Here is a 226,010-nt window from a genome sequence, read left to right as displayed (position 1 = left end):
TTGGGGTGATGTCATCGCGCTTTGTTTTGGCTGGTATGTCGGGAGGGCGCATGGAGAATTGCAGCAGCCAGGTGGAGGATCACGGAGAAGTCCGGAAAATCAGGTGCAAAGTGCAGTTGTCAGACACTGTTAGTCCGTGTCACCCACAGGAGCCAACGTGGGTGCACAGTCATGACACACGCTGGCATGCTGCCTTGTGTTCTGCTGATCCCCATGTAGAGTCCCCGTCTCCAGCTCGCAGTTTCCTCCATCAGCTGCAGCAAGCTCACCTCCAACAGCATCGCCCTGACCCTGCCCCGCGGGGACTAAATCTGACTCCTGCTCCTGTCTGCACGAGGACAGACCCTCTGTTCTTTTCCTCATAAGAATTAATTTTGGAGACTTTACGCACTGGATTACGCACATCTGTCCACGCAGCCAGGTATCCCGCTGGGGGTCAACAAGGTGGCCTTGAGATGCTCGCCCAATCATATGCCTACTCCAAGTCCACAAAACACATGTAGACTGGATAGGCATACTCCCAGGCACCCTTCAGGATCCTTGTGAGAGTTGTTCCACAACCAGAACGGAACCCGCATTGTTCCACTTCAATCAGAGGTTTGACTATTGGCCGAACCCTCCTTTCCAGCACCCTGGAGTAGACTTTGCCAGGGAGGCTGAGTAGTGTGATGCCCTTGTAATTAGCACACACTCTCTGGTCCCCTTTTAAAAATATGGGGACACCATCCCAGTTTGCTCCTGAGGCACTCACTGTCCCAGACCTCAACACAATATTAAAGAGATGTCTCGTGTGGAGGGACTGCCTTGCAGTGACGTTCAGAAGCACAAATCACATTAAGCAGGTGATAATGAGAACATGTCCTTTGTGTTATTTTCCAAAGACATTTCTTTTAGATCTTGAGCTCATGTAAATGCATCTACATCCGTTCAATGTTTTATGTTCAAGTGCAATATGTGACTGAAAACGGGATGACTTCCATCACACTAAAATAATAAAAATACGTTATGGCTGATTTTTAAGTTGTTTTTCAAAATTGATAGTCTGCAACTATACATTTTATTTCTTTCAAAATGAGTTACCTCTTATTTATTTTCAAAAATATGGGGAGTCAAATTAGTCTGCATTGTTCTGTTCAGTTTATATCAAAATTTACCTGCACGTGCCAGTTTTCGACAAAGTTTTAAAAAGCAATGAAACGTTAACACCGCTCTTTACAGCAATTCTGTAATTTCAGAAATGCAACAGAAACAATCACGAATCAGAAAAAGTTGGGACTGGATGTAAAATGAAAATTCAAAAACAAGTTTCTCCACTCACATCCACAGAAGCCAAAAATTCAGTTGTTTATTGGTGGTTTGTCTCCTTAATGGCCATTTAGTTTTAGAGAACTTCCTACTTGACACAGATTTACCATACAGTACCATACTATCGGAATGATTGATGGAAATGAAGTCCAAGACAGATTAATTGACTTGGACTTGTTCATGTGGCTCTCCTAAGTGGCTCTACTTTACTCTTTTCTACTCTTCTATTTTACTCTTCCTTTTTAGCTATTTAGATATACCTTAGTATACTAGCATAGTTCCACCTTAGAATTGGAATATAATATATAAGATGTACCTACTGAATTTTCATGTATTCCCCTGACATTTCTCAAGAAAACTGGCTGTAAAAGTGACAACCTGCCCCAACCTTCTTTTTTGTAATATGTAAATAAAACTAATCACACAAAACATGAAATATATTGATTTCATACTGTCTGCTTTTATGTAAATATAAGTCAAAGAAAATGTAAGGATTATTATCTCTCCCACTCCCCCCTGACGTTTTCCCGTCACCCAAACTTTATCTGATTTGGGGTTGTACAAAAACAATTAAAAAAATTAGAGTTGAGCTGTATATACGTTATAAGCTGTGTTATATTTATTTATTCATTTGAAAAGTCAAATATTTGTGGAAGCAGAGCCCTGATTTAGTACCGCCACGTGTTGATATCTCGCGATAGTTTATTGAAAAGCATATCCGGAGCGCTCTGAGTTTTCTTTAAACTGACCAATGAGCAGAGGCGTTTGGGTGGTTTTTACTCAAACAGGCCAATCAGGAGGTTCTGTTGTAGAAATTTAAAGGTCCGTTTCAGCAGTTTCTCTACCAGAACTTCTGCGTAAGGACGAGGTGAGTAGTTGTTGAGTTCTAATTCTGCGTTATATGCTCGGAATGTGATTTGTTTTAAAGTTTATACTAGTTAACCCACTGTTGTGTGTAGTTACCGTGTTAGCAATGAGGCCGTTTAGTCAATAGTTCCACTTTTCCTGAACGCGAAGTGTCTGCAGTTGCTAACTGACTGATTTACTCGAACAGATTTGTTAATTGTATCTTTTTGTGTACAGGCAAAACTTTCTTCCGAACTCTGCCTACATTCCTTATCAAGTGAAAATGTCTGAGAACGCCGCTCGTCTGAACAAATTCAAGAACAAGGGCAAAGATGCTAACGTGAGTGACGGTTTAGCATTTTGTTCGTGTGTGTATGTCAAAGTGAAGCTAAGTCGATGGTGCTTCTGTTGTAACTTGTAGGAGCTTCGACGCCGGAGGGTGGAGGTGAATGTCGAGCTTCGTAAAGCCAAGAAAGATGATCAGATGTTCAAAAGGAGAAATGTGGCTGCGTTTCCTGACGAAGTGACCTCTCCTCTGCAAGAAAAAAGCCAAAACAGTCAGGTAAGTCTTAAAACATGTAAAGCTGGTCAGCGTTTTGTTTAACTGTACTGTGTAAAAATTGCATGTGAAACAGTTGGAACGATGAAATATGTCTGTGATAAGTCAGTTATTTGTCAAAATATTAGTTTGCTTTGTCACAGTATGCTGAATTGCTAAATTCCATTTTAACAAACTTACATTTGTTTAAAGGCAGTGGCTACATGTACAGACCGTATCTACAGAGACCGTTCTAAATATAATTATGGTGTCTTCCTGACCAATCAGAATGCACAAATTGTCTGTACCGGTACTATATGTGGCTAAAGATCCGGCAAGGCTTCAAAACGCTGTACATTGTCCGTATCTTCAGTGAACCCATGGAGCTGTATATGAGAACTAGAGTCCGCACTCCCAATGCTGCACGTTAAACGAAAATGTCCCTTCATGGACAGCGACATGACGTCTCCTAACTGGGCAAAATATTGATAAAGTACCCGGGTGTTAATGCATTTTCAGTGGGGATTCGCGACTGAACACACTCAGAAAAATGCTCGCAAAAAAGTGTTAAAATGCCATTTTGACCTGGATATCGAGCCAGTAAAATTAATTTACATTCACTTATGTCAAAGTATTAAACTTACTCTGACACACACACATTCCCAAATATTAGTGTTGAAAGTTACACGGCTCTGAGCTGAGGCGTCCTGCTGCAGCTGCTGTGTTTAACGTAGTGCGGCTCCATACCTTTAGCAGTCCCGCAGAAGATACGGATGTACGTACCCGTAGCCACTTCATTGTTTAAAAGGGTGCAGTTTAAAAAAACAAACAATAAAGGAATGTGGTCCTCTTTAGTTTACTCTGCAGCATCATCTGGCCCGTACCACTCGTCCATATTTATGTAATAATGTCCCAGACTAAAGTAACAAGTCTAATCTTAGACTTGTCAGAAACCACATCTGAATTTCTGGACTATTTAATCTGGTCTGGGATTGCTGAGAAAATGACCCATTTTGTGTAACTTGTTTTCATTTTTCACACTGGCGACAGGTATCCACGAAGTCGACCATGCGGACACCATGTGATTTCAGCAAAGTAAACAAATCAATGCCATGTTTCTTCTGGGGAAATGTTTTGATTAGCTGTGTAGTCACTTTCACTAATATTCCAGTATCTTGGCAAGAGTTGGTGAGAATATGGCATATAGTAAACGAATAAGGCAGTGGATGTTTTGCCAGATCTCCTATCTGATTGGCTAATTCAAATGACATCATCGGTACCAGAACCTGTGATGAAATTGCCTCCAGCAAAGTTGAACTGGACGATATTTCACCGTACGCAGCTTGCGCTGTTCTGAAGTTTTGACGCTGCTTATTCTAAGAATTAGCAGCGTCAATTAGTGCCTTCAAATCATTGTCCTCAGCAAAACAAACTCTGCCATGTTTAGCTAAACGTTGCCCCTGATAGTGTGAGCACGCACAGTGGTCGGGGTGTGAAATACCACATTTCAAATGGTACCTCCTAAAGGTTCCACCTCCTACCCCATCAATGCTCCATCCAAAGCCACGTCCCCAGAAACTTGAACGCGCATCTGGCTCTGGAACTCAGCAGGGCAGAGGAGAGCCGACTAAAGGCCCCCCTGACACGCAGTAGCACTCACGTCATCGTGATGATCCCACCCGCTGTGTTCACAGCTGGACACCATTCTTTGTTGTACCGCCTGCCACACACACGTGTGTGTGTGTGTGTGTGAGAAAGGAAGTGCAACTGGGTCATGTCCTAGAGCTGCAGCAATAGGAACCATCAGCCGTACTGCTTCTCGATCTGTAGTTTTGTTGCGATCCAGAGCACTTGTCACATTCACATTGAGCAACTGGTGTGGTGTTCTTTTGCACATCTGCTTTTGTTGACTTCACTTTAACTGTATATGGTTGGTATTCATCATCTGAAGTTTCAGAACTCTCAGTATTTGTATCCATATTTTCTGTCTGGCAGTTACTTTCACCTAGTGATGCAAAGTTTCATAGGCCTTACATTTCCTTTGTTCCTCCTTTTTGCATCTTTCATCTGCCCTTTCTTGTTTCTTAGCTAGCTCTTTGTCTTCAGTAGCCATGAACATTTTTTTTTTCCTCCACGTTGATCAGCGAGGAATTCTTGGTCTTCAGTGATCTTGATTTTGGCTATTGCACCCATATGCGCAATATCAAACAGCAAGTCTAGCTGCTGTCTGAAGTTTGTTTCTCTGAGCTGCTGGGTTTGAGTGTTTCTCACTTTGTTCTTCCTCAACAGGAGCCATGTGTTGTGCACCTTCTCAAGTTTTTCTATTGCATGTTTCTTTAGCACTGTTGGAATAGCAGCCTTATCCCATACGACAAACAGTTCATCCACAGTTTCATGACTTGCATTTCTGACTGATTTACACTGTTGGAGAAGTTTGTGAAATCTTTGTAGTACATGTCTAATTGTAGGCAGCTGTTACAGACTTAAGGATTAATTTCTCGTAAACCAATTAAATAAATGTCACTTTTTTTCTGGTGTTTGCCATTTCTAAAAAGAAATCAAAGCTGGCAATGATGGAATCAAGCAAACTGTTTCCTGATACTTGAAGTGCAACTATGTTAAATGCATAGCTAAAGATTATTTAAGAATTAAACAATACAACTAACACATTTTTAAGCATTCAAATAAACATTTAACTCATAAAATATAATATAAATAACATACAGTGAATACAATCAATATTGTCTTACTCATACAAAAACTGTTTATATGCTGAAAATAGGCAAAATGGGGGGTGATTGAGCACAGTCTTCCATTGCCCTAGAAAGCTAAAAATTTTTTCAAGGTAGTACACTTCATACAAGGAAACAAATTAGGGGTTGCCTTAGTTGTAGCTGAAACTTATTTTTTTTTTTGGGGGGGGGGGGGGGCACCCTAATTTACAGTGGTATGTACTTGCATTGAACTTCAGAAATAAAAGCATGCATTCTCGCTTTTAATATAAAGATGATTTACTGCCTCCTGCTGGAATGGTGTCTGAGTCCAGAACATAGTTGGCAACATCAATTTTTCAGTGTTGGCTAATATCCATAACTTCTCCAAAAATTACTCCTATCAACATGCTGTTTTGGCAGTGTTCATCCTTGACCCAAAATACATAAGCATACCAAATGGTAAATGTCAGCTCTCCATAATTTGTCTGATTGGAGTTACACGCATGGAGTGTTCATATTCCATGTAATGCTCAAGCAGGTGCTTCTGTTTTCAGACAAACTGTGGTGGAAGACATCAAATGCAATACACTTTTCAGTTATGGTATCAGCAACATAACACTTGCCTAAACTGACTAAACCATTTGAACTACAAAAACATGATGGATCAGTATAAACGCTGTTAAACTAGCATGAATCACAATAACATTTAGAATCCCAAAACCCTGAACTCCCATGTTGCATTGCAGCACAATGTCTATTGTTTACTGGCTAGCTTAAATTGCTTATTTGTCCTATCGTCACATTTTCGCAGCATTCATCAGCAAATGTCAGCTCTCCCCGGTTTCTGCAGCCATGCACACAGAGGCCACTTGGTTATTATAATAAAGGATTATTAACTAAGCATGAGGTCTGTACGGACTGAGCATTAGTGAGGTCCGTGCGAAAGTCTGATTACTGTACATACAGAGCAAGCAAGATTAATAATTCATGTATTGTATGGCTATTTATATATGGACAATTCCAGCGTTGGTGAAGTTAAACATGAAGTTAAAAACGGAGCAATGTAGTGTACTCTATCAGATGTCAGAAACTGTAACGAACACTACATAGGTGAGACTAAGCAGCCGTTACACAAAAGGCTATACCAGCACCGCAGAGAGGGTGCCAGTGGACCTCAGTCTGCAGTTCATCCCCATCTTAAAGACACTAACCACACGTTTGAGGACAAGGTTAAAATCTTAGCCAGCGAGAAGAAATGGCTTGACAGAGGGGTGAAGGAGGCATTGTATGTGAAACATTTGAAACCCAGCCTTAACTGGGGAGCAGGTCTGAGACACGCTTTGTCCCCTGTTTACAATGGGGTACTCGGATCAAAGCAGTTTCAGTCTTTTGTTCATGGTAATGAGTCATTCATGTCATCAGGAGAGCCGTCAAGAGAGGCATTAGTCCCATCGTTAGGAGGGACAGCTACCCTGTCATAAGGAGGGTGCCAACTAGAGCACAATAGGTGCTAATTAAAGCAAATGTTTAGTCACTAGCCAATAGCAGTCTGGTTAGGTTTAAAACTCCAGTTTTTGTGGCTTCTGTTTGTTCTTCTCTACAAGAGTCAAGACAGAAATCAGACTACCAGAGCAAGAATTTTAGCTGAGGAAGCTTCTGCGATTTGAAGCAAAACGTCCTCACGTCAAGCAACCCAGTCCAGTCGAAGATTCATCTTCTGTCTGTCACTGGAATGAAATTTATGACAAACAGATTCAATTTCTCCCACCATACAGGAAATGACATGTATCACCTATTGCATTGTGGGAAAACGATCTGCCACCTATGTCTCAAAGTTAAAACAATAGTTAATTAGCTGCCACCTATATGTTAAAACAATAACTAGTTGTCTGAGTAACTTAGTGGTTCAGTGATGAAGTGAGTGTTACTCATGTTACAGATTTTGAAGCACTTCTGCCTAAAGGCTATGAGGGATTTTTCTGGTTTTGTTTACTGAATATAGTAATTCAGGGTGGAAGAAATGAATGCATGAATCCAGCTGTCATATCTACCAGCACTTTCAAAGTAGAGAAAAGTTCATCATTTTGTTACTCACGTTACCTAGGACTACCTCATTTTCGTCACCCAGGCTAAAAAACACAAGGTTTACTTTTGAAATTAATGTTGTTCTCAATACTCTAATAAGAATACTAACAGAAAATAGTTATAAATTCTGTATTAAGCTCAGGACTTGTGTAATACAATAAGGAAGGAAAAACTGTTCTGGGCTTAACTTGCTGTTGGGGCAAAAGAGATGTGCAGCCAAAAATCTACGGTCGGCTGAACTGGTAGAAATCCTCGTGTTTCTCGTACTTGGGTACCCAAAGGACATAACCAAGTGGTATATTTGATATTTACATTTTGAAATTTAACCTGCCATGTTACCTTTTTGCTGGAATTGCCCACATATATAAAAAGGTAATCGTTGTCATGTAATTTTTAGTGCTGTCAGATTCATTAACACCAAGGGACTTGAAATTCTTCCATGTATTTGAAATCTTGTAGCGCTGTGCCTCCTAGGGTTCATGTTTTGATATAAATCTCACTACTTGTCTGCAATAAGGTGTAATACAGTAAAATCACTTTGAGGCTTTGGATCATGGGTGTTAATTGTAACTTGTCTCTGTGGCAACTTCAGGTCTCCAGGCATTGGACAGTTGAAGAAATTCTGACCGGAGTGAACAGCAGTAACACAGAATCTCAACTCCAAGCTACTCAAGCTGCACGGTAATGAAGCAAGTGATATTTACATTCAAATACAACTAAATGTAGAATCCCCCCCCCCCCCCCCCCCCCCCCCCCCTTCTCAGTGGCATTGCTGTCTGGTACAGATAGGGCATTAGAAGTAATTGGTCTGACATTGATTCCCACCAGTCCAAGCTCATGTCTTGTTGCATGTTGGGCTTTAATGTCTGTTTACATTAAACACTGAAGTATTCTTATGGATTATATCATAGAAATGTTATGCCAATGGACTAAACTCTTGTTTACACATGGTGCTTTCAGTGGCAAACTGTAAAGGCAAGCAGACATTAGTGCAGCATATAAGTGAAACAATCATGCAAATGATAAAAGCATCAAATTTTTGCAGAAATACTCCTTAGACACTCTTCTTTTGAAAAGAAAAAAAAAAAGATTGGTCACTTCTCAATCGGTCAGGTAGGTGTCAATTGAAGAATTAGAGGTCAAAGTTAAAAGATGGTCCAATCATATTGAAAAATATTCCACATTATTTGCCTGATCATAGTCCAAAAAGGTATAGTTTGGACTGTCACTGATTTCCATGAAGTTACGGGATAAAAACAGCACGACTGCTGACAAAGGTCAGCAAATTATTGGTTGATCTAATAGGATTAATAAATGGAATAGTTTTGAATGCTTGGTCTCCAAAGTAAAGGTCAAACAAGGTCTGCGTCTGTTGGATTCTATGACATGTTACCCTGTAACGTGATAAGGATGATACATAGTCCAAACTTTTCCTTTTTAAAACCGTGTTAATTAGTAATTTGCATCACTTTTTGCCAAAATTGGAGCAACTTTAATTTTTGCCCCTGTACAACTCCATAGAATTCAGTCACAGATAGTCCAAACTATATCTTTTTTTGGAATCTTTATGATCAGGAAAATGTGGAATATTTTTCAATATGATTGGAGCATCTTTTAATTTTGACCTCTGTAATTCTTCAGTTGACCCCTACCTGACCGATTGAAAATTCAAGTGGCCAATGGGTTTTCTTTTTTTTTTTTTAGAGGATTGTCTGAGGAGCATTTCTGCAGAATGTGGTGCTTTTCACTGTTTGCAGGATTCCCCTCTAAATATTCTCTTCTCCGCTGCACTATATGTACTTGTTGGTCAAGATTGTGCTAACAGGATGTAGTTAAACTGGTCTTAATGGCGTCACTGTGACTGAATAGTTATGTAGGTGAGTATCAAATGTGTCCTCCCTTCATGCATCCTTTATTGTCATGAACGTCAAGCATCCACTAGAGGGCACTGCAACAGCTTACTTCTGACTTCAAACCTGGATGAAGACTTGTGACTGTCATCTTACAGACTCGGTTAACAATGCTTTTCACTTTTTTATAATCCAAATCTTTACTTGAGGAGCATTGGGGGAAAAAGTGAACAGAAAATTACTACTTCTAAGCAGGGCGGCAGTTATGTGACTCTCATGCACTGAAATCTCCCCCCGGTCAAAGGTGTTCATTATTTTGCTGTCAAAGTGACTGCAGATCATTTTTCAATTTTAGTTGCATGCTACTCATGAAAAATAGGTGTCTGGTACACGCAATACAGCACATGTGACTGGGACCCTGGTTGCATTTGACAAAATGCACTGTAATTCTGTCTTAAAAGGAAATGGTGAAGAATCATGCTGGGCATTGACCATGCAACATTCAATAAGCCTTTAGATCTCTTGTAACGAGCTCCCCTAAACGTGAAGTAACGTAAGACCTTCTCGCCCTATGGATAGACTCTAATTTAGGCTAAAGCATAGCCTGAGAAAATTACTTGAGGACAAGGAAAGGTCCCCCATAACAGTTTAGCATATAACTCACCAAAACTTCAATTATACTAAGCATCCTGTGAGTCAGCATTCCAGTGTTTGAGACTCTGATCTGCAGTCATGTGCCTTTCATTACTATAGCAACTGATGTGGATTAGACTGACGTACAGGCACAGAAATCTATAATGTGGACAGGCAATCGGTGAGCTTTAAAATTGTTTTGAATTTAGCCTCTTGTCTTGATGTATGTTACCTTGACAATTTCAGTGACGCTGCTCCCCTTTTCAGTCTTTCACAATATTGATAAATGCAGAAGACTTTCCCTTCAACACTGAGCACAAATGAGGCTTTATTTATTTATTTTTTCCTTAATGCAGGAAGCTGCTGTCCCGTGAGAGGCAGCCGCCCATTGATCAGTTAATTGCTGCTGGTCTGATCCCAAAGTTTGTTGCCTTCCTGGGGATGACTGACTGCCCTCCAATCCAGTTTGAGGCTTCCTGGGCTCTGACAAACATTGCCTCTGGAACATCTGATCAGACTGCTGCTGTTGTGGAAGGTGGTGCCATTCCTGCATTTATTAGCTTGGTGCAGTCACCCCACCAGCACATCAGTGAGCAAGCGGTTTGGGCCCTTGGAAATATTGCTGGTAAGTAAGCTCTATGATCTGACTAAATGTAGTTGATGGCTCATCTGAAAGTATAGATGAAAATGAAACCTTTGTTTGTGTCTAGGTGATGGGGCAATTCTTAGAGACAGAGTCATCAAGCATGGAGCTGTAGCTCCTCTGCTTAGTCTGCTGGGAATTGTAGACCTATCTGCAATAAATGTAAGTAAATGGCATCTTTTAGGTATTTACTGTTCCAGTATGACAGTTCCTCCCCCACCATCTATGGTGCATTACCACTTTTGAGCGGTAGGGGGTGATCAAACACAAGCTTAACATGCCAAAGTAATGGGGGAGCCCTCTTTGTCTTATGTACTTGCAGCCCGGCTACCTGAGGAATGTCACATGGACACTGTCAAACCTGTGTCGCAACAAGAACCCATCCCCTCCTCAGGCAGCAATTCAACAGATCCTGCCCACCCTTATCCGCCTCTTGCATTGTGATGACAAAGAGGTGCTGGCTGATGCTTGCTGGGCTGTTTCATACCTGACTGATGGGGCTAATGACCAAATTGAGGTGGTGATCCAGACGGGCTTGATTGTACGTCTGGTGAAGCTGCTTGGATCTGGAGAGCTCTCTATTGTGGTATGTATCTTTATGTGCACTTGCCATCACACACTGTCTTAAGTTGTAGTTTCTTAACTTGTGAAATGACTGCTCTGTTCCGTCAGACCCCCTCACTGCGTGCAATCGGCAACATTGTGACTGGCACTGATGATCAGACTCAATTGGTACTTGATGCTGGAGCTCTCACCATGCTCCCCCAACTGCTCTGCCACAAGAAGGCCAACATCCAGAAAGAGGCAGCCTGGACTTTGTCCAACATCACTGCTGGGAGGAGCACCCAGATCCAGGAGGTCATCAATGCAGGCATAATTCCCCACTTACTCAAAGTGCTTGTGCAGGTATAATTCTTTATAATGAACTCATGTGGGTGTATGAATTCTGTGCAGCTGGCACTACACATCTACCCCCTTTCCATTAAATGGAATCACTTCACAAAATGTGTCCTAATCTAGTGCATAATTTCTCTGCAGGGTGATTATAAAACACAGAAGGAAGCTGTATGGGCTGTTACAAACTTCACCAGTGGAGGCACTGTTGAGCAGGTGGTCTACCTTGTTCAAGCCAATGTGTTGGAACCGCTTCTGAATCTCCTCTCTTCAAAGGACAGCAAAACTATCCTCATCATCTTGGATGCCATTTCAAATATCTTCATGGTGTGTGTACACAATAGAAAACTGTATTACTACTCAAAGAAATCCTTACGTCCTTTAGTAATGTGTATTCTCCCCTCAGGCCGGTGATAAGATCGGGGAATCAGACAAGCTTGCTCTAATGATTGAAGAATGTGGTGGACTAGACAGGATTGAAGCACTACAGTCTCATGAGAATGAGATGGTCTACAAAGCAGCACTCTCTTTGATTGAGAAATATTTCTCTGGAGAGGTAAGTGCCTCCTAACAGTCTAAAATGGTATTATATTAAAGAAACAACACTAACTTTGTTTTTCTTCACCCCCATATCTTTAAGGATGAGGAAGTCCAATGTATTGCCCCAGAAACAACAATTGATGGCTACGCTTTCCAGATCAGTGAGAAGCCCAACGCTTTCAACTTCTAGATATTGTCTCTTATTTGATTGTAGACTTCCACTTTTTGTGTTATGTAAATACTGTTATGTGACTGTAAATAAAGTACTTGTTTTATTCAACATGTGGTAATGTCACCATCGAGTAACTGACACTTGTACTTTTTTCATAATAGTGTCAAAAGCAATCTAATTAAATGCTGCAACTTGGGCGAATACAACAAGGATGATTTATTGGTTTTGACAAACTTTAAAAAATGCAGTTAGGTGCTACTATATATATGAAACTGATGTACAGGGTGGGGGGTCAGCAGTTTGTATATGCATGACTGTCTCAGCTGCACCATTGTTCACTTTTTTTTTTTTTTGTAATATAACTTCCCTAAAACTTAATGTTGGCATGATGAAACTGCACCATAGGCTCCTGCTGGTAATTAAGGTTTTTAGTGCTATCACATGGCCTTTAGCAACAATAAAAACTTTCACATTGGTAATGAAAGAAACCAGGTACCCAAAGGACTTACAACTCTCCTTCAGGATAATCTGCACCATTTTTCCTGTAGGTAGTTGTGATGGATACTGTGAGTACAACTGACTCTAATTTTGAGCCATGTTGGCTTCTAACCTTTCAAACAAAGGCAGTGTTTGTATAATCTGTTAGTCAAGTCTTGTTGCTAACATGGGGGTTGGGGAGGTGACTGTGCAGAGCTGTCTAACTATTCACTAAGCTGGATTCACAAGTTGGATTTGTACATCACCTTTTGGGTGAGGTTTTTTAAAATCACTTTTTGAACTCCACAGAATAGCCTAGAACTTAACATAATTTATGATTGGTGGTAGATTATGACTGAGAGCTCATATGAAAAGTGATAGGCATGTGTGGCCATTTACATTAAAGGTGTGTTTGTGACTGGTCTAAAGCCAGCAGCAGGCAGCCGTGCCGTCTGCTATAACAGCAATGTGTGATGTAACATGGGCACAGAAGTTCACAACTCCGCCAGTGTCACTCTTCAGTATAGAAGCGGTAAAGCACATAAGCAGCAATCAACATCCTGGTATCTGAATCCAATGCCGACGTAATTTGCAGTTCGCAACTTCACGATCCAACTTGAAGGATTTTGCGATACTGGAGAAAAACCTCTCATGCTTGCTGCTGAATGAGAGGAGGGAGAGGTTTCTGTGCTGAGCTGTTTCTTCTGTGCAGCGCAGCTGAGAAGAGTTTAAATCCACTGGTAACGGCAAATTTTCGCCTGGCTCTCACGTTCAAATGGTCTGTGCCCGCGAGCACGGAGATTCTAAAAATAAAAAAAAATGAACTGAATTATCAAGAATCAGCCACTTCAACATCCTGAGGCTGTGAAATATTTTAACAGCAGCTCAGAGGACAGCCGAACCAATTCACTTTCTCTGTTGAATGGGGGGGGGGCCCACCAAAATCCTTCAGCGTTTACCCAGTTACGCCTGTAAACACCGCTGATATTTAGAAATACTTTTACAGTTGAAAAGCTGTTTGCTCAGCAGGAAAATGACAAGAGTGAGAGACTATTACATAAGCATGTGTTTGCCATGTGTAGCTTTCTGTGCCCATGCCCAGTCACAGCAGTTTTTTTTTTTTCTCTTCCCTGATTGGTTAAAATTGTCAATGGTGGCATTTATGAAATCGTCAATAATGGATGAATTCTGCTTAAATGCTAACTTTTGGAGGAGGATATTTCAGTTATGAGGTCCTTATTTTCATTGATACGCATCAGTCGTTAGTTTATAGCAGTCTATCTTCCCAGCTGTATTTTATCAGTGGGTTTTACTTTAAGCCACAAAACTGATCACGCACTGGCATGCCAGAAGGTAAACTGGGTGAGCTGTGCGCAAAGAAAATTTTGAATGTTCAAAATCTCTGGGACACATTGAATACGTGAACCAGTTGTAAACACTGTGCAATCTACTTGAACACATTGTCAATGTGTCATTGCTGCAATGCATCTGAATGATTATGACGAGATGTTAATCCACAAACATAAGATACATTATCTAACTCAGAATGAATGAAAATGCAACTGTATTACCAAGCCATTACAATATAAATATTTTTAAAAAAAAATTACCTTTTGAGATCATTCCAAATGTGTTCATCTCATGAAGCACACAAGAGAAGCAGCAGCTGCGGATAATTCCAGGAGCGAGGAGAGAGAGTCGAGAATTCCAAGAGCAAATGTGTCATCTGCTGCAAAATCATCACACAATGTGGCTTCAAATGGGACAAGGCGGGTCACATTAGCGTTATGAATTGCACAGCAGTGTGGGGATTAAATTTGTGCTAGTGTCAAACTGTCATTAGCCTCAAGAGACTACTGTAATGGCAGTATTTTGCAAAACATTAAAATGTATTCATCCAGGATATATAAATTACAGATGTTGAAACACTTTTCGGTGCAGACTTGTGTAACAAATGTGACTATACCAAGTAAAATTGGAAAAATTACATGACAGCGAAGGTGATTTATTGTATACCTGAATTAACATGCATGTTGGAAGCACTTAAAAATATTTACACATGCAATACAAATCTGCCTCTTCCACAGGACTACCCCCCACCCACCCACCCACCCTTGGAACCGCCACTGAAAAACTAGTTATAATGGCACCTGGTTCTCAGTTTATGTGCCACATCTTGTGGAAATGTCTGACTCCCCTAAAGTGTTGTGACTGGTCACCTCGCTCAGCCTCCTCTTGAAGTCAGATCTGCAGTGGAGGCTTCAACACTAAAGCGAGCAGCAGGAGGCGGAGCAGGAGCACTCCGAGCCAGAGGCTCCTACCGAAGATGTGAACATAAATGCCGCTTTACAGCGCATTCGCTCGATAGCAGCAACACCGGAGGGAGCGATTTTAATTAGTAAATGCACAGATTTTTTATGTTTTTATTTTATTAATTATAAATTGTGTGCGTTCGCTATGGCAGTTCAGTCCACATCCGGGCCACAATGCCTTGACTCCATTATTGTCTAGAACTGGCGGAGAGGTTGATAAACCTTATTTTACCCGCAGTTGACGTTTTAAAAAAATAAACAAAATAACGGGCAGTAAAGGCTGGAACCGAGGGGACATGTCTAACCAAGGAGTCCGGCGGAATGGTCCAGTGAAGCTACGACTAACAGGTATCTATCCCCACACACTAGCCAGGCTGGCTCTATGTATTTGCTGGATACGAGCTGTTCCCATGGGCCATGTAGTTGGCTTTTCGCCGGCTGTTCCTGCCACGATTTTCGCCAGTTCCTTAACAAATGTCGCGTATTTTGGCTGTCGCAGTTATTTATTATTTTTAAAATGTTCGCTAATGGTGGAAAACTGATTTGGCGGACTAGTTTGAGTTGTGTGTGAAATCTATTTTTCTTGGAAGTAGTCTCAACCTTGTTATTGTCACCAGGACCAATAACACGGGAGTCGATGATGCACTGCCGCTGAATTGGTTATAGCTTAATGAAACATATGTGGGAGTTATAAGTGGATATTTTGGATAACATATAAATGCTAATGCTTGTGTTACTGTGGTAGTACACAGCTACGACACTGCCGACAGGCTCGCATGGAGTTGGCTAGCTAACATTAGCCTATTAGGCTAAACAGCCTGCCTAGCTTGTCAGATATAATGAACTTTTTTGTACAAAAAACAAGAAAAGAAAAGGGGTTTGTATCTGAACAGACACCAGTGTCCCATTTGGAGACAGCTGCGTCCGAAAGAGAGCAGCGTTAAGTTGGAACAGCAGGGATGTTCTGTGTTCACAGTTGGCTTTTCTCAACGAGCATTTCACACAGTACAAAAAGCATCTGAAGCTGGATATAACCAGACTGTTCTGTTGCACAGATCTACTTCAGACAGCCCAGAGGGGTGCACAGATCTATTTGGACACTTCTCCCTTCTCTCTCTCCTCCAGCTGTTGTTTGGTTTGTGTCTTTTCAATACAAACACTAAAGTGGTTTACATGAGAGCACACACTGTTTTGACTGGGACAGGGGGGGACAACTGCCCTGTTTGATGTACCTCCAAGATATGACCTAAATCAAATTCCAGGACTGTTTGTTCTATCAAGGGCCAAATTAAATATTGGAGCTGGTGATGTTTGGACACAATAAGAGATGGTGGGTCTATGTGAGACTCATTTGATAAGGTGGTGATATAAGATGATTAAGTGCAAAGATGTGGTTGGTTCCAAGCAGATTTGAAAGCAGAGTTGAGCCAAAAATCATCAGACTGATGGTAGCGATTTTGAAAAATTAGCAAATTGGAATTAAAATAGGGTATTCCTTGTGTTGGTAACAGAGTAGGGCTTGTATGTCAAAAATGTGGGTGAGTGTGTTAGTCCATTTTAGCCAGCTTTGTGGCTGTCATGGATCAAGACTAAAATCCAGGCTTTCAGTGACTTTCTGGACTTCGCCATCACAAATGCATCTGCATGCAGTGAAAGTGTCGAATTTGTAGGGACACTCACTTTTCTCACTAGTGACATTCATGTCTCTGGGTCCACAGCCTTTTGAGATCAAGAGACACTGGCAAAGAGCTTATGGACTCATGATGTTGCTGGACAGAGGTGTTTGGCTATGTTGATGCCTTTGCAGGAGAGCTTTGTTTTTAGTCTATCCTATCATGTAAACCAAGGAGCTCCTTTGCCCTTACTACATCGTATATGGTGAATGAATGCATGATGTGGCAAGCCGAGTTTGCCTGTGAATTGCCTGCCTGTAATGCTGACGCCTGTACGAATGACGGACGGATACGAACTGAAGGGACTTGGACTATGAGACGGAAGGCTTGAGGTGGGCGCTGCATGCTGCAGTCTGCTTTTGCGTGGACAACCCCTGCCTGTGGTACTGATGCATGTGTGGACTTCTCATCTTCTTTATATTATTATATTGTCTGTTTTTCTATTTTCTGTTTTGTCAGCTTTGTAAAACTTTGCAAAACTTGTAGGCCTAAGTGTTAGAATCACCCCTTTGAGTCTGGTCTGCTTGAGGTTTCTTCCTCAATATCATCTGAAGGCATTTTTCTTTACCACTGTCACCTGTGTGCTTGCTCTAGGGGTTGATAAGTTTAGACCTTACTTGTGTGAAGTGCCTTGAGGCAGCTTGTTGTGATTTGGTGCTGTCTAAATAAATGAAAATGAAATGAATTGCTATGGTGGCAAAAAAAAAAAAAAAAAATCCTGAAATATTCTCGCAGGGCTACGGGCTACAACTGATGTCTGTTCTTTTTAGATGGATACTAAAAGCCCTTTTGTGGTTCGTGCTCTGCTCTGTGTCCTCCTTGTGCACAGTCTTCTTCATAAAAAAGGCTTAAATACTGATGCCGCCAACTGCTTGGCAACATGAAAAAAAAATTGATATTGTAAATGTCTGGCATATTTGAGTTAAACAGGTTACTTGAGTTGATGCTTGTTTCGTTATGTTAGTTTTGTGGCGTTCAACGACTGCGTCGAAATGGAAAAGAAACCCAACACACAAATACGCACACAGGTGTGTGTGAGACTATCACAGCTGATCAATGGGCACAGTGTTCTCAAGCCGTTCTCGTGTACGTAAAGTAGGGGTGTGCAAGATATGTCGTCAGTAATATTGATTTGTGATTATCTGATGTTGTTGAGTGTTTAAAATAACCTCACACATGCATTGAAAGTCGACACATTCACTGAATTAAAGGTGCGTGCTTCAGAAGCCCCTGCCTGCAGCAGAGCAGTGTTGCCAGATTGGGAGGTTTTGAATTTTATTTTGTAGGCTGAAGACAGATTCAAACAGCCTCTGTCCTGGAAATTAGCAGCTGTATCTGGCAGCATTGCAGCACAGCAGAGATTCAGATTCATATGATCTGTCATTAGCAGCGTCGCCATAACTCAGGTTAGGTCATAGCATGACTGAGGTTAAAAAACAAGTGAAAATAGAGACAAAATGCAGACACCTTTATCCTCTCAACCTACGTAGGACGATTTAGTTGCTTGACGTGGATCAACCACACTAATGTGGAGGTGGTTTGGATTAAAAAAAAAGATGGATGCCGCTCAGAAGAGAGCATCGCAGCTGTGTCACTGTTAAAAACAGCTTGATAGGGAACTAAATCAGTTCAGGTGCTTGCACAATACACTCATCAAACTTTATTTGATCTAAGTGTGAGTAATGTGTTTTTTCTATTGTTTTTCCTTAAATGCTTAAGTTGAATGAAATAAATAATTGCCATTTTCCTGAAACATGCCCATTAATGTCATTAATAAGCAACAATCACAAAAAATATGGAGATACAATTTTTTGTCTATATGACACACCCCTAGCATAAAGCACTCTGTGTGCTTCTATTGACAGAACAGCATACTTATTTATCAGTTTGCTTAAATACCACCTTTTGGAACAATTAAATGTCACAATAAAAAAGTTACAAGAATAGATACGATCTGTTCTGTGGGTGAGTTCACGCTAAACAGAGCACAGGCACTGCCCATGTCCTTCATTTTCACATGGAGATGCACAAATTAAATGTTTCAGTTAATTAAAGATTTTCTTAAAATTCTCAGTAAAAAGGTGTTTCATACTTGTGAATAAAGTATATAAATAAATAAATCCAATCACCAGAATCAGGGGCGGAATAAAGCACAGGTTTGCTTGGGCTGAAGACCAATGGCCCAAAGGCATGTAGGGGCCCAACATTAGTGTCCACCAAAATGTTTTGGAGAACACACATAACAACATGAACATAAATAACACACAGAATCATTAAATAGTATAACCAGGGGTGCACATAACTGGTGCTCATGGTGCTTGTGCGTGCTAAAAATAAATGATATGTAGCAGAAAACACAAGGGAAGTGTTTCATAAGAGGAAAGAAATGACATATTGTATGAAAAGTGTTTCCCCTCTGCTGTGCATCCATGATGTTTAGCACACACAAGCACAGTGAGTACCAGTTATGTGCACCCCTGAGTATAACTACCAGCTACCACACGTCACATATTGTACTGAGGAGTGTACAGACTACAGAGCAGTATAGTGTGAACTGAAATCAGAGTAGACCGTGTCAAAATTGTAATGCTGTTGAGTATTTTTTATTATTTTTTATTTTTTTAAATGTTTTGAATTTTCTCATATTTTCTCCTTTCTGTGTCAGCAGGAAATCTATACATTTTATACCCATTGTCACATTGATTTTTCCAACCATATGCACAACATCCCACAATTCTGAAACTTTTTGAAGCATAAAATCATGCATCCAATAACCCAGTGCCTTGAGGGGTGTGTGTGAGATTTACAATGTGATCATTACGTGAAACCTGTGACTTTGGAATCAGTATGGCACCTGTCACTCAAAGCCCTGGAACATTGAATTTCGGCACTCTACTTTATTGGAGTTGACAACTTAAGCAGCCACAGGCAGAAATGCAATGCCCACTACGTCACCAAATATAGGGTGGAATATATAACAAAATGGGAATACAAAGCCATAATTAAACAATGGACAGAATGTGTGAATGTTGCTTATACAAAAATGTTTTGTTTGTACCTGCAAACCTCCTGCAGATGCCGTTTGTTTGTTTTGTATCAACTAACATTAGATGGCCAATCTACAAGTTTAGTTGTCAATGTGAAACCGAGATTAGACGGCTAATGATGGGCGACTAACCTTAGTCAACTAAGTAAGTTTAGTAGACTAACAGATTAGACTGCTTTGTGTAGGACATTGCCCAAGTGTCTAACAGAGGCAAATCACTGCAAAGTTTTAGGGTACTCTTTTAAATTACAGCAGTATTCTTGCAGAAATGTAGAAGAACCCATTAGACTTGTAAATTTGTTTTTCACTGAAGTTTCAGATGAGGTTTCCTGGTGGAATGCTAAGAATGAGTCCACTGTGGAAAAAAAATGACAAGAGTGGGATCTCGTAGAGCACCTCTCATTTTGATGTTGAGTGACATTATGCACCAGTTCTGACTAAATATCATCTTTAGGGTTGCTGAATTTTGTTTGATTAAAAATGTATTTTTTTTTTTAACCTGGCTAGTAATGTCTCTTTTTTCCCTCTCCCTGTGAATTTGTACCTAAATATCCTTGAATTCTGTCCTCAGGGAATATTTCTTTTCAAATTATGTAATCTTCTTCCATGTCATCCACATTGTCCCAAAACTACTCACAAAGTTTCCTTTCCCTTTCTGCTGTTCTTCAGCTTGGAGAGCATTGCAGAGGAGGAGGAGAGGAAGTGCTGTAGGAAGGCAGACGTCTGCTGGAATATCCAAGCACTCACTTTTAGCAGAGAGACTTTGCTGCACACTGTCATTATGTGTTTCTTTGCTTAGGGCTTCACAGCTGTGTATAGAAAATTGTGAAGATTAGATTTCCCTCTAGAGCGCAGTGGGCTGGTGAGAATCACTGCGACATTGTAACTGTGTGGCTGACTTGTCATCTGTAGTTGAGTTGATTTTTGACAGATGGCTGTCAGTTACTTTATTCACAGACAGGTTGTGAATGAAGAGCGTGATGATGAGTGCTTTACATTTAGACAGTCATATGGCTGTTTGTGCTCTGCTCATCTCATCTTGAACACCCTCCCGACCAATTGGACCACATGTTGCAGTTGTTTGCCCTCTATTAAACTACAAAAATAAGGCAGCCATGCTGTAAAAATTAGCACTACTGCTGAGAATTGCCCCGTGGGTGCACATCACAGGTTTCCCTTAAATAAAGTGAGACAAAGTTACAGGTCATAACATAATGTGTAATTCACAAGTCATCAGTTCTGCATCACTAAAGCATGGGGTAATTGTTTTGTTTAATTATTTTTAAACCCTGTTATGCAGACAGAGCTGATGTCAGAATATCCACCACTTTCCACGTGACCATAAGTTTGAATCACAACTGAATGCCAAGTCACTTCCCCTAATACTAAATAGAGACTTGAGACAGAAAAGGCAATGCATCTTTCATATTCATCAAAACCTGTCAGCTACCAGCTGTCATGCACATAGAAGGTAATCATTAAATAGAAATGCGCAGTAGAGCATTGGAACTAATGTTTAATTTTTTTGATTGTTTTTCTCTTGAGTTATTGCTTTTTGTCTTCACTAAGAGTATACATGGGACTTTTTAAGCATATGGTTTGCTCATCTGAATTCTTTGGCGCAATGCAGACTAGCAGAAAGAGCTCTATCTCAGTGGGATTCCCTAGAATTCTCCATTTGCATTCCCACCTTTTTCCTCTCTGAGTCACTCCTGTTCTTTCCTATTATACGCCTCTTCCCCCTCACACCAAACCCCAAGCGTATTCCTCTCCAAGCCTTTTTGAGCTGCATCCACTCTCTGATTTGTTAATCCAGCATGGCAGAATCCTCTCTGAAAACCACTGTGTTTGTGTGTAAATCTTATGTTTCTCATATATTATGGAAAAGCTAGCGAGAAATAAACACTTCTAAAACTGAAAATGTTGTTTTTGTAACCTGATAACACCTCTGGAGTGATTTACAAGACATCTCATGGACGTCAGTGTGCACACGCATCACGTGCGGTCAAAGGTAACTTCTGGGCTTTTCAAAAGCTCATGTATGTGCACTCTCTTGCCCTCCTGCAGATACCATTAAAAGGTACATGCTCATATGGCCGAGGGAATTTTAGCATTGTGTTATTTTTAAGTTTATATGTTATAAAACAACATGAGGTATGCTGCCAGGTGAGAGTTTGATCTGTCAAATGAGCCATTACAAACAAATAAGCACACACAAAATAACAAAGTGATTGTGCACTGCAAAGGTCACATCCAGAAACAAGTCACACGAAATGCTGTATGTAATTAAAGGCTTTAACAATGACAAATGATGTGAACAGATTCAGTAGCAGCTGAAACACTGCTGTGTATATAGCCTACTTGGGCGCAAGACTTTTGCGCTTATGACGCAGACGTGGTGTGTTCAATGTGATGTTTAGTGTGTTTCAGGCATGTGAGGCTTCATCTGTGCATTCTTTTTTGGAGGTGATATTACAGGTTAGTTTGGGTTTTTGTGTGTGTGGTAGATTTGTTTTGCTGCAAGACAAATCTACCCACAGGTACAAATAAAGTCAACTAGACTTGTGTGTGTGTCTGCAAGAGGTTTTTTTGGAGGGGTTGCCGGCCAATAGGCTGCTAGCCATATGCTGTGGTGTGGCGTTACTCGTCAACATCTGTTTATTGCGATATCTCAAAAACCATCTAACTTTTTTCCTAATTTGGCAAGGGTCATTGACATTGTTCCCATCTAAAAATCATATTCATAGATTTGTTCGTTTGGAAATACTTTGGAAAATAGCCATTTTGAGCACTTAAAGGCAATTATTCCAAAAACTTTGTAATTTGTCAAGGCCGTAATATGGGTCGTTGACATGTTTCACATCAAAAGATTATAGTCATAGATTTGTTTGTTTGGAAATGGCTGCCATTTTTATGCAGAAAGCAGCCAATTTGGGTATTTGGACCCAATTTTCTCACAAACTGTCTGATAACTTTTCTTTTAATTTAACATGGGCACAATATTGGTCATTGACATTGTTCCCGTCTCAAAACTATTTGTGTAGATTTGTTTGTTTGGAAATGGTGGCCATTTTTATGCAGAAAATGGGCATTTTGCCTTGGGCTTTAATTGAGCTGGTAACCCACAGGGCCCTTGGCACTCTAGTTATTATTATTTCTGGTTGTCACCCACATGTGTGCAGCAGGAGGAGAAGAGATCCACCAACTCTGACCATGTAAAGCTCCCTGTGAGAGCTGGTGTGAAAAGTCAGAAATGTAACAAAACATAGTTGGAAAACCATCTGAGCATTACACAGAAACGGATAAGCATGAATGTGATTTGATTCGCATTTCAAACAACCTATGAATGAGGCTTGAAACAGATTTGGAAAAACCTTATTTCAGGCATCAGTGGACTGTCCAGACTTGCAAGATGGAATTGGATTCAGATCGGATATGCACATGAATCAGATTTTTACTGGCAATCTGAACAACGCCTTAGTGTAACCTTGACTGAGGACTGAAGGTCTCTGGATGTTTGATAATTGAAGAAGAAACCCTACTGCTGTGCATAGATGCAGCTGTGCAGACACGGTCCCTGCCGATCAAGAGACTTTTAATGTGGTCTGAACTGGTGCTAGTACATTCATGTGGTTCATTCTGAGCAATTTTTACAGAGTGACTGTATGCAAGTGATTTTGCTTCCTCTGGGTGTTCAGACAGGATACAGTGTAAATACGCCATGATTACCTGCATGTGGCAGAATGTGCTTTGCACTGGCCCATCATGGACATGGATATTATCAGCAAACATTTCTATGTTTTAATTCAAGTGTAAGGGAGAGAAAGTACTAAACTAATTTATTTTGGCTTCTCCCATTTTGCTTGGGTTGTGGTATGGAGCCACATGTTCTGGCACAAGTTTTATGCCAGAAGTCCTTCCTGACACAACCTCAGATGTACACAAGAGGAATGGGTGGCTTAAAACAGGGGGTGGTCTCCTTGTGAAACAGACATGCACCACAGTGCTTCACAGAAGTGAAGAAAGTAAATACTAATAAAACAACAGCACAAGAAAAGGGGATTCAGAAGAATATAGCATTTTCTTTTCCACTGCTAAGAAACTTATAATTACCCCAACATTCTGACACAGGAGGGTTGAGTTTATGTGTATGTGTGTATAATAGCTAAATTAGAGGATGGTTTCAATGAAATTTTTGTGGGAAGATAGTATTTTGGTCAGGAAAACCAATGACATTTTCTGGCAGATTTGGTTGTTTTTGGGAATCATTACTTCAAAAATGTGCAGTAAAATGTTGGATGTAACAATTGTTTGTCATTATTACCCCAGGGGTGGTATGTGCTCTACCAGTGTTCCTTCTTGTTTTTAATTGTTCCGTCATTTAATTGACTGGCTTGCGGTTGACTTTCCTGTTTATTCAGCTGCTTCTAAATGAAGACAGTCTCTTTTTTTATGGTTGATAGACCCTTAAGTTACCAACCAGATGTTGCATGGGAAGAGAAACTGGGCATGTTCTTAGAGAGGAAATGCTCCCCAGACCCCAACATTTGTCCAAACGTCACCCCTGACATGTGGGGAAAACAACAATCTAGAAGGAAGTTCTCCTGTAATAACAAAGTGAAAAACTGCAGACATATCACTCAGTAGGACACCAGACATCTTGTGTGTCGGTTTACTGGTGGGTGGGTTAAATTTTTGTCCTGTCACTGTATTTTCATAGTGAGCTGTGGATTTGATTTGAGGTCAGCATATGCAGTTTTGGTAGCTTCGTTCTTTGTGCTGAAAAGGACACCAACTCATCAGGACCTGATTCATGAGCCTCATCTTTCTCCATCTTCCAAAAGAGGCACTTAAAAAAAACTACGTTCATGTTTTTAAAAATCCTGGTCATATTAAAACACTGTTTGCAATCCAGCCTTGAGTGCTTTACTCAGTTTTAATGTTTGCTTTGTTTACAGGGATGTCATTTAAGCCTTATCCATATGGATACAAAGCAATCTTTGTTTTCAAATAGTGTTCCGTAAACATGGCAACATTTCAATATTTATGTGCATCGACACTAAAACGCTCACAGACTAAAAAAGCTGTGGTACATATGCCAGGCCTGTATGTGGCGCTGTGTGTTGTGTAAGTGCGCATGTCTGTGTTTTTTCATTGTTCACTGGACTTTCTACAGCTGAAAAACAACAGAGAGAGAAGCTGCCAGCTAAAAATGAGCTAAATATTAAATTATTTATTTTCCACACTTCAGTTTGGATCTATTGTGTGTGTGTGCAGGCTGCTCAAGTGAATCAGCAAAAAATGACTATTGGATAATTAGCACCTTTCTCTGGACTTTCTATGATTGGAAAACAATACAGCCATTAAAAATACATATTTTTATTTATATATTTTTTTAACTATTGCAGGGACTGAAAGAAAATCATTTGACTGTTGTCTGGTTCAGAAAACTAACTTTTGTTCTCATCCGACTGGACCGGTGCACTGCACGGAAAAAACTCTGGATTATACAAAGACTAGAGCGCCACATGCAAAAATTTTGAACTGTACAAAGACCAGAGCGCCACATGGAAAATCTCTGGATTTTACAAATCATGGAAAAAAGGTGAGTCCACATATATTTTAATGTACCTTTTTTACATTCCATGCAAGGAGTTTTGTGCAGGTGCACTCAGGCTCATGGCAGTTAAAAAAATTGCACACAATAAATCCAAACTGAATGCACTGTACAGAAACGTGGAAAAAGGATTCCTTTAATATTTAGCTTGTTTTGATGACAGCTTAGTTAATGCTGCAGGTTGTTGACCTAACAGTAAGATTACTCGGTGGCTTTCAGCACAGCCAGCATCTCTTCAGCTTTCTGCTGGCTGTGAAAAAGCCATTTAATGATCCACCAACAAAAAAGTAGCCTAGTTGAATTATTAACTATAACAACAACAACATCAAGTGATTAATTATGAGCAGCTGTGGTGAGACAGGTGGTGCTGTGACGTAGTCATTTCAGAAACATTCTGTATTACTTATGCACACAGAAACACAAATCTAGCGTTTTCAGATTTACCCACTGTGGGACTCATTTTCAAATACTGTAATTTTTGGTCACCAAAAACGGCATTTACGTGTGGATAAAATGGCAAAACTTATGCAGATACACCTAAATTTTGGCATCCCATGTGAATCGTATGCTGCACATCGCCGAGTTTCTGCTTAAAACATCCTTGTTTCTGCTTAAAACTGACTTTAGAATGATTTAAGAGGTTTTACCTTGTCATCTGATGGCTAATCCCATTAACTCATTTGATCGCTTTGGATGAAGAGACTTCGTATTAGATGTGCTGCTGTGGTCCGAAATGACGCATGCGCAGTGAAGGCAGACGGACCAGTTTGGGGGGGGCGTTCGGTCTGTGACACCGGTTAATTTCTGGAAGTTGATGCTGCATTCAAGATAACTGGGAAAACTAAGTTTCAGAAAACTGTGTTCACTTGATGTTGACAAAATTTTGAATGTACTATTTATTATTTCAGAGCAAGTAAAATACCAGAAAAAAGTACTATTGGGTACTGGATTTCAGGTACTGTTTTGGTTCAAATGTGAAAGGTACCCAGCCTTAGTCTTGAGTCTTGACACAGTGTGAGGTGACTGTTAAGATGGTCCTGTATGTGTATCAATGTTATCAAAGAAAGGACAGTGTACCATTACTGCAGAGTTCTATATGAAGCAAAACGCTGTTTTCGCTGACTAATTTGTCTTGGTTATATGTTGGGATTGATTTATTAATATTACAGTGAAAATTTACCACATTTTAATTCTACATTTCAATTAATATTGTGTATGAAAGTGCACCAAATGTCACCATTACCAAGTTACAAACTTGGAAAATTTCTCAAGGCAAGTGTGTGATTTTGTGTGTGCATTTGGAGTGCAAAACTCATTTCTACTTTAAATGATGATAACTTGTTATGAAATTGAATTGACATCTAGGAGGCGTGTCTGTATCACCACTCAGCCTGTGATCATAGGGTTTGTTTAGCACTGTGTTGAAGAATGCTACCAGGGTGATTTTGCTGTTGCCAAAGCCGTGCAATGCTTCCACATACGATAGTTGTTGTTTGGCCCATATAATAGTCTTGAGGAATTTTCTCGTTTCCATGGCAAAAATCCAACATGATGTCACATTGCTGATGGATCATCCTCTGTTTCTATTTTCTCACTTAATTAGACATAATTCTGAAATTCTTGCCACAATAGAGTGTTCTTGTCTTCCTCTTGGTGAGTCAACATTGCACTCAAGCAGAAGACAAAAAGTAATTCAATTAAAAATGTGATGCGTTGGTCAATTTCACTATAGATAAATGTCACATTTTTGCATCGCGATACATTCTTACACCCATATCAGCCAGGATGAATCACAGGGCTTTCCATGTCTGGATTCTGGATAAACACATTGTGCCTCCTTCCAGTCTTGTGCGGGTTGTGTCGTGTGTTCACTCCCTGCCATATGTATAGAGGGAGTGTCTCCTTGTCCTTGGATAAGTGCTAATCCTCTTGGGTGCTTTGGGAAAGGCCTCAAAGCCTGTTCTGTTAACCTGGTTGTAGTGGTTAATGGATCAGAATTGGATTAGTTGTGAGGAGGAAGCTCGAGTGAAAACTATACTTTTCTTTTGTCCACACATGCACCCACACACATCTTATTTCTGCATGCTATTTCTCCCACTTCCATAAAGCCTCTTTTTTTTAATGCTAGTTTGTTATCCTTGTGAAGTTAACACTGATAAGACAGTGGTATATTTTCAATGCAGGTTGTTGTCCAGTATCAGGTTAGAACCATATTGGTCTTTCGATGTGATTAGTTTTTTTTCCCCAGTCTGTACTAAAGAGAATTACACTTCAAAATGAACCTTTGTACAACAACAAGCCTCTCCAAAGTCTGCAAGTAACTACCTACAGTTAGTTGGACTACCAATATATAAACCAGAGTTTGAATTAGAGGTGCACCGATCGATCGGGCACCGATCATTATCGGCCGATCACGCCTTGATCGGTTTGATCGGTGATAGGCAAAATGCGCCGATCAAAAGGACCAATCACAACAGTGCAGGCAGTAGCGCAGGGAGTGCTTGGGCTTGTCATGACACGCTTTCCTCTGTGACGTAAACTCATTTTGACTTCTGATATGAGTTGGACGGACAAGGAGAGCAGTCGCCATCATCTAATGTAGTCCATGTCCGTCCAGCTCATATCAAAAGTCAAAATGAGTCAAATAACTCTGAGAGATAGACTGCTGTGTAATGAATGGAACCACACTGCCATCTAGTGGATATCCAGTGTGCGTGAGTGTGTATTTGTGAATCAGTAGGCATTTTGATTTTGTTTATTTTTTCATATGAGTGTAGAGGTACAGAGAGTACAAAGAAGCTTTGTTAATTTGATTTGCTTATATTGTGAACTGCCATGATACTGGAATTGACAACTAAGTTCGAAAAAAAATTGATTGAATTGATTGATTGATTTGTTTGTGGATCTGTGGATTTCACGAAAAGAATGTCTCAAAATTACGTCACAGAGGAAAACGATGAATGCATGTAATTGGTGATCCACAAATGCTGAAACTCAATTCACATATACAATTTCCAGTTTTACAAATGTAATTTTTTTTTTTTACAAATTAAGTTTTATATTTGCAAATACATTATTTGCAAAGACCAATTTACAAGTTACAAATATGAAATTTGCATTTGTGGATATCTGAACACATTTGCAAATCAGTGATTATTTGTAGATCACCCGGCGTGCATTTACAAATACTAATGAGACAATTTTAACCCCATAGAATGAGGGCTGTATTTTATGTTCTCAACGTATTCTCTGTAGGCTGTAATCTGAGCAACATGAAACATGAAAAAAAAAAGCTTGCTGGTAGAAAAAAGTCAGTGTAATAAAACAAAAGTTGGCAGTTTATTCTAGTGTCTTTATTTGAATGCATGTTTTTTGTTTTCATCAAGTTTTAATGCAAAAATAGTCCTATACATTAGACCTATATTCTTATTTTGGCCAAGATCCAAGTATGTACTTGATCGGTATCGGCAGATCAAAATTTCAGTGATCGGTGATTGGTGATCGGCCTAAAAAATCCTGATCGGTGCACCTCTAGTTTGAATCCAGGTGTGTGCTTCAGACTGCCTGTCTGAGTCTTTTGACAAGACAGTTTAACTGCATTGACCCAGATCACCCAGCTGAAAATTAGTACCAGGCTTGGCTGCAGTAACCTGCAATGGACTGGTGTCTAGTCCAGAGGGAGTTGTAGTCCCCCACAGTATTCATTAGGGATCGGGGTGGGGGGGGGGGAGGGGGGTGTTGATACTTGCAATTAGGGTTGCGACTAACAATAATTTTCATAATCAATCGATTATTTTCTCAGTTAGTCAATAAGTTGTTAGGCCCATGAAATTTCAAATGTTCAGTGTTATCCAGAACCCACTATAATGCCATAAAATGTCTTGTTTTGTCCACAACCCAAAGATACTCAATTTGCTGCCAGAGAGAAGCGAAGCAGCAAGTAAAATGAATCAATTTGGATTTTTGCAAATTACTAAAATTGACTAATTGATCAGCAACAGCTGTCGATTCATTTAACAGTCAACTAATAATCAATTAGTTGTTGCAATATCATGATATGAAAATCAATTTTTAAGGTCCAAAATTGCTATAATTTTTGTCCCAGTCCAGCCCTGGTAGGGTGCCAGTCTATTCTTACAGAAAATCCATTGTAAAATGTACAAAAAGTGGTGCACAAAAAATGAGTACATATTTGTACATATTTTTGATTTCATACATATCTCACATATTTTCTGCAAGGAGGCAATGATAATGTCTCTGTCATCAAGATGGTGGATCATCTGAGCAAAAAATAAAAAGTGGCAAGTTATCTTTTACTTATTTTTATTATTCTAACCTGAAACATAACCTTAACCTGAACCAAAAGGTTGATAAGCTTAGACCTTACTTGTGTGAAGCGCCTTGAGGCAGCTTTGTTGTGATTTGGTGCTGTATAAATGAAATAATAATCAGTTGAACCAAAACCCAACAGTGCATTTCTGAACGTTAAAGGTGAAATGCACTTTGTGCATGTGCACAGGAATTTATAGGAATATGCACAAAATATAACATTTAGTTTTTCCAATCATATCATATTAAACCTGTCGAGAGGCCAGGGGTGGAAGTTGACCACAGCAGGCCTCCACGTCGTCATCATCATCATCATCAGTCCTGGTGTATGTGTGGGGTAAAGAAGGCTTCTGTGGGGGTAGACTAGGTGGACAACACTGCCGTGGAATGTTGCAGGTTATTGTCCACGTCAATCATCCCGAGGGGCAGGCAAAAGCAGCAGGCAGCATCTTGGTCACATTCCTCCCAGCCTCGAGGGGGCACTGGGGCTGTGATGGAGCAGTCCATCAGGCTTCATGGGAGCGTTAAAGCTGCAGTGTGCTTAAGCCATCTGTGCAATCTGGGAGGCGGAGCTCTCTCTCTTTCTCTGTCTCTCTCTTTCTCTCCCTTTCTCTCCCCAGCTGCTCACAGAGGTGCACAATGGTCCATCTATAGCCTTTCTGTCCATTTTGTCATGGAGGCAATAAAATCCTACTCCCTGACACCATTGCTGCAGTTCTTACCAGGCCACTGGACAGAGAGTCAAAAAAGGGAGAGAGACACAGAGAATTAGTCTTTTTTATTTGGTGATTCTTATGCCTCTTTCATCATCCCACCCTGAGTATCACTCTTTATTCAGCCACACACAATGGACACCAACGAACAAACACCTTTCTTAAAAAGAAGACCTGAAAATTCAGTTGCAGTTTGCCAGAAGGTACATCTGAGATGCAAGCCTAGATTTGATGTTTTGGTGAAAGAAAATCCTCCTCTGTACCACTTCATCATGAAGCTGTATAACAAAACGCAAAACAGGCACTGTGCATAATTTCTCCATTCACAGCCACAGAAGCCTGTAACTTCTTCTGGGTTGTCTGGGTGTCTTGGTGGTGTTGGGGAAAGTGTAGTGACACGGACCCACAACAGGGGGCGCAAATGAACGGTCAATAGATGAGCCAAAAGGTAACAATTTAATGTTGTGAATGTGCACAACGATTATACAGACAATCACAGAATCTGATAGCAGTCAATACACAAAGGTGACGTGTGGGCAGGCTCGAGGATAGAAGACGTCTGTCCTGAGAAGAGCCGGAACCACACGATTTCCACCGCCACCGAACCTGGTGAATACTGGAGCCGCCAAGTCCCGAATTCCCAGGTGATCACCGTCCCCGACTGTCGGATCTGGTACTGCTGGCGAGGAGCACAAACAGTGAGATGTGGGTGTGTGCACACCCAGTAACAAAAACAGTCAGAAGGTGGAAAGTCACCTCCACCTCTAATCACACACTCGTGCAGCTCCTGTTAAATCACTTATCTGGCTGGAGTGTGAAACGAAGCCGTCGCTGATCACACTTTACGCCAATCCCACAGATAAGGAAACGCCACAGGAATACGGCTGCAAAGGAGTTCAGATTATTACTCAATGTTTAAGTCAGCAGAGACAATTACCTTCACAGGTAGATGATATCTCGGCAGCGAGGTGGAGATGACGTCTGGCTTTTATGGAGTGGATTGATGAAGTGGAGATGGGTGACAGCTGTCATGAGTTGATGAGTGACAGCTGTCAACCCCGGCTGTGTCCGTGGTGGCAGCGCCCTCTGCCTGAAGCCCGCACTTCAGGCAGGGCGCCCTCTGGTGGTGGGCCAGCAGTACCTCCTCTTCTGGCGGCCCACACAACAGGTGGCTTTCCTTCTTGCACAGTCACTCAGTCTACTCCACACAGATTTACAATAGAGTGCCATACTGTTTGTAATTCTGATGTAAATAAAGTCCAACACATTTTCAGTGACTTGAAAATGTTCATGAATCCATCACCTGAGTTGTCTGAAGAATACTGGCAATAAAATCAATGATTTACAGTCACTATACCAAAGTGGCCCATTACTTACGCAACCCATCATCTTGGTTTTTCTATTTTTAATTAATTTATATCAAGTTTCATAGATTTGCTTTGACTTTGAGTTTAAGGAAGATAATTTTAGAAATTTTTAGTTTAAGGAAGATAATTTTAGAAATTTTTATGTTGAGAAGCCTGATTTACTTTTTGTATTTGAAATGGCATAAATAAATTAAAGGGGCCAAATACTTTTGCAAGGCACTGTAAATCATATTTTTCCGGATTGCGCGGTGGTTCTCTAATGGTTTGCTTTGGGGTGGGCAGCAAAAGTTATGTGCCGCGTATTTCCTCAGTAATCGTGCATTAAGTGGACCTACTGACAGCCGCTGTCAAGTGCTATCACCATTAGCATACACCATTAAATAAGAGGAGAGTTTCACTCAGCTTCAGTATTTCAACAGGAACATCTTAGATGAGCTGTTAGGACATTCCACTGCACAACAAGCCAGATTATTTCAGGTGTTTGTAATAAAATAGTCCAAACAGACACAACAACAACACATCAGTGAGTGACTCCATTGCAGTTGGAGACTATGAGAGGAGGAGTTACTGGTCCCAGCCGCTGTCACTCAAAGCAATCACGCCCACAATTATACAGAATTTTATTAGTTAAAACATATTAAACTAAGATGTTAGAAAACAATTCATCCCCCAGTACAGTTGTCGTGGAGGAGGACCATTAGAGACCAAAACCATTTTTTTGGACCAGGATGATGTTGTTGTTGTTGTCCATTCGGCTGCTCCCATTTTTGTTCGGGGTCGCCACAGCGGATACAGCCAGATCCGCACTGGTATTTGGCACAAGTTTTACACCGGATGCTCTTCCTGACGCAACTCCAGTGTTACCTGAAGAAACACACACAGCCGCTGGTGTTCCAAAGAGGTCTCCCAAACAAGTTCTAACCAGATCCTGCACTGCTTAGCTTCTGAGATCTGACGGGATCAGGCTGACACAGAGCAGACCAGCTGCTTTTTGTACCAGGATGTAAGCATGTTTATTTCTGGTCTAAGTTTGGACATTTTAAAATGGGCTCCTATGGGAATGTGTTCTGCTTTGGAGCCAGCCTCAAGTGGCCAGTCAAGGAACGGCAGTTCCTGGTTGGGGTCAAAATATGAGCTTGAGTATTTCCGCTTGGCTGCAGCGGAGAAAAAATTTTGGAGTAAAAACTGTGTTCAGATGTCACCGGCATTTGTCACTAGGCATTTCTTATTCTGCGATGTATGGCGTATAGTCCAAAGACAGGTGGTTGTTCTCTTCCATCAGCCTCGAGCTCTGCACTGGCACCTGTGCAGGGCGCTGGCATCAGAATGGACACAGTGATATAAATATACTCAGATAAAAAGTGTATAGCTGGCTCAAAAATGTCTCAAGTAAAATCAGAATTACAGGTTTGCATAAGCGATATTAAAAGTGTTGATTAATGGTGGCCTGCACCCCTGGAAAATAACATTTATAAAATATATTTTTTTTTACATTAATAGATACAGAATCATCCACCATCTGCATCGTGATGTATATTGAATTTTTACCCACTATCCCTAGCATTTGTAGAGTAAAGCTTCTTCTGTCATGTTGGACCAGTGGTATTAACCTTGTTTCTATCTTCTTTTATTTGAAAGCATTTTTATCTGTCTCAGTTAATTTGGCGAGTGTCACTGTGTCCCGTGCTCTGATGAATATCCATGCTGAATAGTTGTTTAATTTTCCCCTGAAGCTGCAGTGAAAGGGGGCATTAAAAATGTTTTTGTCCAGCTGTCTGATGGAGGAGGGTAACCTGGGTTTAATTTTTTTTTTTTTTTTTGATATGCTGGCTTTGCTTTAAACCTGGATGGACATGAGCTGATACGATTATCTCTGTAACTCTTGCTAAACTCAAGCAGATGGGGTCTCTCAAGTCTATAGTGTTAAAAGCTGGGGAGTGGGAGTTTGTGCACAGGATGCCAACAGCTGACTAGTGGCGTCAGTTCGTGCCTTAGCCTGACGTCTGAGCCCCGTTCAGTCCTCTGAGGAGGCAGGAGAGATGTTTATATTCGCACTAGATCACATTTCAAATGGCATCTCCACTGAAGTTGAACAAATACACCACAGGATTCCTATGTAGCATAAAAGCAAATGTGATATTTCAGCACTGGGGTTTTCTCTTTAATGAGCTTGCCAGCAGTGTAGAAAAATCACAAAATATCCACAGTAGGCCACAAAAAGCCACTATTCATTATGTTTCCTTTATGATTCTTCACGGTGATGTCCATCATGATGTGTAACTGTCTGACTGGTATAAGTTGTGGTTTGCTGAGCAACAAAATTCACTATTAAACTAATATCCAAATCAAGGACTGAGCTGTTGCCAAATTAAGAATTTAATCATACAATTAAAGTATGGCTTTGAAGACATAGTAAAAGCTTTATGTTGCGCACCTGCACAACACTATGTAGTTAAAGCTTGTGATCAGTCACTCACTATTATATCTGTTTGAGACACCAGAGCAGTTTTGCATAGTAAGTCTCACTTCACACAAAAATAATATTGCTGTGAATTTGGGGATGTGGATTGTCTCTTCCAATGATCCTCCAGCCATTCTGTTTACACTGTAAAAGCAGATATTGCCCATTTGGCATTTTTTTTTAAGTCAGTGTGACAAATGCACTGTAAAAAAAAAGATTTTCGGGAGAAAAACAAACTGGCAGTTGTGGTTGCGTGAATTATTTTGTAGAAATTACAGTAAAAATATGTAAAAAAAAAAAAAAAACTCTCCAGGGGTATTTACATATTTTAATTGTAACATTTTTTATTGCAATATATATTACAGTTTAAATTTGTTAGAATTTGCAAGAAATAAAAATATAATAATAAAAGGAAAATGAGGTAGGGACAGCGTTAAAACTGGGATGTTGTGTTTGGTAAGAAAGGACACTAAGTGCTTCCACAACCATTTAGTCACTAGGGGTCTATATCATTTCTCAAAACTTGGTACAGTATGATACGTATTAGGGTTCAACCAATTATCAGTCGAGCCAGTCATTGATGCTGATATGCTGCATTTTTGCAGATATCAGTATCAACCATTTATACTGGCAGATATGACAAGATTAAAGGATTATTAACTTAATCATTTATGGCTTCCATAACTGTAACTGACCTCATTTTAAAGCTAGAACCTCAAACACTCTCAGTTATGCCTGAGCTTAGACATTCCAAAAAAGAAACAAATTGCTTTACATTCCACCTTAGTTATGCAGAAAAGTTAAATTAAGTAAACATATTTTTATATGGCTCATCATTTCCACTTATTTTATTATACTAAGACTGATATTTACTCTAAGAGTATTGGGGGGGTTCCTTCCTGGAAAGTGCTACCTGATTGAGAGGTAAAAAAGGTTTTATCTCATGCCATCCTCAGAGAGAGACTGTGTGTATTTAGGAATGAGGTAAAGCGTTTTTTTTTAACTAACAGTGAGCATACTGCTGTTCTTTTTTTTTTAGCTGCTGTCGACTTTGCGCTATCACACCCAGATGATGTACATAGACTTTGAAAGAAAACAAAGCATAAGTTTCTAAAACTCACTGTACTGTACTTGTTCGTTGCATTACCACACGCTGTGAGACACAGAGATATAACGCAAACTGTTTGAAAGCACTCGAAGCTGCTACACAAAACAGTGGACTAACTGCTCGCCATTTCCATCGCTGTTTTATCAAAAATATGGGGACGGGAATACTAGTATGCATACTGGAAATCTTATCCCACTACTCCGACAATACCATGACCCGGGAAAGGGGGTATGCATGCGAAGCGGTCTAATTTTTAGTCGACTAAACTTGACTAATCTTTTGACCTTAGTCATTGCACGAAGCGCTTAGTCGGCTAAGGTTCTTCCTTCTGACCACTTGATGGAGCAGGAAGGAATTAGAGCCTTGCAGTGGGAGCGGGTGTTCTGGGACTGGAATAATCCATTGGAGATGTTTACAGATGCTGAGGCCCGGAGCACTTCTCCTCAGGGTCCGGTTCTGGCCATGGTTGTAGCAGGCGACCAACCAGGAAGTAAACACAACTCTCCTGCATTGGAGGGACTTCTCGGCAATGGCACTCGCGAGGCCGCTGTACCCGTTAAAATCGTTAACTAACATTAGACGGCTAATCTACAAGTTTAGCCATCGATTTGAAACGGAGATTAGACGGCAAATGTTGGGTGACTAACCTTCGTCGACTGAGTAAGTTTAGTGGACTAAAAGACCAGGCCTAGGCCAACTCTGCAGCTGCCTCTGTTGTTCCTTATGGAGTGTTGCAGACAAGAATTCTACTTTTTCACTGTTCAACTTTGGGTGATTTTCTTATGTCACCTGACCAGGACACACACACACATAAAATACAGAAAACATTCCAATTTTTTTTAAATTTTACAGTCCATAAAAGGGTGATAACCATTGTCTTACAGGGTGCTCATCTGTCCTTTGACAGCAACGTCTAGATGTATTTGTTCCTAGGTCCCTTTGTAGAATCCTTGGGTACTGCTGGAATGACTTTGTGCCAAATGAGCAGTTACTTTGGGAGACTCTGTTGATGACCATGACTTACATTCTGAGGGAATGTCAGCTATGACATATTGGCCATGTGGTGCATTTCTCTGGGCATGATCCAGCACACAGGTGTCTTAGCGTTGAGGACCCCAGTGGCTTGAGAATTCCAAGGGGATGTCTACATTTCAACTGGCTGTGGCAGGTAAATGTGAGGGGGAAGGATAGACTGGTGGTCTGCCTGAGTGGTTGCCACCCTGGAACCAATGCAGTTCCACATTGCGGTGGATGCATTGACCTGGATCACCAGTGCATGCTTCCTAATCTGACCTGAAGGCATGGAATTTTCTTTCACTTCTGTAAAAATTTTGCACAGTGTTGTGCATTTGCTCATGCAAACAATTTCCAGTGAATTTATATGTGATAATAGGTTGCTAGACAACATCATAACAACATGTCCCAGTATCTTTGCTAATTCTGTGAATAGACCAATGGCTTTCTCATGCCAACACATTCTTTGACAGAATAGGTGGCATAAAATCAAAACTATGGCCGGTCAGTAATGATGTAACTCTGCTTCCAGTTGAAGTTATGAAATCCTTCTTAGAAACTAAAACACTCAGGGCACACTGTGCCAAAAATTAAAAATAAAATGAAGAAAGAATGAGCGAAGACATAGCAGTATTTTTGGAAATTATCACAGCGGCAGATCTCCAGGCCGGGCAGAAGCAGTGGCCTTCAACTTCTGTTAAACAAGTTGGTACTCTCCACTCTTCTTCATTGCATTTCATTCCAGGCCTTTCTTGTGCTCTCCTCCATTACATCAGAGGGAACAAAAGAGCCAAGAAACGTAGTAAGCCATGCAGCCGCTCAAAACAGCTTAGGGCCCTGCCAACAGCAGTGCAAACTTTCAGCAGCCTGTGCTTTCCTTACTGTTTGGACTTCTCATTCTGTGGCAGTGGTGATGGTACTGTGGAAGACTTTACTCGCTTGGATGGCTCTCCGTTATGCACGTTGTATCACACAGTGTGGAAAGAGAGATTGATGTACTATGCAGGAGTAAGAGGAATGCCACTAAAAATTGCCATTGTGGCATGGTTTCCTACTATTTGGATCCGAAAATAGTTGGGGTGGCCTCCTCTATTATGCAATTACATTGGACTGTATCGTGGAGGGAAAAGGTGACGTGAGATGGATGAAATGTTCTCACACTAAGAATGTTGCCAGCCTCTTTCCTTTCACGTGTGTATGTGTGTGGTGACTTTCCCCATGTCGTCAAACAGGTTTTTACAAAGGAAGATAAACTCTTCATTTGTGTCGCTTGTTAGAATTTTGCACTAGAGCCCAACTCATACAGGATTTTAAAGGCTGATAGTGATTTTCTTTCTTTCTTCTTTCTTTCTTTATTGTTTATTTGATGAGGACAATGCACATTAATGAACACTTTGTACATTTTCATGACATAGTGTAAATATGCCAGAATTAGCTAAAAGCTACTTTCCATTTGTAGTCTTCAGACACACAACAACAAACAACAATTACAATAAATACAAAACATTAAATTATATACAATACATCTCATCTATGTTGACAGGTTTGATTGTTTTTGAGCCATTTTTTAAGCTCATTATTAAAAGCACTCAGGGTGGAACTGTCTCGTATAGGTGATGAAAGGCTGTTCCAGTTTGTACAACCCTTCACAGAAATGGTGTTTTGTCCTGTGGCAGTTTGTCTAAAGGGCACTTCACAGTCCCCTCTAGAAGTAGACCTAGTCCTGAGGTTACTATCTCTATGTCTAATAAATTCCTGCAGAGGAGGAGGGGCTAGGCTGTGGAGAGTTTTTATAAATGAGACAAGCACGCTTAAAAATTATAAAATTGTTAAAACTTAAAAGATGGTATTTCTGTAGAATTTCACAGTAATGAGTGGAATATGGCTTGTTGGCAAACACTTTGATGGCTTTTTTATAAAGTTGCTCTAAAGGTGTTAGTACTGTCATACCAGCAAATGACCATATTGTGCAGCAATATTCAATATGAGACAGGATCATGCAAAGAAGGTACAATCTAGCAGCATCAGTCGAAATAAAAAGCCTGATTTCTTTAAAGATATGAAGGTTAAATTTTGCAGTGTTGACAACTTTTTTCACGTTTTTTGAAGGAAAGATTAGAGTCCAAGATGATTCCAAGGTACTTGAAATGGGACATTGTTTCAAGTACTTCTCCACCTATAGACACTTTGAGACTGTTCTGCTCTACTGATAGCTCTTTTGATATTTGATTATTCTGAAATCCAGTATGGCGATATATTGACCAATCTTTTTTTTCCCCAGAAACACTTACTATAAGCAAAGATTTCCCCTAACATTTGTTTTGTGTAGTTTTTGTAATGAGTCTTCACTAGGGCTCTATATTGTTTCTTAATACGATATGGTACATTGGACATCCGATACATGTCACAATATCAGTACATTTATGTGCTTAATACTGCTTATATAAATTTTGTTTAAATGTATTCATAAATGTGTATGATGTGTGTGTAACCTAACTTTTTAATACTTGAGTTATACTGCTTAATATGTGTTGTATTAGTATTTTCTTTTGACTTTTCACCTTTTCTTTGCCTTTATCCCAAATTGACATTACATACCTCTATGTTTGTTTGGCAAGCTTACTAACCCGAAGAGTAGGCCTGGGCGATATATCGATTTTTATCGATTAATTCAAATTTTTTGTTGCAGACGATTTAAAAAAATAAAAAATTTGAGTTTTTTCTCCTCTTGCTGCAGAGCACCTTTTTGTCCCCAGGACCTTCCATAGCTCTCCCTTCCCATTTCCTTCACACAATAACAAACATGGCTAACCGCTAATGGAGAGCGAGTTTCGTTAGTGGTTTGGGATTGCTGCGACAGACATGGAACAAGTGACTGCACGCTGCAAAGTTTGTCTAAAGCCCATTGCAACAAAACGCAGCCGCACAATAAACTTATTCCAACATCTAAAACAGAGGCATCCAGCTGTGTGGGAGAAATGCCACACTTTATGAGGGAAATAAGAGCGCAAACTCCCACTAAAAAGCAGCTTACTCTGGTGGAATCATTTGCCCAAGTGCGGCTATAGTAAAATATGAAATGGAGCCTAATAATCATGAAACAGGGGTTAAACATAGCGAAATGGACAGACTGACTCCAAATATGATTCAATTAAGTACTTTTATTAAGTTTTTTAGCTAAATGGGACAACATGGGGACTGATAATAACGAAATGGGGGTAAAATGTTACAAAATGGAGCAGACTGAGTTTCATCTCTCAATGCCAGATGTCGCACCTGTTCCTACTACATGTACTGAGCACATCTCACAAAAAACAAAAGCTAAACAATTAAATAAAAGTAATTATTTGGAGTCAGTCTGGTTCACTCTGCTCCATTTTGTTACGTTTTACCCCCATTTCGTGATTATCAGTCCCCATTTCACCCATTTCGTGTTTTAGTATGTCCTGTTTTTGATAAAATAAAAATAAAACTTGTTTTGAGTTATCTCTGTCATTTGTACAAAATGTTTTCTTTAAAAAAAAAGTACGGGGTGGAGGGGTATTGGAAAAAATTGAAAGCCGATTTTTTTCTGAAAAAAAATCAGATTTTATTTTTAGGCCAAATCGCCCAGGCCTACCCAAGAGCCTTAATCATTTTCATATTTGTGACTGTTCTAACCCCAGCTGACCTGATTTTAAAGCTTGAACCCCAAACAAACCCAGTTATGCTTGAGCTTAGATATTGATTCACATCCCACTTTAGATACACAGAAAAGTTATAGTATATTGAGCCATTTTTATATGGGTCATCAATTTTGCTTAGTACAAAATTGTAGTAAAATCTAGGCACAAAGTAGTATTGATTAAACATTGTAGTTATGAAAATTATTATTGTTATTAAAATATTATTATTATTGAAATATTATTAGCCTATTATTTGTAGTAGTAGTAGTTGTAGTAGCATGAAAAAAAAAGTCTTTAAAATGGACTTTTACTCATAAAGTGTTGTGGGGGGCCGTTTCTTTATTTTTTCATCTGGATGAGCCCCTGGTTTAAACAGTTGGCAAGAAGAATGGCGAAATCTGTATTTATTTGGAAAGTGTTACCTGACTGACAGGTTTTATCTGTACTTTTATCTCATGCCATCCTCAGAAGCAGACTTTGGGAGTATGTGGCAGGGGGAGCAAAGCGTTAGTATTTTTATTTTTTTTCCACTGTGTGTGTACTGCTCTATTTTTAGCCTCTGCTTTAGCCACACTAACACTACCAGAGGACACACACAGACTTTGAAAGTAAAGCAAAGTGTAAATATGTTTGTAACACTCAGCGCTAATGTGCTACTGTTATTTGTTGTGTCACCACCACACTGAGAGACACAGAGAGACAATGCAAACTTTTTTTTATCTTTGTGCTGGTGTAGAAGCAGCTGACTTAAAAGCTGGGGCATTCAGTACTGTTATATCAAATATATGGGGATCTTCTTGTAGATCTTGTTCTTCGATAATACCATGATGCGGTATAGACCCCTAATCCTCACCAAGATAACATGACATAATGCAGTTTGAAATTATTGATATGAACACAGTTTGAACTAGGGGTGGGTGATATATATGATATAACTGTTTTAGAGGATGGCATTTTTTGGGAATTCCCGTGGGTCACGTGATTCCTGCGGGATTCCCGCGGGATGGGAGTCAAAATTTTATCAATCCCGTGATTGGGATGGGACAGGAATAAAAATGAACGAGAGTGGGCAGGAGCGGGAATGCCAAAAATAGATGATGATTTTCATCTATTTAAAACAACCAAAACGCGTTCACACCGGGCGCGATCAGATGCTACAAATTCGCGGGGGTTGCGTGGCGACGGATGCACCTCCTTCGCCCGGTGTGTCGCTCTGCTTTTGCTGTGAAAATTCGCCCCGATGCATCATCAAATAGGAGGAGCTTCCATTCTGCTCACCGGCTCCGGTTGTCAGTCAAGTTAACATGACGGACCTTCATCACATGGAGCGAGTTGTTGTGGAAAGCTCCCAATACAGAGAGTATCATTATTTGCTGCAGGAGCTGTGTCTGGATGACGGCCGCTTTCAGTGGTCCTTGTTATGTGTCGACGCGGGTTGAGGAGCGGACCTGCGTCAGACAGGACCCAGCGCTAAAAATAACCAGAAAGCGGTTCCAAACAGAAACTATTTATTATTCACCTGTGCTTAAAAGTGTAAAAACATAAAAACAACGTCCCTCTGGTGGAGTGATTTGTGGCTCGCTCTCCAGCGCCCGCAAGGATTAAAGCCGGCGCTCCTGGACTTCCTACCACCGCCAAACACCCCCCAGGTGGACACGACAAACTGATTCTCTGTGAAGCAAAGAGAAGGTGAGGTAAGGCAACAGATACAACTATATCTTCCAATAAACACACGCTATCAGCAACACACTCAGGTCAGTGTCCTTTTTTTTTATTTTATGCAAATGAGCAGCTTCTCACAACAAGTGGAGGATCACTTATCCTTCACGCCACAGCAGTGAGAAGCAAACTGCACAATTCTCTTCACAATTCCAGTATACTGTGTAACAAAACACCAAGTTACTATCAACAATTACTTAAACACTTAATTACCTTTCGTGTGTGCTGACAGCATGTGTCCTCACCCCTCCCAGCTTCACGGGCTCGATGTGTCAAAACCCAGGCGCGGTCCTCAGCGTCTCACAAACGAACGTCACAAGGTCGTGTTCCCGGCAGTTCTGCTTGAATCACACATGACTTAAATGCAGAACGCCATCCAATTATCTGCTTCAGCTGCAAGTCATCCAGGTTGCACGTGAGCACCACTCACAGGTGCTTTCCATGATGTTGATGAGGGTGAAGACTCTTCAGCCAGCACCTTCTTCACAGACAAATCAGCCCTCATGCCACCTGGAGAGCAAAGAAAAGAAAAGAACACCAAAACATCCAGCCACGCACCCCCCAACACACAACAGTCCTTCCGCCTCTGCAGGACCCAGTTTGAGGACCAACTGTCCCGTTCACGCGCGCACATGTAAACAATAAAAAAAAAAAGAAACTTTGCTGCCTGCTATGGGACTGCAGCTTGCTCTTCCCCTCAAAACTCTGTCATAATTGTGTTTAGAAACCAGTCACCATTTGTTTTATTATACATCTGTGTAGTTAATTAATAAAATATTCTCAACAGACGATTTGCGCGCGCACGTAAAATAAAAAGAAACTCCGCTCCCGCTGCTGGTGCTGCTGCTCGCTCCAAAAACTCTGTCATAATTGTGAAATAAAGGACAAAAGAGACATAAGTCCTGCTCACAGGCTGCTACCAGATACTGGACATGTTCATATCTTCAGTCAAACTCCAGACATCTCCACGTCACTACATATTCAGTCCCTGATTGATCATCACGGCGCGAGACATACGGGAGTGGCATGGGAGTGGGACTGATTTTGAGTGGGAACGGGATGGGATTTGGAGTCATCTTTACAGGAGTGGGACGGGATGGGATTTATTTTTTTACTCCAGTCCAGGATTGGGACAGGATGGGATTTTTTTCTGGGAGCGGGATGGGACGGGAGTGAAAATCCACTTCCATGTCATGCTCTAAACCGTTTCACGGTATAAATTTGGCTGATGGTAGAGATTTGGACTCCACCGACCAATCGCGGTAATGCTTGTTGATTACATCATTGTATCTTCCTCAGTGACTCTGAACAACTGGAAAAGGCCGCAGTCACTGCTTTGGTCACTGGCTCCATCTGCACCTCGGTACATTAAAACTTCTCCTCGTAAGAGTGTAAAATTATAAACTGTTTTAACCCTCTGGAGTCGCCTGACTGAATTTGGGCATGTAAAAGTCACATGAAAGAATTAAGCAACTGTCCAATTAAATTCACCAGACTCCATCTCTCTTTCAATGTGTTTTAAAAGCGCATGCTCCAAGCTTTATACAAGTTTTTAAATTATGTTAATAGGCCTACTACAACCTGAATTATGATAAATAATTTCCGCTATGTTTTTTGTGAATTTTATGGTCATATTTGGTGCGCGTATTTGCAGAAAGCTGCAGTGAACAGTCTCACATTTTCTCATTCAACTGCGCTGAGCGCTCCGTCTCGCCCAGGAGAGCAGAGAAAAAAAAACACACCTTCTGCTCTATCATTGGTGGAACCCCACAACATAAGCCAATCAGGAATCATCATCAGACTTTTGACAACTTATATCCGTCTTTTGGTGATTGTTACAGGTATTGACGTCTCAGTCAAGCTGAACCCACACTGCAAAAACTCAAAATATTGCGAAGCATATTTTTCTAATATCTAGTCAAAATAACTCATTACACTTAATAAGACATAATCACCTAAACAGTAACATTCAAGTGAGATATAGGACAGTGCATCTAGAATATCTTAAGTGAAACAGTCTTCAAAACATCTTGTTTTGAATCATATCTTAGATGAAAGAAGCTCCTTTTTTTAACTTGAATTGAGACAACCTTTATTCAAAACTGCAGGTTAACATGCCCAACTCAGAATAGGACAGTGTGGCTATTTTCCTTACATCTCCATTGAACCATTGTGATATGTAAACAAACAGAGACAAAAACTGTAATTATGTTCCCTTCTCTGTTCTGTTGTACTCTGGAAAGACTGCACCATATTATTCCAAAATTCCAAAGTAAAAATAAATGCTGTCATCAATCACAGTGTTCCATCAATACCGTTGATAAAAAGATCTCTTTTTAATGTAGTCCACTTTGGATTTTTGTTGTTTCAATATATGTTTGCTAATTTGCTGCCAACCTGCCCTTTCTGAGCCTGATCCTGTCAGATCTCTGGGACCTGGTTAATACTTGGATGGGAGACCTCTTTGGAAAGCCTGGGGCAGTTTAGTGCATCACAAGCCTATTATGAGACACAGTGCTAGTAAAATATAGCTAAGAATGTTTTTTTTTCCAGATGATTTCAAGACATCTTTTTTGTGGTAAGGCTTAAATATAAGGACCCCTTCACACATAGTGCGAAGTTTGGATGTAGTGCACACTTACCCCCAATCTCAATTCTCTTTTGTACCCCTTCCCCTTGGCCCTACCCCTACCCCTACGCCTACCCCTTTAAAACAAGGGGTAAGGTAAAGGGGTATGCCTCTAGCCCTATGAATTGAGACACCCCTCCGCCTTAAAGGAAAAAAAACTGCCCGTCTCAAACTGTCATCTTCACTGGTTGTTAACATGGCAACCGAAATGCAATTTGTTGCAGTAGCCTGTTTGCTCTTTTTATTTTCTCGCCTTTCTGCATAAATGCAAAGAAATAGAAGAAGCAGATTTCTTCGACGCATCGCAGTCATGTCATGTTAATTAATTTAATTAATTTGTAATTTATGATAATAATAATTAATAGTATTATAATTAATTAATTCGTAATTAATTCATGTTAATAATACTACAGTGGTCCCTCGCTATAACGCGGTTCACCTTTCGCGGCCTTGCAGTTTCGCAGATTTTTTTTAGTGCAACATTGCATGCTTCTTCTTCTTTTTTTTTTTTTTTTACAGTGCATTGTGTTCTGCGTCCTTATCAGGCGGGCCGGTCATGGCACCGGTCAGCATCACCGCGATTGCTCTCATTGCCTCCGATGCGCTTACTGAGTCTGTGGGCTCGGTAAACGCCGCAGCGGGCCACTCACACCGCCCCTCTCTCTGCTGTGCGAAGCTGTGGACAACTCTGGCTACAGGTCCAGAGACTACGCTTGCTGTTTTGATGCCGAGCGCTCCTTGCGGAAAAATCCACAGCGCCGCAGGGTCTCGGTAACCGCAGCCACAGAGCTCTGTGGCCATGACTTGGATTCTTTGCGGGTCCCGCATCCGTACCCCCGGATGCAGTGAGTGAAGGGAGAGCACACGCATTGTGCTCTGCGTGTGTCCGTTTATAATCTTCTCGCCCAGAAGAAAAAAGAGCGTATTTACACAGAAGTGAGAAAATGTTAATGCCTGTTTGAGAAAAGTGTATAAAGTGTGTAGTGAGGGGTTTTACAGTCTTAAAACATCTATAATAATTGTAAAAAAATAACGCTGACTCCTTCGCGGATTTCACCTATTGCGGGTTATTTTTAGAATGTAACTCCTGCGATAAACAAGGGACCACTGTAATAATAAGTAATCAATAATAGTAACCAGACCCCTCCTACCGAGAGGCCGGGGGGTCTGGTTAGAGGAGGGGTCTGGTTAGGTTTAAAAATCCAGCTTTTGTGGCTTCTGTTTATTCTTCTCTACAAGAGTCAAGACAGAAGTCAGACTACCAGAGCAAGAATTTTAGCTGAGGAAGCTTCTGCGATTTGAAGCGAAACATCCTCGCGTCAAGCAACCCAGTCCAGTCGAAGATTCAAGCTTCTCTACTATGGAAACCACCTGGACAACTGAGAGCCTACACAGAAACTTCTGTTAACCTTATATTTCTTTTTCAAATTCTCCCATTTTTTTGCATCCAGCCCTATTTCCTTTAGAAATTTCCTTGACAAATAATAGCAGTCTGTTAGGACATCAGGTTATGTGTTACACATGTACATGTGTGTATATATTTTCCAACTTATTCCCACTGATGAAACTTCTCATTTTCTGCCTGAAAGCTTATTAGGAGACGAGTGTGCTCAGTGCTCCCTGTTTGTTTACTGTATATACGTTATAATGCCTCAGCTCATGAGCGACCTTACGATATTCTTCAGAACGACAATATACATAACATGCATCCAGCAGCATACATGTTGATGTCATAGACAACTGCCTGTAAAGTTTTTTGGCAAGTTCTAACTTTCTAAACAGCATAATTTGTAATGAAAGTCGTTTTCATTTGTGCTGCTCTTTCAGCGCCATGTTTGTTTCTGTGGGGACAGCAGTAAGCTCCTCCTACCCCTCCAAACGGAGTGTGCATCCAGATTCACTCTGTTTGGAGGGGTTTGAAGCCCTTCGCCTACCCCTCTGCCTCACTCCAAAAAGAGAATTGAGACACCCCTCTGTCTCTCGTGCCCGCACAAAACGGAGGGGAAGGGGGAAGGGGAAGGGCCAAGGGGTAGAATTGAGACTCAGCCTTAGTGCGCATGACGCAGGAATCATGTGCAAACCGTGTAATGTCGTCTCTGTGTAATGTGTCTCTGTCTCTGTCGCCAACGCCTTGTACACCTGTTGCTACAACTATTTGCGCACATAAGCGCCTGAAAGACAAAGTGTGCGCTGTGCGAACGCATCGCACCCTGTCGTGGCAAACTGACACACATGAACACCTAACACCGCTCGCATGGCACTTAGAAAATGTGTGACCAGTCGCACTCTTGTCAGGACAACAGACTGCAGACAATCACTGTCGTACTGCTGTGAAATTTGTCTAAGTTCCCCACGAGTGTGACTTTGCAAACACACACATTGACACGTGGGGTGTGTGCGCTCCACTCACGGGAGGCGTGGCTTCCGACAGAGGTAGCTGTGGTGATCTGTCATTCTGGACATTCCAGCTACACAACACCTACTGTGTTTGGACAGACATGGACTACCAACTTCCACTGTGAGGCGCGTGTGTCTGATAGCTGTATTTACGTGGACATAAATAAAAACATATATCGCCGTGGTGGCAACAAGCTGCAGCAAGCAAGCATGCACACGGAGTGCACACCGACAGCCCTCCAGGTTGAAATGGACCGTTACATCAGAACATGCAGTGGGCGATCTGACAGTCACGTCACCCACGTGAGCTCTGTTTCCACATGACACAGTGTCTGTGCTATGGCATGCCGTCCACAAGACACACGTGTTGGGCAGAACACGCGCGCAGCCGACTGGAAGCACCTGACCAGTAGATGTGGACATCAGAGCACACTGCTTCTCATTCATGTCATTTCACGACTGTATGTCTGTGACCATGGGTCATCACCAGAGGAACAGACGGATCATATTTGTATTGTATTTTTTTTCTTTCTTTCTTTTTTATTATTCCACATGAGTGGCGCGATGTGGTTCCACACGTATCGGCTGTTTTTTATTTCTTCCACATAAGCGGCGCAATGTGGTGCACCTGGCACTGTTCCTGCTCGATGGACAGCGGCGCGTGCCCGAACTCTGGCACCGGGTTCATGCATGCCAGCCCGTCGGCACAATGTTTCATGAGTTAATTTCGAACTGTTTTGCCATTTTTTCGGCCAAATGCCGTCCAAACTTTGCACTATGTGTGAAGGGGCCCTAATGTCTTATTTCAACAAATCTTTCAAGTGAATTTTTACTTGTTCCATTGACATATTTTTTGGCTTATTACAAGCAAAAAATATGTTGTATTAATTTTTTTTTTACTTATTTTTGAAGTGGGTGTTTTTCCAGTGCATCACATCAATGGCTTTGTCTGTGCTCTTGTGACAGCCTTTCACTTTGTTGTCAGCACAGACCACATTATATTAGACTCAGTGGAATTACTGTTGTGCTTGATGGATTAGAGCACATAAAATTAAACCAAAACAAATCTTCAACTGCTGGCTGGCTACTTCTCTTGATGGAATACTAAACTCTTACCAAACAATACACCCACTGGGTGTATTGTTTGTTCTCCAACATCAGCGCATCAGTTGCACTCAGTGCTACCTGGCAGAACAGATTTCTTTTCCTTTTGAATTTCTAAGGGATTGCTCATCATTTTTCCCTGCAGGTGTTGAGTATGATGTACAGCATAGCAATAAATAGTGTCTCTTAGTCATAACTGGCATTTTGCCTTTTTATCATATGTGAAGCCAAGTGGGATATATTATGTCACCTGTCCTTTGTATCGCATTCTGCCATTTCTTTATGCTCTTGGACACAGTTATTGCATACTACAGATGTTCCCAGATGTCCTTTCCTCAAGTGTGTAACAGGACTCTTGACAATCTAAATTTTCAGTATTTGCTTTGTGGTATTAAATGCACGTCACTGGGGCTATGAATTACCTAATACATTTCACTGCTGGTTTCCTCTCCATTCTGCAATTGTTGACAAGATTGTTCTTTCCTCTTCTCACTGAGAGCACGTGGGATGTGGAGATGGAGCACGTCTTTGAAAGCCTCCATAATTCTTGAATCTTGGAACGAAGGGATCAAGGTCTTTTTCCCCTCATTTCTGTTTTTCTCGCAGTATAAATCAATGCACAGGGATATTTTATTTCCTTTTTTCCCTTCTAATTTTCTCAATCTTGGAAATTGTGGATCTGTTTAGTGGTATTACAAGATTTTCCTGGCAGTTTGTACTACCACCTTCACTCTGCTACTAGTGACTTCTGATATCTGAGCAGAAGAGTATTTGTCAGATTTGCATATTTACGTAAGTGCATTTGCTAAGATTAAAAAAACTTGCCAAAACCGAGATATTTCCCAGTATGTTTAAGCCACTTTGTCTTTGCCACATTTCCACAGTTATGGCCAGGCTCAATGTTATTTTTTTCCCTCCCCCACTTTAATTTTTTTTTAACAATGTCAGTTTTTACACAAACACACATTATACCTCATGATATCATCACTCACTGTTATAACTTGCTCATTGCTAGATGGAGCTAGTCAGGGTTCTCACCAGGATTTTTTTAGCAGAGTAATGGGATGGAAAAATCACCTTTAAAAGCCTGGGGTTAGGCTGCACCCTGGTGGGGGCCCAGGGGCGCAAAGGTACAAAACTGATCCAGTCACGGTAAAAACAGCAACCACTTTCCACTATAAGAAAACGTAGTGTACATGCACTTCCATTAATCATGAATGCAGCCTGTTAGAAACAGTTTGCTAGAGGTTCAGCTTTGTGCACGCTTATAAGTGTTGTCATCGATATAACTGTGAAAACTTTAAGAAATACATCTGTATGATCAGGCAGCCTGAAAAACAGTGGAGAGGTCCACGTGGAAATTGTACGACACTGTAACACAGTGCGTGCAGCTCCATTACAGAATAGACCTGCACACATCAAGACAGACTCTCTCAAAGTAAGATATAAGTAAAGCCTATCGGCTCCACTGAGACGAACAAAATACAAAATAAAAAAACTGAACAGGACACTCACCCACTTATAGACTGATTTCCAAGATTAAATGCGTAAAGTCCACTCCACCAAATCAGTCCCCATGTATGGATTGCACGCGATCGCCAGCCGGTGTCGCGGAGTTCCTCACAGTTCTCTCATGATTTTGGCACGTTTGATAGAAAGTCCATTATCTCCTGAAAATGGGGGATTTTGGGGGAAAATGGGAGTAAAACAGCATCCTGTGACACAGACAGCAGCGTCACCTGTTAGGATCCAAAATCCAACAGACTCTGAAAAAGTTAAGAGTTTCAGAGTGAAATGTGTCGCCTCTTGTCTGTACATCCTCTGTAAATCTGAACCTTTACTTTGATGTTGTGTTGCTAATTGAGATGTTCAGTAATGTGCAACGTGTCCTTGTTTTTGTACTTGTTTGTGGTGTTTTTTTGTTGTTGTTTTTTTTAGAGCTAAAGGATCATTTTTGGGGTTATTTTTCTTTTCCATTTTTCCATTCTTCTTGTAAGAAGGAAGGCATAAGTTCTTTTTAGTCTGTGTAAATTGGTTTCAGTATCAAAATTTAGTTATTTCTTATGTTGTAAATTCATCATTAGCACTTGCATTTTTTTTTCAGGGAGGAAAGCTGGGCCTTTTGTTTTTTGTTTTTGTTTTTTTTGGGGGGGCGGGGGGAGGGGCAGTATAGAGGGGTGACAAAATCTGAATCACAAGGACAATGTGAGAATGTCACACTTTGAAGTGAATGCCCCCAGCCTGGTGATATTATGACTTGGGAATTCAAACTTTTCAAATTGAAAATTATGCAGCGGAGATGTGTTAAAACAAAAGAAAAAAAAGCCTGGAATTTCCCACATTTTAAATGGTCTTTCTTTACATTTTTTTTTTCTTATGTCAAATACGTTTATTGCATACAACCCCTGGCATAAATTATGGAATCACTGGCCTCGGATGATGTTCATTCAGTTGTTTAATTTTGTAGAAAAAAAGCAGATCACAGACATGACACAAAACTAAAGTCATTTCAAATGGCAACTTTCTGGCTTTAAGAAACACTATAAGAAATCAAGAAAAAAAGATTGTGACAGTCAGTAATGGTTACTTTTTTAGACCAAGCAGAGGAAAAAAATATGGAATCACTCAATTCTGAGGAATAAATTATGGAATCACCCTGTAAATTTTCATCCCCCAAACTAACACCTGCATCAAATCAGATCTGCTCGTTGACACTGACCCTATGCCATGACATTGACTCTATGTGTCTTTTTGCAAGGAATGTTTTCACAGTTTTTGCTCTATGGCAAGATGCATTATCATCTTGAAAAATGATTTAATCATCCCCAAACATCCTTTCAGTTGTCCAAAATATCAACGTAAACTTGTGCATTTATTGATGATGTAATGACAGCCATCTCCCCAGTGCCTTTACCTGACATGCAGCCCCATATCATCAATGACTGTGGAAATTTACATGTTCTCTTCAGGCAGTCATCTTTATAAATTGGAATGGCATCAAACAAAAGTTCCAGCATCATCACCTTGCCCAATGCAGATTCGAGATTCATCACTGAATATGACTTTCATCCAGTCATCCACAGTCCACGATTGCTTTTCCTTAGCCCATTGTAACCTTGTTTTTTTTCTGTTTAGGTGTTAATGATGACTTTTGTTTAGCTTTTCTGTATGTAAATCCCATTTCCTTTAGGTGGTTTCTTACAGTTCGGTCACAGACGTTGACTCCAGTTTCCTCCCATTCGTTCCTCATTTGTTTTGTTGTGCATTTTTCGATTTTTGAGACATATTGCTTTAAGTTTTCTGTCTTGATGCTTTGATGTCTTCCTTGGTCTACCAGTATGTTTGCCTTTAACAACCTTCCCATGTTGTTTGTATTTGGTCCAGAGTTTAGACACAGCTGACTGTGAACAACCAACATCTTTTGCAACATTGCGTGATGATTTACCCTCTTTTAAGAGTTTGATAATCCTCTCCTTTGTTTCAATTGACATCTCGTGTTGGAGCCATGATTCATGTCAGTCCACTTGGTGCAACAGCTCTCCAAGGTGTGATCACTCCTTTTTAGATGCAGACTAACGAGCAGATCTGATGGTGTTAGTTTTGGGGATGAAAATTTACAGGGTGATTCCATAATTGTTTCCTCAGAATTGAGTGATTCCATATTTTTTTCCTCTGCTTGGTCTAAAAAGTAACCGTTACTGACTGCCACAATCTGTTTTTCTTGATTTCTTATAGTGTTTCTTAAAGCCAGAAAGTTGCCATTTGAAATGACTTTAGTTTTGTGTCATGTCTGTGATCTGCTTTTTTTCTACAAAATTAAACAACTGAATGAACATCCTCTGAGGCCGATGATTCCATAATTTTTGCCAGGGGTTGTATTTGCAACATGTATACAGTGTGTCAGTGAAACACAAACATTTAAATTATTTTCACTAATCAACAATTCAGCACAGAGTCAGACCATAAACAGGACTAAAAGATTTTCATTTTTGTTTTAGGACTTCAGGACAAATGGTCGGATGGGACCCTGAGTGGAAGCGTTGCACGCCGCTTGGGGTGATAGTTGCAAGCAGCACCGCTATACTCAAACTTTTTGGGGAAAACACTGCATTCCAACAGTTAATTGAAATGGTGTCATTTTGCTATTATGATTTGTTGACATTCTGCAGATAATTGTTTAACTTTTTTGCAAAAAAATGGAAAACCAGCTAATGATTGTACATTCCACAGCTGTTTGTAGTGACAGATACACAGTAAATCTTGCTGAGTAAAATATACTCTTCTGGGATAACATTTGGTCAGTCTAAATAGAGTAAAATACAGTCTATTTTAGAGTGAAATCAGCTCTACTATCTTGTCAAATCAAGTGTTTCTACTCCAATAAGAGTTGATTTTACACTGTGATAGAGTTGATTTTGCGCTGTGATAGAGTATATTTAACTCTATTTGGAGTGGGACCAAATGTTATTCCAGCAGAGTAAATTTTACTCTGGAAAATTTACTGTGTACTGTTTAATCCTTGTGGGTTTCCCAAGATGCAAGTACAAGACCCATGTGTGATCATTGGCTTCCAAGATTGTAATCTTCGACAATATACACAACCAACAGGTATTTGATAAAAAGATTGAACTTCTCTTTGATATAGTGGACACTGAGGGACAGTTATGGTTCTGCTGTGCAGCTCATCCATATGTCAGTCATTGTACTACAGCATGTACCTTCTCTTGGTTGCTCTTCCAGTTTTCCCCTGCATTCTGTGTACAGCTGGTGCACCTCAGTGTTTAAAGAAAATTTATGTCCAAGTACAGTACTAGACATTAACACTGTTTCAGTGGCCTGACAGCATGTTTTTGGGCTTTAGGCCAGTGTGGACCACCAGACTTCTCTTTTCATTGTCTAGTGAGCCAGCAGAGAAATTGAGTACTTAAATTTTATGATGCAGCTGTGTGCTGTGATGGTCAAAAATCTTAATGTCCAGTGTGTTTCCCATTTGCCCATTGGGCCTGGGCAAGTACTTTGTCATCTGTTTAACAAGTACAGATACTTTATTTCTTTCCAGTTTGAAGTAGATAATTGATGACAGGTGATATGCGACGCGTTGGTTGTGTATGTCTTGCGTATGTCTTCAGTATGTGTTCAGGCAGTGATGCGGATCTCATCCGCAGCAGGATTTTTGAGCTGCTCAAAAATCCTGGCTGCGGACATGCGTGCCTCTGCGGATGATCACGGACGTGTTCGGATGGCGGCCGACTCATACAGGAATGTTACATGGTTATTGCGGTTGTTTGGTGGATGTGGGCCACTTTTGTGCGCATTCCATCGCAAATCTTCCTAAACGCCAGTGGGACAGGGCCCTAAGTTCTACACCTTATTCACCCCATTAGCAAGCACATTGGTGACGGTGATGAGGAAAAAACTTTCAGTATTTGTTTCTTCACAGGAAGAAACTTCATGCAGACAAGATTCAGTGGCATGACCATCTGCTATGGCCATTGTAACAAGACAAGACAGCAAACACTAGAGACGATTGACAGAAAATGCATGAACAAAAAATATTACAAACAACCAACCATCTATGAGTCATTATTTGCAATGGTGGGATAAGTGAACATTCAATGGTGTAGATCAGAAGTCCATTGAAACAGCTGTGTTCAGAAGACAGTGAGTTATTGTCCGTTTCAATAACAGATTAATCACCAAGGCACAGAGTTTACAAATCTTGTTTTGCTGCTCTGCAAACTCTTGTAAGAAGTCAAAGGTCAGTGCAGTGATCTCACAAGACTGTTCACAGGAATGCTTAACTTTGCGAAGTAAAAACAAAATCAGCCCTTTTCCTGCCGGGTACAAGCACAACAGAATGGATTACCGTGAGACAGATGCGTGCATGCCCTGACCTACACTCTCTTCCTGCCACTTTCCATTGGTGACAGGTATGGAGTTACACAATCATGCAACCGGATATGTGTTGGCACAGTGAATTGGCACGATTCTCCATTTTTGGAGATCCGGCCTTCTTGACCTGCTTGATCATACTACATGGCATCGCTGTCTCAAAAAAATCCAACCCATGATGTCTTTACCACAGTCCCGTTAACAGGAATATTTCAGTGCAACCAGGACATGTTTTTGCCTACTGCAACAGCCGCGTAAGAAAACGTCACACCACACTTCACTCATCCAGGCAAACCCCTACTTTATCCCTGGTATCACTTATGCCATTAGCTTACATGACATCTCATGTTTGGAAAGGTCCTATACAGTCACCAAACAACTCCTCCATTCATCATTCAGATAAAGCTCATCCAGGCAAAGCTTTATTTTTGCCTTTGAATTTTCTAAGCTCATTTCACAGATACCGATGTTGACTTTTCTCAATGGCCTGGGCCATTTTCTCCGTTCTAATAACATCTTCTTTCTCCTTAACTCTTATAACGGCAACATGAGACTCCTTTCTAGACCGTTTTCTAGACTCAAAGAGTGTACTAGAATTAGAACTACCTGCACTTTTCCATTGACAGTGATGAAACATTACGAGCTCCTTTTTATGAGCCACATATTCACTCCAACAAGGTACAACATCATTGTTACTTGTATATGTGAATGTTTTCTGAGTTTTGGCAGTGTTTATGTACTTATTTATTTTGATTGTGTGAGCATATGACAAGTTTTTAAGTTTGAGTCACATTTAGAAGACATTTGTGTAAAAACAATTTGGTGGAAAATAAAATAATAATAAATTTGAATGCAACCTTGGTTGTTTCTTATGCCAAAACTGTATGCTTTCAGATAAAGGTATCAAAACTGTCCAAATGTGAGTCTTTCGTTGAGTTTTTCAGTGAAATATGTCCAAACACATAAAATAATTGGAAGTATCACATATTATAAACTCTGTGTTGAAATTTTAAAAGGTAATGGCTTCCTTTGAACCTTAGATTAAGTCTTTATGTTCTGTTCTTATAAACATCATTTTTAAGATGCAAGGTCTGTTAGAAAAGTATCCGACCTTTTTATTTTTTGCAAAAACCTGATGGATTTGAATCACGTGTGCTTGCATGAGCCAACCTTGAACCTTCGTGCGCATGTGTGAATTTTTTCACGCTTGTTGATTGCATCATTTGCTGGTAAGCAGCCTTTGTGTGAGGATGGATGTAGTCTCTCGTCGGATTTTCTTTGCAAGGAAAATGGCGGAACGACTGGAGCAGCGCGACTGCATCAAATTTTGCCAGAAACTGGACGGCAGCCAGGTGGAAACCATTCAGATTATTCAGACGGCTTTCGGTGACGATCCTATGGGCATCACACAGATTAAGGAGCGGCACAACTGGTTTAAAGTTGTCTGCACAACGGTAGAGAGCCGTGTGACTATCTGAGAAATTGCGGAAGAGGTGGACATCAGCAATTTTTCGGCACATTCCACTGTGACAGAGATTTGGCCATGAAAAGAGTGGCGGTGAAGTTCATGCCGATGGCTTCGGCACGAAGCTGCTGACGGAGCAAAAGCGCCTTCGTGTTGAAGTCTCACATCTCTACTGTAGATTGTTTGATATGAACAGGCTGACTTTGACTTGAATGTTTCAATATAAACCCTGTATTACATTGAACCAAAGAAGGGAATGAAAGTACAGAAAACCAGTGTTAATTACTTTGTCACATTTGCTCAGTTTCAGAGTCTTGGGACTAATTTCCTTTGCATCTAACATTTTTCTTTTAGGATCCTGTGTGTGGTTGCAATACACTGAAGCTCCAGACTGCTAAAATCAACCTCCCTCTACAGTTATCCTAGCGTGGGCTTACAAAGGTAGTGTTTAAAACCAAAGGGGAAGAGGAAGCGTTATGTTTATAGAAGAACAATGTGCGTCAGATTGCACGTCTCTGTGCGTCTAGTCAGTACAGGGCAGACTTTGCTGACCAAAGGTTAAAGGTGAGAGTGTTGTGACGTGTTAGGAGACTGCTACTCCCCGAAGATGTGTTTGGCCTGGTTGGGTCAGTGGACTGCATGAGAAACAGGTGGACGGGAAGGATGGTTCAGAACAGACTCGACCTAAGCAAGTGAGCTTGAAGAGATTATTCACTTATGATCTGTACAACGAAAAAAGCAGCTGTCACTTTGAAAAGCCTCCTCTTCCCCCTCTTCGTCTTCATCGGCTGTGTCTCCAGACAGTTTGGACTTTAAACAGTGGGAATGGTGGAATTTTACCAGGCAGTTGTCTCTGTTCCCACACCCCCATTTCCTCTACCAGTGTAATGGTTAACCACAGAATAGGAGACTAAAGGCAGTGGGTCTTTTCCCCATAGCCTCTTCTTTTCCCATAGTTTTTTTTTTCCATTGGAATATTGTGTTTGTATGAATAGGATGGCAAAAGTATCTTCTGGCTTAAATGTAAAAGTGTCATTCTTGCTGCCATGGCAATGCCGCCCACCCTCCCTCCATCTAAAAGTCACATGACTGCTCCCTTCCCAGGTGTTTGGCTTGCGTCTGGCAGACTTCATTGATTCGCCCACACAGTCGAGCTCTTTGTGCCAGCTTGTGAGAAATTCAGCCCGTCCTCTCCCCACAGGTGGAACTTTAACTTCACCCCAAGGTCTCCGTCGCTGCTTGCGCAGCACTGTTGTTCATTCTCAGTGGAGTTGACTTTTATTAAGAGACAGGCCGGCAGATGAAGGATCTTAGCAAATCCATGTTGATAATCAGTTGTGTGTGGTTTTTGTTTAGTTTTTCTTACATATATTACAACATAAATATAATTTTTTGTTTATTATTCTTGCATTCAATGCATCTAAAACCACAAAAAAATGAGTTAAAATAAAGCTTGCCAAGAATGTTTTAGTAGTGGTATAAAACCATATAGCTTCGGGGGCTGCGGATCCAGGGGTCCGCAGCCCCCCGAAGCTATGAGCCGCGATCACATAATTTACCCAGCACTTAAATGGTCTTAGCTAGAACCCTGCCCACCACAGCTTACAGCTAAGGTTATCTTGAGCGTGTCTCAGCATTGTTTAACATATCTAAGAGTAAACCTTGTGTGATGATTGTCTGAACGGATCACGTTAGAAGTGTGTCCTTCAATATTTGCACTGCTGTTCCTAACATTTCACTGTTACTGAGATAATATCCAGTCATAATTTTTAATATCCCACTGAAGCCACCCATCAATAAAACCACCACTTTTTTTCACAAAATATGCTTTAATAACACTTGACTGAACATTGGCCTGAACTGGCAGTTGAGCTATTTATAGCCATGGGAGGCTGCCATACATTATTGATTGATTACGTGATTGCAGTTTGGTAATTTAATCATGAAAAACAATTAAAATGTTTCAGCTTTAATGAGATGTATAATGTATGCTGGTTTTCCACATTTCAGTTGTCAGTAAAACTGAAAAATTAAGAAAAATTAAGATCCCTGTATCATTATCTCTGAGTCAGAAAAGCACAGTAACAACCCAATGACAGACCATCAGCTCTCTATTGCACAAAACAAAAAATATGTCATATTTTTAAGTAATATGTCTTTTCAAATACAACTGCAAGTCTCCTGGTACTTGAACAGGTTTGCATGATGTTTCCCTGAGATAATGCTGACAACCTGCGAGCACATGTACTACAATGCATCAACCACAGTAACGAAATGCTTTGGGTTCTGGATGGCAACCACCCAGACAGACAACCAGTCCACCCAGCTACGTTCTTAAATTAACCATCATGTGTTTTTGGCATTTTCCAACCTTTTTAGTCTTTGACACTGAGGCACCTGCATGCTGGATCATGTCCAAAAACCACATCACAAGTGTCACAACTGGTGTTCCTGTTGGGGAAAATGTAGGAGCACGGACCCACAACAGGGGGCGCAAATGAACGGACAATGGATAAAGCCAAATACAACACTTTACTGTTGTGAAAATGCACAACAACAACAACAGATTACAATAGTGAGTCAAATACAAGATGTCATGTGGGCAGGCTCGAAGATAGGAGACATCAGTCCGAAGTCGAACCGGAACCACACGATTTCCTCCGCCACCGAACCCCGGGAATACTGGAGCCGCCAAGTCCCGAACTCCCAGGTGGCCACTGCCTCCGCGTGTCGGATCTGGTACTGCTGGCGAGGAGCAAACACAGTTAGAAGTGGGTGCGTGTGCACCCAGCAATACGTACGGTGGAAAACCACCTCCTCCTCTCGTCGAATAAAGAGTTCACAAAAACGCTCAAGCAACAAAGGGTTATTATCTCACAACCAGCTGAGGTACGTTACCTTCAAGGTAGAACGATATCTCGGCAAAGAGGTGGAGATGTCGTCTGGCTGATATACCAATGCTGATCCTGTTGAGTGGTGACAGCTGTCAAGGATGATGAGCGTCAGCTGTCACCCTGGCTGCTCCTGTTAGGCGGCAGCGCCCTCTGGTGCCTGGAGCCCGCACTCCAGGCAGGGCGCCCTCTGGTGGTGGTGGGCCAGCAGTACCTCCTCTTCAGCGGCCCACACAACAGGACCCCCCCCCTCAACGGGCGCCTCCTGGCGCCCGACCAGGCTTGTCCGGGTGGCGGCGGTAGAAGTCGGCCAGGAGGGCCGGGTCCAGGATGAAGCTCTTCTTCACCCAGGAGCGTTCTTCGGGGCCGTACCCCTCCCAGTCCACCAGATACTGGAAGCCCCGGCCCATCCGGTGCACAGTCCAAGCCGGCTCGCCATCGATGATCCGGGCAGGAGGTGGTGCCGGACCCGGAGTACAGAGGGGTGAGGTGTGATGTGGTTTGATTCGTGACACGTGAAAGACGGGATGGATCCACAGCGAGGCCGGAAGCTGCAGCCTGGACTGATGACCTTGAGAATTTTGAAGGGTCCTATGTATCGTTCCTGGAGTTTAGGGGAGTCCACTTGCAGGGGTATGTCCTTGGTAGACAACCACACTTCCTGCCCTGGACGATACGTAGGGGCCGGGGTCCGCCGTCGGTCTGCATGGGCCTTTGTCCTCCTCCGGGCCTTCAGCAAAGCAGAACGGGCGGCTCGCCACACCCGACGGCACTTCCGCAGGTGGGCCTGGACCGAGGGCACACCGACCTCTCCCTCAACCACCGGAAACAACGGGGGCTGATACCCTAGGCACACCTCAAAAGGGGAGAGGCCGGTGGCTGACGACACTTGGCTGTTGTGGGCATACTCGATCCAGGCCAGATGGGTACTCCAGGCCGCCGGGTGCGCGGCTGTCACGCAACGCAGGGTCTGCTCCATCTCTTGGTTGGCCCGTTCTGCTTGCCCGTTGGTTTGAGGATGATACCCGGAAGAGAGACTGACCATGGCCCCCAGTTCCCGGCAGAAGCTCCTCCAGACATGCGAGGAGAACTGGGGACCGCGATCGGAGACGATGTCTGTTGGAATCCCATGCAGCCGGACGACGTGGTGGACCAGGAGGTCCGCTGTCTCCTGGGCCGTTGGGAGTTTCGGGAGGGCCACGAAGTGGGCCGCCTTGGAGAATCGGTCCACTATCGTGAGGATGACGGTGTTGCCCTGGGACGGCGGGAGGCCCGTGACAAAATCCAGGCCGATGTGAGACCAGGGGCGATGAGGCACGGGCAGCGGCTGTAGCAATCCCGATACCTTGCGATGGTCGGCCTTGCCCCTGGCGCAGGTGGTACAGGCCTGGATATAATCCCGGACGTCGGCTTCCAGGGACGCCCACCAGAAGCGCTGCCGGACAACTGCCACGGTTCTTCGCACCCCTGGATGACAGGAGAGCTTAGAGCCGTGACAGAAGTCCAGGACTGCAGCCCTAGCTTCTGGTGGGACGTATAGTTTGTTCTTCGGCCCGGTTCCGGGGTCCGGGCTTCGTGCCAGGGCCTCCCGGACGGTTCTCTCGACGTCCCAGGTGAGGGTGGCCACGATAGCGGACTCCGGGATGATGGATTCCGGTGGATCCGACAACTCCGTTTTGACTTTGTCTTCATGTACCCGGGACAAGGCATCCGATCTCTGATTTTTGGTCCCGGGACGGTAGGTGATCCGGAAGTCAAAACGGCCGAAGAACAGTGACCAGCGGGCTTGCCTGGGATTTAGCCGCTTGGCAGTCCTGATATACTCCAGGTTCCGGTGGTCAGTGAAAACCGTGAATGGCACGGTCGTTCCCTCCAACAGATGTCTCCACTCTTCAAGAGCCTCTTTCACCGCAAGGAGTTCTCGATTGCCGACGTCATAGTTCTGTTCGGCCGGGGTCAACCTGCGGGAAAAATAGGCACACGGGTGAAGGACCTTATCGGTCTTTCCGCTCTGGGAGAGCACAGCTCCTATCCCTGAGTCCGAGGCGTCCACTTCAACCACCAACTGGCGACTAGGATCGGGCTGCACCAGAACAGGTGCAGACGAGAAGCGCCGTTTCAACTCCTTGAACGCGGCATCGCAACGATCCGACCAGGTGAAGGGGACTTTTGGTGAGGTCAGGGCTGTCAGGGGGCTAGCTACCTGACTATAGCCCTTAATGAACCTCCTGTAGAAATTAGCAAAGCCGAGGAACTGTTACAGCTTCCTACGGCTAGTGGGTTGGGGCCAGTCTCTCACCGCCGCAACCTTGGCCGGATCAGGAGCGACGGAGTTAGGGGAAATGATAAACCCCAGGAAGGACAAAGAAGTGCGGTGAAACTCGCACTTCTCGCCCTTCACAAACAGCCGGTTCTCCAACAACCGCTGCAGGACCTGACGTACATGCCGGACATGAGTCTCAGGATCTGGAGAAAAGATGAGTATATCGTCCAGATATACGAAGACGAATCGGTGCAGGAAGTCCCGCAAGACGTCATTAACTAATGCTTGGAACGTCGCGGGAACGTTTGTAAGACCGAACGGCATGACCAGGTACTCAAAGTGACCTAACGGGGTGTTAAATGCCGTCTTCCACTCGTCTCCCTTCCGGATCCGAACCAGGTGATACGCATTTCTAAGATCAAGCTTGGTGAATATCTTGGCTCCATGCAGGGGCGTGAACACAGAATCCAACAAGGGTAAGGGGTATCGGTTACGAACCGTGATTTCGTTCAGCCCCCTGTAATCAATGCATGGACGTAGTCCGCCATCTTTTTTCCCCACAAAAAAGAAACCCGCACCCATCGGGGAGGTGGAATTCCGGATCAACCCGGCAGCCAAAGAGTCCCGGATGTAGGTCTCCATTGATTCACGCTCAGGTTGTGAGAGGTTGTACAGCCTGCTGGACGGAAACTCAACGCCTGGAACCAAATCAATGGCACAATCATACGGGCGGTGCGGGGGAAGGGTGAGCGCCAGATCCTTGCGAAACACCTCCGCAAGGTCATGGTACTGCACCGGCACCGTCCCTAGATTGGGCGGGGCTCTGACCTCCTCCCTAGCCTGGGAACCGGGAGGAACCGAGGAACCTAAACATACCCGATGGCAGGTCTCGCTCCACTGAACCACTACCCCGGACGGCCAATCGATCCGGGGATTGTGTTTCAACATCCAAGGGAACCCAAGAATCACACGGGAGGTGGTCGGAGTTACAAAAAACTCGATCTCCTCCCGGTGATTTCCCGACACCACCAGGGTTACTGGTGGTGTCTTGTGAGTGATTGGAGGGAGTAGGGAGCCATCTAGTGCCCGCACCTGCACAGGCAAGGTAAGCGCCACCAGAGGGAGCCCTATCTCCCTGGCCCATTTGCTGTCTAGCAAATTCCCTTCAGAGCCCGTGTCCACCAGTGCTGGGGCCTTCAGGGTTAAATCCTCATAAAGGATTGTAACTGGGAGTCGTGTGGCGATGTGGGTGTGTCCCACGTGAATGTCTTGGCCCACCCCTAGCCCAGTTTCTAGGGGCGGGCGTTGGTGTTTAACCGCTCGGGGCAGTCTCTTAGCTGATGCTCTATCGAGTCACAAACAAAACACGCTCCGCGGGCCAGCCTCCTCTGTCTATCTGGTGCCCTAAATGTGGCCCTGCTCGTGTCCATAGCTTCGTCACCACACATGGCGCGGGGGCCGTGGAGCGTGGGGCGGGCGGAACGCGATCGGAACCGGAAGGGAGAGGGACGGCGCGTGTCCGGCCACGCCCTTCGTCTCGTTCCCGACGGCGTTCTTCTAACCGATTGTCTAATCGTATGACGAGATCGATAAGCCCGTCTAAATCCCGCGGTTCGTCCTTAGCCACCAGGTGCTCCTTTAGAACCAATGGCAGTCCGTTTACAAAGGCGGCGCGGAGGGCAGTGCTATTCCAGCCGGACCTCGCAGCCGCGATGCGGAAGTCGACTGCATAGGCAGCTGCGCTCCGGCGCCCCTGTCTCATTGACAGCAGCACGGCTGAAGCGGTCTCTCCTCTATTTGGGTGATCGAACACTGTTCTGAACTCCCTCACAAACCCATCATATGTCTGAAGGAGCCGTGAATTTTGCTCCCAGAGCGCTGTAGCCCAAGCGCGTGCCTCACCACGAAGCAGATTTATCACATAAGCTACTTTGCTAGCATCAGTGACGGGACGCTGTGCGAAGACCGCGCACGTCTCCACACAGCCTCCGTACGGCTCTGGAGGGCTTATGTATGCTTCCGGGGAAGGTGGGAGGGGTCGTTGAACGACCAGTGGAACGTCACTGTTACGCACAGGGTCGACGGGAGGGAGAGCCGCAGCGGCACCCGGAGGGCGCGCTTCCACCTGCGCGGCGAGAGCCTCCACCCTGCGGTTCAGGAGGACGTTCTGCTCGGTCATCAAATCCAACCGAGTCGTGAAAGCGGTGAGGATCCGCTGCAACTCACCGATCACCCCTCCTGCGGACGCCTGCGCGCCCTGTTCTTCCATTGGCCGTTCAACAGCCGGTTGACGCCCCTCGGGATCCATGACGCTGGCCGAGATATCCTGTTGGGGAAAGTGTAGGAGCACGGACCCACAACAGGGAGCGCAAATGAACGGACAATGGATAAAGCCAAATACAACACTTTACTGTTGTGAAAATGCACAACAACAACAACAGATTACAATAGTGAGTCAAATACAAGATGTCATGTAGGCAGGCTCGAAGATAGGAGACATCAGTCCGAAGTCGAACCGGAACCACACGATTTCCTCCGCCACCGAACCCCGGGAATACTGGAGCCGCCAAGTCCCGAACTCCCAGGTGGCCACTGCCTCCGCGTGTCGGATCTGGTACTGCTGGCGAGGAGCAAACACAGTTAGAAGTGGGTGCGTGTGCACCCAGCAATACGTACGGTGGAAAACCACCTCCTCCTCTCGTCGAATAAAGAGTTCACAAAAAACGCTCAAGCAACAAAGGGTTATTATCTCACAACCAGCTGAGGTACGTTACCTTCAAGGTAGAACGATATCTCGGCAAAGAGGTGGAGATGTCGTCTGGCTGATATACCAATGCTGATCCTGTTGAGTGGTGACAGCTGTCAAGGATGATGAGCGTCAGCTGTCACCCTGGCTGCTCCTGTTAGGCGGCAGCGCCCTCTGGTGCCTGGAGCCCGCACTCCAGGCAGGGCGCCCTCTGGTGGTGGTGGGCCAGCAGTACCTCCTCTTCAGCGGCCCACACAACAGTTCCCTCACAATGAAAGTGTTACTCTCATCATTACTCACATAAAATAAAAGTAGAAAATAGCTAAAAATAAATACTTCTTTAGGCTGGAAAAAAATAGCTAAAAATCCAGCTTTATGTGGTGTTTTCTGCAATCAATAAACAGTGACAGTCAGCCCTCCACTGTCCAAAATACTGTTGTAACATGGAAATTGTTGAACGTGTGTGCGTGTAACTGTGAGTTTGTAAAAGGTTAAATTGTTGTGACGTTATGGCTGTTAGAGAGTGAGATAAAACTGTAAATTGCTCACTGTCTCAGACTGGTTGTTGGAGGAACTCCAGGGCATTATAATATTATATTTAATCCTTTTGCGGCTGGCAGACAGCTTGAGTTGTTTGTTTTTTTGTTTTTGTTTTTTCTTTTTAAACAGCACACAGAAATTAATACCTCTGCTTTTTAAAGGCTGCACTCTGTGGGCACACATACACAAACACACATGCACACATAAGCACAAGTGTGTTGTGTGACTTTTAAAATATGTCGTTGCTTGAAGACACATTAATGATTAAATCCACCATGAATCACTGCTTTAAGTTGCTCAGGTCATCATTCATGGTTTGAAACAAAACTTTATAAAACTCCTCAGGCCACTGCGTTAGAAACAGCATATAAACATTTACCATAGTGCGTTTCCCCAGCAATTCATGATTCAGCTTGTCAGCCACGTGTCTTGAAATGATAGCAAGATGCTGACGTCTTACTTATTCGTATAGGGAGAGTTACACATACTGCAGTCTGAACCACAGTAGTCTGAACGTATGACATTATTGGACATTTTTATCCATGCACAATTATATCGGCACAAATTTTCTTATTTGCAGATACTGATAATTAACTTTTTGAGCTTTTAATGGTTGGTGCCAATATTTTCTCAGTGTTGTTGTGCATCCGTAGTAGCTTTGTCGTAGCGTCTTGTAACCACAGATATTCATGCATAGATTGCACACAGTATTGATGTGAGCATGCCCACTAGTTCCCGTCATGGGGCTGCAATGTTGCTCGTAATCGGCACTAACCTGACGGATATACAGTGACACACAACTTTTGGCTGCCGTTGTGGACAGTTAGGCCAGATTTACTCAATTTTAGAGTTGGGATGTCAATCGGGGCCAGGCATTGCAATAGGAGACCAGCCTAATGTTTATGTATGTTAATTTTGAATGGATGATTTATTGTCTTAGCCTGTCAATTCTTTAAAATGTCTGCTATGGACATAGCTTTGATTTTGTATTTGACAACAACAACCATACATGACAGTCAGTTCTGTTACTTTAATACAGCGCTGCCCAGTTTTGGGCTCCTCCTCCCATCATGCTGTGCAGCATGACGCAAGAGGCATTTTTAGTTCTGCTTTGACAGTCGTCTTTTAAAGCTCGCTGCAGTTCAGTATCTAATCACATGTTTTACATGCAGAAGTTGTGGGGCACTGTAGAGTCTTGGTGATGGTCAGTACAGTTCAGTTTCCTTGCCATCTAGAGGGCTAAGACAGAAACACCAACTTCTTCACGATTCCTCGTTTTGCTATCACTATATATCACTGGAGAACATTATGCAAGATCTGCCTAGGGCCGTTTTTGTGACGTGTAACTTAAATGTTGTCAACATGATATCCAATACCGATTTGTTACTGTGTTGCCATTTCCATCAGTTTTTCCAGGTTTAAGTAAAATTTTCATTTTTCATTGCAAAGTTGGACAATACAGCTGTTTTCAACTTAATTTTCCAAAGAACCTGGCATGTACTTTCTGTGAAGAAGGCATTTTCGCTGTGAAGTATTTTATGTAGAAAGGTACATGTGCATGTTTTATTATCTCTGCAGACTGTGCGTTAATGAAATACTGCACAAAGATCACATAGAAGCCTTTGTTATTGTATTGAAATTACTTTTGGATTTCAAATGTTAGCTTTGTATAAAATGTAATGAAATGTACTTTCTTTGACATGACATTAAAATTTATTTTCGGCCCGTGACCCTCCACCCAGGTTCAGTTTGGGCCCTTCATAGGAAAGAATTTGAGGACCCTTGGTTTAATGTAACATTATGTTTATATTCTCATCTGTTGTGAATGACTGATAATTATCTGGTCTGACTTTGCTGGTTTCTGTGTCTTCCTCAGTTCTTTCAGGCAGCTTTGCACTTCATGTCTGTGTGAGGCCCTGCAACTTGAATAAGAAACACATAAGACACAGAGGAACCCTTATCTCTGCTTTGACTTGATGCTAACCGTTGCTATGACGACAGAGGATTTTCGATTTTGGATGCATGGGGTTATGTCACCATTTTCCGGGGATTTGTGCATTTTTGTGACAGAGGAAGGCACAATATTGCTACAGTCTTTAGATGTCATTACAGTCTTATTTATCCAAGAAACTTAACATAGTTTGAATGACTTTCAATCTTTTAAACATCTGTAGGTTGTCTGTGTCAGAAAAGTAATAGCAATAAGAAAATGCAGCACAAACTTTGATTCTTATTTTAGACTTAAATTTTATTTATGTTAACATAATTCATTCATTCATTTTCTGTACTTGCACCAGTTAACAGTCAAGGCAGGCTGAAGCATATCCAGGGTTGTACCCAGACAATGGAATAACAACGTTGTGCCATTATACTGCCATCTAGTGCTGCGATACTGTGGTGTCATCTCGTGATGTTTTCGTGTGAGACTTGGTGGGAATCTGAACCACGCACAAATCCATTTTTGCAGGGAAATTTCACATGAACAACTTCAGTGTATTGCTTCCTGTCTGTCTGTGTATCCTCTGTTAAATCTGAACCTTCACTTTCGAATGAAAGCTCAGAAGCGTCGTTATCGAGGGAAGCAGCATTAGTTTCACTGTCTGTCAGCCATCGGGATGTTTCTGCTTTTCCTAAAATATACATCACATGCCGAGGAATACAGAGTAAGACATAGGGATGGGTATCGATAACATTTTATCGATATCGATACCATTGTCGATTCCGCTTATCGATCCGATTCCTTATCGATTCCATTATCGATACCTCTTGTGATTTTTTTTGTGTACTAAAAGTAGACTTTACAGGTTTTCTATGTCAAAGGGTCAAAGAGCTTTTTCTTATCGTGCACCCACTCTGTGGAACGGTCTTCCTGCGACCATGATGCAGTCGGAGTCCGTGGACATTTTTAAGTCAAGACTTAAAGCCTATTTTATTCTCTTTCTTATGAATAGTTTTTAGTTTTTATCTGTTTTATTCTTTTACTTATGTGTTTAATTATGTATTTTAATTCTTTCATTTTTATTTATTTATTTAAATTTTTTATGTTTAACTGTTCTATGTGAGGCACTTTCAGACGGCTTTTGTTGTGATTTGGCGCTTTATAAGCTGATTAAATTGAAATTGAATTGAAATTGAACAACATTTTATTGAATCTTAAAGTAAATAAATATGAAATTGGTCATTGGATCCTTAAACTTTGGACATAATAAACTCTACATGGTGTATCCTTGATCTCTGGACATAAATAGAAATAAAATCTGTAGTTATTGTCAAAAGAATTTCCTTTCAGACATTACTGGCATGAATGTCTTTCCATACATCTGAGCTGAGCTCTTGCAGCTGGCTGTGCTGCACGTCAGGATGAAATTCATAAAGAATACAGCACATCTCATTTTGGGATGAAAAAACATTTTGGTCAATTGTAGTTTCTTGTCTGTCTTACAACGTTTGTAAGAGGTGTCATTTTGTTTAAAGCGGCAATTCATTTAGAAGTTATTAATTCTGACCGGACTCTGTCTCAGCAGAGAGCCGTGCAGTGTTTGGAGCTGTGGCAATGGAACAGAGGACGATTCTCGTTTCTTGACTGCAACAAGACAAGAGTTCCAGTTAGTGACTTTAATCAATTCAATCAATAAATTTTTTTTTTATATAGTGCCAAATCACAACAAACAGTTGCCCCAAGGCGCTTTATATTGTAAGGCAAGGCCATACAATAATTATGTAAAACCCCAACGGTCAAAACGACCCCCTGTGAGCAAGCACTTGGCTACAGTGGGAAGGAAAAACTCCCTTTTAACAGGAAGAAACCTCCAGCAGAACCAGGCTCAGGGAGGGGCAGTCTTCTGCTGGGACTGGTTGGGGCTGAGGGAGAGAACCAGGAAAAAGACATGCTGTGGAGGGGAGCAGAGATCGATCACTAATGATTAAATGCAGAGTGGTGCATACAGAGCAAAAAGAGAAAGAAACAGTGCATCATGGGAACCCCCCAGCAGTCTACGTCTATAGCAGCATAACTAAGGGATGGTTCAGGGTCACCTGATCCAGCCCTAACTATAAGCTTTAGCAAAAAGGAAAGTTTTAAGCCTAATCTTAAAAGTAGAGAGGGTGTCTGTCTCCCTGATCTGAATTGGGAGCTGGTTCCACAGGAGAGGAGCCTGAAAGCTGAAGGCTCTGCCTCCCATTCTACTCTTACAAACCCTAGGAACTACAAGTAAGCCTGCAGTCTGAGAGCGAAGCGCTCTATTGGGGTGATATGGTACTATGAGGTTCCTAAGATAAGATGGGACCTGATTATTCAAAACCTTATAAGTAAGAAGGAGAATTTTAAATTCTATTCTAGAATTAACAGGAAGCCAATGAAGATAGGCCAATATGGGTGAGATATGCTCTCTCCTTCTAGTCCCCGTTAGTACTCTAGCTGCAGCATTTTGAATTAACTGAAGGCTTTTTAGGGAACTTTTAGGACAACCTGATAATAATGAATTACAATAGTCCAGCCTAGAGGAAATAAATGCATTAATTAGTTTAATCCACACAAAAGTGACTCTTGATATTTTAATGGCTTTGAGAGGGGTTAAGAAGCGGACTTGCTGTTTCTGAAGAGCAGCGAATCAAAGAACCATGAGCCAGTGGATCGAAGCATTGTTTCATTGGTTCATGCTTCAAAGTGGTGTCACACTGCAGAAACGGTTGATTACAGAGCCGCTGCAGGGTCTGTAATCAGCGTAGAGGAATGATCATTTTCCCGACAAACAACGTCAAAAACAACGGCTGCTCTGAAGGAGCGATAAGAGTATCGTTAAGCAAAAAGGCTATTGATGTTGGTGGATCGAATCATTTCTTAACGATACTCGAAAAGAACTGGTTCTCAATACCCATCCCTAGTAAGACATTTTCCAGAAATGCACCTGCTGACTCAGGGAGGAAGCTGCACCTTTTGTTTTTCTATTTGTTTTTTGTTTTGTTTGTTTGTTTTGTTTTTTTTGGATGATATAGAGGGGTGTCAAAATCTGAATCACAAGGACAACGTGAGAATGTCACACTTTGAAGTGAATGCCCCCAGCCTGGTGATATTGTGACTTGGGAATTCAAACTTTTCAAATTGAAAATTATGCAGCAGAAATGTGTAAAAACATCTGGAATCCTCCACATTTTAAATGATCTTTCTGTACATTCTTTTTCTTTGAAATAAGTTTATTGTACATTTGTAACATGTAAACAGTGTGTCAGTGAAACATAATCATTTTAGATTAACTTCACTAATCAACAATTCACCACAGAATCAGACCAGACACAGTACTAAAAAAGATTTTCTTCAGGACACAAGGTTGGATGGGACCCCAAGTAGAAGCGTTGTGCACCGCTTCTGGTGATAGTTGCCAACGGCATCGCTATACTAAAAATTTGTGGAGAGAACCCTGCTATCCCATGTTAATAATAATCTGTGTAATTGAAAATACTTTTATATCCTATTAAAATAGCATGAAGTAATTCCAGATTAACCAGATGTTTGTAGAAATTACACATTGTCAGATCTTTTTTTTCTAAGCTTAGGCATGTATCTAGTAAAATGCACTCAGCAGCATTGGCTGCATCTGTCTCTGGCATGTTGTGTAATTTTTTCCACAGTGTTATTGAATATGTTTTGTCTTTATGACCTGTAAATCATACATGAATGAGAGAGTAGAGCACCCGTCACCAGAGCTCCCATGTACTGCCATAACTCCAATGTAGGCAGGTATATGCTTGGCGGTGGTGTTTGTAGCACTCTGGGCATAAATAAAGTTAAAATTCTATTGCCAAACTGATGATTGATGTAGTAAAGATATATCAGTAATTCCCCTTATTTGTTTCATCTATCAGTGCTTTACATTATATTGAATTGAAAAGATATTTTTGAAAAGATAATATAAAACTAGCTTGAATGTTGCCATTGTTATGTGAGGTCACACTTCTAAGCTCTATAGAAAAAGTCTGCTTTTGTTTTCTTTAATATACCTGTCAGACAGACAGACTCTCTCTACATGTTTGTGTGTATGTGTGTATATATATATATATATATATATAAATGTTTTTTTTTAAACCAGGCCAGGCAGCACATTAATTCCTACCTTTTTTGCTGACCAACTGACTGTTAATCTCCTGAATCGTAGCCTAAATGATGCATAATTTATTTTCAGAAAAAGACCAATTTGAGTAGGATTTCCCCTCTCTATATAACTTTAATTAATACAGTCATTTCTAAAATAAAAGAAGACTTACTGGTCAGCGATGGATGGAAAGCAGCAAGCATTACAGTACATCATCAAGTTTTCTTTATCATGCCTAACCCAAGAAAACTCCTCCTTCCAGCTTCCCACAAACTTTCTCTCTCTGTTTTTTGCTTCATTTCATCTTTACGTCTCTTCGTAGTCGACTGATGTGGTGGGTTTTTGTTTTGCCAGAGGTCTCCCCAGTATTTGCTCTGGCTTCGGCAGGTTAAGAAACACCATTGTTCTTCCTTGCGTGACTTTCGTTAATATGAAATCTTTGTTCCAATCTTGTCCACTGGAGAAGCATTCCGAAGTTGCCCAAAGAAAGCCGAACAAGATTCTCGTTGTGTGTGAGACATAACTAGATGTAAACATGAGAAGTAAGATGGCGGCTGTCTGGGCAAGCTCCGAAATTCATAAAGAACTGAAAAAAATAATTAATATCAATGTCTGATCACACACATGTTGGTTAAGCACTGCTTTGTCTTATCAACCTGTGTGTAGTTGGTTTCATGCATAAACTGTATATACAAGGTCTGTTAGAAAAGTATCTGACATTTTTATTTTTTGCAAAAACCTGATGGATTTGAATCACGTGTGTTTGCATGAGCCAACCTTGAACCTTCGTGCGCATGCGGGAATTTTTTCACGCATGTCGATTGCGTCATTTGATGGTAAGCAGCCTTTGTGTGAGGATTGGGTGTAGTCTCTCGTCGGATTTTCATTGCAAGGAAAATGGCGGAACGACTGGAGCAGTGCGACCGCATCAAATTTTGCCAGAAACTGGGCGACAGCCAGGTGGAAACCATTCGGAAGATTCAGATGGCTTTCGGTGATGATGCTTTGGGCATCACACAGCTTAAGGAGCGGTACAACCGGTTTAAAGACGTCTGCACAATGGTGGAGAGCGAGCCGCGCTCCGGTCGGCCATCATCATGCCGAAATGACCAGATCATTTCCAAAGTGAACGCTGTGGTGATGCAGGACCGTCGTGTGACTATCTGAGAAATTGCGGCAGAGGTGGACATCAGCACTTTTTCGGCACATTCCACTGTGACAGAAGATTTGGCCATGAAAAGAGAGGCAGTGAAATCGGCACGAAGCTGCTAACGGCGGAGCAAAAGCACCTCTGTGTTGAAGTCTCACAGGACATGCTGGACTCCGAAAAATGATGCCCACCTCTTCCACCATTCGGAAGATTCAGACGGCTTTTGGTGGCTTTTCAGTTGTGTGACTATCCGAGAAATTGTGGAAGAGGTGGGCATGTCACACCATGTCCTGTGAGACTTCAACACGGAGTTGCTTTTGCTCCACTGTTAGCAGTTTCGTGTACTGGACAAATCCTACGTGAATTCACCTGTAGGGTTTTCTGAAGAGCTGTTTTGAAGCTCAAATAGTGCAGCTCTTGATTTTACCATGTTGGCAGTACTTTACTCTGTTTTCCTCCTGTCAACTCTGAAATTGGCAAAGATGTGGGGCATGAGTGAGGCCAGTGTTAAGGTGCCCTGACACACTTGCATGCACATCGTCGTGATGATCCCACCCGCTGTATTCCCAGCTGGATGCTGCGCCATGCTGCATCTGTAAAATAATTATTTCGTAGTGAATTCATCATTTTCTCTTCGAGTTGGCTGTTAAAAACAGCTCTAATCTCTTCCTGAATCACAGCAGACCGCTCCAGCCACAGCTGCTCAGAGCATGCGCGCTGTACGTGATGGAGAACGCATTTGGTTCCGTCTAAAAAGGTAATTATTTGTCATGTTTACATTGTCATGGCTTGGTAAAACAGTTGCATGTTCTTTCCTTCTTGTGTGGAGCTGTAAAAGTATGTTTGTGACAGATTTAATATCTCGTTATAATCGTTCAGACGAGCTGCACTCTGATGCGGTGCGCTGACACAATCACTCACACTGTTCACTTCTTTACTTGACTTGACTGGCTGCACGTAGTGTTGGCGAGTCGATCATGCAACGTTCACTCCCACTTCACATTTGTTCCATGACATTTATGCATGAAAGATTTTTTGAACATTTCAAAATTCTCTTTGCGCAATTGCATGCACTGATGCCCCTTTCACATTCAGTCTACACCTGTTAACGACAAGTTTACTTTCCTGCACGACACAGTGCGTGCATCAAAGTCATGCAAGTGTCAGGGGACCTTTACCTTGATAGGACAAATGAAGCCTGAACACACCTTCCAGCTTGAGGTCCCACACAATCAATGGCTACAGGCTAACTTTGCGTTACCTGCACACAGATGGTTTGTGTGCAGGTATTAAAATGTATGAGTGGCATATAGCCTTTGTAACCATCACACTGTCAGTGGACCTAATGTCACCAGCCTACCTGCTAGTTAGTGCCTACCTGGTGCTAATGGTGATAAATTAAATAATATTGGAGTACTGACTTCTTTGAGTCCATCTCATCTTTTCTCAGCTGTAAAAAAAAAAAAAAAAAAAAAATGCTCAGAAAGGACAACAAAGTGACTGCAACTGAAACCTCAGCAACAAGCAATCTCTGGCATACTGCTATCACTCAAAGTGACCATACATCTACTCATTCACGTTGATGACTTAAAATAGCTTAAACTGGATTTTTTTTTTTCTTTAAAAGCACCACCTGTAGAGTTGTCAAGAACATGGAAACTTGGTAGAGATCAAAGACATCAGGCCTAATTGTACCAGCGCGTAAACATGCTTATTTGTGCTGTAAGGTGTGAGAAAAAATAATGAAGAGATATGTTTTCTGTTTTTTAATGACGCACACTGGAAACATTAGCTTTAATATGAGAATAAACTCATTCAAATTTTCCTTAAGACTCTAATCCAAACAATTCTCAAGAAATAATTACCATTTTTCAGTGATTGGGAAGGAGAAAAAAAAGCCAATGAGATTCCCATTTTGTGGAATCTAATGGGACAATTTTCTTTACAGTACAGCAATTGTCAAATACTGTGACAACAAGATTATAACATTAACTTTAGCACAAAATGCTGTATTTAGTCTTCATTTATATACAGTTATATATTAATTTAACAATGCCTGAGGCATATTTACCTCAGTGGCAAATATTTCTAGGTGTTTTTGAAAAATAACTCTATGGCTTGGTCATAAAGAAATTCTCCAAGAGATGACCCACTAATGTTCACTTGCATGCATTATGCCAGATGGTCCCCTTTCTTAGAGAAATATTTTAGCAAACTAATCTGAAATTGAAATCAGGAATAATAGCTATAAACATTATTGTTGATAATTAAGTAAATTATATTGACTGAACTAATGTTATGTTCCTGAGTTCCCAAACTAGCATTAAAGGGGAATTCCAGAACACTTGTTAAAATCCATTCATCATTATTATTATTAGCTACTGTTAAGTTATGTGCTCATTATTTATATAATCCTACCAGTCCTGCAAAGCTTGATCATTGTTGGTAAAAAGCAAACTTTTCACAGAAAAATACACAAGTATTTTTCATATTAAAGAATACCCAAATATGAGCATCAGTCAGTTTCAGCATCAGCAACTTCTACAGTTATAAATGTACAGATGGAAACAATATTTTTTTGGGTGAGAGCCAAATTTAATATTCGCATTTATTTTCAAAATCCCTCCCCGGTTATCACTAAGGGCCCCTTCACACATAGTACGAATAAGTACAACTCAGGGCAACTCACAGCAGAACAGCTCATATGAGTGAACCACGAAAACATCGAGCCGATGAGCAGGCGTACACGATGCCGCTGCGACGGTTCTTGCATGGGGGCACACAGTGCGAGCAGCTGCACAATGTGGTTACACATCACGCAGCTGCTGTGAGAATAAAAAAAATGCATGCCACCCACAGGATTCCAACCTGCACTTTCCAAAAGCTCTGATTGCCAGTTAGAACCTTTACCACTGAGCTACTATCGTTGTCTTATGAAAGGTGTGGGAAAATGCCTGATATCAAGGATGTATTTAAAAAAAAACACATACCATATAAAAACACTGCATTTTATTGAATCCCTCTTATCAAGCAGGCAATGCAAGTATGATCTGTCTGTTCCCCTGTAGATGACCATGGTCACAGACGTACAGTCATGAAATGACATGAATGAGAAGCTGGGCGATCTTATCATGTCCACATCTACTGCCGGCGTGTCCAGCCGGCCCCGCGCGCATGTCCTGTTCAATACGCATGGCTTGTGGACAGCGCACCACAGGACAGACACCACGTCATGTGGAACAGCGCTCACATGGGTGGCGTGACATTCAGATTGTCCACTGCGTGTTATGACCTGACGATCCAGAACACCTGGGGTAGCCTGTCAATGTGTGTGCTGTGTGCGCACTTGCTGCAGCCTATTGCAACAGCGATAGATGTTTTTATGTATGTCCACATGATGACAGCAAGCAGACACACACACGTTACAATGGACAGTTGTTAGTTTATGTCCGTCCAAACACGGTATGTGTTCCGCAGCCATGATGTCCAGAACCACAGATCTCCACAGCTGCTCCTGTGGGCGGACACACCCCCTGTCAGTTCATGGGTGCAAGCCACACTCTTGGGGTACTTAGACAAATTTCATATCCAGCTTGACAGTGATTGTCTACTGACTGTTGTCGTGTTAACAGTGGGAATGGCTACACATTTTCTATGTGCCATGCAAGCGGTGTTAGATGTTTATGCATGTCACCTGTAATTTGGCCGACACCTGCCGCGAGAGGGTTCGATGGGCTCTCACAGTGCACACTCTGTCTTTCAGCCGCTAGTGTTGTAGCAACAGTTGTACGAGGCATTAGAAACAGCTACGATTTTACACGTATTGCATACAATTCCTGCTTCATGCTCACTTTATGCACAATTCGACCAAATTTGCATGTATGAAGGGGCCCTAACAGATCACAGGGTTTTTCTTCTTCAAAGTCCAGACACCTTGATAAAGCATTCACACAAAAGGGACCTGGGCCAAATGTGACCCGCGGGACACTTATTCATGCTCTGCACAGTGGCCAGGCTGCTGTTTGACAAACCATAACACAGACCATCTTAAGAATGACAGTGTTGTACATTTTTTTAATGACACATTGCCGTTAGCAGCAAAAATGTCTGTTGTGAAACAGCCATGAAACAGGAGCTGTTGAAAGGTTTTTAACAATGTTTTAACAACATTTTATGTAAGATGTGTGCACTTTGGAGGATTGAGGTTAATGTCTAAAATTTCTTTAACGAGTCACAGTTTGGGTGAGAGAATCTGACGTCTGACACCTTCTGTTGAAAGCTCTAATTGCAATGATTGGGAAAACTGCAGGAATCTCTTTGCATCATGTAGTTTTTAATCTGTGGAGTAGATGTCAGATTCTAATGTTTTCCTTTGAAGGAGGCTCTGACTTTGTGACTTTCACTGACTGAGTTTTTAAAAACACACTCATCTGAGATGAGTCATCTCAGATCTCAACTGTTTAGCAGAGTTAGTCCTGGTTAGTACTTGGATGGGAGACCTCTTAAGCCCCTTTCACACCGGCCCACTTCAAGTTGCATCGTGCGGCATCATGATTACGCCATGTAGAAGCAACCCAGCGCCGAGATGATGTAGCTCAACGCCAGAACAGCGCGAGAGATGCAAAGGATGAACGAATCGGATTAATTTTTTTTGCATCCTGTGGTCGACACAGAAATCAAGTGGTTTCAACGCAAGTCAGGGCAACGCAGTGGTACTCAATGTGACTGGCAGCCACACCTTCACAATACAACGTTATCCAATGCCAATTTATGATTCCTACTGTGTTCCATTGTTCCCGAAGTATAAATCATGTAAGATTGTTTTTATCCTGTGTACACAATGCAGTAAAACTACACACTCAAAAAGAGCACAGATTAAAAAAAAATGATTGCAGTCTGAGAGCTGCTGCAGCTTCTCTGTTTAAATAAAGTCCATAAAAGTCCTGCTGACAGACTGATTGCCAGAGAAGGGACATGTCCACATCCAGTAAAATGTCCGGACATCTCCAGTCCACTCACGGATGATTCGTTTGCGCGCGCAAATGTGAACAATTAAAAGAAAAAAAAAAAAACTGGCTGCTGCAGTTCCTTGCTCTCCCCTCAAACTGTCATCACTGTGTTAAATAAAGGACAAAAAAAAGACATAAGTCCTGCTCACAGACTGATTGCCAGAGACAGGACATGTCCACATCAAGTATAACTCCAGACATCTCCATATTTACTCACGGACGGTTCGTTTGCTCGCACGCAGCTCACGGTTAAAGGAAGAAAGATAAACTATAACAGAACTCAGAGTGCAGACCTGCACCTCAGCACAGGAACAAATATAAACTAGAAGAGAAATCAGAGTGCAGCCAAACTGTGCACTCTGATTTTTCTGTGCAGAGGACCTGCAGGCTGCGTCCTCACCTCCTGTCTCCCCCCTGCTGTGTTCACCTGACGCAGACATTCCTGCGTCGTCATGACGCCACAGGAAGCAACTCGAAGCAGGTCCGGTGTGAAAGGGGCTTTAGGAAAACCAGGGGCTGTGTGTTTATACAGGTAAAACTGGAGTTGTATCAGGAAGGACATCCGATGTAAAACTTGTGCTACTTCCCAACACGGACAGCCAAAAGACAAAACAAAATTAATTAAATATTTCGGACTTGGTGAGGTTTCTATCTGCATGCTCCACAGGCCAGGTATAATGTGTGCCTGCCCGGCTCATTCAGCAGCAGCTGTAGTAATTTTGCAAAGTGGTGCCAAAGGTGTAAAATTGATGGGACATTTTTCAGTTTAATGCAACAATGGTGCAAGGCACGTGCCCTTCCCAATCTATGCACCTGCTGCAGTTGGCATCCATATATTAGATGGACCTTGAATGTTTATGTTCTAATGAGTTGTGACTGAATTATATTTATCTTAGAATGGGCATCATTTTTATTTTTTCCACATTTTCAGAGTTGGCATTTGTTTATATATTTTCACTTCTTACTTTTCATTTTGGCTGTTGTGTTTGTTTATTTGTACTTGCACACTGGAAGCCCAGTTCACATGCAGACACTTATTGGATGAGGTGAGTGGCGGGGTGCCCTGGATAGGATGGGGCTGTCTGAGAGCTCTCTGTGAAGGAGGATTGGGGCTAAAATTGCTGAGCCCGAATAAGCCCCGAAGCTTACATCTGTCAGGCTTGCCAAACACAATGTGGATGTGACTCATCAACATGAAGTCATACTTGAGATATGGCAAAATATTCTAGTGCACCTGAATATAGTGGACTTAATCTGATCATTTACTTTCCTTTCACAGCTTCCACTGTCTACTTACCCCACATTTTACAGACCCATGTCAGCTTTTTTTAAGCTCATTACATGGTTTTTGGTCTTGGACTACTTGTTTTTCTGTGACAAAGAGCCAGGATGCATGTAGGGCTTTTGGGTAACACATTAATGAAGTTAACAGATTAATTTAACAAGGTCAGAGGACCTGTGCACTGTGTTGTTTTAAACAATGTGTGTGTGTGTGTGAGAGAGAGAGAGAGAGAGAGAGAGAGAGAGAGAGAGAGAGAGAGAGAGAGAGAGAGAGAGAGAGAGAGAGAGAGAGAGAGAGAGAGAGAGAGAGAGAATGGCTTGTACAACAGTAGGTCATCCCAAAATTACATTAGCTTCTCCTGTTTTTGCTCAGACTTGTCACAGTGGAGCAGCATGTTGATTTAGCTTAGTTTTACACCGAATGCTCGTCCTGAACTTTCGTGAACCAAAGACTTTCATGCTGGGAAGCACACATACTAACCTCTTGCCTCACCATGCTGCCTTATGTATGCCACTCTCTGTAATGTTACTATGGAAATCGTCCATCCTCTTTTTACGCTGAATCTGTGTAGAAGAGCTACATGTTTGGTTCTAGGTGGGGAACAGATGGAAAGAAAGTTAAACTTTTACTCATCAGTTGCGCTGTGTTTTATTTGTACATAACACATAAATGTTAAGGCTGTGTCACATTGTGACGGACGGAGCAGATGGATTTGTTACATATTTAAATATTTTGTCCATTGGCAAAATTGTGTAATCCATCGGCCTCCCGTGGATTTGGGGCTGTGATGGACAGATGACTTCACATTTTCATTGTCAACACAGAGAGCCGAATTCTGCAGAACGATTCTCTCGGTTTCAAGATATATATGCGCACTGGAGAAGTCGGATTTGAGGTGGACTCACCAAGGTCTGAACACAAATAATGATGGAATCCGGCTCGCTCAGGGATCATGATGTCATACTTTCTCACTACACTTGTGCACTGACAGTGTCTTCTCACTGTTTCAGTGTGGCTACAGCAGTGAAGACATCAAACAACTCTGGTGCCTTCACGCTAAGAGAATCTGTAGAGTGCACACTGCCCCTCTGTCTTTTTCTTCAGTGACCTTGGCTAAATGAACAGCCACACTAGATGGTGCTACGTCGGGTTCTCTCTCCTTTATGTACAGAATATACACCCTGCGCTGGAACTTTGGCCATTCAGAAGCCCAGTCTGAACCACTGGACAGCCATTGGATATAAAGGCACGAGTATCGGCACGAGAATTACCGAGTGGGAAAATGACTTTTGCAGGACAAAATCGGATATCCAAAATTTGCATCAGCTCCTTATACGTTTTCTTGATCCATCATGGTGTGACAAGCAATTTAAGAGGATAGATGTCTTTTCTTCCAAGTGTGAAAAGGGCTGTTGTTTCCCTGCACCTCCAATGCTAGTGGTTTTCTCCCCTTTTTCAGTTTTCAGCTGTAATTTGGCCTGCAGTATGTTTTCAGAAGGCCCTTATATATAGGTATAATTGTAATGTTTTGCTTGCTGCTGTGTGGCTAGCGCAGAGCTGAATATGTACTTGCAGGAGGGTCTGCAGGTTTTCTTCACTCAGGCCAAACAGTTTATGTAGACCACACTTGATTAAGCTTGGTGTGTCCACATGCTTAGTCAGCTACAGTGCACCGTTTTATCCTACAATTTGTCTCTTCATGTTTTTCTTTAGTGTCCCATCGTCATTGCTTACTTGAGGTTTGCCACTACCATAACTTATTTCTCAGTTGTAAAGTGTTTTCTCTTTTATTTTGCTTGGATATACAGCATTGAAACTACACAATAAAATAGCCTCTGATCCTCTTCTTCTTTCCCTGGAAACAACATTAGAGTTATGTATTTTGTTACATGTACTATTTTGGCTATAAATAAGCCCTCTCTCCTTTTCTGTAGTGAATTAAAACTATGTGGGTAAACTCCCAGAGGAATAAAACTATTGGGAACATAAAGAAACTTGTCACCTGTTCCCTTTCCTCACAAAAAACCTCTTAGCACACATACACTAATTCCTTTGTGACTGTTAATAATTAATTAACAAAGTTGTGTGCAGGATGGTGAACAGTCCAGGGTCCCGCGTGCATGTGTGCACATGCATGCCTGTGTGTTGAAGAACAAGACTGAAATAGATGCATACCAGATGTTTTAGAAATGAGGTGGGTTTCACTGGAACGTAACACATTCCCAGTGATGTTTGCGGAAAGAGATTCTTCCTCATCTGTTGAGCATGTTCTCGTCGGTTTTCACTCCTCCCTTAAACCCTTGTGGATCTGTAAATACGGTGCATTTGTGGATACTTGTGTGTTTCATACTGCAGCTGGTGATATGTTATTTAATGTTGTTGACACTTCACTTAACAGACATGTCCTCTTTCCTCTGTTTAGGCCACATTATCCTGCTCAGGCTAATCTTCTTGAGGCCCCTTTTTAGGGCTGTGTACATTGGTGCAAACGAGGAAAAATCTGCTGGACTTACAGAAATGGGTTTAGATTGAAGATCAGTTTAGAACAGAAGGAGGATGAAGGTGGCATGACAGCTTTCCAGCAAGCCTGTGAAGAAATGTTTCTCATTTGTGAGCGTTTTGTTAGTGAATTTGCCTGACTGAGATGGACAGGAAACACATAAATAATAGTGGTTTAATGGGTCATAGTTGATCAACAGCAAATTAGTATTTCGTTTTATTTTTTCATGCTCCCAAAAAAGAGCTGAACTGTGGCTTAAAAACAGTATCCATTCCAAACTGTGGCTTTTGTGATCTGTGACACCCCTAATAAATAATGCCACTTTGATGTGTGAATGATACATGAGTTGAAACTAGAGCTGCACTGATATGTTGGTTGGGCAACAGTATCAGCCTATATGGGTTTTTTGCAAACACATCAGTAGAACTGTTATTTTTGCCAATGCAAAACCTTTTTTTTTTTTTTTTGCTTAATAAACCATGCAGAAAAACAATTTGGCTGTTGGAAATGGTGTCATTATGTAGTTTGTCTGGCACTCAGACAACACTATGCTGTCAAGCATGGCTGGGACCCTCATCACCCCTTGGTCACATTACCTACAAGAAACGCAATCAAAGCAACCAGCTGCCATTCATTTTCAATCACGGAGGGTGTTTTACAATGACAAGAGTCAAGTGGTTGCTGTGCCGGCAGCTTGTGAAGTTGCGAGAAGTTGATTTTATGCAAACGCTGAGCGATGCAATACAGCAACTGCCAGTCTGAGTGAAGGCAGGGTGATGGCAGCATTGTGTAAGCTGTTAGCTGGTTATATTGTAGTTATTCATAATAATGTTCATGTTTAAACTGCAAAACATCAAGCCTCAGTTACATGCCTTGGTCATAAGGGTTTGCTATTTTTTGTAATTGTTGACAGATATATTTGTTCCCTTGTACTGGTGTCGGTACTGCCCCCCAAAAAAATTCCACATCAGTCGGGCTCCAGTTGCAGTGGTACTGGGATTAATCCTTCTAGGTGATTTACAGAGCGTCTTTGCACCGCAGCACGTTCAGTGGGTCCGGCATTGTAATGCAGCCTTTTAGTGTAGTAGATGACAGGATATTTTAGGAGAATCTTTCCAATGGTGATACAAGTGTCAGAGATCACAAAAATTCTCCATAGGCAGGATTCTTTTGAAAATGCTCATGGGCCATTCAATTTTTAAAAATGGGAGCCATTTCTCAAGATGCCTGCCAAACCTGGGATGGAAATTCTTCTTTTGGTGATAAATATGCACAGACTTGCCCAACTAATGTTGATGATCCTAACATCAGATCATGCCCATGTATAATTCAAATGTGCAAATCTACAAATCATTCCTCAACTCAAGCAGCAGTATTTCATCATGCTAAGCTTGCTGATTACCAGTATGTAGATCTGGGTTCACGTCCTGATCATGCTACCTTTCTGTAAGCTCAGAGAGCTCATTGGAGTCTAATAATCTGTCAAAGGGTACCAGACAGCTTGGCTGGGGGAGTAACCTGTGATGGACTGCCATCCCATACATGGAGAGGTGTAGACTCTAATCTGTGTCATACCATGATATACAGGGATAAACATCAGCCCAACAGGCCTCAGGCTGTGTATAGACCTTATTTTTTTGTAGTCAAAAACCCACTTTTGTTCACAAGATCGTCCACATTGTTCCATGTGGTGGGATTCTGTGCAATTCATTGTGCCAGAAAGTTGACCATTTTTCATCTTTGTTTATGTATCGATATTGTCTTTTTAACCTCACCTTGAATATTTGAGTGCAACATGGGTTTTTTCAAAAGAGTATGGACTAAGGAGTGTTAGCAAATGTGGTGCTTGTGCCACCAATTGAAAGAGTGTTTCGGTTACCTGCTCAGCTATTAGTGTGAACCTGTCATGAAAGAAAGCATTAAGTATGGATTTCCAGGTAAGTAGACAGCTCAAATGTCCACCCTTTCCAGTAAAAACTGGAACTTATCCTCAGTTTACTAACCTAACACCCAAAACCAGATTGTAAACTTTGGAATACAGTATGAATCATGGAGAATTGGATTATTTTATGGTGTAAAATTTCTAGTCTAGTCTAACATTGTGAAAGGCTCGTCTTACTTTCTTAAGTTTACCTAGCCTGGACTTGAATAGAATAAGAGGTAGCCAATGTTTGTGGTTAGCGTTGGTAAATTGTGGTAGCTATTAGAGGAGCACCGATCGATCGGGCACCGATCATTATCGGCCGATCACGCCTTGATCGGTTTGATCGGTGATCGGCAAAATGCGCCGATCAAAAGGACTGATCACAACAGTGCAGGCAGTAGCGCAGGGAGCGCTTGGTCCTGTCATGACACGCTTTCCTCTGTGACATTTCACTCATTTTGACTTCTGATATGAGCTGGATGGACAAGGAGAGCAGTCGCCATCATCTAATGTAGTCCATGTCTGTCCAGCTCATATCAGAAGTCAAAATGAGTGAAATGGCTCTGAGAGATCTAACTAGACTGCTGTGTAATGAATGGAACCACACTGCCATCTAATGGATATCCAGTGTGCATGAGTGTGTATTTGTGAAACAGTAGGCATTTTGATTTTGTTTATTTTTTCATATGAGTGTAGCGGTACAGAGAGTACAAAGAAGCTTTGTTCATTTGATTTGCTTATATTGTGAACTGCCATGATACTGGAATTGACAACTAAGTTCGAAATAAAAAAAAAATTGATTGAATTGATTGATTGATTTGTTTGTGGATCTGTGGATTTCACGAAAAGAATGTCTCAAAATTACGTCACAGAGGAAAGCGATGAATGCATGTAATTGGTGATCCACAAATGCTGAAACTCAGTTCACAAATACAATTTCCAGTTTTACAAATGTAATTTTTTTTTTTACAAATTAAGTTTTATATTTGCAAATACAACATTATTTGCAATGACCAGTTTACAAGTTACAAATATGAAATTTGCATTTGGGGATATCTGAACACATTTGCAAATCAGTGATTATTTGTAGATCACCCTGTGTGCATTTACAAATATTAATGAGACAATTTTAACCCCATAGAATGAGGGCTGTATTTTACATTCTCAATGTATTCTCTTTAGGCTGTAACCTGAGCAACATGAAACATGGAAAAAAAAAAGCTTGCTGGTAGAACAAAGTCAGTGTAATAAAACAAAAGTTGGCAGTTTATTCTAGTGTCTTTATTTGAATGCGTTTTTTGTTTTCATCATTAAGTTTTAATGCAAAAATAGTCCTATACATTAGACCTATATTCTTATTTTTGGCATGATCCAAATATGTACTTGATCGGTATCGGCAGATCAAAATTTCAGTGATCGGTGATCAACCTAAAAAAAATCCTGATCGGTGCACCTCTAGTAGCTATGTATACCTTCGGACTCGGGCTTATACAGATAGATCGGGGCATGATACAGGGTGTGATACATAAACAGACATGTAATATTTATTACATATTACAACAAAAATAAAGAACAATAATCATACACATGAATCATGTAGAATGAATAACACATGTAAATCAAGTAAATATGGAAGTTATGGAATGTTCTTATGTCTCTATAAAGTCATGAGTGTCCTCTTCACTGATGTCACACAACTTCAGTATGAGACTCAAGTTGTAGAATTCTTCCTGCTCGGGAGACTAAAACTCTCTCACCTTGATCATACATCTTGGTTGAGTGAAATCATCTGGATCATGTATCAGGATCCTGCACTAGTCACCAGGGTAACACAAAATGGGAGTGTGTCATTGGTGGGGCAGAGAAATGAGGGCTCCTGATTGGATGAAATGTGGGGCAATACAAAGCCTGGTATTTTCAATATCTTTTTTTGTGTGTGTCGCCCTGTTTTAAGATTTGTATCGCCTTGATTTTATTGCCACAGTTTCCAGGGCAGTAAAATTGATAAGAAAAGTGTATGATTTATCACCCCTATTTTTCTTGTATCTCATGAAGGCTGGTTTACGAGTATAGAGCAGATTTTTGTTGTAATATGTGATAAAAGTGTATATAGCGATTGGTTGAGATGTTTTACACATGCTTTTCTTGTTCAGGTTTATGTGACACAATGGAGTCGTATCATTTACACTTTTATACATGTTAAAAGTAAAGAATTAGCCATGATAAAATCCATCTCAGAAATCTCTGCTGCAGACGAAGTTAAGACTGTATGTGCCTGACTCACTGACTGTAACTGTAACTCCAGACACCAGTGGTGAATGTGTGTCCTCATCCAGCCGTACAGACACTCAGCAGTTGAGCAAGAGGTCAAATGTGGCTCTCAGCAACCACGTATCCACGATTAATGAAAGATCGTTGAACATTGTAGAATCAAGATCGCTGCTGCAGGCAGGCTCATGCTTTTAACACTGATAATTCTTCAAAATGTCACAAATATTCCAAAGTATTTTATCTGTGGTTTGTGTTCTAATGATAGCAGTTTGTTGCTATGTTTTTACGCTTGTTGAAACAGTGGTTGCTCCCCAAAACAACACTTAACACCATTTATTTTTTCTCTATAAAAGCTGTTCATGGGCTGTCGTGACACACTCTGCTGCTAAAAACACTGCTATATACTTCTATTAGAATTTCAGTCTCGACTGTGGAAAGAGTTAGTTTATTTAGTCTTTTTCAAAGTTGGTGTGTTTTTACTCATCCCAGTCACACAGTTGTTGAATTGTATTTTTCCATTTGAGCACTCGGGTCACATCAAGTCTTGGATCATGCACTGGAGCTGTACATCACAGCATACATGACACTACAGAACCAATTTTATTCCAGTTCCACCTGTATACTGAGCCAAGAAATTTTAGCATGCAACATTGCCACCATTCTAACATAGCTGAATTGCTGTGAACAGTAACACATAGTTTGGTACTTTGAATTTGTACAGACATCTTTATTGCAATGGAAAAATGCTCTTAGAATAAAATGTTATCTACAGTACTTTTGCTTACAGGTTTGGTGTGTGTTAATGCTTCACTTTTTTTTTCCTTTTTTGCAGTCCTCTGTGCCAAAAATCTGGTGAAGAAAGACTTCTTTCGTAAGTGACTCTTAAATTTGCCTACAAAATCAATGTAAAGTGCTTTTCACACCTTGTTTCCTTTGACTGTTGACTTTCTAGCTATTTGATGCATGTGTTTTAACGTTCCTAATTTGAGAAATCTGCCAGTTAGGGGGAATAACCAACCCAGTCTCACTGCAAGTCGTGTTTCAGCAGCACGAAATATACATTAATCTACTGGTTTGTGATATTGTGATGAAAAGTGCATCATTTTCTTCACGGCAGCACAAATTGATTCTAATTCATTTCGTGATGGCTGCACAAAATTAAAAGTGAAGCGGGGGGTTGGGGTAGTTATGGTTAGGGTTGGGGGAAGGACTAGGGTTAGGTTACATGAACATTTCTAAGTTGCTGAATGTGTGCTGAACTATATCAGTCAGTAAGAAGCACAGACAATATGATGCTGTATGGTAAATCTCTCTGGAGTAGGCAGTCTTCAAAAACTGTCTCAAGTCCAGATTTGATCTTTTGTCTTCTATTATACAAAGTTTGTGTGAATCCTAATGAGATAAATGGTTATGGTAATTTAAGTAGTATGTCTTGGACCTGTTGTATAAGCCTGAAACCTTGAAGCAAGCTACCTCGACTGTAATGTTGTCATCTGTTTCCTACAAACTGTTAGTTATCTGTTTGTCATTGTTGGTTCATGTGGCTAAAACTTTGGGTGGTTTTATACTCAATATGTTTCTCTTCCTGCAGGCCTCCCTGATCCCTTTGCCAAGGTGGTAGTGGATGGTTCAGGGCAATGCCACTCTACAGACACTGTGAGGAACACACTTGATCCCAAGTGGAATCAACACTATGATCTGTGAGTCCTTTTTGTAATACACGTGCCACACATTGTTTGTGACATCTGTTTTAAGAACAAATAAACATGTCTACAGCTTAGTTCATGGGAATATCTACTGCAGACCTAAACACTTAATGTGGAAAAAAGATAAATTTGACACTGTTTCTAGGCTTTTGTTTTTTTTTTTTCATTATTATTTCCCACCACAGGAAAAAAATGGTCTAGAGCATATATGACAAACTACAGTGTAAACTGTAGAACATATTAAAATTGGAACTTAAACTTTGACATGTTTTATGAGGATGTTGTTTTGAGGCACCAAATGTCCAAACTGCATTTTGTCACAGGATACTTGATGTGTTATTGGGGTGTGCGGTACACTGGTGTCAAAGTCATTACTGGTGTGATAGTATGCCGTGACATTGATTGTACAATACTGGCACCACCATGACAAATCAACAGCCTGTTTATAAAAGATAAATCATTTTGTTTTCTTGAAAGGTTCATTTGTGGTCTGAGTAGTTGTCCTCAAAAAATAATGCAGACTCAGATGAGAAGTATCACCTACATTGTGAGAGGGCGTCAGCTTCAGCATTTTGCCCAGTGGTGCGTTTTGATATGACTGACCCACCACATTGGTACCTGAGTGTATTGAGAATAGTGCTGGGTTGAAATTTTAAATCGATTCTCATTTTAATTACCACAGATTTATCAATACATCCAAAGATCAATTTAAAAAAACAATGTATATATGCACTTCTTGCTAGCGTTGGAACAGCGTCCATGAAAAAGTGACGCTGCAGATGGGCTGTTAACGTTGTTTTCAAGGGTGTGAAAATGATCATTTCTCTATATTGATTGTGGATACACTGGTTCTGATTTAGAAGCAGGTCCACAATTTATTCATCAGCCTCTGTCAAAGACATTTAAAGATGTCAATTGCAGGCAAGAAAAGAGAAAGGTCAGCCATTTAATTCACACAGTAGTGGTTTTTTTTTTTTTTATTCCTCATAACATGCCTCTTCCGTGGGACCACCCACGAAATTTCTCTGGTATGGACTTACTTTTCAGTCAGTCTTTTCCAACAGTACTCGCTGCGTGGTTGTGGGAAAATTTCGTTTGCACCGTGGCGCACAGCCAGCACTGCAGATGCAAGTATTTGTAGGGGAGACCAGGACCGTTTGCCCACGGAATATTTTTAAATTTATAACTCTGAAACACTATTGTCTGCATTTTGAGGGCCAAATTTTGTGAAGTAAAACCATATTTTTTTAAAATCTTTGTTACAGTCTTACTTTAAAGCCAAAAGAAACAGGGCATTAGGCCAAAACATGGAAGCATGTAGAAATGTCCCCTGTGTCAGGGGCAATGAAGCAGGTACCTCTGGCGCCGTCTTTTGGCTGCCCTGGATCTGTTCAGTAATTCTGCCCTTCAGCATGTTTGTAAAATAAAAATACTACTCTATCATTCTGGAAGGGGGGTTAGTCTGTGTCATCAATCTTATAGCCATCATTATTAACTACCAATACTTCATTAATTTGCTGTCAAATGTCAATATAATACTAGTATTAATATGTTGCATAACTAGACAGTTAGGTAACAGCTCAAAAACGGTTTTAATAACACTAACCCAAATTGATATTGGATCGGCTCAAATCAAATCAAAATAATCAATTCTGAATCTTAAGAATCAAATCGATTCTTGAAATTAGAATCAATACCCAGCCCTAGTTGAGAACATCAGTGGCTGAAGATGACCAAGGGAACACCCACGCTTGACCTGGCTGTGGCAGATAGATGGTTACTTTTAAGAGCTGGGGATGGACCAGTTGACTGGCTGGTTGCAATGGGCGGCACCGGCAAATGCTCACAGTCTTGACAAGTGACAACTGTCAAATGTCCATTAACTTGTAAATCAGTAATCACTTCGGGGCATCCTGCAGCATTTTGATCAGCATAGCAGTGCTGAGGCAGTCATGATCACAGTTCCTCTTTTTTTTCTCTCTGTTAAATGCTTTTCTTATCAAGTTATTTTCACAAAATTCTATATATAAATGACCTTACGTGTGTGACTCTGTGTTTCTGTCTGTGCGTCTGTCACATTGTGGCTTTCTGTGTGCATAAGCCGCCACGTCACACGACAGAAGAACTGCAACATACACTTCTTAGATGATGCATTAGGCCAATTAACCACACAACAAGCCATATTATTGCAGAAATTTATAATACAATTATCACTAAGGAACCATTCGGTTATGCTAATGTCAGAGAATCAGAATCAGAATCGCCTTTATTGACATTGTAATTTGCATTACAACGAGATTTGAGTGCAACTCCAAAAAGGTGCTTCCTGTGGTGTGAGTAATTTTTAGCCAAATAAAGATAGTGAAATTTGACCCTGACTGGGGATGTTGTCGGGCGGTGGAAGGAGTACTTCGAGGATCTCCTCAATCCCATCGTCACGTCTTCCGGAGAGGAAGCAGAGACTGGGGACTCAGAGGCGGACTCATCCATTACCCAGGCCGAAGTCACCAAGGTGGTTATAAAGCTCCTCGGTGGCAAGGCTCCTGGGGTGGATGAAATACGTCCTGAGTACCTTAAGTCTCTGGATGTTGTGGGGCTGTCTTGGCTGACACGCCTCTGCAACATCGCGTGGCGATCGGGGACAGTGCCTCTGGATTGGCAGACTGGGGTGGTGGTCCCTCTGTTGAAGAAGGGGGACCGGAGGGTGTGTTCCAACTATAGGGGGATCACACTCCCGTAGAGATAGGGTGAGGAGCTCGGTCACTCGGGAGGAGCTCGGAGTCGAGCCGCTGCTCCTCCACGTCGAAAGGAGTCAGTTGAGGTGGCTCGGGCATCTTTTCCGGATGCCCCCTGGACGCCTCGCTGGAGAGGTGTTCCGGGCACGTCCCACTGGGAGGAGGCCGCGGGGAAAACCCTGGACATGCTGGAGGGACTACATCTCTTGGCTGGCTTGGGAACACCTTGGGGTTCCCCCGGCGGAGCTGGGGGAGGTGTGTGTGGATTGGGAGGTCTTTGCGGCTTTGCTTGAGCTGCTGCCCCCGCGACCCGACTCCGGATAAAGTGGAAGAAAATGGATGGATGGAAATTTAACAGTAAATTATTCAGAGTATATGTACAACTAATATAGACATAAGGTAAAATAAAATAAAATGAAATGTTAGCTGTGACACACAAAGATGTTGTTTTCAAGACACGTGAATGATTAAATCCATCACAGTCACTGCTTTAAGGTAGTCAGCTTGGTCACATCATCAGCCATAGTTTGAAATAAACAACACTTACATAGCGTATCACACAATTAAAATCAAACTTCCTTTTCTTCTTCTTCTTCTTCTTCTTCATGTTTAGTGGCGGCACTTTAGAGGAGCACACCTCCCAACAAATGTGTTGGAGTGTGTGGAATCATGGTTTAATACTACTTAGTCAACACAATAAAGAATATGAAACAATAAAATGAAAGACAAAATAACCAAAACATACCATTAATATATTAACACTATTAGGAAACAGCACATTTGGTTGTTTTTAGCACAGTCATACCACATTTTTAATAGACTGAACAAGAGCACTTTGTGTGTGCTGTAGGTTATTTATAGCCTAAAACCATCGTATTGATGCACTGATTCCAAGATGTGCTTAAATTTTATTTTAATGAAAAATGCTTGCAACTTGGTTACTACTTTCCACCCCGTTGAAGATGGGTACTTCTACTAGTCTGTTTAAACTGTGATTGTTGTGTTAACCATCTGACATTTACAGGCTTGTTTAAGCCTTAACAATCGTTAATTAAACACAGCCACTGAGTCATTACATGTAAAACTAGAAATCTTTGACTCATTAAGTTTTTCATTCAGGTTTTAACTTTGAAGCAGCAGATTTGAAAATGAAAATAGTCTCGGTTTAACTGTTACTCAAGTAAGATCATTATTGAAGGGATCATATAGTGCAAAATTTTCAATTTCATTTTCAATTTATTTCCATTTATGTAGCACCAAATCACAACAGAGTTGCCTCAAAGCGCTTCACACAGGTAAGGTCTAACCTTACCAACCCCCAGAGCAACAGTGGTAAGGAAAAACTCCCTCTGAGGAAGAAACCTCAAGCAGACCAGACTCAAAGGGGTGACCCTCTGCTTGGGCCATGCTACAAACATAAATTACAGAACAATTCACAGAACAATTCACGGACCAATATACAAGAAATGCTTTTGGCGCACAGGACAGGAGGATTGCCAACACGAATACAACTCCCATCTCTGGATGGAGCTGCACCTTAAACAGAGTGAAAAAAAAAGAATCAGGCATCAGAAAGACAAAAAAAAAACTATATAATTTGCCAGCATTAAACAACAAGAAAAACAGAGAAATACTAAGGTGATCGCCGGCCACTAGCCCTAAACTTCACTAAAAGACCCAGAATTTAGGTAAAGTTGAGGCCGCACCCACTCCAATTACTAATAAATGAATTAAAAGAGTAAAAAGCGTAAAACAAAACTGTACCAGTATGCTAGCCATAGGAAAGGGAAAATAAGTGCTTCTTAAGTCTGGACTTGAACGTCTCCACAGAATCTGACTGTTTTATTGATGCAGGGAGATCATTCCACAGAACAGGGGCACGATAAGCTCTGTGACCCGCAGACTTCTTATTCACCTTAGGGACACAAAGTAGTCCTGCACCCTGAGAACGTAAAGCCCGGGCCGGTACGTAATGTTTAATTAGGTCAGCTAGGTAGGGAGGTGCCAGTCCATGAATAATTTTATAGGTTAGTAGCAGAACCTTAAAATCTGATCTCACTGGAACAGGAAGCCAGTGAAGGGATGCCAAAATGGGTGTAATGTGGTCGAACTTTCTGCTTCGTGTCAAAAGTCTGACTGCAGCATTTTGAACCAATTGGAGACTCCTAATGCTAGACTGCGGTAAACCAGAAAATAGAACATTGCAGTAGTCCAATCTAGAAGAGATAAATGCATGAATCAGGGTCTCAGCATCAGCCATAGACAGGATGGGACGAATCTTGGTTATATTTCGCAGGTGGAAGAAAGCAGTCCTAGTAATATTTCTAATGTGGAGGCCAAAGGACAACGAAGGATCAAAAATTACCCCAGGGTTCCTCACTTTGTCAGTGTGATGTATGACACATGAGCTGAGGCTGAACGTTAACTGGTCAAATTGATGCCGATGTCTCACTGGACCAAGAACCATCATTTCAGTCTTATCAGAGTTTAAAAGTAGGAAGTTTCTAGACATCCAACTTCTCACTGCTGCAAGGCAATCTTCTAAGGGTTTTATGTGAAAGAGATTACCAGCAGTTATCGGCATGTATAACTGAGTATCATCTGCATAGCAGTGAAAGGTAATCCCAAAACGCCACAATATGTGCCCAAGGGGTGCTATATAAAGGGAGAAAAGCAGGGGGCCTAAGACAGACCCCTGTGGAACCCCAAATTTCATGTCACTAAGGTTAGAGGTAGTGTTACTGTACAAAACACAGTGAGAACGACTGGTTAAGTATGACATCAGCCATGCAAGGGCACTCCCAGTAATCCCAAAATGATTTTCCAGCCTATCAAGTAGAATATGATGATCCAATGTATCAAATGCAGCACTGAGATCTAACAGCAACAGAACCGTAGTGGTGTCCGAATCCATTATAAGCAGAAGATCATTCACCACTTCAGTGAGAGCCGTCTCTGTGGATTGATATTTTCTAAAAGCAGACTGCAGTGGCTCAAAGAGATTATTCTCAGTAAGATAGTCTACGAGCTGCCGTGACACCACTTTTTCCAGAATTTTAGAGAAAAATGATAGATTTGATATTGGCCGATAGTTTGTCAATACACTAGGGTCAAGATTAGGTTTCTTAAGTAATGGTTTAATCACTGCAGATTTGAAATGATTTAGGAACAGATCTAGAAGTTAAAGAAAGATTAATAATTTCCAGCACAGTCGGCCCAAGAGTGGGCCACAGGTCCTTAAACAGTTTTGTTGGTATAGGATCAAATAAACAGGTTGTGCTTTTTGTTGACATTACGAGTTTTGTCAGCATGCCTAGTGAGATACTATCAAATTCTGTAAATCTAGGTAATACCTCAGTAGTGGCACCCACATCAATAGCAGGGTGTAGTGGCTGGATTAAGGCATGGTTGGATATGTTTAACCTGATGTCTTCTATTTTCTTCCTAAGTAACCCAGGAAATCTTGAGAGCGAACTACAGGTGGTTGTCCATGCAAAAGTGTTGCCACCGTGTCGAACAAGAACTTTGAGTTATGCTTGTTTTTGTTGATCAATTCAGAGTAGTAAGTCCGCTTTGTAGCCAATAATGCATGCTTATAGTCTAAGATAGCATCACGCCACACATGGTGAAATACTTCTAATTTTGAACAACGCCATTTCCGTTCTAGACCTCTTGCTTTATGCTTGAGGTCACACAGATAATCATTGAACCAGTAAAAACAAGATATTGTAAGATACCTTACAAAAAATGAAAATACCACAATATTAATTTTAGGTCATATCACTCACCCCTTACTTATTCTGAAATGTTACGTAATTTTTACATCAATTCTTACTTATAAGAAAAGAATCCAGCGGTGGGAAATATTAGGAGTAACTTTGCCATTTTAACTTTCCTCAGTTTGTGCATCAACAAGTATGTGTTTTTTCCATTGCTAGTCATAAATACGAAGAAGCCCAATTTTCATCTGGGCCCTCACGTACCTGCATATACTCATATGACATAACTGTCCAGTCAGCAAACAATCTAAAAATTTCCTTTGGAGCTATATTTAAAGGACAGTGAAGGAGGAGCATCTCTAAATATTATTTTCTTCCATTGACTGAAACACGTGTATGTCTTGTTGTATGCTGGCTGCCTTTCCCAAAGATGGTTTGACTGTGAAAGTAACCTGGAAAAAACAGCAAGAGAGCGCATGAGTGAAAATGTGAGAGTGAAAGTTTCCAGTATTCAGTCGGAGTTTATCCAAATGTCATGTGCCGCCAACAGCAAGAGGAAGCACATGTCTCCGTTTGTTTGGTTGCTCGGGATACGGGAACTTCTTTCTACATGACTGTTACATTAGTTATTCATGTCACATTTGACAAGAGTGGAAAAAAATTCACATGCACATATGCACACCTTAAGAGTGACGAATGGAATTGTAGACTGGAGTTTATGTGAAGACTGCAGGAGTGTTTCTCAGTGATACTGTATGCTCAATATGACCGTGCTGCAACTGTGAGGTTTTAATTTGAGCAGCGGGGAAGTATTAATTGACTGAGAACAGCCGACTTCACTGTCTGCCTGAATCACACTTTTTAAAATACTGTCTGCAACACCTGGTTTTCCGCATGCAGCCTGTTGGCAGTGACTCACCTTTTCCATCTGTTGTATATGCTTGAGTGAGAGTTTGGGTAAGCCTGCCAGTGTCTGTGTGTCTAGAACCGCAGTTTTATTGGGCACACCAAATCAACATTCTAGCCCGTGAACCCTGACCCTTTAGCATTGTTGCAGAATGTGGCCAGCATGCCAAGGATAGCAGACAGTCTTTCTGGCTGCCTGCCTCTTGTATGGTACTTGTCAGAATTAAAAACATGTAATGAGAATACTTAATAGAATGACCAAAGTTAATGAACAACAAAAATGCTTTCATACAGTAACATTTTATAAAACACATATACAGTGCATTCATTAATTTATTTTTTCTTTTTTCTTTTTTACTTTTTATACTCTGTGTGCTGCTATACAGTGCTGCTGGAACCTCAGTTTCCTTGAGGGAGTCTTCCCAAGGAATCAATAAAGTTCTATCTAATGTAATCTTTAATCAGACAGTATTCCCAGCGCTGCACTTTTTGCACTTTTTTCACATTTTTTTTTCACATTTTTTAAAATTAATAACTGAAAAAAGTTGTTATTTTTTTTTTTTAAGATTTTAGCAGATGAATTAAAAATTTAAAAAACTAAGAAACCACATGTACATAAGCATTCACAGCCTTTGCCATGAAGCTCAAAATTGAGCTCAGGTGCATCTTGTTTCCACTGATCATCCTTGAAATGTTTCTACAGCATAATTGGAGCCCACCTGGGGTAAATTCAATTGATTGGTTATGATTTGGAAAGGCACACCTCCAGCATCCCTCTGTGGAGAGAGGAGAACCTTCCAAACGGACAACCATCTCTTCAGCATTCCACCAATCAGGCCTGTATGGCAGAGTGGCCAGATGGAAGCCACTCCTTAGGGCCCCTTCACACATAGCACAAATAAGTAGAAATCAGGGCGAATCACGGCGAAACAGCCCGAATGAGCGAACCACGAAAACATCGAGCCGGCGTTGAAAGGGACACATGGTCGGGCAGGTGTGGACGATCCCACTGCGACGGTTTCGTGCACACACAGTGCGAGGAGCTGGATGTGGAACCACATCACGCAGCTGCTGTGGGGAAAAAAACAAAAAACAGCTGGAATGTGTGGAACCACATCGTGCAGCTGATGTGGAAAAAAAGAACAATACATGCCACTCACGGGAATCGAACCTGCAATTTACAAAAGCTCTGATTAACAGACAGAAACTTTACCACTGCGCTACCATCGCTGTCCAATAACAGGAGCGTAAAATGCCTAAAATCAAGAAGGAGATAAATATATTTAAAAAGAGAAATTACACAATGTAGACGAAGAGGAAGTCTTTAATTACTGCGAAAAAAGAGCCGCAATAACTGACAAAACGGCATTTGTTGTGGTGTATTTTTGGTGATATGTGACTCAAAGTGGCGTATTTATCGCACTGTTGGCTTGTAGTCCTGCTGCGCACTGGCTGTGGTCTCTGTGTTTTTCATGTGACACGTCGTGTGCACTGAGCTGTCATTTGCAGCTGTCAGTAAGTCTGGCTGGCGATGAGCTGAAAGGTGGCTTACCATGCTGTGTGCGCTCAGACGTGGCTGGCCACTCCCCATCTGTACACAGTACGAGGTCTATTATAAAAGTATCCGACCTTATTATTTTTTCAAAAACCATATGGATTTGAATCACGTGTGATTGCGTCAGCCAAGCTTGAACCTTCGTGCGCATGCGTGTTTTTTCACGCCTGTCGGTTGCGTCATCTGCCTGTGAGCAGGCTTTGAGTGAGGAGTGGTCCACCCCTCTCGTCGTTTTTTCATTGTTTAGGAATGGCTCAGAGACTGCCGCTTTGCTTGATCAAAATTTTTTCAGAAACTGTTTGGGACATCAAAGTGGACACCATTCGAGAAATTCAGATGGTTTTTGGTGAAAATTTTATGGGCTTCAAAGAGATTACGGAGTGTTACTGTCGCTTTAAGGACGGCCCAGAGCGACTGGTGGTGCGCCGCGCTCCGAAGCCGCCATCGACAGGCTGAGCGACCATTTCATTTCTAAACGGATGGCTGTATGGATCCGTGACCATCGTGTGCAATTTCTCTGGTTATCACAAGAGCTGGACATCAACCATTTTCTGACAGATTTCACTTTTAACAAGAGATTTTGTCATGGAAAGCCGAGCGGTGGCTTCGTGCGTCACGATGGATTTGCTACTGGAACGAGACAAAAGCACCTACGTTTTGGTCTCACAGGACAGCTTTGAGATGGCGTTCAGACAGCTGTCGTGGTTTTTCCATTGAGTGATTATCCGAGAAATTGTGGATGTGCGGCACCGCCCCACAACCGTTTATAGGTGTGCGCACAGCCTCTACAGCCACAGATGGCACATAAATGTGCGCACAGCTGTCTGTGGCACACAGCCTCTACAGCCACAGATGGCACATAAATGTGCGCACAGCTGTCTGTGGCACACAGCCTCTCCGGCCAAAGACGGCATGTTGGACAAAGTTGGACGACAGTCAAACCTTAAGCTCACGGTATGGAAATTGTGCAAACAATGAGGAACTGTCAAGACAGAAAGCAAAACGCAATCCAGACGACTTGAAGTTGTCGTCTGGATTCATACAGGAATGAAGTTGGACGACGGTTAAATGATGTATCTGAATGTCAACATAAATCCAGATTTATTGTTTCGTTTTGGCTTCGGTGTCCTTCGTTAGTGCTGTGTGACCGGGGCTTCGTTGCTAGGAAACTTCAGTGACCAAAATACCAACATTCTGGGTGCAATGAACATCTTTTCACTATTATTTGATTTCTTTGTACGACTGACATCGTTATTCAAGCATTCAAAAGGCGATACCTACCGCCACAAAACTCCAACCACACACGAGAAAGCTTCTTGACAGTTCTTGTTATTGAACGAAACTGCGTCTCCCTAACTGGATAGAGTTGTGATGTCATCACGCATGCGCATAGGCGCTGTATAGCGAGATCTTGAAAATCACCCATTATTGGCACACTTTGAAGAATTTACAGTCAGTCATCACTTTTACAGCCTGTTTTCATTAGATAAATCAGGGTATGGGTAAACGAACATTTCCCAAGTCACTGAATACGTCTTGGACTTAATTAGCATAAAGCATGAAGAAATATAAACCATATGGTACTGTATGGTAAATTAGTGTAGAGTGAATAGTTCTCATAAACTGAGTGACCGTGTACTTTGCTAGAAGGCACATGCAAGACTCGAGCCTATGTTAACATGTTATATTATGAGCAGCTGGTGGCACGGTGACCTCACGGTAAGCATTCTTGTTTCATAGCAATAAGCTTTGGGGTTCAAAATTCCACCCATGCAATAATCTTGTTCTACATCTGGAGTTGTATCAGAAAAGCATCTCGTGTACAATCTGTGCCAAGTTGAACATATGTATCTGCTGTGGTAACCCTGAGGGGGACGGGGTGACGTGGGCAACAGGAGTTCCAAGAGCATGCAAGTGGTACAGGGAAGTTCAAAACACTTTAGTCTGTATTTTCTGAGACTTGCTTGGGAAGCTCTTTCTGGTTCGCTAATAGAAACTATTGAAATAAATTCCTCACAGTAAACAACATGCATATATGTATGATTTTTTTTTTTTAAAGATTGTTTATTTTTAGAATTTTGTCAAGTTCAGCTATATTTGAATTCAGCCAGTTAGCAGGTGGTTTTGGATGGTGTGTTCACTTGTTTTGGTAATTACATGATTTAAGAGTTTCACATTCAGCTCCATTGTAATCATGTTGAGATGCTGAATACAGAAAGAAAAATCCCATATGAATTAAATTTAATTTTATTTCTTATTTTTTATTCATTCAAGTGTGAGTCAATCAGAGCATGTTATCCTTCTTGCTTTACTGACTGCTTGTATGTTTTCATATGCTATATTTAAAAAAAATTCTGCCAGCTAATGGCCAGTCACACGGCACTTAACGAAGGGTGAAGAAGGCCTGACGAAACAAGAAATCTGGACCTTCGTTGACTGTCGTTGCCATCATTTAACCTTCGCGCAGCTTCGTTCCTGCAGCGGGCGCTTCGTCAGGATTTTTAAACTGTTGAAAATTTTGAACGAAGGGCAACGAAAACCTCAATTTGTCTGTGTCTCGTATTGCTGTCGTTCTTGACGTTTTTTTAAGCGTTTGTGTAGTTATTGTAACGTTATTGTTTAATTTGACTTCGTTGGAGCAGCTGAACGTTTTCACACAGCGCAGAAGCCGGTTTGTGAGCGCTGAGGCTGCTGCTGCGTTCATGTACATCGGAAATTACAGGGCAAACTCAGCCTGTTTGCGTGGATTTTTTTGATCTGTGTGAGAGGGCAGCTTCAATGGGCTCAGGCACCTTACATAGGCCAAAATTAATCTTTTGTGTGGATATAATTAATTATTTTGCCACAAGCAACTGTTGAATTTGAAACAACAAAAAAGTTGTGTAATTTCCGATGGTACTTGAATGCAGCATCAGCGGCAGCAGGAGCTACTGCGTGCGCTTATTATTTTTATTAAATATAACAATCTGAGTGTAGGAATGATAATCCAGTCCTTCTGTACATGTGGCAACAGGTAGATGAATCAAAATGATGATATAAAGAGCTGTTCTGGAAGGCAGAATTCACGTTGTGGATCAGTGATCAGCTGGTGGAATAACCGCACATGTGAGTCAATGCGCGCGTTCACACATTCAAACATTTTTACACTTATATTTATATTTATTCTCCCTTTTGACAGTTTTCTGTTATAAATACATATATATGGCTTCAAACATAATACAGTGATACAACAGTGACCACGGCGCACTTTTTTTTTTTTTTAATTGGAGGAAGACGGAGCGCGCAGCGTGTCAACAGACAGTGTGGATTCTGATAATGATGGACATGATCCCTCTTTTGTTCTGGACGAGGAACCAGAGCAGGTGGTCCACTGACATACACACAGATCTCCACAGATTCTGTTTGCAGTTTCTCCAGGACTCAGGTACTATGAGCTCCGTCCCAGCGTCGAGTCCTGGAACGCAGAGATGCAGACACACTGCTCCAGCTGTGAATGAATGAATGAATGAAAACTGTTTATTTCGAACATTTGATACAACAACAATTACAAGATAGATCAGTAAAGACAACAACAAAAAAGTTCCTACTGTGTACCCAACATGTCCGAAAAGGGGTAGGGTGAAGCATCAGCTTATTTATACCTACCCCTTCTTCCCCACAACCAGTAATACCCTTTGCCACATATACACATAGATTCCTACACACCTAAACTGATATCAATATATATATACACAAACATAAATATACACCTACACATACCTACTTACATACAAAATACTATATATTTACAAGCCGAAGCAAAAAACAAAAACACCCTAACCCTCATTACCCTTCCTCCTCCCTGTACCTAGAAAAAAACATATTTTTGTACCGCTGTTTGAACTGGTTCATGCTTGGACATTGCTTGAGCCCCACTCCCAATCTGTTCCACATCCTCACCCCACAGACAGAAATACAGAAACCTTTTAATGTTGTTCGTGCCCACTGATGCTTTAAATTAAATTTCCCCCTCAGACTGCAATCCCCTGATCTGTTAAAAAACATATGTTTAATATTTGCTGGAAGTAAATTGTTTATTGCTTTATACACGATTTGTACTGTTTGAAAATGAACCAAGTCTGTGAATTTTAAGAATTTGGATTGTAAGAATAGTGGATTTGTATGATCTCTATAGCCAGTATTATAAATGATTCTTATAGCTCTTTTCTGCATTACTGATAGTGATTGTGTTGTACCTTTATAAGTATTACCCCATACCTCTGCACAGTACTGTAAATATGGTAAAACCAGTGAGCAGTAAAGAATGCGGAGTGAGTTGTGGTCCAGAATATGTTTCACTTTGTTTAGAACTGAAATGCTTCTTGACAGTTTACTTTGTATATGTTTTATATGAGTCTTCCAGTTTATCTTATCATCTATTATCACCCCCAGAAACTTATTTTCATGTACCCTTTCAATATCTACCCCCTCGACTTGTAACTGAACCTGTATGTCTGTATTACAATAGCCAAATAACATGTATTTTGTTTTACTTAAGTTTAATGATAATTTGTTTCTGTCAAACCATATTTTCAATTTTCCCATTTCTATACTGATCCTCCTCAGTAACTCCTGCAAATCCCCCCCTGAACAAAAAATGCTTGTGTCATCTGCAAATAATACTAATTTTAATATTTTGGAAACATTGACAATATCATTTATATAAATTAGAAACAGTTTTGGACCCAATACTGACCCCTGTGGGACGCCACAAGCATTGTCCAAGCATGATGATGTATATTCCCCCAACTTCACAAACTGTTTTCTGTTACTTAAGTAGCTTCTCACCCAGTGCAACACCAACCCCCTAATCCCATACTGTTCAAGTTTACTGATTAATATGTCATGATTGATTGTATCAAAAGCCTTTTTAAGGTCTATAAATATTCCAACTGAATGTAATTTGTGGTCTATGGCGTTTATAATCTCCTCAACTGATTCTATTAATGCAAGTGATGTTGAACTATGTGCTCTGAATCCATATTGACTATCAGTAAGTAATTTATGTTTATTTATGAATTTGTCTAATCTATTATTGAATAACTTTTCTAATAATTTGGAGAATTGTGGAAGCAAAGAAACAGGTCTATAATTTGTGAAGTGGTGTCTATCCCCAGTCTTATACAGCGGCACAACCTTAGCTATTTTCATTTGATTGGGAAATTTACCGGTTTGAAATGACAAGTTACAGATGTATGTTAATGGTTCTACAATCCATTCAATGACCTGTTTTACCACCACCATATCAATTTCATTTAAATCGGTAGATGTTTTATATTTACAATTATTCACAATGTCTATAATTTCTTTTCCATCCACTGCTGTGAGGAACATTGAACAGGGATTTCTTTCTATGAGATTATTATCCCAATCCTCAGGTTGGGAATTGGGAATTTTTTCTGCCAAGCTTGGTCCAATATTTACAAAAAAATTATTAAAACCGTTGACTACCTCATCCTTATTTTCCTTCTTGACATTATTATCAATGAAATACTGAGGGTAATTCTGTTTTTTATTACCATTTTTGATAATGCTATTTAACATATCCAATATTCCTTTAATATTGTTTTTGTTATTATATAATATGTTACTATAATATTCCTTCCTACATACCCGTATAATATTAGTTAATCTATTTTTGTATTTCTTATATCTATTTTCTGCCTCTTTAGTCTTTAGTTTTATGAATTCTCTATACAGTGTATTTTTCTTATTACATGCATTTCGTAACCCTTTCGTCATCCATGGTCGAGCTTGGATTTTTTGTTTTCTGTAGTCTTGTTTAATTGGACAATTTTTATCATATAATGATGTAAATATTTGTAAAAAAGTTTCATATGCACTATCAACATCACTTTCACTGTATACCTTTTACCTGCAAATCCTTCTTTAGTGTGTTCATGTTTTCCTCTGTCCACACTCGCCTGTATTTTATTTTCTCCTCTGGCTGATTCCGCCGATGGTTTCTATTATAAACGATGAAAACTGGTAGATGATCACTAATGTCATTGATTAATAATCCACTCACAGTGTTATTCTCAATATCATTGCTGAATATATTATCAATTAAGGTAGCACTATGGGATGTAATTCTGCTTGGCCTGGTGATTTTTGGATATAAACTCATACTGTACATTATGCTGATAAATTCATCTGTTATTTTATGCTTATTTGGATTGAGCAGATCAATATTTAAGTCACCACAAATGAACACAGTTTTTTGATTAGTTTTTGAGAACATTTTTCCCATACAGTCAGTGAATGTTTCAATACTAGATCCTGGTGCTCTATATATACAGCTGACTAATACATTTTTGCTTTTTTCTTCACATATTTCAATAGTTATACATTCTAATAAGTTATCAATCACAGTTGTCATATTGTCTACTATTTTATAATCCATGTTCTTATCCACATACACAGCCACTCCTACTCCACTCTTATTCTTTCTGTTTACACAATTAAATTCATATCCATCCAGTTCAAAATCCATTCCTTTATCTTCATTGATCCATGTTTCTGATATAGCAATTATGTTAAATATTTTTTTAAATTGACTTAAATATTCTTTAATGATGTTAAAGTTTGCATATAGACTTCTGCTGTTGAAATGGATTATTGATAATTTGTTATCCGTTTTAATGATCCGATTAAACTGTTCATCTGTATAATAGCAACAACTGTCATTGATATTTGAGAAGAAATTATTGTCCGGGTCTATATCGTGCTCCAAGTCCAGTACATTGTGGTCTGTGTATTTAAATGTTCTCAGTTCTATTTTTCCATGATCAGCAATCCTTTGAGTTATATCCTTCTTGTCTCCAGATGTAGATGATGTAGTAGATGAATAGGTTCCTCTGGTCTTTGTCATGGTGTTGTGATGTGTTTGTGTCCTCATACCTTATTGGTCGTATTTGTCCAGATCCTCGATGTTCCTGATTACCATAACCTTCGCTTGTTCTGGTGTTCCATTCAATTTGATAAATGTTTTGCAGTTGGATGTCCATGTCTGTTGAATTTTTCCCTGCTTTTTTAAGAAACGAGCTTTCCTGGCGATGTCTGCATTTCTTTTGGTCAGATGTTCATTGATGAATACGTTTGTTCCTTTAAGTTTCCGTCCCTGTTTTAACAATTCCATTTTATGTTTTCTGTTGACAAACCTCATTATAACTGCTCGCTTGTCTCCATCCTCTCTCCTGGGCAGGGGGTGGCACGCTTCAATGTTATTACAGTCCATTTGAATACCTTTAGATTGCAGGAAGTCAGCCACCTGTTGTTCCACTGAGCTGGCCTCCTGCGCACTGGCCTCCCCTCCGCTGTCTTCTGACACCGCCCGTGCGTAGGATCGAGGTTTAATATGAATTCCTGTAATAATAACATCGTTCATCCTGGTGTACTGTTCCAACTCCACAACACGGTTCTCCAGGTACACCAGACGCCGGTCTTTCTCGGCATTCTGGATCCGGAGAGCCTTCACTTCTTCCACCAGCGCCATAATGGATTTCTGCTGCATTTTAACAACAGAGATTTCCTCAGACAAAAAGTCCAGGGACTTTTTGATATCGTCTCCCTCCTCCGCCGTCAGTGCCTTCTTCGGACCCATGGTCAGATAACTCCGCGCTGGCGCCTCGGGCCTCGGTAAAGCCGCGCCGGTGGAACTGCGCTGACGCCTCGTTCTTCAGGTGTAGCCGCGCCGGTGGATGTGCGCTGACGCCTCGGGCTTCAGGTGGAGCTGCGCCGGTGGATGTGCGCTGACGCCTCGGGCTTCAGGTGGAGCCGCGCCGGTGGATGTGCGCTGACGCCTCGGGCTTCAGGTGGAGCCGCGCCGGTGGATGTGCGCTGACGCCTCGGGCTTCAGGTGGAGCCGCGCCGGTGGATGTGCGCTGACGCCTCGGGCTTCAGGTGGAGCCGCGCCGGTGGATGTGCGCTGACGCCTCGTTCTTCAGGTGTAGCCGCGCCGGTGGATGTGCGCTGACGCCTCGGGCTTCAGGTGGAGCCGCGCCGGTGGATGTGCGCTGACGCCTCGGGCTTCAGGTGGAGCCGCGCCGGTGGATGTGCGCTGACGCCTCGGGCTTCAGGTGGAGCCGTGCCGGTGGATGTGTGCTGACGCCTCGGGCCTCAGTAAAGCCGCGCCGGTGGAACTGTGCTGACGCCTCGGGCTTCAGGTGGAGCCGCGCCGGTGGATGTGCGCTGACGCCTCGGGCCTCGGTAAAGCCGCGCCGGTGGAACTGTGCTGACGCCTCGGGCCTCGGTAAAGCCGCGCCGGTGGAACTGTGCTGACGCCTCGGGCCTCGGTAAAGCCGCGCCCTTCTTTTTTTTCCGAAAAGCACCTGGAGCCACAGCTCCAGGTGCTTTTCGTCGAGATCGTGAGCTTCGGTTTTGTTAATTTCCTCTTTCGTCCCTTTTGCGCTCTTGCTTTGCAGACTGTTCGGTGATAAAAGGTTTTTCATCCACCTTTTCTCAGTGAATTGTGACTTTTTTTAGTTTTTCCCTTCGTTCAGGAATCGTCATGTGCCGTGTGACTGGGCCCTAAGTAGCTGGCAGCTACATTGTGGATACTCGACAGGTTGGGCTGGACGGGTCACGTCAGCACAGTGCTCAGCCGCTTAAAAATCCTTTTTTTTGGTCAGTGGATTGTTGATGAGGCTTATATTGATAGCGAGCAGAAAGCTGAATGATAGATCACTGTGAACACTGATCGTAAATAAATGGGGCACTGTGACGCTAATAATGCTTTTTTAGCTTTTAAAATAAATGATTTTTTCATTTTTGTCGGTGGCTGGACAAAGCAGCAGCAGGATGGAAAATACACACGGAGCACCATATTACACCATGAGACTTATTCAAAAATGATGCAATTATTCACAAACTGTTTCTACAGTAACAAATTACAGTATTTCAAAACAAGGACATCTTATTTGAACATCCATGTGTTTGTGATGAGGGATCCACATGAAAGGAGGCAATAACAGGTCAGATTAAAGGGCTATTTACTTTGTGTGCACAGGTCTGCTTCACATGAGGGAAATGTCAATTGTTGTTAATTAAAAAGAAAGAAAATACAGGATCTATTGACTTTCTGCCTGTTTGCGGGGATTTGTTTCGGATGGAAATAACAGGTTTTGACAAAAAAATTCAAATGTCTGTTGGGTTTGGACAGGAATATGAGGCTCAAACCGAACTTTAATGCCCTCCAGATCCAAGACTGACAATCCAAGACCACTTTGGTTTACAATAAATTCAAAAATTGTCTGAGAGCTGCTGGGGAGAGACAAGTTCAAGCCAAGTGACCCCGAGACCTCCAAGCTCAAGGACAAATTCTGGTCAAGTTCACCTGCGTGTGCCTTTTACTGTTTATAAACACCCGAAAAATATTGAGTTGGTGGGTTTGGATCAGTATGCTTGAATGGTTTTGAATGAATGGAATGTTACGTTATTATAGCATTCTGCAATCTGCCTCAAAACACTGAAAAGTCCGCTGTTTTTCTTCCCAGAGCTATCATTTGTGTGAAGCACGTTTCAGTCAAGACATTAAATATAGTTTCACATAAGTTGATTTTATTGTTGTAATATTGAATGATGACATAAATGTGCGCACAGTGTGTACAGGATTACAGCTGACAGCGGAATGTTCTCCATTTAATAGTCTTATTGTTCTGATTCTCACATCTGGTACACATTTAAGGGACTTTGTCCACCTTTCTTTGGGCAAGTTACAGACATTTATCGCAGTGTTATCCATAGATTCAGTCATGTCCATGTATTTACACAGAGCCTGCATGTCCACATTAAAAGGTGCTGAACACCACAATGTTCTACATGGGTGACTTGTGGAGTTCTGAGTGCGCATGGGTCAAACATTGTAACAACGGTCTATTAAGAAGATCAGGTTTATGAGATAGTTGTCAGACCAACATATGATGAAAAGAAGAGGTGATAAATATGTCCATAAAAGAGTTATGAAAATGACAGTACAAAAGCAGGGGAAAAGAGTAATGCTGAAAAGAAAGATGTGAGGGTATAAGGGACAGGATGTAGACCGTGTGCAGGACTGGACTCTGGAGGACTATTGACCCCACAGAGAAGTGGAATAAGATGAAGACAATAAGTTCATCAATATGTTTAAGGTTTTTTTGTTTGTTTGTTTTTTGGCAGTTATCTTTGAAACTTTTGTGTGTTGATGACTGTAGGCTGTTTTTGAACGGTACATTCCCATGAAAAATATTCATCGCAGCCTTTTAACTGGTTCAATAAATAATTATTATGGATATATACTTAGACAGCACATGTTGAGTATTTGAATCTCCTGCCATTTCCTTTTAATGCTGTTTTCCTATCATCTGTGTGTCTGTGTGTGTTACTTCTCATGGCAGCTTTTAAATTTGCAGCCAGACTAATGAATTTTACTACATAAAAAGTGATCCAGATGACTGGGGTTTGGTTAGAACACTTCCCTCCCTCCATGTCTGTCTGACATAGCAGCTCTCTCAGATCACCTCCCAGACAGGCATTTGGCATTGACTCAAAATGTCCAGACGTCAAACTCACAGCCTCATTGTTTCAAATCCCTTTTGGTAAGCAGCATGATAATTGCAGTGGGATGCAGTTCCGTGAATTGTACAGATGATTAGTTGTAGACTGTGGGAGGGAGCCCACCAGAACTGATGTGCTACAACAGGTTCACCTGGTGTTTGACAAAGCCTCGGCTCACCACTGGGAATCTACTGAAATACACACACAAGCAGTCAGGGAATAATGTTTTGGCTCATCTGTTAGGTCTGTCTCCTGTCTGTGTGTTTTGTTCAGCTGTCTTAATTCTGTCTTTGGCTGTCTACATCATGTACATTTTATGGCTACAGCTATGGACTACTTTTCATCAGTTTATATGACTGTTTTTGTTTGTTTGTTTGTTTTTTAGTAATAATTGGATACCGTAGTCTCGTTTGAGGGTGGGTGCAAAAGGAGTTAAATGAAAGAGCATAATTCTACTTCTGGGGACTGCCCTCGTCTAGGGACAGATGAGGGCTGTCTTGTCTTCCCATCTCCACTGGGAACCGAAAAAACTGCACTTTTCGCAACTGCTTCAGTGATTGAAGCCAAAAACAAAACAAAACAGTACACCATTTTTCTGATTCTTTCTTCCACCTGTGAAATATAGTGAGGATTCAATCTATCCAGTCTGTAACTGATGCTGAGACCCTGATTCATGTGTTTTTCTTCTAGATTGGACTGCTGCAATGTTCTGTTTTCTGGTTTGCCGCAGTCCAGCATTAGGGGTCTCCAGTTGGTTCAAAATGCTGCTGCCAGACTTTTGACAGGAAACACCAAGTTTGACCACATTATACCCATTTTAGTTTCTTTCCACTGGCTTCCTGTCTCTGTGAGATCAGATTTTAAGGTTCTGCTCTTAACCTATAAAATTATTCACAGACTAGTACCTCCTTACTTAGCTGACCTGTTTAAACCCTACGTACCAGCCCGGGCTCTGAATTCTCAGGGCTTTGTTGTGATTTGGTGCTGTATAAATAAAATAAATTGAAAATGAATTGAATTGAGAAGTGATGCTGTGTTAGTGCAGGCTGTCCCCGGAAGTGGGCAAATCCCGCAATATGACACAGGGGTTAAAAGAGACTGCGGGTCCCTATCGGTCCATGTATTCCCGTGACCCTTAATTGGAGTATGCAATTGAAGATGAGTGAGTGAGAGTTTTGTGTATTCAATATCTAAAAACAGTAAAACAAAACAAAAAAAACCTTCATGAGAGTTTCAGCAGTGATAACGCAAAGATATTCATCTTGCATTGATCGAAAAGGAAAAAAAGATTTTAAAAAATCCTCACGTGCTACTGGTCTCAGAAATCATTATTCCTTGTGAAAGGAAAATGTTAAATGCTTATAAAATTGCTGATTTATTTTCGATCATTCAGAGCAGCACCATGGTTATTTGAAAGTAGCTATCAGTGTTTTATACTCACAGTCTCTTGTTGACAGTATATTAAAAATTTTTTGCACACGATTTCAAAAAAATTAATCAAGGGAAAATGTTTAGGGGGGAAAGTTGGCTTGGATAATGTTTGCTGAAGCAGTATTTTTATGGGAAACAAAAAATAGAAGTGCTCGAGGATAAAAAAGTTTGTTGACAGCTGGGGTTGCATGATTTGAAGAAAAAGTCCATTTGTAATTATTCTCGTAAATTATGCAATTGCAGTATGAGAAGGTCCACAAGTATTTGGACAGTGACAAACCATTTGGAGTGTCTCCTCTATGCCAAATTACTACAACTTGTGCTGACTTTTAGCTTTAATTCAAAGGGTTTAACAAAAATATCACATTAACATTTAGGCATTACAGTCAGTTTTATTCAAAGTTCCACCATTTTCAGAATCTGTAAATAATTTGACACACTGATTATTGTTTATACAAATCACTGTTCCAGCCAGGTTTCTTTAGACAGGTCAGGGGATGGATACATGAACATTTCAGTCACTTAATATGTCTTGGACTTCAGTTACCTCAGTTATTAACACAAACAGTATGGTACTGTGCAGTAAAGCTGTCTGGATTAGGCACTTCTCAAAAACTATGACTGGGCAAGAAGTAAGGACCAAGACAGCCATAACAACTCAGAATGATTAGAGAAACTGTAAATGGCTGTAATTCCTAAATCAGAACCAGAATCAAATTTATTGTCAAGTAAGTTCGCACATACAAGGAATTTGATCGGTTGTTATTGGTGCATAAACATTAAGAAAAGAAAAATGGTTGATGTGATTCATAATGACTACATGCACAAGCGTTTTTTAAATTGTTTCATTTCAACTAGATTGCGGTGGTGTAAAGAGGCCAAATTACAAAAAGGATGACATTATACAAAATACTAATGGCCTTGTCTGTATTTTCCTAGTTGCCTAGTAGCAGTTTGCACATTAAGATGTACAAAACCACTGCAAACTGTTTTTAACATATGTTTTATCAGCTGAGTTTAATGTCTGAATTAAATAAGTGGTATTAGTGTGTGTTGTAGAGATTTTCCCTTCGCTTATCAGATTTTTTCCCCCCCGAGCAGATTGCTAACCTTGGATTGTTTAGTAGATGTGGTCTTTTAATAACCTAAAGTAAAACTTATCTTTCATATGCCACAGAGGTCTAAAACCAGCTGGGTCTCATATAAATAATGTTTATTGCAGGAGCATTTTTGTGAAAAACACTAGTAGAACTGTGGGACGCCACAGATGTTGCATCCCCATTCACACCTTCATGTTGGGGTTGAGTAGAGGATTGCGAAACAGGAAAACAGATCAAATCCATGCTGGAGTTTCCCATGTGTCTTCTGGGAAACTGCAGCTGAAATTTCTCATGTTCCTTTTCTTAAAAAGAACATGAGAGTGCCACTACACCACTTCATCATGAAGCTGTATAACTGGTGCTGCATTAGACAAAACTTGCACTATGCACAGATTCTCCAGTTCAAGCTTTCCTCACTAATCTCCTTCCAGCATGGTCAAACAGTTTTTGAGAACTGCTGGCTTGACACAGATTTACAGTACCATACTGTTTATATATTGAAGTAAATGATCTCCTGAAATTCTCAAGAAAACTAGATGTAAAAGTTGGAGATGTACAGCTGGAGGCAGATGAAACTATGGTGCCATTTGATGTGACATCGTTGTTCACCTGCATCCCCACTGCTGAGGCCGTCTCAGCTGTGAGGCAGAGACTGTTGGAGGATGTGTCTCTACTTGAAAGGACCAAACTCACACCAGACCACATCTGCCAACTCTTGGAGATCTGTCTCAACACCACGTATTTCCTGTTTAGGGGGAATTACTACAGACAGATTCATGGTTGTGCGATGGGGTCTCCGGTATCCCCCATTGTGGCCTATTTGTACATGGAGCGAGTGGAGAAGACAGCCTTGACATCTTTCACGGGCATCTCTCCCAGTCACTGGTTCAGATATGTTGATGACACATGGGTTAAAATCAAGCAACAGCAAGTTGAGGACTTTACAGAACACATCAACTCGGTGGACGCCAATATCAAGTTCACACGTGAGGATGCCAGAAACAACCATTTAGCCTTCTTGGACTGTGATGTTACGATTGGAGAGAACAGGTAGCTCCAGACAGGGGTTTACAGAAAACCAACTCACACTGACCAGTATCTGCTCTTTGGCTCAAACCACCCCCTTGAACACAAGCTCGGGGTGATCAGGACGCTTCAACACAGAGCCCTACAGGTGCCCACAACTGCAGAGGGAAGGGCTAAAGAACAACAACGTGTCCGGAAAGCCCTCACAGTATGTGGGTACCCACGATGGTCCTTGGACAAAGTGCAGAAGTCCCAGAGAACAAAGAGACCAGATAGACGGAGACAAGAAGAAGAAGAGTGTCTCTCCCTTATTTAGCAGGAGTAGGGGAAAAACTACAGAGGATCTTCAGATAGCACAAAATCCCAGTTTACTTTAAACCGGTTAACACCTTGAGACAGAAATTAGTTCACCCTAAGGACATGATCCCTAGTTACAAACAGAGCAATGTAGTGTATTCTATCAGATGTCAGGAAAACTGTAACGAACACTACATAGGTGAAACGAAGCAACCTTTACACAAAAGGCTATACCAGCACCGCAGAGAGGGCGCCAGTGGACCTCAGTCTGCGGTTCATCTCCACCTTAAAGACACTAACCACACGTTTAAGGACAAGGAAGTTAAAATATTAGCCAGAGAGAAGAAATGTTTGAGAGAGGGGTCAAGGAGGCATTCTTTGTGAAACGTTTGAAACCCAGCCTTAACCGGGGAGGGGGTCTGAGACACAATTTATCCCCTGTTTACAATGGGGTACTCAGGTCAAAGGAGTTTCAGTCTTTTGTTCATGGTAATGAGTCATTCACGTCATCAAGGGAGTCTTCAGAAAGGCATCCATCCCATCATTAGAGGGACAGCTGTCCTGTCATTAGGTGTGCTGACTAAAGCACAATAGTTGCTAATTAGAGCTATTGTTTAGTCACTAGCCTATAGCAGTCTGCCTCTCAGTAGGAGGGGTCTGGTTAGGTTTAAAACTCCAGCTTTTGTTGGCTTCTGTTTATTCTTCTCTACAAGAGTCAGACAGAAGTCAGACTTCCAGAGCAAGAATTTTAGCTGAGGAAGCTTCTGTGATTTGAAGCGAAACGTCCTCGCGTCAAGCAACCCAGTCCAGTCGAAGATTCAAGCTTCTCTACTATGGAAACACCTGGACAACTGAGAGCCTACACAGAAATAGATGTAAAAGTGATTATTTAATCCTTACATTTAAAATAAATTGCCATTTTTTTACATGTTGCAGGCCATAAATGGATGTGTGAAAACAAGTTGACTACACAAAACATCAGATATCTTGTTTTCATATTGTCTGCTATGAAATAGAAGTCAAAGTAAAAGTAAGAATTACTGTTTTTTATTTTATTATTTTATTTATTTATTTTTGCATTTTTCATATGTTCTAGCCTTCTCTGATTTGGGGTTGTTTGTCATTTACTTGTTGAAACAGACAAGTTTGGCTGTGCACCAGTTTGTTGTTGTTGTTGTTTTTTTTTAAAGTATTTCTTCAGAAACAATTTACAACCACCTATATTTAATACATGCATGCATCTGGTATGGTAGTGCCTGGTTTGGGGGTGGAAGGGGGGTGGGTGGTATCATTTTGTGAGCTTGCTCACTGATCTCTTAATTTCTAGTTTAGTCTCAGTTTCACCACTTTTGATATGTGAGGACAATGTCTATGAATTTTATCAGTGATTCAGGGGATCACAGTCTGCTTGTGGTGCTCTGCCTCATACTCGGCTGCTGTGTCAGGTTCACACATTTGTGTACGCTTACAGGAAATTCCTCCCAGCCATCCTACATTCATCTTCCTCATCCTCCACCTTCTACCTGCTGTGTCTTAAATATGTCTTGGACAAAGGGTCTTCATGGTCACCTCGGTGTTGGGTGCACTGTATGTCTCTTGAAATATGAGGAATAGTAATAACTTGTATCAGGTTAACTGTAACATTTGGCATTAGTAGTACTTCTCAACAAGTTATAGCCTCCCAACATTTAAAATGTGTCTGCTATGATGAGGTAATTTAAGCAAAAGCGCTCTTTGAAATTCAGAGAAGACATTGTATCAGAAATGAATAATTGCAATGCAGACATGATTCACACATTGTCTGATGTCTGTGTAACATAGCTTCAAATTATTTTCTATAAATGACTCTTTTGTCCCTCTTTTGCCCTCAGATACATTGGAAAATCAGATTCCATCACTATTAGTGTTTGGAATCACAAGAAGATTCACAAGAAGCAAGGAGCTGGATTCCTGGGCTGTGTCCGCCTTTTATCTAACGCTATCAACCGCCTTAAAGACACAGGATGTAAGTGTTATTGATACTGAAATGTATGAATGTGTGTGCACTTGGACACATAAAATTATTACATATCATTTCTACATATATTATAACCTCTGCCCAGTTACCACTGGCACTGTAACATCTTTCATCATAGTTTTATATTTGGAAAATATTTTTGAACTGTCTGTCCTGCCATTTATTGCAATAATAGTGACATTCAGGCCGGATACTTGTTAGGTAGCCTAAACTGTAAGTGTTGGTGAATGTATGAAAAGCCCTAGAAACTTTGTTAAAGTCATATTATTAATTTCGTACACTGAGAGTAATATCGTAATGAGGTGTTCTGAATTTGTTAACTTGGAAGATGGATTAATTGGGAAAAAAAATGTTTTATTTATTATGAAATGTAATATGGTACAAAAATGTCTATAATTAGTTACTGGCTCAACATATTCAAACCAGACCTTGAAAATAAAATGGTTTGTAAAGACTTCTGGTTGGACGGGAGCGCAGCATTATGTATACATAATGAACTCTGCTCAACCCCAAGATACACATGACAACAAACCTGGAAACTAAGAATATGAGCATCGGTTCAACAAAAATGAAGAATAAAAAGTACCCGGACATTCAAGATAAAGAAACTTGCTTGACTAATGAGAGCAAGCTAACACATGAAGCTAACATGGCATCATTTCATCTCAACTCAACTCAAGCTTTATTGTCATATGCACAGTAAAGAAACACGTTTCCCTGCACAATAAAATTCTTACTTTTTGCCACACTACACTGAATGCCAAAAAGAAAGAAAGCAATATCAAAAAATAAATAAATCTAAGTACAAGTCTCAGGATAGGACATGTACATGAAAGATAAATAATCATTGTACATAAACATAACTGTGCGGTGCACTACATTCTCAAAATTAAAAACCTATGTGAAATATTCTGTGCAATGGAGTAAAATGAACATGATCAGGAAATCTCTCTGTCAGTAGTGTTTGTTCTTTAAAGTGGGGGGCTCTCAGAACAACTGTTTAACAGTCTGATTTCAAAGCAGCCTGGGTAACATTGGCATTATAGCATTCGAATGTTAATGGCTTAGGCAACCCTGTCAAAAGAGCTAAAATAATGACTAAACTTAAAAAGGAAAAGACAGATTAATTTCCTACAAGAAACTCATTTATCGAAAGCAGAACATGAGAAATTTTTAAAAAAGGGTTCAAAAATACTTTTTATAACTCACATTCCAATATTCAGAAAAGAGGAGTAGTAATACTGATGTCTAATGTAATCAAATTTGTGTGCCGAAAAGAAATAAAAGGTGGGAAATGAAAGGGGAAGTCTTAGACTCTCATCCGCTTCACGCTACAGAAATTGGGAATACTCACCAGCACCAATGTGCCTCAGGGCCTATGTAGGACTTACAGCTCCTATACCCTCAGTGACCTGCTCTGCAACTGTAGAAAAATGTCTCCTTGAAGGATTGCTGGACATGTGCAGTATTAACAAAGAACTGAGAAGTGGCATTGCTGCGTGGTGAGCTGGTTTCTTAGGGCCTACATTAAAAAAAGAAAAAGAAACCCACTGCTTTTCCTAGAAACCTGTGACACTGTTGCTTTCCTGAAGCGGCACAGGAAACCTGAACGCTGTGCCACAGCTGTGAGCAGTTTTCTTTTGCATTTCCTTTCTTTCTTGGCCACCTCCTCACCCCTTACATTCCCCTCAGTCTCCTCTAAGGACACACACACACACTAACATATAAAATGCTGTTGTGACTAACCTTCCTCTATCTCTGTCTGCTGATCCAGACAACTGGTCATTTTACACAGACATGCATAATTGTACAGCTATTTACAGTAAGTGTAAGCATTGATTTGTTGTGTTCCTTCTGTTGTGGTTTGTCTTCCCTTGTGTGTATTTATTTATTTATTTTTACCCTTTGACAGGCCTCAGGGAGACCACTGGGTTAACTGTAATATCCGTGTATAATTTTATAGGGATGGTTGTATAATGGCGGAGTACATGTTTCTTGTTATTGTGTATATGAATGCAAAAGTATGTTAATGTAAGTACTTTTCTATGGCTCAGACTGCGGGTGCATTTTTCTGTTCATTTTTACCATGTGTGTTTCTGCTGTTTTCTCTGCGGTTGCTGACCTCTGGCCAGCCTTGTCACAGTGTGACCATCCCCTGTTTAGGTCTTTGTTTAGTCTAGACAGACATCCTGCAGTGATCTGAATGACATCCAGACAACAGGCAGCAGCAGATAGTGGCATTTTTCATGTCTGCAGGCAACTTTGACTTTTTTTTTTCTTTTTTTTTTGCCTGATCACCCTTCCCCTTCCCTCTCAAATTCCCCAGACTTTAAGAACTTCAGACAAAGAGTTTCCAGACTCTGGCAGAAATTCATGTCCATGCTAAGACTGAACGGAATAGTGCAGGCTTTGTACTGAAATTTGTCAAATGTTTGACCTCTGCATTTGAACTGAGCTCTGCTCTGTACCGATTTTCTGTGAGATTTTAACAGCCTGTGGCTGTTCCACAAACCAGACCATCTGTTCCAGGGCACAGCCAAGCTGTGGTCTACAGACACAGGAATGAGAGACAGATAATGAGGGAGAGAGGAACTGACTCTGAGTGAGTGATGTAAATGATACCGAGCAGTGGGACAAAAAGGAAGCAGGGGGAAATGCATCCCAGCACATGCTAGTTAACATGTGTCTCTTTGAAAGTGATAGATGCTGTCTTCTTTTTATCCCCCTGTGTTATGCTCCCTCTGATCTCTGTTCTTGTTTCCTGTTTGTCTCATGACTTTCTGTCTCTGTCTGTCCTGTACCTGTCTTTGGTCCTGCACCTTCCTCTTTCTGTACTAAACAGACCAGAGACTAGACTTGAACAAGCTGAGCCCAAATGACAGTGACACAGTCAGGGGCCAGATAGTAGGTGAGTGTACACATGAACTTACGAAAAGATGCGAATGTCTTGCTGCAAAATGAAAGTAAATTTAAAATTGCATGTTTATGAACCATGAAATTCACTCTGAGTTATATGTCAGTGACCATGTACTCCCTCATGAGGTCAGATTGGAGAGAATGTTATCATTTGATTTATGATGAATGTTAAGTTGACTTTGATTTGGCAACATTTTAAACAAAAAGCAACAAAGTTAGAGGCCATTTAACATGCATTGTTTTACTTAGATAATCTAATTGGTCAATATACCAGTGAGGGCATAGAAATGTTTCGGAGAGTTGACAGTGGAGTTTCTAACCAGATTGTTTAATAAATTCTTGGAAAGTGAGAGGATGCCTGAGGAGTGGAGAAGTGTGCTGATTCAGATTTGTGGTTTTAGAGGGTGCCAAGAGAAGAGTTGTGGTGTTGTATAAGGAAGTCTGGAGTGGAAGAGAAGTATGTGAGGGTGATGCAGGATATGTACAAGGACAGTGTGACAACAGTGAGATGTACAGTCGGAGTGACAGATGCATTCAAAGGGGAGGTGGGATTACATCAAGGATCGACTGTGAGCCCTTCCTTGTTCACATTTGTAAATGGTAAATGGACTGCATTTATATAGTGCTTTTTCATCTGCATCAGACACTCAAAGCGCTTTTCAATAACACCTCACATTCACCCTGATGTCAGGGTGCTGCCTTACAAGGCACTCACTACACAATGGGAGCAACTAGGGGATTAAGGACCTTGCCCAAGGGCCCTTAGTGATTTTTGAACTAAGGATCCTCTGGTCTCAACCCCAACACTTAACCACTAGACCATCACCTCCAATTGTGATGGAGTTGCCGAACAAGATCAAACAGGAGACTCCATTAACTATGATGTTTACATATGACATTCTGATCTGTAGTGAGAGCAGTGGCAAGTTGAGACTAGCCTGGAGATGTGGAGATACGCTCTGGAGAGAAGGGGAATGATAGTCAGTAGGAGAAAAACTGAATGAATGTGGGTGAATGAGAGGGAGCCTGGTGGAATGATGCAGTTACAAGGAGTAGAGGTGCTTATGGTAGACGAGTTGAAATACTTGGGGTCAACTGTCAAAAGTAATGGAGAGTGTGGTATGAAGGTGAAGAAGAGCATGTAGGCAGAGTGGAGTAGGTAGAGAAAGGTGGCAGGAGTCATTTGTGACAGAACAATGCAAGAGTGATGGGTAAAGTTTACAAGACAGTAGTGAAATCAGCTATGTTGTACGGCTTAGAGATGGTGGCACTAACAAAAGACAGGAGGCAGAGCTGGAGGTGGCAGAGCTGAAGATGTTGTGATTCTCTTTGGGAGTGATGAACATGGACAGGATTAGGAATGAACATATCAGAGGGACAGCAAAGGTGGGATGGTTTGGAGACAAAGTCAGAGATGTGAGATTGATGGTTTGGACATGTGCAGAGGAGGGACCCAGGGTATATAGGGAGAAGGATGCTGAGGATGGAGCCACCAGGCAGCAGGAGCAGAGGGAGGTCAAAGAGGAGGTTTATCTACGTGCTGAGGGAGGACATGCAGGTGGTTGGTGTGACAGAGGAAGATACAGAGGACAGGGTGAGATGGAAACGATTGATCTGCTGTTATGGGAGCAGCCGAAAAAGAAGAGGTTGAATACCTAATATCTCATAGTTTTACACAGATAATTTGGCCTCATTATGCAAATTATAGATTAGATATATATAATATTTTATAGTTTGTGCAGCGTGGTAGCTTCGTGGTAAGCAATGTTTCATCATGGTGAGAAGACTGGGATTGCTTAGCACCTGGTCCCTTCTGTGTGGAGTTAGCATGTTCTCTGGTGTTTGTGTGGGTTCCCTCCAGATGATCTAACTTCCTCAAATCTCCAAAGACATGCCCCAGTTAGGAGGATTGGTGACTCTAAATTGACCACAGGTGTGAATGTGTCTGTCCAGGGTGTACCCACCCTCTCACTCAGTGACCACTGGGATAGGCTCCAGTGCCCGACCCCCACTGGAATAAGACACATTACAAAATGGATGGCTACTTCATCATTTTCCACAGATAATCTAATTGACAAAATTACACGTATCAATTGGAGTAAGCGGGTATAGAAAATGGATGGATTATGATTAACCAAATTCTACATATTTCATATTGTATTTGATCTCTAATATGTTCTCGTTTCTCCCAATCGGATTGGCTAAAATAATGTTCCAGCTATGCGAGCTATTTTCATTTTACAAACTACTGTAGCTAGCCATTATTTATTGGTTGATGTAGCAGTTTCAGCACTAATCAGTGCTTATTGTATTTGTTTGTTTATTTATTTATGTTCCTTGTTTGATATATAAAAGAACAGAATTTTTGTCAGTGTCAATATTGTTTTCACAATAATGGCAATTGTGTTTTTAAGGACCGTTTTAACCTTAATGGTGCTTATAAAAAGCCTCCCCATTCATCACAGCCTGAAATTAAAATTTACAGTTAAAGACCATAAAATCAACCTTGAACTGCACAAAGAGAATTTGCAGAGGTGGAAAATAAAACAAACATTCCCCTTTAAGTAACCTGATCCTTGTAACCACAGGTAAAATTTTGCCAAATTACTGTTACTCATAAACATGTGTAGCTACCTTTTGTGTCTCAGTATATCTGGGTCTCAACAGCAGTCTGCTGTCTAGTAATCCTTACGTGTGCATCTGTGCACCATATGTGTTGCTGTAGTGAGCCTACAGTCCAGGGATCGGATAGGCACAGGAGGCCCTGTGGTGGACTGCAGTCGACTGTTTGACAATGATCTTCCAGATGGGTGAGTCAGTTGGGCAAATCTGTCATCTCAGAAGGTGCTGTTTAGAGCTTGTTGTGAATCCTAAACAATGAATGCCGCTTTTAGCACAGGAGTAAAAGATGTACGAAATCTGATATTTCAAAGCAGCGAGACAAAACACTTGTAAACGATTCTGTGGCTGCTTCACCATTTTGGCTGACTGCTGTGTCTGTGTATGTTTCTGTTGCCAGCTGGGAGGAGAGAAGGACCGCGTCTGGACGAATCCAGTACTTGAACCACATCACACGCACCACACAGTGGGAGAGGCCTACCAGGTGAGTACACACTGCAGTCCTCAGAAACTGAAACCCAGACTGCTTAAACCAAACAGCATCAGGTCCATGTAAAACCTCATTTTTTTACCTCATTGACCCAAAAGGGAAGAACTGTGTCTTTGGAGGAGGGTGATCCTGAAAAGATTGCCAAACGTTACCCTTTGGTGATGTGGAAGAGTCAGTGGAGGTCACAGAGCTGAGAACACTTGAGATAGAGGCATCTCTTCCTCCCTCAGTCTCCATCTACCTGCAGTTATCTTCTTTATCTTTATCTTTGTCCAACATGCGTGTTTCCCCCCAGGCAAGTCTGAGTGCTCAGTAGTTTGTGGTTGGTGCAGTTTCAGTGTTGGTTTGTATTTATTTCCTTCTTGGCTCCCTAAATGGCTCTCTTGGATTTGCTACTGGTTGTGTTTGTATAGATTGCTTCCTCCTCTTCATTCCTCTTGTACGTTTTTTCTTTATACCTTTCTGATCTTTGTCCCTCTTTCCCCGCAGACCTGCATCAGAGTACTCCAGCCCCGGACGGCCTCTCAGCTGCATCGTGGATGAAAACACACCCATCGGCACAAACGGGGCCACACCCACCACAGCAGTGACACCGAGTGATGGTGACCAGCGAGCCCAGGAGAGGCGAGTTCGCTCCCAGAGGCACCGCAATTATATGAGCAGAACCCACCTGCACACACCCCCGGACCTTCCTGAGGGATATGGTTAGTCATAAATCCAGCACCACAGAATGAACATGCACATGTTGAGAGACAAACCTTTATATCTAAGTTTAATACATGCTTTTATAACTTGAAAAGAAAAGTATAAACCAGGTAACATATTTACCAAACATCTTTCTCAGCCTGCATTTAGTGAACATATTCCACACCCCTGCATCCTGTGTAAAAATGAAGCAAATGTGGTTTACTTTTTCTTTATAAAAGCTGACTCCCTCCTCCCCCACACCGCCATAAATAAAATGTATCATTATTATAACACCATGTGTTAAGGGCTTTTCTGCCACCCTTCTTTTTCAATCTCACTCACTATAATGCAGCATTGGAGGCACTGCAACTCCACACAAGGAGCCCAAAATTCCCACTCATTGAGACATTCTGACTGAATTAATCTCTTTGTTCAACCCTTGGCTTATTATTATTATTGTTGTTATTTTCTGCAAAGTTAAGCAGTTATTTGCAAAACTTTATATCTCATTCAGCCCACACAGACAAAGGTATTTTATTTTAAAAAGTCTTGTGCATGATTTGTGAGGAAGAGCCCCTCTGGTTCTGTGTCTCTCACTCTCTCACCATCTGCCTTTATTAATTCTTAGGCAGTCCTATAAAACCTGTCAGCAGCTGTGATGTAAGCCCACACTTGCATGGAGATGTCATCCATTGTGCTGAATGTGTAGCTTGCATCCATGCACTCATCTGGTGGGTGTGAAGTGGGGAGTTTATGTGTGCATGCATGTTAAAGCACAGCAGTAGGTCTAAAGGGATTCCAGAGAAGATTTTCTGTCAGGCTGTGGACCCAAATATGTAGACATTACTTAAAATGTCAAGGAAACCTGTTGCCTTACAAAAATTCAAAGAATGCAATATTTAGCAAATGCATATGGTTACATTGAATGTGCACAATGAGAGCAACTGGAACAGAACTAACTTTATAAGTTTAATATAATGTAGTTTACCTTCAGCTGCATGACTGTATTCATGGAACATGCCATAAAATGGAATGCAGTGACAAAATACCTCAAATATAAACATGTTTTTAGGCAGAAATGTGAAGCCGCTCTTTGTTGATTTTTTGCTCTACAAGCCCATTCTAACTCGCCAAAAAGTCAGGTCACGACACTGCAGTGCTGCACTCTGATATTAAATTCCCCCAGAAAAAAAGAAACAAATGTACAGGGCAGGAGCTAACGTTCCCATGAATGTGTTCAGTCTCACCTTCCCAGGACCAGGCTTGTCCTGTTCTTGTCTCTGTTTCATGTCTAATTTTTGAACATGAGTTTTGCCAATTTTCAGAAAACTGCCATGGAAAGTCTCTTTTCTATCTCTTAACAGGATTGCATTTGCTTCTTAAGAAAGAAATCATCGTCATCATTTTCTTCCATTTCATCTTTTTATTTTATAGACTGTTGACTTCCATCTTAAAGGTGTGTGATCACCATCTGGAAAGATGTTTCAAAGAGATGGCAAATGCCATTATTCCATAGTCATGTCAGCTGGACTCTCTGATGCCTTGGTAATGAGGAAAGAATAGAAAACTTGAGTTTTCACCAAGTTTATTAAAATGAACTCAGCACCAAAAAAGAACAAGTTACTTAGTTTAAAAGAAAAATGATGGAAACAAATTTCTCCAGAGGTTTACAGTAGAGGCAGTTTTGTGGAAATATGTCAGGTTTTGATTGCCTCCACTTACTGCTATTGGCCTTTGACACCTCCAGTCAGTTCTTTCATCTCCATCTTCATGATCTGTTAGAAGCAGACAGATTATGAGCAAAACCTGTCTATGTGACACTGATTTACACTGAGTATAACTTTTCCGATATTTTGAGGATGTCCCTTCATATTTATATGCATTCCTTTTCCAGTTTGGAACAAAACACGCTCACCTGTATTTTACAGCACTGATTAATCCCTGTTATTTTATTTTGATGGTTGTCTTCCTACAGAGCAAAGAACCACACAGCAAGGCCAAGTGTATTTTCTCCACACACAGACAGGTGTCAGCACGTGGCACGACCCCAGAGTACCCAGGTACAGTTCCTTCCTTCAGGAATCTGCTACAAATGCAAATCTAAGAAGTACTTGTATTTCTTTCAAGCAGCAGCTGAGGTGATGCATGGCCGCAAGAAACCAATTTGTAGCCCTGACTATTTAAACAGAGTTTGTAAACCAGTTTAGGTTTCCTTTCAGTCAGTGGTCTCTAACCATGTGCAAGGAAGCTCTGAGACGGTCAGGTTTTCATTGCAGCCACAGACTGTACCAGCAGAGCACCAAGACCAATTAGGATACAACTATGCTTGCTTTTTAATTACATTTGCTTTGACTCTAGTCTGTGTTGTTAATGTAATTTTACATGTACTTGCCCAGTGCCCATGTACTGCTCGTGTTACTGGAGGATTCCACCACAAGGTACATTGATGGACATAGTGGAGTACTACGACCATTTAGAACTTCTGAATTTGCATGTCAAATTTGTATTCGTCGCTGTGCAACAGCAATGACACATCATATAGATGTGGGTAATTGCAGACTTGATCACACAACCTTTCTTCAAAATTGTCAATGTTTTTTTTGTTGTTGTTGCTGCTGATCATCCCAATACCACACCTGCTAGGCCTGTCACAATAGGAAATTTTGCTAGACACTATATTGCCTCAGAAATTACCACAGTAATGATATTATCGTTGACATTATTTTAAGCCCATTTTATGCCACCGATATAATGATAGTATACAAATAATGAATGTTTATGAGTTCAATGGAACAAATATTTTATGAGGTGAAAGCTGGAATACATATGTTCCAGCTTTCACCTCATAAAATATTCGTTCCATTGAAAGAATGTAAAAACATTCATTATTTGTTTTATATAACAGCTAAAATGGATCCTTGTGATTTCATATTATATTAATTTACAAACAACAGAAAAGGGACTTAGACTTTGGTACCTCCTCAGTGCAGTGAAAAAAAAAAAGTCAGAAATTCATTCAGCTTTGGTGCATCACTGCTGCTTTGACACCAACAATCCAACACAAACTTTAAATAGGACTCCAGAAATAATTCATATGATGAAGTCTGCCATGCCGCTCATCAAATTGTCATCTGTCAGCAAAACAAACTCCACCATGTTTGTTTTAATGCTAAGGGCCGCTGGCTTGTGTGAGCGTGCGCATGGTGCCCGCTCACACAAGTGGAAAGGCTTCTGTGAGACTGTGTATTTCCTCAGTTCAAGCAAAAAAAAAAAATCACGTCAGACGGCTTACAGCGCAGTGGATTTGTTTTGTGTGTGTGTGTGTATGTGCAGAGTACAATGGTATCAAACATATGGAACCAAATTTGCCCTCTAAATGGAACCAAATTGCACTCTAAATGCAATGCAACACAAATGGGACATATAATCCATGGCATGTGACATACAAAGCACCAATCAAATAACAAGAATCCACTCAGCCGTTATATAATGTACCATAAAAATCCAAGGACATATTCACTAAAGGAATTGAAATGTGGAAAAAAACTGCAATATCCTAAATTAGTGATTCATATGTCAGAAGGGTGGTATGACCTATTAGGTCATTTTAGCCATATTATGGGGCCTTCTCAGACATCAATGGGCCTGCTCAAAGCAGAATAAAATGAAACTAGAGCATTGCCTGTGGGGATCCAAAGGCTTTAGATTGGGTAGTGTATATAAAATAGGTAGCATTTTTCAAGGGTGGTAATCGTAAATTTTAGAAAACAACTCATTCTAGAAAACAAAGTTTCTAGAATGAGTTGGAATGGCTTGTGAGTCCAGAATGTTGTAGAATGTTAGACCTTAGACTCAAACAGTTTTTAGAAGAAGAACTCCTGCCTTTTATTTCCTGTTAATTGCATAATTAAATTTTTTAATGTTAATTTACTGTCTTGATGTATTTATAAATTAAGTTCTTATTATCATGCACACTTATTATTATTATTATTATTATTATTATTATTGCTTCTATTTTGTCATTTGATTTTTAAATGAACCACAATGGAAATAAATGTTTTTACTTTCTTGTGTCATCCATGTATTTTTTTTTACATATTTACAATTATATGCTTATTTTAAACATAACAAAATAAAATCACACATACATGCTTTTAATATATAGATGATTTACCGCCCCCTGCTGAATTGGTGTGTGAGTCCAGAATGTAATTATCAACGTCCATTGTTCAGTGTTGTTAGCTAATAGCTGTAGTTTCTCCAAAAATATTGAAACGTTCTGTTTTGTCGGTGTTCATCCTTGACCCAAAATACATAAGCATACCAAATGGCAAATTTCAACTGTCCCTGGTTTATCCGTGATCGAAGTTATACGCATGCACGCAGAGCTTTTTTGGGGTGTTTTTTTTTGCATTCTGCTGCAAGCAGGTGCTTTTAATTTTACACACCTACAAACAGAGACGGTGAAAGAAGACATCAAAAACACTGCACTTATGGTAACGGCAACGTGACACTTAACTCACTCATTGTAACAGCAACATAAAATGTAACTAAACTGACTAAACAAATTGAACTATAAAACCACAATAAAACAGGTAACACTAAAACACTCTTAAACTAACATGACAACAACAACATTTAAAACCACAAAATCCCATGGTGCATTGCAGCACAATGTCCATTGTGCACTGGTCAGCTAATATCGCTAATTTCTCCAAAAATATTAGTCCTATCAACTTTCCATTTTCGCAGCGTTCATCCTTTTTTTTTTTTGAGCAGACTGTAAGATACATTTGTTACAGTGATATACAGAAATTGCTCATTTTTGATATTATAAAGACAACAAATGAAGAAAAAACATAACACTTAACATAAAATAACACAAGAAACCTGATACCTACTCAACCCCCCCCCCCCCAGCCCAACTGTTGTTATGATGATAAATGATAAAATGATAAAGAGCACAAGTCCAATAATACTTTTTATGACTGCAAAAATGTAGAGAAAGGTGTCCATATTTTGTCAAACAGAGAGAGCCTGTCACAGAGATTATACTGTAATTTTTCCAGATGTAATGTATTTACAAGGTCATTAAGCCACAGTTTTAGAGGAGCGGCATCACTGTTTTTCCAATGGGTCAGAATAAGTTTCTTAGCAATAATTATGCAATATGATATAAAACATTTCTGTGTGTTGTTTAGTCCCACAATATTATCATAGATGCCCAAGATAATTAATAAAGGGTCTGGTTTTATATGGATATGGAGGATCTGAGCCATATGGTCAAAGATGTCAGTCCAATACTTCTGAACTTTAGAGCAGAGAATAAAACTGTGGCTTAATGTAGCAACATCTATGGAACATTTCTCACAGATAGGAGAGATATTGGGATAGATTTTATGTAACCTGTCTTTAGAGTAATGTAAACGATGTAAGGTTTTGAACTGAATCAGACAGTGTCTTACATTGAAGAGCACTTGTGAATATTCTCCAAGCTTTCTTCCCATTGTTCATCAGTGATTTGAATATTCAACTCCTCTGCCCATTTAGATTTAATAAGGTATGAATTTGTGGGGGTCATTGACATCAGATTTCCATATGTACGAGAGATAAATCTCTCTGTACTAGGTGAAAGTTGAAGGCAATCATCAAGGCAAGAACTGCTAAGACTTTCAAAGCCCTGTACAAATTTCCTGACGAAATCTCTTATCTGCAGATATCTGAAAAAGTCTTTCCCTGGTAGTTTATAGCTTGTATCTGTTTAAAAGAGCAGCGTTCATCCTTGACCTAAAATACATAAGCATACCAAATGGCAAATGTCAGCTCTCCCCAGTTTCGTCGTGATCAAAGCCATACACACACACGCACACAGAGGCCACTTGGCTGTCATTATATAGATAAATATTTCAAGATTTGTCATGTTTTTATCTATTGTAAAATCCACAACCTGAGCCAATTCAAAGTTGAATATGATTCAAATTTCATCTTTCATTATTTTATGGTATATTTCATGTTTTCTTTCACCAAAACATCAAATATAGGCTTGCATCTCAGATGTACCTTCTGGAAAATTGTAGCTGAATTTGCACATCTTCTTTTTAAGAAAATCCTCCTCTACAGCACTTCATCATGAAGCTGTAGTTTCTCTAGTTTCAATCCCTGCTCTAGATGATATTTGCCTCATAACCAATCACATGGGTCTCTCTCTCTCTCTCTCTCTCTCTCTCTCTCTCTCTCTCTCGCTCTCTCTCTCTCTCTCTCTCTTTCTCTTTCTCTCTTTCTCTCTCTCTCTCTCTCTCTCTCTCTCTGCCTGCCACTGCACCATACTCTTTCAGAGTGCACTGTCGCTCTGTTCATGAATCAGACTCATTCACACTGCCACTAAATGCTCATAAATGCTAATAAAAAGTCTTGTCAGCCTAAAAATGCTTTTTTACTTTTTATTTAATCCTACATAGAGAGCATACTGTCTTAAAAAAAGAAAAAACATGGATTTTCCTTTTCCAGTATCAACAAGCTCCCACCTCTCCCCAACAGAGCAAATGGGCTTTTTTCATGAGGGACTTTCTACTTTTCATCCAATGACAGACATTTGTGAATGTTTCTGCATAGAGGAAAGACAGAAAACATTTGACTGGAAATGATGAGTAGCTTTATTTTTCATTCATTTACAGTGGCTTGCAAAAGTGTTCAGCCCCTTGGTATTTCACACATTTTAATTTGTTTATGGCGTTTCAAATACAAAAAGTAAATCAGGCTTCTCAATATAAAAATTTCTAAAATGATCTTCCTTAGACTCAAACTGAAAACAAATCTCTACAACTTGATATAAATTAGAAGAATAAATATGAAGAAATACAAACAATATGGCACTCTATGGTAAATCTGTGTGGAGTAGACAGTTCTCAAAAACTGAGTGACTGTGCAAGATGGAGAACAGTGAGGAAAGCCAATGTGTTTTGTATCTCCAGTTATAAAGCTTCATAATGAAGTGGTATAGACAAGGGTCTTCTTTCACTAAAACATCAAATCTAGGCTTGCATCTCAGATGTACCTTCTGGCACATTGTAGGTGAACGTTCATATCTTCTTTTTAAGAAAATCCTCCTCTGTACCACTTCATCATGAAGCTGTATAACTGGGGATATAAAATCCAAACTTGCACTGTGCAAAATTTCTCCAATCACAGCCACAGAAGCCTATAACTTCTTCTGGGTTGTCTGGGTGTCTTGGTAGCTTTGCTCACTCTTCTCCTTCTTGCACAGTCACTCAGTTTTTGAGAACTGTCTACTCCACACAGATTTACCATAGAGTGCCATACTGTTTGTATTTTTTTTTATAACTGATGTAAATAAAGTCCAAGACATATTCAGTGACTTGGAAATGTTCATGTATCCATCCACTGACTCGTCTGAAGAAAACTGACAATAAAACTGATTATTTACAGGTATTATACCAAAGGGGCCAATTAGTTATGCAACCCATCATCTTGGCTTTTATATTTTTAATAAATTTATATCAGGTTGTAGAGATTTACTTTCAATTTGAGTTTAAGGAAGATAATTTTAGAAATTTTTATATGAAGAGGCCTGGTTTACATTTTGTATTTGAAATGCCATAAACAAATTAAAATATGTGAAATACCAAGAGGCTGAATACTTTTGCAAGCCACTGATATGCAATTTCCTCCATATGTTACACTACCTTTGTGAGCCAGAGACTTTGGTAAACCCATTTCTAGCACCACCACAGTTTGTCCATGGAATACAGGTGTACTTTCACTCAAGATTTGTGGAATTTTCTAAAAATGCATTTAATTTTTTTCAGATTTATACCGAAAATATTTTGACATACAGTGTTGTTGACAAATATGTGATACATATTCTGAAAACTGAGATTGATGTGAACATCAGGGAGACACAGTTGTTCTCCCTGTTTCATCATTAGTATTTTATATGATTGTGTGTCTTTTTTTTATTTATTTTATTTATTTTACTTCTTTTACTTATTTATGGTTAAATTGTCTCTTAAATTGTCTTAAATTGTCTTATTTATGTTTAAATTTAAATTGCATTTTAATCTTATTTCATCTTATTCTGCTTTTAAACGATGTTTATGAAGCACCTTGAGGCAATTAGTCGTGATTTGGTGCTATATAAATTAATAAATTATTATAACATTTTGATATTCAACACATGGGCATTAAACTTAAATAAAAAAACACACCTTAAAATTGGATTTACTGTAAGTATGGTAAAATCTAGAAAATACCTTGGGACCTCAGAGTTAAAAAATGTCATGCGACTCTGATTTGGATCTTTGGTACAAGTGCTGAAAGGCCTTATTTTGGGCCCTTCGAGCTAACACATAGCACACCTCTATCATCCATACCAGAAGCTCCTGGGCAACACTCATTCAGGCATGTGTGACTGACTTCCACATTCCCAACATATGTGCACATACATCTATATACATTTGCACAAATGTGCAGTGTCCTCCAGTTACAATCAATAAAACATGACTGATGTTATGTGTGGCAACTGCTCTCTTGCGTTCTGTTGGTATGAGTGATGGACGATAGTTTTATTGCACATGATAGTAGGCTATTGGTCACGCCACACCTTCCACAGATAGCTTCAGCATTAGCAGATGACTGAGCTGCCAAGTACTCATTGGTTGGGAGGCTCAAGTCCCTTTGGCTTTAAACCCTAAAAAACACAGAAGTCAGTGCCAATATGGGGAGCCTGCTGTAATTTCTGAACTTCTGAGTCTCTGTGGAATACAGCTGAAAAGGTTGCAGGGCAGCAGTAAATAATTCAGCTGGGAGGAAGAAGAAAAATAAAATAAAAGTGGTTTTTCAGACATCTCAGAATCTTTGCTGTCCGCCTGACTCCAGTTAGTCAGTGCTTTGGTATGTTTTATACCTATAATGGGTGCACTTTGTCTTTTGCTCAGTTTAACCCTTGTTTGTCTCTAGTTTCCTTAAATTCTAGCTGCTATAATGTGTATTTTTCACATGCACTTTGTAGAGATTTGAGTAACGTGAACTGTGAGGAGTTGGGACCTCTACCCCCTGGTTGGGAGATACGGAACACCGCCACAGGCAGGGTTTACTTTGTCGACCACAATAACCGAACCACCCAGTTCACAGATCCACGCCTCTCTGCCAACCTGCATCTAGTCCTCAAGTGAGTTCCCTGTTACCATTGAGCAAGTATAATGGAATAGGAGAAATAAATTTGAGAGTAAAAGGAAAGAAAGCCATACTTCTAGTGGAAGTTCAGTCTACCTGAAATGTCATATTTTGCTTTCCATCTGTAGTCCAAGCCCCAATGGTTCTCGAGGAGGCATTGAAAGTCAGAATGTCAGGTATGTTTTGGGCATCCTGTCAACAGGCATTATTGCTTACACACGTGAACACATTCAAGCACAGCACTCATAAGCTTTCACAGTCTTACTAACTTTGCTCATTTTGTGTCAAGGTATGTTCATAACCTGTAGATACTCTGTTGAACACACATCTGCTCATAGACCATTGTAAACACACTTCCCCGTAATTTGTTTCACAAAAATAATAATAATAATAATTCCGCAGGTCCACAGGTCTCAAAGGCTTTTTAGTGCATAATCTGTCAAAAAACTGGCTTTGGCCAGGCACCACGTATAGTGGAAACCAAGGCTGCTGTGTCTGAGGCAGAGGGGACCTTACCATCATAAATTTAATGCCCAAGTCACTGAATGAATTTTGTGTTTGAATACGTCTGTCCTTCTGTCTGTGTTCACGTGTGTTGTTTTTCAGTGCTTAGTCCATGCGTGCATTGTTGCAAAGTTCAGAATTTCTTCCCTTGCGCAGCTGTTTAAACATATACCATGTTACAATTGCCATTGAATTACCCACAGGTCCTTGCAAAGGTGGAGCAAAGTATGGGTGCCTTGGTGGGCCTCCTCTGCCTGACCTCATTCCTCTTCTGTGCACAGAGAGAAGGAATGCATCAATGCAGAGATCAGGTTTCCTTTTTTCCTGTTCTGATGGATCAAAGAAAGTGTTTGGCATTTTCTGTTCATTTCTCTTTTTTTTTTTCTTTTTCATCTATGGTCCTCTGAAAGGTTTTATAAAAATGTAGCATGGTGCGCCACATTTGTTTTTAATGAAGTAATTTTGTCTTGAGTCTGATTATGGCCAGATGTGTGAAGCTCTTACATGTAAAATGTCCATTCACCATACATGTGTTCTGGAAATATGATCAGCTCATATCAAAGCCATAATAAGTATCTTACACAGTGAATAAGGATTGTCTATTAATGTTGAAAAAGTTCATTCAGTTTTCATTAAAGCTACAATGTATAGGATTTATGGGTGTTTGTTAACAGAAAAGGAATATAACATTCATAACCATCTGTTCATTAGTATATGTTTTTTCATTAGCTTAGAATGAACCCTTGAATGAATGAATGAATGAATGAATGAATGAATGAATGAAAACTGTTTATTTCGAACATTTGATACAACAACAATTACAAGATAGATCAGTAAAGACAACAACAAAAAAGTTCCTACTGTGTACCCAACATGTCCGAAAAGGGGTAGGGTGAAGCATCAGCTTATTTATCCCTACCCCTTCTTCCCCACAACCAGTAATACCCTTTGCCACATATACACATAAATTCCTACACACCTAAACCGATATCAATATATATATATATATACATATATATACACATACACATACATATACATATATACACATATATATACACAAACATAAATATACACCTACACATACCTACTTACATACAAAATACTATATATTTACAAGCCGAAGCAAAAAACAAAAACACCCTAACCCTCATTACCCTTCCTCCTCCCTATACCCAGAAAAAAACATATTTTTGTACCGCTGTTTGAACTGGTTCATGCTTGGACATTGCTTGAGCCCCACTCCCAATCTGTTCCACATCCTCACCCCACAGACAGAAATACAGAAACCTTTTAATGTTGTTCGTGCCCACTGATGCTTTAAATTAAATTTCCCCCTCAGACTGTAATCCCCTGATCTGTTAAAAAACATATTTTTAATATTTGCTGGAAGTAAATTGTTTATTGCTTTATACACAATTTGTACTGTTTGAAAATGAACCAAGTCTGTGAATTTTAAGAATTTGGATTGTAAAAATAGTGGATTTGTATGATCTCTATAGCCAGTATTATGAATAATTCTTATAGCTCTTTTCTGCATTACTGATAGTGATTGTGTTGTACCTTTATAAGTATTACCCCATACCTCTGCACAGTACTGTAAATATGGTAAAACCAGTGAGCAGTAAAGAATGCGGAGTGAGTTGTGGTCCAGAATATGTTTCGCTTTGTTTAGAACTGAAATGCTTCTTGACAGTTTACTTTGTATATGTTTTATATGAGTCTTCCAGTTTATCTTATCATCTATTATCACCCCCAGAAACTTATTTTCATGTACCCTTTCAATATCTACCCCCTTGACTTGTAACTGAACCTGTATGTCTGTATTACAATAGCCAAATAACATGTATTTTGTTTTACTTAAGTTTAATGATAATTTATTTCTGTCAAACCATATTTTCAATTTTCCCATTTCTATACTGATCCTCCTCAGTAACTCCTGCAAATCCCCCCCTGAACAAAAAATGCTTGTGTCATCTGCAAATAATACTAATTTTAATATTTTGGAAAACCAACCAAACCCTTCATATCTACATGGGAGTGAGACCCCTATAGAGGCTGCCATGTTGCATTGCCCCATAGAAAACTAGAGCACCACACTCATAGAGTGCTAACCTCCACCAACACTAGTTTACAATTCCACACATTTTTACCTTGGAAAAAATTTTCAAGGTCAAAGCCCTGTTAGAAGTGGCTTTTCATAAGCTAAAATATAACACAAAATATAGATCAAAAGGGCTTTTCAATGTTAAAATCAAATATCCGCTAAATCTGCAATACGGATCAGATGTGGATCAAACTTAGTCTATTCATTGAGAGTACCAGTTTGCACCTCATTGTCACAAATGAGAGTGATTGAGGCACTTTTGGTTGAGCTATAATGAAAAATATACACTAAATGGGATTTTCAATATTAAATTCAAATGTCCAAAAAATCCACAATCCATATCAGATCCAGATCAAACTTCGTCAGGTGACAGTGAGTGCCACTCTACACTTGACTTTCAAATATGAGACTGATTGGGGCACGTTTGGTCAAGATACATTAAATGGGGTTTTCAGTGTTATATTTAATTGGCCACAAAATCTGTAATCCGGATCAGATCCGGATCAAATTTTATCAGTCAATAAAAGATACCATCCTACATAAAACTCCCAAATATGAAAGAAAGTTGAACTTTTTTGACAGCGGTATGAATTTTTGAAATTTCATTCAGTGTTAAAGGATAGGGATTTTTTCATTTTTCCAAGATTTTTCCAGACTTTGCTCTTTGACCTATGACCTTAAAAATTGAATCAGTTCTTGACTATTGGGATATGAAACGTCTATAAAATATCATAATGATATATGAAAAATTGTGAAACAAACAAACAAACAAAGTGGGGTGAAAACATAACCTCCACCCAACTTTGTTGATGGAGGTAATTAGCCCAAAATGGACATACTTACTCCACCTTCCGCATTTAGCAGCACAGCCAGAAGGCAGTGGTTGTTCCACTATACATTTTCTACTTGTTGCTAGTGCAGGCTAACAAGTTTGAGGACCTTCATTTTTGTGAAATGGAGGACCATACATACAGTTGAATGTATGTGCACATATGTTGGGAATGTGGAAGTCAGTCACACATACAGTTGAATGTTTGGGCATACCTGATGATGTCCACGATTTTCCTTTATAAATCATTGGTTGTTTGGATCAGCAATTTCAGTTAAATATATCATATAGCAGACAAACACAGTGATATTTGAGAAGTGAAATGAAGTTTCTATATTTACCGAACGTGTGCAATAATAAAAAAAAAAAATAGGCAGGTGAATAAATTTGGGCACCCCAACAGAAAAAATACACCAATATTTAGTAGATCCTCCTTTTGCAGAAATAACAGCCTCTAAACACTTTCTATAGCTTCCAGTGAGAGTCTGGATTCTGGTTGAAGGTATTTTGGACTATTCTTCTTTACAAAACATCTCAGGTTTGTTGGTTTCTGAGCATGGACAGCCCGCTTAAAATCACAGATTTTCAATAATATTCAGGTCTGGGGACTGAAATTGCCATTCCAGAATGTTGTACTTGTTCCTCTGCATGAATGCCTTAGTAGATTTTGAACAGTGTTTAGGGTCGTTGTCTTGTTGAAAGATCCAGCCCCAGCGCATCTTCAACTTTGTCACTGATTCGTGACCATTGTTCTCAAGAATCTGATGATATTGACTGGAATCCATGTGATCCTCAACTTTAACAAGATTCCCAGTACCTGCACTGGCCACACAGCCCCACAACATGTTGGAACCACCTTCAGATTTTACTGTAGGTAGCAAGCGTTTTTCTTGGAATGCTGTGTTCTTTTTCAGCCATGCATACTGCCCTTATGTCCAAATAACTCAATTTTAGTTTCATTAGTCCACAGTACCTTATTCCAAAATGAAGCTGGCTTGTCCAAATGTACTTTAGCATACCTCAAGCGACTGTGTTTGTGGTGTTTATGCAGAAAAAAGCTTCCTCTGCATTATAGCATCATACAGCATCTCTTTGTGCAAAGTGTGCTGCATAGTTGAACAATGCACAGAGACACTATCTGCAGCAAGATCATGTTGTAGGTCTTTGGAGCAGGTCTGTGGGTTGACTATGACTGTTCTCACCATCCTTCGCTTCAGTTTATTTGAGTTTTTCTTGGCCTGCCACTTCAGGCATTAACTAGCACTGTGCCTGCAGTCTTCCATTTCCTCACTATGTTCCTCACAGTGGAAACTGACAGCTGAAATCTCTGAGATAGCTTTTTTATCTTTCCCCTAAACCATGATGTTGAACAATCTTTGTTTTCAGGTCGTTTGAGAGTTGTTTAGAGGCTCCCATGTTGCCACTCATTAGAAGAGATGCAAAGTGGGGAAACCTTTGCAAATGGCCACCTTAAATATCCTTTCTCATGATTGGATTCACGTGTGTAAGGAGGTCAAGGGTCAGTGAGCTTAACGAACCAATTTTGTGTTCCAATAATTAGTGCTAAATGTATTCAAATCAGTAAAATGACAAGGGTGCTGAAATATGCACCTGCCTAATTTTGTTTAAATAATTATTGCACACTTTCTGTAAATCCTATTAACTTCATTTCACTTCTCAAATATCAGTGTGTTCGTTTGCTATATGATATATTTAACTGAAATTTCTGATCCAGAAAACCAATGATTTATAAAGGAAAATCATGAATATTATCAGGGGTGCCCAAATTTACAAATTCCCATTGCCAAAGAAGCAAACATGTCAAGGGAAACAAAACTGTGACTTGTTGACAGCACAATACAATCAGCAGTTTCACCACCAGATGACACTGAAACCTTCACTTTAGCTTTAACCCACCTTTATAAACTTGTTTGTAAAAGTGATTTAGTAATTTTTAATGAAGTGTTATGTTCAGTACAAGCTTGTTGTCTGTTAACACTAATCCTGCACACTGTAACATTAAGTGTAGCTACACTCTCTGGATGTTGCACTTGACGCAGAATGCAACCTCCTGGATCAGATATTCACAACAGTAAGGTCAAATCTGCCTTTTCTTAATAATAAAATAACTGCTACCAGCTTTGGCAGGTCTTAAGACTAATATCTTAGTGAGAAACCTTTACTGTATATAACGAGTTGTCGTGTTAAAATGTTTAATGAATACGCCTGAATATCCCTTATCTACAGTGCATCCAGAAAGTATTCACAGCGCTCCACTTTTTCCACATTTTATTATGTTACAGCCTTTTTCCAAAATGGATTAAATTAATTTGTTTCTTCAAAATTCTACACATATGACAATGTAATTTTTTTTTTAGTTTTTAGCGAATGTGTTAAAAATGAAAAAAAAAAAACAAAAAAAAAAAACTAAGAAATCACATGTAAATAAGTATTCACAACCTTTGCCATGACGCTCAAAATTGAGCTCAGATGCATCCTGTTTCCACTGATCATCCTTGATGTTTCTTCAGCTTAATTGGAGTCCACCTGGGGTAAATTCAGTTGATTGGAGATGATTTGGAAAGGCACACACCTGTCTACATATAAGGTCTCACAGTTGACAGTGCATGTCAGAGCACAAACCAAACACGAAGTCAAAGGAATTGTCTGTAGACCTCAGAGACAGGATTGTCTTTAGACACATATCTGGGGAAGGGTGCAGAAACATTTCTGCTGTTTAGACGGTCCCAGTGAGCACAGTGGCCTCCATCATCTATAAATGGAAGAAGTTCCGTTTGACCAGGACTCTTCTTAGAGCTGCTGCCCATCTAAACTGCGCGACCGGGGGAGAAGGACCTTAGTCAGGGAAGTGATTAAGAATCTGATGGTCACTCTGTCAGAGCTCCAGCATTCCTCTGTGGGGGGAGAAGAACCTTCCAGAAGGACAACCATCTGTACAGCAATCCACCAGTGAGGCCTGTATGGTAGCGTGGCCAGATGGAAGCCACTCCTTAGTAAAAGGCACATGACAGCCCACCTGGAGTTTGCCACATGCACCTGGCTGAATGCCAGGCATCATGTTTGAAGGAAACCAGGCACCATCCTTACAGTGAAGCATGGTGGTGGCAGCATCATGCTATGGGGACGTTTATCAGCGACAGGAACTGGGAGACTAGTCAGGATTGAGGTAAAGATGAATGCAGCAATGTACAGAGACATCCTGGATGAAAACCTGCTCCAGAGCGCTCTTAACCTCAGACTGGGGCGACAGTTCATCTTTCAGCAGAACAATGACCCTAAACACACAGCCAAGATATCAAAGGAGTGGCTTCAGGACAACTCTGTGAATGTCCTTGAGTGGTCCAGCCAGAGCCCAGACCTAAATCCGATTGAACATCTCTGGAGAGATCTGAAAATGGCTGTGCACCGACGCTTCCCATCCAACCTGATGGAACTTGAGAGGTGCTGCAAAGAGGAATGGACAAATCTGCCCAAAGATCGATGCACCAAGTTTTTCGCATCATCTACAAGACAACTTGAGGCTGTAATTGCTGTCAAAGGTGCATCAACAAAGTATTGAGCAAAGGGTGTGAATATATGTGATTTCATCGTCTTTTAGTTTTAATACATTTGCAAAAGTTTCCAAAACAAAATTTTTTCATGTCATTATGGGGTGTTAAGAGTAGAATTTTGAGGGGAAAAATGAATTTACTCCATTTTGGAATGAGGCTGTAACATAACAAAATGTGGAAACAGTGAAGCGCTGTGAATACTTTTTAAATGCACTGCAAGGAGTAACTCCTGGTTTGTCTTTTGTTATGGGTTGTTTTCTTGAGATCTGTAAGCTGTCATATTTATAAATTCTGTAAGTCTAACCATTACCTGATCCTGCTTTGTAATTATCCCCTGTATTGCGTGAGTAGTTTTCTTTCTTGATAGTTTTTGTGCAGACATAACAGGAGCTTTGAGGCCAAGCTGTTGTTGCAAATTGCATGGTCTTGGGAGTGACCCTCCTGCTTAGGACAAAACTCTGGAAAAGATATCAGTCATCATGGATTTCAATCAAGACATCTGCCTTTTATCAAGTGAAGGATTTCAGAAATTTTCACTTCCATGTGCTGTCACCCGAGAAAAATGTGATACATATGTCTGTCAAAGTTATACCTTGTTGTCTATTTTATTTACTTTAAAACATTGCCTGAACTCCTTTTGGTAAAATTTTCTCTGTGATGTTCCAATCTTCTGCTGAATCCAAACCCCCAGACTAGTCAAGCTCTTTGTTCATTTGGTAACGATATCCTTGTGTGGTTTTTACAGCCAGTCTGCACAACCACCCTTTGTACACTTGATTGAGAAGTTCCTGTACCATTTGCCAGATTTTTTTAAACATGTATGGGTTTTTTTTTTTTTAATCGCTGGCTCACCTCCGCTGTGAGTGTTTCAGCTAACATTCACCAGGGGTCTATTTATCAGGAAAGGGTTAGAAAGAGAAGAAGCATGTCTGGCACAGTTTTGCCTGCACCCTTGAGAGAAAGAGGAGCAATAGAGCAGGAATGTTTGATTTATGGGTGAAAGTGCAGGAAGAGATGCTTTGCGTGTCCTCTCTCTCCTTTCTTCCCTCCCACCCTCTGCGTTGTCTGTAGTGTTTGGGTGCTGTCTGGTGAGTGCCCTTCCTGCCTTCCCTCCCTCTGAGTCTAGTCTGCAGGAAATCAAGGGATTCAGCAGGAGATCTCAAATGTCCTGCGGGGCCCCATGGTTTTCTGGAATAGCAGGAAGTGATTGAAAAGCCAATCTGGGCTCTTCTTGGCAGAGAACAGAAACCAAACTGTCACTTTGCAATGGTGAAGTTGTCATTGTGGCAAAGTAAAATGCAAGCCATTGAGCTAAACCCACTTTTTAAAAGTTTTGTTTATTTATTTATTTATTTATTTTTACAAAAGTCTAAAACAAGTACAAACTGAGTTGCATGTTTTCTGAAATGTTCAGTTTGTTTCTCCCAAATATGAAAATGAATTTTATTCAAAGAAAAATGTCCACCTTCTTTGAGACAAGGATTATTTCTTCTTCCAATTTTCAGTGGAAAGAATAATTTTTCATCCTGGGAGTGAATGAGTTTGATTTTTGTAAGCATTCCTAATTAATTATGGGAGCTTACATTTGTATAAATGTTTAACGACTGCTTTCTTATAGAGCACAACTAGAATTTTAAGCAGGCATGAGTTGATTCTAAATGCTCCACCTTCTGAAAAACAACATACAGTGTCTTGCTGTCTTTGATGCCATAACCAATAATGACTAACATTAGGCTTGACTAATAATTTATTTTTTACTAAGAGTAGCTACGGCAGATCCATTATAGATCGTATTCATGATATGAGTACAAAACATCTCTTAATGAAAGGCATCAGAGGGCTGATGCCTACCAAATTACAAGTAAATATATGGTACATCATCTGTAATGGTGTTTGTGGCTATGTATGACTTCATTTTGAAGTTGTTAACACCAATCAGGCACAGATATTTTGCTGATCAATACAGTATATTATTTAGATCAATCCACTAGGCTTCTTTGTTGTTGACATGTACAAAAAAGCGTGTTTTTCGGACCATGTTTTCTTTGACCTTACCCATTGACTTTTGGCCAAACTACTCCAAAATGTCATCACGTCTAGATATCCATCCACACAATATTCCCACCAGGATTGAGGGAAACCTGTCCAGCCATTTTTGAGTTATCTTGTACGCATAGACACAGATACACGCCAGAGAAAGCAATATCCTACTATCACTGCTGTGCCTACATGCAGGGTATTAATATGTAATATTAAATCAATTCTTTTGCACTCTGTGTCTTCATTTGCACTATTTCCCATTGCTTAACTAGTAATATCCCCTCAAACACTCCAAAAATGGATTTGCACTGTCTGCGCAGCTCGTTTTTGCATCTGCCATCAAGATCAGGCTTCTTAGCATTTTAATCTTAATAGTTTCCTCTTCCCTGAGTAAAATTAAGTTAAGTAAGGGGATAAAACTTGCATGTATGACATGTTTTGTAGACCTGGCATCTCTTTCCTCCAGGGTAAATCATAATAATAGAGTAAACACATGTTGTACATGCAGTGATATGTCCACACTTCCACCACCCGCTGTGCGTGGCTGTAGAGTCTGGGTTTATGATCCTGCTCAGGGCCTGCTACCCCCCACTGAAGTGCAAAAGACCAATGTTCAAATAATCCTTTAGTGGCTGCCCCATAAAGGCCCTATTGAGTCAGTGTGTGTGCCCCCTCCCCACTGTGCTACCCTCTGAGACCTTTTTTCCCCAAACACAGGGCCTGCTTCAAAAGTTGTATTCTTCATCAAGCAGTCTACAACGCATTCAGGAACCATGCCAGTGCCAACATGAACTGCAGATAATGTTCACAGCCACATTTGACGCTGTGGTTGCTCTCTTGTTGCTGTGTTTTCTGTGTTTTTGTGTATCTGCCACATAAGAGGTGACTAAAACTGATTGTCCATTAACCAGCTGATCGGCGCGATCAATCCACAGCTGTGACTGAGTGTTTAAGTCTTTACCCTTTATGCACAGCGACCCCACACAGTTGTGTAGCGGCAGAAGAATATGCAGCTGCTTTATTTCTAAGCTCATGTTGTTTAAACATTAAATGAGAAATTGTTCAAGAGCAATCAGTGTCCCGGAACTCATATTTTGAACCTTTTGGTAGGATTCCTCTGAGATCGTTGACCAGAATTTCACAAAATGTAGTGAAAATGTTGCACTGAAAAAAGAGAATGTTTGAACCAACTTAAAAAAAAAAGTGTTATAATTTGTAAAAAAAAAACAAAAAAAACCCCTGAATGAATTAAGTTGTTTGAACTTAAGTTTGAAAGTTAAATCAACTCTAACTTACAAACTTAAGTTCAAACAACTTAATTCATTCAGGTTTTTACAAACTGTAGCACTTTTTAAAGTTGGTTCAAACATTCTCTTTTTTTAGTGTGGGTCTGCCCTGGAATACTGCAGAGACAATTAACTGATACAGTGTCAGGTTTAAAACACTTGTCTTATCCGTAAACCACTATTGTGCAGGTATTCAGCAAAGCCTTTAAGCTTTAGCTGTTCCAGCAAAGCTGCCAGTAGATCAGACTTTTATTGAAGTGAAGTCAGGACAGTTAAAAAGACTTTGTTCACATTGGGAGATTGAACAGGTTTCTTCTAATTCTTGTTCTTGTTTTGTCTTTACCACTAAATAAGCTTAAGTCCTTTTGTTAGATTTTTGATTTGAAGTTTTGTGGATACACTCAATTCAGTTTCTTTATTCTGTGCCAAATCACAACATATGTCACCCTAAGGTGCTACAGGATTAAGGTTTCAACTTTACCCAGCCCCAGAGCAAGCACATTGACAACTGTGGTCAAGGATAAACTCTCATTGATTATAGGAAGAAACCTCAAGTAGACCAGACACAATGGGGTGACCATCTGCCCACAACTCCACAGAACTGCCATGGGTCTTGGACGGCAACCACCCAGGCAGACAACTAGTCCATTCCCACATTACAAAAATAACCATCTATCTGCCACAGCCAGGTGAAATATGACATGTCCCCTTGACCTTATCCAGCTGCTGTGGTCTTCAACACTCAGGCACCTGCATGTTGGACCATGCACAGAGAAACGGGCCACATAGAGAGTCTCGTAATCATAATGACAGATAGCCTAAAATTCAGCCAGAAGGTGAAGATCAGAGTCCCAGTAAAATGGACTAAAGTTGGCAAGTCAGTGTGTGTAATGATGCCAAATCAGTCATTACAGAGGGCATTCCCCAGTTTCCTTCCACATGATGGTCCCTTAACAGATAGGCACACTCTGGATATCAGCAGTCCCATGTACACCCCACATGTCCTAGTCCTGAAGGATGTATGTATGTATGTACGGTGTGTATGGATGGATGGATCCCCCAGACACAAATGGAGCCTTTTTACCTACACTCTCCATCTCCATCTGCCGCATCTGGACTAATGCGGCATTTAACAAGCAGGATTTCGGACAACAAAGTAAAAATCAGTCAACCAGAATGACCGGTTTACCATCTTAAACAGTGAACTAATAGAGAAAACTTTGGTTTGACTTTGGTTGTGATGAGACTGAGTCCTTCTCCACCAGTAATGCAACTAACTGAAATGTAAAGAAAAGACAGTTATCCCATACAACTAAATATAAATTATGATATCTTAGGACGAGGATAGAGAGAACAGATCAGTCTTCAGTCTACACATCTTTACATCTGTGTATATGTGTATAAATTCTACAAATACCCTCTTCATTCAGTAGCATGCACTCTGTATTCTCTCTTCCTGTCTTCACGCGGGGGGCTTGAGTCCAGAAGATCATAGGTTCAAATCCCCACCTGACTGGAAAATCACTAAGGGCCCTTGGGCAAGGCCTTTAATCCCCTATTGCTCCCGGTGTGTAGTGAGCGCCTTGTATGGCAGCACCCTGACATCAGGGTGAATGTGAGGCATAATTGTGAAGTGCTTTGAGCGTCTGATTCAGATGGAAAAGCGCTATATAAATGCAGTCCATTTACCATTTCACGCAAATTTTTGTACTTGTTGCACCAGTTTACTTCTGGGGAATGACCTCAGTGATCCTGTATTACCTGAGGTGTACATGGTGAGTCAATCTGTTTGCAGACGTGTCTTTCCTCCACGACTTTCTACTGCCCTGTAGAAAGTCTAATTTTAGTCGAGCCATCTCTGTGTGAGAACACTGGGCCTCTCTCTACCGGGCGAGAGAGAGAAAGACGTGTGTGTTTGTGAGTGAGATGGGCCACGGTGGAGGTGGTGAGAGAGTTGTCTTACCTCCACTAATCCCACCTCCACCTGTATGTCTGTCTGGCTTTGAGATGCCAAGGCAGCTGTTTGACTTGATGTGCTTCCCAGATGACCTCAATGTGTTTACACAGAATTCTCAGCACTCTAGAAAACAGAGGAAGTACTTTTACTTTCCTGAAATCTTTTTGTGTGAATAGTTCATTTTTCAAGTTACATGTAAGTGCTGTCTCCATCATCTGTCTTTCTTCTATCTTTCTCTTCACTCTCACTCTTTATTTCCCATCTCACTGTGCTCTATTTGATATATATATTGCTTATCATTCTCTGTCTCTCTTTTCCTAATGTCTGTTATTTAGTCGTCAGAACCAGTTGAAGGATCAGGCCCAGCAGGCTCTGGTGTCCCCCGGTCAGCTCCCAGAGGAGGCAGAGTGCCTCACCGTACCCAAGTATAAGAGGGACCTTGTTCAGAAGCTCAAGATCCTCCGCCAGGAACTGTCCCAGCAGCAACCACAGGCTGGCCACTGCCGCATTGAGGTGTCCCGTGAGGAGATTTTTGAGGTGAGGATGGAAAGATACAGGCATGCGCCGTCATGTCATATAATCAATGTCTGTACGGCGTGTCACAAGCAGGGTGGAGGGAATTTGTTGTCATACCCACAGCATTAAAGTGATTGCAAAGAGAAAAAAAAATCAATGTGTTCATTTTACTAAACAAATTCCTTATACTGTAGTAATACAGCAATTTTTTTGTAGACATATAGACCTTGTAGACATTTATAGGCATGTTATTTGTAGACATAATCAAGTTATGTTGAACATTCTTTGAAGGAATGGGAGTTGTCCCTCACCCACCCACCTTTCCCTTGTTTACTCCCACAAAGGTCACAGCCCAGAGCAGTTTGGCTGCGAAAATTATTTCTCTTTCCACACATGGTATTTGTGATATGTTAAGACACTGTAAAAATCTAAAGCACATCTCTTGTTTGAGCTGAAGCACATTTACTCAGTGGGGAGTTCTTCAGCATGTAGGAGGTGCAGGACGGCAATCAGAGCATCAACACCTGCAACAGACTACACATGACCCTCATAAAATATGCAGTGGAATGTGCTGGAACGGTCACGTCTGTTAATCTGAATGAAGACATTTTTGTTGGCTGATGTCAATATGAGAGTGGGGCTCGGGGCACAGGACTTCTTGAGGTTGAGCAAGACACAACTGCATAACTTCCCCAGACCAGCTGAAGCATTAAATCATAACTGAATAGGCAAGTGGACTTGTCAGAGCTGGCTGTCTTTTTTTTTTTTTTTTTTTTTGTGGTGGTGGTTGTGGAGATCATTTTTTTCTCCCACATCACTCTTCTACAGTATATGGAGAGCAAACCGAAGCTGGGTTCATGAAGATGCTGAGTTATCATAATCTTATTTACAACCCCAATTCCAATGAAGTTGGGACGTTGTGTAAAATGTAAATAAAAACAGAATACAATGATTTGCAAATCCTCTTCAACCTATATTCAATTGACTACACCACAAAGACAAGATATTTAATGATCAAACTGATAAACTTTGTTTTTGTGCAAATATTTGCTCATTTTGAAATGGATGCCTGCAACACATGCATCACAGATGCTGGCTTTTGAACTTTGTGCTGGTAACAATCTGCATGGTCTTTTCCTCTTTTGCCCAGATGACACAACGTCCATGATTTCCAAAAACAATTTGAAATGTGGACTCATCAGACCACAGAACACTTTTCCACTTTGCGTCTGTCCATTTCAAATGAGCTCGGGCCCAGAGAAGGAGGCGGCGTTTCTGAATGTTGTTGATGTATGGCTTTCGCTTTGCATCTTAGAGTTTTAACTTGCACTTGTAGATGTAGTGACAAACTGTGTTAACTGACAATGGTGTTCTGAAGTGTTCCTGAGCCCACGCGGTAAGATTCTTTACACAATGATGTCGGTTTTTAATGCAGTGCCACCTGAGGGATCAAAGGTCACCGGCATTCATTGTTGGTTTTTAACCTTGCTGCTTACATGTAGAAAGTTCTCCAGATTCTCTGAATCTTCTGATTATATTATGGGCTGTAGATGATGGAATCCCTAAATTCCTTGCAATTGAACGTTGAGAAACATTGTTCTTAAACTGTTGGACTATTTTTTCATGCAGTTGTTCACAAAGTGGTCATCCTCACCCCATCTTTGCTTGTGAATGGCTGAGCCTTTTGGGGATGCTCCTTTTATACCCAATCATGACACTCACCTGTTTCCAACTAGGTGTTCTTTAAGCATTCAAAAACTTTCCCGTTCTTTTGTTGCCCTGTCCCAACTTTTTTAAAACATGTTGCAGGCATCCATTTCAAAATGAGCAATTATTTGCACAAAAACAATAAAGATTATCAGTTTGAACATTAAATATCTTGTCTTTGTGGTGTATTCAATTGAATATAGGTTGAAGAGGATTTGCAAATCATTGTATTCCGTTTTTATTTACATTTCACACAACGTCCAAACTGCATTGGAATTGGGGTTGTAATATAACTGACTTTTTTTCTGTCTTTGATCTCCCGTTTGATCGGCTCACCAGAGTGGATCTAGTATCAATCCATATATTGATTTGGCACAAGGATTATTTCAGATGTCTTTCAGGGGCTGTATTCATAAAACTTCATAGGGGGAAATTCTCAGAAAATGTTAAGAATTTTAATGTTTTCTAAATATTTCCCCTTACAGTTAAGATTATGTCCTGGTAAAGATGAAAGATGCTCACAAAGCATCTTCAGGTAAAAACAGAATTTTTACGAGTAGGAGGAAGATTTATAAGAGGATTAGGTGTTTCATTGGCAGGTGAGAAAAGGGTGGAAAAACAGAGCGGCAGGAGAAATGTTCTCCAAACATTGGATAGTTGTTGGGGAAAGTGAGGAACACGGACCCACAACAGGGGGCGCAAATGAACGGACAATGAAGAAGTCAAATAACAAGGTTTTACTGTTGTGAATTCGCACAACAAACACAACAGATCACAATTGTAAAAATAAACCAATTCCACTGGTGTCGTGTGGGCAGGCTCAACGATAGGAGACGTCCGTCCGAGTCGAACCGGAACCACCCGATTTCCTCTGCCACCGAACCCCGGGAATACTGGAGCCGCCAAGTCCCGAACTCCCAGGTGGCCACTGCCTCCGCTCGTCGGATCCGGTACTGCTGGCGAGGAACAGAAACAGTCAGATGTGGGTGCGGCTGCACCCAGCAACACGTAGGGTGGAAACACCACCTCCACCTCTAGTCACAAACAATACTGCAGTGTAGGGTACTTATCCGATATGAATCTAGTTCAGTCTTCAGCTGTCTTAAGCACAAGCAAAAAGGTTATTCCTCAGAAATGAGATGACTGGCTGAGTGCGTTACCTTCCTGGTAGAACGATATCTCGGCAATGAGATGGAGATGCCGTCCAGCAGATATACCCCTCAGCTGATGGATGTCAGCTGTTTCAGGTGATGGGTGGCGGCTGTCACCTGGGCTGCTCCTGTGAGGCGGCAGCGCCCTCTGGTGCCTGGAGCCCGCACTCCAGGCGGGATGCCCTCTGGTGGTGGTGGGCCAGCAGTACCTCCTCTTCAGCGGCCCACACAACAGGACCCCCCCCTCAACGGGCGCCTCCTGGGCGGTAGAAGTCGGCCAGGAGGGCCGGGTCCAGGATGAAGCTCCGTTTCACCCAGGAGCGTTCTTCGGGGCCGTACCCCTCCCAGTCCACCAGGTATTGAAAACCCCGGCCCATCCGTCGGACATCCAGAAGCCGGCGCACGGTCCAAGCCGGCTCGCCGTCGATGATCCGGGCAGGAGGTGGCGCCGGATCGGGAGTACAGAGGGGTGAAGTGTGATGTGGCTTGATTCTGGACACATGGAATACAGGATGGATCCGCAGTGAGGCCGGAAGCTGAAGCCTCACTGCGGCGGGATTGACGATTTGGAGGATTTTATACGGTCTATGTATCGGTCTTTGAGTTTCGGGGAGGCTACTTGCAGTGGTATGTCCTTGGTGGATAGCCACACGTCCTGCCCGGGGCGATATGTAGGGGCCGGGGTCCGCCGCCGGTCTGCATGGGCCTTAGCCCTCGCCCGGGCCCTCAATAAAGCAGAACGGGCGGCACACCACACCCGACGGCACTTCCGCAGGTGGACCTGGACCGAGGGCACACCGACCTCTCCATCAACCACCGGGAACAATGGGGGCTGATACCCCAAACACACCTCAAAAGGGGAGAGGCCGGTGGCTGACGACACTTGACTGTTGTGGGCGTACTCGATCCAGGCCAGATGAGTACTCCAGGCCGCCGGGTGCGCGGCTGTCACACAACGTAGTGTCTGCTCCATCTCCTGGTTGGCCCGTTCTGCTTGCCCGTTGGTTTGGGGGTGATACCCGGACGAGAGACTGACCGTGGCCCCCAGTTCCCAGCAGAAACTCCTCCAGACGTGCGAGGAGAACTGGGGACCGCGATCGGAGACGATGTCTGATGGTATCCCATGCAGCCGGACGACGTGGTGGACCAGGAGGTCCGCTGTCTCCTGGGCCGTTGGGAGCTTCGGGAGGGCCACGAAGTGGGCCGCCTTGGAGAATCGGTCCACTATCGTGAGGATGACGGTGTTTCCCTGGGACGGCGGGAGGCCCGTGACAAAATCCAGGCCGATGTGAGACCAGGGGCGATGAGGTACGGGCAGCGGCTGTAGCAAACCCGAGGACATGCGGTGGTCGGCTTTGCCACTGGCGCAGGTGGTACAGGCCTGGATATAGTCCCGGACGTCGGTCTCCAGGGATGCCCACCAGAAGCGCTGCCGGACGACCGCCACGGTTCTTCGCACCCCAGGATGACAGGAGAGCTTAGAACCATGACAGAAGTCCAGGACCGCAGCCCTAGCTTTTGGTGGGACGTAGAGCCTGTTCTTCGGCCCGGTTCCGGGGTCTGGGCTTCGTGCCAGGGCCTCCCGGACGGTCTTCTCCACGTCCCAGGTGAGGGTGGCCACGATAGTGGACTCCGGGATGATGGGATCCGGGGGATCCGACGGCTCCGTTTTGACCTCATCTTCATGTACCCGGGACAAGGCATCCGATCTCTGGTTCTTGGTCCCGGGACGGTAGGTGATCCGGAAGTCAAAACGGCAGAAGAACAGTGACCAGCGGGCTTGCCTGGGATTCAGCCGCTTGGCGGTCCTTATATACTCCAGGTTCCGGTGGTCAGTGAAAACCGTGAATGGCACGGACGTTCCCTCCAACAGATGTCTCCACTCCTCAAGAGCCTCTTTCACTGCAAGGAGTTCTCGATTGCCGACGTCATAGTTCCGTTCGGCCGGGGTCAACCTGCGGGAAAAATAGGCACACGGGTGAAGGACCTTATCGGTCTTCCCGCTCTGGGACAGCACGGCTCCTATCCCTGAGTCCGAGGCGTCCACTTCAACCACCAACTGGCGACTAGGATCAGGCTGCACCAGAACGGGTGCAGACGAGAACCGACGTTTCAACTCCTTGAACGCGGCATCGCAACGATCCGACCAGGTGAAGGGGACTTTTGGAGAGGTCAGGGCTGTCAGAGGGCTAACTACCTGACTGTAGCCCTTAATGAACCTCCTGTAGAAATTAGCGAAGCCGAGGAACTGTTGCAGCTTCCTACGGCTTGTGGGTTGGGGCCAGTCTATCACCGCCACAACCTTGGCCGGATCAGGAGCGACGGAGTTGGAGGAGATGATGAACCCCAGGGAGGACAAAGACGTGCGGTGGAACTCACACTTCTCGCCCTTCACAAACAGTCGGTTCTCCAACAACCGCTGTAGGACCTGACGTACATGCCTAACATGGGTCTCAGGGTCCGGAGAAAAGATGAGTATATCGTCTAGGTATACGAAGACGAACCGGTGCAGGAAATCCCGCAAGACATCATTAACCAATGCTTGGAAAGTCGCGGGAGCGTTGGTGAGACCGAACGGCATGACCAGGTACTCAAAGTGACCTAACGGGGTGTTAAATGCCGTCTTCCACTCGTCTCCCTTCCGGATCCGAACCAGGTGATACGCATTTCTAAGATCGAGCTTAGTGAATATTCGGGCTCCATGCAGGGGCGTGAACACTGAATCCAACAGGGGCAATGGGTATCGATTGCGAACCGTGATCTCGTTCAGCCCCCTATAATCAATGCATGGACGAAGTCCGCCGTCTTTTTTACCCACAAAAAAGAAACCTGCACCCATCGGGGAGGTGGAATTCCGGATCAACCCGGCGGCTAACGAGTCTCGGATGTAGGTCTCCGTTGATTCGCGCTCAGGCCGTGAGATGTTGTACAGCCTGCTGGACGGGAACTCACTGCCCTGAACCAAATCAATGGCACAATCATAAGGACGGTGGGGGGAAGGGTGAGCGCCAGATCCTTGCTGAACTCGTCGACAAGGTCATGGTACTCCACCGGCACCGTCCCCAGATTGGGCGGGACTCTGACCTCCTCCTTAGCCTGGGAGCCGGGAGGAACCGAGGAACCTAAACACGCCCGATGGCAGGTCTCGCTCCACTGCACCACTACCCCGGACGGCCAATCGATCCGGGGATTGTGTTTTACCATCCAGGGGAACCCTAAAATCACACGGGAGGTAGCAGGAGTCACAAAAAACTCAATCTCCTCCCGGTGATTTCCTGACACCACCAGAGTTACAGGTGGTATCTTATGCGTGATCGGAGGGAGTAGGGAGCCATCTAGTGCCCGCACCTGCACAGGCGAGGTGAGCGCCAACAGAGGGAGCCCCACCTCCCTAGCCCATCTGCTGTCCAACAGATTCCCCTCCGAGCCCGTGTCCACCAGTGCTGGGGCCTTCAGGGTTGAGTCCTCATAAAGGATTGTAACTGGGAGTCGTGTGGCAATATGGGTATGTCCCACGTGAATGTCTTGGCCCACCCCTGGCCCAGTTTCTAGGGGCGGGCGTTGGTGTTTAACCGTTCGGGGCAGACCCTCACTTGATGCTCTATTGAGTCCTCCTTAACCGCAGGGTGGAGGCTCTCGCCGCGCAGGTGGAGGCGCGCCCTCGGGGCGCTGCTGCGGCTCCCCCTCCTGTCGATCCTGTGCGCAACAGTGACGTTCCACAGGTCGTTCAACGACCCCTCCCACCTTCCCCTGAAGCATACATAAGCCCTCCAGAGCCGTACGGGGGTTGTGTGGAGACGTGCGCGGACTTTCTTATGCAGTGTTCGCTCGTCTTCGCACAACGTCCCGTCATGTACGCGACTGATGCTAGTAAGATAGCTTATGTGATTAATCTGCTTCGCGGTGAGGCACGCGCTTGGGCTACAGCGCTCTGGGAGCAAAATTCACGGCTCCTTCAGACATATGATGGGTTTGTGAGGGAATTCAGAACAGTGTTCGATCACCCAAATAGAGGACAGACCGCTTCAGCCGTGCTGCTGTCAATGAGACAGGGGCGCCGGAGCGCAGCTGCTTATGCAGTCGACTTCCACATCGTGGCTGCGAGGTCCGGCTGGAATAGCACTGCCCTCCGTGCCGCCTTCGTAAACGGACTGTCATTGGTCCTGAAGGAGCACCTGGTGGCTAAGGACGAACCGCGGGATTTAGACGGGCTTATTGATCTCGCTATACGATTAGACAATCGGTTAGAAGAACGCTGTCGGGAACGAGACGAAGGGCGTGGCCGGGCACGCGCCGTCCCTCTCCCTTCCGGTTCCGACCGAGTTCCGCCCTCCCCACGCTCCACGGCCTCTACGCTCCGTGTGGTTACAGCTCCCCCTGCTGATGAAGCTATGGACACGAGCAGGGCCACATTTAGGCCACCAGATAGACAGAGGAGGCTGGTCCGCGGAGCGTGTTTTGTTTGTGGCTCAATAGAGCATCAAGTGAGGGACTGCCCCGAACGGTTAAACACCAACGCCCGCCCCTAGAAACTGGGCTAGGGGTGGGCCAAGACATTCACGTGGGACATACCCATATTGCCACACGACTCCCAGTTACAATCCTTTATGAGAATTTAACCCTTCAGGCCCCAGCACTGGTGGACACGTGCTCTGAAGGGAATCTGCTAGACAGCAGATGGGCCAGGGAGGCAGGGCTCCCTCTGGTGGCGCTTACTTCACCTGTGCAGGTGCGGGCACTAGATGGCTCCCTACTCCCTCTAATCACACATAAGACACCACCAGTAACTCTGGTGGTGTCAGGGAACCACCAGGAGGAGATCGAGTTTTTTGTGACTCCTGCCACCTCCCGTGTGATTCTCGGGTTCCCCTGGATGTTAAAACACAATCCCCGGATCGATTGGCCATCCGGGGTAGTGGTTCAGTGGAGCGAGACCTGCCATCGGGTATGTTTAGGTTCCTCCCGGTTCCCAGGCTAGGGAGGAGGTCAGAGTCCCGCCCAATCTTGGGACGGTGCCGGTGGAGTACCATGACCTTGTGGATGTGTTCAGTAAGGACCTGGCGCTCACCCTTCCCCCGCACCGTCCGTACGATTATGCCATTGATTTGGTTCCAGGCGTTGAGTTCCCGTCCAGCAGGCTGTACAACCTCTCACGACCTGAGCGCGAATCAATGGAGACCTACATCCGGGACTCGTTAGCTGCCGGGTTGATCCGGAATTCCACCTCCCCGATGGGTGCAGGTTTCTTTTTTGTGGAAAAAAAAGATGGCGGACTTCGTCCATGCATTGATTACAGGGGGCTGAACGAAATCACGGTTCGTAACCGATACCCGTTGCGCTTGTTGGATTCAGTGTTCACGCCCCTGCATGGAGCCCAAGTATTCACTAAGCTAGATCTTAGAAATGCGTATCACCTGGTTCGGATCCGGAAGGGAGACGAGTGGAAGACGGCATTTAACACCCCCTTAGGTCACTTTGAGTACCTGGTCATGCCGTTCGGCCTCACCAACGCCCCCGCAACGTTCCAAGCATTAGTTAATGATGTCTTGCGGGATTTCCTGCACCGATTCGTCTTCGTATATCTAGACGATATACTCATCTTTTCTCCGGATCCTGAGACCCATGTCCGGCATGTACGTCAGGTCCTGCAGCGGTTGTTGGAGAACCGACTGTTTGTGAAGGGCGAGAAGTGTGAGTTTCACCGCACTTCTTTGTCATTCCTGGGGTTTATCATCTCCCCCAACTCTGTCGCTCCTGATCCGGCCAAGGTTGCGGCGGTGAGAGACTGGCCCCAACCTACCAGCCGTAGGAAGCTGCAACAGTTCCTCGGCTTTGCAAATTTCTACAGGAGGTTCATTAAGGGCTACAGTCAGGTAGTTAGCCCCCTGACAGCCCTGACCTCGCCAAAAGTCCCCTTCACCTGGTCGGATCGGTGCGATACCGCGTTTAAGGAGTTGAAACGGCGCTTCTCGTCTGCACCTGTTCTGGTGCAGCCCGATCCTAGTCGCCAGTTTGTGGTTGAAGTGGACGCCTCGGACTCAGGGATAGGAGCTGTGCTTTCCCAGAGCGGAGAGACCGATAAGGTCCTTCACCCGTGTGCCTATTTTTCCCGCAGGTTGACCCCGGCCGAACGGAACTATGACGTTGGCAATCGAGAACTCCTTGCGGTGAAAGAGGCTCTTGAAGAGTGGAGACATCTGTTGGAGGGAACGTCCGTGCCATTCACGGTTTTCACTGACCACCGGAACCTGGAGTATATCAGGACCGCCAAGCGGCTGAACCCCAGGCAAGCCCGCTGGTCACTGTTCTTCGGCCGTTTTGACTTCCGGATCACCTACCGCCCCGGGACCAAAAACCAGAGATCGGATGCCTTGTCCCGGGTGCATGAAGATGAAGTCAAAATGGAGTTGTCGGATCCACCGGAACCCATCATCCCGGAGTCCGCTATCGTGGCCACCCTCACCTGGGACGTAGAGAAAACCATCCGGGAGGCCCTGGCATGGAGCCCGGACCCCGGAACTGGGCCGAAGAACAAACTTTACGTCCCACCAGAGGCCAGGGCTGCAGTCCTGGACTTCTGTCACGGCTCCAAGTTCTCCTGTCATCTGGGGGTGCGAAGAACCGTGGCAGTTGTCCGGCAGCGCTTCTGGTGGGCGTCCCTGGAGGCCGACGTCCGGGACTATATCCAGGCCTGTACCACCTGCGCCAGGGGCAAGGCTGACCACCGCAGGGCATCGGGACTGCTCCAGCCGCTGCCTGTGCCTCATCGGCCCTGGTCCCACATCGGCCTGGATTTTGTCACGGGCCTCCCGCCGTCCCAGGGCAACACCACCATCCTCACGATAGTGGACCGATTCTCCAAGGCGGCCCACTTCGTGAATTTAATTTCCCGACTGCCCAGGAGACAGCGGACCTCCTGGTCCACCACGTCGTCCGGCTGCATGGGATTCCAACAGACATCGTCTCCGATCGCGGTTCCCAGTTCTCCTCGCAAGTCTGGAGGAGCTTCTGCCGGGAACTGGGGGCCACGGTGAGTCTCTCGTCCGGGTATCATCCTCAGACCAACGGGCAAGCAGAACGGGCCAATCAGGAGGTGGAACAGGCCCTGCGCTGCGTGACAGCCGCGCACCCGGCGGCCTGGAGTACCCATTTGGCCTGGATCGAGTATGCCCATAACAGCCAGGTGTCTTCAGCCACTGGCCTCTCCCCTTTTGAGGTGTGTCTGGGGTACCAGCTCCCATTGTTTCCGGTGGTTGAGGGAGAGGTCGGTGTGCCCTCGGTCCAGGCCCACCTGCGGAAGTGCCTTCGGGTGTGGCGCGCCGCCCGTTCTGCTTTGCTAAAGGCCCGGACAAGGGCAAAAGCCCATGCAGACCGTCGGCAGACCCCGGCCCCTGCGTATCGGCCAGGGCAGGAGGTGTGGTTGTCAACAAAGGACATTCCCCTCCAAGTGGACTCCCCTAAACTGCAGGATCGTTACATCGGTCCCTTCAAAATCCTCAAGGTCATCAGTCCAGCAGCAGTGAGGCTTCAGCTTCCGGCCTCACTGCGGATCCATCCTGTTTTCCATGTGTCCCGGATAAAGCCGCATCACACCTCACCCCTCTGTACTCCGGGTCCGGCACCGCCTCCTGCCCGGATCATCGATGGCGAGCCGGCTTGGACTGTGCGCCGGCTCTTGGATGTCCGTCGGATGGGCCGGGGCTTCCAGTATTTGGTGGACTGGGAGGGGTTCGGACCCGAAGAACGCTCCTGGGTGAAGAGGAGCTTCATCCTGGACCCGGCCCTCCTGGCCGATTTCTACCGCCGCCACCCGGACAAGCCTGGTCGGGCGCCAGGAGGCGCCCGTTGAGGGGGGGGGTCCTGTTGTGTGGGCCGCTGAAGAGGAAGTACTGCTGGCCCACCACCACCAGAGGGCACCCTGCCTGGAGTGCGGGCTCCAGGCACCAGAGGGCGCTGCCGCCTCACAGGAGCAGCCGGGGTGACAGCTGCCACTTGTCACCTACGACAGCTGTCACCACTCATCTGATCTTCAGTGGTATATCAGCAAGACGACATCTCCACTTCTTTGCCGAGATATGTGTTGTCTTCCTGACAGGAATACCTGTTGCTTGTGTGTGTTGGACAGCAGATATTCTGTTTCTTTTTTTTCCGACGAGAGGTGGAGGTGGTTTTCCCACCATACGTGTTGCTGGGTGCAAACGCACCCACATATCTGATTTTGTTCCTCGCCAGCAGTACCAGATCCGACAAGCGGAGGCAGTGGCCACCTGGGAGTTCGGGACTTGGCGGTTCCAGTATTCCCGGGGTTCGGTGGCGGAGGAAATCGTGTGGTTCCGGTTCTGCTTTGGACAGACGTCTCTTATCTTCGAGCCTGCCCACGTGACACATTTTGTGAATTGACTACTTGTCTACAATTGTAATTCGCCGTGTTTGTTGTGCTTATTCACAACAGTAAAGTGTTGTTATTTGACTTCCTCCATTGTCCGTTCATTTGCGCCCCCTGTTGTGGGTCCGTGTTCCTACACTTTCACAACAAACTTTCCAAGAATGACAGTTTGATACTTACTTCTATTTTGTGTATTGTTTGGCCATTGCACAGAAGCATTTTATCCATCCAGTGTTCAGCTTTCTTCACATTGTTTCTTCCATCATTGTAAGTGAGACAATAAAAAACAAAAAATGACTTTTAATTTTTTGAACACCTATGCCAGTAACCCTATCACAGATTGTTGGTTGCAGGTTGTTTAGACATACATCGGTGCAAGCAATTAAAAGATATTTAAGCATGGATTCTTTTCCAGTTTTAGACAGTGTATGAACAGCACTGCTGAGATGAAGTACAATTTGCTGTAAATGTACTGCAATGAATGAAATTTGGTGATACAGTGTACCAGGAATGTGCAGATAACTTTACATCACTCTTAATATATACCATATTTCCCTGTTAGAAAATGCCTCTTAAAGATAAAAAAAAACTAAACGTATGAGACACTGCAGTATAAGATGCACTAGAATGCAAGTTGCACTTTTTCTGTATTGTCAGCTCTTTAATTTGGGATTTTTGTGCATTCTTGTAATGTACTTTTTATTTATTTATTCTTTCATTATTGGAGTTTATTTTGTTTGGTGTGTTGATTCCTGTTAAAGTTGTGTGTAAATAGTTATTATAATTATTATTTTTAATAGCAAGCATGTGATGTATATGAGTCACAGTACCTCCCAAACTTGTTAACAAAGCACCATGAATTGTACTCTGAAAAATATGGTAATTGTGATACATGACATTTCCACAAATGTTTAATGTAGAAAACATTTTTAAAAGATAATAACCACACATGAACAATTTTGTAAATAAATGAATAAATGCAAATAAGTGACTGACTTAATCATCTTAATGCTGCAATCCTGCAGCACTGAATCCAATATTTCCTTCTAGTAGCCTTCTTTGTGCAATATCTCTAAAATTAGAAAGGTCTTGTCTCAGAGTGATGCTGAAAAACTAATTCATGCATTTATTTCCTCTAGGCTGGACTATTGTAATTCATTATTATCAGGTTGTCCTAAAAGTTCCCTGAAAAGCCTTCAGTTAATTCAAAATGCTGCAGCTAGAGTACTGACGGGGACTAGAAGGAGAGAGCATATTTCACCCATATTGGCCTCTCTTCATTGGCTTCCTGTTAATTCTAGAATAGAATTTAAAATTCTTCTTCTTACTTATAAGGTTTTGAATAATCAGGTCCCATCTTATCTTAGGGACCTCATAGTACCATATCACCCCAATAGAGCGCTTCGCTGTCAGACTGCAGGCTTACTTGTAGTTCCTAGGGTTTTTAAGAGTAGAATGGGAGGCAGAGCCTTCAGCTTTCAGGCTCCTCTCCTCTGGAACCAGCTCCCAATTTGGATCAGGGAGACAGACACCCTCTCTGCTTTTAAGATTAGGCTTAAAACTTTCCTTTTTGCTAAAGCTTATAGTTAGGGCTGGATCAGGTGACCCTGAACCATCCCTTAGTTATGCTGCTATAGACTTAGACTGCTGGGGGGTTCCCATGATGCACTGAGTGTTTCTTTCTCTTTTTGCTCTGTATGCACCACTCTGCATTTAATCATTAGTGATTGATCTCTGCTCCCCTCCACAGCATGTCTTTTTCCTGGTTCTCTCCCTCAGCCCCAACCAGTCCCAGCAGAAGACTACCCCTCCCTGAGCCTGGTTCTGCTGGAGGTTTCTTCCTGTTAAAAGGGAGTTTTTCCATCCCACTGTCGCCAAGTGCTTGCTCATAGGGGGTTGTTTTGACCGTTGGGGTTTTTCCCTAATTATTGTATGGCTTTGCCTTACAAAATAAAGCGCAACTGTTTGTTGTGATTTGGCGCTATATAAATAAAATTGATTTGATTTGATTTAGTAGTCACAATCATTAAATTGACATTGTATGCAATGGTCCAATGTGAGTCCTTCCTAATATAAGTGGAAACTTGTGCTTCCAGACATATTAAGATGAAAGACTCATCTGTTCACCTTGTCTTACAACCCCTGGCAAAAATTATGGAATCACCGGCCTCAGAGGATGTTCATTCAGTTGTTTAATTTTGTAGAAAAAAAAGCAGATCACAGACATGACACAAAACTAAAGTCATTTCAAATGGCAACTTTCTGGCTTTAACAAACACTATAAGAAATCAAGAAAAAAGATTGTGGCAGTCAGTAACGGTTACTTTTTTAGACCAAGCAGAGGAAAAAAATATGGAATCACTGAATTCTGAGGAAAAAATTATGGAATCACCCTGTAAATTTTCATCCCCCAAATTAACACCTGCATCAAATCAGATCTGCTCGTTGACATTGACCCTATGCCATGACATTGACCCTATGTGTCTTTTTGCAAGGAATGTTTTTGCAGTTTTTGCTCTATGGCAAGATGCATTATCATCTTGAAAAATGATTTCATCATCCCCAAACATCCTTTCAATTGTCCAAAATATCAACATAAACTTGTGCATTTATTGATGATGTAATGACAGCCATCTCCCCAGTGCCTTTACCTGACATGCAGCCCCATATCATCAATGACTGTGGAAATTTACATGTTCTCTTCAGGCAGTCATCTTTATAAATCTCATTGGAAAGGCACCAAACAAAAGTTCCAGCATCATCACCTTGCCCAATGCAGATTCGAGATTCATCACTGAATATGACTTTCATCCAGTCATCCACAGTCCACAATTGCTTTTCCTTAGCCCATTGTAACCTTGTTTTTTTCTGTTTAGGTGTTAATGATGCCTTTCGTTTAGCTTTTCTGTATGTAAATCCCATTTTCTTTACAGTTTGGTCACAGACGTTGACTCCAGTTTCCTCCCATTCGTTCCTCATTTGTTTTGTTGTACATTTTTCGATTTTTGAGACATATTGCTTTAAGTTTTCTGTCTTGACGCTTTGATGTCTTCCTTGGTCTACCAGTATGTTTGCCTTTAACAACCTTCCCATGTTGTTTGTATTTGGTCCAGAGTTTAGACACAGCTGACTGTGAACAACCAACATCTTTTGCAACATTGCGTGATGATTTACTCTCTTTTAAGAGTTTGATAATCCTCTCCTTTGTTTCAATTGACATCTCTCGTGTTGGAGCCATGATTCATGTCAGTCCACTTGGTGCAACAGCTCTCCAAGGTGTGTTCACTCCTTTTTAGATGCAGACTAACGAGCAGATCTGATATGATGCAGGTGTTAGTTTTGGGGATGAAAATTTACAGGGTGATTCCATAATTTTTTCCTCAGAATTGAGTGATTCCATATTTTTTTCCTCTGCTTGGTCTAAAAAAGTAACCGTTACTGACTGCCACAATCTTTTTTCTTGATTTCTTATAGTGTTTCTTAAAGCCAGAAAGTTGTCATTTGAAATGACTTTAGTTTTGTGTCATGTCTGTGATCTGCTTTTTTTCTACAAAATTAAACAACTGAATGAACAATCTCCGAGGCCGGTGATTCCATAATTTTTGCCAGGGGTTGTATAATTCATATAGATTACGCTGTATTGAATCGTTCTTTCCCCCCAACTTCAATTATTGCCATTTAGATTATCAATCAATCAATTTTTTTATATAGCGCCAAATCACAACAAACAGTTGCCCCAAGGCGCTTTATATTGTAAGGCAAGGCCATACAATAATTATGTAAAACCCCAACGGTCAAAACGACCCCCTGTGAGCAAGCACTTGGCTACAGTGGGATGGAAAAACTCCCTTTTAACAGGAAGAAACCTCCAGCAGAACCAGGCTCAGGGAGGGGCAGTCTTCTGCTGGGACTGGTTGGGGCTGAGGGAGAGAACCAGGAAAAAGACATGCTGTGGAGGGGAGCAGAGATCAATCACTAATGATTAAATGCAGAGTGGTGCATACAGAGCAAAAAGAGAAAGAAACAGTGCATCATGGGAACCCCCCAGCAGTCTACGTCTATAGCAGCATAACTAAGGGATGGTTCAGGGTCACCTGATCCAGCCCTAACTATAAGCTTTAGCAAAAAGGAAAGTTTTAAGCCTAATCTTAAAAGCAGAGAGGGTGTCTGTCTCCCTGATCTGAATTGGGAGCTGGTTCCACAGGAGAGGAGCCTGAAAGCTGAAGGCTCTGCCTCCCATTCTACTCTTACAAACCCTAGGAACTACAAGTAAGCCTGCAGTCTGAGAGCGAAGCGCTCTATTGGGGTGATATGGTACTACGAGGTCCCTAAGATAAGATGGGACCTGATTATTCAAAACCTTATAAGTAAGAAGAAGAATTTTAAATTCTATTCTAGAATTAACAGGAAGCCAATGAAGAGAGGCCAATATGGGTGAGATATGCTCTCTCCTTCTAGTCCCCGTCAGTACTCTAGCTGCAGCATTTTGAATTAACTGAAGGCTTTTTAGGGAACTTTTAGGACAACCTGATAATAATGAATTACAATAGTCCAGCCTAGAGGAAATAAATGCATGAATTAGTTTTTCAGCATCACTCTGAGATAAGACCTTTCTGATTTTAGAGATATTGCGTAAATGCAAAAAATCAGTCCTACATATTTGTTTAATATGCGCTTTGAATGACATATCCTGATCAAAAATGACTCCAAGATTTCTCACAGTATTACTAGAGGTCAGGGTAATGCCATCCAGAGTAAGGATCTGGTTAGACACCATGTTTCTAAGATTTGTGGGGCCAAGTACAATAACTTCAGTTTTATCTGAGTTTAAAAGCAGGAAATTAGAGGTCATCCATGTCTTTATGTCTGTAAGACAATCCTGCAGTTTAGCTAATTGGTGTGTGTCCTCTGGCTTCATGGATAGATAAAGCTGGGTATCATCTGCATAACAATGAAAATTTAAGCAATACCGTCTAATAATACTGCCTAAGGGAAGCATGTATAAAGTGAATAAAATTGGTCCTAGCACAGAACCTTGTGGAACTCCATAATTAACTTTAGTCTGTGAAGAAGATTCCCCATTTACATGAACAAATTGTAATCTATTAGACAAATATGATTCAAACCACCGCAGCGCAGTGCCTTTAATACCTATGGCATGCTCTAATCTCTGTAATAAACTTTTATGGTCAACAGTATCAAAAGCAGCACTGAGGTCTAACAGAACAAGCACAGAGATGAGTCCACTGTCCGAGGCCATAAGAAGATCATTTGTAACCTTCACTAATGCTGTTTCTGTACTATGATGAATTCTAAAACCTGACTGAAACTCTTCAAATAGACCATTCCTCTGCAGATGATCAGTTAGCTGTTTTACAACTACCCTTTCAAGAATTTTTGAGAGAAAAGGAAGGTTGGAGATTGGCCTATAATTAGCTAAGATAGCTGGGTCAAGTGATGGCTTTTTAAGTAATGGTTTAATTACTGCCACCTTAAAAGCCTGTGGTACATAGCCAACTAACAAAGATAGATTGATCATATTTAAGATCGAAGCATTAAATAATGGTAGGGCTTCCTTGAGCAGCCTGGTAGGAATGGGGTCTAATAAACATGTTGATGGTTTGGATGAAGTAACTAATGAAAATAACTCAGACAGAACAATCGGAGAGAAAGAGTCTAACCAAATACTGGCATCACTGAAAGCAGCCAAAGATAACGATGCGTCTTTGGGATGGTTATGAGTAATTTTTTCTCTAATAGTTAAAATTTTGTTAGCAAAGAAAGCCATGAAGTCATTACTAGTTAAAGTTAATGGAATACTCAGCTCAATAGAGCTCTGACTCTTTGTCAGCCTGGCTACAGTGCTGAAAAGAAACCTGGGGTTGTTCTTATTTTCTTCAATTAGTGATGAGTAGAAAGATGTCCTAGCTTTACGGAGGGCTTTTTTATAGAGCAACAGACTCTTTTTCCAGGCTAAGTGAAGATCTTCTAAATTAGTGAGACGCCATTTCCTCTCCAACTTACGGGTTATCTGCTTTAAGCTACGAGTTTGTGAGTTATACCACGGAGTCAGGCACTTCTGATTTAAAGCTCTCTTTTTTAGAGGAGCTACAGCATCCAAAGTTGTCTTCAATGAGGATGTAAAACTATTGACGAGATACTCTATCTCACTTACAGAGTTTAGGTAGCTACTCTGCACTGTGTTGGTATATGGCATTAGAGAACATAAAGAAGGAATCATATCCTTAAACCTAGTTACAGCGCTTTCTGAAAGACTTCTAGTGTAATGAAACTTATTCCCCACTGCTGGGTAGTCCATCAGAGTAAATGTAAATGTTATTAAGAAATGATCAGACAGAAGGGAGTTTTCAGGGAATACTGTTAAGTCTTCTATTTCCATACCATAAGTCAGAACAAGATGTAAGATATGATTAAAGTGGTGGGTGGACTCATTTACTTTTTGAGCAAAGCCAATAGAGTCTAATAATAGATTAAATGCAGTGTTGAGGCTGTCATTCTCAGCATCTGTGTGGATGTTAAAATCGCCCACTATAATTATCTTATCTGAGCTAAGCACTAAGTCAGACAAAAGGTCTGAAAATTCACAGAGAAACTCACAGTAACGACCAGGTGGACGATAGATAATAACAAATAAAACTGTTTTTTGGGACTTCCAATTTGGATGGACAAGACTAAGAGTCAAGCTTTCAAATGAATTAAAGCTCTGTCTGGGTTTTTGATTAATTAATAAGCTGGAATGGAAGATTGCTGCTAATCCTCCGCCCCGGCCTGTGCTACGAGCATTCTGACAGTTAGTGTGACTTGGGGGTGTTGACTCATTTAAACTAACATATTCATCCTGCTGTAACCAGGTTTCTGTAAGGCAGAATAAATCAATATGTTGATCAATTATTATATCATTTACCAACAGGGACTTAGAAGAGAGAGACCTATTGTTTAATAGACCACATTTAACTGTTTTAGTCTGTGGTGCAGTTGAAGGTGCTATATTATTTTTTCTTTTTGAATTTTTATGCTTAAATAGATTTTTGCTGGTTATTGGTAGTCTGGGAGCAGGCACCGTCTCTACGGGGATGGGGTAATGAGGGGATGGCAGGGGGAGAGAAGCTGCAGAGAGGTGTGTAAGACTACAACTCTGCTTCCTGGTCCCAACCCTGGATAGTCACGGTTTGGAGGATTTAAGAAAATTGGCCAGATTTCTAGAAATGAGAGTTGCTCCATCCAAAGTGGGATGGATGCCGTCTCTCCTAACAAGACCAGGTTTTCCCCAGAAGCTTTGCCAATTATCTATGAAGCCCACCTCATTTTTTGGACACCACTCAGACAGCCAGCAATTCAAGGAGAACATGCGGCTAAACATGTCACTCCCGGTCCGATTGGGGAGGGGCCCAGAGAAAACTACAGAGTCCGACATTGTTTTTGCAAAGTTACACACCGATTTAATGTTAATTTTAGTGACCTCCGATTGGCGTAACCGGGTGTCATTACTGCCGACGTGAATTACAATCTTATCAAATTTACGCTTAGCCTTAGCCAGCAGTTTCAAATTTCCTTCAGTGTCGCCTGCTCTGGCCCCCGGAAGACAATTGACTATGGTTGCTGGTGTCGCTAACTTCACATTTCGCAAAACAGAGTCGCCAATAACCAGAGTTTGATCCTCGGCGGGTGTGTCGTTGAGTGGGGAAAAACGGTTAGAGATGTGAACGGGTTGGCGGTGTACACGGGGCTTCTGTTTAGGGCTACGCTTCCTCCTCACAGTCACCCAGTCGGCCTGCTTTCCCGGCTGCTCGGGATCTGCCAGAGGGAAACTAACGGCGGCTAAGCTACCTTGGTCCGTACGACTACAGGGGCCTGGCTAGCTGTAGAATTTTCCACGGTGCGGAGCCGAGTCTCCAATTCGCCCAGCCTGGCCTCCAAAGCTACGAATAAGCTACACTTATTACAAGTACCGTTACTGCTAAAGGAGGCCGAGGGATAACTAAACATTTCACACCCAGAGCAGAAAAGTGCGGGAGAGACAGGAGAAGCCGCCATGCTAAATCGGCTAAGAGCTAGTAGCTGCGCTAAGCTAGCGGATTCCTAAAAACACGCGAAGTGAATAATGTGTAAATAATTTAGAGGTGATTCAGCAGAAGGAGTGCTTTAGTTAAGGCACGTGAAGATTACACTGGGAAACAAATCGTAATCTAGATAACTAGATCAATCTAACTGTGCAGATTAAACTGCTAACAGATACAGAAAAACACCGCTGTGCTCCGGAACAGGAAGTGATACAATACCGCAGTGAGAGCCAACCACCAGTAGAGGCAAGCAAACATTACACTTTATTATATTAGATAGAACTTTATTAATCCCTTGGGAAGACTCCCTCAGAGAAACTGAGGTTCGAACAGCATTGTATAGCAACACACAGGGTAAGAAACACACAGAGTACAAAAAGTAAAACAATTTGCAAAATGTAAATACAAATATAAATACCAGAAATACTGCTCGCGACTGGCTTACTGGCTACTACTGTTCCTCTTATTCCCGTCCCCTGTCTTCCTGTTACTCCTCCTCCCCCTGAGTGAGGAGTTGTACAGTCTGATGGCCTGAGGGACAGCGGAGTATTTCAGTCTATTGGTCCTGCACTTGGAAAGGAGCAGTCTGTGGCTGAAGAGGCTCCTCTGGTTGCTGATGACGGTGTGCAGAGGGTGACTGGCATCGTCCATAATGTCCAGCAATTTGTCCAGTGTTGTCTTCTCTGCCATCATCACCAGAGAGTCCAGCTTGATGCCAACCACAGATCCAGCCCACCTGATCAGTTTGTCCAGCCTGGATGTGTGGAGAGATACTCGGTCTCATCACATCCAAATTCTGGGGAATGGTAGTGTAGCGTAGGACACAGTTGCTGACGAAAATATTGTGTCTTTGACATGGTATTTTTTATGGCTGTTGTAGGAATCATACAGACAGGTGATGAAGATGAGACCAAAAGACCTGTGGAAAAGACTCATGGTGAAATTTAGAGGAGAAGAGGGACTTGATTACGGAGGAGTGGCACGGTAAGAAGAGTAACACAATACTCTGCACACATTATGTTGTTTAAATGCCATTAGATTGTAAAGTCCTTCACAGTATATTTTGAATAAAAAAATTGCAATTCATAGGATGAAATAACAGACTATTTTTATTCCTTTTACCTTCTCCACTTCCATCGCTTGCTGCTCTGCCTGTGTGTCTGTGTAGAGAATGGCTCTACCTTCTGTCACATGAAATGCTGAACCCATACTATGGCCTGTTCCAGTATTCCCGTGATGACATCTACACACTGCAGATTAACCCAGACTCTGCAGTCAACCCTGTGAGTCAAAACCACTGCGAAGAACACACAAAGTCAGTACAGGGAGGCGGAAACATGCCAATGCTGAAAATGTATAAGTTCATGTGACTATAAGAAGTTTTGGATCAGAGGCTTTAATAAATGGCTTCTATAACAATGCTGAAAAAATAGTAGTTGTGCACACATCCAGTCCTATATTAGGCCAGGTGCAGAATAATCAGGAATTCCAGACAGAAAAAAGAGGGAAAATCCACACACTAGTTTAAAGCTCCTAAAATCTAGTTGCCTGAAGAAGACCTTGTGGTCAAAACGTTGCTTTTTCAGTCAATAGCAAGATTTTGGGAGCTTTAAACCAGTGTGCATATTTTCCCTCTATTTTTTCTGTTTGTGTAACAGTGCTGCCAGTTACCAGGCTTCAGTCGAGAGCTCAACAAGGGTATTTTCATCTCTTATCTTTGAAAAGTTCAGCTCTCTATGTGTCTTTCTATCAGCAGTGTTTCTATCCAGAATTAAACCGGATGAGCCAAGGTACTGTTGAACTGGTTTTACAAGACTCTGCTACTGGATTATTTCCAGTTTGTATCATTTTACTGTCAAGTATTTATTTACTTGGTTGTGGAGTGACAAAATTTCTCATGTTGAAGTATCAACACATGAATCATGTGATCTAGATTCAGTGAGAAAGTAAATAGGCTGTCAAGGTTCTTGCTAGGACAGTGAAACACAATAATGATTCATCAAAAGGTTAAATGTCACATTGGTTCACACAATAGAAAGGTCCAATCTTGCGTCGTTAAAACCTCTTTAAAAGTCCTTGATGTGGTGACCCGTCGCCAATTTCACCTTCATTTGAAGGGTGGCGAGTAAATTCACAAAATAGATCACCAGTCAGCAACTTGAAGAACCTTCAACAGGCCAGAAAAAAATAAATTTTTGAATAATGCAATGTATTAATTCATTTGGATGTTAATAATTTCTGCACATTCGCAGCACTTTGACTGCTGTTTTTTCTGTCACACCCTGTTTTCTGTCCAGTGACTGTTTTTGTTTGGAGTGATTTTACACGTTAATTGGTTTACTATTTTATCTAATGGGAGGTCAGCTGACAGCAGTGACTTCAGGCTTCAGACATCTTTATTGATCCCAAAAAAGGGTAATTATGTTTACACTCCAATTACCTCAGACACAACACATATACATTTAACATTGTTTATGTGCACTAAACTTGAAGCAGTCCGTCATCCGAATTGAGGCAACGTGGGTGAAGGCTGCTGCAACTGTAAGTCGCGCCGCCAGACAAGCTTGAGAGGGGACAAGGCCTGCTGCAGGGAGGGAGGGGCAGAGAGATAAGGGAGAATGGAGGAGATGCGACCGCCCTCGTCGGAATCCCAAGCTGTGATGTTAAAAAGAAGCAGGGATGTGAAATTGCCCTGGAATTGTGGATTTCTATAGTTTCATGGTGTAATGGATCACAGTGAATCCATGATCCTTATAGACCACCCACCCCCCACCCCCTCAACGGTTCAGTACGCATGTGAACAATGGATTCATTGCAAAGTTTACGTAAGTATGATTTTGTGTCATGGAGACTGGAGACTTGATTTTAAAGTGTTGACTGCATTAATTTTGATGCAGTTGGGGCAGAATCGTAGCTCGAATGGAAAAAATCCAGCTCCTGCAGCCTGTTTAAGAAAAAAAAAAAAATAGCCTTGCCGAGAGATCCTGTTGTTAGTGTGTGCTCATATAGCCTGTAGCCTCAAGCGCCGCTACAAACAACAAGCTCAGTACGTCTGGATCCAACCACCAAAAGAGTTGAGGACAAAGTGTCCACTGTCTCTTCCTTGTACAGCAGTGAGGGAACCCGCATAAACTCCACACAGATTCAGACAGATTGAGATGGTTTGGACATGTGCAGAGGAGGGACCCAGGGTATATAGGGAGAAGGATGCTGAGGATGGTGCCACCAGGCAGGAGGAGAAGAGGTAGGCCAAAGAGGAGGCTTATGGATGTGCTGAGGGAGGACATGCAGGTGGTTGGTGTGACAGAAGAAGATACAGAGGACAGGGTGAGATAGAAACAATTGATGTGCTGTGGCAACCCCTAACGGGAGCAGCCGAAAGGAGATGGTTAGAGTGACTGCCGATCAGATCGTGCTCAGATTAATGCTAATAGTATTAGATGTCACGTCCTTTACTCTGTATTTTTGCTCAAAAATCAGTTGAGAGTTTGTTTTTGCCTTGTTTAAGCATTTCCTTTTGTCTGATGAAGGAATATTTATTTCACTTGAAACCATTGGTTCCAGACTGTCTTTGTAACAAGATTCCCTATCAGTTGTCTCATGGCTTTCCTAGAAATTCTTTCACTTTGACCAGAAATAGTTGTCACGTCAACACGCTGTGATTTTTGACCAATCGAATGCCAGAGATTAACTTCAGAACGTTCTGAGGTTAAACAGTTCTCTCTTAATGAAATTGAGACACAATTTTGCACCACAACATCCACTGTGGTGCAAAAGCAAACTGAAAGAACTGCGAAAGAGTTGATAAGCAAGAATTATTGACAGAATAAAGGAAAATGGTGAGAGATCGATGAAAGAAAAACATTGTATTGGAAATGGACCAAATTCCAAGTTTACATTTCAATGAATTTTGTGTATGAATGTGAACCAAATGTTACCATTTCAAAGTTTCCCCACTCTCAGACCCTCCCCCAATTCAGTCACTTTTCTCCCTCACTTCTGATTCACTTACTTTTAAAATTTCTCAATGACATGCCTGAATGTAAGGGAATTATAATGTAATCTTTTTTTTTAACTGCATTTAGTTTGACCTCAATGAGCAGGCTTAAACTGCTGTGGCAGACATTGTCTACACTGATTTAAACTGGATAGTAACACATTTTAACCTAGTTTTAATGACTTCAATCAAAAGAAAGCCTACAGAAAGCAACAGAAAAATGTATTTTTCACAAAATTAAAGATTTTATCAGTTTTCACTGGTGTTAGTTAAGCTGTTCTGTATCAAGTATAAACCATTCATGACACTGTAAATGGGGATTAAACCTGTCCAAACCAGATGTTAGCTGTTTTTAACTGGTGTTAAACTGTTCTACAAGGCTCAGTTGAAAAGTTCTGCCTCCAGCACAATTACTTCAATAGCAACCAAGATATTGAAGTGAAATTTGTATGAGAATAATCCTTATTGACTATCGCTACACCAAATTGTTTTCGACTGCATTGGAAAATTGTAAAAGTGTCTTTAGGGCATTGAGAACTGGTGGGATTCTTTTTCTCTTTTCTGACATTTTAAATCTTTAAAGTGATGAATCGATCAATCGTGAAAATAATTATTCACAGGTTATTCAATAAGGCTTGAAATCTGGGGCATTATGAAATAAATTTATGTCTGAGAGGTGTATCTGTTTTAATGTATATAATTTGGCAGAAAATTTAAGCCACTAAAACAGCTCTTTATGTTTCCCTGCAGGAACACTTGTCGTACTTCCACTTTGTGGGTCGTATCATGGGTATGGCCGTGTTTCATGGCCACTATATCGACGGAGGCTTCACTCTGCCCTTCTACAAACAGCTCCTGGGGAAACCCATCACTTTGGATGACATGGAGTCAGTTGATCCTGACCTGCACAACAGCCTTGTCTGGATCTTGTATGTAGATGACACTTTTCACAAAAGACTCTTTATTGATATTTCTGAGCCAAGAAGACAAGCAAATCTTCATATGTGTGTTTGCCTGAATTGGAATGTCTGACCTTTTATAATGTTGTGCTTGCAGTGCCGTTTGTTTCACTCGCGCTCTTCTTCTGCCTTTTGTCTGCTCATCTTCTCCTGCAGAGCCTTGTCCTGAACCTGATCTTCACTCAGCTCCTTTTCTTTCAAATCTGCCTTTACTCTCTATGTATTCCATCCATCTGTTTCAGTGTTCCCCTGGTCCTTTTCCCTTTTATTTCTAGAGGAATGTTTTATATACTGAAGTAAATAATTTCAAATCAATTTAAAGTTACATCTTACAGTTTTCCAACTGGAACTTTTGTAAATTATCCAACCTCAGAGCCATCTCTTACTTTATGAAGATAGTGCCCCCTATGGGTTTGAATAATTTTTACCTCATTCATTCCCAGCATGTCTTCAGTCTGGCTATATGTACATATGTTTTTGACTCTACCAAAGTGGCTTTCATCATCTTGATACATTCATCAAACCTCAACTCACTATTAAAACCCATTTTCTCCTTACTTTGTGAGGTTGAAAGACAATTAACATAAAAAAAATCAAACGTGGTGAGATGGGCAGGGTGTGCTTTGCTTTTTTCCCTCAATGATCACTTTGCAAAAGCATGTTTTTGACATTTAATAGTAAATCAGATATCACTCTCCCCTCAGGGACAATGACATCACAGGTGTGCTGGACCATACTTTCTGTGTAGAACACAATGCTTATGGAGAGATCATCCAGCATGAGCTCAAGCCCAATGGGAAGAGCATCCCAGTCACCCAGGATACCAAGAAAGAATATGTCCGTCTCTATGTCAACTGGCGTTTTCTGCGGGGCATAGAGGCCCAATTCCTGGCTCTCCAAAAAGGCTTTAATGAAGTCATCCCTCAACACCTGCTCAAAGCGTTTGATGAAAAGGAGCTTGAGGTACTTCTATTTCTCATTTAGAGGTCATACTTAACATCATACTCAGCATCTCTCACACATCTGTTTCTTTCTTCTGCCTCCAGCTGATTGTATGCGGCCTGGGAAAAATCGACATCAATGACTGGAAGTCCAACACGCGGCTCAAGCACTGCACCCCAGATAGTAATATTGTCAAGTGGTTCTGGAAAGCTGTGGAGTCCTTTGATGAGGAGCGTCGAGCCCGGCTGTTGCAGTTTGTCACGGGCTCCTCCAGGGTTCCTTTGCAAGGTTTTAAGGCTCTCCAAGGTAATGATACCCCAGCATATATCTCCATATGCTTACTAACAGAATTATACAGTTAAAAGGTCAAAATACAGAACGAAATGGACCAGGTTTTTTTTATTTATGCTATTTTTTACTTTCAGACTGTAAAATAGAAGCCAAACTTTTGCCTCTTAATCACTTTTGGGCTATTTTCATGTGTTATTGCACATATGGGGCAGCATAGTGGTTAGTAGCAGTGGTGGGCACAGATAACCAAAAAAATTAACTTCGATAACAGATAATCAGATAACTGAAAAGTTATCTTCGATTAAGATAAAACAATAAACCACCCAAAAATGTATCGGAAGTTACAGATAACCGATAACAGATAAATTCCAATATTGTCTCTGGTACATTTAAACGAATTTAAGTTTTAATGCCACAATAACTTCTACTAATATTAAAAGTAACAACAGACCCACACACTGAGACCACACTTTTGTCTTTGAACATTCTGCCCCTGCTGGAAGCTCTTGTTTACTACAGAGCTCCCAACACAAAGGCACAATCAATTGCAACACTCCGGTCAGGCGGAGGTCTTGAAAATAAAGTCATGCTGACTTATGGTTTTGATTTATAAATAACATTAATACCGATAGAATATCTCCATTAATGTCAATTCTGTCATTTGTACAAAGTTAAAATATAGCATATATCTTTTAATGTTGAATAATGCACTAATTCTGAGGTTTAGTAACAAACACAGACAAATCGCAAAGGATTCTGGGTAAAAGTGCCTCTGCTAAACACTGATTGGTTCAGTCATTCATTATGTAAACCAACACGTAATGTGACGTCTCTCGTGTGTTGGTGTTCATTTTTTTATTTGTAAAAACAGGCATTTTTACGGAGCCCTGGAAGTGTCATTGCAAAATGTTTTGCATGTGGAGAGAATGTGCGCACGTTTTATGATGTTGTAAAACGTGCTTTACACTGTGCAAGATGATTTTTCATGCAGGAATTTTTGGACCGAGTTTCAGGTTAATCGCGCGTCCTGCATCGTGTAGTCTTGGAGTAACAAGCTTTAACATCTCACGACCACCTCCTGATCGCGATCGTATGGTCGAATGAAAATCAAACCTGTTATTCTGGTCGGCCGTCGTGAGGTTATCCTCATGCTGAAAAGCTACAAGCATCCAACCGCTCGCACTGTGCCTGTGCAAACACTGCAGAGCTGTCTTGTAATGTTATTATTTTTTTTTTTTTTTTTTGCTGTTGTTTTGTTTTGTTTTTAAACTTCATTTGTTAAAAAAAAAAAAAAAAGCCATTTGCAAAGCCAAAAAGTTGATTTGACAATCATCTGATATAACCGGGGTCAAAACAAATACAACACTGCCATCTACTGGTTCCCAGATGCTTAGTACTTAGGGTGACTACTGCCATGAACACTACTGGCCAGTAGATGGCAGTAGAGGCTTTGAAAACAAAATTCCAGATAATCCCTGTCTGCTACATTTAAAATGCATGGAATTTAACAAACGCAAATACAATAACAACGTCTATAAACCCAGAGAATATATTCACAAGAGTTTTAGGCACTAGAGTTTAATGCTGTTGTCCGTGGAGCCTGAACAGAGTGTCTGAAATGCATTTGTCCTGTCGTGAATGTACTGAGATTACATCATCCTACCCATAATGCACTGGGCACAGCATGTGCTCACAAAACCTTAAAAATTAGCACATTACTTTAAAACTAAAACATATATCTGATATTTTCACTTTATAAAACTTCAGACATGACAATAATTTTAAATAACTTATCCAAAATTAGTTTGGTTAAAATTTGAACCATAAGTTAAAAATGTATCCCTCTGGATGACTTAGGTGATATTGCCAGTATATTGGTATGGTGTTAAAGGAAGTTTCTTTTTTTTTTGGGCCGTTTCTCCTTTGTTTACAGAGGATAGAGATGCTTTTCATAGAAGCAGCTCTCTTCTGTTAGCAGTGGGTATAACTGTCCATCTGTTATAAAACTTTTAACAGGTAGGTGCTGAACTTTTTTTAAATTTTAAAAATGCTTATCACTGTTCAAGTTTGTTTATCGGTCTAAAAGTTATCGGGCAGAAATTAATCGGAAGATAATTGGTCCGATAATGGTTTTTAAAGTTATCTAAAAAGATAATCCGATAGTGAAAACATTATTTTCGATTCCTTCCTCCCACATCCAAAGACATGCTTGTTAGGTGGATTGGAAACTTTAAAAATTGTTTGTAGGTGTGCATGCGGGTGTGAATGTGTTTGTTTGTCTATATGTGGCCCTGCGACAGACTAGTGTCCTGTCCAGGGTGTACCCTGCCTCATCCACCCGTGACCTTTAATTGGTGTAAGAGGCTGAAGATGAGTGTAAGTGTCCCACATATGATACATTTTTAGTCTGTGACATTGCAACCTGCTCACCTCTCACCCACATGTTGATTTGTGATTCATTTCCATTATTTGACACTTGCATATAAAATAATATTTAATTATTTATTTTTTTATGCTTATGGTTGCTGAGTGATTGTAGTTTTTGTTGGATCTGTGCATGTGTGGCTTTTCATTAGGCGGGTGGACTTAAAAAGTTACTAACTGCACGTTACCAAAATGAGAATTGAGTGATAAAGCCTGTACACAGCCATGGGGATTGTGATCAGTGGTACATGACTGCAGGGTTTTATGCTGCTGTGTTGTGTTTTTTTATTTGCAGGCCCTCAGAAAAAAACTGTAACAGTCTAGACTGTGTGTGACTGTCAGGTTTCCTCTGACCTAAGATGAACCCTGAGTCTGCACATAGTGCAGTGCTTCATGGAGATCAGTCTGGCAGAAATTGGTGCTCAGAAAAAAGCATCAAGCACTCATCCTCTGCTCTCCCATTTTCACATTCAGGCACTTTTTTTCTACATTTTGTGAAGCTTCGTCATCATTCCTCCTCCAAAATGTCATTAGAGGCGAAAGAACCCCAAATGACAAAATGTCAGTCACACCACAGTCAGATTTTTTTTCCACATTTTCAGTACATCTTAATACTTGTCAAAAGTGTGTCATCAATTGGGCAGTGCGGTCTCGTTTGAGGGCAGATGCTAAAGGAGTAAAATATGACGCATATGATGTAATTTCTCTACTCACCGGGACAGAAACACAGCACTTTGTCTGACTTTTTGGGCAAATTACATGCAAACAAAGTGAAAATGCAAAGAAAAAGTAATGATGCGGTGGAAAGTGGACATGTGTTGCAGTTTGACCTGGAGCTCAAACGTGTCGAGGCAGAGAGAAGGCAGCTAGCTGTGTAGGCTAACACTTACCAAGTCTCTCATTTGCCTTGCCTTCCCTTCTCCACTGGGATACAAAATCTGTACTTCTTGCGACTGCTTTGGTGATTGCAGCTGAAAACAAAACAGTACACCACTTTCCCATTAGAATTGACGCTGTTTGTGGGAAGAGGCTAATCCCCGGGCGGAGTTTGGGAGTGTCAGCACAAACCATTCGGAGGATGGAGGTTTCAGCAGAAACCATTTTAAACCAGCACATCTTAAACCGGCAGGTCTGCTAGATGACAGCGAGTACGCTTTTAACTTTACCAAACCAGGCTGAATGGTTTGTGTTGAAACTCCCACACTCCACCCTGGGATTCTCTGCTGTGTTTGTGCCGGCTGTCCCCATATGTGGTCAAATCCCGCGATATCATGTAGGGGTTTAAACTAGGCTGCGATGCCCTATTACAATAAATAGTACTCTCTCGCACTCATTTTTATGTTTACCTATATTATAATAGCCAAGTGGCCTCTGTGTGTGTGTGTATGTGTGTGTGAGTATGGCTTAGATAATGGAGAAACTGGGGAGAGCTAACATTTGCAATTTGGTATGCTTATGTATTTGGGGTCAAGGATGAATGCTGCAAAAACAGAAAGTTGATAGGACTAATATTTTTTGGAGAAATTAGTGATATTAACTAAAAACAGTGAAAATGGACGTTGTGCTGCAATGCACCATGAGAGTTCAGGGTTTTAAATGTTGTGATTGTGGTTCATGTTAGTTTAATAATGTTGTTAGTGTTATTAATTTATTGTGTTTTTGCAGTTCAGTTGGTTTAGTCAGTTTAGTTAAGAGTCATGTTGCCGTTACCATGAAAAGTGAAAAGTGTATTGCGTTTGATGTCTTCTGCCACCATCTCTGTGGGTGTGAAAATATAAGTGTGTGCATAGGTGCGCATGTGCAATTTTGAACACGGACAAACTGGGGAGAGCTCACGTGCTGTTTCATATGCTTGTGTATTTTGAGTCAAGGATGAACGCCGCCAAAACAGAACAATATTTTTGTAGAAACTGCAGATATTAGGTAACCACACTGAACAGTGGACATTGATAATTAAATTCTGGGCTCATACACCAATCCAACAGGGGGCAGAAAATCATCTATATATTAAAAGTGTGTGTGTGAGTGCATGATTTTATTTAGTAAGTTCAATGGAAGTACATAATTATAAATATGTTAAAAATACATGGATGACATAAGAAAGTGAAAACACTTATTTCCATTGTGGTTCATTTAAAAAACAAATGACAAAATAGAAGTAAAAATAAAATATAATAGTAATAGTGTGTATATGATAACAAGAACCCAAACAATTTATAAATACATGTATATGATAACAAGAACCCAAACAATTTAGAAATACATTAAGACAGTAAATTGCACACACACACACACACACACACTCATCTTCAACCGCGTAGTCCAATCAAGGGTTGCGGGGAGCCTATCCCAGCAGTCATAGAGCACGAGGCAGGGTACACCCAGGACAGGACACCAGTCTGTCACAGACAGTAAATTACTATTAAAAAATTACATCATTAACAGGAAATAAAAGGGTTGAATTCTTCTTCTAAAAACTTGAGGTGTAAACATTCTGGACTCACACACCATTCCAACTCATTTTACAAATTTTGCAAATGTCAGCTACCTATTTTATATACACTACCCAATCTAGAGGCTGTGGATCCCCACGGCAACACACTAGTTTATTACTTATTTTCACTGTAAAGCAAACATTAACTAAACTTTATGTTTTTTGCAGGTGCTGCTGGTCCGCGACTCTTTACCATCCACCAGATTGATGCCAGCACCAACAACCTGCCCAAAGCCCACACCTGGTGAGGAAACCTTATATACTTTATAAAATGTTTTTATACTTCATATTCCTTCCTGCCTTCCTATGAGATGAAATAATACTATTTTGTGTCACGACAAAGCGTTTGCTAATGGCTTAATTGTATTCATTCACTTTTTTACTTTTTGCTGTAGAGGAATCGTGTGTTTAGCATTTTCCTGGTGTGCAGGAGCCTGTGATGCTGAAATTCTCTTTGCGCCTTCTGCTTTTCCAGTTTCAATCGGATCGACATTCCTCCCTATGAGCAGTATGATAAACTGTATGACAAGTTGCTCACTGCCATCGAGGAGACGTGTGGTTTTGCTGTGGAGTGAGCCACTTGTGCAGGCAGAACTCGACAGCAACCAGAATCAACAAAGTTTGGCCGGGGACACCCCCCTTACTCAGCAAAGCACGGCATTTTGGGGCTCATCTCCAGTCTCCAGTTGGGATGCTCACACTTCCCAGAGACATGTGGCCAGACTAATGGAGGTGGACAGAGAAAACCAGATAATATCATCTGACTGTTTTTTTATACCCTCCACCCCTTTGTTGTTGTTTTTCTTTTTTTAATCATTAAAAAGGATCTCTTCAGCTGCTAATAACTCAGACTATTTACTAACTTGTAGAACCAGAAAAAATTGCCGGCTCTTGTGTGTGCGCGCGTGTGTGTGTAACTTAATTTTAGCATTAAAAAATAAAAATCTGTGTTCCATGTAGCATTTCTTACCAAGCAGAACACAAGGTCTGTCAACTCTATAAGCATAAACCACATTAGCAAGGCCGGTTTGCAGGCTTAGTCATGGTTGACACCACTCCGAAACACTAAATTTGGACATTGCATGCTTGAGGTTTGAGTGATACCTCAGCGTTCGACAATGCCAAGGTCGTAAAACCAGGGATGCAGATCAAAAGGCAGAACTCGAGACTGCGTTCTGAATTAAGCAGACTGTTTACAACCCTCTCCAAAGACAGCAGTGGGGTCGCTGCCCAGCAATTAGCGCTGCATTCCCAGACACCTATTTCACCACATTTTGACCGTGAGTTTTTGTTTGAAAATGAACAAATAGCTTGAAATGTGTTATTTTTATATCATGGAAAATTTTGAAAAAAGAAACAATAAAATTATATATAATATATATATATAATTTATTAGTTTATTTCAGAAACCCCCTTTCCATTGTTTCGTAAAAATGTAGTCTTTTAAATGTTGTTACTGTTTAAATTATAAAAGATGAATACAGATTTAAGCTTGACTGACTTGTGTAAGAATGCTGTGGTTTAACTTTTTTGACTTAATCTCTCGTGCTGTACAAGGAGAGGTTCGTCTTAAGGGCAGAAAAATCTTAAACATACTCCCGAGTGCCATAATCATCTTGAATGAATGAGTCATTGCAAATATTGAGCAGACCCTTTAAATTCTACTGAGTTCACCCTGATGCTACATGTGGTGACATGCTCCTTTTCTGTTTCCTTGTTTAAATTATTAAATAGTTGATTATTTGTAGCTAAGCTGTATTATTCTGTATTATCATCACTATCAAGAAAGTTACCATTTCTTATGGTATTGTTGTGTTCAGTATCCAAAAGTCATTATGATCCAGAGTGAAGCAAGTCATTTTTGCTTTGCTTCCAAAAAAATTTTTTTTTTTTTTTTTTTTTTTTGCTGTTTTCTTGCCATATCATGCTAAATAACAAATAGCATTTGTCTAAAATTAGCAACCTTACTTACTGACATACGACTGCTTGTAGTCTACAATACCCTGCTCATCATATTTGTCTGTGGCCACAAAGCATTTTGCATTCATCATTCAGTTGCCACATACTCAGGAGATGTCATATCGAATTTGTGATGTCTTAATTTGACAGCTGATGAGAATTCTGACACTTAGTGTACATTTGTTGGGTTTTTATTGAACAGTCTTGTCACGTGCGATTTCCCCCCAACAGACCATCATCTACATTTGAATGATAGTGAACATAATCCTCTTAAGTCATGTTTTTTGTTTGTTTGTTTTTGTTTTCTTTCTTTCTTTTTTCTTTTTTTTTTCTTTTTTTTTGAGAAAAGGGGATTGTTTTCTACAATTTTAATATCAAAATGTTGAATGTTTTCTCTAAAAAAAATGCTGCCTGTCTAGCAATCTATGACCATGGACTGTTCTTAACATTGCATACACTTTAAATAAAAAAGGAATTGTTCATTTCTGTTCTTTTTTCTCTTCTTCTTTTTTGTAGACAAGTGTATGCAAGGTGAAAATTGTCCTCAGATGGTGCTTTGTACAGTAATAAGATATTGTTCACATAATAAGTGGATCAACCAACCTAATATTTATCTTTAACTTAAGAAGAAAAAGATTTTCTTGAAATAGGAACAAATAGAGTTGCACACAATTGTAAAAAGTTTCCACACAGTATGTATTTGATGGTGACTTCTGCAGTACACCAGATACTCGTTCAACTACATGTTCAGTGCACAAGCTGATCGCCCAACTCACCGTTTCCACACAAGACTCAGCATTACCCTGTAGCTGCATGTCATTGAAGTCGTGAACTTTTTATTAAACAAGTCAAAATTGGGATGCAGCTTTTTTTAATAGCATGATCCACTCGCAGAACTATATCTCATAGCTGACTGATGCAATTTAATCAATGTTAACACTATCATTTTGTAAGAGTATTCTATTTTTGTGTGTAATTAGTTCTATTAAACTTGCCTTTGTCTAACAATCTAAGGCCTTGTATGGATATAAGTCCCATCTCTCTTTTCTTTTGAGCAGTTGTTTGGAGTGTCATAAAGCTTTTTGAGCATATCTGTGGTCAGGTACATAATATTTGAATGGTGATGGAGGTTTGGTAAATTTGCCTCTACACCACCACAATGGGATTTAAATGAAAATCAGTGAGCTTAAAGTGGAAACGTTCAGTTTTAATTCAGGGGTTTTAATTCAAGAATATTGCTTTAATCGTTTTAAGATTTGCATCCATTATAAACCCAGTTCACACACATATATACACACACGTACTCGTATGTATGTCTGTGTATGTGTGTATGTATATATTGTATGTATATAAGCAGGGGTGGTGGCCAAGTGGTTAATGCGCTTGGTTTCAATGTTAGAAGGTTCCGGGTTCAAATCCCACCCCTGCCACATTTCTCCATGTAATGTGGAGTTGGGCATCCGGCGTATATATATATATTGTATAAATGACATTCAAGACATATTCAGTGACTTGAAAATGTTCATGTATCTAAAAAAAGAAAAAAAAACCCTGGCTGTAAAATGACTTTAATTCATAAATAGATTGTTAAACTCTTTGAATTAAAGATGAACGTCTAACTACGGTCACATGTTGATTGCTGCATTTAAAGGGATAATAAACTGGGTTGGTGCTGTTGACGTCATTTATCGTAGCAACGTCGGAAGTAGCGTCAGAAGCCTGATTACCAGTTTTGGTGTCGCACATGTATACCTACGCTAACATTCCAAAGTAGAGACACCACAAACCAAAGGCGGTTTGCCGTTTTTTCACTCTTAACTCATAAAGATGTATGAGGTTAAATTTTTTATATATATTTATATATAATCGAATATGGCATCTTCTTTTCGTGTTCTATTCGACGCAAGTATGCACCCGAGCACCATTTTGCAGTCTTTTGACTGTTTTTCTCCTTTCTTAAACGTTGGGTAACTAATGTATATTGGGAGTATTAACCAAATATAGATTTAAAATTTGTAGTCACGGATCGCTCAAAGCACAGAGCCGAACAAACATGAAAGGACGATGGAAAAACATGCATCGCGGATGAATATGTCAGTGAAGTCATCACTCGTTACATAAACCGGACCTCGTTTTCTGGTTACCGGCATTTCAGTTCTATGTCGGTCAGAGTTGCAGATAAAGTGCTGGTCGCTTTGTAATATAGTTTTTAATTTGTATAGTTTGTTTGCAATATGCCTGGCTACTCTGATAGAGATCGTGGTAGAGACAGAGGGTAAGTAATTATTTTATGGACGGACCTCTTTTTTGGGGGTGTTATTCTTAGGGCTGACAAGGCCATGGAAAATTACCACGACGCTTATTGCGGAATAAAGTCGCATTATGTTATAAAAATCGTCGTACATGATATTACTTATATTTGATACCTTAGTCGTCTAATTAAAGTGCAAAACTTTAAGTTTCTTTTTGTCTTTGGTTTCACAGGCCTCCTTTGGCCTCGTGTTCCGGTGCCGGTATGTTAGCTAACCCATTAAGGCTGACGTCACTATTGCGGTATTTATTTTGTGTAACCTTTAATATGTATTTATAATTTTTTTTTTAACAACGGTAGCTTGTTTGTTGGAAGGTCGTACCATGTGATTTTATGTCAGTAGCGGCTAATGTTGCTAATCAGATGGCTAGCCGGCTTTCAGCCATGTGGCGTCGTGGCAGCGGAAACAAAATGCCGGCAAGTGTTTCTATTGTTTCTGTCCGGGCCGAAAACATCTCGACGGATTAGCTCGCACTATTCGGCTCTATTAAACTCAAAAGAGAGCTGGTCATTCCTTCAAGTTGGCTGAGAAAGTAAACTTATGTTTATTACGCGATTGACTGAGCAATGAGTTTAGGTATGTCGAGTGAAGTCACCCCACTGCGACGTCTCCCAATCCAGGTGACGTCACCCAACTCCAGCTTTTTTTTTTTTTTTTTTTTATGATTGCGTAAATAAAAGTTGGGGACCTGCCAGTGTAATATATAGAACTGGGCAGTGGTCCCTGCTTCTTTCATCAATGGGCTTTTTACTTGACAATTACATTCCCCTACCTTTAAAACATCATCTCACTAACAAAACTTAAGAACAATGTATTATGTTACTTGTGGGTGTATATATAAATTTATTACATGAACATATCAGAATGGGAATATTGTTACTAGAGTGGGGTGACTTCACTATAAGCTGTGAGTTTATTAGCCACTCTAGCCCAGTAGTTTTCAAGCTGAAACTGTCAGTTTTTTTTGTTTGTTTTTTAATTAATATTTGCAAATGACACCACCTGGTTTTGTAGCTATGGTGGTGGCCCTCCTCGCTTTGGTGGCAACCGTGGTGGTGGAGGAGGAGGGGGAAAGTTTGGCAACCCTGGTGAGCGGCTGCGGAAAAAACACTGGAACCTCAATGAACTCCCCAAATTTGAGAAGAACTTCTACCAACAGCACCCAGATGTTGCCCGGAGGTCAATGGTATGTGGTCCTGTGTCTACAGTGCCTGACTTGCTGATGTACTTAATGTTGCAAGAAAGTCATTGATTCAACTTTCCCAAATTAAACACCATTTGCTGAGTTGTGCACTTGCAAGAATTTGAACCTTGTGTGTGGCTCACTTTTTTTGATTGAATCTTTGTTTTGCAGCAAGAGATTGAGCAGTACAGGAGGGCCAGAACTATTACAGTGAAGGGACGGGACTGCCCAAACCCAATCATGAAGTTCTATGAAGCAAACTTTCCTTGTAAGTTTACGAGATTGGACAACCTTAAAATAATTCACTGTACGCAACATTAACTTTCCAATCTTTTCCCCTAGCTTATGTGATAGATGTGATCAACAAACAGAACTGGACTGAACCTACGCCCATCCAAGCTCAGGGCTGGCCTGTTGCTCTCAGTGGTAAAGATATGGTTGGCATTGCACAGACTGGATCTGGAAAGACGCTTTCTGTGAGTTGTTAGTGATGAGCAAATCTCCATAACTAAGAGGTCTGTTAGAAAACTATCCGACCTTTTTATTTTTTGTCAAAAACTATATGGATTTGAATCCTGTGGGCAGGCTTTGAGCGAGCACTGGTCCACCCCCCTCATCGGATTTTTTTATTGTCAGGAAAATGGCTCAGAGACTGGCGCTTTGCTTCATCAAAAATTTTTCAGAAACTGTGAGGGACATCCAGGTGGACACCATTTGAAAAATTCAGGTGGCTTTCGCTGAAGATTCTATGGACATAACACAGATTAAGGAGTGGTTCAGCTGGTTTAATGACGGCGCACAATGCGCCGAGCGGCCATCGACAGGCTTGAACGACCAGATCATTTCCAAAGTGAAGGTTCTGTTGGTCCAGGACGTCGTGTGACTAGCAGAGAAGTTTCAGAAGAGGTCGCGATTGGCACATTCCACTGTTAAAGGAGATTTTGTAGTGAAAGACGTGCGGAGGGATTCGCGCGTCTGGATGGAGCCGCAGTGGCGGAGAACAAAAGCAAGTCCGTGTTGGAAGTCTCACAGGACAAGTTGGAACATGCCCAGCTGTCACACAATTTCTTGGATACTCACTCAACTGATAAGCCACCGAAAGCCGTCTGAATCTTACGAATGGTTTCCAACACGGAGGTGTTTTTTGTTGCGCGCCAATGCAGCTCCGTCCCGACGCGCGAATCCCTCGGCACGTCTTTCATTACAAAATCTCCTTTAACAGTGGAATGTGCCGATGATTATTCAATTCCATATAGTTTTTGAAAAAAATAAAAAGGTCGGATAGTTTTCTAACAGACCTCGTATGTGCTGCATACATCTGCATTGAGGCTGTGACTGTATTCAAATTGTTTTTGTAATCTGTTTTGCTACAGTATTTGTTGCCTGGAATTGTTCACATCAACCACCAGCCATTCCTGGAACGCGGAGATGGTCCCATTGTAAGTGAACTAATTGTCAGGAAAAGCTCATGCTGGAAGTTTCCTCCTTTTTGGAGGCATGTAGTCTCTGAATGCTGCTTGACTTTTATAACTTGTACTAGGGATGGGGCCGATCCAATATTTGTATCAGGTTCTGATACAAACGCAATTCGTGGATCGGAAAATTCCAATCCAACCTGCAGACCTTTCCTATCCAAGAGCCACATCTTCTGTTTCCTGCCGAAAAGTCTCCAAAAGGGAGTCCCTGCTAGTGTAGGATCATTTGTAATTTTTTTTCCTTGCTTTTTGTGGTAAAAGCAAGAACTCTATTTTGAAAGAATGTATCATAAGCTTAAAAATTAGGGTGAAATTTTTTTTTTTCATTCTAAGGGTCTAAAATGGCCTCTGTTTGGCAATAGTGCAATATGTTTGCTAATATAAAACCTATAATTACAAAGTATCTAAATACAGGTTTTACATTGCATAATTAACAGGGTATAAAAGGGTTGAGTTCTAAAAAAAAATGTTGAGGTCTAAGGTTGTAAAAACATTCTGGACTTGCACACCATTCCAGCTCGTTATTTTATAAACGCTACCCAATCTATAGCCTGTGGTTCCCCACGGGTTGCCACGCTATTTGCTGCTCAGTTGACAAAGCAAAGTCTGAAATCCAGTTTTTGACTTACTAGATGAAGACTGCCATGGTGGTTAATATACAGTGAGGCAAGTAAGTATTTGTTGATTAGGCCAAGTTTTGCCACCTACACAGAATGAAGAGGCTTTTATTGTAGGTACACGTCAACTGAGACAGAATAAAAAATCTGAAAACAATTAGTTTGTGTTTTATTGCAATCAAAGATTGCACCCTATTTTTTAATCACATTCTAACAGACTCAGGTGAGTTTTTGCTTCTACTGCACATGCACAAATTTATATTTCATGACAAATCAGCCTACACTATCCTGGATGCTCTACAGCTGGCTGCAAAATAGATTTCCTGAAGGGAGGCGTCTCAGTGAGATGTGAAGTAATGGAAATCCCTTCCAGCTAGCAGGTGAACATTAAGCCATCCTGTGCCTGTCCAACTCATCTGTATTTTACACTAAATACTGCAAAACAAGACAGCAATGTTTGCATTATACAGAGGCGGAAGCTCTGTCGCAACCTACAGTACAGAAAAAGCGTCACATAAAAGAACAATCAAGGAGCCAGCCGGAAGGGTGCGACAATTGGTGCAGACTGATTCCAAATGAGCAAATTAAGAACTTTTATTTATTTATTTTTTTGGTTGTTTCTTCTTTTTTTAAAAGGCAGTTCTGAAAAATGTACATGTACGTGGGGCAGGTGTGCCATCTGGTGTTGAAGAGATGAAACTTCAGCTGCTGACCCAACAATGAATAAATAAAAGTACTTGAATCTTTTGCCAAAACATAAAATCTTTCTTGGAGCTTAGATGTACTCAAGGTTGGGTAGTATTACTTTGAAAGAATACATGTATGTACATACATTTTGATTATTTTTGGATTACATTTCAAAGTAATCTTACCCAACCTTGGATGTACCTTTTATATTGAATTGTAACTGGGGATACAAGTATTCTCATAAATCAACATTAATAATAAAACAGAGCTCTGGTAACGGAATCAACAGATATTCAAATAAAGGAATTGGCTCTGAAGTGGAGAAGATGTGGATCGTTCAAGCCTCATTTGTACTGTGCCTTAATTTTGTCACTAGTGTCTTGTCCTGGCTCCAACCCGTGAGTTGGCACAGCAGGTGCAGCAGGTGGCTGCAGAATATGGCAGAGCTTCTCGCCTGAAGTCCACCTGCATCTATGGAGGAGCTCCCAAAGGACCTCAGCTTCGTGACCTGGAAAGGGGTATGAAGGCCCTTGATCATTTTTGTATTGCTTTGAGCATGCTACACATTGTGTACTTAATTATTGTAACTTGTTAAAGGTGTCGAGATTTGCATTGCCACTCCGGGAAGGCTCATCGACTTCCTTGAGGCAGGAAAGACTAACCTTCGTCGTTGCACTTACCTTGTGTTGGATGAGGCTGACAGAATGCTGGACATGGGCTTTGAACCACAGATTCGGAAAATTGTTGACCAAATCAGAGTAAGTGCTTTGAGGGGTCAATGACACTTTTAATTATTTGAATTAAGCAACTTTAAGCACATGGATAAATTACATGATGATTGCTTTAACTGTTCTGTAGCCTGACCGTCAGACACTCATGTGGAGTGCCACCTGGCCTAAAGAAGTCCGTCAGCTGGCAGAGGACTTCTTGAAGGAGTACGTCCAAATCAATATTGGGGCACTTCAGCTTAGCGCCAACCACAACATTCTTCAGATCGTTGATGTATGTGGTGATGGAGAGAAGGAAGATAAGTGAGTACTGCTGTATATGGTCTTAAACTGTTTCAGCTTGTTTTTGGATGTTGCTTCAGGTGGCTTTACCCCCTCTTCTAATATCTAGACTAATACGCCTCCTTGAGGAAATTATGAGTGAGAAAGAGAATAAGACTATCATCTTTGTGGAGACAAAAAGGCGATGTGATGACCTGACCAGGAGGATGAGGAAAGATGGGTGTGTATTAAAGATGGACAATGGCTTGTAGCATAGTTAATTTAAAGTGCTTTTCTCAAGTGACATTTAACTGTTGCCCTGTTAGATGGCCGGCTATGGGTATCCATGGAGATAAAAACCAGCAGGAAAGAGACTGGGTACTCAACGGTATGTTTGTTTACTTGATACTCACTGACTTAATCTGAACAACCTGCAGGATGTTTTAATTACACCTGATATTTTCTCCTAGAGTTCAAATTTGGAAAAGCGCCAATCCTGATTGCCACTGATGTTGCCTCCAGGGGTTTAGGTAGGTATCTTTGTTTTTTTTACAGTTTTATACTTTGATATTTAAAAAGTAAAAGAAAGTGAATTTGCTTTCTTTAACTCTTCTGCTTCTTTCTGAGTTTCTCCCTCTGCCTGAAGGAGCAGTCCGTATGGCAGGGCCTTGGCATGACAAGCCCAGGTCTCCAGAGGGGGCAGGAGGATTCTTGGAGGTGTCCTGACTGCGAGGCATGGGTCTCCCAGTTGCGCAGATATACAGAGGTGACAAGGCCCAAGTGCAGCATAACACGCAGGCCTGTCCAAAAAGCAGGGAGAGTTTATGGCTGGCCACAGTTTCTCCCCATTGTTCTCTGGCAACTTTTTGGGGGGGGGCTGCTTCACACCCACATACCTAAACTGGTTCTGCTCAAAGCCTAACTACACTGGCTTTTAATGTCTTGCATGTGTATATATTTGTGACGATTGCAAGCCATTGTAGTCACTTGGAATGTACTCTTAGTCATTTAGAAGTGTGGGTGGTCTTAACATCGCAGCTTCCTAAACCTGTTTGAGCAGTCTGTCCGATCGATCATATGTCACCTCTTAATGACATGGCTACTGGCGCTTTTGGTGACAGTGGGACATGCTAGTTGGACACTTGGACAAATCCAAGCTCACACTCCTCCCTCGCCTGCGTTTCAAAGTCATGTCGAGACCTGCCAACGAGTTTGAAGTAAGGACTGGTTCTGGAAGAGTTAACCTTACCATGAAGAGGGGAGGGGGTGCACTGTTATTATTTAGACATCCCACAAACTTTTAGTTTTGGAAGCACTGCAGTGGGAGTGTTCATAATATGGGACTTGTTTGCAATGGGAATACACTAGTGAATGCAAACTCTGAAAACTAAGCCTTCTGATTCTTGGGCATGGGACTGGAGTGTGCATCACATCTCTTCCCACTGTAGTCTCCCCATTGATTTAACAAAATATTCCACCCCATTTGTTCTGGGTACTAAATTGTCTTGTTCTGATTGTTGTGCGTGTGCACATTGTGCGCTGTCCCATGCAACAACACAATCTTACAGATGTTGAAGATATCAAATTTGTCATCAACTTTGACTACCCAAACAACTCTGAGGATTATATCCACCGCATTGGAAGAACAGCACGTAGCCAAAGGACCGGCACCGCCTACACTTTCTTTACTCAGAGCAACATGAGGCAGGCCAATGACCTCATCTCTGTCCTCAGAGAGGCCAACCAGGCCATAAATCCCAAACTCATCCAAATGGCAGAAGACAGAGGAGGTAAATCTAATTAGTTACTGTGAAGTTGCAGCTGTTGAGTTAAAAAGTTGGCTACAAAAGTGTAAATTCTTATTTCAGGTCGTTCAAGAGGAGGCAGAGGAGATTACAGAGGTGACCGCAGGGACAGGTATTCCTCTGGGAGGCGTGATGGTGGCAGCTTCAGAGACAGGGAGAACAGAGGATTTGACAAGGGACCAAATAAAACCTTTGGCGCAAATTCTCAGAATGTGGGTTATGGGGCAAATGTCAGCAACGGCTACAATGGAGGTGGTTACAATGTTAATGGACAGTCCAACTTTAACACCAACCAAATGGCGTCATTTGGCATGCAGAATGGGAGTCATTCTATGTACAACTTCTCCCAGGGACAGGCACCACAGAAGCCCCCACCCCTGATGCCGTACCCTGTACCTCAGTAGACACTTGAATTTGCTAACTTATTTTTTTTTTTTTTGCTTTTTGAGGACTCTATCCAGTTTTCCCCTCTGCTTTTGTACTGTAACTGTTACAAAAGTGACAACCTGTAAGTGTTGATCTGCAGTGCTGTTGCGCATTTTTTTTTTTCCCTATTTAATTTCTTACATTCCTCAGTAATGCTTAGTTTTTTGTACTTTGTAACGACATGTATTTGGTATAAGTCTTGAACTATTCATACCTTGAAGTGCACTGCATGATCTTTAAAATAAAAGGTTCAAAACTTTTTTTTTTGTCTTTTCTTTTCTAAAGCTGTCACATTTGTAGTAAAGGTGCCTGAGGCATTGGTTCAATTCCAGGTTTGTGGTTCGTAAAACAATTCTATTTGCAGTTCTTAATCATGCCACATTTCTCAATGTCCTGTGGAGCTGTCAGGAAGGGTAGTGATGGGCAAATGAAGCCCCATTCAAGACTCGAGGCTTCTCATCAATCGTTTCGATACATGTCTCGAGGCCTCACGCAGCGCTTGGTTTGCTGTACTGCCATCAAGTGGAGAAAGAAATGCACAGGATGAAGTTACTCTGACGACCCCCTTGATTTGATGTTTGACCTTAAATTGTTCAAATAAATACTTGAAACAATAAATTAATAAACCAAGAATGTTCGTTAACTTATGCGAATTAAACAAATAAGGCCCTAGACGTAAGTTTTGAGACATCATTTTTTTTTTAAATGGGTGGTTTCAAATAGACTATTTTGGGGAGAGAGGGGCTGCCAAGTCCATAATCAATTTAAAACGGTCCGTAAAATTGCATCCCAGCTGCAGGCATTGAACCTGTCAATCTTCCACGCGCTGGACCGGGCAAGCACCAAAAGATTCCTGCATTTTTCGAGCGCTTTTCAGCGAATCGATTCGCTCAATGAAGCAGTCGCGTGGTTTCAGGAAACGAGGCCTCGCTTAGCTGTAGTCACGTGGTTTGATACAGGCCTCGAAGCGGGGCTTCATTTGGTACGCCCCCTTTTGCTCGATTGCTTCGGACCTCGCTTCATTTCGCCCAACACTAAGGGCATCTGGTGTAAAATCTTGTGCCAATTCAACGTGCAGATCATTGCTGATCTGCTGTGCTGACTGTGTGGAAAAACAAGGGAGTAGCCAAAGGGACTTCTGTCTGCTTTGTCCAGTAGTAACCAGTCCAAAAGAAGCTGTGGAACTCACCTAGTGCAGCAGATAATATTGGCAGGAATAATGCAAATGGTGATACAAATTACAAATTTGGCACAAATACTCTTCTGACATTACCCTCTAGCAAAACAAAATGGTCACTTGAATTTTCAGTAGGTAGAAGGTAGTGGTCTATTGAATTCTACAGGGGTCAAAGCTATAAAATGCTCCAATCATATTCAAAACTATACCACATTTATGATTACAAAGTTTCCAAAAAGGTATGGTTTTGACAATTGAATGTTATGGGGTTTAAAAAAAATGGCAAGAATGGTGAAAGGTCAATTTCAGTTTGTACAGGGGCTACAAGTTGCTCCAATTTTTGTAAAAAGTGGTGCACATTATTGGTTGTAGAAGAGAAGTTTGCATCATATCATGCTTAGTTATGTTACAGCATTGCATATTTAACAATATAGAATCCAATGGACAATGACATTGTTTACTTTGAACACCAAACATTCAACACAGTTAAAACTATTCCATTTTATCCTATTAACCAATAACTTACACCACTTTTTATCAAAAGTGAAGCAACTTTTGACCCCTGTACAAACTGAAATTGATCTTTGTCACCATTCTTGCTATTTTTTTTCCCCTTTACCCCATAGGTCTTAGTCCAAAATATACCTTTTGGAATATTTATGATCAGACAAATGTACAGTTTACAATATGTTTGGAGCATTTTTTAATTTTAAGCCCCGTGTAATATTTCAATTAACCCTTACATGGCTGCCTAATGAAAATTCAAGTGGCCAATTGGCTTTTTTTTTCTTTTTTCTGCAAGGGGTATCTGTGCTGAATTTGGTACTTGTATCACCATTTGAAGGATTGTTTCGGGTATCTGCTGCACTAATCTGCTTAATCCTACAATGTTTGGAAATTGTTATTGACAATCTTGAATTAATAGAAAATTTCAATATAAAGGTATTTAAGCTAATGGTGCCACCTGCTGATACATAAGCAGATCTGCTCAGTCCACACATTAGGTTTTGACAAGATTTCCAAGACAAAGCTGCAGGTGTTCTGTCGCATCTGTAGCAAGTGCTGTAACAGCAGACTAATGGTTTCTTGGCAGTGATGCTCCTGTTCAGTGTAGACCTTGACGTGTAATTTAAGTTTATTCAGAGCAATTTAGGGCCTCTCCTCAGAGGTACTGAGGGTATGTTCACTTGGTAAATGCTACTGAACATTCTTTCTCTTACTGTGAATGCCACAGAACACACCTTCCTGTCGAAAGAACTATTTGCATAGAAATGCAGGTAACTGATAGCCAGTGATACTTTCCTTCTTTGCCACAAACCAAACTCAGGTGGATAAAGAAAATGGCTCAGTGGTGGTTCTATTTCATAACACTGATCAACACGATTTTTCTTGCATGGTGGTATTTTGGGTAATTTGGGGGTGCTGAATCCGAATCTGCAGTTAGTTTTGCCTCTCACATTACTGTTTTGAGCTATGAAAACACTTTTGTGTAATACATCAATACAGAACATGCAGAATGCAAAAAAGGTGATGGAGGAAATCTGGGCTCAGATTTATATTTATATATATATATATATATTTATTTATAGATTACATTAGATTTATATTCTATGGCCACAGGGGTGCGCATATTGTACATTGCAAAAGTTTACAAAGGTTAGGTTAAATTGTTCCAGTTAACTACACCAAGACCTGGAGAAACTGCATTTTGTTCTGCCTCTAAGGGTCAAGTGACAAAATGAGTCTGAGTCTGAGATTTGGATTCAGCACCTCAAAATTACCCTAAATCAGTTCTCAAAGTACATGCAAGATTTTTTTTTTTTACACCAGTGTAATTGTGTTGCAATAGGCAACTATAATTATTACTAATTTTTTTTTAAACTTGTATTTAACCAGGTTAGTCCCATTGAGATTGAGGTCTTTTTTTGCAAGGGAGAGTTTGATTAGAATCATGAGATGTTCAGGCTTTAGATGATTGCTCTTGTGTAACGTCTGTGCTGGTGTGTGAGGCCCATTACAGCCTCATGTCCTAACCTGTTGTGTGATTTTGAAAATCGATGAAGGCATTAAGAAAGTACAAACCTTTGTCAACGTTTGACAGTTTTCTCTTTGATAATTTCCTTTCATGACTCTTTCTTTCTTTTTTCTCTTGCTTGTAAATAGTGTATTCTATTCTTTCTTTTCAGTGATGCCGGTATTTGGTTAGACTCTTTCTCTCCGATTGTTCTGTCTGAGTTATTTTCATTAGTTACTTCATCCAAACCATCAACATGTTTATTAGACCCCATTCCTACCAGGCTGCTCAAGGAAGCCCTACCATTATTTAATGCTTCGATCTTAAATATGATCAATCTATCTTTGTTAGTTGGTTATGTACCACAGGCTTTTAAGGTGGCAGTAATTAAACCATTACTTAAAAAGCCATCACTTGACCCAGCTATCTTAGCTAATTATAGGCCAATCTCCAACCTTCCTTTTCTCTCAAAAATCCTTGAAAGGGTAGTTGTAAAACAGCTAACTGATCATCTGCAGAGGAATGGTCTATTTGAAGAGTTTCAGTCAGGTTTTAGAATTCATCATAGTACAGAAACAGCATTAGTGAAGGTTACAAATGATCTTCTTATGGCCTCGGACAGTGGACTCATCTCTGTGCTTGTTCTGTTACACCTCAGTGCTGCTTTTGATACTGTTGACCATAAAATTTTATTACAGAGATTAGAGCATGCCATAGGTATTAAAGGCACTGCGCTGCGGTGGTTTGAATCATATTTGTCTAATAGATTACAACTTGTTCATGTAAATGGGGAATCTTCTTCACAGACTAAAGTTAATTATGGAGTTCCACAAGGTTCTGTGCTAGGACCAATTTTATTCACTTTATACATGCTTCCCTTAGGCAGTATTATTAGACGGTATTGCTTACATTTTCATTGTTACGCAGATGATACCCAGCTTTATCTATCCATGAAGCCAGAGGACACACACCAATTAGCTAAACTGCAGGATTGTCTTACAGACATAAAGACATGGATGACCTCTAATTTCCTGCTTTTAAACTCAGATAAAACTGAAGTTATTGTACTTGGCCCCACAAATCTTAGAAACATGGTGTCTAACCAGATCCTTACTCTGGATGGCATTACCCTGACCTCTAGTAATACTGTGAGAAATCTTGGAGTCATTTTGATCAGGATATGTCATTCAAAGCACATATTAAACAAATATGTAGGACTGCTTTTTTGCATTTACGCAATATTCTAAAATCAGAAAGGTCTTGTCTCAGAGTGATGCTGAAAAACTAATTCATGCATTTATTTCCTCTAGGCTGGACTATTGTAATTCATTATTATCAGGTTGTCCTAAAAGTTCCCTAAAAAGCCTTCAGTTAATTCAAAATGCTGCAGCTAGAGTACTGACGGGGACTAGAAGGAGAGAGCATATCTCACCCATATTGGCCTCTCTTCATTGGCTTCCTGTTAATTCTAGAATAGAATTTAAAATTCTTCTTCTTACTTATAAGGTTTGAATAATCAGGTCCCATCTTATCTTAGGGACCTCGTAGTACCATATCACCCCAATAGAGCGCTTCGCTCTCAGACTGCAGGCTTACTTGTAGTTTCTAGGGTTTGTAAGAGTAGAATGGGAGGCAGAGCCTTCAGCTTTCAGGCTCCTCCTGTGGAACCAGCTCCCAATTCGGATCAGGGAGACAGACACCCTCTCTACTTTTAAGATTAGGCTTAAAACTTTCCTTTTTGCTAAAGCTTATAGTTAGGGCTGGATCAGGTGACCCTGAACCATCCCTTAGTTATGCTGCTATAGACGTAGACTGCTGGGGGGTTCCCATGATGCACTGTTTCTTTCTCTTTTTGCTCTGTATGCACCACTCTGCATTTAATCATTAGTGATCGATCTCTGCTCCCCTCCACAGCATGTCTTTTCCTGGTTCTGTCCCTCAGCCCCAGCCAGTCCCAGCAGAAGACTGCCCCTCCCTGAGCCTGGTTCTGCTGGAGGTTTCTTCCTGTTAAAAGGGAGTTTTTCCTTCCCACTGTAGCCAAGTGCTTGCTCACAGGGGGTCGTTTTGACCGTTGGGGTTTTACATAATTATTGTATGGCCTTGCCTTACAATATAAAGCGCCTTGGGGCAACTGTTTGTTGTGATTTGGCGCTATATAAAAAAATTGATTGATTGATTGATTCTGTTGTCTATATTGCTATTCTGTACAGAACATGACTTCTGTATTTTATTTTTGTTTGTTTTTTTACCTTATTTTTGCATACTTTGCACTCTTATTTTGTGACTGCCCCTGTGCTTTAGTATTGTAAATTTCCCCATTATGGGACCATTAAAGGATTATCTTAATCTTTATTGTGAGAGGCTTATTCCATTGAACACGTCTCTAATGTTCTTTGATCCTGCCATTCTGTCCTGGTCGTGGAACAATGAACCAGCTCTTTACCTTCACATGGATATTAGTGGGGGTTTCAGACTGTGCCAAACCACTGTACGTGCTGTTCTTTGATCCTAATTAGTGAGCTTTTCTGCTGTTCTTTGATGTGATTGCTAGCCTGTGATCTTGAGCTTTGATGCTGATTGCCAATTTGTGATCTTGATGTTGAGCTTTGCTTCTGATTATTCATCTTTGATCCTGGTCGGCAATCTTAAATCCTGATTATTTGGCCTTTGATTCTGCTCTTTCATACCGGTTGCTAGCCAGGAATCTTTATCTTTGTTCCCGATCACTCATGTTGTTCCTGACTGGTGACCTTTGATCCCAATTGCAGTTTTGACGCTGAACATCTTTGAGCTTTGACCATCATCAAAGAGGATTTCCTTTCCAATGTTTAATTTTTTTCTCTTTTTTGTATCATAGCTTTGATCTTTGATCCTGATTCCTTCGATTGTGATCATCTTTAATTCAAACAAAGTATTCCATTTTCACTCATAATTTCATTGATAGCATGAAATGTTTTTAACAATGAAATTGTCAGAAACCAACTCAGTTCGTGTGGGCATTTGTTCAGTGCTTGTAGAACAGCATGCCAGACCCTTTATTCTCTTCTTGAGTGTGACGTACCTCCATATCTGAGACCAAACAACAGAAAAGGGTGGATTGAGATTCTTCCATCAGGTGTCTGAACTGACACTGACACATCTCTTCAGGGTGAGAAACTTGAATATACAGGAGGGACTGTGAGTAGAGCCACTGCTTCTTCACATCAAAAGGAGCTGGCTGAGGCGGTTCAGTCATCTGGCATAGGTGCACTGACACGTGCATGACTTTGATTCATGCACTTGCACGGCCTGTGTCGTGCAGGAGAGTAAACTCGTCTTTAACGGGTGTAGACTGAATGTGAGAGGGGCGTCCGCGCATGCAATTGCGCAAAGAGAATTTTGAAATGTTCAAAAAATCCTTCAAGGCACACTGAGACGAGCATGACTGATTCACGCACTTGTATGCACATCGTCGTGATGATCCCAGCCGCTGTGTTTCCAGCTGGATGCCGTGCTTTGTTCCACTGCCTGCCACGCGCTCTACGCTGGATGCTGCGTATATAAAATAATTATTTTGTAGCATATTAATAATTTTCTCTGCAAGTTGTCTGTTGAAAATGGCTCTAATCGCTTCCTGAATCACAGAGGAGTGCTGCAGCAGCATGCTGAATGAGTTGGAGAATGCATTTGGAGCTGTCTAAAAAGGTAATTATTTGTCATGTTTACATTGTTATGGCTTGGTAAAACAGTTGCATTTTCTTTTAAAGTATATTTTTGATAGATTTAACATCTCGTTATAATCCTTCAGATGAGCTGCGCTCTGATGCGATCCGCTGAAGCAATCACTTTCTCTGTTCACTTCTTTATTCTACTTGACGAGCTGCACATCGTGTTGGCAAGCAGAACAAAGCACGGTATAACAAGACAACAACTATAACAACTATAACAAGGAGTTTGGACGATTCTGCGATAAAATTGGGAAATGTCTCATTTTAAGTGCTAATATTTGGAGATAATATCATTTCAGCCCTGATGAGTGGGATTAGCCCACATCTAGACTTTCAAATTTTGTCTTCACCTCTGACCTCCTGTGTCACTGACTTTTCCATGATCTTTTCCTTCGTGTTTTGTCTCCTCACTCCTTCCCTCTGCTTGCAGGTATGAGGGTGTTGGCTCCAGAAGAAACTGGGTGTGTGTTTGACACACCTACTGCAAGCATGAGACAGAGCAGCATGCTGAGCCAATTTGTCCTCGCTGAGGCATGAAGGCTCTTTGTTACCATCTCTTCACAGGTGCCTCAGACTTGTATCACCTGCTTTTTTTGTGCACGACACGTTTTTTGTTTGCACACATGTAATCAGGTTTTCAACAGTAGGCAATAAGTCTCCATAGTGCACTCAACCTTGATTCCATCTCCAACCTACGTAGACCCCCTACTTTTCTCCCTTTTTATAGCACCCCTTGGGTTCATACTGCGGCATTGTGGGATTACCTTTCATTGCTATGCTGATGACACTCAGTTGTACATGCTGATAACTGTTGGTAATCTCATACACATAAAGTCTTTAGAGGATTGCCTTGCATCAGATCAGTGAAAAGCTGGATGTCCAGTAATTTCTTACTTCTAAACTCGGACAAGTCTGAAATGATGGTCCTTGGTCCAGCGAGACATCGACATCGGTTTGACCAGCTCATGCTTAGCCTAGGCTCGTGTGTCATACACTAAAGTGACAAAGTGAGGAACCTTCGAGTGATTTTTGATCCCAAGTTGTCCTTTGACCTACACATTAGAGATATTACGAGGACTGGTTTCTTCCACCTTCAAAACATAGTGAAGGTTTGGCCCATCCTGTCTACGGCTTATGCTGAGACCCTGATTCATGTGTTTGTCTGTTCTAGACTGGACTACTGCAATGTTCTATTCTCTGGTTTACTGCAGTCCAGCATTAGGGGTCTCCAATTGGTTCAAAATGCTGCTGCCAGAGTTTTGACAAGAATCAGAAAGTTCAATCACATTACACCCATTTTGGCATCTCTTTACTGGCTTCCTGCCTCTGTGAGGTCAGATTTTAAGCTTCTGCTATTAACCTATAAAATTATTGATAGACTGGCACCTCCCTACTTAGATGACCTAATTAAACTCTACGTACCGGCCCGGGCTGTGCATCCTCAGGGTGCAGGACTGCTTTGTGTCCATAGAGTGAATAAAAAGTGAGCCTGTTTTGTGGAATGATCTCCCTGCAGAAATAAAACAGCTGCTGTAGAGACTTTCAAGTCCAGACTTAAGATGCATCTATTCTCCCTCTCGTATGGCTAGCATACGGGCATAGTATGGAACTATGCTTCCTATCCCTTTAACTGACTAGCAATGGAACAGGTCTCGGCCTCACTTCATCTAAATTCTGGGTCTGTTAGTGAAGCTCATGGCTAGCTGCCGGCGATCACCTTAGTATTCTCTTTGCTTCCCTGTCAGTTTAAAAGCAATTGCCCCGCGTGCATTACTGCTACATATGGATTTAAAAACACCTGTGCAAAATGATGTATGAAAAGGATCCAGTTTTTAGATCAGGATTCCCATGAACACTGAAATTAAACAATTTACTTCTTGATAGATAAGCTGGATCCTCAGTGGGATAGGAGTTGTTCTACTAGTATATAGACTTGGGTTTGAGTCCTAGTCACATTACCTGTGTGAGGCCTTTGAAACACACTTCATTGGGATTGTCCACTCATCTGTAAATGGTTCCCAGCCTTGGTGGGGGAAGTAACCTGGATCCAACTGGCATCCTATCCAAAGACAGTTGTAAATTCTAACATGCTTCATGCTATGTAAACCAGAGATGAGCATCAGCACCAATGAGCCTCAGGCCCTATGTAAAACTCACTTCTTGATACATTTAATGTCTTCACCAGGTTTTCTGGAGATTAGATGGAAAAATCTGCCAACAGGCAGAAGATGACCAAACACTGATGACCAATAAATCAGTTGGTAAATGTTGCATATATAAAGTATGCATTATCACAAAGACATTGCTTTTGTTGTGGCATAGCTTATAGTACTAATGAAACCTAAATGAGTCATTTGCTCATTATGTATGAATGAACTGCATGTGTGAGTTGTAACAAATATCCAACCACTGAGTGACGGGTTCTGCTGCATTCCCCTGCAAGTGTCCGTGTGGAAACTTACAGTGAGCTCTGTACAACTGTGTGCAGCACAGAGCTGATAACAGGTTCCTCTTTAGCCAATAGGAAAGGGGGAAAAAATCAGATAATATCGACTTGTGAAGAAAAGAATGACCCAAAGATTAGAAGCATAATAATCGTGTTACTGATCACATGTCACTGAACTGTGTCGCACGAAAAAACCTGTCTGTATCTAAAGTCACAGGAATGAGCATGAAGCAGCGGTGGTGGTGGGGAACAGGTCTACCCGGTCTGATCCTCAGCACCTTCTACTGATGACACACCTGCTGGCCTGGGAGGAGCTGAAACAGGTGAACGCTCCTTACCTGAGCAGAGACGTCAGCAGAGCCGAGGAGCTGAGGACGGGGAGAGGAGAGGAGAGAGAGAGAGTGAGAAGAAACACACTGGGAATCAGGTTACGGTCTCTCAAGATGTCAAAGAAAAAGGAAACCAGCCCAGTGAAGCTCAACAAGTGAGTTTCCTGTGTGTGTTTGTGTGTTGGATTTCTCACACTACTGTCACTCCTCTCTGTTGATTTTGTCACCTTATTCTGTTTTTGCCTGAAGGTTTCACCCGCATGCTGGCAGTTATTACACCTTGATCCCACTTGTCATGTAGAGTCCAATAATAGACTGTTAAACTACATTCTGTGTGTTAAATCAAATTTTTCATTCATTCTTCTTTGCACAACACGTCAAATCGTAGCTTGCGTGCCTTTTACCTTCTTGTCAGCTTTACACAAGCACAATTCTTACTCGTGTCTTTGCTTAAGGGGTGTAACATCTAATTTCACTGACTCACTTAATCTGTTCATCTTGCTGCTGAATAGGCCGCTGATCTCATGAAACCAAAAAGTCAACAATGTCCTACATCCACTGTGTTATAGCACAACGAGTCGGAGTCTTGTTATTGAGCTGGGACAGTAACACTTCCACGGCGGTGACAATACCATATGTACTTGTATACGTTTGGAATTGTGCACCTGAGTTGACAAAGCAGGTTTCAGAGCCTCTGCTTCTTCTTGACAGCCACTGTAAAGGGAGGGGCACGCCGCAGAGCGCTGGGACTGACAGGAGACAGGCACAGCTGAGGGCGCGGCACTCAGGACAGAGTCGCCTACAGCTAGCTCTGTTTACCTTAAGCCATTATGCTACACTTGAGCTTGAAAGTGGGCAGCTTGCAGTTGCGCAAATGCCTGCACACGTTTTCACGATCTCCCTGAGACGTAATTAATGCACACAATGCAAAAGAACGTGCAGGAGAAGAATGCACACTCTGGGGTTTTATTGCAGTCGAGATAAAGCAGCAATAAAGGAGGCGTGCACCTCTGGAGCGGCTCGGCCTGCTACGATTGCCACACTGGAAATAAAAACAAGCATTTTTTTGATAAGGACTGAATCATCTCAGCAGGGTTTGACAGCGTCACACAGAACATTCTTGACTGGCGTTTGGAGGAGGAAGGGGAGGGGTCGTGGTCCGGGTGTGTCTGAGTAAATAGTTTGTTTTAATATCACAGGAATGACAGATAGTTAGAGAATCTGCAGGTCTGCAGGAGTGTTCGTCGGACAGGAAGTGTGCCGAGCAGCTGAAGTAATCTTTGTTCACTTCTGTCACAGCGTCAGAAGTCTATCATAGGCTGAGCCACAATGGTGAGAATTTTTTTGCTAAGGAGGGGTTGGAGTGCTTGCTTGGATGGTTGCCATCCAGGACCTTGGGCAATTCCTGTGGTGATGAGAGCCACCAAAACGTGCACCCAGACTTGACTTGAATTGATTCCTTCTAAGCCATAACTGACAAAACTGACATTTTGGTTTACATTAGAGAAAGTGCTCAGGCGCAGCTGTGAAAATTGCAACACTCTTCTGTGGTAATGAGACAGATGAGTTAAAGTCGGTCACTGTCTTACTTGGAGCTTATTTACTCAAGAAACCAGGACAAGTAGGTCAATCGATTAGCAATGGGTTGTCAAAGATTTGCTGGAAGCAAGTCAAAGACAGGGTAAGTTCAGACAAGATTAGTCAAGTCAAGTCTGGGAGCATGCAGTGCTGCAGTGCATCGGCGCATCCACCACACCATGGGACTGCCTTTGGTCCTACCACCCAGGCAGTCAGTCAGTTCATCCTCACATCTCGAAAGTAGCCATCTATCTGCCACAGTACATCACCATGCAAATGATAAGCCTCACAGACAAAGGCTAAGCTAAAATGAAGTCAGGAGAGCAGAGAGAGAATTATTACAGATGAAGAGGACAATATGGCAGGAGGTCAAGGATAAACTGAGTGAGTAAATACTGAGGCTGATGGGGTGATACATGGCAGGCAGGCTTACTCTAATCTGACCGCTTTTTCCGTGACAAGTAATCTAATCTTTCCAAATCAGTAATCCAATTAAAGTTATTTCTCCAAGTGACTCTGTGTTAGTTATTTTTGTATTTTTATACAGTATAAATCAGGAGTGTCAATCACAGAGATAGTGTCAGTCGATCGCACCATTAAAACTGGCCCGTGGGCAGAGCAGCTCCGAGTTGAAAAAACAGATGTCATCTCTCAAAGCACACCTGCACTTTTTTTTCTTGTTCCACTCTGTGTCACTCTGTGAGTGTCCTCGCTAAAAACAGCTGAACACCCTTGATGCATTATCAATAAATACTAATGCTCTTTTTCCACCCAAATGCACCTAAAGTCTCTTTCTGAGGACAACGTGACATAAAAAAACGCAGATAAAACTTTTTTATCTGTCAATCTGGTCATGTTTTCTGCATAAATACACGTTATCCATTCTTCCTGCTCAGATTGCAAATCAGGGGCGAAACCAGACGGAAAGGGGGCGTGCGGGGACGCGGCCCCCCACAACACCTCTAGATTACAGGTCCACCTTTGAAGACATTTTTTCATACTATTACTACTACTACTACTACTTGTAACAATAATAATAATAATTTCTAAATAATAAATAATAATATTTTTATAAAACAAGTATTTATGTTCATTGAAGTCAAGAAAGACTGTCTTTATTTTATTTTTTATAAAACAAGTGTTTATGTTCTTTGAAGTCAAGAAAGACTGTCTTTATTTAATTTTTTATAAAAACAAGTGTTTATGTTCATTGAAGACGAGAGAGGCTGTCTTTATTTTAGTTTTTATAAAACAAGTGTTTATGTTCATTGAAGTCAAGAAAGACTGACTTTATTTTAGTTTTTCATAAAACAAGTGTTTATAGGGGAGGTGATGGTCTAGTGGTTAAGGTGTTGGGCTTGAGACCAGAGGATCCTTGGTTCAAATCCCCACTTGATTGGAAAGTCACTAAGGGCCCTTGGGCAAGGTCTTTAATCCCCTATTGCTCCTGGTGTGTAGTGAGTGCCTTGTATGGTAGCACCCTGACATCGGGGTGAATGTGAGGCATAATTGTAAAGCGCTTTGAGCGTCTGATGCAGATGAAAAAGTGCTATATAAATGCAGTCCATTTTATGTTCATTGAAGTCAAGAAAGACTGACTTTATTTTATTTTTATAAAAACAAGTGTTTATGTTCATTAAAGTCAAGAAAGACTGTCTAATTTTTTTTTTATAAAACAAGAGTTTCTGTTCATTAAAGTCAAGAAAGACTGACTTTATTTTATTTTTATAAAAACAAGTGTTTATGTTCATTGAAATCAAGAAAGACTGACTTTATTTTATTTTTTATAAAACAAGAATTTATGTTCATTAAAGTCAAGAAAGACTGTCTTTATTTTTTTATAAAACAAGAGTTTATGTTCATTGAAGTCAAGAAAGACTTTATTTTATTTTTTATAAAACAAGTATTTATGTTCATTGAAGTCAAGAAAGACTCACTTTTTTTCATGTTTTACAAAATTTTTTTCAGGAAATAGTACTTAAGTTCAACCTAAAATGTCAGCACATACATTTACTTTACGTTGCTGTTAAAAATGCACTTTCAGTAAAGTGAGTATTGGCAAAACGGGTTATCATTTTCATGTTGAGGTGGCAGCTGCTGAAAGTAACTAATAAAGTAATCTAACTTAGTCACTTTTAAAACTAAGTAATCAGTAAAGTAACTAAGTTACTCTTTCAAGGAGTAATCGGTAATTGGATTACTTTGTCGAAGTAACTGTGGTAGCACTGATGGCAGGTGTGGCAGTCAGGAGATTCTAAAGGCCAGTTAAGGTGTGCTTGGCAACAACAGTAAAGGGAATCTCATGAAGTATTTTCTCAGAAATGCACTTTGTTGGGCTCCGTGAGGGGCAGGCGACCTGTTGAGGTGGAATGACCTCTCGGATAGACTCCACCCCCCGTGACCCTTAATAAGAATAAGCAGGTATAGAAAATAAATGATTGTGCTTTACTGGCATACGTGCAGAAGTCCTGTGCAGACTCTGTGACAAACTGCCATTTGTGAGTCTTGATTGCAGGAAAGCATCAGGGTCACTGAGACACATACGCAAATTAATCGTGTATTTGGTTTACTGAAAGGAAAAACTTGTATTTTGGAGATTGAGATTCAGGAAATTTGAGTGTAAGGATTCTGATTGTTGTCTTTCTCTGGTGGTTCGTGTCCAGGAGCCAGGCCAGTGACCTGGCAACAGTGATTTCTCGCATGCAGAAAAATGCAGACCAAGTAGAGAAGAACATCCTGCACGCCGAGGAGCTGCTGAGTTTGGTAAGACGTCCACAGATAACTCTTCCTGGACACGCGGCACTGTCTGCTGTGTGGCTTGATTTACCACACACCATGTTGATCGTACACGATTATTACATTCAGCCAAAACCCATGTAACTCATTTTGCCATTTGCAGACTTTATCAAGTCTTCAGTACATGTCAAAGTTTGACAAACTCAGAAATGCTGAGACAAAATCAGGCTTGTTTGGCTTAGTTCCTGGAAACAAAAGGTTTTGATCTGACTGTAACAGTAACTGACTACTACTGCTAATTTATTCAAGGATACCGATCGTAGTGGGAAGAATCAGAGACTGCTGCACCAGAAGGAGAATGCTGACAACCTGGCAGAGGCTGAGGCTCTGCTGAAGGATCTCTTCATGGATGCAAACAAGGCCAAGAAGCTGCATCACCCACAAGCTGAAGAGATAGAGAAAGAGTGAGTTTACAGAGTGCAACATACAAATCTTGTCGAGCAAGGAAACACACACACACACGGACACGCCTGAAACTCAGTGTACCACATACTAAGATACAGCAGCCAGTCACAGTTTGGTATCACAGTTTGCCCCGCCCACACACTTACCTTGGTATCTGTTCCTGACTTTCCTGTCTTCAGTGTGCACAACCTCCACGACCGCTGGGCCAAGGACTGTGGTGTCTACAGAGAGCTGTATGACCAGGTCCAGGCCATGGGCCAGCTTCCAAAGTTTGAATGGGGTGCTGTGCTGGATCAAAAACTGGTCAGTTGATGTCGTATCCACCACTAATTTTTGGGCATTTTGTTTAGTCTCTTATTATTCCAGACATGCAAACACATTCAGGGCTTGACAATAAGGCAATTTATGCACTGGCCCACAGGGCCAGTAGAATCTGAAAGTTACTGGCCCGGATGAAAATATCACTGGCCCATACTTTCACGCCTGTGCCGAACCGGGGGGTAACTGATAAGAATTTTTTAAATCAACACTCAGACATTAGAATTGGGTTTCCTTAATGTAAAAACACTTGAAAACAAACACAAAATTCTTATACTACATGATAAAAACCTTAAAGTGAGTAAACTTTGAAAAAAATGTCGGTAGGTAACTGATAGGAATTTTTTCAACACTCAGACATTAATACAAAAATAAATTTATTTCTTGATCATTTACAAAATTAATATGTTAAATTTCATAAACCAAGTTCCCTTGCTATTGTTGTCACCATGGGGTTTCCACAAGGGCATACTGATTAGACTTTTAAACTGGCGTATGAAATCATACCACATTGTCTACCAGGACATGGTATATTTATACTTACTTGTTAGCATATTCTGGCATGGCCCTACAAGTTCCACAGAAGACAACCTCACTCTCCTCATCACGCTCCAGCTATGGCCGTCTTTTCTTCCAGGAAGTTTGCCAAGTTTTCCTCACCCTTTTCTTCTCATATTCAGCATCAGCAGCCTTCCTCTTCTGTGCTTGTTTTGAGGGTGATAGCTGTTCTTTCCTTTGCTTTCCTGGTTTCTGCCCAGGGGCAGGAGGTTTCAAGAAATTCATAATATTCACTGCGCTCGATCTTGCTTAAGCGAAAATGACGCGTCGATGTTGAAGCGAAATCAGAAGATGCGCCTGCAGACGAAGTTTGTCTGCACTTCGGCAATGTTCCCAACATTGCGAAGTGGTGCAACATGTCCTGTCTCTGGTAGCAGCCTGTGAGCAGGACGTATGTCTCTTTTGTCCTTTATTTCACAACTATGACAAGAGTTTTTGGAGGAGCAGCAGCCCCACAGCAGCGGGAGCGGAGTTTCTTTTTCTTTTCTTTTTTTAATTGTTTACATGTGCGCGCGTGAACGGGACAGTTGGTCCTCAAGTTGGGTCCTGCAGAGGCAGAAGGACCGCTGAAAGCAGCCATCATCCAGACGCAGCTCCTGCAGCAAATAATGATACTGCCTGAATTGGGAACGTCTCATGACGTTTGTCAGCTTTCCACAACAACTCGCTCCGTGTGATCAAGGTCCGTCATGTTAACTTGACTGACAACCGGAGCCGGCGAGCTGAATGGAAGCTCCTCCTATTTGATGACGCACCGGGGCGAATTTTCGCAGCAAAAGCAGAGCGACACACCGGGTGAAGGAGGCGCGTCCGTTGCCACGCGACCCCCGCGAATTTGTAGCATCTGATCGCGCCCGGTGTGAACGCGGCATTAGACTAATAAATCTGCCCAAAGCGATTTTAATTCTTACTGGCCCATACGGACCAGTGAAATATGAACTTCACTGGCCCGTGGTGGCCCGGAACATGTAAAAAAAGGCCGCCGGGCCATCGGACCAGTGCTATTGTCGAGCCCAGACATTTCACTTCTGTGTTACGTCATCATAGCTGTAAAAATGTGTTTTTCGATTCTTCTGGGTTTCTGTGGCATCTGGGTCAAAGGTCAATAGAAGAAAAAAAATGGAGAAAACAGAAGATTTGGGTCCCTGAGTAATTTGAGCCACCAAATTGCTCTTGGTTCTTGATCATTGGGGTGAAAGGTCAAAACAGCATTTCTGTTTGTTTTAATGACAAGCAAACATGTGGAGTAAGTACAGACTTGGTTTCCTTGTGCCATTTAACCCCAAAATTTGTTTTCTAGCCTCAGTGGTTAATTCAATACACAGATGGGTGTTTCATTGGGGTCAGAGGTCAAAATGGGCATATCTTGAGATTTTTTTTTTTTTTTTAGTAAAATCAATCAATCAGTACACATGCTTTTGTAATAATTAGAAACTTGGGTTCCGTGAGCAAGATCAGACCAGAATCTTCTTTCTAGCCTCAGTGGTTACTGAAATACAGTAAAATTGAAACAGATTTTCAATACTTTTCTGTAAAAGGGGAAAAAAATGATTTGGAGCAAACAGAAACTTGGGGTCACTGAGATATTCAAGTCCAGGGTCTGTTCTCTAGTTTCAGGTAGTTGATGGATTTTTCTTGTTTGGTACCTCAACAGTGTCTGAATTTACAGTCTCTAACCCTAACCCTATCACTGCACCTCCTTATTGTGGTGGTTATGGTTTGTTTTTCCGCCATGTTTAATCAAAACTGTACGCCACATTCCAACATCATGCTTGGACTTTTTTTAATAGTTGTTTGGTGAAAAAGTGGATTCATTTAGAGTTCCGGTGGGTTCCTCTAATTCGCAGTAGATGCTGGCAGTTCATAGAGCAAAAGCAGACAAAAAAACCCGCAAGAAAATAACAAACTTCATGAGATGTTTGATTGCAGTAGAACGGGCAGGCAGTCTGACAGCACTCCACACGCGATACATTAATTCAGTCAGAAGTCGATTATGAAGCTATAACTTATGTGTCAGCAGTGGACTCTCTGTCATCTAAGCTGGACAGACTGCAAGTAGAGTTATATTGATACCAGCAAGACCAGTTTGGACAATGGAAGGGTCAAAGGTCGATTTGGCACTCCAAAGGGACGGTGCATCACTTTTTTTTAGATCATATGGGTGGTTATGCACATAGCAGTACAGTACATCAGCATATATATAGATTGTATTTTGCTGGTTAATACGAGGTCTATTAGAAAAGAAACAGACCTTTTTATTGTTTTCAAAAATTATATGGATTTGAATCACGTGCGATTACATCAGACAAGCTTGAACCCTCATGCGCATGCGTGAGTTTTTTCACGCCTGTCGGTTGCGTCATTCGCCTGTGGGCAGGCTTTGAGTGAGCACTGGTCCACTCCCCTCGTCGGAATTCCTTTGTCTGACTTCTTCCTGAGAGACTGGCGCTTTGCTTGATCAAAAATTTTTCAGAAACTGTAAGGCACATCCAAGTGGACACCATTCGAGAAATGAAATAAAAGTTTAACGGCTGATGAGAGTTTTCGGTGAAAATTTTAACGGCTGATGAGAGATTAAGGAGTGTTACTATCACTTTAAGGACAGCCCATGGCGCCGGACGGCACGTCGCGCCCCGAGCCGCAGTCGTCAGCCTGTTTTGAGCTGAAAACTTCCAAATTTAAGCCACTGTTGACCCAGGACGTCATGAGAAAGCAGAGAAGTTTCAGAAGAGGTCGGGATCAGCAGTTTATCCGGACATTCCACTGTTAAAGGAGATTTTGTAATGAAAGACGTGTGGACGGATTCGCGCGTCGGCACGCAGCCGCTCATCGCACGGCGCCACAGAAAAACACCTCCGTGTTGATAACCATTCGTAAGATTCAGGCGGTTTTCGATGGCTTTCAGTCGAGTGAGTATCCGAGAAATTGTTTAACAGCTGGGCATGTTCAAACTTGTCCTGTGAGAGTTCCAACGGAGGTGTTTTTCTGTGGCGCTGCGCCATGAGCGGCTGGGTGCTGACGCGCGAATCCATCCGCACGTCTTTCATTACAAAATCTCCTTTAACAGTGGAATGTCCGGATAAATTGCTGATCCCGACCTCTTCTGAAACTTCTCTGTTCTCTCACGACGTCCTGGGTCAACAGAAGCTTAAATTTGGAAGTTTTCAGCTTGAAACAGGCTGACGACGGTGGCTCGGGGTGCGGTGTGCCATCTGGCGCTGTGGGCTGTCCTTAAAGCGATAGTAACACTCCTTAATCTCTCATCAGCCGTTAAAATTTTCACCAAAAACCGTCTGAATTTCTTGAATGGTGTCCACTTGAATGTGCCTTACAGTTTCTGAAAAAATTTTGATCAAGCAAAGCGTCAATCTCTCAGGAAGTTCTCAGACAAAGGAATTCCGACGGGAGGGGTGGACCAGTGCTCACTCAAAGCCTGCCCACAGGCGAATGACGCAACCGACAGGCATGAACAAACTCACGCATGCGCACGAGGGTTCAAGCTTGTCTGATGTAATCACACGTGATTCAAATCCATATAGTTTTTGACAAAAATAATAAGGTCGGATATTTTCTAATAGACCTCGTATATGCTTTAGATCATCCATCTAGACTTTTTGGATATATGTTTTTTGGACTATGTTTTCCTTGACTTTGACCTTTGACTACACTATTCCAAAATCTAATCACATCTAGATATCTATCCAAGTAATATTCCAATCAAGTTTGAAGGAAATCCATCCAGTAATTTTTGAGTGATCTCACACACACACACACACACACACACACACACACACACACACACACACACACACACACACACACACACACACACACACACACACACACACACACACACAGACAGAAAAAAACGTGTTGCATTTACATGATTTAAATATGCACGAGTTGCACATGATTAAAATGTGTCCAAATAATATAATTTTGCTAATTTTGCTTCTTTTTTTTTTTTAGATATTTGAATTAACCTATTTTTTTTTTTAATTGATCGTCATATCATTAGGTTGAGAGTTATTCTGTCTCTGCAGGTTGTGCAGTTTTGCATTTACTTTTCACTTCATTTTCTCTGATTTTTTTTTTTTTTTATGATTTATATGATTGTCTTATACAGAAACAGATAAGGACTGAGAATTATGGCCCCCACCTTTCTGATGTGGAGAAGCAGATTGCAGCTCATAATATTCTGCACCAGGAGATTGAGGCCTATCATTCTCAGCTGCAGCCCGACACCGTCGCCTCACAGGTAGCAGCTCGTACAATGCATGCACGTGCTGTGCATCACTGCACACTATGCTCCTTACACATGTACATGCATTTTTGGGGTGATGAACCTTTGCCTTCTGTTCTGTCTGCAGGAGCAGTATGCTGCCCTCAAAGATAAATATGCTAAACTACTGGTAAGATGAATTATTTTTTTTTTAAATCTGTGGCACATCACAGCATGTGCTGTTTGAAGGAGTGCACAAGCATTTAATTTAGGTTCAGAGGGAAGCATGCACGTGGACATATGGTCTTGCATTTTGCAGGAGGACTCCCAGAGGAGGCACAGCCACCTGGCCTCCCTGTACGACTACATGCAAAGCTGCAATAAGGAGTTGGGCTACCTATCGGGACAGCAGGACAGGATCCTGCAGAGGGACTGGAGTGACCGCATGGTCGACCCTCCGGGGGTCCGCATGGAGTATGAGGTGAGTGGATGGCGTGCACATGCCCAGATGGTCAGGCTGACACTGGCAGAATGATATGAATTTTCCTACTTTAATGTTTAGTGATCAAAGGAGGCTTCTGGTGGACAGTAATGAAAGAAACCACATTATGTTGAAGTGTAATTTACTCAGAGCTCGTTAGACCACATCAGAAAACAAATGGTCTCATTGCAATATAACAAAAACAAAGGTTGAGTTGGGATTTTTCACTTTATATCATCATTTACATCGTGCTTCATGTGATTTATTTATGCATGCAGAAATTCAAAAATAACGGATTGCTGGCCCATGAGAAGGAGATCATCCAGCTACAGGAGGAAGGAGACCAACTCATTAATGCCAAACATCCTGGGAGTGCAACAATAAAGGTAAAATAAACGTGTTAACCCAACGCAAACACTATAAGAAAACTGATTACCTCAGTCCACGGAAGTAAACTCAAATTATGCAATCGTCAATACTTATGTTATAGGTCAGTGCATTTTTAGTTATATTAAAACATCGTGAATAATCAAATCTTGAAGCACTGTACTCATCTTTCATGTTTGCTTTTGATATTAGAGATATTATCATCATCATCATCATCATTGTTATTATTACATCCGCCAAGGACGTATTAAAATCATTGCCGTTTATTTGTCTGTCTATTAGCTAGATTACGTCAAAACTACTGCACAGCTTTTGATGAAATTTTTACCACAGATAGATATTAGGACATGGAAGACTCCATTAAATTTTAGAGGTGATCTGGATTCGGATTCTGGATCATTTCCCTTTATATAGACTTTGAAGGATTACATCAAAACTACTTCACGGATTCTCACCAAATTTGTACCACAGATAGATATTAGGCCATGGAAGACTCCACTGAATTTTGGAGGTGATCCGGATCTGGACGTCAGAAATCTCAGATTGCTCTTGTTATTGTTGTTATTATTATTATTATTCATAGTAGTAGTTAATCCATGACTATAAACATGGAGTCATCCTGGTAATTATAAAAATCTGCAGTGCACTCAAGCATAGCAACACAATAACACAAAATAATCTTTTTTAATTGTCAAGTTCAACATGTTAATGTTAAATAATGACACAATAAATATGGGGAGATTGGTGAATTTTTTTAATATACTAATTTTACTGGTTCACATCAACCCTGCCAATTATCACGTGATGGAAATATGTCTTGTACGTAATTAAAAAAACATGCATAAATAACCACACTAAGCAACATAACCAGTGTTCTGAGTGTAAAAAAGTTGTTCTTTGAGTGAACACAATGTAATGACATACTGTACAAAAGCAGTCAGGGATTGATCCTGTCACCTTTCGGAACAACTAACCTGAATCAAATTCAGCATAATACAACCAAACTAAATTTCAAACAAGTGTGTGTTTGTTTATTTATTTGTTTATTTTTGTTTGTTAGTTTCACAAAGATACAGTGCAGACTGAGTGGCAACGCTTCCTCAACCTGTGTCTGGCTCAGGAGACTCACCTGAACAATGTCGAGGACTACAAGAAGGTACAAACCATCTACAGTGCAATCAGCAAAAATACATCAGCTGTTTCACACATTTTCAGTTCACGTTGACTGAAAACGGCTCCCCGTGATTCTTCATACAGTTTCAGCTTGAGGCGGAGACTCTGGCTGACTCCCTGGACCGACTCAACTCCACCGTCGACCCAAAGACTTTGGCCAACAAGAACAACTCTGAAATCCAGTTACTGGTGGAGGTACAAGATTGTTTTCTGATCTCACAGTTTTATGCAGATCTAAAGCAATGAAAATTACTCAATAATTTGCACGTTTTTATAAAGTGATTGCAAAAATAAAAAATAGTTACAAATTACAAATTACATGTATCATTGCAAATCTAAATGCTACCAAATGATGTTTTGTTGTTGTTTCAAATCATGGATTTAAAAGTACTTATAGCAACTTTGGACCATTAGAACAGAATTTGTAGGTGCTGTACTCACCAAAATCTGTTACTGTTTGTACAATGTGCAAAAGTTTTATGTATGCCAGAATTAAAATTGTAATTTAATTCTGCTGTATTTAAGTAAAACCACTTTCAAATAATATAAAAAGAAAAAATCTCAGTGTACTTTCTGATATTTGATAGCACAAAGACAGCTGCCAGTGATCATTTAAAAATAAAATAAACTTATTAAATATAACCTGACTTTCTCACAAACTGCAGTTGACCAGTGCAAAGAAATCATGTTGATGCCTCTCTTAGTATGGCAAACCTTTTCTTTTTTTGCTTGTCTTTGCATATTGCACAAGTCTGTTCCAAATTATTTATTATACTGAGATTTATGGATAATTATATTCATTTAATGCCAACTCTCCCCCAGTTTTTTTTCCCCCATAACTCCAGGGTGAAGATTTTGCAATGGATTTCAAATTTATCAAGACATATTGACAAACCTGTTTCTTTGTAAAGGCCCCTGGGAATCGAGCCTAGACTGAGCTGTGACAGCTGACAGAAAGCTGAACTCAGTGCTGCTGAACGTTTTCCCAGAGAATTTGATTTATTCTTGAAAAATGTCAAACAATAAATCAATGAAAAGCATCAGAGGCCTGATGGATGCCTGGTGCACTCTGTACACTGAGATAAATTCATATTATGAATTATGACTACTTTTTTCTTACATGCAGTAAGGTTTGTGGAACCACGCAGTCGTTTTTCAGATTATGACTTCTTCATGAAGCAACACTAGTATTATGGTAAACTTGTTTTTTAATTTATTTAGTTTATATAGTGTCAGATCACAACAAAGCTGCCTCAAGGTGCTTCACACAAGGAAGGTCTAACTTTACCAACCCCCAGAGTGAGCACACAGGCGATAGTGGTCAGGAAAAACTCCCTCTGATGATTTGAGGAAGAAACCTCAAGCAGACCAGACTCAAAGGGGTGACCCACTGCTTAGGCCGCTCTACCAAAAAAAATTGACAATACATAACACACAACAACAACAACTGAGAGTCCACGCAGGCATCCAGTCCACCATCAGGAAGGGGTTGGTCATTGAGCCAGCTGTTAGATCTGTTTTTTAATTTTTTGGGGGTTGTGTTTTGCTTGACCTTGACATTTGACCAGTCTGTTCCAACCTCACCATCCAGCTTGGCTTCATGCTAAGTTTCCTTGGTTTCCACATCTTAACTGGGATCAGCAAAGTTCCTGAATATCTCTATGTGCCTGGTTACCAGAATAAGAGCACCTAATTTTTCACTGTCCATTTGTTTCCCTGATTGATAACTTCAGGGCGATGAACCAGCACTCAAGAGGAATGAGCAGCGTCTGGAAAATCTTCAGGACCTCAGCAGCCACATTGTGCCTCTGAAACTACGCCGACTCCCACCCAGCAAGCCCACCACGGTGGTGTCGCTGTGTGACTGGGCAGAGAAAGAGGTGTGACAAGAGTTTGCTCTCTTACAGGCTCACTTAAAATTAGGTGTTCCCCTTATGTACAGTAACATTTTGGAGCATTGTCAATTGTAGAACTCAGTGATTCGTGGTGAGAAGCTGATCCTGAAGTCCAACTCTGACCGAAAGAACTGGGAGCTTCAGAACAGCAGCGGGAAGGTGATGACCCTTCCAGGGACTTGTTTCATGATCCCACCGCCTGATGGGGAAGGCCTGGAGAAGATCGATAGGTAGATGTTTATCTGTTTACAAGAAAACTCTGACTTCACCTGTCATGTATTTTCATGAAACTTTGTGCTCAGTCTGACCAAAGAACTGGCGAACCTGAAGAACCGCAGAGCTGCAATTACAGCCCAGAAAAATTCCAGCATGGAAGAGGTTCGGCCTCAAAAAGCAGGTGAGAATTAAACCAACAACCAGCCAGTTTTATTTTAAAACTGTAAAAGCCTTTGCTGGAATACTGTAGGTGTACTTTATTTTTCATTACTCCTTTTCTCTCCTCCTTAGCTCCTGTAGCCCGCACTCCGGAGGATCCTAAAGCTGCAGAGCTAGCAAGTCGGCTAGACGCCGTCCAGAAAGCCTTGGATCAGAGTGAGCAAGAGATCCTGAGCCGCGTCAGGGCCCCCCTGGACAACCGCAACCCCACAAAAGACCTAGACACAAGACTGCGAGAGCAAGAGGTAAATATATCGACTCGCTGCAGTTGTTGCATTGAGCAAGTTGTCTGTTAGCTAGCTTGTTGCGATGCGTAACAAAGTGATTTTTTATATTTTTTTTGTCTTTCAGAAAGCTGCTCTGACCGTCAGGAAACTGGAGGCTGAGAAGTCAGCAATCCAGAGAGAGATGGAGCCCATTCTGGCCAAGAAGCCACTGGGTCCAACCGCTTCCTCACTGCCCCTCAAACTCAGCACTGCCAACAGTACCATCGAGCACCTCAACAACCTCATTGATCTTTACAACAAAAAGTAAGAGTGGTGGGCACAGCTAACCGAAAGGTTGGCTTCGATAATCGCTAATCCACTAACTGAAAAGTTAACCATGATAATGATAAGCTGCTTTTTTTTTTTGCTGATGCTACCACTATCAGCTAACCTTTATTATACGAATTTACTTGTGTGGAGGAACAGATCTGTAATCAAAAATGTTCAGATATGAGGACCTTGTGCTCCGATATGTTAGCATGTCATACAGACAGCATTCATGATTACACATCAGTTTAATAGCTTGTGTTTAATAATGAAAACATTTATCTACAATATAAGGTCAGATTGAGTCAGACCACCAGGGTCCTGAACGATTTAGGCGGTCCAGAGTGAGGAACCAAAGATGAGGTTCCTAATGCTAATCCAACAAAAAGACAAGCACAATACATCACTGTAAGTCTTTTCATCATGAATGCAAGTTTGACCCAATCATCTCCACTGTGGACCCAAAGACTTTGGCCAAAAAAGTAATTACATTTGATATGTATCATTGCAAATCTAAATGCTACAAATGCATTTTTTAAATCAGGTATTAAAAGTTACTTTTAGCAACTTTGCAGCATTAGAACAGAATTTGTAGGTACTGTACACACTAAAATGTGTTATTTTATTTTTATACAATGTCATGCGCTAGAGCAGCGCTTTGCTGCATCCTCAACACCACTGAAATGTCTTTGGTACCAAAGTGTGTAAATGTTTTATGCATGACAGAATTGTCATGCAGATGTAGTGTTTGGCTCTTCTCCAATCAGTAGGTGCATAGAAAATCAAATCTAAAATTTCCAAGCAAATCCCAATAATGTTCTAATTTGATTTTGTTCTTTTTCGATACAACCCCATTTTCAAATAATTTAATCACAAAAAAGTCAGTGTACATTCTGATATATGACAACTGCTGAGGATCATTTAAAATAAAATGATTGTAACAAACTGATTAAATACAACCTGATTTTCTTACACTTTGCTGGAGACCACCTAAAAGAAATCATGTATTTGATTAAAAAGTAAAAGTGTAGCTTTTTAGAAGGGAAAGTAAGCAAGCATTGTGCATATTGACAACATATTTTCAGCAAATATTACACAGCAATTTTCTTTTCTTTCTTTCTGTCCTTTTATATGTTTCATCACATATTTGATTTGATAAAACTTAAATTGGCTGTACACTCTGCCCATATTTGGTATTGATGTGGCGTAATTTGACAATGTTACAAGAGGCTAACAGGCTAGCACTTCAAGGTGTGCAGCTAATTGCTACGGATAGGACATAAACGTAAATCTTAGTGATAAAACTGTACTCTGAATTTGGAATATTTATGAATCAAATGTACTGCATTGTTTTACTGAAAAAGAGCTAACTAAATTAATAACTAAAATTAGATTAAATTGTTATCGAGTTAGCGGTTAGCAAAGTAGCGGAACTCTGCCCATCAATGCATAGACTATATGTGTTGTTTCTTCTGTGGAAACATTTTTATTGATTTTTTTTGTTACGATTTTTTTGTCTCCTCTTAACAGAGCTACAGCGTCCATGTTTTTGGAGAAGCAGATAAAAAATGTGGACGACATTGTCTCTGGATTTGAGGAGCAGCTTGTTAAAGACGGCGCCATTCCTGACAACCCAAATGTGCTCCAAACCCGCAACCAGCAGCTGCAGGTGTCCGACTGTATTATGCAGCCAGTGCTGTTTAAAGGGGACATATTGTGCAAAATTTTACAGTTAATTTTAGACATTTTACAGTTAAATGTGGTTGAGGGTTAATTTTAAAATGTCATTGCAGTCCCACAATTCTACGTTGTGCAAAAGGCTGTGCCTTTTGTAAAGATATTTAGGTGTGCCTGAGTAGGCACTGGGAGGGTTCCCCCTTTGGATTTGGGATGTATAATAGAAGATAAGCCTTACTGAATTTTCATGTAGGAAACAAACCTCATGGAAGTGACCACATATGTTGAAAGAGAGTCAAGATAATATCCCATATATCTGCCACACAGCTGCGGGGGCAATCACCACAGAAATGTATTACAGGACACTGCGTTCGAGGCACAGTGACAGGTCATTTTTAGATATCTGAGCCTCTATTCCTATTCTTCTTTTTCTTATGTTTAATGGTGCACCATTTCAATTTGTATGGGATCATTTTGGCTACAAACTTTAATTTCCGTTTTTAATGCATTCGATGAGCGATATTATTTTGCAAAAAAAGGTGTTGAATATGACCCCTTGAAATGAAAACATTTTGCAATAAAGGCATCCAGCATAAACATAATGTGAGCCTAAATGACCTTGTGCTTTTACCTCTATATTTCCTTTTGTCACAAAACAGACGATGCGTAAGAATGTTGCCTCAAAGAAGGATGAGCTGAACAAATTAAGCGGAGACCTGAAGGTGACAGAACAGGCGTGCAGCTCCCTGCAGCAGTGTTTCAATGAGTACTGTCCCAACATCCAGCGGCAGGAGACACAGGTGCACCAGCTGAAGAACCGGTACATGAATGTCAACAATCAGGTGCAGGAAAGGTGAGAACATCTCGACAACTGCAAACAACAAATGCATTTCTGTAACTGTACAGCAAAATGTGGAGTGTTAAAATCTCAAAGTTAGATTTTTCAGAGATGATTTTAAGTGTTACTTTAATTGGTTCAGTGTTAAATCTTGCACAATGTTAGAGTTGTTTGCCAGAGTTGATAATTTGATTCAGTTCTCCACAAGTGTCTCTTAACTCTCGGACGGTGTCGTTTTAACTCTGTCCGTGACTACTTGTGACACAGGCTGTGAGATTTCAGTGATGGTACTATGAGAGTGCTGTTGCCCCACAACCAGAAAATTGTGGATTCACACAATTTTGTCTGTAGTACGTCTATAAGCAATGCCCAGACAATTACACTCTTAAATCCAATCAGTATTAAAGTACTCCCTATAGTGTTAAAAACCACACTTTCAATTCATGAAGTAACACCATGACTGTCAGAAAGTTAACACTATTAAATAGTTAATATTTTAACTCTGTTGAAATTTGAAATCAGAACTAGTGAGATTTATATGAACTTGGAAATGTGCTAATTTTAACACTGTGCTAGTTGAATTGGCACTGAGGTTTCTGCTGTGTGTACAGAACATGTTCTTGTTACCAATTTGCCTAATAGTTTTTATTTGATTTAATTTTTGCTCAAGGTCTACTCTTATACAGAAAGCAACCAATAAAAACCAAGATTTTGAGAACGCAGCCCAGTCGCTGGATTTTTTCTTGGTGAATTTGCCAAATAATAAGATGAAACCAACCGACAACATGGCAGAAATAACAACGAAGCTGAACTCTCAACAGGTGAGTGGACACATTCCTTTACTGCTTACACCTTCCTGTGACTGTCACAAAAAAAAGATGAACTAATAGTGCAGCAGATAACTGAAACAACCCTTCAAATGCTGATACAAGCAATAAATTTGGCACAAATATTCCGTAGATATTATTACTCTTTTGAAAAAACTGATTGGCCACTTGAATTTTCTAAGGGAGGCCACGTAGGGGTCAACTGAGGAATTACACAGGGGTCAAAATTAAAAGATGCCCCAAACATATTGAAAGCATAACTTGTCTGATCAGAAATAGTCAAAAAAAAGTATAGTTTGGACTATCTATGACTGAATGTTATGGAGTTACGCGATAAAAACAGTGAGAATGGTAACAAAGGTCAGTTTCAGTTTGTACAGGGGTCAAAAGTTAAATTTACTTCATTTTTGGGAAAAAGTGGTACAAATTATAAATTTAGATAATATGATTAATAAATGGAATAGTTTTGACTGTGTTGAATGTTTGGTCTCCAAAGTAAAGTTCAAGCAAGGTCGATGTCTAGACCGAGCAAATCTCAGAACCTTCAACTTCAGATCATTCCACTGGTCCATCTGCTGTAATACTACATGTGCTAACTCGAAATTTAGACTGGGTGCTGAAATTTAACCTTTCCTTCTATGCATGAAACACTTTTATGACGTTGTTTGCTGCTTTAAGACAGTATCTTCTCCATTGGTTGCCGAATGATCTGTTTTATTTTTTAGAGGGTGATGGAAGACATCAAAAGGAAATCAGATGCCATAGAACGTGTCAAAGGTCTTTCTCATGAGTTGCAGAGCATCTTAAATGTGAGTCCAGAGAGTATGATTGTGATGAATGAGAACAGCCTTAGTTGAAATGGCCAAGCTCAAAATCATTTTAAACTGATTTTTCTTTCAGGAATATGAGGCTAAGTCAAACAGTTACCGTGCCACTATAAACGACGACGACAACAACGATGATGATGATGATGATGATGAAGCACCACTGCCGAAGAAGCGCTCATCTATAACTAAGGCTAAAGCTGTACAGGAACAGGTGCAGTAAACGTGGTTGTGTCATCACAGTGAAGAACTGACATTGATCCTCTGCTTTTACTTTTTAAATAATTTGTGTTCATGACGCTTGGTCCACAGGAGAAAGACCTAATTAACCGTTTCACTGAGGTGTCTGCAGAGAACAACCAGCTTCTCAAGCAGCTGGGGATGGCAAAGCACATCACAGCCAGGGTATGAGATTGTGGAATCAAAATAGGATCAATAACAAGGAATTTGTTGTTGGTGATCGACATTTAGACAAAAGACAAAATGATCAAAATCACACCTTCTCCTGTTTGTTTTATTCATGAGCAGAATGATGACAGAGTTAGTCAAGTCATCACAAACCAACAGCTGCAACTACAGAGCGAGAAGAAGACCCTGGAGGAAAGTGACAATCTGAAGAAAGAACTAAATGAGGAGACTGCAAGACGGGCGCATGCTGAGAGCGACCTAGAAACCTACAGAAAGAGGTTCATGTCTCTCAAGAACAGGAAAGGTGTGGAGCGCTTGGAGGAGACAGAAGTGATTCAGTACTACCGTGACCCAAAACTGGAGGTGGAATTGGAGTCCTTCAGAAGTAGGATCCAAAATGAGGCGATAAAGAGGTCAAGAACTCAAGCTGAATTAGAGATTATAAATGAAAAGATTGTAAAACTAGAAATACAGCTCAGCAAAATTGAACCTAAATTGGTGACCAAAGTACTGACTGAATATGAAAAAGATCCGCAGCTTGACAAAGAAGCAGCAAAGATCAGAGAAGAGATGACCAGGTTAAAACAGGAAGTCCAAAGTCGAGATACTCAGACTACTCATGTGAAAACTGAGATCACACTTCTGGCGCAAAAGAAGCCAAACATCAGGGAAAAGGTGGTTCAGAAGGAAGTGGTGAGGATTGAAAAAGATCCAGAGATGCTGAAGAAGATCCTTACCTTCCAGACGAATATTGCAGAGGAGCAGTCCCATTGCCAGACACTCAACAACACTATTTTTAGCATAAGGAGCAAGATAAACATTCTTGAGACAGTAATTCCCTCGATTCAACCCAAGGTTGTCACCAAGGTAGTGAAGCAAGTGCAGCAAGATCCAGAATTACTTGAAGAGTCAAAGAATATCCGCATGTCCTTAGAAGAAGAGAAGGATGAGAATGTTATCTTGATGAAGGACTTGACTACACTTCAGCTCCGCTATGGTGAGCTTGAAAAACTCAGACCTAAAGTGGAGATCAAGGAGATCGTCAATGAGATTTACAGAATTGATCCAGACACCGAAGTGGAGCTGGTGCGACTGAAGAAAGAGCTGCAGGATACAAACCGAAATCGTGTAGAATTAGAAAAACAAACCAAAACCATTTTAGAAACCCTGACCACGTTGCGGGCTCAGAAACCCAAAATAGAGTACAAAGAGGTGAAGCAGGAAGTGATCAAAGAAGAGAAAAGCCCAGAGATCATCAGGGAATTGCAGAGGCTGAACACCCAAGTTTCCCACCTACAAGTCAACTATGATAGCATCCTGGAGCTGCTTACACGCTTACGCAAAGAGAGAGATGAGTTGAAAGCTGAAAAATCCAAGGTGGAGACAAAACTAGTAAATAAAGAGGTCATCAAATATGAGAATGACCCTCTGCTCGAGAAGGAGGTTGACAGACTGAGAAAGAATGCGAGAGAAGAGATTCAACAACGTCGCAGTGTGGAGGAATGTCTCTTTGAGCTTCAAAACCAATACATCATCCTAGAACGGCAGAAACCGCAACAGAAGATTGTAACACAAGAAGTGGTACGTCTTCATAAAGACCCTAAGCAGATCTTGGAACATGAGAAGTTGAACAAGACGTTGGACGATGAAGTCAAAGGCCGCAGAAAGCTTGAATTAGAGGTGGCACAGTATCGAGCCCTGGTTAAAGAAAAGCAGGATGACCTCACCAAATTGGATGAACGTCAGAAGAAGATTCAAATAGAGGCCGAGCTCAGGCAGATCAAAGCTCGCATCCATGAGCTGGAAAATGCCCCAGCACCTGTTGAGGAAAAGATCATCATTGAGGAGGTCCTCCACGTGGAGAGAGACCCCAAGCTGGAAAAGCTAATCCAGGACATACGTATTGAACTGGAAAAGGAGAGCAACAACATCAGTCGCCTGCAAAGAGAAATTCGCAACCTGCAGATGAAATTGGAAATTTTGCAGAAGGAGAAGTCGAGTGAAAAAGTTGTGTATAGGGAAGTTGTTCGTGTTGAGAAGGATCCGGCAACTGAGGCTGAAAGGGAACATATGAGAGAGATAGTTACACAAGCGAGAAATCTCAGGAGAGACCTGGAAGATACAATTCAGAACCTCAATATCAAAATTACTCATCTGCTGACGTCTACGTCTGTGACTTCCCAGGAGGAGACCATTTTAGTTACCAACAGAAATGCTCTCCAGAAAGACAAGGATGAGCTCATGAAACAACTCAGAATGCTGGAGTCTGAAAGACAGAAGATTAGTATAACCTTCCAGCAGCAGTCTAAGATGATGAGTGAGAGAAACCATGTGGCCCGGCAGAGGAGTCTCAAGATTACCTCTGAAATACAACGTTTGGAAAAAGAGATTCTGAATGAAAAAGATAAAATCCGTCAAAAAGAATCTCTGATCATTGAGCTCCAGAGTAACATTATGAAGGAGGACCAGACTGAAACACACACCAGAGAGACAAATCTCTCCACTAAGATCACCATCCTGGATCCAGAGACTGGCAAGGACTTGTCTCCCTATGAAGCATACATGCAAGGGTTAATTGACCGCAACCAGTACATTAAATTGCAAGAGTTGGAGTGTGACTGGGAGGAAATCACTTCATCAGGCCCAGATGGGGATATAACAGTTCTACAGGATTGTAAGAGTGGGAGACAATACTCTGTCAAGGATGCTGTGAGGGATGGTCGCTTGACCGAAGCTGACCTGGTTCGCTACAGAGATGGAAGAATGCCCATTTCTGAATTTGCACTTCTTGTGGCAGGCGAAACCAAAAAGCCTTATGTTCCTCCATTAGCATCTCCACGCACACCTACCCTACCCATGCCTACATCCCCACTGAACAGCATGCCATCACCACTGAGATCCTCCTACACCAGCCTCAACACTCACACTCAACATACTACCGTTGCAAGCAATGTCAGTATTCACCAGGCGATGAGTATTTCCCCATTTCTGGTATTTTCGACACTACCACTGAAAGCCGCATGTCCGTAAGAAGTGCTCTGACACGCAAACTCATTGATACCGACACAGCTTTGAAGCTTTTGGAGGCGCAGGCAGCTTCTGGTGGAATTGTTGATCTTAACAAAAAGGACAAACTGTCTGTTCACAAGGCAGGTGAATATGGCCTGATTGACTCAAGCCAGATGTACAAGCTTCTGAATGCACAGAAGGCCTTCACTGGAGTGGAAGACCTTGTAACAAAGGACCGCCTTGCAGTGGTACCAGCAGCGCAGAAAGGGTACATGCCACAAGAAAATGCCAAGAGGTATTTGGAAGCACAGTACTTGACTGGAGGCCTTGTAGATCCAAATAAAGCAGGCCGTCTCAGCATCAAAGAAGCTATTGATGCCAAACTCATTGATGAGAAAATGGCTAAAGCACTGGAGGATGAGTCATCCCACACTAAAGAGTTAGTAGATCCCATGACTAAAGAGAAGATATCATATAAACAGGCGATGGATCGTTGTCAGAGGGACACCAGTACAGGCCTGCTGCTGCTCCCTGCAGCCTCTACTGATTCCACAAATACCCCGTCATATTCCAGCTTTCGATTCACATCCACTACAAGGAAATACTAGAAGTGCAGTTTCATATGAAGAACATTTTATATATATATATCAAGTTGCAAGTGCTATAGGGTATGACGCTCTTGAGGTGACATTTATAGAAAAATGTAAGTATTTTTAGCCACAACATCCTTATTGCATTCTCACAAGTGTTTAATGCCTGGTCACAAGATCCTGATTTATAATCACAAGTTCTTACGCATGCCTACGTGATCCTAATTGTATGGCCACAACTTTTTAATATGTGGTCATGGAACCTTTGTTGTATAGCTGCAAATTTTTAATAAGCAGATACAAGAGCCTTATAGTTTTGCCCAAAGTTTGTTAATACGTACATGACCATGGGATTCTTATTGCATGACCACGAGTTAATGATGCATGGCCAAAACTGGACAAAAGTTTTAATGCATGGCCACAGGATCCCACTTGTATGGCCACAAGAGTCTTATAACGTGGCCACAAGTTTTTAGTACGTGGTCACAGAATCTGCATTGCACAGCCACAAGTTTTTAATATGTGGCAATGAGATTCTTATTGGCATTACATGCCCATGGTTGAAGAAAGCCTGGCCAGGATGTGCTTACTGAATGTCCACAAGTTTCTAATGTGTGGCCACAAAGTCCTAATTTTCTGGTCACAACGTCTTAATGCCGTGCCACAGAATCTTGTTTCTATACATAAATAACCAATTAAATTTTTCATTAATTCCACCACCCAGGCTGTGTGAGGAGATATATGTCATAATTGATGAAAAAAAAAGAGTAAGAAATGGAGGTGTGGTGTGCACATACAGTTTTGAAAACACTGAAACTCCAGATTGCCTTCACACTGCTGCCTGTTCTTTTTTGATGCTATTTGTGGATGTTCTGTTCAACACAAATCAGAAATGTTTGTATTATAATGATTTATTTCAGTATATTACATTTTGAAGTGCTGATTAAATTCTATGAGATTTGCGTGTAGTGTTTTGAATATGTGTGTGTACAATTTTGAAAATATTAACATTTGAATTATGAGAATATTTACCGGTACACAATTCTAATCTAAGATAACTAAAACAACAATCTAATACATTAGAATCAGAATCATATTTATTGCCAATTACGTTCTCACACACAAGGAATTTGATCTGGTGTCATTGGTGCATAAACAATGAAAAGAAAAAATACTTCTGTAAGAAATAATTGGTGCATGAACAACAATAAAAAGAAAAGAAAAAAATACTTCTGTAAGAAACAATTGGTGTATGAACAACAATAAAAATAAAATAAAAAATACTTTAAGAAATAAGTGGTGCATGAACAACAATAAAAAGAAAAGAAAAAAATACTTCTGTAAGAAACAATTGGTGTAAGAACAACAATAAAAGAAAATAAAAAAATACTTTAAGAAATAATTGGTGCATGAACAACAATAAAAACAAAAGAAAAAATACTTCTGTAAGAAACAATTGGTGTATGAACAACAATAAAAACAAATAAAAAAAATACTTCTTTAAAAAATAATTGGTGCATGAACAACAATAAAAAAAAGAAAAATACTTCTGTAAGAAATAATTGGTGTATGAACAACAATAAAAATAAAAAATTACTTCTTTAAGAAATAATTGGTGTATAAACAACAATAAAAGAAAAAATACACTACACTCAACAAAACTATAAACGCAACACTTTTGGTTTTGCTCCCATTTTGTATGAGATGAACTCAAACATCTAAAACTTTTTCCACATACACAATATCACCATTTCCCTCAAATATTGTTCACAAACCAGTCTAAATCTGTGATAGTGAGCACTTCTCCTTTGCTGAGATAATCCATCCCACCTCACAGGTGTGCCATATCAAGATGCTGATTAGACACCATGATTGGCCACTCTGAAAGGTGCAGTTTTGTTTTATGGGGGGGGAGAGATATCAGTCATGCAGTGCAACACATCTCCTTTGCATAGAGTTGATCAGGTTGTCAATTGTGGCCTGTGGAATGTTGGTCCACTCCTCTTCAATGGCTGTGCGAAGTTGCTGGATATTGGCAAGAACTGCTACACGCTGTCGTATACGCCGGTCCAGAGCATCCCAAACATGCTCAATGGGTGACATGTCCGGTGAGTATGCCGGCCATGCAAGAACTGGGACATTTTCAGCTTCCAAGAATTGTGTACAGATCCTTGCAACATGGGGCCGTGCATTATCCTGCTGCAACATGAGGTGATGTTCTTGGATGTATGGCACAACAATGGGCCTCAGGATCAAAATTCAAAATGCCATCAATAAAATGCACCTGTGTTCTTCGTCCATAACAGACGCCTGCCCATACCATAACCCCACCGCCACCATGGGCCACTCGATCCACAACATTGACATCAGAAAATCGCTCACCCACACGACGCCACACACGCTGTCTGCCATCTGCCCTGGACAGTGTGAACTGGGATTCATCCGTGAAGAGAACACCTCTCAATGTGCCAAACACCAGCGAATGTGAGCATTTGCCCACTCAAGTCGGTTACGACGACGAACTGGAGTCACGTCGAGACCCCGATGAGGACGACGAGCATGCAGATGAGCTTCCCTGAGACGGTTTCTGACAGTTTGTGCAGAAATTCTTTGGTTATGCAAACCGATTGTTTCAGCATCTGTCCGAGTGGCTGGTCTCAGACGATCTTGGAGGTGAACATGCTGGATGTAGAGGTCCTGGGCTGGTGTGGTTACACGTGGTCTGCGGTTGTGAGGCCGGTTGGATGTACTGCCAAATTCTCTGAAACGCCTTTGGAGACGGCTTATGGTAGAGAAATGAACATTCAATACACGAGCAACAGCTCTGGTTGACATTCCTGCTGTCAGCATGCCAATTGCACGCTCTCTCAAATCTTGCGACATCTGTGGCATTGTGCTGTGTGATAAAACTGCACCTTTCAGAGTGGCCTTTTATTGTGGGCAGTCTAAGGCACACCTGTGCACTAATCATGGTGTCTAATCAGCATCTTGATATGGCACACCTGTGAGGTGGGATGGATTATCTCAGCAAAGGAGAAGTGCTCACTATCACAGATTTAGACTGGTTTGTGAACAATATTTAAGGGAAATGGTGATATTGTGTATGTGGAAAAAGTTTTAGATCTTTGAGTTCATCTCATACAAAATGGGAGAAAAACCAAAAGTGTTGCGTTTATATTTTTGTTGAGTGTACTTCTGTAAGATACAAGTGGTGTATGAATAACAATAAAAAGAAAACAAAAATACTTATGTAAGAAACAATTGTAGCATCTTCTTGTCCATTTGGCTGCTCCCGTTTTGTGTTCGGGGTCGGCACAGCGGATACAGCCAGATCTGCAGTGGTAGTTGGCACAAGTTTTACGCTGGATGCCCTTCCTGATGCAACTGCAGTTTTTCCTGGAGAAACACACACAGCCCCTGGTGTTCCAAAGAGGCCTCCCATCCAAGTACTAACCAGGTCCCACACTGTTTAGCTTCTGAGATCTGACGGGATCAGGCTGACACAGAGCAGATCGGCTGCAAGAAACAATTGGTGCATAAACAACAATAAAAAGAAAAGAAAAAATACTTCTGTAAGAAACAATTGGTGCATGAACAACAATAAAAACAAAATAAAAAATACATCTAAGAAACAATTGGTGTATGAACAACAATAAAAAGAAAATAAAAAATACTTCTGTAAGAAATAATTGGTGTATAAACAACAATAAAAAGAAAATAAAAAAAAATACTTCTGTAAGAAATAATTCGTGTATAAACAACAATAAAAACAAAATTAAAAAAAATACTTCGTACGAAACAATTGGTGCATGAACAACAATAATAAAAGAAAAGAAAAAATACATCTGTAAGAAATAATTGGTGCATAAACAACAATAAAAAGAAAAAATACATCTGTAAGAAACAATTGGTGTATGAACAACAATAAAAAGAAAGGAAAAAATACTTCTGTAAGAAATAATGGGTGCATAAACAACAAGAAAAAGAAATACTTCTGTAAGAAACAATTGGTGCATAAACGACAATAAAAAGAAAAAAAATACTTTTGTAAGAAACAATTGGTGTATGAACAACAATAAAAAGATAAAGGAAAAAAAATACTGTAAGAAGTAAGGGAGTCAAATAGACAAAACTTTGTTCAGTGTCAAATAAATATAACGTGGAATGGGGCTGTGCAAAGACATGCAGATGTACATTACCTTTCAGTGTAGGTGTGATTAATCACAATGATCAATTTCAGTGAAAAATTCAGATAATAGTGTTACTGACATCTGAAACCCAGTTCACTTCATTCTCACCTGTAATTTATAATGAAGGTGGATTAGTGGTTAGCACCGTTGTCTCACGGTGAGCGTCCTGGTTTGCCTCCAAATTTGTCCTTTCTGTGTGGAGTTTGCATGTTTTCCCCGTGTATGCGTGGGTTTCCTCTGGGTGTTCCGGCTTCCTCCCACTTCCAGAGACATGCAGGTTAGGTTAAATGGTGACTCGAAATTGACCATAGGTGTGAGAGAGTGAAGAAGTTTGTCTATGTGTGCCAGCCTCGCGATAGACTGGCAGCATGTCCAGGGTGTACCCTGTCTCTTAACCCAATCAACAGGCTCCAGTCCACCTGTGACGCTTACTGGTGTCACAGACCGAACGGTCCGCCTCTAAAAAAAAAAAAAAGAAAACGGTCCACCTTTTGCATCTGCGCATGCTTCATTTCGAACCACAGCAGCACATCTGAGATGGAGTCTCTTCACCCAAAACAATCAAATGGATTAATGGGATTATTAACCATCAGATGATACAGATAAACCCTCTTAAATAATTCTAAAGTGAGTTTTAAGCAGAAATGAGGCCGTTATTAAGCAGAAACGAGGCAAAATTCCGTGACGCTTTCAAATGTCCGACGCGCAATGAACTCATCAGCTAGCAGCTCGTATAGCCGCAGCTCTCTGATCAATTCCTCCGCCCTTTATGATGAAATAATGCAGAATTTATGTGGAAATGATTGTTGTACTAAAGCTTCAGGCATCTGTCGCTGAGATAGATGATGACTGGAGTGTAGTTTGAAGCAAAAACGAGGTCTTAATCTGTGAACCGCGTCATCAGGGGGGACTGATTTTTAGGGGGACTGTTTGGTCAGTGACACCGGGTTCAAAAAAAGATATGTTGTGGAGGATTTGTGGGTGTTTATTAGGAAAAATGGAATAATACTTACCTGTTTTTTATTAATATATTTTATTGAACCATATAAACAGTACAAACAAATTAAATTAACCAAAGGGAAAAAACCCATCACAAAGAATACAAAACCACAGAGGACCAATTAGTAATTCAAAGGAAAAAGAACCAGTGGCCCTGCAACCGCGCACAGCAGGTGTACAGACAACTAAGCATGACCAAGAGCTTCATAGTATATAATGACCTGCAATAACAAGTCAATGTACCTTCATAAGCTTGGGTTCCCCACTGGAGGCCGCCATATTGCACTGCCTTGTTGATACAGTAGCCTGTAAGGGACATGATTACTCTACCTTTTGTATTGTGCAGTGTGGCCAGAACAAAGGGGAAAAAAAAAAGATCAGTAGTTGCTAGTGGAGGTTAACAACTTTGACAACTAACAACTTTGACAACTCTCATTTTTCTGAAGTAGAGGATCATACTAAAGCACACATTGTGTAGACCTGTCCATTATGTTTACTGCACTAAAATGTGGTTTGAATACTGTGTTTAGTCAGGCCTCCTGAAAAACAGTTCACTTTCAGACAACACTGTACTTGTCAGCTGTCAGATTATCAGCAATTCATGCATATCAATCCATTAAATGTAGAATATCTAAATAGCATAAATATTTATATGACTGTTTACAGTGATGTTGAATCCAAAGTTTTATTGTGCAGCACTTTCAGCAGCTGCAGTTCATTGTAACATGCTTTTAAACCCCCTGTGATTCATATGGATGGAAATGAGGCGTTAAGGATACAGATTAGATAACACAGGTTAGTGTGTTAAGGTTGACAAGGACAAGCTCGTGGGTCACTCTGCATGATGAGGCATGTGACCTGCTGATTGCATCTGTCCAATGAAAGGCATCAGAGGGCTAATGCATATGGGCGTGCTCTGCACACTGACATATGAAGTTATACAGTATTATGAAAGATGACTGCTGCACAGAAAACTAAATAAGCTGCTTTAAAAGTAATTCTTTAATGCAGAGGTCTTAAACTCTTGGCTGGAGAGCCAAATGAGGACATGTCAAAGCATCATTGTACTTTGTACAGTACGACATAACTGTTACAGGTCAAAGTAATCTATTACCAGTATTCATCTACATTATTGCACAGATATGAGAAAGGTGATAAATAAATGATAAATGGACTGCATTTATATATCGTTTTTTCCATCTGCATCTGACACTCAAAGCACTTTACAATGATGCCTCACATTCACCCATTCACACTCACACACCGATGTCAGAGTGCTGCCATGCAAGGCGCTCACTACACACCGGTAGCAACTTGGGGATTAAGGACCTTGCCCAAGGGGCCTTGGGGATTAAGGACCTTGCCCAAGGGGCCTTAGTGATTTTCAGGCTGGGGTTTGAACCAAGGATCCTCTGGTCTCAAGCCCAATGCTTAACCACTAGACCATCACCTCCAAGGTCCATCCATCCATCCATCCATTTTCTTCCGCTTTATCCGGAGTCGGGTCGCGGGGGCAGCAGCTCAAGCAAAGCCGCCCAGACCTCCCGATCCACACACACCTCCCCCAGCTCCTCCGGGGGAACCCCAAGGCGTTCCCAAGCCAGCCGAGAGATGTAGTCCCTCCAGCATGTCCTAGGTCTTCCCCGGGGCCTCCTCCCAATGGGACGTGCCCGAAACACCTCTCCAGCGAGGCGTCCAGGGGACATCCGGAAAAGATGCCCAAGCCACCTCAACTGGCTCCTTTCGATGTGGAAGAGCAGCAGCTCGACTCCGAGCTTCTCCCGAGTGACCGAACTCCTCACCCTATCTCTAAGGGAGCACCCAGCCACCCTGCGGGGGAAACTCATCTCGGCCACTTGTACTCGCGATCTCATTCTTTCGGTCATGAGCCAAATGTCATGACCATAGGTGAGGATCGGAACGTAGATCGATAGGTAAATCGAGAGCTTTACCCCCATACGCAGCTCTCTCTTCACCACGACGGTCCGATACAGCGACCTCATCACTGCAGATGCTGCACCAATCCGTCTGTCGATCTCATGCTCCATCCGTCCCTCACTCGTGAACAAGACCCGGAGATACTTAAACTTCTCCACTTGAGGCAAGGACACTCCACCGACCTGAAGAGGGCAAAGCACCTTTTTCCGGTCGAGAACCATGGCCTCAGATTTGGAGGTGCTGATTTTCATCCCGGACGCTTCACTCTCGGCTGCAAACCGCTCCAGTGCACGCTGAAGGTCCTGATTTGATGAAGCCAACAGAACCACATCGTCTGCAAACAGAGATGAGATTCTATGGTTCCCAAACCAGACCCTCTCTACACCCTGGCTGCGCCTAGAAATTCTGTCCATAAAGATAATAAACAGAACCGGTGACAAAGGGTGCCAACGTGCACTGGAAACACATTTGACGTACTACCGGCAATGCGAACCAAGCTCCTGCTGCGGTCGTACAGGGACCGGATAGCCCTTAGCAAAGGACCCCGGACCCCGTACTCCCGAAGCACCCCCCACAGGGTGCCCCGAGGGACACGGTCAAATGCCTTCTCCAGACGGTCTTCTCCACGTCCCAAGAGAGGGTGGCCACGATAGTGGGCTCCGGAACGATGGGCTCCGGTGGATCCGACAGCTCAGTTTTGACTTCGTCTTCGTGTACCCGGGACAAGGCATCCGATCTCTGGTTCTTGGTCCCGGGGCGATAGGTGATCCGGAAGTCAAAACGTCCGAAGAACAGTGACCAGCGGGCTTGCCTGGGGTTCAGCCGCCTGGCGGTCCTGATATACTCCAGGTTCCGATGGTCAGTGAAAACCGTGAACGGCACAGACACTCCCTCCAACAGGTGTCTCCACTCCTCAAGAGCCTCTTTCACCGCAAGGAGTTCCCGATTGCCGACGTCATAGTTCCGTTCAGTGGGGGTCAACCTGCGAGAAAAGTAGGCACACAGGTGAAGAACCTTATCGGTCTCTCCGCTCTGGGATAGCACGGCTCCTATCCCTGAGTCAGAGGCGTCCACTTCAACCACAAACTGGCGGCTAAGGTCGGGCTGCACCAGAACTGGTGCAGACGAGAACCGGCGTTTCAACTCCTTGAACGCGGCTTCGCACCGATCCGACCAGGTGAAGGGGACTTTTGGAGAGGTCAGGGTTGTCAGGGGGCTAACTACCTGACTGTAGCCCTTAATGAACCTCCTGTAGAAATTTGCAAAGCCGAGGAACTGTTGCAGCTTCCTGCGGCTTGTTGGCTGGGGCCAATCTCTCACCGCCGCAACCTTGGCCGGATCAGGGGCGACGGAGTTGGAGGAGATGATGAACCCCAGGAAGGACAAAGAGGTGCGGTGAAACTCACACTTCTCGCCCTTCACAAACAGCCGGTTCTCCAACAACCTCTGCAGGACCTGACGTACATGCTGGACATGAGTCTCAGGGTCCGGGGAAAAGATGAGTATGTCATCCAGATATACGAAGACGAATCGGTGCAGGAAGTCCCGCAAGACGTCGTTTACCAATGCTTGGAACGTCGCGGGGGCGTTAGTGAGGCCGAACGGCATGACCAGGTACTCAAAATGACCTAATGGGATGTTAAATGCCGTCTTCCATTCGTCTCCCTTCCGGATCCGAACCAGGTGATACGCATTCCTAAGGTCCAGTTTGGTGAAAATTTGGGCTCCATGCAGGGGCGTGAATACTGAATCCAACATGGGTAAAGGGTATCGATTACGAACCGTTATGTCATTCAGCCCCCTGTAATCAATGCATGGACGGAGTCCGCCATCTTTCTTGCCCACAAAAAAGAAACCTGCACCCATCGGGAAGGTGGAATTCCGGATCAGCCCGGCAGCTAATGAGTCCCGGAAGTAGGTCTCCATTGATTCGCGCTCAGGACGTGAGAGGTTGTACAGCCTGCTGGACGGGTACTCAGCGCCCGGGACCAAATCAATGGCACAATCGTACGGACGGTGCGGGGGAAGGGTGAGCGCCAGATCCTTGCTGAAGACGTCAGCAAGGTCGTGGTACTCAACCGGCACCGCCGTCAGATTGGGAGGGACTTTAACCTCCTCATTAGCATTTATACCGGGAGGAAGTGAGGATCCTAAACACTTCCGGTGGTAGGTTTCGCTCCACTGAGTCACAACCCCAGCCGGCCAATCAATCTGGGGATTGTGTTTAATCATCCATGGGAAGCCCAAAATCATGCGTGAGGTAGAAGGAGTTACAAAAAACTCAGTCTCCTCCTGGTGATTCCCAGACACTGCCAGGATTACAGGTAGTGTCTTGTGTGTGATAAAAGGGAGAAGAGTGCCATCTAGTGCTCGCACCTTCACTGGCGAAGAAAGCGCCACCAGAGGGAGGCGCCACCAGAGGGAGCCCTACCTCCCTTGCCCATCTGCTATCCAGCAGATTCCCTTCTGACCCCGTGTCCACCAGTGCTGGGGCTTGAAGGGTTAAATCCCCGCTCAGGATTTTAACTGGGAGTCATGTTGACAGATGTGTATGACCCACGTGAATGTTTTGACCCCCCTTCAGCCCAGTCTCTAAGGGCGGGCGTTTGTGTTTTGACCGTTTGAGGCAGTCTCTCTGCTGATGCTCACTCGAGCCGCAGACAAAACACTCCCTGCGGACCAGCCTCCTCTGTCTGAATGTGGCCCTACTCGTGTCCCTAGCACTGTCAGCAGGGGGAGCTGTAGCCACACGGAGCGCTGTGGCTGTGGAGCGTGGGGAAGACGGCTCTCTTTCGGACCCGGGAGGAAGAGGGACGGCTTGTGCCTGACCACGCCCTTCGCCTCGCTCCTGTCGGCGTTCTTCTAACCGATTGTCCAATCGTATAACCAAATCGATAAGCTCAGCCAAATCCCGCGGTTCCTCCTTAGCCACCAGGTGCTCCTTCAGGACCGACGATAGTCCGTTTATGAAGGCGGCGCGGAGCGCAGTCATATTCCAGCCGGATCTCGCAGCCATGATGCGGAAGTCAACTGCATATTCGGCTGCGCTCCGGCGCCCCTGTCTCATTGACAGCAGCACGGTAGACGCAGTTTCGCCTCTGTTAGGGTGATCAAAAACAGTTCTGAGCTCCCTCACAAACCCAGTATAAGAGGCGAGGAGCCGTGAACTCTGTTCCCAAAGCGCTGTAGCCCAAGCGCGTGCCTCACCTCGAAGCAAATTAATCACGTAAGCCACCTTGCTGGCGTCAGACGTGTACATCACGGGATGTTGTGCAAAGACGAGCGAACACTGCATAAGAAAGTCCGCGCACGTCTCCACACAACCTCCGTACGGCTCTGGGGGGCTTATGTATGCTTCAGGGATGGTGGGGGGGGGTCGTTGAATGACCAGTGGAACGTCTGTATTCGGCACCCGGGTCGGCAGGAGGAGGAGCTGCAGCAGCGCCCTGAGCGCGCGCTTCCACCTGCGCGGTGAGAGCCTCCATCCTGTGATTAAGGATGACGTTTTGCTCGGTTATCAGGTCTATCCGAGCGGTAAAGGCGGTGAGGATGTGCTGCAACTCACCAATCACACCTCCAGCCGACGCCTGCGCACCCTGCTCTTCCATTGGCTGTCCAACAAATGGTTGACGCCCCTCGGGATCCATGACGTTGGCCGAGATATCCTGTTGGGGAAAGTGTAGTGACACGGACCCACAACAGGGGGCGCAAATGAACGGTCAATAGATGAGCCAAAAGGTAACAATTTAATGTTGTGAATGTGCACAACGAACATACAGACAATCTCAGAATCTGATAGCAGTCAATACACAAAGGTGACGTGTGGGCAGGCTCGAGGATAGAAGACGTCTGTCCTGAGAAGAGCCGGAACCACACGATTTCCGCCGCCACCGAACCTGGTGAATACTGGAGCCGCCAAGTCCCGAATTCCCAGGTGATCACTGTCCCAGACTGTCGGATCTGGTACTGCTGGCGAGGAGCACAAACAGTGAGATGTGGGTGTGTGCACACCCAGTAACAAAAACAGTCAGAAGGTGGAAAGTCACCTCCACCTCTAATCACACACTCGTGCAGCTCCTGTTAACTACTTATCTGGTTGGGGTGTGAAGCGAAGCTGTCGCTGATCACGCCAAAATGCCAATCCCACAGATAAGGCAACACCCACAGGAAAACGGCTGCAAAGAAGTTCAGACTATAAAATCAGTGTTAAGTTCAGACACAGCAGAGAATATTACCTTCACAGGTAGATGATATCTCGGCAATGAGGTGGAGATGACGTCCGGGTTTTATGCAGTAGTACGATGAAGTGTAGATGGGTGACAGCTGTCATGAGATAATGAGTGACAGCTGTCACCCCCGGCTGTGTCCGTGGCGGCAGCGCCCTCTCGTGCCTGAAGCCCGCACTTCAGGCAGGGCACCCTCTGGTGGTGGGCCAGCAGTACCTCCTCTTCTGGCGGCCCACACAACAGGTTCTGTAGATCTCTTCTATGAACTCTGATCTTTCATTCTTTCCATAGATTTTCTTTTTTGGATTCAAGTCAGGTGATTGACTGGACCATTCTAACAGCTTTATTTTCATTCTCTCAAATCAGTTGAGAGTTTTCTTGTCTGTGTTTGGGATCATTGTCTTGCTGAAATGTCCACCCTTGTTTCATCTTCATCAATTGATGCCGATACCTCACTGGACCAAGAACCATAATTGGACTATTGGACTATTTT

The 226,010-nt window shown here is 41.7% G+C and overlaps 4 protein-coding genes across 4 annotated transcripts; all 4 read left to right on the top strand.

Annotated features, from left to right (window-relative positions):
- The first annotated feature begins 2,122 nt into the window (after positions 1-2,122).
- On the top strand, positions 2,123-12,328 carry kpna2 (karyopherin alpha 2 (RAG cohort 1, importin alpha 1)). The gene is made up of 11 exons (XM_034190978.1): positions 2,123-2,173; positions 2,389-2,491; positions 2,573-2,713; positions 8,081-8,169; positions 10,328-10,596; positions 10,682-10,776; positions 10,937-11,200; positions 11,287-11,520; positions 11,653-11,835; positions 11,915-12,064; positions 12,149-12,328. Exons 2-11 carry the CDS (start codon positions 2,435-2,437, stop codon positions 12,236-12,238), a joined length of 1,572 nt encoding a protein of 523 aa, XP_034046869.1. The 5' UTR covers positions 2,123-2,173; positions 2,389-2,434; the 3' UTR covers positions 12,239-12,328.
- A 2,607-nt stretch (positions 12,329-14,935) lies between these two features.
- On the top strand, positions 14,936-171,958 carry smurf2 (SMAD specific E3 ubiquitin protein ligase 2). The gene is made up of 19 exons (XM_034189734.1): positions 14,936-15,357; positions 84,706-84,744; positions 85,465-85,573; positions 110,792-110,925; positions 113,780-113,845; positions 116,579-116,663; positions 116,873-116,956; positions 117,452-117,666; positions 119,625-119,709; positions 126,678-126,836; positions 126,970-127,017; positions 139,472-139,673; positions 159,858-159,961; positions 160,146-160,260; positions 163,725-163,903; positions 164,638-164,896; positions 164,980-165,181; positions 170,253-170,328; positions 170,560-171,958. Exons 1-19 carry the CDS (start codon positions 15,306-15,308, stop codon positions 170,657-170,659), a joined length of 2,313 nt encoding a protein of 770 aa, XP_034045625.1. The 5' UTR covers positions 14,936-15,305; the 3' UTR covers positions 170,660-171,958.
- A 2,204-nt stretch (positions 171,959-174,162) lies between these two features.
- On the top strand, positions 174,163-181,796 carry ddx5 (DEAD (Asp-Glu-Ala-Asp) box helicase 5). The gene is made up of 13 exons (XM_034189553.1): positions 174,163-174,318; positions 175,370-175,541; positions 175,710-175,806; positions 175,881-176,014; positions 176,912-176,977; positions 178,694-178,835; positions 178,915-179,075; positions 179,176-179,348; positions 179,437-179,547; positions 179,633-179,694; positions 179,777-179,836; positions 180,875-181,096; positions 181,175-181,796. Exons 1-13 carry the CDS (start codon positions 174,278-174,280, stop codon positions 181,513-181,515), a joined length of 1,782 nt encoding a protein of 593 aa, XP_034045444.1. The 5' UTR covers positions 174,163-174,277; the 3' UTR covers positions 181,516-181,796.
- An 8,981-nt stretch (positions 181,797-190,777) lies between these two features.
- LOC117527592 (envoplakin-like) lies at positions 190,778-215,126 on the top strand. The gene is given in 23 exon segments (XM_034190008.1): positions 190,778-191,365; positions 195,452-195,551; positions 195,834-195,988; positions 196,169-196,292; positions 200,992-201,123; positions 201,236-201,277; positions 201,407-201,568; positions 201,847-201,954; positions 203,016-203,111; positions 203,213-203,323; positions 204,862-205,008; positions 205,099-205,253; positions 205,326-205,420; positions 205,531-205,703; positions 205,810-205,988; positions 207,522-207,660; positions 208,328-208,521; positions 209,177-209,327; positions 210,059-210,142; positions 210,234-210,371; positions 210,470-210,562; positions 210,686-213,524; positions 213,527-215,126. Coding segments are annotated over 23 exon segments (6,270 nt in total). The 5' UTR covers positions 190,778-191,168; the 3' UTR covers positions 214,183-215,126.
- The last annotated feature ends 10,884 nt before the right edge of the window (positions 215,127-226,010 follow it).

This window comes from Thalassophryne amazonica, chromosome 16, assembly GCF_902500255.1.
Source record: "Thalassophryne amazonica chromosome 16, fThaAma1.1, whole genome shotgun sequence".
NCBI classification, from domain to species: domain Eukaryota; kingdom Metazoa; phylum Chordata; class Actinopteri; order Batrachoidiformes; family Batrachoididae; genus Thalassophryne; species Thalassophryne amazonica.
Note: the sequence above shows the minus strand (reverse complement) of the source record. Positions and strands in the feature narration are given on the sequence as shown.

Coding starts and splice junctions, on each gene's coding strand:
- smurf2 (XM_034189734.1), top strand. CDS start 15,306: ATGTCTAACCAAGGAGTCCGGCGGAATGGTCCAGTGAAGCTACGACTA. Junction 110,926..113,779: donor CCGCCTTAAAGACACAGGAT/GTAAGTGTTATT, acceptor TGTACTAAACAG/ACCAGAGACTAGACTTGAAC. Junction 126,837..126,969: donor AACCTGCATCTAGTCCTCAA/GTGAGTTCCCTG, acceptor TTCCATCTGTAG/TCCAAGCCCCAATGGTTCTC.
- kpna2 (XM_034190978.1), top strand. CDS start 2,435: ATGTCTGAGAACGCCGCTCGTCTGAACAAATTCAAGAACAAGGGCAAA. Junction 2,714..8,080: donor AAAAAAGCCAAAACAGTCAG/GTAAGTCTTAAA, acceptor TGGCAACTTCAG/GTCTCCAGGCATTGGACAGT. Junction 8,170..10,327: donor CAAGCTACTCAAGCTGCACG/GTAATGAAGCAA, acceptor TCCTTAATGCAG/GAAGCTGCTGTCCCGTGAGA.
- ddx5 (XM_034189553.1), top strand. CDS start 174,278: ATGCCTGGCTACTCTGATAGAGATCGTGGTAGAGACAGAGG. Junction 175,807..175,880: donor CTATGAAGCAAACTTTCCTT/GTAAGTTTACGA, acceptor CTTTTCCCCTAG/CTTATGTGATAGATGTGATC. Junction 179,076..179,175: donor AAATTGTTGACCAAATCAGA/GTAAGTGCTTTG, acceptor ACTGTTCTGTAG/CCTGACCGTCAGACACTCAT.